The sequence below is a fragment of the Hemitrygon akajei genome, chromosome 17, assembly GCF_048418815.1.
Source record: "Hemitrygon akajei chromosome 17, sHemAka1.3, whole genome shotgun sequence".
Classification (NCBI taxonomy): Eukaryota; Metazoa; Chordata; class Chondrichthyes; order Myliobatiformes; family Dasyatidae; genus Hemitrygon; species Hemitrygon akajei.
The window spans coordinates 89,236,768-89,469,468 of record NC_133140.1 but is presented as its reverse complement, the minus strand read 5'-3'; the positions used below and the strand labels follow the sequence as shown (position 1 = coordinate 89,469,468).

Here is a 232,701-nt window from a genome sequence, read left to right as displayed (position 1 = left end):
AGCGCAATTGTGTAACTATTACAGTGCCAGTGGCCCAGATTCCATTCCTGTCTGTAAGGAGTTTGTACGTTCTCCCCATGACCACCTGGGTTTCCTCCCACAGTCCAAAGATGCGCAGGTAGATTAATTGGTCCATGAATGTAAATGGGTGGTGTGGGCTGTTACTGTGCTCTGTCTTGAAATAAATAAAAGTTTGAAAGGTCAAGGAACTGAAGGCAATAGAAAATGTCACTGCCACCCTCCCTTGCTCTGACCCCAGCCTGGTTGTCAGTCTCTGTCTCAATGTTTACGCCCTACAGGCAGAAGCAGTCAGCAGACTGAGACGGTGAAGCCGCTGTTGTCCAATGTGAAAGTGGTTGACTTCTTCCAAAAGCTGGTATGTAAACTGGGTTGTCACATAACACTATAACATCCTATTTTTAATATTCAATACAGAACAGTACAGGCCCTTTGGCCCAAGATGTTCTGCTAACCTTTTAACTTACTCTTAAGATTAATCTAACCCTTCCCTCCCAAATAGCCCTCCATTGTTCTGTTATCCATGTGTTTGTCTAAGAGTCTCTTAAATGTCCCTAATGTACCTGCCTCTATCACCACTTTCTGTGTAAAATCTTACCTCTGACGTCTCCCCATACTTTCTTCCAATCTCCCCAAAATTATGCCTATCTGGTGTTAGCCATTTTTCATCCTGTGGAAAGTCTCAGCCAGTCTATGCCTCTTACACAGTGCTGGACCCTATGAAGGTCACCCTGTCACATGCCTGTGTTGTCACGTTAACCATTCTTTTGTTCCACAGATACTGAGTTCCACTAGTAGTTTTCACCCCAGTTCAGGACCTGAACTTGTTCCTTTTCATACCTGCCTTGAAACTCGTGACAATTCCACTAGCAGCTCATTTCACTGACAGAGATGGGGTCGAGCCTGACACCCTCTCTCACCCCACTAGCACAGCAAGGTTCCACAAATTTCTGCACACCACTGTTGTATTACTGCTGCCTTCCTGCCAGTTTGAACCTATCAGGCCATTCTCCTCTGACCACTCTCATTAACAGAACTACTGCTCAGTGGATGATTTTAGTTTTTTTGCACCATTCTCTGTAAACTGCAGAGACTGCTGTACTGAAAATCTCAGGAGATCATCAGTTGTCTGAGATACTCAAACCTTTGGCACAAGCAATCATTCAACGGTCAAAGTCACTTAGAGCACATTTAGAGTCATGAAAAAGTACAGCTGAGAAACATGACTTTCGGCCCATCTAGTTCATACCAAAACCATGTAATCTGCCTATTCCCATCGACCTGCACTGGGACCATAGCCCGTCATATCCCTACCATCCTTGTACCTATCCATAGCCCGTCATATCCCTACCATCCTTGTACCTATCCAAACTTAGCTTCAACATTGAAATTGAGTCCACATGCACCACTTGTGCGGCCAGCTCATTCCATACTCTCACAACCCTGTGAGTGAAGAAGTTTCCCCTTATATTCTTCTTAAACTTTTCACCTTCACCCTTAACCCATGATCTCTGGTTGTAGTCCCACCCAACCACAGTGGAAAAAGCCTGCTTGCATTTACCCTATTTATACCCCTCATAATTTTGTATACAAATCTCCTCTCAATCTTTATGTTCTAAGGAATAAAGTCCTAACCTATTCAATCTTTCCATATGACTCAGGTTATCCAGACCCAGCAACATTCTTGTAAATTTTCTCTGTATTTTTTCAACCTTATTTACATCTTTCCTGTAGGTAGGTGACTAAAACTGCTCACAATACTCCAAATTAGGCCTCACCAATGTTTTATACAACTTCAACATAACATTCCATCTCCTATATTCAATACATTGATTTATGAAGGCCAATGTGCCAAAAGCTTTCTTCACAACCCTATCTACCTATGACGCCACTTTCAATGAATTATGGACCTGAATTCCTAGATCCCTTTGTTCTACCACACTCCTCAGTGCCCTACCATTCACTGTTATGACGGACTCTGGTTGGTCCCTGTGGCACTCTGCTGGACACAGGCTTCCAGTCAGAGAGGCGACCATCTACTACCACTCTCCTGCAAAGCCAAAATATAATGCAATTTACTACCTAATTTTGAATGCCAAATGACTGAACCTTCTTGACCTGCCTCCCATGTGGGATCTTGATCTGGGTGATAATGTGGCACTTGCCTCATTAAATTCCATCTGCCATTTTTCAGCCGATTTGCCCATTTTTCCAGCTGATCCAGATCCTTCTGCAAGCCATGCTAGCCTTCCTTGCTGTCCACTACACCCCAAACCTTGGTGTCATCTGCAAATTTGCTGATCCAGTTAACCACATTATCACCCAGATCATTGATATAGATGACAAACAATGGACCCAGCACCAGTCCCTGTGGCACTCTGCTGGACACAGGCTTCCAGTCAGAGAGGCGACCATCTACTACCACTCTCCTGCAAAGCCAAAATATAATGCAATTTACTACCTAATTTTGAATGCCAAATGACTGAACCTTCTTGACCTGCCTCCCATGTGGGATCTTGTCAAATGCCTTACTAAAATCCGTGTAGACAACATGCACTGCCTAGCTTTCATCCACTTTCCTGGTAACTTCCTTGAAAAACTCTATAAGACTGGTTAGACATGACCCACCGCACACAAAGCATTCAATGTCTGTCCAAATACTTACATATCTGGTCCCTTAGAATGCCTTCCATAAACTTTCCCACTACTGATGTTAGGTTCACCAGCCTATAAATTTTTGGTTTATTTTTAGAGCCCTCTAATCCTCTGGTACCTTACCTGTCGTTAAAGACGATTTAACAATCTCTGCTAGGGCCCTGGCACTTGCCTCCCACAGAGTCCGAGGAAACATCTTGTCAGGCCCTGGGGATTGTGATCCACCCTGATTTGCCTCAGGACAACAAGAACCTCCTTCTCTGTAATCTGGAAAGTGTCCATGAAATTGATGCTGCTTTGCCTCACTTCTATATTCTGTCCATCTCCTGAGTAACTACTGAGTAAATTTCTCCTCCATTCTGATATTTGGTCTGAACAACTTCAAACTGAAGTGGTTCCTTGTCTCATACTCTGTTACCATGTCTGCAATTCTCTCTGGCAGGGCCCACCAATGGTCTTCTCCGCCAGGCAGAGGTGGACAGCCCCTCGCAAGATCCACCTGAAGCCGGGAGATTGGGAACAGGGATTCAGGCTGCAGGGTGAGGTGGCGGTGCACGTTACAGGCATGGACCCCAATAGTGCGGCCGCGGTGAGTAAACTCCCTCTCTCTGAACACTCAGTCAGAGTTGTATAGACACTCTCCATCATTTAGGAGCCCCATTACCCAGGATGTGCCCTCTTCTTATTGCTACTGTCAGGGAGGTACAGGAGCCCGAAGACACGCACTGAAAGTTTCATGACAGCCTCTTCCCCTCTGCCATCAGGTTTCTAAATGGACAATGAATCCATAAACATGACCTCACTTTTTTTTCCTTTCTTCTTTTGCTCTCTTTTTGCATTTAATTTATTTTTTTAGTATATACTTACTGTAATTTATACTATTTATTATTATGTACTGCTGCCACAAAACAGCAAATTTCACAACATGTGCCAGATATATTAAACCCAATTCTGATTCAGAAAATGGCCCTGAGGTGAGCAGATATAACCCAGTTCTTCCAATCTAAGGCAGGCTGTAGGGAGAACTCTCTGTGTACTGGGTAACAGTCGGTACTATGGTATTGTGCTGGGTGCTGGGGAATTTTCTGTGTACATGAGGCACGAGTGACAGTGACTGCTCCTGCATCTCCCAGCCCCAGCATATGCAAATCAACAAGACTGTAGTTTGAGATCTAGCGATTGGGTCATGCTGTTGGTGAGTCTGAAGTTCAGATCTTCATCCATCGTCCTCATTTGTCAATGGACACCATGGTAGTGCAGCGGTTAGTACAGGTGCTATAATAGCTCAAGGCATTTGAGTTTGTAGTTCAATTTCTGCATACTCTATGAGAAAGTTTGTATGTACTTGTGCTTCTATCCATTTCCTGTGGGTGTTCCAGTTTCTTCCCACAGTCCACAGACGTACCGATTGGTAGGTCATTGTAAATTGTCCTGTGATTTAGTTAAGATTAAATCGGTGGGTTGATGGGTGCTGCAGCTCAGTGGGTTCGAAGGGCCTGTTCCTCACTGTATCTCTGAATAAATAAATAAATTTTGAATGAATGAAACCCCAAATTAGGAACTGTTCCTGAAGAATCAGTCAATAAATTAAATAGTCAATGAAACACAGAAAAGTTAAATCACTATGGCCTCTTCCCACTCCATCACAGGAGCAAGTCTCATCTCTATGATCGCTGTCAAAAATTAAGGCTGCCTCAGTAAAGCAGCCAGTACTCAAAACCCCCCCTCCCCCCCCATGACCAAAGAGTATGCACCAGCACCTGTTCCACCCTATAACTTTAATCAAACAAGCCATCAGCGAGTTCTGGGTCAATATTAAAAATCAAAGCCAGAGGGTTGATTGGAAATCCAGTAGTCAGACCTGATGGTTGGAGACATGGGTTTGTAAATTTCAAATCTCTGCAAGATTGAGTGTGTGTGTGTGTGTGTGTGTGTGTGTGTGTGTGTGTGTGTGTGTGTGTTTGTTTATGGAGTGGGGGAGGGTAGGGGGACCCCTAGTCTGTGAATCTCTTTGAGTGTGTGGGTGAGGGAGGAACAGGGTTTGTTTTGGGGAAGGATGGTGTGAGGGTGAGGGAGGAATGGTTTGTTTTGGGGAAGGATGGTGTGTGGGTGAGGGAGGAACAGGGTTTGTTTTGGGGAAGGATGGTGTGTGGGTGAGGGAGGAACAGGGTTTGTTTTGGGGAAGGATGGTGTGTGGGTGAGGGAGGAACAGGGTTTGTTTAGGGGAAGGATGGTGTGAGGGTGAGGGAGGAATGGTTTGTTTTGGGGAAGGATGGTGTGTGGGTGAAGGAGGAACAGGGTTTGTTTAGGGGAAGGATGGTGTGAGGGTGAGGGAGGAATGGTTTGTTTTGGGGAAGAATGGTGTGTGGGTGAGGGAGGAATGGTTTGTTTTGGGGAAGGATGGTGTGTGGGTGAGGGAGGAACGGGGTTTGTTTTGGGGAAGGATGGTGTGAGGGTGAAGGAGGAACAGGGTTTGTTTTGGGGAAGGATGGTGTGTGGGTGAGGGAGGAACAGGGATTGTTTTGGGGAAGGATGGTGTGAGGGTGAGGGAGGAATGGTTTGTTTTGGGGAAGGATGGTGTGTGGGTGAGGGAGGAACAGGGTTTGTTTTGGGGAAGGATGGTGTGTGGGTGAGGGAGGAACAGGGTTTGTTTTGGGGAAGGATGGTGTGTGGGTGAGGGAGGAACAGGGTTTGTTTAGGGGAAGGATGGTGTGAGGGTGAGGGAGGAATGGGTTGTTTTGGGGAAGGATGGTGTGTGGGTGAAGGAGGAACAGGGTTTGTTTAGGGGAAGGATGGTGTGAGGGTGAGGGAGGAATGGTTTGTTTTGGGGAAGGATGGTGTGTGGGTGAGGGAGGAACAGGGTTTGTTTTGGGGAAGGATGGTGTGTGGGTGAGGGAGGAACAGGGTTTGTTTTGGGGAAGGATGGTGTGTGGGTGAGGGAGGAACAGGGTTTGTTCTGCTGGGGAAGGATGGTGTGTGGGTGAGGGAGGAACAGGGTTTGTTTTGGGGAAGGATGGTGTGTGGGTGAGGGAGGAACAGGGTTTGTTTTGGGGAAGGATGGTGTGAGGGTGAGGGAGGAATGGTTTGTTTTGGGGAAGGATGGTGTGTGGGTGAGGGAGGAACAGGGTTTGTTTTGGGGAAGGATGGTGTGTGGGTGAGGGAGGAACAGGGTTTGTTTTGGGGAAGGATCGTCTGTGTGTGAGGGAGGAACAGGGTTTGTTTTGGGGAAGGATGGTGTGTGGGTGAGGGAGGAATGGTTTGTTTTGGGGAAGGATGGTGTGTGGGTGAGGGAGGAACAGGGTTTGTTTTGGGGAAGGATGGTGTGTGGGTGAGGGAGGAACAGGGTTTGTTTTGGGGAAGGATGGTGTGTGGGTGAGGGAGGAACAGCGTGTGTTTTGGAGAAGGATGGTGTGTGAGTGAGGGAGGAACAGGGTTTGTTTTGGGGAAGGATGGTGTGTGGGTGAGGGAGGAACAGGGTTTGTTTTGGGGAAGGATGGTGTGTGGGTGAGGGAGGAATAGTTTGTTTTGGGGAAGGATGGTGTGTGGGTGAGGGAGGAACAGGGTTTGTTTTGGGGAAGGATGGTGTGAGGGTGAGGGAGGAATGGTTTGTTTTGGGGAAGGATGGTGTGTGGGTGAGGGAGGAACAGGGTTTGTTTTGGGGAAGGATGGTGTGAGGGTGAGGGAGGAATGGTTTGTTTTGGGGAAGGATGGTGTGTGGGTGAGGGAGGAACAGGGTTTGTTTAGGGGAAGGATGGTGTGAGGGTGAGGGAGGAATGGTTTGTTTTGGGGAAGGATGGTGTGTGGGTGAGGGAGGAACAGGGTTTGTTTAGGGGAAGGGTGGTGTGAGGGTGAGGGAGGAATGGTTTGTTTTGGGGAAGGATGGTGTGTGGGTGAGGGAGGAATGGTTTGTTTTGGGGAAGGATGGTGTGTGGGTGAGGGAGGAACAGGGTTTGTTTTGGGGAAGGATGGTGTGTGGGTGAGGGAGGAACAGGGTTTGTTTTGGGGAAGGATGGTGTGTGAGTGAGGGAGGAACAGGGTTTGTTTTGGGGAAGGATGGTGTGTGGGTGAAGGAGGAACAGGGTTTGTTTTGGGGAAGGATGGTGTGTGGGTGAGGGAGGAACAGGGTTTGTTTTGGGGAAGGGTGGTGTGTGGGTGAGGGAGGAACAGGGTTTGTTTTGGGGAAGGATGGTGTGTGGGTGAGGGAGGAACGGGGTTTGTTTTGGGGAAGGTTGGTGTGTGAGTGAGGGAGGAACAGGGTTTGTTTTGGGGAAGGATGGTGTGTGAGTGAGGGAGGAACAGGGTTTGTTTTGGGGAAGGATGGTGTGTGAGTGAGGGAGGAACGGGGTTTTGGGGAAGGATGGTGTGTGGGTGAGGGAGGAACGGGGTTTGTTTTGGGGAAGGATGGTGTGTGAGTGAGGGAGGAACAGGGTTTGTTTTGGGGAAGGATGGTGTGTGAGTGAGGGAGGAACAGGGTTTGTTTTGGGGAAGGATGGTGTGTGGGTGAGGGAGGAACAGTGTTTGTTTTGGGGAAGGATGGTGTGTGGGTGAGGGAGGAACAGGGTTTGTTTTGGGGAAGGATGGTGTGTGGGTGAGGGAGGAATAGTTTTGGGGAAGGATGGTGTGTGGGTGAGGGAGGAACAGGGTTTGTTTTGGCGAAGGATGGTGTGAGGGTGAGGGAGGAACAGGGTTTGTTTTGGGGAAGGATGGTGTGAGGGTGAGGGAGGAACAGGGTTTGTTTTGGGGAAGGATGGTGTGTGGGTGAGGGAGGAATGGTTTGTTTTGGGGAAGGATGGTGTGTGGGTGAGGGAGGAACAGGGTTTGTTTTGGGGAAGGATGGTGTGTGGGTGAGGGAGGAATGGTTTGTTTTGGGGAAGGATGGTGTGTGGGTGAAGGAGGAACAGGGTTTGTTTTGGGGAAGGATGGTGTGTGGGTGAGGGAGGAACAGGGTTTGTTTTGGGGAAGGATGGTGTGTGGGTGAGGGAGGAATGGTTTGTTTTGGGGAAGGATGGTGTGTGGGTGAAGGAGGAACAGGGTTTGTTTTGGGGAAGGATGGTGTGTGGGTGAGGGAGGAATGGTTTGTTTTGGGGAAGGATGGTGTGTGGGTGAGGGAGGAATGGTTTGTTTTGGGGAAGGATGGTGTGTGGGTGAAGGAGGAACAGGTTTGTTTTGGGGAAGGATGGTGTGTGGGTGAAGGAGGAACAGCGTTTGTTTTGGGGAAGGATGGTGTGTGGGTGAAGGAGGAACAGCGTTTGTTTTGGGGAAGGATGGTGTGTGGGTGAGGGAGGAACAGGGTTTGTTTTGGGGAAGGATGGTGTGAGGGTGAGGGAGGAACAGGGTTTGTTTTGGGGAAAGATGGTGTGTGGGTGAGGGAGGAATGGTTTGTTTTGGGGAAGGATGGTGTGTGGGTGAGGGAGGAATGGTTTGTTTTGGGGAAGGATGGTGTGTGGGTGAGGGAGGAACAGGGTTTGTTTTGGGGAAGGATGGTGTGTGGGTGAGGGAGGAACAGGGTTTGTTTTGGGGAAGGATGGTGTAGGGGTGAGGGAGGAATGGTTTGTTTTGGGGAAGGATGGTGTGAGGGTGAGGGAGGAATGGTTTGTTTTGGGGAAGGATGGTGTGTGGGTGAGGGAGGAACAGGGTTTGTTTTGGGAAGGATGGTGTGTGAGTGAGGGAGGAACAGGGTTTGTTTTGGGGAAGGATCGTGTGTGGGTGAGGGAGGAATGGTTTGTTTTGGGGAAGGATGGTGTGTGGGTGAGGGAGGAACAGGGTTTGTTTTGGGGAAGGATGGTGTGAGGGTGAGGGAGGAATGGTTTGTTTTGGGGAAGGATGGTGTGGGAGAGAACGTTTTGGGAAGGATGGTGTGGTGTGAGGGAGGAACAGGGGTTTGTTTTGGGGAAGGATGGTGTGTGAGTGAGGGAGGAACGGGTTTGTTTTGGGGAAGGATGGTGTGTGAGTGAGGGAGGAACTGGGTTTGTTTTGGGGAAGGATGGTGTGTGAGGTGAGGGAGGAACAGGGTTTGTTTTGGGGAAGGATGGTGTGTGGGTGAGGGAGGAACAGTGTTTGTTTTGGGGAAGGATGGTGTGTGGGTGAGGGAGGAACAGGTTTGTTTTGGGGAAGGATGGTGTGTGGGTGAGGAGGAATGGTTTGTTTTGGGGAAGGATGGTGTGTGGGTGAAGGAGGAACAGGGTTTGTTTTGGGGAAGGATGGTGTGTGGGTGAGGGAGGAATGGTTTGTTTTGGGGAAGGATGGTGTGTGGTGAGGGAGGAATGGTTTGTTTTGGGGGAAGGATGGTGTGTGGGTGAGGGAGGAACAGGGTTTGTTTTGGGGATGGATGGTGTGTGAGTGAGGGAGGAACAGGGTTTGTTTTGGGGAAGGATGGTGTGTGGGTGAGGGAGGAACAGGGTTTGTTTTGGGAAGGATGGTGTGAGGGTGTGGGAGGATGGTTTGTTTTGGGGAAGGATGGTGTGTGGGTGTGGGTGGAACAGGGTTTGTTTGGGGAAGGTGGGTGTGAGTGAGGGAGGAACAGGGTTTGTTTTGGGGGAAGGATCGTGTGTTGGGTGAGGGAGGAATGGTTTGTTTTGGGGAAGGATGGTGTGTGGTGAGGGAGGAACAGGGTTTGTTTTGGGGGAGGATGGTGTGTGGGTGAGGGAGGAATGGTTTGTTTTGGGGAAGGAGGGTGTGTGGGTGAGGGAGGAACAGGGTTGTTTTGGGGAAGGATGGTGTGTGTGTGAGGGAGGAACGGGGGTTTGTTTTGGGGAAGGATGGTGTGTGAGTGAGGGAGGAACAGGGTTTGTTTTGGGGAAGGATGGTGTGTTGGGTGAGGGAGGAAGGGTTGTTTTGGGGAAGGATGGTGTTGTGGTGTGGAAGGTTTGTTTTTGGGGTGATGGGTGGGTTGGTGAGGGAGGAACAGGGTTTGTTTTGGGGAAGGATGGTGTGGTGTGAGGGGATGGGTTTGTTTTGGGGGAAGGATTGTGTTGTGGGTGGAGGTGAGGAACAGGGTTTGTTTTTGGGATGGATGGTGTGTGAGTGAGGGAGGAACAGGGTTTGTTTTGGGAAGTATCGTGTGTGGGTGAGGTTGGGGAAGGATGGTGTGTGGGTGAGGGAGGAACAGGGTTTGTTTTGGGGAAGGATGGTGTGTGGGTGAGGGAGGAACAGGGTTTGTTTTGGGGAAGGATGGTGTGTGGGTGAGGGAGGAACAGGGTTTGTTTTGGGGAAGGATGGTGTGTGGGTGAGGGAGGAACAGGGTTTGTTTAGGGGAAGGATGGTGTGAGGGTGAGGGAGGAATGGTTTGTTTTGGGGAAGGATGGTGTGTGGGTGAAGGAGGAACAGGGTTTGTTTAGGGGAAGGATGGTGTGAGGGTGAGGGAGGAATGGTTTGTTTTGGGGAAGGATGGTGTGTGGGTGAGGGAGGAATGGTTTGTTTTGGGGAAGGATGGTGTGAGGGTGAGGGAGGAACGGGTTTGTTTTGGGGAAGGATGGTGTGAGGGTGAAGGAGGAACAGGGTTTGTTTTGGGGAAGGATGGTGTGTGGGTGAGGGAGGAACAGGGATTGTTTTGGGGAAGGATGGTGTGAGGGTGAGGGAGGAATGGTTTGTTTTGGGGAAGGATGGTGTGTGGGTGAGGGAGGAACAGGGTTTGTTTTGGGGAAGGATGGTGTGTGGGTGAGGGAGGAACAGGGTTTGTTTTGGGGAAGGATGGTGTGTGGGTGAGGGAGGAACAGGGTTTGTTTAGGGGAAGGATGGTGTGAGGGTGAGGGAGGAATGGGTTGTTTTGGGGAAGGATGGTGTGTGGGTGAAGGAGGAACAGGGTTTGTTTAGGGGAAGGATGGTGTGTGGGTGAGGGAGGAATGGTTTGTTTTGGGGAAGGATGGTGTGTGGGTGAGGGAGGAACAGGGTTTGTTTTGGGGAAGGATGGTGTGTGGGTGAGGGAGGAACAGGGTTTGTTTTGGGGAAGGATGGTGTGTGGGTGAGGGAGGAACAGCGTTTTTTTTGGGGAAGGATGGTGTGTGAGTGAGGGAGGAACAGGGTTTGTTTTGGGGAAGGATGGTGTGTGGGTGAGGGAGGAACAGGGTTTGTTCTGCTGGGGAAGGATGGTGTGTGGGTGAGGGAGGAACAGGGTTTGTTTTGGGGAAGGATGGTGTGTGGGTGAGGGAGGAACAGGGTTTGTTTTGGGGAAGGATGGTGTGAGGGTGAGGGAGGAATGGTTTGTTTTGGGGAAGGATGGTGTGTGGGTGAGGGAGGAACAGGGTTTGTTTTGGGGAAGGATGGTGTGTGGGTGAGGGAGGAACAGGGTTTGTTTTGGGGAAGGATGGTGTGTGGGTGAGGGAGGAATGGTTTGTTTTGGGGAAGGATGGTGTGTGGGGGGAGGAACTGGGTTTGTTTTGGGGAAGGATGGTGTGTGGGTGAGGGAGGAACAGGGTTTGTTTTGGGGAAGGATGGTGTGTGGTGTGAGGGAGGAAATGGTTGTTTTGGGGAAGGATGGTGTGTGGGTGAGGGAGGAACAGGGTTTGTTTGGGGGAAGGATGGTGTGTGGGTGAGGGAGGAAGGTTTGTTGGGGAAGGTGGTGTGTGGGTGAGGGAGGAACGGGTTTGTTTTGGGGAGGATGGGGTGGTGAGGGGGATGGTGTGGGGAGGATGGTGTGTGGGTGGGGAGGATGGTGTGGGGGGTGGTGTGGGGTGGAAGGGTGGGGGAAGGGTTGGTGTGGGTGGGAGGATGGTGTGTGGGTGGGGATGGTTGGTGTGTGGGGGAGGGATGGTGTTTGGGGAGGATGGGGGAGGGTTTGTTAGGGGAGGATGGTGTGAGGGTGGGGAGGAAAGGTGTGGGGGGGGTGAGGAGGAACAGGGTGGTTGTTTGGGTGGATGGGCGTGGGTGAGGGGGGGTGTTGGGGATGGTGTGTGGGTGGGGGAGGAATGGTTTGTTTTGGGGAAGGATGGTGTGGGTGGTGAGGGGAGGGAACAGGGTTTGTTTTGGGGAAGGATGGTGTGTGGGTGAGGGAGGAACAGGGTTTGTTTTGGGGAAGGATGGTGTGTGGGTGAGGGAGGAACAGGGTTTGTTTTGGGGAAGGATGGTGTGTGGGTGAAGGAGGAACAGGGTTTGTTTTGGGGAAGGATGGTGTGTGGGTGAGGGAGGAACAGGGTTTGTTTTGGGGAAGGGTGGTGTGTGGGTGAGGGAGGAACAGGGTTTGTTTTGGGGAAGGATGGTGTGTGGGTGAGGGAGGAACGGGGTTTGTTTTGGGGAAGGTTGGTGTGTGAGTGAGGGAGGAACAGGGTTTGTTTTGGGGAAGGATGGTGTGTGAGTGAGGGAGGAACAGGGTTTGTTTTGGGGAAGGATGGTGTGTGAGTGAGGGAGGAACGGGGTTTTGGGGAAGGATGGTGTGTGGGTGAGGGAGGAACGGGGTTTGTTTTGGGGAAGGATGGTGTGTGGGTGAGGGAGGAACGGGGTTTGTTTTGGGGAAGGATGGTGTGTGAGTGAGGGAGGAACAGGGTTTGTTTTGGGGAAGGATCGTGTGTGGGTGAGGGAGGAATGGTTTGTTTTGGGGAAGGATGGTGTGTGGGTGAGGGAGGAACAGGGTTTGTTTTGGGGAAGGATGGTGTGAGGGTGAGGGAGGAATGGTTTCTTTTGGGGAAGGATGGTGTGTGGGTGAGGGAGGAACAGGGTTTGTTTTGGGGAAGGATGGTGTGTGAGTGAGGGAGGAACGGGGTTTGTTTTGGGGAAGGATGGTGTGTGAGTGAGGGAGGAACAGGGTTTGTTTTGGGGAAGGATGGTGTGTGAGTGAGGGAGGAACGGGGTTTGTTTTGGGGAAGGATGGTGTGTGGGTGAGGGAGGAATGGTTTGTTTTGGGGAAGGATGGTGTGAGGGTGAGGGAGGAACGGGGTTTGTTTTGGGGAAGGATGGTGTGAGGGTGAAGGAGGAACAGGGTTTGTTTTGGGGAAGGATGGTGTGTGGGTGAGGGAGGAACAGGGATTGTTTTGGGGAAGGATGGTGTGAGGGTGAGGGAGGAATGGTTTGTTTTGGGGAAGGATGGTGTGTGGGTGAGGGAGGAACAGGGTTTGTTTTGGGGAAGGATGGTGTGTGGGTGAGGGAGGAACAGGGTTTGTTTTGGGGAAGGATGGTGTGTGGGTGAGGGAGGAACAGGGTTTGTTTAGGGGAAGGATGGTGTGAGGGTGAGGGAGGAATGGGTTGTTTTGGGGAAGGATGGTGTGTGGGTGAAGGAGGAACAGGGTTTGTTTAGGGGAAGGATGGTGTGTGGGTGAGGGAGGAATGGTTTGTTTTGGGGAAGGATGGTGTGTGGGTGAGGGAGGAACAGGGTTTGTTTTGGGGAAGGATGGTGTGTGGGTGAGGGAGGAACAGGGTTTGTTTTGGGGAAGGATGGTGTGTGGGTGAGGGAGGAACAGCGTTTTTTTTGGGGAAGGATGGTGTGTGAGTGAGGGAGGAACAGGGTTTGTTTTGGGGAAGGATGGTGTGTGGGTGAGGGAGGAACAGGGTTTGTTCTGCTGGGGAAGGATGGTGTGTGGGTGAGGGAGGAACAGGGTTTGTTTTGGGGAAGGATGGTGTGTGGGTGAGGGAGGAACAGGGTTTGTTTTGGGGAAGGATGGTGTGAGGGTGAGGGAGGAATGGTTTGTTTTGGGGAAGGATGGTGTGTGGGTGAGGGAGGAACAGGGTTTGTTTTGGGGAAGGATGGTGTGTGGGTGAGGGAGGAACAGGGTTTGTTTTGGGGAAGGATGGTGTGTGGGTGAGGGAGGAATGGTTTGTTTTGGGGAAGGATGGTGTGTGGGTGAGGGAGGAACAGGGTTTGTTTTGGGGAAGGATGGTGTGTGGGTGAGGGAGGAACAGCGTTTGTTTTGGAGAAGGATGGTGTGTGAGTGAGGGAGGAACAGGGTTTGTTTTGGGGAAGGATGGTGTGTGGGTGAGGGAGGAACATGGTTTGTTTTGGGGAAGGATGGTGTGTGGGTGAGGGAGGAATAGTTTGTTTTGGGGAAGGATGGTGTGTGGGTGAGGGAGGAACAGGGTTTGTTTTGGGGAAGGATGGTGTGAGGGTGAGGGAGGAATGGTTTGTTTTGGGGAAGGATGGTGTGTGGGTGAGGGAGGAACAGGGTTTGTTTTGGGGAAGGATGGTGTGAGGGTGAGGGAGGAATGGTTTGTTTTGGGGAAGGATGGTGTGTGGGTGAGGGAGGAACAGGGTTTGTTTAGGGGAAGGATGGTGTGAGGGTGAGGGAGGAATGGTTTGTTTTGGGGAAGGATGGTGTGTGGGTGAGGGAGGAACAGGGTTTGTTTAGGGGAAGGATGGTGTGAGGGTGAGGGAGGAATGGTTTGTTTTGGGGAAGGATGGTGTGTGGGTGAGGGAGGAATGGTTTGTTTTGGGGAAGGATGGTGTGTGGGTGAGGGAGGAACAGGGTTTGTTTTGGGGAAGGATGGTGTGTGGGTGAGGGAGGAACAGGGTTTGTTTTGGGGAAGGATGGTGTGTGGGTGAGGGAGGAACAGGGTTTGTTTTGGGGAAGGATGGTGTGTGGGTGAAGGAGGAACAGGGTTTGTTTTGGGGAAGGATGGTGTGTGGGTGAGGGAGGAACAGGGTTTGTTTTGGGGAAGGGTGGTGTGTGGGTGAGGGAGGAACAGGGTTTGTTTTGGGGAAGGATGGTGTGTGGGTGAGGGAGGAACGGGGTTTGTTTTGGGGAAGGTTGGTGTGTGAGTGAGGGAGGAACAGGGTTTGTTTTGGGGAAGGATGGTGTGTGAGTGAGGGAGGAACAGGGTTTGTTTTGGGGAAGGATGGTGTGTGAGTGAGGGAGGAACGGGGTTTTGGGGAAGGATGGTGTGTGGGTGAGGGAGGAACGGGGTTTGTTTTGGGGAAGGATGGTGTGTGGGTGAGGGAGGAACGGGGTTTGTTTTGGGGAAGGATGGTGTGTGAGTGAGGGAGGAACAGGGTTTGTTTTGGGGAAGGATGGTGTGTGAGTGAGGGAGGAACAGGGTTTGTTTTGGGGAAGGATGGTGTGTGGGTGAGGGAGGAACAGTGTTTGTTTTGGGGAAGGATGGTGTGTGGGTGAGGGAGGAACAGGGTTTGTTTTGGGGAAGGATGGTGTGTGGGTGAAGGAGGAACAGGGTTTGTTTTGGGGAAGGATGGTGTGTGGGTGAGGGAGGAACAGGGATTGTTTTGGGGAAGGATGGTGTGAGGGTGAGGGAGGAATGGTTTGTTTTGGGGAAGGATGGTGTGTGGGTGAGGGAGGAACAGGGTTTGTTTTGGGGAAGGATGGTGTGTGGGTGAGGGAGGAACAGGGTTTGTTTTGGGGAAGGATGGTGTGAGGGTGAGGGAGGAATGGTTTGTTTTGGGGAAGGATGGTGTGTGGGTGAGGGAGGAACAGGGTTTGTTTTGGGGAAGGATGGTGTGTGGGTGAGGGAGGAACAGGGTTTGTTTTGGGGAAGGATGGTGTGTGGGTGAGGGAGGAATGGTTTGTTTTGGGGAAGGATGGTGTGTGGGTGAGGGAGGAACAGGGTTTGTTTTGGGGAAGGATGGTGTGTGGGTGAGGGAGGAACAGCGTTTGTTTTGGGGAAGGATGGTGTGTGGGTGAGGGAGGAACAGGGTTTGTTTTGGGGAAGGATGGTGTGTGAGTGAGGGAGGAACAGGGTTTGTTTTGGGGAAGGATGGTGTGTGGGTGAGGGAGGAACAGTGTTTGTTTTGGGGAAGGATGGTGTGTGGGTGAGGGAGGAACAGGGTTTGTTTTGGGGAAGGATGGTGTGTGGGTGAAGGAGGAACAGGGTTTGTTTTGGGGAAGGATGGTGTGTGGGTGAGGGAGGAACAGGGATTGTTTTGGGGAAGGATGGTGTGAGGGTGAGGGAGGAATGGTTTGTTTTGGGGAAGGATGGTGTGTGGGTGAGGGAGGAACAGGGTTTGTTTTGGGGAAGGATGGTGTGTGGGTGAGGGAGGAATGGTTTGTTTTGGGGAAGGATGGTGTGTGGGTGAGGGAGGAACAGGGTTTGTTTTGGGGAAGGATGGTGTGTGGGTGAGGGAGGAACAGGGTTTGTTTTGGGGAAGGATGGTGTGTGGGTGAAGGAGGAACAGGGTTTGTTTTGGGGAAGGATGGTGTGTGGGTGAGGGAGGAACAGGGATTGTTTTGGGGAAGGATGGTGTGTGGGTGAGGGAGGAACAGGGTTTGTTTTGGGGAAGGATGGTGTGTGGGTGAGGGAGGAACAGGGTTTGTTTTGGGGAAGGATGGTGTGTGGGTGAGGGAGGAATGGTTTGTTTTGGGGAAGGATGGTGTGTGGGTGAGGGAGGAACAGGGTTTGTTTTGGGGAAGGATGGTGTGTGGGTGAGGGAGGAACAGGGTTTGTTTTGGGGAAGGATGGTGTGTGGGTGAGGGAGGAACAGGGTTTGTTTTGGGGAAGGATGGTGTGTGAGTGAGGGAGGAACAGGGTTTGTTTTGGGGAAGGATGGTGTGTGGGTGAGGGAGGAACAGTGTTTGTTTTGGGGAAGGATGGTGTGTGGGTGAGGGAGGAACAGGGTTTGTTTTGGGGAAGGATGGTGTGTGGGTGAAGGAGGAACAGGGTTTGTTTTGGGGAAGGATGGTGTGTGGGTGAGGGAGGAACAGGGATTGTTTTGGGGAAGGATGGTGTGAGGGTGAGGGAGGAATGGTTTGTTTTGGGGAAGGATGGTGTGTGGGTGAGGGAGGAACAGGGTTTGTTTTGGGGAAGGATGGTGTGTGGGTGAGGGAGGAACAGGGTTTGTTTTGGGGAAGGATGGTGTGAGGGTGAGGGAGGAATGGTTTGTTTTGGGGAAGGATGGTGTGTGGGTGAGGGAGGAACAGGGTTTGTTTTGGGGAAGGATGGTGTGTGGGTGAGGGAGGAACAGGGTTTGTTTTGGGGAAGGATGGTGTGTGGGTGAGGGAGGAATGGTTTGTTTTGGGGAAGGATGGTGTGTGGGTGAGGGAGGAACAGGGTTTGTTTTGGGGAAGGATGGTGTGTGGGTGAGGGAGGAACAGCGTTTGTTTTGGAGAAGGATGGTGTGTGAGTGAGGGAGGAACAGGGTTTGTTTTGGGGAAGGATGGTGTGTGGGTGAGGGAGGAACATGGTTTGTTTTGGGGAAGGATGGTGTGTGGGTGAGGGAGGAACGGGGTTTTGGGGAAGGATGGTGTGTGGGTGAGGGAGGAACGGGGTTTGTTTTGGGGAAGGATGGTGTGTGGGTGAGGGAGGAACGGGGTTTGTTTTGGGGAAGGATGGTGTGTGGGTGAGGGAGGAACAGCGTTTGTTTTGGAGAAGGATGGTGTGTGAGTGAGGGAGGAACAGGGTTTGTTTTGGGGAAGGATGGTGTGAGGGTGAAGGAGGAACAGGGTTTGTTTTGGGGAAGGATGGTGTGTGGGTGAGGGAGGAACAGGGATTGTTTTGGGGAAGGATGGTGTGAGGGTGAGGGAGGAACAGGGTTTGTTTTGGGGAAGGATGGTGTGAGGGTGAGGGAGGAACAGGGTTTGTTTTGGGGAAGGATGGTGTGTGGGTGAGGGAGGAATGGTTTGTTTTGGGGAAGGATGGTGTGTGGGTGAGGGAGGAACAGGGTTTGTTTTGGGGAAGGATGGTGTGTGGGTGAGGGAGGAATGGTTTGTTTTGGGGAAGGATGGTGTGTGGGTGAAGGAGGAACAGGGTTTGTTTTGGGGAAGGATGGTGTGTGGGTGAGGGAGGAACAGGGTTTGTTTTGGGGAAGGATGGTGTGTGGGTGAGGGAGGAATGGTTTGTTTTGGGGAAGGATGGTGTGTGGGTGAAGGAGGAACAGGGTTTGTTTTGGGGAAGGATGGTGTGTGGGTGAGGGAGGAATGGTTTGTTTTGGGGAAGGATGGTGTGTGGGTGAGGGAGGAATGGTTTGTTTTGGGGAAGGATGGTGTGTGGGTGAAGGAGGAACAGGTTTGTTTTGGGGAAGGATGGTGTGTGGGTGAAGGAGGAACAGCGTTTGTTTTGGGGAAGGATGGTGTGTGGGTGAAGGAGGAACAGCGTTTGTTTTGGGGAAGGATGGTGTGTGGGTGAGGGAGGAACAGGGTTTGTTTTGGGGAAGGATGGTGTGAGGGTGAGGGAGGAACAGGGTTTGTTTTGGGGAAGGATGGTGTGTGGGTGAGGGAGGAATGGTTTGTTTTGGGGAAGGATGGTGTGTGGGTGAGGGAGGAATGGTTTGTTTTGGGGAAGGATGGTGTGTGGGTGAGGGAGGAACAGGGTTTGTTTTGGGGAAGGATGGTGTGTGAGTGAGGGAGGAACAGGGTTTGTTTTGGGGAAGGATGGTGTGTGGGTGAGGGAGGAACAGGGTTTGTTTTGGGGAAGGATGGTGTGAGGGTGAGGGAGGAATGGTTTGTTTTGGGGAAGGATGGTGTGTGGGTGAGGGAGGAACAGGGTTTGTTTTGGGGAAGGATGGTGTGAGGGTGAGGGAGGAATGGTTTGTTTTGGGGAAGGATGGTGTGTGGGTGAGGGAGGAACAGGGTTTGTTTTGGGGAAGGATGGTGTGTGAGTGAGGGAGGAACAGGGTTTGTTTTGGGGAAGGATCGTGTGTGGGTGAGGGAGGAATGGTTTGTTTTGGGGAAGGATGGTGTGTGGGTGAGGGAGGAACAGGGTTTTTTTTGGGGAAGGATGGTGTGAGGGTGAGGGAGGAATGGTTTGTTTTGGGGAAGGATGGTGTGTGGGTGAGGGAGGAACAGGGTTTGTTTTGGGGAAGGATGGTGTGTGAGTGAGGGAGGAACGGGGTTTTGGGGAAGGATGGTGTGTGAGTGAGGGAGGAACAGGGTTTGTTTTGGGGAAGGATGGTGTGTGGGTGAGGGAGGAACAGTGTTTGTTTTGGGGAAGGATGGTGTGTGGGTGAGGGAGGAACAGGGTTTGTTTTGGGGAAGGATGGTGTGTGGGTGAGGGAGGAATAGTTTTGGGGAAGGATGGTGTGTGGGTGAGGGAGGAACAGGGTTTGTTTTGGGGAAGGATGGTGTGAGGGTGAGGGAGGAACAGGGTTTGTTTTGGGGAAGGATGGTGTGAGGGTGAGGGAGGAACAGGGTTTGTTTTGGGGAAGGATGGTGTGTGGGTGAGGGAGGAATGGTTTGTTTTGGGGAAGGATGGTGTGTGGGTGAGGGAGGAACAGGGTTTGTTTTGGGGAAGGATGGTGTGTGGGTGAGGGAGGAATGGTTTGTTTTGGGGAAGGATGGTGTGTGGGTGAAGGAGGAACAGGGTTTGTTTTGGGGAAGGATGGTGTGTGGGTGAGGGAGGAATGGTTTGTTTTGGGGAAGGATGGTGTGTGGGTGAGGGAGGAATGGTTTGTTTTGGGGAAGGATGGTGTGTGGGTGAGGGAGGAACAGGGTTTGTTTTGGGGAAGGATGGTGTGTGAGTGAGGGAGGAACAGGGTTTGTTTTGGGGAAGGATGGTGTGTGGGTGAGGGAGGAACAGGGTTTGTTTTGGGGAAGGATGGTGTGAGGGTGAGGGAGGAATGGTTTGTTTTGGGGAAGGATGGTGTGTGGGTGAGGGAGGAACAGGGTTTGTTTTGGGGAAGGATGGTGTGTGAGTGAGGGAGGAACAGGGTTTGTTTTGGGGAAGGATCGTGTGTGGGTGAGGGAGGAATGGTTAGTTTTGGGGAAGGATGGTGTGTGGGTGAGGGAGGAACAGGGTTTGTTTTGGGGAAGGATGGTGTGAGGGTGAGGGAGGAATGGTTTGTTTTGGGGAAGGATGGTGTGTGGGTGAGGGAGGAACAGGGTTTGTTTTGGGGAAGGATGGTGTGTGAGTGAGGGAGGAACGGGGTTTGTTTTGGGGAAGGATGGTGTGTGAGTGAGGGAGGAACAGGGTTTGTTTTGGGGAAGGATGGTGTGTGAGTGAGGGAGGAACAGGGTTTGTTTTGGGGAAGGATGGTGTGTGAGTGAGGGAGGAACAGGGTTTGTTTTGGGGAAGGATGGTGTGTGGGTGAGGGAGGAACAGGGTTTGTTTTGGGGAAGGATGGTGTGAGGGTGAGGGAGGAATGGTTTGTTTTGGGGAAGGATGGTGTGTGGGTGAGGGAGGAACAGGGTTTGTTTTGGGGAAGGATGGTGTGTGAGTGAGGGAGGAACAGGGTTTGTTTTGGGGAAGGATCGTGTGTGGGTGAGGGAGGAATGGTTTGTTTTGGGGAAGGATGGTGTGTGGGTGAGGGAGGAACAGGGTTTGTTTTGGGGAAGGATGGTGTGAGGGTGAGGGAGGAATGGTTTGTTTTGGGGAAGGATGGTGTGTGGGTGAGGGAGGAACAGGGTTTGTTTTGGGGAAGGATGGTGTGTGAGTGAGGGAGGAACGGGGTTTGTTTTGGGGAAGGATGGTGTGTGAGTGAGGGAGGAACAGGGTTTGTTTTGGGGAAGGATGGTGTGTGAGTGAGGGAGGAACAGGGTTTGTTTTGGGGAAGGATGGTGTGTGGGTGAGGGAGGAACAGGGTTTGTTTTGGGGAAGGATGGTGTGTGGGTGAGGGAGGAATAGTTTTGGGGAAGGATGGTGTGTGGGTGAGGGAGGAACAGGGTTTGTTTTGGGGAAGGATGGTGTGAGGGTGAGGGAGGAACAGGGTTTGTTTTGGGGAAGGATGGTGTGAGGGTGAGGGAGGAACAGGGTTTGTTTTGGGGAAGGATGGTGTGTGGGTGAGGGAGGAATGGTTTGTTTTGGGGAAGGATGGTGTGTGGGTGAGGGAGGAACAGGGTTTGTTTTGGGGAAGGATGGTGTGTGGGTGAGGGAGGAATGGTTTGTTTTGGGGAAGGATGGTGTGTGGGTGAAGGAGGAACAGGGTTTGTTTTGGGGAAGGATGGTGTGTGGGTGAGGGAGGAACAGGGTTTGTTTTGGGGAAGGATGGTGTGTGGGTGAGGGAGGAATGGTTTGTTTTGGGGAAGGATGGTGTGTGGGTGAAGGAGGAACAGGGTTTGTTTTGGGGAAGGATGGTGTGTGGGTGAGGGAGGAATGGTTTGTTTTGGGGAAGGATGGTGTGTGGGTGAAGGAGGAACAGCGTTTGTTTTGGGGAAGGATGGTGTGTGGGTGAAGGAGGAACAGCGTTTGTTTTGGGGAAGGATGGTGTGTGGGTGAGGGAGGAACAGGGTTTGTTTTGGGGAAGGATGGTGTGAGGGTGAGGGAGGAACAGGGTTTGTTTTGGGGAAGGATGGTGTGTGGGTGAGGGAGGAATGGTTTGTTTTGGGGAAGGATGGTGTGTGGGTGAGGGAGGAATGGTTTGTTTTGGGGAAGGATGGTGTGTGGGTGAGGGAGGAACAGGGTTTGTTTTGGGGAAGGATGGTGTGTGAGTGAGGGAGGAACAGGGTTTGTTTTGGGGAAGGATGGTGTGTGGGTGAGGGAGGAACAGGGTTTATTTTGGGGAAGGATGGTGTGAGGGTGAGGGAGGAATGGTTTGTTTTGGGGAAGGATGGTGTGTGGGTGAGGGAGGAACAGGGTTTGTTTTGGGGAAGGATGGTGTGAGGGTGAGGGAGGAATGGTTTGTTTTGGGGAAGGATGGTGTGTGGGTGAGGGAGGAACAGGGTTTGTTTTGGGGAAGGATGGTGTGTGAGTGAGGGAGGAACAGGGTTTGTTTTGGGGAAGGATCGTGTGTGGGTGAGGGAGGAATGGTTTGTTTTGGGGAAGGATGGTGTGTGGGTGAGGGAGGAACAGGGTTTGTTTTGGGGAAGGATGGTGTGAGGGTGAGGGAGGAATGGTTTGTTTTGGGGAAGGATGGTGTGTGGGTGAGGGAGGAACAGGGTTTGTTTTGGGGAAGGATGGTGTGTGGGTGAGGGAGGAACAGGGTTTGTTTTGGGGAAGGATGGTGTGTGGGTGAGGGAGGAATGGTTTGTTTTGGGGAAGGATGGTGTGTGGGTGAGGGAGGAACAGGGTTTGTTTTGGGGAAGGATGGTGTGTGGGTGAGGGAGGAATGGTTTGTTTTGGGGAAGGATGGTGTGTGGGTGATGGAGGAACAGGGTTTGTTTTGGGGAAGGATGGTGTGTGGGTGAGGGAGGAACAGGGTTTGTTTTGGGGAAGGATGGTGTGTGGGTGAGGGAGGAACAGGGTTTGTTTTGGGGAAGGATGGTGTGTGGGTGAGGGAGGAACAGGGTTTGTTTTGGGGAAGGATGGTGTGTGGGTGAGGGAGGAACAGGGTTTGTTTTGGGGAAGGATGGTGTGTGGGTGAGGGTGGAATGGTTTGTTTTGGGGAAGGATGGTGTGTGGGTGAGGGAGGAACAGGGTTTGTTTTGGGGAAGGATGGTGTGTGGGTGAGGGAGGAACAGTGTTTGTTTTGGGGAAGGATGGTGTGTGGGTGAGGGAGGAACAGGGTTTGTTTTGGGGAAGGATGGTGTGTGGGTGAGGGAGGAACAGGGTTTGTTCTGCTGTTATGATTTTGTTGTTTGTTGTGTTCTGTGAACATCGTGGGCATGCTATGTTAGCTCTGGAATGTGTGGTCATGCCCCAGTACAGATGTGACAGTTAAATGTCTCTGAATCCGAATGTTTGCCGTTATCTGCAGGCTCTGGGTCTGAAGGATGGGGATGTCATTGTGAGGGTGGCAACGACAGACTGTAAGTGGTGCTCGGTGAGCGAGGTGGCGGAGATGATGAGGGGAATGCCTGATGATGGACTGGACATCGAGGTGGTCAGTCCCCAGGGGCTGGAGCCCGCACAGATGGTGAGTCAGGGTGGTTGGAGTAGGTGGGTACTGGCAGACCAGAAATCCAGCTGAGATTTGCCAGTCAGACCCTGCCCCGGAAACTTTGATGTGACAGGAGCAAGGGGCGAGGTGATCGCTGGCACTTCCAAAGGCTGGCTTTCTCTTTGTGTAAGAGTTGAGGTTCTGGGGTGGGGGGGGGGGGCATCCTCAAGGGTGGCACAAGCAAACAGTTCAGCCTGGTTTACCCTTCACTGGGGAAATGGCACAATTAATGCCGCTCAGTCCCTTCCTCGCATTGATCTACCCTAACGCAGAACAGTACAGCACAGGAACAATATTGTGCTGAACCAATTGAATTAGTAATCAAATGGCTAACTAAACTAATCCCCCTCTGCCAACACATTGTTGGTGTTTTCCCTCCCCTTCCCTCTTTTATTCCCCACTTTGGCCTCTTCCCTCTTCTGCCTATCACCTCCCCCTGGTGCCCTTCCCTCTTCCCTTTCTCCCATGATTGATTCTCCTCTCCTATCAGATACCATCTCCAGGCTTTTACCTTTCCCACCACCTTCTAGCTTGTTCTCCTTCCCCTCCCCCTACCTTTTTATTCTGGCGTGTCCTCCCCACACCTTCCCTTCCAGACCAAATGAAGGGCCTCAGTCTGAAAGATCGACTGTTCTTTCATTTCCATTGATGCTGCCAGAGCTGCTGAGTTCCTCCAGCATTTTGTGTGTGTTGTCCATGTCCTTCCATTTTCCTTACATTCATGTGTTTATCTAAACTTTCTGAAAAGCCCCTAAATATATCTGCTTTGCCACCATCCTAGACAGTGCATTCCAGGCATCCATCACTCTGCGTGGGGAAAAAACTTGCCCCTCACACCTCTTTTGAAATTACCCCTCTCTACTTAAATGCATGCCCTCTGGTATCAGACATTTCAACCCTGGCAATATGCTAACATCATCAGCTGCTGTGACCTGTGTCCTTTGAGCACTGTTTCCTCTAAACTGCATGGGTGAGCGGCCGTGCAGTAACTGAAATGCTCCTGCACTTGTAGCGTTGGTGTCGTGCAGCTGGAATTTTCTTTTATGTGATATTTTATTAAAGTGCTGTGCAGTTTTCAGGCCGTGTAAAAATTTCCTGCTGAGAGCAATGGTTGGTCTGCACTGCTGTTTAAAATGAAATGAGAGGGAACCGTGTCCTCCAGGCCTGATTTCCCTGGGGTACTGAGTTTCAGACGGTGGATCTATGGGTGGGGGTGGAGCAGACAGTGCCCTGGGGAGGCTGCTTCTGTGCCAGGTGTAGGCATGCTCCCTTTACACAAAATCAGGTAGGCCTCAGCAAACATTTTCCTCACAGTGAGGAGCTTCCCACCTCCTCTCTGCACCTAACTGCAGATTTCAGCAAACATTCCAACCCCTATACCTACCAAGATCCAGCAGGAAATATAGTACAGATCAGCACTGAGTTACTAAATTATATTCAAGACTTCTGTAGAGAACAAAAGAACATAAGAAATAGGAGCAGGAGTAGGCCATCCGGCCCATCGAGTCTGTCCCACCATTAAATAAGATCGTGGCCGATCTGTCTGTAAACTCAATTCCATCTACCTGCCTTTTCCCCATAACCCTTAATTCCCCTACTATGTAAAAATCTATCTAACTGTATCTTAAATATATTTAGTGAAGAAGCCTCAACTGCTTCCCTGGGCAGAGAGTTCCACAGATTCACCACTCTCTAGGAAAAACAGTTTCTCCTCATCTCCGTCCTAAATCTTCTCCCCTAAATCTTGAGGCAATATCCCCTAGTTCTATTCTCACCTACCAATGGAAACAACTTTCCTACTTCTATCTTATCTATCCCTTTCAAAATTTTGTATGTTTCTATAAGATCTCCTTTCATTCTTCTGAATTCCAGAGAGTATAGTCCTAGGCAACTCAATCTCTCCTTATAGATTAACCCCTTCATCTTTGGAATCAACCTGGTGAACATCCTCTGCAGTGCCTCCAAAGCCAGTATATCCTTCCTCAAGTATGGAGGCCAGAACTGCACACTGTAGTCCAGGTGCAGCCTTACCAGTACCCTGTATAGTTGCAGCATGACCTCCCTGCTCTTGAATTCAATTTCTATAGCAATGAAGGTCGACAATCCGTTTGCCTTCTTAATAATCTGTTGTACCTGCAAGCTAACTTCTAGCGATTCATGAACAGGCACTCGCAAGTCCCTCTGCACAACAGCATGTTGCAATCTTCCACCATTTAAATAACAATCTACTTTTCTATTATTCCTTCCAGAGTGGATGATCTTGCATTTACCAATGTTGTATTCCATCTGCAGACCTTGGCCCACTCACTTAACCTATCTATATCCCTTTGCAGACTCTCCACATCCTCTGTACAATTTGCTTTTCCACTCAGTTTAGTGTCATCAGCAAATTTTGCTCTGCTACACTCAGTCCCCTCTTCCAAATCATCAATGTAAATGGTAAACAGCTGCAGGCCCAGCACCGACCCCTGCGGCACCCCACTCACCACTGACTGCCAACTGGAGAAACACCCATTTATACCAACTCTCTGCCTTCTATTGGTTAACTAATCCACTATCCATGTCAGTACACTCTCTCCGACTCCATGCATTTGTATCTTATTAATAAGATAAACTAAAAAGTAGGACCACAAAGGTAATAATCTCTGGATTACTACCAGTGCCACGTGCTAGTCAGAGTAGAAATAGGAGGATATTTCAGATGAATATGTGGCTTGAAAAATGGTGCAAGGGGGAGGGATTCAAATCTCTGGGGCATTGGAACCAGTTCTGGGGGAGGTGGGACCGGGATAAACAGGACGGTCTGCACCTGGGCTGGACTGGAACCAATGTCCTAGGGGGGAGTGTTTGCTACTGCTGTTCAGGAGGATTTAAACTAATGTGGCAGGGGGATGGGAACAAGTGCAGAGAGACAGAGAGGTGTAAAATGAGGGTAGAAGCAAAAAGTAGTAAGGTGAAAAGTAAAAGTGGCAGGCAGGCAAATCCAGGGCAAAAATCAAAAAGGGCCACTTTTCAACATAATTGTATAAGGGCTAAGAGTGATGTCAAAACAAGCCTGAAGGTTTTGTGCGTCAGTGCGAGGAGCATTCGTAACAAGGTGGATGAATTGAATGTGCAGATAGTTATGAATGAATATGATATAGTTGGGATCACAGAGACATGGCTCCAGGGTGACCAAGGATGGGAGCTCAACATCCAGGGATATTCAATATTCAAGAGGGATAGGCAGGAAAGGAAAGGAGGTGGGGTAACGTTGCTGGTTAGAGAAGAGATTAACACAATAGAAAGGAAGGACATTAGCCTGGAGGATGTGGAATCGATATGGGTAGAGCTGCATAACACTAAGGGGCAGAAAACGCTGGTGGGAGTTGTGTACAGGCCACCTAACAGTAGTAGTGAGGTTGGGGATGGCATTAAACAGGAAATTAGAAATGCGTGCAATAAATGAACAGTAGTTATAATGGGTGACTTCAATCTACATATAGATTGGGTGAACCAAATTGGTAAGGGTGCTGAGGAAGAGGATTTCTTGGAATGTATGCGGGATGGTTTTCTGAACCAACATGTCGAGGAACCAACTAGGGAGCAGGCCATTCTAGATTGGGTATTGAGCAATGAGGAAGGGTTAGTTAGCAATCTTGTCGCGCGAGGCCCCTTGAGTAAGAGTGACTATAATATGGTGGAATTCGTCATTAAGATGGAGAGTGACATAGTTAATTCAGAAACAAAGGTTCTGAACTTAAAGAAGGGTAACTTTGAAGGTAAGAGACGTGAATTAGCTAAGATAGACTGGCAAATGATACTTAAAGGGTTGACGGAGGACATGCAATGGCAAGCATTTAAAGATCGCATGGATGAACTACAACAATTGTTCATCCCAGTTTGGCAAAAGAATAAACCAGGGAAGGTAGTGCACCCGTGGCTGACAAGGGAAATTAGGGATAGTATTAAGTCCAAAGAAGAAACATATAAATTAGCAAAAAAAAGCGGCACACCTGAGGACTGGGAGAAATTCAGAGACCAGCAGAGGAGGACAAAGGGCTTAATTAGGAAATGGAAAAAAGATTATGAGAGAAAGCTGGCAGGGAACATAAAAACTGACTGTAAAAGCTTTTATAGATATGTGAAAAGAAAAAGATTGGTCAAGACAAATGTAGGTCCCTTACAGTCAGAAACAGGTGAATTGATCATAGGGAACAAAGACATGGCAGACCAATTGAATAACTACTTTGGTTCTGTCTTCACTAAGGAGGACATAAATAATCTTCCGGAAATAGTAAGGGACCGAGGGTCTAGTGAGATGGAGGAACTGAGGGAAATACATGTTAGTAGGGAAGTGGTGTTAGGTAAATTAAAGGGATTAAAGGCAGATAAATCCACAGGGCCAGATGGTCTGCATCCCAGAGTGCTTAAGGAAATAGCCCAAGAAATGGTGGATGCATTAGTGATAATTTTTCAAAACTCCTTAGATTCTGGATTAGTTCCTGAGGATTGGAGGGTGGCTAATGTAACCCCACTTTTTAAAAAAGGAGGGAGAGAGAAACCGGGGTATTATAGACCGGTTAGTCTGACATTGGTGGTGGGGAAAATGCTAGAGTCGGTTATCAAAGATGTGATAACAGCACATTTGGAAAGTGGTGAAATCATCGGACAAAGTCAGCATGAATTTGTGAAAGGAAAATCATGTCTGATGAATCTTATAGAATTTTTTGAAGATGTAACTAGTAGAGTGGATAGGGGAGAGCCAGTGGATGTGGTATATTTAGATTTTCAAAAGGCTTTTGACAAGGTCCCACACAGGAGATTAGTGTGCAAACTTAAAGCACACGGTATTGGGGGTATGGTATTGATGTGGATAGAGAATTGGTTGGCAGACAGGAAGCAAAGGGTGGGAGTAAACGGGACCTTTTCAGAATGACAGGCAGTGACTAGTGGGGTACCGCAAGGCTCAGTGTTTGGACCCCAGTTGTTTACAATATATATTAATGATTTAGACGAGGGAATTAAATGCAGCATCTCCAAGTTTGGGGATGACACGAAGCTGGGCAGCGGTGTTAGCTGTGAGGAGGATGCTAAGAGGATGCAGGGTGACTTGGATAGGTTAGGTGAGTGGGCAAATTCATGGCAGATGCAATTTGATGTGGATAAATGTGAGGTTATCCACTTTGGTTGCAAGAACAGGAAAACAGATTATTATCTGAATGGTGGCCGATTAGTAAAAGAGATGCAACGAGACCTGGGTGTCATTGTACACCAGTCATTGAAGGTGGGCATGCAGGTACAGCAGACGGTGAAAAAGGCAAATGGTACGTTGGCATTCATAGCAAAAGGATTTGAGTACAGGAGCAGGGAGGTTCTGCTGCAGTTGTACAAGGCCTTGGTGAGACTACACCTAGAATATTGTGTGCAGTTTTGGTCCCCTAATCTGAGGAAAGACATTCTTGCCATAGAGGGAGTACAGAGCAGGTTCACCAGATTGATTCCTGGGATGGCAGGACTTCCATATGAAGAAAGACTGGATCGACTAGGCTTATACTCACTGGAATTTAGAAGACTGAGGGGGGATCTTATTGAAACGTATAAAATTCTAAAGGGATTGGACAGGCTAGATGCAGGAAGATTGTTTCCTATGTTGGGGAAGTCCAAAATGAGGGGTCACAGTTTAAGGATAAAGGGGAAGCCTTTTAGGACCGAGATGAGGAAAAGCTTCTTCACACAGAGAGTGGTGAATCTGTGGAATTCTCTGCCACAGGAAACAGTTGAGGCCGGTTCATTGGCTATATTTAAGAGGAAGTTAGATATGGCCCTTGTGGCTAAAGGGATCAGGGGGTATGGAGAGAAAGCAGGTACAGGGTTCTGAGTTGGATGATCAGCCATGATCATACTGAATGGTGGTGCAGGCTCGAAGGGCCGAATGGCCTACTCCTGCACCTATTTTCTATGTTTTTCTATCTATGTTTTAAGTCTCTTGTGCGGCACTTTATTGAATGCCTTCTGGAAATCCAAGTATATGACGTCCACTTGTTCCTCTCTATCCACTGCATTCATTATGTCTTTCAAAGAACTCCAGTAAGTTTGTCAAGCAGGTCCTGCCCTTTCTGAATCCATGCTGCGTCTGTCTAATGGAGCCACTCCTTTCTAAATGTTTCGCTATTTCTTTCTTAGTGACAGCTTCAAGTATTTTACCGAGTACAGATGTTAAGCTAACTGGCCTATAGTTGCCCGTCTTTTGCCTACGTCCTTTTTTAAAAAGTGCTGTGATATTTACTGTCTTCCAATCCGCCAGGACCTGCCCAGAGTCTAGAGAATTTTAGTAAATGATTACCAACGCGTCTATTATAACCTCCGCCAATTCCCTCAGCACCCTGGGGTGCATCCCATCAGGACCAGGGGACTTATCTACTTTCAGGCCCTCTAGTTTGCTCATCACTATCTCTTTAGTGATGGTGATTTTTATCGAGGTCCTCACCTTCCATTTCGTCCATAACATCCTTCTTTGGCATATTAGACATGTCCTCCACCATGAAGACCGACACAAAATAGTCGTTCAATGCCTCAGCCATTTCCTTATCACTTGATATCAATTTCCCCTTCTCGTCTTCCAAGGGACCTACATTGACTTCAGCCACCCTTCCGCTTTATATATTTATAAAAACTTCAGTTACCTGTTTTTATATTTTATGCTAATTTACTTTCATACTCACTCTTCCCTTTCCTTATTTCTTGTTTAGTTGTTCTTTGTTGCTTTTTAAAGTTTTCCCAATCTTCCAGTCTCCCACTACTCTTTGCGACTTTGTACACACGAGCTTTTAATTTGACACTATCTTTTATTTCCTTAGTTATCCAAGGCTGGCTCTCCCCACACTTACTGTCCTTGCTTTTGACTGGAATATGCTTTTGTTGAGCACTGTGAAAAATCTCTTTGAAAGTATTCCACTGTTCTTCAAATAGCCTGTGCTCCCAATCCACATTAGCCAACTCCTCCCTCATCCTGTCTCTCTTGTTCAAGCATAATACACTAGTTTTAGATCTAACTATTTCATCTCCATCTGTATGTGAAATTCAATTATACTACAATCACTCTTTCCAAGAGGATCCCTGACTACAAGATTGTTAATCTTACCTATCTCATTGCACAGGACTAGATCTAAGATAGCATTTTCCCTTGTAGGTTCACTAACATACATAAGAAAGCCATCATGGATGTATTCTAAGAAATCCTCCTCAAGACTTCCTTGACCAACCTGATTCACCCAATCTTTGTGGAAGTTAAAATCCCTCATGACAACTGCTGTTCTGTTCTTATAAGCCTCAGTTTTTTCTTGGTTAATCACCTCTGCCACTGCAATATAGGTGGCCTATAGACAACTCCCACCAGTAATTTTTTTTCCCTTTACTATTCTTAATCTCTACCCAGATGGACTCAACATTCTGCCACGTAGATCTTATGTTGATTCTCAAAATCGCCCTGATTTCATCCTTAATTAAGAGCGCCATTCCACCTCCTCTGCCTTCCTACCCATCTTTCCATATTACCCGATAGCCTTGGATATTTAATTCCCAGTCATCTCCACCTTGCAACCAGGTTTCTGTAATGGCCACTAAATCATACAGTATGCCTTGGTACTGATCTGTGCCACAAGTTCACTAATCTTGTTTCTAATACTATGGGCATTTAGATAAAGTGCCCTTTTACTCATTGTCATTTTAGAATCTAGTGAGCTATGTGGTTTTTGATTTTTGCTTTTATGCACTCTACTCTTACTTTTTTCTACACTAACTCTAGCTTTGGTCTCTACATCACTTCCCTCTTCTTTTCTGTGTGGGTTCCCATCCCCTTGCCATATTAGGTTAAAACCTCCCCAACAGCACTAGCAAACAATCTCCCTAGGACATTGATCCCAGCTCTGTCCAGATGTAGACCATCTGGACGGTACTGGTCCCACCTCGCCCAGAAGTGGTTCCAATGCCCCAAGAATCTGAAACCCTCTCTTCTGCACCACCGCTCAAGCCACATATTTATTCTAGCTATCCTGCTATTCCAACTCTGGCTAGTACGTGGCACCGGTAATAATCCTGAGATTATTGGAAGTGTTTATTGCTGACTAGGAGTATTTACTTTACAAGAGATTCTGCAGATGCTGGAACACACACAAGATGCTGGAGGAACTCAGCATCTGTGGAAGGAATAAACAGTTGACTCCCCCTCTCCCCCAATCGGGATTGAACATCTTGATGAAGGGTCTCAGACTGAAACGTTGATTACTTACTCCTTTCCATAGATACTGCCTGTCTTCCTGAGTTCCTCCAGCATTTTAGAATATAGAACAGTACAGCACACTACAAGCCCTTTGGCTCACGGTATGATCAATCTCACCCCTCACCACCCCCCCCCCCCCCCCCCCCCATAGCCCTCTGGTTTTCTATCATCCATTTCCCAATCTAAGCATCTCTTAAATGTCCCAAATATATCTGCCACCCATGACAGTGTATTCCATGTACCCACTGTTCTGTGTTTTTTTTAAAGTTTTGACATCCCCCCCCCCCCCCCCCACACTTTCCTCTAGTCTTAGCCATTTTCATCCTGGGAAAAAGTCTCTGGCTGTCTACTCTATCTGAGCCTCTTATTTTGTGTGTTTTACTTGCTTTATCTGGGCTGTTTGCCAATTTTGTGTGTATGTGTCGTGCTTCCGCTTCACCCACCAGCCCAGTTACAGTCTCTGGTGTGATCTATACAGCCAGACTTTGGTTACCTATTCCCGGGACAGATTTACCCTCTCTGAAACTAGTATCAGCTGGCCACTTGCCCCCTCAAGCCTAATCCCCTGTTCCCACCTGGAAACAGTTGCTCCTTTGACTCCAGATGTCAGAGAGGCTGGTCTTTGAGTGTTGAATGTCCCTCTCATCGCCATCTACCCCGGGCTTTCCCCACAAGAACTGCAGTCCTAAACAAGTAGAGGAGATGATCCCAGCTTCCAGCTGGAGATCCCTGTTTTCTTCAGCTGCTGAGGTCCTTCTGTTACATAAGAGCAGAATTAGGTCATTCAGTCCATTAAACTTGCTCTGCCATTCAATCATAGCTGATTTATTCAACCGCATTCTCCTCCCTTCTACTTGTAACTTTTGACGCCATATATCATCAAGACACTAGCATCCTCTCCACATCCACTCTATCTAGGCCTTTCAATATTCAGTAAGTTTCAGTGAGATCCCCCTTATTCTTCTGAATGCCAGCAAGTATAGGCCCAGAGCCATTAAATGCTCACCATAAGTTTCCTGGTGGGGCAGGATTGTTAATGACCTTTCAAGCTCCTTCATTCCATCCACCATAAAAGGTGGGATTTTCTAGAGGGACCACATTTTAATTCTACTTCCTATTCCCATTTTGACATGTTGGTCTTGGCCTCCTCTGCTGCCATGAAGCCACTCTCAGGTTGGAGGAGTAATGTCTCATATTCCATCTGGGTAGCCTCCAAACTGACGGCATAAATATTGATTTCTCTGACTTCCCTTAAATTCTTCTCCCTTCCCCTTCCTCTCTTTTTCCATTCCCATTCTCTCTCTCTCTCTCCCCTCTTTTCCTTTCTCCTCTCCCCCTCTGGTGCCCCTTCACCTTCCCTTTCTCCTGTGGACCTCTGTCCTCTCCCATGAGATTCCTTTGTCTTCAGCCCTTTACATTTTCCACCTATTACTTCCCAGCTTCTTACCTCATTCGTCCGCCCCTATAACACACATAAAATGCTGGAGGAACTCAGCAGGCCAGGCATATCCTCCCCTACACCTGGGTTCACGTATCCCCTACCAGCTTGTGCTCCTTCCCTCCATAAACTTCTTATTCTGGCTTCTTCCCCCTTCCTTTCCAGTCCTGATAAAGGGTATCAGCCCAAATGATTGACTGTTTAATCCCCTCCATAGATGCTACCTGACCTGCTGAGTTTCGTGTTGCTTGGTATTTGTTTTGTGTTACTCAGTATTTCCATAATCTGCAGAATCTTGTGTTTATATTGTTGAGCACCTGGACCCTCCCTGGGGTTTAGCCAGTGGGGCTGGTTTAGCAGGTATTTAACATCCATGATCTCACAGCTGGTGTTTTTGCATGTCTTGATGTGTTTTGGTTGATATTTGATTGCAGCCCAAGTGTGCCACATACAGCAGTGGGTTGTCCAAAGCCTACTCCCTGTCCTGTTGGGCTCTTGATGAGGGGAAGAACAGTAAAAACAAGAAAGTCTCAAAGAAGTTGTCATTCCTGAGCTGGGGGAGCAAGAACAGCAAGAAGGCTTCGAGCACGGTCAGCCTTCACTCAGCCATGGACACTGGATTCAAGTCTTTCTCTGGAGGCAATCTCCCCGATGACAGCTCTCTCTACTGACCGACCGTCCATCATCATGACTCGGTGCAGTGACACTCGTTGCCTGCTCCAGCTCTTTCACCTAACCAACAGTCATAACCTGAACACCTCATGAATTGTGAGTTTGGTGACTCACTCACCTCTGAGCCTCTCTCATGGGATGTCTGACCTTCAGACGTGTGTGCGGTCCCCAGATATTTCTCCTTGGCCTCACTCCACAACACATGGTTTTACAGTTCACGTCTGAAGTATGGGAGCCCATTGAGTCTGCTCTGCCTTTCCACCGTGGCTGATTCATCATCCCTCTCAACCCCATTCTCCTGCCTTCTCTCCATAACCTTTGATGCCCTGACTAATCAAGAACATGTTGAGAACAGGTGCCATGCAGACTCCAACCCCCGCAGCCACTGGCTTGGTTCAGTTGCTGTTTGAGCATGATGGGCAGTGGCGGCCATCTTGTCTGGGGAACCAGTGAGAACAGAGATGGCGTCAATGTATGGTGCCTACATGAAACTCTCCTCACAATCTGTGGCTATTAATGTCCAGATTTGGGTGGAGTGGAAACCAGCTCATCTCTATACACTTAGATCATCGATGTCTACAGCGTAGATTTAAAATATTACTGTTTGATACTCAAATGGAAATTGTCTTAATTTAACAAATAGACTAGAAATAAGAAAATCCTATAACCAGAGAATGATTTTTATAAATGAAGCAAATTTATATGGCAAGTTTTATTTTTCCAGTATAAATCATTGTCACCAGGGTTTGCGTGGGTGCGACTGTAAATGAAGTGTTTATGCTGTACATGCTTTGCTATTTACAATCCTTCAAACCCCATGTTTATGATGAGCACTTTACATTCTCCCAGTCCTCTACCTTGCATGAGAAACTGGAACCGAAGTTCATTGATGCCAACCTGAGATCAAAATACGATCCCTCTGCCCCTTAGATGTTAACACAAAGGAGCAGAATTAGGCCATTTGGCCCATCGTGTCTCTTCTGCCATTTTATTATCTCTTTCAATCCCATTCTCCTGCCTTCTCCCTGTAACCTTTGACACTGACTAATCAGCAACTTATCAATCTCTGCTTTAAGTATACTCAATAACTTGGCCTCCTCAGCCTTCTGTAGCACAGGTGACCCTTGACCACAAGGTGATGTCCCTTTCTCATTCTAAGAGAGAATAGAACCCTCACCTGCCTACAAACAGGTGATTTGTTACCACTGGAGCTGCTTAAAACAATGTACTCGCCCTTCTGTGTGCATCTGTGCTCATCTGTACTGTTTCTATTTGTGCAGGAATTAAAAACACATGTAAATCTGCCTGTGTCTCATGTTTATTGAACCAGATGAGTGGCACACTTGTTAGAAACAGCTAGGCAGAGACCCTGGTCGGCTGTGCTGGGGAGCGTGATGGACTCTTGCTGACTGAGGGGAGATGGGAGGGGGTAAGTTTGATTGTAATTAGCCTGTCCCCTCTGATCGGGTAGGCTGGGAGGTTCTGGTTGATAAACTCTCCTGGCCTTTCCCAGCAAAATGTTTGTTTCATCCAATCACTGGTATGATCCCAGTACTCAGTAATTTCAGACCTCAGACTCTGCTGGACATGTGCCGACTATCTTTGAGGAGCTCCCCCCACCACAGGATCAGTCCCATGGGGGGAGGGGCAGAGTTGCACAACTAATCAGGGACAATGTCAATTCCCCCTTCTCGTCTTCCAAGGGACCTGTGTTCACTTTAGCCACCCTTTTCCGCTGTATATAATTGTAAATACTTTTACTATCTGTTTTATATATTTTCTGCTAGTTTATTTTCCTAATCTTCGTGGTTCTTGGTTGCTTTTTAAAGTTTTCCCAATCTTCCAGTTTCCCACTATAGTACTCTTAGTGACTTTGTATACACAAGCGTTTAGTTTGATGTCTTATTTCCTTAGTTATCCAAGGCTGGCTCTCCCCACCCTACTGTCCTTGCTTTTAACAGGAATGTACCTTTGTTGAGCACCATGAAAAATCTCTTTGAAAGTCTTCTGCTGTTCCTGTGTTCCCAGTCCAGTCTACACTAGCCAAATTCTCCCTCATCCCACTGTGGTCTCCATTGTTTAGACACAATACACTGGTTTTAGATCCAACTATTGCACCCTCCATTTGTATGAGAAACTCGATCATACTGTGATCATGCATTCCAAGAGGATCCCTAACTATAAGATCATTCATTTTACCCGTCTCATTGCACAGGACCAGATCTAAGATAGCACGTTCCCTTGTAGGTTCAGTAACACCACAGATGCTACCGAACCTACAAAGACGTCCTCCTCAAAACTGCCTCGACCAACTTGATTCACCCAATCTATGTGTAAGTTAAAGACCCTCATGAGAACTGCTGTTCCATACTTACACGCCTCAGCTATTTCTCTATTGCCTGTGCCACTGTAATTTTATTATTCGGTGGCCAAAAGACAACTCCCACCATTGATTTTTTTTTTCCCCTTTACTCTTCCTAATCTCTACATCCCAGAGTCCTGAGAGAAGTTGCTGAAGAGATTGCTGATGCAATGGTCTTTCAAGAAACACTTGATTTTGGCATGGTCCCAGACCAGAGGACTGAAAGTTTGCAAATGTCAATTCACTCTTTAAGAAAGAAGGAAGGCAAAAGAAAAGAAATTATAGGCCAGTTAGTCTAACTTCAGTGGCTGGGAAAGTGTTGGAGTCTGTTATTAAGGATGAGGTTTCAAGGTACTTGGAGACTAATAAGTCAAAGTCAGTATGGTTTCTGTAAAGGAAATTCTTGCCTGACAAATCTGTTTGAGGAAGTAACAAGCAGAGTGGACAAAGGAGAGGCAGTGGATGATGTTACAGGAAAGATACTGGCATGGATAGAGGGATGGCTGACAGGCAGGAGGCAGTGACTGGGAATAAAAGGGGCCTTTTCCAGTTGGCTTCCAGTGATTAGTGGTGTTCCTCAGGGGTCAGTATTGGGACTGCTGTTTTTCAGTGAGACAATGGAATTGATGGCTTGATGGCAAAGTTTGCGGATGATAATGAACATGGGTGAAGGGATAGGTAGTGCTGAGGAAGCAATGCGATTGCAGCAGGACTTAGACAAGTTGGAAGAATGGACAAAAAATGGCAGATGGAATACAGTGTTGGGAAATGTATGCTAATGCATTTTCATAAAAAGAACACTAGTGCAGACTATAATCTAAATGGGGAGAAGTTTCAAACATCTGAGGTGTGAAGGGACTTAAGAGTCCTCATGCAAGACTCCCAGAAGGTTAATTTACGGGTTGAGTCTGTGGTAAAGAAGGCAAATGCGATATTAGCATTTATTTCATTAGGAATATAATATAAAAGCAAGGAGACAATGCTGAGGCTTCATAAGACACTAGTCAGACTGCACTTAAGAGTATTGTTAACAATTTTGGACTCCATATCTCAGAAAGGATATGTTGTCATTGGAGAGAGTCTAGAGGAGATTCACGAGGATGATTCTAGGAATGAAAGAGTTAACAAATGAGTGTTTGGCAGTTTTGGGCCTGTACTCACTGGAATTTAGAAGAATGGCTAGAAATCTCATCTCATTGAAAACTACCGAATGTTGAAAGGACTAGATAGGGTGGATGTGGAGAGGATGTTTCCTATAGTGGGGGTATCCATAACTAGAGGGCAAAGCCTCAAAATTGAGGGGTGACCCTTTAGAACAGAGGTAGAAGGAATTTTTTTAGCCAGAGAGTAGTAAATCTGTACAATGCTTTGCCACAGATTGTGGTGGAGGCTGTGGGTATATTTAAGATGGAAGTTGATCATTTCCTGATCAGTCAGGGCATCAAAGAATATCGTGAGAAGGCAGGTGTACAGGGTTGAGTGGGATCTGGGATCAGCCATGATGGAATGGTGGAGCAGACTCAATGGGCTGACTGGTGTAATTCTGTTCCTATGTCTTATGGCCTTACGGGCCTGAATGAAAATGTAGATGGGTTTGTTAGTAAGTTTTCAGATGATACCAAAATTGGTGGAGTTGTGGATAGTGTAGAAGACTGGGAAAGAATACAGCACAATATAGATCAGTTGCAGATATGGGCAGAGAAAAGGCAGATGCAGTTTAACCCAGATAAATATGAGATATTGTGCTTTGGTAGGGCAAATGCAAAGAGACAGTACACAATTAAGGGCAAGAACCTTTAACGGTGTTGATGAGCAGAGAGATTTTGGGGATCCAAGTTCATACTACCACCCTACCAGGGATAGGGTTCCTCTTGTCCTCACCTACCACCCCACCAACCTTTGCGCCCATCACATAATTCTCCGAAACTTCCGCCATCTCCAATGGGTTCCCACCACTAAGCATATCTCCTCCCCCTCCCTCACTTTCTGCTTTCCCCAGGGATTGCTCCCTATGCGACTCCCTTGTCCATTCGTCCCTCCCCACTGATCTCCCTCCTGGCACTTATCCAAGTGAAACAAGTGCTACACCTACCCCTACACTTCCTCCCTCAATACCACTCAGGGCCACAAACAGTCCTTCCAGGTGAGGTGACGCTTCACCTGTGTGTCTGTTGGGGTCATTTACTGAATCAGGTGCTCCTAGTGTGGCCTCCTGTACATCAGTGAGACCCAACATAGATTGGGAGACCGCTTCGCATAGTCCGCTTGTTTTAGCATGATCTCCCAGTGGCCACCCACTTTAATTCCACTTCCCATTCTGATACATCCATCCGTGGACTGCTCCACAGTCGGGATGAGCCAACTCTTAAGTTGGAGAAACAGCACGTACATTCTGTTTGGCTAGCCTCCAACCAGATGGCATGAACGTCGATGTCTCAGACTTCCTGTAATGCCTCCCCCACCATCCAACTTCTCCATTTCCCATCCCTTATTCCCTCTCTCACTTCATCACATCATTCAACTTCCCAGCTCTTTGTCCCTCACCCTCCTGGTTTCACCTACCACCTGGTGGTTCCCTCTCCCGCCACCTTTTAAATCTACCACTACACCATTTTTTCCCAGTCCTCTTTTCCATAGACGCTGCTGAATTACTTGAACATTTTGTGTGTGTTACATGGATTTCCAGCATCTGCAGACTTTCTCTTGTTTGAAGGTGAGAGGGAGTAGGTTTAAAGAGGATGGGAGGGGTAAATTTTTTTAAAACTCAGAACTGTGGATGCTTGGAATGTGCTGCTTGGTATGGTGGTAGAGGCAAATACATTGGAGGCTTTCAGGGATGTTTGGAAAGGTACATGGATGCAAGGAAGATGGTGGGATACTGTATGGGTTGGAGGGAGCAGTGTTTGTGATTTGCTTTTTATCTGGTAACACTATTGTGGGCTGAATGGCCTGTTCCTGTGCTGTTGTCAACAGCACATCACAGGATGGGTCTGATCACAGCCTTGTAAAGCACATGCCCCAGGTTCCATGGGAACATTTGGCAAGTCAGACTATATCTGAGAAGTTCCCCCCATCACAGGACTGGTCATCATGTTACCATGTGTCCTTTCTGTACTCATCCCCAGACAAACTGTATCCAGTCTTTTCAGTGCCATGAGACCAGCTGGGGAGGAGACGGGGTTACATCTCAACACCACACCAGTATCTTGGCCAGAACTCCTCCCTCCCACCCCAACCCTGCAGTCCCCTTACACTAAAATTGCTTCCTAATTTGGCCCAGAGTCCCAAATTACAGGAGGCAGAAGTAGGTCTACGTACAAACACAGTGCCAGTTCCCAGTACACAGCACATTCAGAAGATCCTTGAGCTTCATTATTTCAAGTTTGTTTAATTGTCATTCGACCATACCCCTGAATACAGCTAAATAAAACAGCATTCTACCAGGGTTAAAGTACAAAACACAGAACCAAGACACACAGCACATATAATTATGAAAGCAGAAAAACATTTACCAAAAAAATTAAAAAATAATATAGCCCAAGTCCCTGAGTGTCACAGCCTTCAGATTGATGGTGCATGGATGGTATCCTGGAGCCTCATTTCTGCAAGAACAGTTTTTCATATCATCAGTGTTTGTCTCCCACCAAGTGAATACTGACGGGAGGGGCCAGTCTCCAACCCAGTGCGGAATCCAGCAGCACACGTCCAACTCCAGCATCTCTTCCTTCTGTGGCCACAGCAGAGTCAGACCTGCAACAGGAACAGATCTCTCACCCCTCCCCACCTGATGTGGCTCTGCAGGACAGCAGTGGGAGTGCTGTTCACTGGAGCTGAGGAACATCCATGGTACCCTGCAGTCACACAGCTTGACCCAACAACTGAAAAAGCACGAGTAGTGGGGTAAGGGAGTTAGAGGTTCCTAAGCCTCACTCCTGTGGAGCTGGTGTGTGCCTGTGTCAGGGGAGTAGTGAGAAGTTCATGAGACACCAAACAGTGGGGCAAGGTTGGAGCAGACAGCCCCTTGTAGGGGTAGAGGTTTCTGATCCCTGTGTCTCTAGCTACGGTTAAGCCACATGTTTGAGTATCTGTCAGACAGCTGATTTGAGTCTTTTCAGGGGAGTGATGAGAAGTTCATGAAATATCGGGTGTGTGATAAAGCTGAAGTAGACACAGCCCTGTATGGAGGTAGAGATTCCTGTTGCCTGCGTCTGTGTAGCTACAGCAAGGTTGGGCATTCGTCAGTCAGCTGTGTGAGAGACACCAAGCGGTGGGGTAGAGTTGGAGCAGACAGCCCCATATAGAGGTGTGTAGCTGTGACGCCACAGCTGGCAAGTCATCCACAAGACACCAAGCAGCGGGGTAAGCTCAGAGCAAACAACCCCGTATAGAGGAGAGAGGTTGTTGCATCCTGCACCTGCGTGGCTTCGGCGGAGCTGCAGCTGATGTGTACATGTGTCAGGGATCTGGTGGACTGTTCATGAGACACCAAGCAGTGGGGAAAAGCTAGGGTCAGTCAGCTCCATATGGAGAAGGTTTCCTGTGCCCCACACCTTTAACTGTGGTAAACTGCGTGATTTGGCTGTTGGTACACACTCTCAGGGGACTGGTGAAAAGAACTCCGTGATCTGCTGAGCCACATTTGGTCCGGTTACCGGCTCCAGCTCCTCTTGTGTAGCAACACTGAGCTGCTGGATACTGGGGAACCGACAGAGGAGATTCATGGCTTTCACCTTCCCGACTCCAGGAATCTTCTGGACGGAGGCGAGGATCCCAGCGTCAGACAAAATAGAGCGGCTGTTACGCAGAAATGGATTGTGGTCCCGGTCCCTACTCTCCTCATGTACCTGCACAAAGAGTTGAGGTTAGCTCACCCTCCAGCATCAGCCTGTTCCACACAGCAATGCCTCACAAAGACCTTTATGCTAACTGGGGTGCCCTGCAGTTCTTGGAGCTTCAGATGGGAGAACTGTACCACAGAACCAAATGAGAAGTGAGGGGCAAGTTTGTATTTATTTATTTTTACATAGCATGGCAGGTGCCTGGAATGTGTTGTCGGGGGTGCTGGTAAAGGCAGAAGCATTGGGGATATTTAAGGGACATTTAGATAGACACACGAATGAGGAAAATGGAAGGATATGAACATTGTCTATACAGAAGAGATCAGTTGGCCATTTGATTACCAATTTAACTGGTTTGGTACAACATTGCAGGCCAAAGGGCCTGTACCTGTGCTGTACTGGTCTATGTTATAACCACAGTGTTAACCAGTTTCCAGGAGAAATCGCGAACAGATCAGACCTGGACCAGAACACAGGAATTCCAACCACACCAGGCCATATTTAGGGTAAATGCATGCAGGTTTTTTCCAGAGGTTGGACGAGACTAAAACTAGTAGTCATAGACTGAAGGTGAAAGGTATTTAAGGGGAATCTGAGGGGGAACTTCACTCAAATTGTGGTGAGACTGTGGAACAATGTGCTAGTGGAAGTGGTGGGTGTGAGTTTTAATTTCAATACTTAAGAGAAACTTGGATAGGTACGTGGATGGGATAGGCATTGAGGGCTATGGTCTAGGTGAAGGTTGACAGGACTAGATTAATAGCTTAGTCATAGAACACTACAGCCCATCTAGTCTGTACCATGTATACACGTAAATAAGCAATAGAACTCATCCCTCATTCTTAAAAAAGTCTGTAATTACCGTTACTAATTCATCAATGATAATCACTGCTCAAAATTACCAAGGCACAAGGGAGAATTTTTTTTAGATCAGCAGCAGTATGGGCACACACTCTCAGAAAGACTTGTTACCCCTGCTCCAAGCCCTAGTGTACATAGGAGTGGTGGTTGTAATATAGTTCCCTCCTAATCATCACTGTTTCTCCAGCTCTGCTCTCCACTCAGGGTTCCCACCTCCACACCCTGCAGTCTTCAGGAGGAGTCACTGCCCTGTGACATTAGCCATCCCTCCACTGATCCTGCTCACCGTTTCCAACCATTCCTGATGATGGAAGAAACAAGATTTGGGTAAAGAGGCTGAACACTGCCTCCACACACGGGCTAGAGACGTGCCCACTCAACATGCACCGAGCTCGGCTCAAGGGAAGGTCACTTACCAGCTGGGCAATGAGCTGTGAAGCCTCAGACTGACTGGCCACAGGTAACAGCGTCAGGCCCAGTTCCAACACGACAAATTTCTGCACTCCAGCAAAATATTGCTCACTCAGCCGAGTCTTCTCCACTAGCACTATCCCGTTCAACGTACTCGCCTGGTTTCAATGGGGAAAGGGGCAGATGGAAGGATTTTCAATGCCTTGTTGTACAGCACAGAAGCAGGCCCTCCAGCTCACTGTGACCATCTCACCCTCCTATCCTCATCCCACTTGCTCACATTAATTTCACATCCCTCTCTGACCAGCTTTTTCAAGCATTTGCCTGTTACTGGTTTTGTCTCCAATGATTCCTAAGTTACCTATAAAAAGCAGTAGGTTGCCTCTGTGCAGGGTTCAGCACACACTGAAAACCATCCGGAACCCCTAGTGATCTGTGCTGCACTCTCAGCAAGTCCTGTTCTCTGGGTGCCTGCCAGTCTTTGTGGATCAGTCCAAAGCAGTTCCTTTTCCAAGCAGTATGTCTGATCAACAGTCCACCCACTAACCCACCTCTCTACATCCCAACCACCACCACTTTATCATTTCCTGTCAGAGTCACCTTATGTACAGACACTCCTGGTCTGGTCTTGTGTATTTATATTAATTATGTTTTTATTATTATTGTATTACTTTACTTAGAGTTTTTTGTGTTGCATCAGATCCGGAGTAACAAATTATTTCATTCTCCTTTACACTTACACACTGTAAATGACACTAAGCAACCTTAAATCTTGAACACTGAAAATATTAGTGCATGATTTGAGGAGGGACTGTGTTAATTAAACTACAACCAAATAGAGGGGTGTGGGGACATTGGGGAAATGGTGGGAGGCCAAGATCCTACTGAATGGAATACATTCCAGAGACTGAACACCTTTTCCTCCTTTAAATTTAAATCCAGCTAGATTTCATTAGGAGTTTGAGGAGATTTGGTTTGTCACCTAACACACTCAAAAACTTCTATAGATGGACTGTGGAGAGCATTCTGACAGGCTGCATCACTGTCTGGTATGGGGGGTGAATATTCCGACAGGCTGCATCACTGTCTGGTATGGGGGGGGTGAATATTCTGACAGGCTACATCACTGTCTGGTATGGGGGGGGGTGAATATTCCGACAGGCTACATCACTGTCTGGTATGGGGGGGTGAATATTCCGACAGGCTGCATCACTGTCTGGTATGGGGGGTGAATATTCCGACAGGCTGCATCACTGTCTGGTATGGGGGGGGTGAATATTCCGACAGGCTACATCACTGTCTGGTATGGGGGGGGTGAATATTCCGACAGGCAGCATCACTGTCTGGTATGGGGGGGGGTGAATATTCCGACAGGCTGCATCACTGTCTGGTATGGGGGGGGGTGAATATTCCGACAGGCTGCATCACTGTCTGGTATGGGGGGGTGAATATTCCGACAGGCAGCATCACTGTCTGGTATGGGGGGGTGAATATTCCGACAGGCAGCATCACTGTCTGGTATGGGGGGGTGAATATTCTGACAGGCAGCATCAATGTCTGGTATGGGGGGTGAATATTCCGACAGGCAGCATCACTGTCTGGTATGGGGGGGTGAATATTCCGACAGGCAGCATCACTGTCTGGTTTGGGGGGGGTGAATATTCCAACAGGCAGCATCACTGTCTGGTATGGGGGGGTGAATATTCCGACAGGCTGCATCACTGTCTGGTATGGGGGGGTGAATATTCCGACAGGCTGCATCACTGTCTGGTATGGGGGGTGAATATTCTGACAGGCAGCATCACTGTCTGGTATGGGGGGGGTGAATATTCCGACAGGCAGCATCACTGTCTGGTATGGGGGGGTGAATATTCCGACAGGCAGCATCACTGTCTGGTATGGGGGGTGAATATTCTGACAGGCTACATCACTGTCTGGTATGGGGGGGTGAATATTCCGACAGGCTGCATCACTGTCTGGTATGGGGGGTGAATATTCCGACAGGCTGCATCACTGTCTGGTATGGGGGGGTGAATATTCCGACAGGATGCATCACTGTCTGGTATGGGGGGGGGGTGAATATTCTGACAGGCTGCATCACTGTCTGGTATGGCGGGGCTACTGCACAGGATTGAAAGGAGCTACAGAAAGTTGTAAAATTAATCAGCCCTATCTTGGGTACTAGCCTCCATAGTATCCAAGACATCTTCAACGAGTTGTGCCTCGGAAAGGCGACGTCCATTATTATCAAAATGGATGGGATGAGAGAGAAGCAAACAACAGCACATCCCCTCCCGATGACCTTAATGCATTCTATGTATGTTACCCAGGACATGCCCTTGTCTCACTGTTACCATCAGGTCGGAGATACAGAAGCTTGAAGGCACACACTCAGCGATTCAGAAACAGCTTCTTCCCCTCTGCCATTTGATTCCTAAGTGGACATTGAAACCTACGACACTACCTCACTTTTATTGTTTCTGTTTTCGCAATATTTTTAATTTAATGATTTAATATACATTTATACTTGTTAGGAAAGAAAAGGTGAATTACCAAAGGAAGCTGGTGACTAATATCAAAGAAGATTCTAAAAGCTTTTTCAAGTATATGAAAGGTAAAAGAGTTGAGGGTAAATATGGGACCAATACAAAATGATGCTGGAGTTATCGTAATAAGATGCAGAGATGGCAGAGGAACTGAATGCGTATTTTGCAAACATGAGAAAATCTGCAGATGCTGGAAATTCAAGCAACACACACAAAATGCTGGTGGAACATAGCAGGCCAGGCAGCATCTATAGGAAGAAGTGCAGTCAACGTTTTGGGCCGAGACCCTTAGTCAGGACTAACGTAAAAAAGAGATAGCCAGAGATTTGAAAGTGGGAGGGGGAGGGGGAAGACCCAAAATGATAGAAGATGGGGAAGGGGAGGGATGAAGCCTAGAGCTGGGAAGTTGATTGGCAAAAGGGATAATCAACTTCCCAGCTCTTGGCTTCATCCCTCCCCATCTTCTTCTATCATTTCAGGTCTTCCCCTCCCCCTCTCAAATCTCTTACCATCTCTTTTTCCATTAGTCCTGACGAAGTGTCTTGACCCGAAACATCAACTGTACTTCTCCCTATAGATGCAGCCTGGCCTGCTGCGTTCCACCAGCATTTTGTGTGTGTTGTGTATTTTGCATCAGTCTTCACAGCGGAAGACATCTGCAGCATACCGGACACTCAAGAGTGTCGGGGAGGTGAAGTATGTGCAGTGAAAATTACGACTGAGAAGGTGCTGAGGAAGCTTAATGGTCTGAGGGTGGATAAATCTCCTGGACCTGATGGAATGCACCCTCGGGTTCTGAAGGAAGTAGCTGGAGAGATTGTGGAGGCATTGATGATGATCTTTCAAGAAATGATAGATTCTGACATTGTAACGGATGACTGGAAAATTGCAAATATTACTCTGCTTTTTAAAAGGGGTGGGAGGCAGCAGAAAGGAAACTATAGACCTCTTAGCCCGATATCAGTGGTTAGAAATTTGCTATAATCGATTGTTCGGAATGAGAGGGTACAGAGTACCCGGAGGCACATGACAAGATAGGCCAAAGCCAGCATGGTTTCCTGAAAGGAAAATCCTGCCTGACTAACCTACTGCAATTCTTTGAGGAAATTACAAGCAGGGTAGACAAAGGAGATGCAGTAGACGTGGTGTACTTGGATTTTCAGAAGGCCTTTGACAAGGTACCGCATGAGGCTGCTAAGCAAGTTAAGAGCCCATGGAATTACAGGGAAGTTACTAGTATGGATGGAGCATTGGCTGATCAGCAGAAAGAGAGTGGGAATAAAGGGATCCTATTCTGGCTGGCTGCAGGTTGCCAGTGGAGTTCCACAGGGGTCTGTGTTGGGACCGCTGCTTTTTACGATGTATGTCAATGATTTGGACTACGGTATTAATGGATTTGTGGCTAAATTTGCCAATGATACAAAGATAGGTGGTGGAGCGGGTAGTGTTGAGGAAACAGAGAGCCTGCAGAGACTTAGATAGTTTAGGGGAATGGAAAAACTGGCAAATGGAATACGATGTTGGAAAGTGTATGGTCATGCACTTTGGTGGAGGAAATAAACAGGAAGACTATTATTTAGATGGGAGAGAATTCAAAATGCAGAGATGCAAAGGGACTTGGGAGTCCTTGTGCAGGATACCCTAAAGGTTAACCTCCAGGGTGAGTTGGTTGTGAAGAAGGCAAATGCAATGTTGGCATTCATTTCTAGAGGTATAGAATATAAGAGCAGGGATGTGATGTTGAGGCTCTATAAAGTGCTTGTGAGACCACATTTGGAGTATTGTGTGCAGTTTTGGGCTCCTTATTTTAGAAAGGATATACTGACATTGAAGAGGGTTCAGAGCAGATTCACGAGAATGATTCCAGGAACTCAGCGAATACTTTACTTAAGTATTCACTATGGAAAAGGATCTTGGTGATTGTAGTGATGACTTGCAGCAGACTGAAAAGCTTGAGCATGTAGATATTAAGAAAGAGGATGTGCTGGAGCTTTTGGAAAGCATCAAGTTAGATAAGTCACCGGGACTAGACAAAATGTACCCCAGGGAGGTGAGGGAGGAGATTGTTGAGCCTCTGGTGATGATCTTTCCATCATCAATGGGGACGGGAGAGGTTCTGGAAATTGGAGGGTTGCGGATGTTGCTCCTTAATTCAAGAAAGGGAGTAGAGATAGCCCAGGAAATTATAGACAAGTGAGACTTATCTCAGTGGTTGGTAAGTTGATGGAGAAGATCCTGAGAGGCAGGATTTATGAACATTTGGAGAGGTATAATATGATTAATTAGAGGTATAATTATGTGTTGGCACGTGGCCCAGTGGGCAAGGCATCAGACTAGTAACCTGAAGGTCACTGGTTCGAGCCTCAGCTGAGGCAGTGTGTTTGTGTCCTTGAGCAAGGCACTTAACCACACATTGCTCTGTGACGACACCGGTGCCAAGCTGCATGGGTCCTAGTGCCCTTCCCTTGGACATCATCGGTGGCGTGGAGAGGGGAAGGCCTGCAGCTTGGGCAACTGCCGGTCTCCCATACAACCCTGCCCAGGCCTGCACCCTGGAAACTCCAGGCGCAGATCCATGGCCTCTTGAGACCAACGGATGCCACCACAATATAATTAAGAGTAGTCAGCATGGCTTTGTAAAGGGCAGGTCGTGCCTTATGAGCTGATTGAATTGTTTAAGGATGTGACTAAACACATTGATGAAGGAAGAGCAGTAGATGTAGTGTATATGGATTTCAGCAAGGCATTTGACAAGGTACCCCATGCAAGGCTTATTGAGATAGTAAGGAGGCATGGGATCCAAGGGGACATTGCTTTGTGGATCCAGAACTGGCTTACCCACAGAAGGCAAAGAGTGGATGTAGACGGATCATATTCTGCATGGAGGTCGGTCACCATTTGAATGCCTCAGGGATCTGTTCTGGGACCCTTACTCTTCGTGATTTTTATAAATGACCTGGATGAGGAAGTGGAGGGATGGGTTAGTAAGTTTGCTGATGACACAAAGGTTGGAGGTGTTGTGAATAGTGTGGTGGGCTGTCAGAGGTCACAGCGGGACATGGATGCAAAACCGGGCTGAGAAGTGGCAGATGGAGTTCAACTCAGATAAGTGTGAAGAGCTTCATTTTGGTAGGTCAAATATGATGGCAGAATATAGTATCAATGGTAAGACTCTTGACAGTGTGGAGGATCAGGGGGATCTTCGGGTCCGAGTCTATAGGACGCTCAAAGCAGCTGCGCAGGTTGACTCTGTGGTTAAGAAGGCGTACGGTGTATTGGCCTTCATCAATCGTGGAACTGAATTTAGAAGCCGAGAGGTAATGTTGCAGCTATATAGGACCCTGGTCAGACCCCACCTGGAGTACTGTGCTCAGTACTGGTCACCTCACTATAGGAAGGCTGTGGAAGCCATAGAAAAGGTGCAGAGGAGATTTACAAGGATGTTGCCTGGATTGGAGAGCATGGCTTATGAGAATAGGTTGAGTGAACTCAGCCTTTTCTTCTTGGAGCGATGGAGGATGAGAGGTGACCTGATAGAGGTGTACAAGATGATGAGAGGCATTGATTGTGTGGATAGTCAGAGGCTTTTTCCCAGGGCTGAAATGGTTGCCACAAGAGGACACAGGTTTAAGGTGCTGGGGGGTAGGTACAGAGGAGATGTCAGGGGTAAGTTTTTTTACTCAGAGTGGTGAGTGCGTGGAATGGGCTGCCAGCAACATTGGTGGAGGCTGATATGATAGGGACTTTTGGATAGGTACATGGAGCTTAGAAAAATATAGGGCTATAGGTAAGCCTATTAATTTCTAAGGTAGGGACATGTTTGGCACAACTTTGTGGGCCAAAGGGTCTGTATTGTGCTGTAGGTTTTCTGTGACTTTATGAAAGGTTTACTGTATGAGGAATGTCTGGCACTCTTGGGCTGTATTCCCTGGAGTTCAGGAGTATGGTTGGGGGTGGGGGAATCTCAGAAACATTGCGAATGTTAAAAGGCCTGAACAGATTAGATAAATATTTCCCATGGTAGGAGATTCTAGGACAAGAGGGCACGATTTCAGGATTGAAGGACTGAGATGTTGACTGACATTTAGAACAGAGATGCGGAGAAATTACTTCGGTCTAAGGGTGGTAAATCTGTAGGATTTGTTGCCACAAGCTGCTGTGGAGGCTAAGTCATTAGGTGTATTTAAGGCAGAGGTAGATGGGTTCTTGATTAACCAGGGCATCAAAGGGTATGGGGTGAAGGCAGGGGAGTGGGGATGACTGGAAGAATTGGATCAGCCCATGATTGAATGGCGGAACAGACTCAATAGGCCAAATGGCCTACTTATGTTCCCTCCTATATGTTATGGTCTTATACTTACTGTAATTGAGTTGCTTATTTATTTTTTCCCCCAAGACCATAAGACATGGAGCAGAATTAGGCTATCTGGCCTAGTAAGTCTGCTCCACCATTCAATTATGGCTGATCCTTTGTTATCATGTATTGGATTGAACTGCTGCTGCTAAGTTAACCAATTGCATGACATATGCCAGTTGTAATAAACCTGTTTCTGATTCTGAAATGTTTCTCTGAACTTGACAGAAACAGGCAATATCTTGGCCCAAGAGAAACTATTCTTACTTACATTCCGAAATTGCACAAGTTTCTTCTTGTAACTATTTCCAGCCACGAGGTCTGCCTCAGAAATGTACAAGACACAGAGTCGTTTGGAGAGGTGGAAATCGACCAGGCCCAAACCATCCTCAAAGACAACAGTAATCCTGCCTGGAGCAAAGAGCATGTGAGACCACACAGTCAGCCACGTTTCTGAGACTGAAGGGACAGCGTAGAGGTGGAAGTGGGCTGAGAGAAGAGACAGCGGGGTGAAGGGAGGACACAGGAGTGACGCAGTGAGAGAGGGTGAGGGAGTTGATACAATTGTAATGGAAATCACAGAGACACAATGAGATTTTAATTCAGAGTGCTGTAGATAGGAGGCCTCAGCAGGAAAATGGCCTAGACCACTGGGTTGGGTTAACAGGGCCAGGTCAAGGGCTGGAGAGAGAAAGAGGCATGTGAGGTTTGTTGTGGAAGGAGCAGTTCTGCTGGTCTGTTAAGAGTCTTTCCCACTTACCCTGACAGCCAAGAGCCAGCTCTGAACCCCTCCACTTCTCATTCACAATCACGTGTCCAAAGGGAACTGCGCTGGCCCCTGCTCGGACCGGAGTGTTACACACACTCAAATTCAGTAATGCATCCATGGAACCATCACCCGGTGAACGTGGCTCTGCAGAACACGTCCAGCAAACTGGCACACGTGGCTCCTGCGGAACAAGCCTAGGAAATAAACAGAAATACAAACGGATGGGATGAACATTGGCAACAACAGCACAGCCCCTCCCGATGAACTTAATGCATTCTAGCTACATTAGGAATAGAAGCAGATTGGTACGTCACCACCCCCAGCCTCCGATGCACATGAACCCATGGGAAGCATTGGGCCTGGTTATGTCCCTGGGTCCTGCACAGATCAGCTGGTGAGTGTATTTGCAGACATTTTTAACTTCTCCCTGCTTCAGTCTTTAAGAAGAACACTATCATCCTGGTACCCAAGAAAAACAAGGTAACATGCTTTGACAACTAATACTTCCTATTATGAAGCATTTCAAGAGTCTGGTCATGACACACATCAGCTCCAGCTTTCCAGATAACCTCGCCCCACTGCAATTTGCCTGTTGACGGTAGACACCATCTCCCTGGCTTTACACTCATCACTGGTGCATCTGGAATGTGAAGACACCAACATCAGACTATTGTTTATTGACTATAGTTCTGCCTTCAACACTAGAATTCGAAGAATTCATCAACAAACTCCAGACCTTGGGAGTTAATGCTTCCCTCTGCAACTGGGTCCTCAACTTTTGGCCAACAGATTGCAATCAGCAAGGGCAGCAATCAACAACACCTCCATCATGATTATTCTAAACACTGGTGCTCCACAAAGTTGCGTTCTCAGCCTCCTACTTACCTCCTTGTGGTAAACTATGTATACCTGTCTGGACACGCCCCCCTGCTGACTGCTCCTGTGGCTCTTCCCACAGACCCCTGCTGACTGCTCCTGTGGCACCTCCCACAGACCCCTGGATAAATGTGATTGGGGCACTGCTCCTCCCTCAGTCTCCGAGATGTCGTGCTCCCTTTTTGCTGCTAATTAAAGCCTATCGTATCCGAGACTTATTGATGGTGCATCACTCCTATACACTCATGACTGCGTGGCCTGATCCTGCTCTAAGTTCATCTACAAGGGAGATGAAGGGAGGGTGTGTGTGGGGGATCTGGACTGTGAGAGATGAAGGGAGGGTGTGTGTATGGGGGGGGGCCTGGACTGAGAGATGAAGGGAGGGTGTGTGTGGGGGGGTCTGGACTGAGAGATGAAGGGAGGGTGTGTGGGGGGGTCTGGACTGTGAGAGATGAAGGGATGGTGGGTGTGGGGGGGGTCTGGACTGAGAGATGAAGGGAGGGTGTGTGGGGGGTGTCAGGACTGAGAGAGATGAAGGGAGGGTGTGGGGGGGTCTGGACTGTGAGAGGTGGAGGGTGGGTGTGGGGGGGTCTGGACTGAGAGATGAAGGGGAGGGTGTGTGTGGGGGGGGTCTGGACTGAGAGAGATGAAGGGAGGGTGTGTGTGGGGGGGTCAGGACTGAGATGAAGGGAGGGTGTGTGTGGGGGGGTCAGGACTGAGATGAAAGGAGGGTGTGTGTGGGGGGGTCAGGACTGAGATGAAGGGAGGGTGTGTGTGGGGGGGTCAGGACTGAGAGATGAAGGGAGGGTGTGTGTGGGGGGGTCAGGACTGAGAGATGAAGGGAGGGTGTGGGGGGGGGGTCTGGACTGTGAGAGATGAAGGGAGGGTGTGTGTGGGGGGGGGGTCTGGACTGTGAGAGATGAAGGGAGGGTGTGTGTGGGGGGGGGTCTGGACTGAGAGAGATGAAGGGAGGGTGTGTGTGGGGGGGGTCTGGACTGAGAGATGAAGGGAGGGGTGTGTGGGAGGGGTCTGGACTGAGAGATGAAGGGAGGGTGTGTGGGAGGGGTCTGGACTGAGAGATGAAGGGAGGGTGTGTGGGAGGGGTCTGGACTGAGAGATGGAGGGTGTGTGTGTGGGGGGTCTGGACTGAGAGATGAAGGGAGGGTGTCTGGACTGAGAGAGATGAAGGGAGGGTGTCTGGACTGAGAGAGATGAAGGGAGGGTGTCTGGACTGAGAGAGATGAAGGGAGGGTGTCTGGACTGAGAGAGATGAAGGGAGGGTGTCTGGACTGAGAGAGATGAAGGGAGGGTGTCTGGACTGAGAGAGATGAAGGGAGGGTGTCTGGACTGAGAGAGATGAAGGGAGGGTGTCTGGACTGAGAGAGATGAAGGGAGGGTGTCTGGACTGAGAGAGATGAAGGGAGGGTGTCTGGACTGAGAGAGATGAAGGGAGGGTGTCTGGACTGAGAGATGAAGGGAGGGTGTCTGGACTGAGAGATGAAGGGAGGGTGTCTGGACTGAGAGATGAAGGGAGGGTGTGTGTGGGGGAGGTCTGGACTGAGAGATGAAGGGATGGTGGGTGTGGGGGGGTCTGGACTGTGAGAGATGAAGGGAGGGTGTGTGGGGGGTCTGGACTGAGAGAGATGAAGGGAGGGTGTGTGGGGGGTCTGGACTGTGAGAGATGAAGGGAGGGTGTGTGGGGGGGTCTGGACTGAGAGATGAAGGGAGGGTGTGTGGGGGGGTCAGGACTGAGAGAGATGAAGGGAGGGTGTGTGTGTGGGGGGTCTGGACTGAGAGATGAAGGGAGGTGTGTGGGGGGTCTGGACTGTGAGAGATGAAGGGAGGGTGTGTGTGGGGGGGGTCAGGACTGAGAGATGAAGGGAGGGTGTGTGTGGGGGGGTCTGGACAGAGATGAAGGGAGGATGTGTGGGGGGTCTGGACAGTGAGAGATGAAGGGAGGGTGTGTGGGGGGGTCTGGACTGAGAGATGAAGGGAGGGTGTGTGTGGGGGGGTCAGGACTGTGAGAGATGAAGGGAGGGTGTGTGTGGGGGGGTCAGGACTGTGAGAGATGAAGGGAGGGTGTGTGTGGGGGGGGTCAGGACTGAGAGATGAAGGGAGGGTGTGTGGGGGGGTCTGGATTGAGAGATGAAGGGAAGGTGTGTGGGGGTCTGGATTGAGAGATGAAGGGAGGGTGTGTGGGGGGGTCTGGACTGTGAGAGATGAAGGGAGGGTGTGTGTGGGGGGGTCAGGACTGAGAGATGAAGGGAGGGTGTGTGTGGGGGGTCTGGACTGTGAGAGATGAAGGGAGGGTGTGTGGGGGGGTCTGGACTGAGAGATGAAGGGAGGGTGTGTGGGGGGGTCAGGACTGAGAGAGATGAAGGGAGGGGTGTGTGTGTGGGGGGTCAGGACTGTGAGAGATGAAGGGAGGGTGTGTGTGGGGGGGGGTCTGGACTGAGAGATGAAGGGAGGGTGTGTGGGGGGGTCAGGACTGAGAGAGATGAAGGGAGGGTGTGTGTGTGGGGAGTCAGGACTGTGAGAGATGAAGGGAGGGTGTGTGGGGGGGTCTGGACTGAGAGATGAAGGGAGGGTGTGTGGGGGGTCAGGACTGTGAGAGATGAAGGGAGGGTGTGTGTGGGGGGTGTCAGGACTGAGAGATGAAGGGAGGGTGTGTGTGGGGGGGGTCAGGACTGAGAGATGAAGGGAGGGTGTGTGTGGGGGGGTCAGGACTGAGAGATGAAGGGAGGGTGTGTGTGGGGGGGTCAGGACTGAGAGATGAAGGGAGGGTGTGTGTGGGGGGGTCAGGACTGAGAGATGAAGGGAGGGTGTGTGTGGGGGGGGGTCAGGACTGAGAGATGAAGGGAGGGTGTGTGTGGGGGGTCTGGACTGAGAGATGAAGGGAGGGTGTGTGTGGGGGGGGTCAGGACTGAGAGATGAAGGGAGGGTGTGTGTGGGGGGGTCAGGACTGAGAGATGAAGGGAGGGTGTGTGTGGGGGGGTCTGGACTGAGAGATGAAGGGAGGGTGTGTGTGGGGGGTCTGGACTGAGAGATGAAGGGAGGGTGTGTGTGGGGGGGGTCAGGACTGAGATGAAGGGAGGGTGTGTGTGGGGGGGGTCTGGACTGAGAGATGAAGGGAGGGTGTGTGTGGGGGGGGGTCAGGACTGAGAGATGAAGGGAGGGTGTGTGGGGGGGGTCTGGACTGTGAGAGATGAAGGGAGGGTGGTGTGTGGGGGTCTGGACTGAGAGATGAAGGGAGGGTGTGTGTGGGGAGGGGGCAGGACTGAGAGATGAAGGGAGGGTGTGGGGGGTCTGGACTGAGAGATGAAGGGAGGGTGTGTGGGGGGGGTCTGGACTGAGAGATGAAGGGAGGGTGTGTGGGGGGTCTGGACTGAGAGATGAAGGGAGGGTGTGTGGGGGGTCTGGACTGAGAGATGAAGGGAGGGTGTGTGGGGGGGTCTGGACTGAGAGATGAAGGGAGGGTGTGTGGGGGGGTCTGGACTGAGAGATGAAGGGAGGGTGTGTGGGGGGGTCTGGACTGTGAGAGATGAAGGGAGGGTGTGTGTGTGGGGGGTCAGGACTGAGAGATGAAGGGAGGGTGTGTGGGGGGGGTCTGGACTGAGAGATGAAGGGAGGGTGTGTGGGGGGTCTGGACTGAGAGATGAAGGGAAGGTGTGTGGGGGGGTCTGGACTGAGAGATGAAGGGAGGGTGTGTGGGGGGTCTGGACTGAGAGATGAAGGGAGGGTGTGTGGGGGGTCTGGACTGAGAGATGAAGGGAGGGGTGTGTGGGGGGTCTGGACTGAGAGATGAAGGGAGGGTGTGTGGGGGGTCTGGACTGTGAGAGATGAAGGGAGGGTGTGTGGGGGGTCTGGACTGAGAGATGAAGGGAGGGTGTGTGGGGGGGGTCTGGACTGAGAGATGAAGGGAAGGTGTGTGGGGGGGTCTGGACTGAGAGATGAAGGGAGGGTGTGTGGGGGGTCTGGACTGAGAGATGAAGGGAGGGTGTGTGGGGGGTCTGGACTGAGAGATGAAGGGAGGGTGTGTGGGGGGTCTGGACTGAGAGATGAAGGGAGGGTGTGTGTGGGGGGGTCAGGACTGAGAGATGAAGGGAGGGTGTGTGGGTGGGGTCTGGACTGAGAGATGAAGGGAGGGTGTGGGGGGTCTGGACTGAGAGATGAAGGGAGGGTGTGTGGGGGGGGTCTGGATTGAGAGATGAAGGGAAGGTGTGTGGGGGGGTCTGGACTGAGAGATGAAGGGAGGGTGTGTGGGGGGTCTGGACTGAGAGATGAAGGGAGGGTGTGTGGGGGGGTCTGGACTGAGAGATGAAGGGAGGGTGTGTGGGGGGGGGGTCAGGACTGAGAGATGAAGGGAGGGTGTGTGGGGGCGTCTGGACTGAGAGATGAAGGGAGGGTGTGTGTGGGGGGGTCTGGACTGAGAGATGAAGGGAGGGTGTGTGGGGGGGTCTGGACTGAGAGATGAAGGGAGGGTGTGTGGGGGGTCAGGACTGAGAGATGAAGGGAGGGTGTGGGGGGGTCTGGACTGTGAGAGATGAAGGGAGGGTGTGTGGGGGCGTCTGGACTGAGAGATGAAGGGAGGGTGTGTGTGGGGGGGTCTGGACTGAGAGATGAAGGGAGGGTGTGTGGGGGGGTCTGGACTGAGAGATGAAGGGAGGGTGTGTGGGGGGTCAGGACTGAGAGATGAAGGGAGGGTGTGGGGGGGTCTGGACTGTGAGAGATGAAGGGAGGGTGTGTGTGGGGGGGTCTGGACTGTGAGAGATGAAGGGAGGGTGTGTGGGGGGGTCTGGACTGAGAGATGAAGGGAGGGTGTGGGGGGGTCTGGACTGTGAGAGATGAAGGGAGGGTGTGTGTGGGGGGGGGTCTGGACTGTGAGATGAAGGGAGGGTGTGTGTGGGGGGGTCTGGACTGTGAGAGATGAAGGGAGGGTGTGTGGGGGGGTCTGGACTGAGAGATGAAGGGAGGGTGTGGGGGGGTCTGGACTGTGAGAGATGAAGGGAGGGTGTGTGTGGGGGGGTCTGGACTGAGAGATGAAGGGAGGGTGTGTGGGGGGGTCTGGACTGTGAGAGATGAAGGGAGGGTGTGTGTGGGGTCAGGACTGAGATGAAGGGAGGGTGTGGGGGGGTCTGGACTGTGAGAGATGAAGGGAGGGTGTGAGGGGGGGTCTGGACTGAGAGATGAAGGGAGGGGTGTGTGGGGGGTCAGGACTGAGATGAAGGGAGGGTGTGGGGGGGTCTGGACTGTGAGAGATGAAGGGAGGGTGTGTGTGGAGGGGTCTGGACTGTGAGAGATGAAGGGAGGGTGTGTGTGGGGGGGTCTGGACTGAGAGATGAAGGGAGGGTGTGTGGTGGGGTCTGGACTGAGAGATGAAGGGAGGGTGTGTGGGGGGGTCTGGACTGAGAGATGAAGGGAGGGTGTGTGGGGGGGGTCTGGACTGTGAGAGATGGAGGGTGTGTGTGGGGGGGTCTGGACTGAGAGATGAAGGGAGGGTGTGTGGGGGGGTCTGGACTGAGAGATGAAGGGAGGGTGTGTGGGGGGGTCTGGACTGTGTGAGATGAAGGGAGGGTGTGTGTGGGGGGGGTCTGGACTGAGAGATGAAGGGAGGGTGTGTGGGGGGTCAGGACTGTGAGATGAAGGGAGGGTGTGTGTGGGGGGGTCTGGAATGAGAGATGAAGGGAGGGTGTGTGGGGGGCTCTGGACTGAGAGATGAAGGGAGGGTGTGTGGGGGGTCTGGACTGAGAGATGAAGGGAGGGTGTGTGGGGGGTCTGGACTGAGAGATGAAGGGAGGGTGTGTGTGGGGGTCTGGACTGTGAGAGATGAAGGGAGGGTGTGTGTGGGGGTCTGGACTGAGAGATGAAGGGAGGGTGTGTGGGTGGGGGGGTCTGGACTGAGAGATGAAGGGAGGGTGTGTGGGTGGGGGGTCTGGACTGTGAGAGATGAAGGGAGGGTGTGTGGGGGGGGTCAGGACTGTGAGATGAAGGGAGGGTGTGTGTGGGGGGGTCTGGAATGAGAGATGAAGGGAGGGTGTGTGGGGGGCGGTCTGGACTGAGAGATGAAGGGAGGGTGTGTGGGGGGGTCTGGACTGAGAGATGAAGGGAGGGTGTGTGTGGGGGGGGTCTGGACTGAGAGATGAAGGGAGGGTGTGTGGGGGGGTCTGGACTGAGAGATGAAGGGAGGGTGTGTGGGTGGGGGGGTCTGGAATGAGAGATGAAGGGAGGGTGTGTGGGGGGGTCTGGACTGAGAGATGAAGGGAGGGTGTGTGGGGGGGTCTGGACTGAGAGATGAAGGGAGGGTGTGTGGGGGGTCTGGACTGAGAGATGAAGGGAGGGTGTGTGGGGGGTCTGGACTGAGAGATGAAGGGAGGGTGTGTGGGGGGTCTGGACTGAGAGATGAAGGGAGGGTGTGTGGGGGGGTCTGGACTGAGAGATGAAGGGAGGGTGTGTGGGGGGTCTGGACTGAGAGATGAAGGGAGGGTGTGTGGGGGGTCTGGACTGAGAGATGAAGGGAGGGTGTGTGGGGGGTCTGGACTGAGAGATGAAGGGAGGGTGTGTGGGGGGTCTGGACTGAGAGATGAAGGGAGGGTGTGTGGGGGGTCTGGACTGAGAGATGAAGGGAGGGTGTGTGGGGGGTCTGGACTGAGAGATGAAGGGAGGGTGTGTGGGGGGTCTGGACTGAGAGATGAAGGGAGGGTGTGTGGGGGGTCTGGACTGAGAGATGAAGGGAGGGTGTGTGGGGGGTCTGGACTGAGAGATGAAGGGAGGGTGTGTGGGGGGGTCTGGACTGAGAGATGAAGGGAGGGTGTGTGGGGGGGTCTGGACTGAGAGACGAAGGGAGGGTGTGTGTGTGGGGGGTCAGGACTGTGAGAGATGAAGGGAGGGTGTGTGTGGGGGGGTCTGGACTGTGAGAGATGAAGGGAGGGTGTGTGTGGGGGGGTCTGGACTGAGAGATGAAGGGAGGGTGTGTGGGTGGGGGGTCTGGACTGTGAGAGATGAAGGGAGGGTGTGTGGGGGGTCAGGACTGTGAGATGAAGGGAGGGTGTGTGTGGGGGGGTCTGGAATGAGAGATGAAGGGAGGGTGTGTGGGGGGTCTGGACTGAGAGATGAAGGGAGGGTGTGTGGGGGGTCTGGACTGAGAGATGAAGGGAGGGTGTGTGGGGGGTCTGGACTGTGAGAGATGAAGGGAGGGTGTGTGTGGGGGGGTCTGGACTGAGAGATGAAGGGAGGGTGTGTGGGGGCGTCTGGACTGAGAGATGAAGGGAGGGTGTGTGTGGGGGGGTCTGGACTGAGAGATGAAGGGAGGGTGTGTGGGGGGGTCTGGACTGAGAGATGAAGGGAGGGTGTGTGGGGGGGTCAGGACTGAGAGATGAAGGGAGGGTGTGTGGGGGGTCTGGACTGTGAGATGAAGGGAGGGTGTGTGGGGGGGTCTGGACTGAGAGATGAAGGGAGGGTGTGTGTGGGGGGGTCTGGACTGTGAGAGATGAAGGGAGGGTGTGTGGGGGGGGGTCTGGACTGAGAGATGAAGGGAGGGTGTGGGGGGGTCTGGACTGTGAGAGATGAAGGGAGGGTGTGTGTGGGGGGGTCTGGACTGTGAGAGATGAAGGGAGGGTGTGTGGGGGGGTCTGGACTGAGAGATGAAGGGAGGGTGTGTGTGGGGGGGTCTGGACTGTGAGAGATGAAGGGAGGGTGTGTGGGGGGGGTCTGGACTGAGAGATGAAGGGAGGGTGTGTGTGGGGGGGTCTGGACTGTGAGAGATGAAGGGAGGGTGTGTGGGGGGGTCTGGACTGAGAGATGAAGGGAGGGTGTGGGGGGGTCTGGACTGTGAGAGATGAAGGGAGGGTGTGTGTGGGGGGGGGTCTGGACTGTGAGATGAAGGGAGGGTGTGTGTGGGGGGGTCTGGACTGTGAGAGATGAAGGGAGGGTGTGTGGGGGGGTCTGGACTGAGAGATGAAGGGAGGGTGTGGGGGGGTCTGGACTGTGAGAGATGAAGGGAGGGTGTGTGTGGGGGGGTCTGGACTGAGAGATGAAGGGAGGGTGTGTGGGGGGGTCTGGACTGTGAGAGATGAAGGGAGGGTGTGTGGGGGGTCAGGACTGAGATGAAGGGAGGGTGTGGGGGGGTCTGGACTGTGAGAGATGAAGGGAGGGTGTGTGTGGAGGGGTCTGGACTGTGAGAGATGAAGGGAGGGTGTGTGTGGGGGGGTCTGGACTGAGAGATGAAGGGAGGGTGTGTGGGGGGGTCTGGACTGAGAGATGAAGGGAGGGTGTGTGGGGGGGGTCTGGACTGTGAGAGATGGAGGGTGTGTGTGGGGGGGTCTGGACTGAGAGATGAAGGGAGGGTGTGGGGGGGGGTCTGGACTGAGAGATGAAGGGAGGGTGTGTGTGGGGGGGGTCTGGACTGAGAGAGATGAAGGGAGGGTGTGTGTGGGGGGTCAGGACTGAGAGATGAAGGGAGGGTGTGTGTGGGGGGTCTGGACTGTGAGATGAAGGGAGGGTGTGTGTGAGGGGGGGTCTGGACTGAGAGATGATGGGAGGGTGTGTATGGGGGTCTGGACTGTGAGAGATGAAGGGAGGGTGTGTGGGGGGGGTCTGGACTGAGAGAGATGAAGGGAGGGTGTGTGTGTGGGGGTCTGGACTGAGAGATGAAGTGAGGGTGTGTGTGGGGGGTCTGGACTGAGAGATGAAGTGAGGGTGTGTGTGGGGGGTCTGGACTGTGAGATGAAGGGAGGGTGTGTGGGGGGGGTCTGGACTGAGAGATGAAGTGAGGGTGTGTGTGGGGGGTCTGGACTGAGAGATGAAGGGAGGGTGTGTGTGGGTGGGGTCTGGACTGAGAGATGAAGGGAGGGTGTGTGTGAGGGGGGGGTTTGGACTGTGAGAGATGAAGGGAGGGTGTGTGTGTGGGGGTCTGGACTGTGAGAGATGAAGGGATGGTGTGTGTGAGGGGGGGTCTGGACTGTAAGAGATGAAGGGAGGGTGTGTGTGAGGGGGGGTCTGGACTGAGAGATGAAGGGAGGGTGTGTGTGAGGGGGGGTCTGGACTGAGAGATGAAGGGAAGGTGTGGGGGGGGGTCTGGACTGAGAGATGAAGGGAGGGTGTGTGTGGGGGGGGTCTGGACTGTGAGAGATGAAGGGAGGGTGTGTGTGGGGGGGGTCAGGACTGAGAGATGAAGGGAGGGTGTGTGTGGGGGGGTCTGGACTGAGAGATGGAAGGGAGGGTGTGTGTGGGGGGGGGTCAGGACTGAGAGATGAAGGGAGGGTGTGTCAGAGGGGGGGTCTGGACTGAGAGATGAAGGGAAGGTGTGTGTGGGGGGGTCTGGACTGAGATGAAGGGAGGGTGTGTGGGGGGGGTCTGGACTGTGAGAGATGAAGGAGAGGGTGTGTGTGGGGGGGGTCTGGACTGTGAGAGATGAAGGGAGGGTGTGTGGGGGGGGTCTGGACTGTGAGATGAATGGAGGGTGTGTGTGAGGGGGGGTCTGGACTGAGAGATGAAGGGAGGGTGTGTGTGGGGGGGTCTGGACTGTGAGAGATGAAGGGAGGGTGTGTGGGGGGGGTCAGGACTGAGAGACGAAGGGAGGGTGTGTGTGGGGGGGGTCTGGACTGTGAGAGACGAAGGGAGGGTGTGTGGTGGGGTCTGGACTGTGAGATGAAGGGAGGGTGTGTGTGGGGGGGTCTGGACTGAGAGATGAAGGGAGGGTGTGTGTGAGGGGGGGTCTGGACTGTGAGAGATGAAGGGAGGGTGTGTGTGGGGGGGGTCTGGACTGTGAGAGATGAAGGGAGGGTGTGTGTGGGGGGGGTCTGGACTGTGAGAGACGAAGGGAGGGTGTGTGGTGGGTCTGGACTGTGAGATGAAGGGAGGGTGTGTGTGGGGGGGGTCTGGACTGAGAGATGAAGGGAGGGTGTGTGTGGGGGGTCTGGACTGAGAGATGAAGGGAGGGTGTGTGTGAGGGGGGGTCTGGACTGTGAGAGATGAAGGGAGGGTGTGTGGGGGGGGTCTGGACTGAGAGATGAAGGGAGGGTGTGTGTGTGGGGGGTCTGGACTGAGAGATGAAGGGGAGGGTGTGTGTGTGGGGGGTCTGGGACTGAGAGATGAAGGGAGGGTGTGTGTGGGTGGGGTCTGGACTGAGAGATGAAGGGAGGGTGTGTGTGGGGGGTCTGGACTGTGAGATGAAGTGAGGGTGTGTGGGGGGGGTCAGGACTGAGAGATGAAGGGAGGGTGTGTGTGGGGGGGGTCAGGACTGAGAGATGAAGGGAGGGTGTGTGTGGGGGGTCTGGACTGTGAGATGAAGTGAGGGTGTGTGGGGGGGGGTCAGGACTGAGAGATGAAGGGAGGGTGTGTGTGGGGGGGGTCAGGACTGAGAGATGAAGTGAGGGTGTGTGGGGGGGGTCAGGACTGAGAGATGAAGGGAGGGTGTGTGTGGGGGGGGTCTGGACTGTGAGAGATGAAGGGAGGGTGTGTGGGGGGGGTCAGGACTGAGAGATGAAGGGAGGGTGTGTGGGGGGGTCTGGACTGTGAGAGATGAAGGGAGGGTGTGTGTGGGGGGGGTCAGGACTGAGAGATGAAGGGAGGGTGTGTGTGGGGGGGGTCAGGACTGAGAGATGAAGGGAGGGTGTGTGTGGGGGGGTCAGGACTGAGAGATGAAGGGAGGGTGTGTGTGGGGGGTCAGGACTGAGAGATGAAGTGAGGGTGTGTGGGGGGGGTCAGGACTGAGAGATGAAGGGAGGGTGTGTGGGGGGGGTCAGGACTGAGAGATGAAGGGAGGGTGTGTGGGGGGGGGTCAGGACTGGGAGATGAAGGGAGGGTGTGTGGGGGGGGTCAGGACTGAGAGATGAAGGGAGGGTGTGTGGGGGGGGTCTGGACTGAGAGATGAAGGGAGGGTGTGTGTGGGGGGGGTCTGGACTGTGAGAGATGAAGGGAGGGTGTGTGTGGGGGGGGTCAGGACTGAGAGATGAAGGGAGGGTGTGTTGGGGGGTCAGGACTGAGAGATGAAGGGAGGGTGTGTGTGGGGGGGGTCTGGACTGTGAGAGATGAAGGGAGGGTGTGTGTGGGGGGGTCTGGACTGAGAGATGAAGGGAGGGTGTGTGTGGGGGGGTCTGGACTGAGAGATGAAGGGAGGGTGTGTGGGGGGGTCTGGACTGTGAGAGATGAAGGGAGGGTGTGTGTGGGGGGGTCTGGACTGAGAGATGAAGGGAGGGTGTGTTGGGGGGGTCTGGACTGAGAGATGAAGGGAGGGTGTGTTGGGGGGGTCTGGACTGAGAGATGAAGGGAGGGTGTGTTGGGGGGGTCTGGACTGTGAGATGAAGGGAGGGTGTGTTGGGGGGGTCTGGACTGTGAGATGAAGGGAGGGTGTGTGTGGGGGGGTCTGGACTGAGAGATGAAGGGAGGGTGTGTGGGGGGGGTCTGGACTGTGAGATGAAGGGAGGGTGTGTGTGAGGGGGGGTCTGGACTGTGAGAGATGAAGGGAGGGTGTGTGGGGGGGTTCTGGACTGTGAGAGATGAAGGGAGGGTGTGTGGGGGGGGTCTGGACTGTGAGAGATGAAGGGAGGGTGTGTGTGTGGGGGTCTGGACTGAGAGATGAAGTGAGGGTGTGTGTGGGGGTCTGGACTGTGAGATGAAGGGAGGGTGTGTGGGGGGGGTCTGGACTGAGAGATGAAGGGAGGGTGTGTGTGGGTGGGGTCTGGACTGAGAGATGAAGGGAGGGTGTGTGTGAGGGGGGGTTTGGACTGTGAGAGATGAAGGGAGGGTGTGTGTGAGGGGGGGGTCTGGACTGTAAGAGATGAAGGGAGGGTGTGTGCGAGGGGGGGTCTGGACTGAGAGATGAAGGGAGGGTGTGTGTGAGGGGGGGTCTGGACTGAGAGATGAAGGGAAGGTGTGGGGGGGGGTCTGGACTGAGAGATGAAGGGAGGGTGTGTGTGGGGGGGGTCTGGACTGTGAGAGATGAAGGGAGGGTGTGTGGGGGGGGTCTGGACTGTGAGAGATGAAGGGAGGGTGTGTGTGGGGGGGGGTCAGGACTGAGAGATGAAGGGAGGGTGTGTGTGGGGGGGTCTGGACTGAGAGATGGAAGGGAGGGTGTGTGTGGGGGGGGGTCAGGACTGAGAGATGAAGGGAGGGTGTGTGTGTGGGGGGGTCTGGACTGAGATGAAGGGAGGGGTGTGTGTGGGGGGGTCTGGACTGAGATGAAGGGAGGGTGTGTGGGGGGGGTCTGGACTGTGAGAGATGAAGGGAGGGTGTGTGTGGGGGGGGTCTGGACTGTGAGAGATGAAGGGAGGGTGTGTGGGGGGGGTCTGGACTGTGAGATGAAGGGAGGGTGTGTGTGAGGGGGGGTCTGGACTGAGAGATGAAGGGAGGGTGTGTGTGGGGGGGTCTGGACTGTGAGAGATGAAGGGAGGGTGTGTGTGGGGGGGGTCTGGACTGTGAGATGAAGGGAGGGTGTGTGTGTGGGGGGGTCAGGACTGAGAGATGAAGGGAGGGTGTGTGTGGGGGGGGTCTGGACTGTGAGATGAAGGGAGGGTGTGTGGGGGGGGGGTCAGGACTGAGAGATGAAGGGAGGGTGTGTGGGGGGGGTCAGGACTGAGAGACGAAGGGAGGGTGTGTGGTGGGGTCTGGACTGTGAGATGAAGGGAGGGTGTGTGTGAGGGGTCTGGACTGAGAGATGAAGGGAGGGTGTGTGGGGGGTCTGGACTGAGAGATGAAGGGAGGGTGTGTGTGAGGGGGGGTCTGGACTGTGAGAGATGAAGGGAGGGTGTGTGTGGGGGGTCTGGACTGAGAGATGAAGGGAGGGTGTGTGGGGGGTCTGGACTGAGAGATGAAGGGAGGGTGTGTGTGAGGGGGGGTCTGGACTGTGAGAGATGAAGGGAGGGTGTGTGTGGGGGGGGGGTCTGGACTGTGAGAGATGAAGGGAGGGTGTGTGTGGGGGGGGTCTGGACTGTGAGAGACGAAGGGAGGGTGTGTGGTGGGTCTGGACTGTGAGATGAAGGGAGGGTGTGTGTGGGGGGGTCTGGACTGAGAGATGAAGGGAGGGTGTGTGTGAGGGGGGGTCTGGACTGTGAGAGATGAAGGGAGGGTGTGTGTGGGGGGTCTGGACTGAGAGATGAAGGGAGGGTGTGTGTGGGGGGTCTGGACTGTGTGAGATGAAGGGAGGGTGTGTGTGGGGGGTCTGGAGTGAGAGATGAAGGGAGGGTGTGTGTGGGGGGTCTGGACTGTGAGATGAAGTGAGTGTGTGTGGGGGGGGTCAGGACTGAGAGATGAAGGGAGGGTGTGTGTGGGGGGGGTCAGGACTGAGAGATGAAGTGAGGGTGTGTGGGGGGGTCAGGACTGAGAGATGAAGGGAGGGTGTGTGTGGGGGGTCTGGACTGTGAGATGAAGGGAGGGTGTGTGTGGGGGGGGGTCAGGACTGAGAGATGAAGTGAGGGTGTGTGGGGGGGTCAGGACTGAGAGATGAAGGGAGGGTGTGTGGGGGGGTCAGGACTGAGAGATGAAGGGAGGGTGTGTGTGGGGGGTCTGGACTGTGAGATGAAGGGAGGGTGTGTGTGGGGGGGTCAGGACTGAGAGATGAAGGGAGGGTGTGTGTGGGGGGGGTCAGGACTGTGAGAGATGAAGGGAGGGTGTGTGGGGGGGTCAGGACTGAGAGATGAAGGGAGGGTGTGTGGGGGGGTCTGGACTGTGAGAGATGAAGGGAGGGTGTGTGTGGGGGGGTCAGGACTGAGAGATGAAGGGAGGGTGTGTGTGGGGGGGGGTCAGGACTGAGAGATGAAGGGAGGGTGTGTGTGGGGGGGGTCAGGACTGAGAGATGAAGGGAGGGTGTGTGTGGGGGGGGTCAGGACTGAGAGAGATGAAGGGAGGGTGTGTGGGGGGGTCTGGACTGTGAGATGAAGTGAGGGTGTGTGGGGGGGGTCAGGACTGAGAGATGAAGGGAGGGTGTGTGTGGGGGGGGTCAGGACTGAGAGATGAAGGGAGGGTGTGTTGGGGGGTCAGGACTGAGAGATGAAGGGAGGGTGTGTGTGTGGGGGGTCTGGACTGTGAGATGAAGGGAGGGTGTGTGTGGGGGGGTCTGGACTGTGAGAGATGAAGGGAGGGTGTGTGTGGGGGGGTCTGGACTGAGAGATGAAGGGAGGGTGTGTGGGGGGGTCTGGACTGTGAGAGATGAAGGGAGGGTGTGTGTGGGGGGGTCTGGACTGAGAGATGAAGGGAGGGTGTGTTGGGGGGGTCTGGACTGAGAGATGAAGGGAGGGTGTGTTGGGGGGGGTCTGGACTGAGAGATGAAGGGAGGGTGTGTTGGGGGGGTCTGGACTGTGAGATGAAGGGAGGGTGTGTTGGGGGGGTCTGGACTGTGAGATGAAGGGAGGGTGTGTGTGAGGGGGGGTCTGGACTGTGAGAGATGAAGGGAGGGTGTGTGGGGGGGTTCTGGACTGTGAGAGATGAAGGGATGGTGTGTGTGTGGGGGGGTCTGGACTGTGAGAGATGAAGGGAGGGTGTGTGTGGGGGGGGGTCTGGACTGAGAGATGAAGGGAGGGTGTGTGTGGGGGGGTCTGGACTGAGAGATGAAGGGAGGGTGTGTGTGGGGGGTCAGGACTGTGAGAGATGAAGGGAGGGTGTGTGGGGGGGGGTCTGGACTGAGAGATGAAGGGAGGGTGTGTGTGGGGGGGTCTGGACTGAGAGATGAAGGGAGGGTGTGGGGGGGGGTCTGGACTGAGAGATGAAGGGAGGGTGTGTGTGGGGGGGGTCTGGACTGAGAGATGAAGGGAGGGTGTGTGTGAGGGGGGGTCTGGACTGAGAGATGAAGGGAGGGTGTGTGTGGGGGGGTCTGGACTGTGAGAGATGAAGGGAGGGTGTGTGGGGGGGGTCAGGACTGAGAGATGAAGGGAGGGTGTGTGTGAGGGGGGGTCTGGACTGAGAGATGAAGGGAGGGTGTGTGTGGGGGGGTCTGGACTGTGAGAGATGAAGGGAGGGTGTGTGGGGGGGGTCTGGACTGTGAGATGAAGGGAGGGGTGTGTGTGAGGGGGGTCTGGACTGAGAGATGAAGGGAGGGTGTGTGTGGGGGGGGTCTGGACTGCGAGAGATGAAGGGAGGGTGTGTGGGGGGGGTCAGGACTGAGAGACGAAGGGAGGGTGTGTGTGGGGGGGGTCTGGACTGTGAGAGACGAAGGGAGGGTGTGTGGTGGGGGGGTCTGGACTGTGAGAGATGAAGGGAGGGTGTGTGGGGGGGGGGGTCTGGACTGTGAGAGATGAAGGGAGGGTGTGTGGGGGGGGGGTCTGGACTGTGAGAGATGAAGGGAGGGTGTGGGGGGGTCTGGACTGTGAGAGATGAAGGGAGGGTGTGTGTGTGGGGGGTCTGGACTGTGAGAGATGAAGGGAGGGTGTGTGTGGGGGGTCTGGACTGTGAGATGAAGGGAGGGTGTGTGTGGGGGGGTCTGGACTGAGAGATGAAGGGAGGGTGTGTGTGTGGGGGGTCTGGACTGAGAGATGAAGGGAGGGTGTGTGTGGGTGGGGTCTGGACTGTGTGAGATGAAGGGAGGGTGTGTGTGGGGGGGGGTCTGGACTGAGAGATGAAGGGAGGGTGTGTGTGTGGGGGGTCTGGACTGAGAGATGAAGGGAGGGTGTGTGTGTGGGGGGTCTGGACTGAGAGATGAAGGGAGGGTGTGTGTGGGGGGGTCTGGACTGTGTGAGATGAAGGGAGGGTGTGTGTGGGGGGTCTGGACTGAGAGATGAAGGGAGGGTGTGTGTGGGGGGTCTGGACTGTGAGATGAAGTGAGGGTGTGTGGGGGGCTCAGGACTGATAGATGAAGGGAGGGTGTGTGTGGGGGGGGTCAGGACTGAGAGATGAAGGGAGGGTGTGTGTGGGGGGGGGGGGTCAGGACAGAGAGATGAAGGGAGGGTGTGTGGGGGGGTCTGGACTGTGAGAGATGAAGGGAGGGTGTGTGGGGGGGTCTGGACTGTGAGAGATGAAGGGAGGGTGTGTGTGGGGGGGGTCAGGACTGAGAGATGAAGGGAGGGTGTGTTGGGGGGTCAGGACTGAGAGATGAAGGGAGGGTGTGTGTGGGGGGGGTCAGGACTGAGAGATGAAGGGAGGGTGTGTGTGTGTGGGGGGTCTGGACTGTGAGATGAAGGGAGGGTGTGTGTGGGGGGGTCTGGACTGTGAGATGAAGGGAGGGTGTGTGTGGGGGGGTCTGGACTGTGAGATGAAGGGAGGGTGTGTGTGTGTGGGGGGTCTGGACTGTGAGATGAAGGGAGGGTGTGTGTTGGGGGGGTCTGGACTGTGAGAGATGAAGGGAGGGTGTGTGGGGGGTCAGGACTGAGAGATGAAGGGAGGGTGTGTGGGGGGGTCTGGACTGTGAGAGATGAAGGGAGGGTGTGTGGGGGGTCTGGACTGAGAGAGATGAAGGGAGGGTGTGTGTGGGGGGGTCTGGACTGTGAGAGATGAAGGGAGGGTGTGTGTGGGGGGGTCTGGACTGTGAGATGAAGGGAGGATGTGTGGGGGGGGTCTGGACTGTGAGAGATGAAGGGAGGGTGTGTGTGGGGGGTCTGGACTGAGAGAGATGAAGGGAGGGTGTGTGGGGGGGGTCTGGACTGTGAGAGATGAAGGGAGGGTGTGGGGGGGTCTGGACTGAGAGAGATGAAGGGAGGGTGTGTTGGGGGGTCTGGACTGTGAGAGATGAAGGGAGGGTGTGTGGGGGGGTCTGGACTGAGAGAGATGAAGGGAGGGTGTGTGGGGGGGTCTGGACTGTGAGAGATGAAGGGAGGGTGTGTGTGGGGGGGGTCTGGACTGAGAGATGAAGGGAGGGTGTGTGTGGGGGGGGTCTGGACTGAGAGATGAAGGGAGGGTGTGTGGGGGGGGTCTGGACTGAGAGATGAAGGGAGGGTGTGTGTGGGGGGGGTCTGGACTGAGAGATGAAGGGAGGGTGTGTGTGAGGGGGGGTCAGGACTGAGAGATGAAGGGAGGGTGTGTGTGGGGGGGGGTCTGGACTGAGAGATGAAGGGAGGGTGTGTGTGGGGGGGTCTGGACTGAGAGAGATGAAGGGAGGGTGAGTTGGGGGGTCTGGACTGTGAGAGATGAAGGGAGGGTGTGTGTGGGGGGGTCTGGACTGAGAGAGATGAAGGGAGGGTGTGTGGGGGGGGTCTGGACTGTGAGAGATGAAGGGAGGGTGTGGGGGGGTCTGGACTGAGAGAGATGAAGGGAGGGTGTGTGTGGGGGGGTCTGGACTGTGAGAGATGAAGGGAGGGTGTGTGTGGGGGGGGTCTGGACTGAGAGATGAAGGGAGGGTGTGTGTGGGGGGGGTCTGGACTGAGAGATGAAGGGAGGGTGTGTGTGGGGGGGGGTTTGGACTGTGAGAGATGAAGGGAGGGTGTGTGTGAGGGGGGGTCTGGACTGTGAGAGATGAAGGGAGGGTGTGTGTGTGGGGGGGTCTGGACTGTGAGAGATGAAGGGAGGGTGTGTGTGGGGGGGGGTTTGGACTGTGAGAGATGAAGGGAGGGTGTGTGTGAGGGGGGGGTCTGGACTGTAAGAGATGAAGGGAGGGTGTGTGTGAGGGGGGGTCTGGACTGTAAGAGATGAAGGGAGGGTGTGGGGGGGGTCTGGACTGAGAGATGAAGGGAGGGTGTGTGTGGGGGGGGTCTGGACTGAGAGAGATGAAGGGAGGGTGTGTGTGGGGGGTCAGGACTGAGAGATGAAGGGAGGGTGTGTGTGGGGGGTCTGGACTGTGAGATGAAGGGAGGGTGTGTGTGAGGGGGGGTCTGGACTGTGAGATGATGGGAGGGTGTGTGTGGGGGGTCTGGACTGTGAGATGAAGGGAGGGTGTGTTGGGGGGTCAGGACTGAGAGAGATGAAGGGAGGGTGTGTGGGGGGGGTCTGGACTGAGAGATGAAGGGAGGGTGTGTGGGGGGTCTGGACTGTGAGATGAAGGGAGGGTGTGTGTGGGGGGGTCAGGACTGAGAGATGAAGGGAGGGTGTGTGTGGGGGGGGTCAGGACTGAGAGATGAAGGGAGGGTGTGTTGGGGGGTCAGGACTGAGAGATGAAGGGAGGGTGTGTGTGGGGGGGGTCTGGACTGTGAGAGACGAAGGGAGGGTGTGTGTGGGGGGGGTCTGGACTGTGAGAGACGAAGGGAGGGTGTGTGTGGGGGGGGTCTGGACTGTGAGAGACGAAGGGAGGGTGTGTGTGGGGGGGGTCTGGACTGAGAGATGAAGGGAGGGTGTGTGGGGGCGTCTGGACTGAGAGATGAAGGGAGGGTGTGTGTGTGGGGGGTCAGGACTGAGAGATGAAGGGAGGGTGTGTGTGGGGGGGTCTGGACTGTGAGAGATGAAGGGAGGGTGTGTGTGGGGGGGTCTGGACTGAGAGATGAAGGGAGGGTGTGTGTGTGGGGGGTCTGGACTGTGAGATGAAGGGAGGGTGTGTGTGGGGGGGTCTGGACTGTGAGAGATGAAGGGAGGGTGTGTGTGGGGGGGTCTGGACTGAGAGATGAAGGGAGGGTGTGTGGGGGGGTCTGGACTGTGAGAGATGAAGGGACGGTGTGTGGGGGGTCTGGACTGAGAGAGATGAAGGGAGTGTGTGTGTGGGGGGGTCTGGACTGAGAGATGAAGGGAGGGTGTGTTGGGGGGTCTGGACTGTGAGAGATGAAGGGAGGGTGTGTGTGGGGGGGTCTGGACTGAGAGAGATGAAGGGAGGGTGTGTGGGGGGGTCTGGACTGTGAGAGATGAAGGGAGGGTGTGTGTGGGGGGGGTCTGGACTGAGATGAAGGGAGGGTGTGTGGGGGGGTTAGGACTGAGACAGATGAAGGGAGGATGTTGGGGGGGTCTGGACTGTGAGAGATGAAGGGAGGGTGTGTGTGGGGTGTCTGGACTGAGAGATGAAGGGAGGGTGTGTGTGGGGGGGGGTCTGGACTGAGAGATGAAGGGAGGGTGTGTGTGGGGGGGGTCTGGACTGTGAGAGATGAAGGGAGGGTGTGTATGGGGGTCTGGACTGTGAGAGATGAAGGGAGGGTGTGTGGGGGGGTCTGGACTGTGAGAGATGAAGGGAGGGTGTGTATGGGGGGGGGTCTGGACTGAGAGATGAAGGGAGGGTGTGTATGGGGGGGGGTCTGGACTGAGAGATGAAGGGAGGGTGTGTGGGGGGGTCTGGACTGTGAGAGATGAAGGGAGGGTGTGTATGGGGGTCTGGACTGTGAGAGATGAAGGGAGGGTGTGTATGGGGGTCTGGACTGTGAGAGATGAAGGGAGGGTGTGAGGGGGGGTCTGGACTGAGAGATGAAGGGAGGGTGTGTGGGGGGGTCTGGACTGTGAGAGATGAAGGGAGGGTGTGTATGGGGGTCTGGACTGTGAGAGATGAAGGGAGGGTGTGTGGGGGTGTCAGGACTGAGAGATGAAGGGAGGGTGTGAGGGGGGGTCTGGACTGAGAGAGATGAAGGGAGGGTGTGTGTGGGGGGTCAGGACTGAGAGATGAAGGGAGGGTGTGTGTGGGGGGTCTGGACTGTGAGATGAAGGGAGGGTGTGTGTGAGGGGGGGTCTGGACTGAGAGATGATGGGAGGGTGTGTGGGGGGGGTCTGGACTGTGAGAGATGAAGGGTGTGTGTGTGGGGGGGTCTGGACTGTGAGAGATGAAGGGAGGGTGTGTGGGGGGTCTGGACTGTGAGAGATGAAGGGAGGGTGTGTGTGAGGGGGGGTTTGGACTGTGAGAGATGAAGGGAGGGTGTGTGTGAGGGGGGGTCTGGACTGAGAGATGAAGGGAGGGTGTGGGGGGGGGTCTGGACTGAGAGATGAAGGGAGGGTGTGTGGGGGGGGTCAGGACTGAGAGATGAAGGGTGTGTGTGTGGGGGGGTCTGGACTGTGAGAGATGAAGGGAGGGTGTGTGGGGGGTCTGGACTGTGAGAGATGAAGGGAGGGTGTGTGTGAGGGGGGGTTTGGACTGTGAGAGATGAAGGGAGGGTGTGTGTGAGGGGGGGTCTGGACTGAGAGATGAAGGGAGGGTGTGGGGGGGGGTCTGGACTGAGAGATGAAGGGAGGGTGTGTGTGGGGGGGGTCTGGACTGAGAGAGATGAAGGGAGGGTGTGTGTGGGGGGGTCAGGACTGAGAGATGAAGGGAGGGTGTGTGTGGGGGGGGGTCTGGACTGAGAGATGAAGGGAGGGTGTGTGTGGGGGGGGTCTGGACTGAGAGAGATGAAGGGAGGGTGTGTGTGGGGGGGGTCTGGACTGAGAGAGATGAAGGGAGGGTGTGTGTGAGGGGGGGTCTGGACTGAGAGATGATGGGAGGGTGTGTGGGGGATCTGGACTGTGAGAGATGAAGGGAGGGTGTGTGGGGGGGGTCTGGACTGAGAGATGAAGGGAGGGTGTGTGGGGGATCTGGACTGTGAGAGATGAAGGGAGGGTGTGTGTGTGGGGGGTCTGGACTGAGAGATGAAGGGAGGGTGTGTGGGGGGGGTCTGGACTGAGAGATGAAGGGAGGGTGTGTGTGGGGGGGGTCTGGACTGTGAGAGATGAAGGGAGGGTGTGTGTGGGGGGGGTCTGGACTGTGAGAGATGAAGGGAGGGTGTTTGGGGGGGGTCTGGACTGTGAGAGATGAAGGGAGGGTGTGTGGGGGGGGTCAGGACTGAGAGATGAAGGGAGGGTGTGTGTGGGGGGGGTCTGGACTGTGAGAGATGAAGGGAGGGTGTGTGTGGGGGGGTCTGGACTGTGAGAGATGAAGGGAGGGTGTGGGGGGGGTCTGGACTGTGAGAGATGAAGGGAGGGTGTGGGGGGGTCTGGACTGAGAGAGATGAAGGGAGGGTGTGTTGGGGGGTCTGGACTGTGAGAGATGAAGGGAGGGTGTTTGGGGGGGGTCTGGACTGTGAGAGATGAAGGGAGGGTGTGTGGGGGGGGTCAGGACTGAGAGATGAAGGGAGGGTGTGTGTGAGGGGGGGTCTGGACTGAGAGATGAAGGGAGGGTGTGTGGGGGGGGTCAGGACTGAGAGATGAAGGGAGGGTGTGTGTGAGGGGGGGTCTGGACTGAGAGATGAAGGGAGGGTGTGTGGGGGGGTCTGGACTGTGAGAGATGAAGGGAGGGTGTGTGGGGGGGTCTGGACTGTGAGAGATGAAGGGAGGGTGTGTGTGGGGGGGGTCTGGACTGTGAGATGAAGGGAGGGTGTGTGTGAGGGGGGGTCTGGACTGAGAGATGAAGGGAGGGTGTGTGTGGGGGGGTCTGGACTGTGAGAGATGAAGGGAGGGTGTGTGGGGGGGGTCAGGACTGAGAGACGAAGGGAGGGTGTGTGTGGGGGGGGTCTGGACTGTGAGAGACGAAGGGAGGGTGTATGGTGGGGTCTGGACTGTGAGAGATGAAGGGAGGGTGTGTGGGGGGGGTCAGGACTGAGAGATGAAGGGAGGGTGTGTGTGAGGGGGGGTCTGGACTGAGAGATGAAGGGAGGGTGTGTGTGGGGGGGGGTCTGGACTGAGAGATGAAGGGAGGGTGTGTGTGGGGGGGTCTGGACTGTGAGAGATGAAGGGAGGGTGTGTGGGGGGGGGTCTGGACTGTGAGAGATGAAGGGAGGGTGTGTGGGGGGGGTCTGGACTGTGAGATGAAGGGAGGGTGTGTGTTGGGGGGGGTCTGGACTGAGAGATGAAGGGAAGGTGTGTGTGGGGGGGTCTGGACTGTGAGAGATGAAGGGAGGGTGTGTGGGGGGGGTCAGGACTGAGAGACGAAGGGAGGGTGTGTGTGGGGGGGGTCTGGACTGTGAGAGACGAAGGGAGGGTGTGTGGTGGGGTCTGGACTGTGAGATGAAGGGAGGGTGTGTGTGGGGGGGTCTGGACTGAGAGATGAAGGGAGGGTGTGTGTGAGGGGGTCTGGACTGAGAGATGAAGGGAGGGTGTGTGGGGGGGTCTGGACTGTGAGATGAAGGGAGGGTGTGTGTGGGGGGGTCTGGACTGAGAGATGAAGGGAGGGTGTGTGTGAGGGGGGGTCTGGACTGTGAGAGATGAAGGGAGGGTGTGTGTGTGGGGGGTCTGGACTGAGAGATGAAGGGAGGGTGTGTGTGTGGGGGGTCTGGACTGAGAGATGAAGGGAGGGTGTGTGTGGGGGGGTCTGGACTGAGAGATGAAGGGAGGGTGTGTGTGGGGGGGGGTCTGGACTGAGAGATGAAGGGAGGGTGTGTGTGGGGGGTCTGGACTGTGAGAGATGAAGGGAGGGTGTGTGTGGGGGGTCTGGACTGTGAGATGAAGTGAGGGTGTGTGGGGGGGGTCAGGACTGAGAGATGAAGGGAGGGTGTGTGTGGGGGGGGTCAGGACTGAGAGATGAAGGGAGGGTGTGTGTGGGGGGGGTCAGGACTGAGAGATGAAGGGAGGGTGTGTGTGGGGGGTCTGGACTGTGAGATGAAGTGAGGGTGTGTGGGGGGGGTCAGGACTGAGAGATGAAGGGAGGGTGTGTGTGGGGGGGGTCAGGACTGAGAGATGAAGTGAGGGTGTGTGGGGGGGGTCAGGACTGAGAGATGAAGGGAGGGTGTGTGTGGGGGGGGTCTGGACTGTGAGAGATGAAGGGAGGGTGTGTGGGGGGGGTCAGGACTGAGAGATGAAGGGAGGGTGTGTGTGGGGGTCTGGACTGTGAGATGAAGGGAGGGTGTGTGGGGGGGGGGTCAGGACTGAGAGATGAAGGGAGGGTGTGTGTGTGGGGGGTCTGGACTGAAAGATGAAGGGAGGGTGTGTGGGGGGGGGTCTGGACTGAGAGATGAAGTGAGGGTGTGTGTGGGGGTCTGGACTGAGAGATGAAGGGAGGGTGTGTGTGGGGGGGGTCAGGACTGAGAGATGAAGGGAGGGTGTGTGTGTGGGGGGTCTGGACTGAAAGATGAAGGGAGGGTGTGTGGGGGGGGGTCTGGACTGAGAGATGAAGTGAGGGTGTGTGGGGGGGGTCAGGACTGAGAGATGAAGGGAGGGTGTGTGTGGGGGGGGGTCAGGACTGAGAGATGAAGGGAGGGTGTGTGGGGGGGGTCAGGACTGAGAGATGAAGGGAGGGTGTGTGTGGGGGTGTCTGGACTGTGAGAGATGAAGGGAGGGTGTGTGGGGGGTCTGGACTGAGATTAAGGGAGGGTGTGTGGGGGGGTCAGGACTGAGACAGATGAAGGGAGGATGTTGGGGGGGGTCTGGACTGAGAGATGAAGGGAGGGTGTTGGGGGGGGTCTGGACTGTGAGAGATGAAGGGAGGGTGGGTGTGGGGGGGTCTGGACTGAGAGATGAAGGGAGGGTGTGTGGGGGGTCTGGACTGAGAGAAATGAAGGGAGGGTGTGTGGGGGGGGTCTGGACTGTGAGAGATGAAGGGAGGGTGTGTGGGGGGGGTCTGGACTGTGAGAGATGAAGGGAGGGTGTGTGGGGGGTCTGGACTGTGAGAGATGAAGGGAGGGTGTGTGTGGGGGGTCTGGACTGAGAGGTGGAGGGAGGGTGTGGGGGGTCTGGACTGTGAGAGGTGGAGGGTGGGTGTGTGGGGGGTCAGGACTGAGAGATGAAGAGAGGGTGTGTGGGGGGGTCAGGACTGAGAGATGAAGAGAGGGTGTGTGGGGGGGTCTGGACTGAGAGATGAAGGGAGGGTGTGTGGGGGGGTCTGGACTGAGAGATGAAGGGAGGGTGTGTGTGTGGGGGGTCTGGACTGAGAGATGACGGGAGGGTGTGTTTCGGGGGGTCTGGACTGAGATGAAGGGAGGGTGTGTGGGGGGTCTGGACTGTGAGAGATGAAGGGAGGGTGTGTGGGGGTTCTGGACTGTGAGAGGTGGAGGGAGGGTGTGTGTGTGGGGGGTCTGGACTGAGATGAAGGGAGGGTGTGGGGGGTCTGGACTGTGAGAGATGAAGGGAGGGTGTGTGGGGGGGTCTGGACTGAGAGATGAAGGCAGGGTGTGTGTGGGGGGGTCTGGACTGAGAGATGAAGGGAGGGTGTGTGTGGGGGGGTCTGGACTGTGAGAGATGAAGGGAGGGTGTGTGTGTGGGGGGTCTGGACTGTGAGATGAAGGGAGGGTGTGTGTGGGGGGGTCTGGACTGAGAGATGAAGGGAGGGTGTGTGTGGGGGGGGGTCTGGACTGAGAGATGAAGGGAGGGTGTGTTTGGGGGGGGGTCTGGACTGAGAGATGAAGGGAGGGTGTGTGTGGGTGGGGGGTCTGGACTGTGAGAGATGAAGGGAGGGTGTGTGTGAGGGGGGGTCTGGACTGAGAGAGATGAAGGGAGGGTGTGTGTGGGGGGTCAGGACTGAGAGATGAAGGGAGGGTGTGTGTGGGGGGTCAGGACTGAGAGATGAAGGGAGGGTGTGTGTGGGGGGTCAGGACTGAGAGATGAAGGGAGGGTGTGTGTGGGGGGTCAGGACTGAGAGATGAAGGGAGGGTGTGTGGGGGGTCTGGACTGTGAGAGATGAAGGGAGAGTGTGTGGGGGGGTCTGGACTGTGAGAGATGAAGGGAGGGTGTGTGGGGGGGGTCTGGACTGAGAGATGAAGGGAGGGTGTGTGGGGGGTCTGGACTGTGAGAGATGAAGGGAGAGTGTGGGGGGGTCTGGACTGTGAGAGATGAAGGGAGGGTGTGTGTGAGGGGGGGTCTGGACTGAGAGAGATGAAGGGAGGGTGTGTGTGGGGGGTCAGGACTGAGAGATGAAGGGAGGGTGTGTGTGGGGGGTCAGGACTGAGAGATGAAGGGAGGGTGTGTGTGGGGGGTCAGGACTGAGAGATGAAGGGAGGGTGTGTGTGGGGGGTCAGGACTGAGAGATGAAGGGAGGGTGTGTGGGGGGTCTGGACTGTGAGAGATGAAGGGAGAGTGTGTGGGGGGGTCTGGACTGTGAGAGATGAAGGGAGGGTGTGTGGGGGGGGTCTGGACTGAGAGATGAAGGGAGGGTGTGTGGGGGGTCTGGACTGTGAGAGATGAAGGGAGAGTGTGGGGGGGTCTGGACTGTGAGAGATGAAGGGAGGGTGTGTGTGAGGGGGGTCTGGACTGAGAGAGATGAAGGGAGGGTGTGTGTGGGGGGTCAGGACTGAGAGATGAAGGGAGGGTGTGTGTGGGGGGTCAGGACTGAGAGATGAAGGGAGGGTGTGTGTGGGGGGGGTCTGGACTGAGAGATGAAGGGAGGGTGTGTGGGGGGTCTGGACTGTGAGAGATGAAGGGAGAGTGTGTGGGGGGGTCTGGACTGTGAGAGATGAAGGGAGGGTGTGTGGGGGGGTCTGGACTGTGAGAGATGAAGGGAGAGTGTGTGGGGGGGTCTGGACTGTGAGAGATGAAGGGAGGGTGTGTGTGGGGGGGTCTGGACTGAGAGAGATGAAGGGAGAGTGTGTGGGGGGGTCTGGACTGTGAGAGATGAAGGGAGGGTGTGTGGGGGGGTCTGGACTGTGACAGGTGAAGGGGAGAGAGTGTGTAGAGGAGGGAGGAAGGCTGAGGGTCTGGGTTGTGAAGATGAAGGGAGTGGGGAGTTGAGGAAGGATGCCAGTGCTCCGAGGCAAATGCAGAGTGAGTGTGAATCGACACCGGAGACTCACCTCAGTCCGACTTCCCGCTTTCAGTCTGATCCGCAACAGTTCCTCCCGTCCTCACCAATAGCGTATCGAGTTATGGTGATTGATGGACATAATAAGCAATAGTCTCTGTACCCATACACAGCGTAACCAATCAATTTTCAGTCTAAACAACGGACACTGGAATTACACGGAACGCTGGAGGAACCCAGCAGGCCAGCGGAGTAGAGTCGGATTTTCCGGCCGAGACCCTCCAGCAGGGCAGAGAGAGAAAGATTTAAAATGTGGGGGAGGAGCGAGAGAACCACCAGACGATAGGTGAAACGTGGAGGGATGAAGTCAACAGCTGGAAAGTTTGGTGAAAGAGAGCGAAGCCATGGGAGAAAGAAAAGGCGGAGGAGCAGCAGAGGGAGGTGATGGGCGGCAAGGACGAATGCACAGGGCAGTCGCGTAGGGAGCGATCCCCCGCGGGGCGACTCCCGTTGGAGATGGTGGAAGTTATGCCGAGGCTGGGAGGTAAATTTGGTTTTAAATAGAGTAGTAGCCAATCAAGTGCCTCTGATGCTAACAAGTCTGTGATTGGTGGTTTCATGGCAGGCTGTACCGCCGATTGGCTCGTGGAGTGGAGGCGGTCGTTCCGGCCGGCCGGCCGTTTGCCTGCATGTCGGGACATGTCGCCGGTTGACAGGTCGGGCCTATGGAGGCGACCCGAGAGGTCCCCGCTCCCCCAGCCCTCCGGCCGGATGGGGCTCGGCTACACAGCCTGATGCTGGAGTACAGCTGCCGGCACCGCCTGGAGCCGCTGACGAGGGGTGAGGACGGTCACGGTGTTGTGGTGAGCTAGGCTGAGGGGCCCTGATGATGAGGGGGTGTTTGGGATGGTGGGGTGAGTGCAGAGGCAGTTGGGGCAGGGGGTATTTCAGGTACGGTGGCTGTTGGGGGTGGGGTCGGAATGCTGTGGGTTAGGGTGGGGGTTTTGAGGGGCGGTGGTTTAGGGTGGGGGATTTGAGGGGCGGTGGTTTAGGGTGGGGGTTTTGAGGTGTGGTGGGTGTTTTCCCTCCTTTCTACAGATCAAAGGTGTAGATACCTTTATGTGCATGGGCCCAGGTGTGCTGTCTGTTCACTGACTGTGTAGAGCTCCCAAGTGCAGGTGTTGGGTTGTAAGAGAATACTTGTCCCTTGAGTGTGGAGAATGCTGTCGGAATTTTCCAGCCTCCACACTCAGCCTTTCATGGATGGTTCTTCCCCACCTCTATCTGGTTTCTGAATGGACAATGAACTATATCCTATCACCCCACCAGCCTCCGGATCCAGCATATTATCCTCCGCAACTTCCACCACCTTCAACAGGACACCACCACTAAGGACATCTTTCCCTCTCTACCCCTCTCTGCTTTTCGCGGGGATTGTTCCCTCTGCGACTGCCTGGTCCACACGTCCCTCCCCACAGAACTCCCACCTGGCACTTATCCCTGCAAGTGTAAGATAGATAGATACTTTATTCATCCCCATGGGGAAATTCAACATTTTTTCCAATGTCCCATACACTTATTGTAGCAAAACTAATTACATATAATACTTAACTCAGTAAAAATATGATATGCATCTAAAATCACCCTCTCAAAAAGCATTAATAATAGCTTTTAAAAAGTTCTTAAGTAGTTTACTTAAATACATTGAGTCCTAACCCCGGCACTTTAACATATCTTACTCCTGGCGGTTGAATTGTAAAGCCGAATGGCATTGGGGAATATTGATCTCTTCATCCTGTCTGAGGAGCATTGCATCGATAGCAACCTGTCGCTGAAACTGCTTCTCTGTCTCTGGATGGTGCTATGTAGAGGGTGTTCAGGGTTTTCCATAATTGACCGTAGCCTACTCAGCGCCCTTCGCTCTGCTACCGATGTTATACTCTCCAGTACTTTGCCCACGACAGAGCTCACCTTCCTTACCAGCTTATTAAGATGTGAGGCGTCCCTCTTCTTAATGCTGCCTCCCCAACACGCCACCACAAAGAAGAGGGCGCTCTCCACAACTGACCTATAGAACATCTTCAGCATCTGACTACAAACATTGAATGACGCCAACCTTCTAAGGAAGTACAGTCGACTCTGTGCCTTCCTGCACAAGGCATCTGTGTTGGCACCTGTCCCTACACCTCCTCTCTTACCACCATTCAGGGCCCCAAACAGTCCTTCCAGGTGAGGCAACACTTCACTTGTGAGTCTGTTGGGGTAATCTATTGCATTCAGTGCTCCCAGTGCAGCCTCCTCTACATCGGCAAGACCCAACACAGATTGGGGGACCGCTTCATCGAGCACCTCCGCTCCGTCCGCCACAACAGACAGGATCTCCCAGTTGCCACCCACTTCAACTCTGCTTCACATCCCCATTCGGATATGTCCATACATGGCCTCCTCTACTGCCATGATGAGGCCAAACTCGGGCTGGAGGAGCAACACCTCATATACCGTCTGGGTAGTCTCCAGCCCCTTGGTATGAACATCGAATTCTCCAACTTCCAGGAATTCCCTCCCTCTCCCTTCCCCCATCTCACTTTCACTCTGTCTCCTCTTCTAGCTGCCTATCACCTCTCTCATGATTCTACCTTCTTCTACTACCCATAGTGCTTTCCCCTTACATTCCTTCTTCACCTCTCCTGCCTTTCCCCTCCCTGCTTCTCTTCCCCCACCCCTTAGATCTTTCCTCTGATTGGTTTTCCACCCTCCCCCACCTTCTTTATGGGGCCCCTGCCTCCTCCTTCTTCAGTCCTGACGAAGGGTCTCGACCCGAAACGTTGACTGCTCATTTTAATGGATGCTGCCCGACCTGCTGAGTTCATCCAGCTTGTTTATATGTGTTGATTTGACCACAGCATCTGTAGTGAACTTTGTGTGAACTATATCTATAGTTCACATGTTCACATATCTGAAGCTGAGATCTTCAGAAACTTGAAGCTGCTCACCCTTTCCACTGCTGACCCCTCAATGAGGACTTCTTGAAGTCCACAATTAATTCCTTGGCCTTGCTGATGTAAGATGAGTGTAAGATTTTGTTGTGTCATCACTTAACCAACCAATCTCACTTCTGTGCGCTTTATCGTCACCATCTGAAATTCTGTCAACAACAGTTCTGTTATTGGTATATTTACAGATGGTATTTGAGCTGTGTCTAGCCTCACAGTAATGGGTGCACGCATCCCTGAGGTGTGCAGATGTTGATTGTCAGTGAGGATAAGGTGTTATTTCTGATCCACATTGACTGTGGTCTCTTGATGAGGAAGTCGAGGATCCAGGTACAAAGGGAGGTACAGGGGCCCAGGTGCTGAAGCTTGGTGATGGTTTTGATTGTCAGCGAGGAACAGATATTGGATCATAGAACAGCACAGGAACAGAAACTTCGGCCCCCAATGTTTTGCCAAACCAATTAAATTAGTAATCAAATGCCTAACTAAACAAATCTGCCTACACAATGTCCATATCCTTCCATTTTCCTCAATCATGTGCCCACCTAAACATCTCTTAGAAGTCTGTAATATTTCTGCCTCTACCACCACCGCAGGCTGTGTGTTCCAAGCACCCAACACTCTTTACATTTATAAAATAAATCTTGACCCTCGCACCTCCTTTGAAATTACCCCCTCATCTTAATGCATGTATTAGACATTTGAACCCTGGGTAAAAGATACTGTCTGTGCTTCTCATAATCTTATAAACCTCTCTCAGGTCTCCCCTCACCCTCCACTGCTCCACAGAAAACAGCCCAAGTTTGTCCAACCTCACATTATTAGCAATCCACACAAACTGTGGAAAGGCTGAGAGAACCGACATGTTATTAGCCTGTCGTGTTATCTAGCACTGAGCTGAGGTTGGAGTGGTGCACTCACTAACCCAGAGTCCTGTGTGATTTCTCCTGCAGTTTGTCTGCGGGGGTGGGACGCCAGCCTCACTGAGAGTGGACCTCTGTCACTTCGAATCGCCTGTGCTGCATTGTGGAGAACTGTCACAAGACGCTGTACAGAACACTACGGGAGGGTGGTGGACTTTGTGAACATCGTCTGGCAACAGGCTTCATACCTCGTCAGTTATCGTCACTACCTCAAGCTCTGCATCGCTTTCAAAGCCAAGGTATTGGACAAACAGCCCAGTGTGAGCGGGTCAGTGGTGTGTTCAAAGCCAAGGTATTGGACAAACAGCCCAGTGTGAGCGGGTCAGGGGTGTGTTCAAAGCCAAGGTATTGGACAAACAGCCCAGTGTGAGCGGGTCAGTGGTGTGTTCAAAGCCAAGGTATTGGACCTGTGCTCACTGGATGGGGGAAGGGGATCTCATTGAAACCTACTGAATATTGAAAGGCCTCAGAAGAGTGGGTGTGGAGAGACTGTTTCTTATAGTGGGAGAGACTAGGACCAGAGGACACAGCTTCAGAACAGAGGAACATCCATTTAGAAGGGAGATGAGGAATTTCTTTAGCCAGAGAGTGGTAAATCTGTGGAATTCAATGCCATTGACAGAAGGCCAAGTTATTGAGTATATTTTAAAGCAGAGGTTGATGGGTTCTTGATTAGTAAGGGTGTCAGAAGTTAAGGGAGAATGAGGTTGAGAGAGATAATAAATCAGCCATGATGGAATGGCGGAGCAGATTTGATGGGCTGAATGGCCTGATGTATTGTACAGACAGCACAGTGTGCGCAGCTGACAGCACTGGGGGTGTATGCTGGGTTCGCTAGTAGAGACTGAGAAAGCTTCTCCCTGCTGCTGGTAGGTTGTTTCTCAGTAGCTGTAACTCTCAGTAATACAGGTATGGTGGCAAAATGGTAAAAGATTAAAGATCTACAGATGAGCTTTGTTTGTCACAGGTACACTGAAAGTTGCATTAATGACCCTCACAGTCTGAGGATGTGCTGAGGACAACTTGCAAGTACCTCAGTGCTTCCAGTATCCACATAGTGTGTCCACAGCTCACTAACCCTAACCTGTACATCGTTACTGGAAGAAACCGTAGCACCCAGAGCAAACACATGCAGTCATGGGGAGAATGTACAAACTCCTTACAGACCACGATGGGAATTGAACCTTGCACGCTGGCACTGTAAAGCGTAAGACTAAACACTACACCACCATACTGCATGATTGCGTGTGAGAACCACCCGTTGAGCAAGAGTAGTGGATTTAGCAGATGAGGACTTTAACTTTATCTAATGAAGATTAACGTGGAACTGAGTGAATAGCTGAGGTTTTTGTAAATTAAAATCAAAAAATGATGATTCTGGCATCATTCTGTTGGGGTCAACCATGGATGTTAAGCCCCCAGCTGTTCACTCGATATGCAAGGCAGGGCTGTACAATGTGGAGAGAATGCTGTTGCCCATGCAGCAGACTCTCCCTCTCCGTGCAGCTGATGAATCGAAAGGAATGGCAAAGACCGATAGAGTTTGGCACCAGTAGCATAGCAGGATTTGCCAGTCAGTGTTGGACTCAACATAGGGAGTCCAGCTCCAGATCTTTCCCTTGGGGATTACTCCCAGAGCCTTCCCCATGAGTGGGTATAACCACAAGGCAGTGGAGGTTTGAGATCAGAGGTTTCGTTCTAGGTGAGCAGCCAGCCACAGCTGATGCACCCCATCTGCCCGAAATGGGGACAAAAGGTGATGATAAAGACGTGCTGAAGTGAAGATAAATGCTGAGCTGGTTGGGCAGGGTCTGTGAAGAGAGGGACTGAGTTAATATCTCAGAATGAGAGCCTCCAGCAGGGAGGTGAGAGATCAAGTTAGACAGCAGCTGGAGTCTGGGGAGAGGATGTGGAGGGGTGACAGACGAGCAGAATGCTGGGGAGTTGTCTGATTGATGGAACATTGAAATGGTTGTAAAGATGTGTTTTATTTGTCACGTACATCAAAACCTACGGTAAAATGTGTCATTTGTGTCAATGACCAACACAGCCGGAAGAATGTGGGACAGTCTGCACACGTCACCATTCCCCTGGCACCATTATTGGTTTATTTGAAGCAGAAGTTGATAGTTTCCTGATCGGTCAGGAGATCAAAGGATATGGCAATATGGAGTATGGGGTTGAGTGGGATCAGGGAACAGCTGTGATAGATTGGAGGAACAGTCTGGATGGGCCGAATGGACTAATTCTGCTCCTATGTCTTATGAGATTCAGGGGAATAGGAAGCAGAGGGTGATGGTTGAAGGTAGGTTCTCTTACTGGAGGTCTGTGACTAGTGGGATTCTCCAGGGGTCAGTGTTGGGACGTCCGTTCATTTTATGTAAATGTTTTGGATAAAAATGCATCGTAAGACCATGATCATTAGAGGAAAGATACTAGTATGGATAGAAGAATGGCTGACCGGCAGTGAGTAATAATATAAGGGGCCTTCTCTGGTTGGCTGCCAGTGACTGGTGGTGTTCCTCGGGGGTCAGTATTGGTACCGCTGCTTTTCACATTGTCAATGATTTAGAAACATAGAAACCCCTAGGGTTCATATTTTCTGTTGGCAATCACTTTAAAATGTCGGGAGAATGAGACTGACTTTTGGACACTGTTTGAGCTGTTACAAAGAGAGAGAGGGAGGTATCCAACGCAGAGACCCTGTTATTAAAAGAGAGAGGGAGGCGTCCAACGCAGTGAGAGAGAGAGAGAGAGAGAGACAGAGACTGCTTGAAAGATTGATGTTGTTGTTCTACAAGTTGTTTACCTTTCCACAAGGACACTTGCCTGCTTGTAAAGTTCTTACAGAGAGAGGAGGGCGGAGCAGGTTGGTGGACAGCTGGTGTCCAACACGTGGGGATAAATACCAGGTCCACTGTTACACAGACAGACACACAGTTTCGGACACTGAACGAGCTTTGTTGCACCCACAGGAAGGTAGGGTTTCTGGAGGATCGATTCGGGGAAATCGATCAGTGGCTCTAACAGTGTGAAAAAGTGTGACCAGTGGGGAATTATTTGTCTGTCCTTCCTTGCCTGGGTGATAATTCCATCACTGAAGAACGGTCGCATGTGTTATGGTCATAGTTGGTGACTACAGCAGGATTTCGGAAGGCAAAGGGAAGATCGACGGCACCAGCTCACCTCTCACCTCCCTCTCTCTCTCCAACATTACTCAACTAACCACCTCGAACTGAACTGAACTCTCTTCATCATCGTAAGACTATATCCATCCACCCCTAGGTTTGAAAGAGCCTAGTTTTGTTCCTATTTCCACACATGTACATATTTATCATTGCTAACCTGTGTAATATATCTGCCTTTATAGTACTGTATTGCGTAGCCACTAATAAACGCTATTAGTTATTAGCAATACCAGACTCCAATGTGTTTTCCATTTCTGCTGGTTCTTTAATCCGTCACGGGGTACGTGACAGTGGGAAGATGTACCTGGAGACTGAGGAAGTGAGCGATGTCCTTAATGAATACTTCTCTTCGGTATTCACCGATGAGAGGGAACTTGATGATGGTGAGGACAATATGAGTGAGGTTGATGTTCTGGAGCATGTTGATATTAAGGGAGGAGAGGTGTTGGAGTTGTTAAAATACATTAGGACAGATAAGTCCCCGGGGCCTGACGAAATATTCCCCAGGCTGCTCCACGAGGCAAGGGAAGAGATTGCTGAGCCTCTCTTCAGGATTTTTATGTCCTCGTTGTCCACGGGAATGGTACTGGAGGATTGGAGGGAGGCGAATGTTATCCCCTTGTTCAAAAAAGGTAGTAGGGATAGTCCGGGTAATTATAGACCAGTGAGCCTTACGTCTGTGGTGGGAAAGCTGTTGGAAAAGATTCTTAGAGATAGAATCTATGGGCATTTAGAGAATCATGGTCTGATCAGGAACAGTCAGCATGGCTTTGTGCCTAACAATCCTGTTAGAGTTCTTTGAGGAGGCGACCAAGCATATAGATGAGAGTAGTGCAATGGATGTGATCTACATGGATTTTAGTAAGGCATTTGTCAAGGTACCACACAGTAGGCTTATTCAGAAAGTCAGAAGGCATGGGATCCAGGGAAGTTTGGCCAGGTGGATTCAGAATTGGCTTGCCTGCAGAAGGCAGAGGGTTGTGGTGGAGGGAGTACATTTGGATTGGAGGGTTGTGACTAGTGGTGTCCCACAAGGATCTGTTCTGGGACCTCTACTTTTCGTGATTTCTATTAACAACCTGGATGTGGGGGTAGAAGGGTGGGTTGGCAAGTTTGCAGATGACACAAAGGTTGGTGGTGTTGTAGGTAGTGTAGAGGATTGTCGAAGATTGCAGAGAGACATTGATAGGATGCAGAAGTGGGCTGAGAAGTGGCAGATGGAGTTCAACCTGGAGAAGTGTGAGGTGGTACACTTTGGAAGGACAAACTCCAAGGCAGAGTACAAAGTAAATGGCAGGATACTTGGTAGTGTGGAGGAGCAGAGGGATCTGGGGATACATGTCCACGGATCCCTGAAAGTTGCCTCACAGGTAGATAGGGTAGTTAAGAAGGCTTATGGGGTGTTGGCTTTCATAAGTCGAGGGATAGAGTTTAAGAGTCGAGAGGTAATGATGCAACTTTATAAAACTCTGGTTAGGCAACACTTGGAGTATTGTGTCCAGTTCTGGTCACCTCACTATAGGAAGGATGTGGAAGCATTGGAAAGGGTACAGAGGAGATTTACCAGGATGTTGCCTGGTTTAGAGAGTATACATTATGATCAGAGATTATCACAAGCAATCTCCCAGATGTATGGATGGGCCAAGGACATAGGGTAACAGAGGAAATGAAACAGATTGACATTACGAAGGAAACAGTGATGAGAAGACTGATGGGACTGAAGGCTGACAAATCCCCAGGTCCAGATGGTCTGCACCCTAGGGTACTAAAGGAGGTGGCCCTGGAAATTGCGGATGCATTGGTAATCATTTTCCAATGTTCCTTAGATTCAGGATCAGTTCCTGAGGATTGGAGAATGGCTAATGTTATCCCACTTTTTAAGAAAGGAGGGAGGGAGAAAACAGAGAACTATCGACCTGTCAGCCTGACATCGGTGGTGGGAAAGATGCTAGAGTCCATTATTAAGGATGAAATAGTGGCATATCTAGATAGCAGTGATAGGATTGGGCCGAGCCAGCATGGATTTACCAAGGGTAAATCATGCTTGATTAATCTGTTGGAGTTTTTCGAGGATGTAACCAGGAAGTTAGATGGGGGAGATCCAGTGGATGTAGTGTACCTCGATTTTCAGAAGGCATTTGATAAGGTCCCACATAGAAGATTGGTGGGTAAAATCAAAGCTCAGGGCATCAGGGGGAAGGCATTGACATGGATAGAAAACTGGTTGGCAGATAGAAAGCAAAGGGTAGTGGTGAATGGGTGTTTCTTGGAATGGCAGGTGGTGACTAGTGGGGTGCCACAGGGCTCGGTATTAGGACCACAGCTGTTTACCATTTACGTTAACGATTTGGATGAAGGCATAGAAAATAACATCAGCAAATTTGCTGATGATACTAAGCTGGGTGGCAGTGTGACATGTGATGTGGATGTTAGGAGAATTCATGGTGACTTGGATAGGCTAGGTGAGTGGGCAGATACTTGGCAGATGGTGTTTAATGTGAATAAGTGTGAGGTTATCCACTTTGGGAGTAAGAACAGGAAGGCAGATTATCTGATCGGTGTAGAGTTGGGTAAGGGAGAAATACAAAGAGATCTCGGAGTCCTTGTTCATCAGTCACTGAAGGTGAATGAGCAAGTGCAGCAGGCAGTGAAGAAGGCTAATGGAATGTTGGCCTTTATTACAAAGGGAATTGAGTACAAGAGCAAGGAAATCCTCTTGCATTTGTACAGAGCCCTGGTGAGACCACACCTAGAGTATTGTGTACAGGTTTGGTCTCCAGGGTTAAGGAAGGACATCCTGGCTGTAGAGGAAGTGCAGCGTAGATTCACGAGGTTAATTCCTGGGATGTCTGGACTGTCTTACGCAGAGAGGTTAGAGAGACTGGGCTTGTACACGCTGGAATTAAGGAGATTGAGAGGGGATCTGATTGAAACATATAAGATTATTAAGGGATTGGACAAGATAGAGGCAGGAAATATGTTCCAGATGCTGGGAGAGTCCAGTATCAGAGGGCATGGTTTGAGAATAAGGGGTAGGTCATTTAGGACAGAGTTAAGGAAAACTTCTTCTCCCAGAGAGTTGTGGGGGTCTGGAATGCACTGCCTCGGAAGGTAGTGGAGGCCAATTCTCTGGATGCTTTCAAGAAGGAGCTAGATAGGTATCTTATGGATAGGGGAATCAAGGGATATGGGGACAAGGCAGGAACCGGGTATTGATAGTAGATGATCAGCCATGATCTCAAAATGGCGGTGCAGGCTCGAAGGGCCGAATGGTCTACTTCTGCACCTATTGTCTATTAAGGGAGCTTAGGGCTTTTCTCTTTGGAGAGAAGGAGGATGAGAGGAGACATGATAGAGGTATACAAGATATTAAGAGGGATAGATAGAGTCGACAGCCAGTGCCTCTTCCCCAGGGCACCACTGCTCAATACAAGAGGACATGGCTTTAAGGTAAAGGGTGGAAAGTTCAAGGGGGATATTAGAGGAAGGTTTTTTACTCAGAGAGTGGTTGGTGCATGGAATGCACTGCCTGAGTCAGTGGTGGAGGCAGATACACTAGTGAAATTTAAGAGACTATTAGACAGGTATATGGAGGAATTTAAGGTGGAAGGTTATATGGGAGGCAGGGTTTAAGGGTCGGCACAACATTGTGGGCCAAAGGGCCTGTACTGCGCTGTATTGTTCTATGTTACAGTGACTGATTTTGGAATCGAACCTGGATCACTGGCACAGTGAAGCATTACACTGACTGACATTGGAATTGAACCTGGATCGCTGGCACAGACTCCTGTGACTCCTCCCCAGTGGTAACAATGAGAAGCGGACATGTACTGGATGACGGGGGTACTCAGTGGTGGATGTCAGTCCTTTACTGCTGTGTCTTGCACCAGGAGCTGATGACTGTAAATTTGGAGTGTTTCCAGATTATGCCAATGGCTCTTTTCTCTGAATTCCTGTCTCTGTACAGATGGTGATGGAGATGTTTGTAAAGCAAAGGAGCTTATTGGACATCCTGCAAACGCTGGACAAATTCTTCCCCGAGCTGCTTCCAGCTGACCCCAGAGCGGTGAGTGTTTGAGCAGCCACTGATGCTCCAATCAGCGGGAAGCAGCCGGCACCCTGGCTTCCCCCAGAATGGTGTTCTCAGCTCTGTTCCAGATCGTGGGGAGCAGACACTGGGGGGGCGGGGGGTGGAGATGGTGGGGAACGGGTACGGGGAGCAGTCTGCGGGTGCAGATCCGTAGGAACAGGTGCTGGGGGGGAGTCTGTGGGGGAACTTTGCTGAGTGAATGTAACCTTTTCTCCTGAGAGGTGACCTGATAGAGGTGTATAAGATGATGAGCAGGATTGATCGTGTGGATAGTCAGAGGCTTTTTCCCAGGGTGGAAATGGCTAGCACGAGAGGGCATAGGTTTAAGGTGCTTGGAAGTAGGTACAGAGGAAATGTCAGGGTTACGTTTTTTTATGCAGAGAGTGGTGAGTGTGTGGAATAGGTTGCTGGCGACGGTGGTGGAGGCAGAAATGATAAGGTCTTTTAAGAGACTCCTGGATGGATACGTGGAACTTAGAAAAGTAGAGGACTAATGGTAACCCTAGGTAATTTCTAAGGTAGGAACATGTTTGGCGGAGCTTTGTGGGCCAAAGGGCCTGTATTGTGCTGTAGGTTTTCTATGTTTCTATGGACGGGTGCTGGAGTTGTCTGTAGATGCAGACCCATGGGGAATGGGTGTTGGGTGGCTGTCTGTGGGTGCTAATCAAGGGGAACAGCTGCTGTGGGGGTGGGTAAGTCCTTGGTAGCAGATCCATTGGGAATTGGCACGGGTGGGACGAGTCCATGGAGGGTTTTAGAGATCCAGGCTCAGGGACAGGGGTGGGGATGTAACCCTCTGTCTGGTTCATCGACAGAGCACAAGTGACATTTTGAAGGAGCGACAGTGTCGGTTGCAGTTCCGGAAACTGGTCCTGCTGTTGATCCGAGACAGGGATTTCCAGGAGCGGTTCCTGCGGGTAGGTGTTGGAGACGAGGCGGTGGGTAAGGATCCAGTTCACCAGTACTTGCCCTGCATCTAGAAACATAGACCAGCGCAGTACAGGCCTTTCAGCCCACAATGTTGTGCTGACCCTCTAACACTTCTTCCTTCCGTTTTCAATCATCCATGTGCTCATCTAAGGGTCTCTTAAATGTTCCTAATGTATCTGCATCTACCACCACCCCTGATAGTGCGTTACACTAACCATGACAACCCCTCTAAAATGTTCCTCTAATCTTCTTAAGATCAATTCCTTTCACATTAGCCATTTTGGCCCTGGGGAAAAAGTCACTGGCTGCCCACGCTATCTCTGCCTCTTATATTGTTTGCCTCTGTCACCGCTCAACCTCCTTCACTCCAAAGAGAAAAAGCCCTTTCCCATCAACCAATCCTAAGACATGCTCTCTAGTCTAAGCAACATCCTGGTAAATCTCATCTGCAACCTCTCTAAAGCTTCCACATCCTCCCTATAACCAGAACTAAGCACAATTCTCCAAGTACCCTTTATCCTGGGGAGTCAGTAACATCTGTGGTGTGGTCTGGTCATATAAAGCAAAAATCTTAGCACGGCTGGACACCACAGTTCCTGTGTGAGAGGCTGGTGGGGGGAATTGTTGGGTAATCTACCTCCACAGTGGGGGCGAATGCTCTGCCAGGGTGTGTATTTCAGTTGGTAGGACTCTTTGTGTCTGTGTTGGGGAGCTGTGTTCTTGAGTATCCTACCCCTGCAGATAAGGTGGGTTGACATGAGTGGGGGGTGGGGTTGGGGAGTGGGGGGTGGGGTCAGGGTGTGAGGGGTCGGGTCGAGGGGGGGATTGGGTTGACGAATGGGAATCGAGGAGTGGGGGTCGGGTCGAAGATCGGGGAATTGGTCGGGGAGTTGGGGTCAGGTCAGGGAGAGGGGGGTCGAGGAGTGCGGGGTCAGGTCAAGGAGTGGGGATAAAGGGATTGGCGTCTGTTCCCCTGCAGTTGAGGAGGATCTGATTGTGTTGTTTTCCTGCCCAAGGATGAGCTGGAGGATGCATACGGCACCTCGTTCATGGTGGCGGCTCAGAATCTGCTGTGGGAGTTCTTGGAGAGGCTCGAGAACGTCCTGCCGCCTCCCCGGCTCGATCAGGTATCACCCCCCACCCCCTTCATCCTGCATTCACCACGTGTACGCCCTGGAGCTGGGAGGTCTATTGCCCATATGGTTAGGGACAGGAGAAAGTCCGGTGTGGATCACACACACTGATTGGGGTAGGGACGTGGAGTTAGATTGCACTGGATCCAGTCACACAGAACTAGCCCCATACCTAGCCCCTGCCATTGCATCCTGTGTCCTGTTGCCTGGAACTTCACATAGTGACATGGCTGAAGGCCCCAGCTTCAGTTTCTCTTCACTTGGAGAGTTGGAGCTGTTCACAATCCCGCCCAACTGTATCATTGACCCCCTCCACCCCCCTTCTCCCCCATCCTCTGTGCTGTTGCTTGTTAGATCGCAGGCTACACCTTCCCTGGGCTGTGGTTCAACCTCTCCCCTCTTCTCCTCATTGCCTTCTTGGCAGGATAGCATGGCGGCTAGCATAACCCTTTACAGAGACAACACTTGGGGTTCATTTTCACGGCTGTAAGGAGTTTGTACGTTCTCCCCATGATTCTCCCTCATTCCGAAGATGTACGGGTTAGGTTGGGGAGTTGCGGGCTTGCCTTGGTATGTTGGTGCAGGAAGCAAGATGACACTTACGGGCTGCTCCCGGCACTTCCTCGGACTGTACTGCTCGTTGATGGAAATGACACATTTCACTGTGTTTTGAGGTACATGTGAGAATTAAAGCTAATCTTTTTTCTCTAGCTCCTTGCCTCATGTGTGGACCGGGGCAGCCTTTCCCCGCGGGAGCAGTCCCTCGTGTGTCTGCTTACTGATCCCGGTGCATCCATTCCGGACGTTCTCCTGCAGCAGCCATGGATCTGGGAGAAGAGTGGTGAGTGGAACAGAGGCATCGTCCAAGCTGATCACAACCGCCAGCCAAGGGGCTGACATTGAGGGAAAGTAAATCTCACTTGGGCTGGCAACCTGAAGCATCACAGATGGCTTTGTGTGTGTGTGATCCCTGTCCCATCAGCTCTGCCCCTCTCCCCCCTCCCTGAGTGCTGTGGGTTGGTGCTGAAAACATGAGAAGCTGCAGACATTGCTGTTCAGTGAGTGTCCTTATTGAGATCAACCTCGGGGATGAGGCAACAACACAGGAGTTCCCATTTAGAGAGCCAGGCAATGCAGAGTTTGCTGAAGGGGTTATGATGGGGGAGAGCTATTGGGGGGGCAGAAGGTAAATAAATGATCACAGAGTCCAAAAGCACAGAAACAGGCTGTCACAGCCCAGCTCATCTGCGTTGACCAAGATGCCTCATACAGGCTGTCTGAATTGTCTTTGGAAGGAACTAACCCAGTGCTCATGCCCGGGTTGACTGACTGGGGAGACAAGTACAGAGGGTGGAAGGGACAGGCAATATCAGGGTCTTCAGCCCTTCCTCTCTCCTTGTGTCCTCCAGCGGCCCGCAGTCTACTTGTGGGCTGCGGGAGAGGATGCAGGGTGGTGATGGTTGGGGTTGATTGGGGCAGCAAGACTTGTTAGTTGACAGTGGAATGGTCAGTGGGTAGCCTGTGGGATTATCGATTCCCCTCTGGGGGTGAGGACCTCTGCCTCACCTGTGCACTAAGGTGTCTGCGTTCTTTCATAGATGGCGGTCAGGACAGTGGTGATTTGGCGTCAGGAGCCTCTGGAAGCAGCACCAGGGAAGAGTGTGGGCTGAGATGTGGACACCATCCTGGCACAGAGCCAGTGACGGCAAACACTCAGGAGGGCAAAGGCAGTGTGTCATCGAGGGAGCAGGCATCGGAGGAGGAGCAGACAGTGTCTGAGGCATCCATGAAACCCCCTCCTACAGGGCATCTATTCAGCAGGGGATCGATGGAGAGAGATGGTGGCGGAGAGAACTGTGGCAGAAGACTGCAGCCCATTGTCTTTTCTGCCTTACACTTTGACCAGTTGTCTGACGAGGAGGTGGGAGTGTTCCCCTCGTTGACCCAGTCCCCCCCTGATCCCCTGCAGTCTCAGCAAAGAGAGTGCCCAGCCACAGCCTGCCCTCTGCCCCAGGACAGCGGTGCCGAAGCAGGAACCACAGGACGGACCCACCAGTGTCCACAATCACCAAACCAGGGGCCAGAAATTGAGTTGCTGGCCACAGCTCCCCTCTCACCAGAGGTCCAGGGCAGGCTCCTGCAGTGTTCACAGTTCCAGCCCAGGGTCCTGCTCTTCCGACTGAGCTCTGGGCAGAAGGGGCAGCCCGCAGCCACCGGGGGCCAACGGCGACAGCGAGAGCGTCCCGTGGTCAGTGGGAACCACCATCAGCTGGGCGAGGTAGCCCCCACCCCTCCCTGGCGCTGGAACCTGCGAAAGAGGCCCCGGCAGTGCCAGGCAGATAGTGCCAGCTGGACTGTGAGTAAACGGATGGCAATGGCTCAGGGCAGCCCGACGAGAGGCTGCTCTCATCCAGTGAGGAGTCTTCACTGTCTGACACCAGTGACGACGAGTATTTCCCCTTCTGTAGCCAGCTAACTCCCTCTGGCCACTGGGTTACCTACCCTGCCAGGAATGAGATGGGACAGTTCATAGCATACAAGCCCAAAGGAATTATCTGACTCCTAAACGTGCTGAGCTCTGAATGCATGCCGTGTTAGCAGGAACCGAAGGTTCCTAGTGTTTGACTGCAGAAACATCTAGGTGAACTGAGCCTGTAGAGTTGTGAAGGAGGCCACTTTCTGCTCATCTGGCCAAGATGGATATTGCCTTCCTTACTTCCCCACTTCCTGGTCCTTTCAGCTACTCAGTGCTCATCCAGGAATTGGTGGAGGTTCTGTCCACTGTCCAACTTGCAGCTTCCGGAGACTCCTGCTGTTTACTTTATCCAGGACATTCATGAGGTACCTCAGTCTCCCCTTGGCTAATCTCATCTACACAGGGATGGTTGCGGCAGACAACTATAATTCACAACACCCTCTCGGTGCTGACCTATCCTACTGTCATTGTTTCACTGGGATCATCCATATTCTGCACAGTTTGTACCCTGCACTCCGAAATATCAGTCAAAGAATGAATTGTTTTGTGATTTTTGCAAGGAAGTGAGCGGTCTGTCTGTGGCACGGGTGTGTACCTTTGAAGATGACGTGATGCTGTTGGTTAGGTGGGATGTGAAGAAACTCTCTCAAAGGATTGCAGCCAGACTCTCTCAACAGAAGCTTGAAGCTCAATACTGACCTGGCTAATTCAAATACACAAGGTCACATGAAATCTCTGCCACCCTCCTATTCTACCCTCTGCTTCCTACACAGCTCCCAGGCCACCCAACATAACTTCAGGGAACTTGTCTGTGCAGTGAGGAAATTGGGGATTCTGTTGAAGACCCCTGAGTCCATATCCTCTGTGTTCTTGTTTTTCACCTTGAACAACTATCTTTCTAGTAATGGTGACCCTGTCAAATTTGTCCTTCTGTTCTCTCATCCTTTCTGTTCAAACACTTGGGTCCTCATTTTCTGGCTTGAAGCAATGACTTTCTCCCTGCACTGACACCGTCCAACCTGCTGGGAGCCTCCCATCTTCTCAGGTTTGGTTTTGTTCCAGCATACAAACGGGTGAGTTGGGGAGCTGTTAGCTGCCATGGAGATGGGCTGTGCTGTCATTGAATAACCTGCTGCTCTAGTCGATGTCCTCTCCTTGCAATGTTTTGCAAAGGTCACACCCCACAGTGTGTTAGTTTTATTAACTCATCAAATCCTCCTCCTCCCGGGACCTGGTCAGCTGTGGACTAGCTTCCTGTTCTGTCCAGGTGCCCTGCATTGCCTCTTTCCAGACCTCTCCTCCAACACAAACGCAGCGAGCAAGGGTTTTATTGAACCATGAAGTGGTTTGGCTGAGAGTAGTGAGATGGCCTCTACTGGTGCTGAGAGTAGTGAGATGGCCTCTACTGGTGCTGAGAGTAGTGAGATGGCCTCTACTGGTGCTGAGAAGTGAGGGTGCTGGAGTGTACACTGTGAAATTTTAGTAAGATGACCGGTTGTTCCATATTATTAAGGCTCGTGGTAACTGTCCCTGGGCTGAAAGACAAGTTATACTGAAGTACTGTCTTGTGATGGAGGCAGAATTTGTCACAAATGGAACCAGTCTTTGTTTTAATTGCAATGTACTGTGCTATCCCTGCAATAAATTATTTTAATTCTGGTGCTATGATGCTGCAACAATCCTCTGCTGCTTTTTGTCATGGCCACAGTCTCTGCTTGCATACTTGCTCCATTTCCATGGGTTGTAAGGATTGTGAGAACACCAGGTTCTAAAGATGGGTATCTGTATCTGTACTCCACATTCTATGTGATTGAAGGCAGAGGATGTGGGTGAGGTGCTAAATCCTAATACTTAGCATCAGTATTTACTGAGGAGGATTAGAACACAGAGGATCAGGAGATCTGTGTGGAGTGTGCTGATGTGCTAATATATGTTGAGGTAAAGAGGAAAGTAGTGTTGGGTTTCTTAAAGAACGTTATGGAGGATAAATCCCTAAGGCTGGAAGGGATGTACCAGGGGTTATTAAAAGATGTGAGATGAGATTGCTGGGGCCTTGACCAAGATTGTTGTGTTTGCTCTAGCCAAGGGCGAGATTAGCTTTTGCAGGGTATTGGGAACTGGAGCACCAGATCAGTAAGGGAAGGTAAATGTTGGGGAAGTATTGAAAGGTATGATGGATTGGATTGTTTGAAATGGGTACATTTTAATGCTGGGAGTATTGTAGGTCCACAGGTCCTCCAGTTCAAGGGTTCAGCTCAGGGATAACAACCCTGACTGGTAAAACAAAATTATTATGGAAGCAGCAATGAAAAATCCTACATCTGACTGCGTTGGTATTCCTGAGTCTTCATCCAGGACTTGCATGGGAGTCCCTCTTGGGAGGCTAGTCCAGAAGATTAAGATGCATGGGGTCCGTGGCAAATTGGCTGTTTGGATTCATAACAGACTTATGTATAGAAAAATAGGGTAGTAATTGAAGGGACCTATTTGAGCTGGAGGTCTGTAATTAGAGGTGTTCCACAGAGATCTGTGCTGGGACTTCTGCTGTTTGTGATGTATATAAATAACTTGTATGAAAATGTAGATGGCTGCGTTAGTAAGTTCATGGATGATAACAAGATTGGTAGAGATATGGATAGTGTAGAAGACTGGCAAAGAATACAGTGCAATATAGATCAGTTGCAGATATGGGCTGAGAAATGGTAGATGGAATTTAACTCAGATAAATGTGAGATGTTTCACCTCAGTAGGGCAAATGCAAGGAGATAGTACACTGTTGAGGGCAGGATCCTTAGCAGTGTTGCTGAGCAGAGAGATCTTGGGATCCAAGTTCTTAGCTCCCTAAAAGTGGCAACACAGGTTGATAAGGTGGGTAAGAATGCTTTGTGGAATGCTTGGCTTTATTAGTCAGGGCTTGAGTTCAAAAGTCAAAACGTTATGTTGCAACTTTATAAAACTCTAGTTAGGCCACATCTGGAGTATTGCACACAGTTCTGTTCACCCCACTATATAAACAATGTTGTGGCTTTGGAGAGGGTGCACCAGGATGCTATCTGGTTCAGAGTGCAGGTTTAGAGGCTGGATAAATTTGGATTGTTTTCTCTGGAACAGTGGAAGCTGAGGGAAGATCTGATGGGGGTTTATAAGACTGAGAAGATAGAATGGACAGAGAATATCTGTTTCCCATGTTGAAGCATCTAATACCAGAGGGCATGCATTGAAGGTGAGAGGAGATGAGTTCAAAGGGGATTTGAGGGGTAAGTTTTTTTTATTCAGGATGGTGGATACCTGGAATGCATTGCCTGGTGTGGTGGTAGAGGCAAATACATTAGAGGATTTAAAGAGACTTTTAGATATGAGGAAGATGAGGGATATAAGTAAGAGGGGCTTGGGTGTTTTTGCTTTGCTTTTTAGTTGGTTTGGCATAACATTGTGGGCCACATGGCCTGTTCCTGTGGGTAATGTTCTATGTAGTAACTTGAATTAATTTTTTTTGACACAGTGACGAGGGTGATTGGGGAAGGTAGATCTGTGGATGTTATCTACATGGATTTTAGTAAGAAGTTTGACAAGATCCCTCATGGGAGACTCATTCAGAAGCACAGGATCCACAGTAAATTGGCCTTTTTGATTCAGATTTGGTTTGCCTACAGAAGATAGAGGGTATGATTGATGGGACTTATTCTGGTTGGTGGTCTGTATTGTGACCTCGGCTGTTTGTGATGTGTATGTATACTGTATATAACCTGGATGAAAGTATAGCTGGGTGGATTAGTAAGTTTGGAGATGCTATTAAGATTGGTGGTGTGGAAAGGAACATATAACTCAGTGGCCACTTTATTAGGTACATCTGCTCATTGATGGAAATATCTAATCAGCCAATCATGTTACAGCATCTCAATGCATAAAAGCATACAGACATGGTCAAGAGGTTCATTTGTTGCTCAGGCCAAACATCAGAATGGGGAAGAAATGTGATTTAAGTGACTTTGACATGGAATGATTTTTGGTGTCAGGTTGCATGGTTTGAGTATCTCGGAAACTGGTGATCTCCTGAGATTTTCACACAAGTCTCTAGAATTTAGAGAACGGTGCAAAAAAAAACCAAAAAAAAAAATCCAGTGAGCAGCAATTTTGTGAGCAAAAGCTCGTTAATGAGAGAGGTCAGAGGAGGATGGCGGGATTGGTTCAAGTTGTTAGGAAGGTAACAGTAACTCAAATGACATGTTATAAGTGCTATGCAGAAGAGCATCTCTGAATGCACAACACATCAAACCTTAAGCAGCAAAAGACCATAAACGTACACTCACTGGCCACTTTATTAGGTATAGGAGGTACATAATAAAGTGGCCACTGAGAGTAGATATGGGTGGGGAAAGGCCAATGGAGCTTAATCTGCCAAATGTGAGATGTTGCACTTCAGGAGATGTAACGTAAAGAGGCAGTACACAGTTTGCTATAAACTTCATCACAAGCCCATCAGTTCCATTATCCAAATCATTGACAATAGTTCCATGCGAGCAGCACTTACAGCATGGCATTGAGTTTACATTGCTAGCGATCAACTAGAGTTCAAGAAAAGCAACTATGATCTGCGCAAAGCTATCAAGGCTGTGAAACAATATAGGGAGAAGATTGAATCAAGATTCACAATGAATAGCACATGACTTGTGGTGAGGGCTGCATACCATCGCAGACTTCAAAGCCAAACGTTGTGGTGCTGCCAACATCACGGCCTCTCCCAGATGAGCTCAATCGTTTTTATGCTCGGTTCGATATCACTAACTCTGAGCCTCCGAGGAAACCCGGTCATCTCTGATGTTTCCAATGAGTGGACAGTTGCAAGGTTGTGGGACCAGACGGCATCCCAGAGCAAATACTCAGGATGTGCGCAGCACAACTCGCAGGTGTGTTTACTTATATTATTATTCTCTCTCTTTCACAGTGTAGTGTCCTCCTGCTTCCAATTATCCACCATTGTCCCTGTACCATAAAAGACCAAGGTCACATCCCTGAACAACTGGCGTCCTGTTGCACTCACCTCAATAATAAGCAAATACTTTGAGGTTGGTCAAGGATTACATCTGCAGCTTGCTACCACCCAGTCTGGAACCCCCTACAATTTGCCTACTGACACAACCGATCGACAGATGACGCAATAGCCACTGCTCTACATACTGTCCTTACACTTCTGGAGAAGGATGCTTATGTGAGAATGCTGTTCTTGGACTACAGTCCAGCATTCAACACCATAATTCCATCCAGGCTTGACAAGAAGCTCAGAGACCTCGGCCTTGACCCTGCCTTGTGCAGCTGGATCCTGGACTTCCTGTCGGGTCGTCAGCAGGTTGTAAGAACGAGCTCCCTCACCTCCAACTCTCTGACTCTCAATACAGGAGCACCTCAGGGCTGTGTACTGAGTCCCCTCCTTTACTCCCTGTATACCCATGACTGTATGGCCACCCACAGCTCCAATCTGCTAATTTGCCAACAACACTACATTGATTGGCCTTACCTGAAAGAATAACAAGGTGGCCTACAGGGAAGAAGTCATCTTTCTGACACAGTAACGTCAAAAAAAAAACCTGTCCCTCAATGTTGCAAGAAGAAAGGAGCTGGTTGGGGATTACAGAAGGAATGGAGATGGGCTAACCCCTATTGACATCAATGGATCTGGGGTTGAGAGGGTAAACAGCTTCAAGTTCTTTGGCATGGTCTGTACACACCAGCCGTGTGGTGAAAAAGGCACAAGAGCATCTCTTTGACCTCAGACGGTTGAGGAAGTTTGATATGGGCCCCCAAATCCTAAGAACTTTCTACAGGGGCACAATTGAGAACATCCTGACTGGCTCCATCACTGCCTGGTATGGGAACTCCCTCAATTGCAGGACTCTGCAGAGAGTGGTGCGGACAGCCCAGCGCATCTGTAGATGTGAACTTCCCATGATTCAGGACAGTTACAAAGATGGTGTGTAAAAGGGGCCTGTAGGATCACTGGGGACCCAAGTCATCCCAACCACAATCTATTTCAGCTGCTACCATTCGGGAAGCATTACCGCAGCATAAAAGCCAGGACCAACAGGCTCCAGGACAGCTTCTTCCACCAGGCCATCAGACTGATTAACTCACGCTGTCTTGAGTATACTCTATATTACATTGACTGTTCTATTTGTTATAAATTACTGTGATTGAACATGGTACATTTAGACGGGGATGTAACAAAGATTTTTATTCCTCATGTATGTGAAGGCTAAGAACTAGTCAATTCAATAATGTGAAAAGTAGCAGTCCAAATACTGTACTGACACCTGAGGAACACCACCAGTCACTAGCAGCCAAGCAGAAAAGGCCCCTTTATTACCCCTCTCTGCCTCCTACTTGTCAGCCATTCTTCTATTCATGCCAGTATCTTTCCTGTAATGCCCTAGAATTTTATCTTAAGCAGCCTCATGTGTGGCATCTTATCAAATGCCTTATGAAAATCCAAGTAAACGACATCCACTACCTCTCCTTTATGCACCCTGCTTGTTCCTCCTCCAGTCCACCTGCCTTTGAAACTCCCTTTATTCCACTGTGATACTGATACACGTGACTTGTGTTTCTCCCTCTCAAATTGCGGTACGAATTCAACTGTATTATGACCACTGTTTCCCAAGGGTTTCTTTACATTAAGCTCCCTAATATCTGGGTTATTACTCATCACCCAATCTAAGATGGCCTTTCCCCGAGTAGGCTCAAACACAGGCTGCTGTAAAAAAAAACATCTTGTAGGCATTCAACAACTTCCCTCTCTTGCAATCTAACACCAACCTGATTTTCCCAATCCCCTTGCATATTGAAGTCCCCCATTACAATTGTGTCATTATATGCCTTTTCCAGCTCCCTTTGCCATCTCAATCCCACATCTTGGATACTGGCTGGAGGCTTGTATGATTCCCATAATGATTTTTTTTACCCTAACAGTGTGAGTGTCAGGGAGCAGAGTGAATACCAGTGCTAGTACCAGTACCAGAGATCAGTGAGTGTCAGGGAGTAGGAGTGAGTGCCATTGCTATTACAAAGGAAAAAGTGCGAGGCAAACTCAAAGGTCTTAAGGTGGATGAGTCAACTGGACCAGATGGACTACATCCCAGAGTCCAGAGAGAGGTTGCTGAAGAGATAATGGACACATTGGTCATGATCTTTCAAAAATCGCTTGGCATAGTCCTGGAGGACTGGAAGATTGCAAATGTCACTCCACTCTTTAAGAAGAGAGGAAGGCAAAAGAAAGGAAATTATAGGCCAGTTAGCCCAACCTCAGTGAGTTGGGAAAGTGTTGGAGTCTATTATTAGGGATGAGGTTTCAAGGTACTTGGAGACTGAGGATAAGTCAAAGTCAGTACGGGAATTCACTAAAGGGAAACCTGGTCTGACATATCTGTTATAGTTCTTCGAGGAAGTAACAAGCAGCGGGGACAAAGGAGAGGCAGTGGATGTCATTTACTTGAAGGTGTTTGATTAACAAGGTAAAATCCTATGGCATTACAGGAAATAGGCTGCCAGGATTGAAATCTGAATCTGAATGTGACAAAGCAGTGGATGTGGTGTGTATGGATTTCAGTAAGGCATTTAATAAGGTTCCCCATGATAGGCTCATTCAGAAAGTCAGTAAGTTTGAGAGCCTGGTAAACTTGCATGGCTCTATAAAAATGCAGGTTCTCTCTCAAATGTTGTAGACAACACAAAAATTCCTCAGTAATTCAATGAGAAACATTTATTTACAGCATCAGGTCAACACATCCACACAGGCACAGTAGTCATTTCAACAGGTTATCCCTACAATACTCAGGCGATGGCACTTCAGTAAATAAACAAGCAACAGACTGGTGACCGAGCTCCACATGATTCAGGAGGTCAATGTTGGGCCAGTTTTTCATCTTAGTTGGAAAGCAAGTTCCCATTTGCCACTCAAAACTCGTTCACTGGAACTGAATGATTAGTCTGTAGCAAGTCAAGAAACATTCAGTTCAGGCTGACATAGCAACATTAATCACAGAAGTGACATGCAATAAATTATCTCTTCCCTCCCCCCCACCTTCCACACACACTCATCATCAGGATCCAGGAGGTCTCCAAGCAGCCTCAGAATATACTCTGGAGGGAGGGCGAGTAGCCAGAGATCTTGGTGCCATTGACGTGGCCAGGAAAATGGATAAAGCCCTTTAGGGTGAACATGATTTTATTTTTTATTTAAAGATAGGAAAGTCCACCCTCTCAAGCCAAGCTACCAGCAACCATTAATTTAGCTAGAGCTTAATTACAAGACAAATTTCCAATGACCAATTAACCTTCATCTTTAGACTGTGGGAGGAAACTGGAGCACCCAGAGGAACCCCACACAGGTTACGGGGAGGGCATACATACTCCTTAGAGGCTGCCAGAATTGAAATCCGAAATGAGACACCCCAAGCCGTGATAGTGTCATGCTACCACTATACCATCCTGGTGCTCTGTGTTGGGCAGAAGGTTCAAAACCAGGGCCTCAAGAGCTGTGATCTCTGATAGCTTCACTCAGAAGGTGGTGGGAGTGTGGAACAAGCTGCCAGGAGAAATGTTGACTGTGGGTTCAATTTCAACATTTGAGAAATTTGGATGGATGGGAGGGAAATGGAGAACTACAGTCCAGGTACAGAGAAAGGGCAATGGAGAGCTACAGTCCAAGTGAGGGTCAAATGGCCAAGGCAAATTAATAGTTCAGCATGGACTAGATGGGTCAAAGGGCCTCTGTGCTGTAGTGTTCTATGACTATAAAACAAAATTAGCTCCAAGTTTTAGGAATATTAAGCACTTAAGGATAAATCTGTGTAACAAGAACCAGCCAATTCACTAAAAAGACAACTTCCTGCTAACTCCCAGCTAAGTAACTCCGCCATCTCTTCTTCACCGTACATTTCAGGAAGGAAGATCCTACAATTACCCTCCTCCAATACCACTAAAGTCACACCAGTTCCTGTAGAGACTCTTACAAACAGAGTTCATATTCTAATGCAAACACATTCTGCACCAGACTGTTTAAGGAATGTGATAGTCTGAGGCCATCTTGTGTCGATGGAGAAAACTTCTACCAGATCTGGGTGTAGCAAGGAACACGATGTTCCATAAAGTCACAGGTTAAAACATTGTGAAAACAGGAATCAGGGCCAGAATAGACAGAAAACCAGGTTATTGCTTAAAACGTTGACTAGAGCAGTTATGTTTGTTTAAAAAAAAGTCATTTTAACACAAAGGGGCAAAGGAATTTCACGTGGCAGGTGCTAACACTGAAATCTCCCAAAACCACAGAGCAGGGCTCCATAGACAAGGCATTGTGAGACACATTATTGAGGCTGTGGGGCTCAGCACTTGAGACTATTACAGAAGGGAATTTAACCTCTGCTCTCAATAAAACATGTGGGAGACCTGTGATGTGTTCCGGTGCTGGCTCCTGCCAGGTTTTAGCGAGGACTGCAGAGCGTTCCAAACTGCAGTCAGCTTTGTTCCTGTGGAACACACAGACCAATGTCTTCACCATCTTTACAGCCCTTTAGACTTGGAAAGGTTCACTGGTGGCTCTGTATCTCAATGCTACATCTTCTTTTCCCTGCATGTCAGGGATATTACTGGAGCCAACAATTGTGTCACTCTGCCAGCAGAGTGAACAGGGATGAACTGCAAGAAGGTCAGAGATGTTGGCACAGCAACCACGGCAACAGCAGCAATGAAGGACGGCAGCTTAAGGTGCAGTTCCCCAAAGTTCTATGTATGGTGATAAATTCATCTCCCTTACTCCAGTGCCTTCTGTTCGATGTGGTCACACAGCAACTTGTACTGCTCTGTAAATCCAAAGGAACACATAGGTCAGTGAGAGATTCTACCCATCACACACACACCAGAGTAAAGCTCCCTCCAAACCATCCTATCACACTCTCCTGGTATCTGATACAAAGACTCACTCCACACCATCCCATCACACACACCCAGAGTGAACATCCATCTGGAGTCAAAAGATAGCGCTGTGAATGGCAGCCGTGTTACGAGCTCCATTCCAACTGTACAGTATACTGTTAATTTCTGCTATTTCCTTTGCATTTCTTGTTCAAGAAGCTGATAGTCACATCAAGTACTATAGACTGACTCTTCTGAACATTGGGAAGGTGGCCTTTACCCACTATGTGCCGCCTTTCCTACGCTGGGATCTCTTGCTTGCACCATCAATGGGAAGCTCACCTTCTACACCGCCGCTACCTCAGAAGCAGTGTTGGAGGTGAGGGAGAAGAGCCGGCATCCTGGTGAGGTTGAGGTGGTGTGCTAATTGGTCGCTGCTCCCTAGCATACTCCTGTCTAAAGTTCAGTCCCTGGACAATAAGCTGTGTGAACTGAGAGTCAAAATCTCCTACCAGTGGGAAACAAAGGTGTGTCCAGCTGCTACCATCTGGGAAACGGTACCGCAGCATAAAAGCCAGGACCAACAGGCTCTGGAACAGCTTCTTCCACCAGGCATAAGACTGCTTAATTCATGTTGACACAACTGTGTTTCTGTTATATTGACTACCTTGTTGTACATACTATTTATTATAAATTACTATAAATTGCACATTTAGACAGATATGTAACAAAAATTTTTACTTCTCATGTATATGAAGGATGTAAGTAATAAAGTCAATTCAAGTGTAGCACAGAAACAAGTCCTTTGGCCCATCTAATCCATGCCTACTCCCATCGACTTGCACCAGGACCATAGCCCTCCATCTGTCTACCATCCACGTACCTGTCCAAACTTCCCTTCAACACTGAAATTGAGCTCACATGCCACATGTGGCAGCTCATTCCACACTCTCACGATCCTCTGAGTGAAGTTTTCTTTAAACTTTTCACCTTTCACCCTTAGCCCATGACCTCTGGTTGTAGTCAGTGGGAAAAGCCTGTTTGCATTTACCCTATCTATACCCCTCATAATTTTGTATACCTCTATCAAATCTCCACTCAACCTTCTACATTCTAAGGAATGCAGTCCTAACCTATTCAATCTTGCCTTATAAATCAGGTCCTCTAGTCCCAGCAACATCTTTGTAAACTTTCTCTGTACTCTTTCAATCTTGTTTACGTCTTTCCTGTAGGTAGATGAGCAAAACTGCTCACAATACTCCAAACTAGATCTCACCAACATCTTATACAACTTCAACATAATATTCCATTTCCTGTACTCAATGCATTGCTTTATGAAAGCCAATGTGCCAAAAGCTTTCTTTACGACCCTATCTAACTATGACACAACTTTCAATGAATAATGGACCTGTATTCCCAGATTCCTTCATTGTACCACAGTCCTCAGTGCCTAACTCTGTAAGACCTACCCTGGTTGGTCCTACCAAAGTGCAAAACCTTGCACTTGTCTGCATTAAATTCCATCTGCCATTTCTCATCCCAGTTTTTCTAGCTGATGCAGATCCCTCTGCAAGCCATGATAGCCTTCCTCTCTGTCCACTACACCCTCTATCTTGGTGTTACCTACAAATTTGCTGATCCAGTTTATCACATTATCATCCAAATCACCTATAGATGATAAACAACAAAGGACCCAACATACCACTATTCAAAGGCCTCCATTCAGAGATGCAATCCTCTACTACCACTCTCTGGCTTCTCCCACAAAACTAATGTTTACTCCAATTTATTACCTCATCTTGAATGCCAAATAATTGAACAATTTCCCATGTGGGACTCTTGTCAAAAGCCTTACCAAAGTCCATGTAGACAACATCCACTGCCTAGCCTACATCCACTTTCCTGGTAACTTCCTCAAAAAACTCTATAAGATTGGTTAGACATGGCCTACTACGCACAAAGCCATGCTGAATATCCTTAACCAGCTCATGTCTCTCCAAATACTTACATATCTGGTCCATTAGAATATCTTCCAATAACTTTCCCACAACTGATGTCAGACTCACTGGCCAAAAGTTTCCAGGGAAAGGTTTTGAGCTTTATTTCAAACAGTGGACCAAGCCTGGCTATCCTCCAATCCTCTGGTACCTCTCCTGCCACTAAGGATGATTTAAATATCTCTGCTAGGGCTCCAACAATTTCTGCACTTGTTTCCTGTAGGGTCTGAGGGAATATATTGTCAGGCCCAGGGGATTTATCCACCCCAATGTGCTTCAGTATAGCCAACACCTTCTCTGTAATCTGTAAAAGGTCCATGACGTTGAAGCTGCTCACTTCTATAGACTCTGCATCTGTATTTATTTCACGAGACAGACACAAAAAAATTATTTTAAGATCTCCCCCATCTCTTTTGGCTCCACACATGGACTACCATTCTGATCTTCCAGAGGACCAATTTTGTCCCTTGCGATCCTTTTGCTCTTAACATATCTGTAGAATCCCCGATAATTCTCATTCACATTGTCTGCTAGAGCAACTTCATACCTTCTTTTGCCCTCCTGATTTCTTTAAGCGTTCTCTTGCATTTCTTAACTCCAGAAGCACCTCTCTCGTTCATACCTGCAATGCATCTTTCTTTCTCTTAGCCAGGACTACAATGTCTCTTGAAAACAAAGGTTCCCTAGACCTGTTACCTTTATCTTTTATTCTGACAGGCACATACAAGCTTTGTACTCTCAACATTTCATTTTTGAAGGCCACCCACTTACCAAGTACTGTACACCTTTGTCAGAAAACAGCCAGCCCCAATCCACACTTGCCAGATCAATTCTGATATCATCAAAATTCGCCTTTAGAATCATTGAACATTACAGCACAGAAACAGGCCTTTTGGCCCTTCTTGGCTGTGCCGAACCATTTTCTGCCTAGTCCCACTGACCTGCACCTGGACCATATCCCTCCATACACCTGTCCATGTACCTGTCCAAGTTTTTCTTAAATGTTAAAAGTGAGCCCGCATTTACCACTTCATCTGGCAGATCATTCCACACTCCCACTACTCTCTGTGTAAAGAAGCCCCCCCTCAATGTTCCCTTTAAACTTTTCCCTCTTCACTCTTAACCCATGTCCTCTGGTTTTTTTCTCCCCTATCCTCAGTAGAAAAAGCCTGCTTGCATTCACTCTATCTATACCCATCATAATTTTACATACCTCTATCAAATCTCCCCCTCATTCTTCTACGTTCCAGGGAATTAAGTCCTAACCTATTCAACCTTTCTCTGTAACTCAGTTTCTGAAGTCCCGGCAACATCCTTGTAAACCTTCTCTGCACTCTTTCAACCTTATTAATATCCTTCCAGTAATTCGGTGACCAAAACTGCACACAATACTCCAAATTCAGCCTCACCAATGCCTTATACAACCACACCATAACATTCCAACTCTTATACTCAATACTTTGATTTATAAAGGCCAATGTACCAAAAGCTCTCTTTATGACCTTATCTACCTGTGACACCACTTTTAGGGAATTTTGTATCTGTATTCCCAGATCCCTCTGTTCTACTGCACTCCTCAGTGCCCTACCATTTACCTTGCATGTTCTACCTTGGTTTTTCCTTTCAAAATGCAATACCTCACACTTGTCTGTATTAAACTCCATCTGCCATTTTTTTGGCCCATTTTTCCAGCTGGTCCAAATCCCTCTGCAAGCTTTGAAAACCCTCCTCATTGTCCACTACACCTCCAATCTCTGTATCATCAGCAAATTTGCTGATCCAATTTACCACATTATCATACAGATCATTGATATAGATGACAAATAACAATGGACCCAGCACTGATCCCTGTGGCACGCCACTAGTCACAGGCCTCCACTCAGAGAAGCAATCCTCCACTACCACTCTCTGGCTTCTCCCATTGAGACGTCTCATCCAATTTACTACCTCACCATGTATACCGAGTGACTGAATCTTCCTAACTAACCTCCCATGCGGGACCATGTCAAAGGCCTTACTGAAGTCCACGTAGGGAACTTCCACTGCCTTCCCTTCATTCACTTTCCTTGTAACCTCCTCGAAAAACTCTAATAGATTTGTTAAACATGACCTACCACACACAAAGCCATGTTGACTCTCCCTAATAAGTCCCTGTCTATCTAAATACTTGTAGATCCTATCTTTTAGTACTCCTTCCAATAATTTACCTACTACCGACGTCAAACTTAACACGCCTATAATTTCCCGGATTACTTTTAGAGCCTTTTAAAAACAATGGAACAACATGAGCTATCCTCCAATCCTCCGGTACCTCACCCATAGATACCAACATTTTAAATATATCTGCCAGGGCCCCTGCAATTTCAACACTAGTCTCCTTCAAGGTCTGAGGGAATACCCTGTCAGGTCCTGGGGATTTATCTACTCTGATTTGCCTCAAGATAGCAAGCACCTCCTCCTCTTTAATCTGTAAGGGGGTTCCATGACCTCACTACTTGTTTGCTTTATTTCCATTGACTCCATGCCAGTTTATTTAGTAAATACAGATGATAGATAGATAGATACTTTATTCATCCCCATGGGGAAATTCAACTTTTTATTTTAGATCTCCCCCATTTCTTTTGGTTCCACACATAGCCGACCACTCTGATCTTCAAGAGGACCAATTTTATCCCTTACTATCCTTTTGCTCTTAATATACCTGTTGAAGCTCTTTGGATTATCATTCACTGTGACTGCCAAAGCTACCTCATGTCTTCTTTTAACCCTCCTGATTTCTTTCTTAAGTATTTTTTTGCACTTTTTATACTCAAGTACTTTATTTGCTCCCTGTTTCCTATACATGTCATACATCGCTCTCTTCTTTATCAGAGTTCCAATATCCCCAGAGAACCAAGGTTCCTTATTCTTATTCACTTTGCCTTTAATCCTGACAGGAATGTACAAACTCTGCACTCTCAAAATTTCTCCTTTGAAGGCCTTCCACTTACCAACGACATCCTTGCCAGAGAACCACCTGTCCCAATCCACGCTTTTTAGATCCTTTCTCATTTCTTCAAATTTGGCCTTTTTCCAGTTAGAACCTCAACCTGAGGACCAGATCTATCTTTATTGAAGATCAAGTTGAAACTAATGGTGTTATGATCACTGGAACCAGTGTTCCCCATACAAACACTTCTGTCACCTGTCCTAACTCGTTTCCTAATAGGAGATCTAATATTGCATCCTCTCTAGTCGGTACATCTATATATTGATTTAGAAAACTTTCCTGAACACATTTTACAAACTAACCTGTCTAGACCTTTAACAGTATGGGAGTCCCAATCAATATGTGGAAAATTAAAATCCCCTTTCACAACTTTATGTTTCCTGCAATTGTCTGCTATCTCTCTGCAGATTTGCTCCTCTAATTGTCGCTGCCTATTTTGTGGTCTATAATACAACCCCATTAATGTGGTCATACCTTTCCTGCTTCTCAGCTCCACCCATATGGCCTCGTTAGACATGCCCTCTAATCTCCAATTTAGAATCTTAACTCATGGACCAGACCTATCTTTTTGCATGGTTACTTTGAAACTAATGACTTGGTAGTCACTAGATACAATAGGCCTATGCCAAGGACTGGCTCCTGACTCCTGATGGAGGGTGCACGAGTGCCAGGAGGTTTTCTTGGCAGTGTACTCCACCAGGATCAACTGCGGAAACTGTTTGGACTCTTAGTGTGGAAGATGGACACCTGAGACCAGGCATCTCCTCTACCTGGAAGTCTATGAAGTCCTTCTGGGGAGACCTGACTGGCAAACTGGCAGGGCCTAGAGACAAAAATCATGGCCTGGCTGTCCACCAAAACTTGCACTGTCTCTCATCAACACCAAGGGGGTAATGGCCTGGCACAAGGGGGTAGACCATCAGGTGTATTGGAGCTCTGAGGGAAAGGTTAGATTGATCTCTGGTGGGCCGAAGGGCCTGTGGTGTTCTCTGTTCAATGATGAGCTGTGCCTCGTCCGTTCTCACCTTGATTCAGGTTCCCAATCACTGACTGTTTCTTCAGGAAGTTGGTGCACAGTTCCCTGCTCAGCCCGAAATCCAGCATGTTGTGTGTGAAGGTCCTATGGTAGCAAACACAGGAAGTTCACAACCGGACACAGTTCTGTACCTCAATGTATAACAGCTCACACACTCCGCAGTACACCCATTTCCTGTGAGTGACTTGCATGCACCAGCCTTACCCTAGCTGTCCAAAGGCAATGTTCTTGTCAAACCAATGGGTGTCGTCCCGTTCCTCTGGGGTCATGTGGCACCACTTCTCCCTGTGTTGGGGAATTCACAGATGTTAGTGAGGGAGGGTGGGATTAGCCTGTGTACAGTGAGAGGCAGCCTGACAATGGGAGACATGGACAGCGATGACCAGCAGTGACACACCTCCTCCAGCGCTGGGGCTGGAGTGGGCAATCTGCTGACACCAAGGTTCCTCTCCACAGCTGAGCAAGGCTCCCCACTCAACAGAGCAGCCAAGGCCCCCAGCGGGGGCAAGGCTGCTGGAGGGTAAATGATGGGGAAGGGTGCTAGGTGGGAGTGTCAGTGTCTAACTGGATGACACCCCACCTCACCCAATCACTTCCCTAGTCCTTCCATTCCAACCCCAGCTGGTGGGGACCTCATGGGTGGATGAGAGGGAGTAAGGGTTGGGGGGTGCACAAGCTGGTGGGGAGGGAGGCATGTGAGCTGGGGGCTGGGGGGGTGAGGCTGGAAGGTGAAGATCTCTCCTGTTGCCTGATACCTGGTGGTGGGGGATCGTTTCCTGCGCTCACAGTGCACGGCGTCGAAGAAAGCAGCATTCCAGAACCGCAAACTGTGCCTTAGACAAAGGGAAAAGGTGAGTCAGAAACTGTGCAAACAAGATGCTGGAAACCGAGCAAACCACCAAAATTGCTGGAGGAACTCAGAAGGTACAATCTTTCTCACTACCATGGGAACCTTTGAAATGCATCTATGGAAAAAAGTATAGTCTAGGTTTCAGCTCGAGACGTAAACTGTACTTTTTTTTCCATAGATGCTGCCTGGTCTGCTGAGCTCCTCCAGCATTTTGCATGCGTTGCTCAGAAACAATGCAACCCACACCTTCAAACCTTCCCCCACATGACCTGCACCCTTGCAACCTGACCAGCACATTTCCCCCACTAACCCCCACCCACCCTCCCTGACCACTGTGGGACAGCAGAAGGGGAAGCTGAGCTGGACATTTGAAGGTTAGCCTGAGGTCAAGGAGGCAGTGTCTCTGCCACAGCAGATTTACAGTGACGCGATCTCAGTGGCTCTCCACTTGAACAACATGTCAGGCTGATGCTTATTGATTACAGCTCAGCGTTCAACACAATCATACCCCTCATTATTAATCAACAAGTTCCAAAACCTGGGCCTCTGTATCCCCTCTACAACTGGATCCTTGACTTCAGTCTGCGATTGAAACCATAGTCTGTGTGGATAGTAATAAAATTTCCTCACTGACAATCCACACTAGAGCACCTCAAGGATATGTGCTTAGCCCACTGCTCTACACTCTCTACACCCATGACTGTGTGGCTAAGCACTGCTCAAACACCATCTAGAAATTTGCTGATGACACAACTATTGTTGGCAAAGTTTGAGATGGTGACTAGGAAGTGTACAGGAGTGAATTAGATCAGTTGGTTGAGTGATGTCGCGACAACAATCTTGCAGTCAACGTCAGTAAGTCCAAGCAATGGATTGTGGACTTTAGGAATGGGAAGTCGAGGGAACGCACACCAGTCCTTGATGAGGGATCAGAAGTGGAAAGGGGAGCAGTTTCAAGTTCTCTAGTGTCAACATCTTTGAGAATCTATTCTGGGCTCAATATATTAATGCAATTACAAAGAAGGCATGACAGCAGTTATATTTCATTAGGACTTTATGGAGAATTGGTACGTCACCAAAGGCACTTGCAGATATCTACAGATGGATGCACAGTGGAGAGCATTCTAACTGGCTATATCACCATTTGTTATGGAGGGACCACTGCACAGGATGGTAAACCCAACAAGCTCCACCTTGGGTACAAACCTTCTCACCACCACGGGAACCTTTGAAAAGCGATACCTCAAAAGGCAGCATCCATCATTAAGTGCCTCCACCAGCCAGAACATGCCCACTTCTCATTATTACCATCAGGGAGGAAGTACAGGAGCCTGAAGACACACACGATTTAGGAACAGTTTCTTACCCTCTCCCATCAGATTTCTGAATGAACACTTCCTCATGATTTTCTCTTTTTGCACTACATATAATGTTCTACTGTAATAATTCTTATTGTAGCTTATAATGTTTATGAATTGCACTGTACTGCTGCCTGGAAACAGCAAATTTCATGACATATGTCAGTGATAATAAACCTAGTGCAATACTGCAGCATAGTTGGGCACACTGCCCACAAACCAGGTCCAACTAATGCACCCACCTCCGTGTGTACCCAGCAGCCTTCTGCCAGCTTCCTACCCTGATACTGGACTCACTTCCCCAACACCTTCATCAGGCTCTACAGGTTCAAGTCCTCACTATTCCCCAAAGCCCCTTGCACCTTCTGTCTCCCCTCCTGCCCCACCCTAACCACCTTCTGTCTCCCTCATCCCGGTACCTCCCTCACTCTCCTCCCCCACACCACAATACCTCGCCCTTCTTTAGAGCAGCTGGAGAAAGACAGTTCTGGGTTTTATCAGGAATGTTATGGTGTGGAAGTCACACTGAACCTTTACACAAAGCAGGTATCCCTCACGTAAGTGATTTGCCTCAGTGGAGTAAATGTTCACTAGTAAGTATGGGAAGCTTGGTAGTGTAGCAGTCAACACTAGCAATAGGGATTCAGTTCCTGCCAGTGTCTGTAAAGAGCTGGTATAGAAAAAACATAGAAACATAGAAAACAGGTGCAGGAGTAGGCCATTCGGCCCTTTGAGCCTGCACCGCCATTCAGTATGATCATGGCTGATCATCCAACTCAGAACCCTGTACCTGCTTTCTCTCCATACCCCCGATCCCTTTAGCCACAAGGGCCATATCTAACTTCCTCTTAAATATAGCCAATGAACTGGCCTCAACTGTTTACTGTGACAGAGAATTCCACAGATTCACCACTCTCTGTGTGAAGAAGTTTTTCCTCATCTCGGTCCTAAAAGGCTTCCCCTTTATCCTTAAACTGTGACCCCTCATTCTGGACTTCCCCAACATCGGAAACAATCTTCCTGCATCTAGCCTGTCCAATCCCTTTAGAATTTTATACGTTTCAATAAGATCCCCCCTCAATCTTCTAAATTCCAGTGAGTATAAGCCTAGTCGATCCAGTCTTTCTTCATATGAAAGTCCTGCCATCCCAAGAATCAATCTGGTGAACATTCTCTGTACTCCCTCTATGGCAAGAATGTCTTTCCTCAGATTAGGGGACCAAAACTGCACACAATATTCTAGCTGCGGTCTCACCAAGGCCTTGTACAACTGCAGTAGAACCTCCCTGCTCCTGTACTCAAATCCTTTTGCTATGAATGCCAACATACCATTTGCCTTTTTCACTGCCTGCTGTATTGTCCCGGTACCGAAGAAACCACAACCAAAGGAGTTGAATGACTTCAGACCTGTTGCCTTGACGTCGCACGTGATGAAGACCATGGAGCGGCTGATAATACAGAATCTGAGGCCACAAACCAGGCATGCCCAGGATCCTCTTCAGTTTGCGTATAAGGAGAAGGTGGGAGTGGAGGATGCTATCACGTATTTGCTGCACAAATCACTCTCTCACCTAGATGGGGTCAGTTGTGCTGTGAGGATTACATTCCTTGACTTCTCTAGTGCCTTTAACACCATCCAGCCCAAGATCTTAAGGCACAAACTAACGGAGATGGGAGTAGACTCTCGGATAACTCTGAACATCCTCTACATAGCACCATCCAGAGACAGAGAAGCAGTTTCAGCGACAGGTTACTATCGATGCAATGCTCCTCAGACAGGATGAAGAGGTCAATACTCCCCAATGCCATTAGGCTTTACAATTCTACCGCCAGGACTTAAGAACTTTTTAAAAGCTATTATTAATGCTTTTTGAGATAGTGATTTAGATGCATATCATATTTTTTACTGAGTTAAGTATTGTATGTAATTAGTTTTGCTACAACAAGTGTATGGGACATTGGAAAAAAGTTGAATTTCCCCATGGGGATGAATAAAGTATCTATCTATCTATCTATCTATCTATCTACCAGCATGCCCACCTTCAATGACTGGTGTACAATGACACCCAGATCTCGTTGCATCTCCCCTTTTCCTAATCGGCCACCGTTCAGATAATAATCTGTTTCCTGTTCTTGCAACCAAAGTGGATAACCTCACATTTATCCATATTAAATTGCATCTGCCATGAATTTGCCCACTCACCTAACCTATCCAAGTCACTCTGCATCCTCTTAGCATCCTCCTCACAGCTAACATCGCCGCCCAGCTTCGTGTCATCCGCAAACTTGGAGATGCTACATTTAATTGCCTCGTCTAAATCATTAATATATATTGTAAACAATTGGGGTCTTAGCACTGAGCCTTGCGGTACTCCACTAGTAACCGCCTGCCATTCTGAAAAGGTTCCGTTTACTCCCACTCTTTGCTTCCTGTCTGCCAACCAATTCTTTATCCACATCAATACCATACCCCCAATACCATGTGCTTTAAGCTTGCACACTAATCTCCTGTGTGGGACTTAGTCAAAAGCCTTTCGAAAATCCAAATATACCACATCCACTGGCTCTCCCCTATCCACTCTACTAGTTACATCTTCAAAAAATTCTATAAGATTCGTCAGACATGATTTTCCTTTCACAAATCCATGCTGACTTTGTCCGATGATTTCACCTCTTTCCAAATGTGCTGTTATCACATCTTTGATAACTGACTCTAGCATTTTCCCCACCACCGATGTCAGGCTAACTGGTCTATAATTCCCCGGTTTTTCTCTCCCTCCTTTTTTAAAAAGTGGGGTTACATTAGCCACCCTCCAATCCTTAGGAACTAATCCAGAATCTAAGGAGTTTTGAAAAATTATCACTAATGCATCCACTATTTCTTGGGCTACTTCCTTAAGCACTCTGGGATGCAGACCATCTGGCCCTGGGGATTTATCTGCCTTTAATCCCTTCAATTTACCTAACACCACTTCCCTACTAACATGTATTTCCCTCAGTTCCTCCATCTCACTAGACCCTCGGTCCCCAATTATTTCCGGAAGATTATTTATGTCCTCCTTAGTGAAGACAGAACCAAAGTAGTTATTCAATTGGTCTGCCATGTCTTTGTTCCCTATGATCAATTCACCTGTTTCTGACTGTAAAGGACCTACATTTGTCTTAACCAATCTTTTTCTTTTCACATATCTATAAAAGCTTTTACAATCAGTTTTTATGTTCCCTGCCAGCTTTCTCTCATAATCTTTTTTCCCTTTCCTAATTAAGCCCTTTGTCCTCCTCTGCTGGTCTCTGAATTTCTCCCAGTCCTCAGGTGTGCCGCTTTTTCTGGCTAATTTGTATGCTTCTTCTTTGGACTTGATACTATTCCTAATTTCCCTTCTCAGCCACGGGTGCACTACCTTCCCTGGTTTATTCTTTTGCCAAACTGGGATGTACAATTGTTGTAGTTCATCCATGCAACCTTTAAATGCTTGCCATTGCATATCTACCATCAACCCTTTAAGTATCGTTTGCCAGTCTATCTTAGCTAATTCACGTCTCACACCTTCAAAGTTACCCTTCTTTAAGTTCAGAACCTTTGTTTCTGATTTAACTACGTCACTCTCCATCTTAATGAAGAATTCCACCATATTATGGTCACTCTTACCCAAGGGGCCTCGCACGACAAGATTGCTAACTAACCCTTCCTCATTGCTCAATACCCAATCTAGAATGGCCTGCTCTCTAGTTGGTTCAGAAAACCATCCCGCATACATTCCAAGAAATCCTCTTCCTCAGCACCCTTACCAATTTGGTTCACCCAATCTATATGTAGATTGAAGTCACCCATTATAACTGCTGTTCCTTTATTGCACGCATTTCTAATTTCCTGTTTAATGCCATCCCCAACCTCACTACTACTATTAGGTGGCCTGTACACAACTCCCACCAGCATTTTCTTCCCCTTAGTGTTATGCAGCTCTACCCATATCGATTCTACATCCTCCAGGCTAATGTCCTTCCTTTCTATTGTGTTAATCTCTTCTCTAACCAGCAACGTTACCCCACCTCCTTTTCTTTCCTGTCTATCCCTCTTGAATATTGAATATCCCTGGATGTTGAGCTCCCATCCTTGGTCACCCTGGAGCCATGTCTCTGTGATCCCAACTATATCATATTCATTCATAACTATCTGCACATTCAATTCATCCACCTTGTTACGAATGCTCCTCGCATTGACACACAAAGCCTTCAGGCTTGTTTTGACATCACTCTTAGCCCTTATACAATTACGTTGAAAAGTGGCCCTTTTTGATTTTTGCCCTGGATTTGCCTGCCTGCCACTTTTACTTTTCACCTTACTACTTTTTGTTTCTACCCTCATTTTACACCCCTCTGTTTCTCTGCACTTGTTCCCATCCCCCTGCCACATTAGTTTAAACGCTCCTCCCAGGACATTGGTCCTATGTTTTCCCAGTGACCACGTGGTTTCTCCCACATTCCAAAAACGCACAGGTTAGGGTTAGTACTTTGTGGGCATGCCACATTGGCACCAGAAACGTTGCGACCCGCAGGCTACCCCTCAGAGTGTGTTGGTTGTTGACACATTGCACTGTGTTTCAATATACACATGATAAATAAAGCTAATCTGGTCACTTCATGACAGGAAGGATGAGAAGGCAGTAGATTTACTAGAATGGGTTTTAGGACCAGGACTTCAATCACAATGATAGATTGGAGAGAGCCAATGGGGGACTTGCACAGATGGTGTTCTCAGGGCCAATGAGTTCTCTTTATCAGAGGTACTGAGGACCAGAGGTTATATCATAAAGTCATAGAACACTAAAGCACAGAAACAGGCCCTTTGGTCCATCTAGTCCATGCCAAACTACCTGCCTAGTCACATCGACCTGCACCTCGACCATAGCCCTCCATACCCCTCCTATCCACGTACCTATCCAAATCTCTCTTCAATGTTGAAACTGAATCCACATCTGCCATTTCCACTGGCAGCTCATTCCACATTTTCACTACCCTCTGAGTGAAGTTCTTCCTCATGTTTCCCTTAACTATTTCACCTTTCACCCTTATCCCATGACCTTGATTTCCAGTCTCACCCGACATCCGTGGAAAAAGCCTGCTTACATTTACTCTATCTATACCCCTCATGATTTTGTATATCTGCCCTTAATCCTCTACATTCTTGGAAATACAGTCCTTACTTATTGAACATTCCGTATAACTCAGGCCATCCAGTCACCCAACATCCTTGTAAATTTTCTCTATACTCTTTCAACTTTAATTGCATCTTTCCTGTAGGTAGGCAACCAAACCTGCCCACAATACCATATTAGGTATCAACAACCTCTTCTACAGACCTCCAGTCAGAGAGGCAACTGTCTATTACCACTCTCTGGCTTCCTCCAGAAAGCCAGGCTCGCATCCAATGTTCCACCTCAGCCTCAGCACCACGTATAATGGGCTGAATGGATGTCCTGCACTGAGCATTCTGTGATTAATTCAGGTATAGTGAAACATTACCAGATGGGTTGCTGCTTCAGGTGAGTGTACAGGTAAACCTTCAGCCCTCTCGTCTCCTCCGCACAGGACTTCTCCGAGGCTGCAGAAAGAAACAGGCATTTCATCACCCAGTTCTCTGCGTACAGTGCTCAGCGGGGCCCCACTACAACTCGGGCATTCTCTGTAGGGAGACTATCCCCCCTCCCCATGAGCCACATGGGTTTCCTCCCACATTCCAAAGATGTCCCAGTTAGTGTGTTAATTGGACATTGTAAATCATTCATTGATTAGGCTAGGGTTAAATTGGGGGGTTACTGGGCTGTTCTGTGCTGTATCTCCTCTCCTGCCCCCCCCCCACCATTAAACAAATCCCCACACAGAAACCAAAAGCACATGCACAGGGGCCTCAATGCTAGCTGCTCCATTACAAATTCACTCTTTGAAGGCTGTATTTCAAGGGAGGAGAAAATGTGAGATTATGGATCAACTACAGTAGTGCAGTAGTGTGTGCAGTTGTGAGATATGGTTTTCATCTGGCTAGCCATTAAAATTGCTAACGTAGACAGCTGTGGAAGCCAAGTCATTGGGTATATTTAAAGTGGAAGTTGATAGGTACTTGATTAGCCAGGGCGTCAAAGGTTATGGGGAGAAGGCAGGAGGATGGGGTTGAGAAGGATAATGTCTCATGAGAAGGCAGCACACGCAGATGCATCTGGGTTTCCAGGTCCAAATGCTGCTAACTGAATTATATGTGGTGTGTGTGACTGTACGCGCTGTGTTTTGCACCCTGGTCCTGGAGCAACACTTTCATTTGGCTGTATTCACGCGTACGGTTGAACTTTAAATCAACTGTGATGGAATGACAGAGCAGACTCAATGGACGGAATGGCCTAATTGTGCTCCTATGTCTTATAGCAGGTCTCATTGCCCTGCTTTTCCACATCCTTGCAGACTTCTCCAGCTCCACTCCAGACTTTCTAGGTGAAATTGCTCCCCTTAGCCTGTGTGGCAGCACTTCTCAGGATAACAGTCTCATTCTTCACTCTGACACAAGAGATTCTGCAGATTCAGCAAATGTTCAGCAACACACACAAACACAAGAAGCCACCTTCTGGGCCTCTTCCTTTCAGTCCCAATAAAGGGTCTCGGCCCAAAACATTGACTGTTTATTCCACTCCACAGATGCTGCCTGACCTACTGAGTTCCTCTAGCATTTTGCAGGCTTTATTCTGGTTGCACCAGTCTCTTTAAATACGCCAACAGAAAGTGCTGGACCCACTCAGCAGGTCGGGTTGCATTTGTAGGAAAGGAAACAAATTCACAATTTCAGATTGGAGGCCCTTCCTCAGAACTGTTCTCCTGCATACAATCTGACCTGCTGACAGATCCCTCATTCCCACAGATAGTCTGACCCACTGGCTATTTCCTCAGTATCATTCTCACAGATACCGTTTGACCCACTGGCTATTCCCTCAGTATCATTCCTACAGATACAGTCGGACCCACTAGCTGTTCCTCTCTCAGAACCATTCCCACACATAAGAGTCTGATCTACAAACTATTGCCTCAAACGTTCCTGTGGATACAGTCTGACCCACTGCCTTTTACTCCCTCAGAACCACTCCCAGAGATACAGTCTGATCTGCTGACTATTTTGCCTTCAAAACCTTTCCCGATACAGTGTGACTCACTGACTAATATTCCCTTAGAACCATTCCAAGATACATTCTGACCTGCGGGCTGTTCATCCCTCAGAAATGTTCCCACAGATACAGTCTGATACAATGCCTATTCCTCCCTTAGAACCGTTCACAGAGATTCAGTCTGTCCCTAATCTTCATTCTCAGCCCGTGTGATTCCTCTTTCTGATCCTCAATCTCTGTCCTGTGATTCCTCTCCCTGATCTTCATTTTCTGATCTACATTCTCTGTACCCATGACTCCCGACCCTAATCTTCATTTTCGGTCCCTGTGATTCCTGTTCTTTATCTTCATACTCTGTCCCTGTGATTCCAATCCCTGATCTTCATTCTGTCAACATGATTCCAATCCCTGATCTTCATTCTCTGTCCTTGTGATTCTGTTCTTTACCTTCATACTCTGTTCGTGTGATTTCTCCCTCGATCTTCATTCTCTTTACCTGCGATTCCCATCCCTAATCTTCATTCTGTCCCTCATTTTCATTCTCTGGGAGAGGCACATCAGGGAGGGGGAGAGTTACTTGGATTCTCTGTTTCAGGAGGTAGTCACATCCATTAGATTACAGTGGCATGCAAAAGTTTGGGCACCCCCAGTCAAAATTTCTGTTACTCTGAATAGTTAAGTGAGTAGAAGATGAACTGATCTCCAAAAGTAATAAATTTAAAGATGAAACATTATTTTCAACATTTTAAGCAAGATTAGTGTATTATTTTTATTTTGTACAATTTTAGACTGAAAAAAAGGAAAGGAGCACCATGCAAAAGTTTGGGCACCCCAAGAGATTTGAGTCTCAGACCTTAATTAGCTTGTTAGGGCTAATACTTGTTCACAGTCGTCGTTAGGAAAGGCCAGGTGATGCAAATTTCAAAGCTTTATAAATACCCTGACTCCTCAAACCTTGTCCCAACAATCAGCAGCCATGGGCTCCTCTAAGCAGCTGCCTAGCACTCTGAAAATTAAAATAAATGATGCCCACAAAGCAGAAGGCAGCTATAAGAAGTTAGCAAAGCGTTTTCAGGTAGCCATTTCCTCAGTTGATAATGTAGTTAAGAAATGGCAGTCAACAGGAACTGTGGAGGTCACGTTGAGGTCTGGAAGGCCAAGAATACTTTCCAAGAGAACTGCTCGGGATTGCTAGAAAGGCAAATCAAAACCCCCGTTTGACTGCAAAAGACCTTCAGGAAGATTTCGCAGACTCTGGAGTGGTGGCGCACTGTTCTACTGTGCAGCGACACCTGCACAAATATGACCTTCATAGAAGAGTCATCAGAAGAAAACAGTTCCTGCGTCCTCACCACAAAATTCAGCGTCAGAAGTTTGCAAAGGAACATCTAAACAAGCCTGATGCATTTTGGAAACAAGTCCTGTGGACTGATGAAGTTAAAATAGAACTTTTTGGCCACATTGATCAAACGTATTTTTGGAGAAAAAAGGGCACAGAATTTCATGAAAAGAACACCTCTCCAACTGTAAGCATGGGGGTGGATCGATCATGCTTTGGGCTTGTGTTGCAGCCAGTGGCACAGGGAACATTTCACTGTAGAGGGAAGAATGAATTCAATTAAATACCAGCAAATTCTGGAAGCAAACATCACACTGTCTGTAAGAAAGCTTTAGATGAAAAGAGGATGGCTTCTACAACAGGATAATGATCCAAAAGACACCTCAAAATCCACAATGGACTACCTCAAGAGGTGCAAGCTGAAGTTTTTGCCATAGCCCTCACAATCCCCCAACCTAAACATCATCGAAAATCTGTGGATAGACCTCAAAAGAGCAGTGCATGCAAGACAGCCCAAGAATCTCACAGAACTAGAAGCCTTTTGCAAGGAAGAATGGGCAAAAATCCCTCAAACAAGAATTGAAAGTGTTACAAATCAGCAACAATGAATATATGATTTGAGACAGTTTTTTAATAAACAAAACATTTATTAAACACTGTAAAAAACCCAAAAGTAAACAAACAATTAATTTAACCGGAAGTCAGCTGCGATACGGCAGCTCGAACAGTTCTTACGAGAATGCGAAAATAGTTCCTAGAAGTAGTAATGCAAAAGTCCAAATGCTTACACAGACCATTAAAGGAGAGACTTCTTGAAATGATTTAAATCCTCTTTTGTGGAGTTACTGCTGATCTCAGCCGAAGTATGTTATTCCTGGGAGGATTTGCGATCGAAGGAAATAAAACGGCTTAAAGGCACTGACCTTTCTTTGATGAAACTTTGTATCCAACCCTCTGCTCTTCTGGCAGAACAGGAGTTATCATGGATACTCGTTACTAATTCCTCGTGCAAAGATTAAGCAAAGGTCGAATCTGTTTCACCGTCGACATTAACTTTCCCAATCCTTTGGGATTTCCGAACTCCTTTAAAATCTTCACTCTCCACTGACCAAACTGACAGTATTATAGCAAAACTGCCAGCAATAACCTTTGAGACTTAAAACAGAAAGTAAAACTCCACTTTTAAACGAAACTGCGTCATAATATCAGAATATGCAGCAACATGGAGTCAGTGGCGAATTCAGCCACGAACTGCCCACGTCACAGGGTGGGGTTCTCCTTTTATACCCTGTAAACAAAAACAATCACGTGACCTCTCACTGGCAGGAAAATGACGTAACTCCACCATCACAAGACCATTACCTCCATCTCCAGCATAGCATCAATTACATCATTGTCATGTGACAGGTACAAGATACCCACGGGTATGTAACAAAGACTCTTAGCTGGCTACAGAAAGTGCTTACAAGCTGTGATTCTTGCCAAACGGGGTGTTACTAAGTACTGACCATGCAGGGTGCTCAAACTTTTGCTTCAGGCCCTTTTCCTTTTTTGTTATTTTGAAACTGTAAAAGATGGAAATGAAAAAAGTAATCATGCTTAAAGTATTAAAGAAATGTGTCATCTTTAGCTTTATGCCTTTTGGAAATCAGGTCATCTTTTCCTCGCTTAGCTATTCACAGAAACAGAAATTTTGACCAGGGGTGCCCAAACTTTTGCATGCCACTGTTGCTGCCTGAAATTCGGTCTGTGATCAGGGACAAGAGGGTGTGACTGTGAGTGAGGCGGGTAGTGGGATCCAAGAGACAGAGCTGGAGGAGCCTCAGCCCCTGAGCTTGTCCATCAGGTGTGAGGTTCTTGCTCCCTGTGTGGATGAGAGTGGGACTGTAGGAAGGATGAACAACCTAACTGTGGCCCCATGGTTCAGGGAGCCATTCTAGAGGGGGGAGAGAAGAGAAATGTAGTGGTAATTGGGGATAGTGTAGTCAGGGGAATAGACAGAGTTCTCTGTCACGAGGACAGAGCATCTTCAAGACTGTGTTCCCTGCCTGATACCTGGGTTCAGGACATCTTATCTGACCTGCAGAGGAATTTGCAGTGGGAGGGGAAAGGTCCAGTTGTTGTGGTCCATGTGGGTACCAGCGACATAGGTAGAATGAGGAAAGAGGTTCTGCTGAGGGAATTTGAGCAGCTAGGAACTAAATTAAAAAGCCAAACCAAAAAGGTGGTAATCTCTGGATTACTACTTGAGCAAATTGGCATAGGGTCAAGAAGATTAAAGAGTTAAATGTGTGGCTCAAGGACTGGTGTGGGAGAAGTGGGTTTGAATTTGTAGGAAACTGGCACAAGTCTTGGGGAAGGAGGGAACTGTACTAATGGGACAGGCTCCACCTGAACCGTGACGGGACCTGGATCCTAGCGAATTGCATAACTAGGGCTTTAAAATAAATAGCGGGGTGGGGGGGGGGGGGTGGATTCAACAGATTGGAGAAGTATGGATAACGTAAAAGAGAAAAGTGTGGATAAAGAAAAACAAAAGATAAAAAAAAGAGTAAAGTAAAAGTGAGTGAAGAAAAGTCAAGTGAAAAAGAGTAAAAGATTACAAGATTTTAAAAGTACAATGGGTGTAAGGGCACTTTATCTAAATGCCCGTAGTATTTGAAACAAGGTCAGTGAACTTGTGTCTCAAACCAGCACAAAAGGGTATGATTTAGTGGCCATTACAGAAATGTGGTTGCAGGGTGGAGAGGATTGGAAATTAAATATCCAAGGATATCAGGTAATGTGGAAGGATAGGCAGGAAGGTGAGGGAGATGGGAAAGCGCTCTTAATTAAAGATGAGATCAGGGCGATAGTGAGAGATAATATAAGATCTAAGAAGCAGAATGTTGAATCCATCTGGGTAGAGATTAGGAATAGTAAAGGGAAAAAACCACTGGTGGGAGTTGTCTATCGGCCACTGAATAATAACATTACAGTGGCACAGGTAATAACCAGAGAAATATCTGAGGCATGTAAGAATGGAAAAGCAGTTATTGTGGGGGGGGGGGGGGGGGAGGACCTTAACTTGCACATAGATTGGGTGAATCAAGTTAGTCATGGCAGTCTTGAGGACGACTTCACAGAATGCATCCGTGATGGCTTTCTTGAACAGCATGTTACTGAACCCACAAAGGGAATGTGCTATCTTAGATCTGGTCCTGTGCAATAAGACAGGTTAGAGATCCTTTTGGAAAGAGTGATCACAGTATGATTGAGTTTCTCATACAAATGGAATGTACAATAGTTGAATCAGAAACCGATGTATTATGCCTAGACAAGGGATGCTACAATGAGATGAGGGAGGATTTGGCTAGTGTAGACTGGGAATACAGGCTATATGGTGGAACAGCTGAACAGTGTAAGACTTTCAAAGAGATTTTTCATGGTGCTCAACAAAAGTATATTCCAGTTAAAAGCAAGGACAGTAAGGGTAGGGAGAGCCAGTCATGGATAACTAAGGAAATAAAAGAAGGCATCAAACTAAACGTTCATGCGTACAAAGTCACTGAGAGTAGTGGGAAACTGGAAGATTGGGAAAACTATAAAAAGCACAAAGAACCACTAAGCGAGCAACAAAGAAAGGAAAGCTAGATTAGGAAAAAGAACTTGCACAACATATAACAAAGGATAATAAAAGGTTTTATAATTATATAAAGTGGAAAATGGAGGACGAGAAGAGGGAATTGATAATGGGTAATGAGGAAATGGCTGAGGCCTTGAATTACTATTTTGTGTTGGTCTTCATGGTGGAGGACACATCTAACATGCCAAAGAGAGATGTTGTGGATGCGATGGGAGGTGAGGACCTGAATACAATAGCTATCACTAAAGAGGCAGTGCTGAGCAAACTTGTGGGTCTGAAGATAGACAAGTCCCCTGGTCCTGATGGAATGCATCCCAGGGTAGCGAAAGAAATGACAGAAGTTATAGTAAAGGCTTTGGTGTTAATTTACCAAAGCTGTCTGGATTATGGGCAGGTCCTGGCAGATTGGAAGAAGGTGAAAGTCACGCCACTGTTCAAAAAGCAGTTAACTATAGGCCAGTTAGTTTAACATCTTAGTTGGACAAATGCTTGAAGCTATCATTAAAGAAGAAATAAAGAGGCATCTGGAAAGAAATGGATCCATCAGGCAGACGCAGCATGGATTCAGCAAAGGGAGGTCCTGTTTGACAAACTTCCTGGAGTTCTTTGAAGATATAACGAGCACAGTGGATAGAGGGGACCAGATAGACGTTATTTACTTGGATTCCAGAAGGCGTTCGATAAGGTGCCACATAAAAGACTTATCCATAAGATAAGGATGCATAGAGTTGGGGGTGATATATTAGCATGGATAGAGGATTGGTTAACTAAAAAAATTTAGAGAGCTGGGGTACATGGGTGTTACTCTGGTTGCCAATCAGTGGTGAGCGGTTTGCCGCAGGGGTTGGTGCTGGGCCCGCAACTGTTCACTATATACATTAACAATCTGGAAGAGGGGACCAAGTGTAGTGTATCTAAGTTTGCTGATGGTACTAAATAGAGTACAAAGGCAAATTGTGCAGAAGGCACAGAGAGTCTGCAGAGAGATAGTGGGCAAGGGTCTGGCAGATGGAGTGCAATAGAACTGTAGAACATTACAGCACAGAAACAGGCCTTTTGGCCCTTCTTGGCTGTGCCGAACCATTTTTCTGTCTAGTCCCACTGACCTGCACCTGTACTATATCCCACCATACCCCTCTCATCCATGTACCTGTGCAAGTTTTTTTGAAATGTTAAAAGTGAGCCCGTATTTACCACTTCATCTGGCAGCTCATTCTACACTCCTACCACTCTCTGTGTGAAGAAGCCCCTCCTAATGTTCCCTTTAAACTTTTCCCCCTTCACCCTTAACCCATGTCCTCTGGTTTTTTTCTCCCCTAGCCTCAGTGGAAAAAACCTGCTTGCATTCACTCTATCTATACCCATCAAAATTTTACATACCTCTATCAAATCTCCCCTCATTCTTCTACGCTCCAGTGAATAAAGTCCTAACCTATTCAAACTTTCTCTGTAGCTCAGTTTCTCAAGTCCCAGCAACATCCTTGTAAACCTTCTCTGCACTCTTTCAACCTTATTAATATCCTTCCTGTAATTTTGTGACCAAAATTGCACACAATACTCCAAATTCGGCCTCACCAATGCCTTATACAACCTCACCATAACATTCCAACTCTTATACTCAATACTTAGATTTATAAAGGCCAATGTACCAAAAGCTCTCTTTACGACCCTATCTACCTTTGACACCACTTTTAAGGAATTTTGTATCTGTATTCCCAGATCCCTGTTTTTCTGCACTCCTCAGTGTCCTACCATTTACCTTGTATGTTCTACCTTGGTTTGTCCTTCCAAAGTGCAATGTTGGTAAATGCGAGGTCATCCACTTTGGAAGGAAAACAGAAGAGCAGATTATTATTTAAATGGTAAAAAATTGCAGCATGCTGCTGTGCAGAGGGACTTGGGAGTGCTTGTGCATGAATCACAAAAGGTTGGTTTGTAGGTGCAGCAGGCTATCAAGAAGGCAAATGGAATGTTGGACTTCATTGCTAGAGGGATTGAATTTAAGAGCAGGGAGGTTATGTTGTAACTATATAGGGTACTGGTGATGCCGCACCTGGAGTAGTGTGTGCAGTTCTGGTCTCCATACTTGAGGAAGGATATACTGGCTTTGGAGGCAGTGCAGAGGAGGTTCACCAGGTTGATTCCAAAGATAAGGGGATTAGACTATGAAAAGCAATTAGACTATGAAGAACCTGGGACTGTACTCACTGGAATTCAAAAGAATGAGAGGAGATCTTATAGCAACATAAAAAATTATGAAAGGGGATAGGTAAGGTAGAAGCAGGAAAGTATTTTCCACTGATACGTGAGATTAGAAATAGGGGACGTAGCCTCAAGATTCAGGGGAGTAAATTTAGGACAGAGATGAGGAGGAACTGCTTTTCCCAGAGAATGGTGAATCTGTGGTATTCTCTGCCCAATGAAGCAGTGGAGGCTACCTCAGTAAATATATTTAAGACAAGATTGAATAGATTTTTGCATAGTAGGGCAATTAAGGGTTAATGGGAAAATGCAGATAGTTGGAGATGAGTCCATGGCCAGATCAGCCATGATCTTATTGAATGGTAGAACAGGCTCAACAGGCCTGATGGCCTACTCTGCTCCTATTTCTCATGTTCAAACCTGATCTTCATTGTCTGTTTTGATTTTAATTCCGCCGCTGTCATTCTTCTCGCTGATCTTCGGTCTCAGTCCCTGTGATTCCTATCCCTGATCTTCATCTCTGTCCCTGTTCTTCAGTCTCAGTCCCTGATCTTCATCTCTGTCCCTGATCTTCTGTCTCAGTCCCTGTGATTCCTGCCCCTGATCTTCATCTCTGTCCCTGATCTTCCGTCTCAGTCCCTGTGATTCTTGTCCCTGGTCTTCAGTCTCAGTCCCTGTGATTCCTGCCCCTGATCTTCATCTCTGTCACTGATCTTCCGTCTCAGTCCCTGTGATTCCTGTCCCTGATCTTCATCTCTGTCCCTGATCTTCCGTCTCAGTCCCTGTGATTTCTGTCCCTGGTCTTCAGTCTCAGTCCCTGTGATTCCAGTCCCTGATCTTCCGTCTCAGTCCCTGATCTTCCATCTCAGTCCCTGTGATTCCTGTCCCTGATCTTCATCTCTGTCCCTGATCTTCTGTCTCAGTCCCTGTGATTCCTGTCCCTGATCTTCATCTCTGTCCCTGATCTTCCGTCTCAGTCCCTGTGATTTCTGTCCTTGGTCTTCAGTCTCAGTCCCTGATCTTCCGTCTCAGTCCCTGATCTTCCGTCTCAGTCCCTGTGATTTCTGTCCCTGGTCTTCAGTCTCAGTCCCTGTGATTTCTGTCCCTGGTCTTCAGTCTCAGTCCCTGTGATTCCTGTCCCTGATCTTCCATCTCTGTCCCTGATCTTCCGTCTCAGTCCCTGTGATTCCTGTTCCTGATCTTCCGTCTCAGTCCCTGTGATTCCTGTCCCTGATCTTCAGTCTCAGTCCCTGTGATTCCCGTCCCTGATCTTCAGTCTCAGTCCTTGCGATTTCTGTCACTGATCTTCAGTCTCAGTCCCTGTGATTCCTGTCCCTGATCTTCAGTCTCAGTCCCTGTGATTCCTGTCCCTGATCTTCAGTCTCAGTCCCTGCGATTTCTGTCACTGATCTTCAGTCTCAGTCCCTGTGATTCCTGTCCCTGATCCTCCGTCTCTGTCCCTGTGATTCCTGTCCCTGATCTTCAGTCTCTGTCCCTGTGATTCCTGTTCCTGATCTTCAGTCTCTGTCCCTGTGATTCCCGTCCCTGATCTTCAGTCTCAGTCCCTGCGATTTCTGTCACTGATCTTCAGTCTCAGTCCCTGTGATTCCTGTCCCTGATCTTCCGTCTCAGTCCCTGTGATTTCTGTCCCTGATCTTCAGTCTCAGTCCCTGTGATTCCTGTCCCTGAACTTCAGTCTCTGTCCCAGAGCTTCAGTCTCAGTCCCTGTGATTCCTGTCCCTGATCTTCAGTCTCAGTCCCTGTGATTCCTGTCCCTGATCTTCCATCTGTCCCTGTGATTCCTGTCCCTGATCTTCCGTCTCTGTCCCTGTGATTCCTGTCCCTGATCTTCAGTCTCTGTCCCTGTGATTCCTGTTCCTGATCTTCAGTCTCTGTCCCTGTGATTCCCGTCCCTGATCTTCAGTTTCTGTCCCTGATCTTCAGTCTCAGTCCCTGCGATTTCTGTCACTGATCTTCAGTCTCAGTCCCTGTGATTCCTGTCCCTGATCTTCCGTCTCAGTCCCTGTGATTTCTGTCCCTGATCTTCAGTCTCAGTCCCTGTGATTCCTGTCCCTGATCTTCCATCTCAGTCCCTGTGATTCCTGTCCCTGATCTTCCGTCTCAGTCCCTGTGATTCCTGTCCCTGATCTTCCGTCTCAGTCCCTGTGATTCCTGTCCCTGAACTTCAGTCTCTGTCCCTGAGCTTCAGTCTCAGTCCCTGTGATTCCTGTCCCTGATCTTCCGTCTCTGTCCCTGTGACTCCTGTCACTGATCTTCAGTCTCAGTCCCTGTGATTCCTGTCCCTGATCTTCCGTCTCAGTCCCTGTGATTCCTGTCCCTGAACTTCAGTCTCTGTCCCTGAGCTTCAGTCTCAGTCCCTGTGATTCCTGTCCCTGATCTTCCGTCTCTGTCACTGATCTTCCGTCTCTGTCCCTGTGACTCCTGTCACTGATCTTCAGTCTCAGTCCCTGTGATTCCTGTCCCTGATCTTCTATCTGTCCCTGATCTTCAGTCTCAGTCCCTGTGATTCCTGTCCCTGATCTTCAGTCTTTGTCGCTGTGATTTCTGTCCCTGATCTTCCGTCTCTGTCCCTGTGACTCCTGTCACTGATCTTCAGTCTCTGTCCCTGTGATTCCTGTCCCTGTGATTCCTGTCCCTGATCTTCCGTCTCTGTCCCTGTGACTCCAGTCACTGATCTTCAGTCTCAGTCCCTGTGATTCCTGTCCCTGATCTTCCATCTGTCCCTGATCTTCATTCTCTGCCCCTGTGATTCCTGTCCCTGATCTTCCGTCTCAGTCCCTGTGATTCCTGTCCCTGATCTTCCGTCTCAGTCCCTGTGATTCCTGTCCCTGAACTTCAGTCTCTGTCCCTGAGCTTCAGTCTCAGTCCCTGTGATTCCTGTCCCTGATCTTCCGTCTCTGTCCCTGTGACTCCTGTCACTGATCTTCAGTCTCAGTCCCTGTGATTCCTGTCCCTGATCTTCCATCTGTCCCTGTGATTTCTGTCCCTGATCTTCAGTCTCAGTCCCTGTGATTCCTGTCCCTGATCTTCAGTCTCAGTCCCTGTGATTCCTGTCCCTGATCTTCTATCTGTCCCTGTGATTTCTGTCCCTGATCTTCAGTCTCAGTCCCTGTGATTCCTGTCCCTGATCTTCAGTCTTTGTCCCTGTGATTTCTGTCCCTGATCTTCCGTCTCTGTCCCTGTGACTCCTGTCACTGATCTTCAGTCTCTGTCCCTGTGATTTCTGTCCCTGTGATTCCTGTCCCTGATCTTCCGTCTCTGTCCCTGTGACTCCAGTCACTGATCTTCAGTCTCAGTCCCTGTGATTCCTGTCCCTGATCTTCCATCTGTCCCTGATCTTCATTCTCTGCCCCTGTGATTCCTGTCCCTGATCTTCCGTCTCAGTCCCTGTGATTCCTGTCCCTGATCTTCCGTCTCAGTCCCTGTGATTCCTGTCCCTGAACTTCAGTCTCTGTCCCTGAGCTTCAGTCTCAGTCCCTGTGATTCCTGTCCCTGATCTTCCGTCTCTGTCCCTGTGACTCCTGTCACTGATCTTCAGTCTCAGTCCCTGTGATTCCTGTCCCTGATCTTCCATCTGTCCCTGATCTTCAGTCTCAGTCCCTGTGATTCCTGTCCCTGATCTTCAGTCTTTGTCGCTGTGATTTCTGTCCCTGATCTTCAGTCTCTGTCCCTGTGATTCCTGTCACTGATCTTCAGTCTCTGTCCCTGTGATTCCTGTCCCTGATCTTCCGTCTCTGTCCCTGTGACTCCTGTCACTGATCTTCAGTCTCAGTCCCTCTGATTCCTGTCCCTGATCTTCATTCTCTGCCCCTGTGATTCCTGTCCCTGATCTTCCGTCTCAGTCCCTGTGATTCCTGTCCCTGATCTTCCGTCTCAGTCCCTGTGATTCCTGTCCCTGAACTTCAGTCTCTGTCCCTGAGCTTCAGTCTCAGTCCCTGTGATTCCTGTCCCTGATCTTCCGTCTCTGTCACTGATCTTCCGTCTCTGTCCCTGTGACTCCTGTCACTGATCTTCAGTCTCAGTCCCTGTGATTCCTGTCCCTGATCTTCCATCTGTCCCTGTGATTTCTGTCCCTGATTTTCAGTCTCAGTCCCTGTGATTCCTGTCCCTGATCTTCAGTCTTTGTCGCTGTGATTTCTGTCCCTGATCTTCCGTCTCTGTCCCTGTGACTCCTGTCACTGATCTTCAGTCTCTGTCCCTGTGATTCCTGTCCGATCTTCCGTCTCTGTCCCTGTGACTCCTGTCACTGATCTTCAGTCTCAGTCCCTGTGATTCCTGTCCCTGATCTTCCATCTGTCCCTGATCTTCATTCTCTGCCCCTGTGATTCCTGTCCCTGATCTTCCGTCTCTGTCCCTGTGACTCAGTCTCAGTCCCTGTGATTCCTGTCCCTGATCTTCAGTCTCTGTCCCTGTGACTCCTGTCACTGATCTTCATTCTCTGCCCATGATTCCTGCCCCGATCTGTTTTCTGTGTCCCTGATTCCTGCCCCGATCTGTATTCTGTCCCTGATTCCTGCCCCGATCTGTATTCTGTGCCCCTGATTCCTGCCCCGATCTGCATTCTGTGCCCCTGATCTTCATTCTGTTTCAATTTTCATTCTGTCCCTGTGATTCCTGTCACTGATCTTAAATCTCAGCCCATGATTCCTGTCCCTGCTGCTCCTGAGATGTTACAGAGGGCCCTGAAGGAGCAGTTCATTTCAGATCCTTTCATTGACGCATTGGGTCTCGCGCAGAGAGAACTGAAATACTTAAATTAATAAATTCTAAATTAAGGCATAAGTTGACTCAGAGTGAAAAGAAAAATTTGGGGTAAGCACCACAAAGAAACCAAAACCATGCGACGTACCTGCAAAAACTGCGATGAGCAGTGGACTCAGCTCAGTACATCATGGCCATATTTGTCCCCACCATCAGCATTATCTACAGGAAATGCAGCCTAAAGAAGGCAATATACATCAAAGATTCCCCACTCCCTGGACATACCATCTCACACCTACCATCAGCCTGAAGCCCCACACCACCAGGGTCAAGAACAGTTATTTTCCTTCAACCATTCAGTTCTTGAACCAACCAGCAGAACCCTAATCCTGACAAAGGGTCTCAGCCCGAAACATCGACAGTGCTTCTCCTTATAGATGCTGCCTGGCCTGCTGCGTTCCACCAGCATTTTGTGTGTGTTGCTTGAACCCTAATCCCTACAAGTTTGGCACTCTGAACACTTTTATTCAGTTGTTTTGTTCTTATTGTGTCCTTTCTTCTAAAATCAGCGTAGAAGCTATGTTTAATTGATGGTTTTCTTGTAAATTCTGCTTATCTGATGCCATGTCTGTGATGCAGCTGCTTTGTCCTATGTGTACACATACACGTGTAAGTGACAATAAATTCAAGTTAGTACCCAGAGTCCCTGAAAGCTGAAGGAATTGAAAACCCAGAGCAGAATTGGAACTGCTTCTTTTCTCAACAACTCATAGCAGTGGTGTAGCTGTTAGTGCAACGCTTTACAGTGCCATGACCTGGGTTCAATTCCAGCTGCTGTCTGTAAGGAGTGTGTATGTACTCCCCATGACTGTGTCAGTTTCTCGGTGGGACAGCATTTTGGAGATAGTCCTCCTTTACCAGAGCGCTGGAGAGGGATAGGAACAGACAGTTTGGGAAAACATCTAATTGGGGTGAGGTAAAATATGATACTACCAGGCAGAAGCTTGGGAGCGTAAACTGGGAGCAGATGTTCTCAGAGAAATGAATGGCAGAAATGTGACAAATATTCAGGGAACATTTGCATGGCATTCTGCAAATGTATGTTCCATTGAGGCAGGCAAAGGGTGGTAGGGTAAAAGAATCATGGTGTACAAAGGATGTGGAAAATCTAGTAAAGAAGAAAAGAAAAGCTTATGAAAGGTTTAAGAAATTAGGTACCGATAGAGCTCTGGAAAATTACAGGTTGCCAGTAAGGGACTTAACAATGAAACTATGAGAGATAGAAGGGGCCATGAGAAGGCCTTGGAGAGCAGGATTAAGGAAAACCTCAAGGCATTCTACAAGTACATGAAGAGCAAGAGGAAGAACATTGTGAGAATCAGACCAATCAGGAGTGATAGTGGAAACGTGCATGGAGTCGGAGGAGGTAGTGGAGGTACTTAATGAATACTTTGCTTCAGTATACACCAGTGGAAAGGACCTTGGCAATTGTGGGGATGACTTACAGCAGACTGAAACACTTGAGCATATAGACATTAAGAAAGAGGATGTGCTGCAGCTTTCGAAAAGCATTAAGTTAGATAAGTCGCCAGGACCAGACGAGATATACCCCAGGCTACTGTGGGAAGCAAGGGAGGAGATTGCTGAGCCTCTGACAATGATCTTTGCATCATCAATACAGAGGGGAGAAGTACTGGAGGACTGCAAGGTTGCAAATGTTGTTCTCTTGTTCAAGAAAGGGAGTAGAATCCAGGAAATTATAGAGCAGCAAGTCTTACTTCAGTGGTGGGCAAGTTGTTGGAGAAGATCCTGAGAGGCAGGATTTAAGAGCATTTGGAGTGACCTAATCTGATTAGGAATCATCAGCATGGTTTTATCAAAGGCAGGTCATGCCTTACGAGCCTGACTGAATTCTTCGAGGATGTAACAAAACACACTGATGAAGGTAGAGCAGTGTTAGTAGTATATATGGATTTCAATAACACTTGTTAAGGTTCCCTATGAAAGGCTCATTCAGAAAGTAAGGAGACATGGGATCCAAGGGGAAATTGCTTTGTGGATCCAGAATTGGCTTGTCCACAGAAAGCAAAGGGTGGTTGTAGATGGCTTGTATTCTGCATAGAGGACGGTGACCAGTGTGGTGTTAAGCAGGGATCTGATCTGGGACCCCTACTCTTAGTTAATTTTTATACATGACCTGGATGAGGAAGTGGAGGGGTGGGTTAGTAAGTTTGCTGATGACACAAAGGTTGGGTGATATTGTGGATAGTGTGGAGGGTTGTCAGAGGTTACAATGGGACATCGATAGGATGCAATACTGGGCTGAGAAGTGCCAGATGGAGTTCAACCCAGATAAGTGTGAAGTGGTTCATTTTGGTAGGTCAAATATAATGGCAGAATATAGTAGAAACATAGAAAACCTACAGTACAATACAGGTCCTTCGGCCCATGAAGTTGTGTCAAACATGTCCCTACTTTAGAAATTAGTAGGCTTACCTATAGCCCTATATTTTTCTAAGCTCCATAAAAAAAGACCCTATTGTATCTGCCTCCACCACTGTTGCTGGCAGCCCATTCCACACACTCACCACTCTCTGAGGGAAAAAAAAACTTACCCCTGACATCTCCTCTGTACCTACTCCCCAGCACCTTAAACCTGTGTCCTCTTCTACAACCATTTCAGCCCTGGGAAAAAGCCTCTGACAATCCACACAATCAATGCCTCTCATCATCTTATACCCCTCTATCAGGTCACCTCTCATCCTCCGTCGCTCCAAGGAGAAAAGGCCAAGTTCACTCAACCTATTCTCATAAGACATGCTCCCCAATCCAGGCAACATCCTTGTAAATCTCCTCTACACCCTCTCTATGGCTTCCACATCCTTCTTGTAGTGAGGCGACCAGAACTGAGCACAGTACTCCAAGTGGGGTCTGACCAGGCTCCTATATAGCTGCAACATTACCTCTCGGCTCCTAAATTCAATTCCACGATTGATGAAGGCCAATGCACCGTATGCCTTCTTAACTACAGAGTCAACCTGCACAGCTGCTTTGAGTGTCTTATGGACTCGGACCCCAAGATCCCTCAGATCCTTCACACTGCCAAGAGTCTTACCATTAATACTATATTCTGCCATCATATTTGACCTACCAAAATGAAGCTCTTCACACTTATCTGGGTTGAACTCCATCTGCCACTTCTCAGCCCGGTTTTGTATCCTATCGATGTCCCATTGTAACCTCTGACAACCCTCCACACTATCCACAACACCCCCAACCTTTGTGTCATCAGCAAACTTACTAACCTATCCCTCCACTTCCTCATCCAAGTCATTTATAAAAATCACGAAGAGTAAGGGTCCCAGAACAGATCCCTGAGGCACCCCACTGGTGACCGATCACCATGTGTAGAATATGACCCGTCTACAACCACTCTTTGCCTTCTGTGGGCAAGCCAGTTCTGGATCCATAAAGTAATATCCCCTTGGTTCCCATGCCTCCTTACTTTCTCAATAAGCCTTGCATGGGGTACCTTATCAAATGCCTTGCTAAAATCCATATACACTACATCTACTGCTCTTCCTTCATCAATATGTTTAGTCACATCCTCAAAAAATTTAATCAGTCTCGTAAGGCACGACCTGCCCTTGACAAAGCCATGCTGGCTATTCCTAATCATATTTTACCTCTCCAAATGTTCATATATCCTGCCTCTCAGGATCTTCTCTATCATACTGTCTTTCTTGAATAAAGGAACAACATCCGCAACCCTCCAATCCTCCGGAACCTCTCCAGTCTCCATTGATGATGCAAAGATCATCGCCAGAGGCTCAGCAATCTCCTCCCTTGCCTCCCACATTAGCTGGTACCCGGCAACTTATCCAATTTGATGCTTTCCAAAAGCTCCAGCACATCGTCTCTTAATATCTACATGCTCAAGCTTTTCAGTCTGCTGCAAGTCATCACTACAATCACCAAGATCCTTTTTCATAGTGAATACTGAAGTATTCAATAAATACCTCTTATTAATAGCATTAATGGTAAGATTCTTAACAGTGTGGAGGATCAGAGGGCTCTTGGGGTCTGTGTCGATAGGACAGTCAAAGCTGCTGCGCAGGTTGACAGTGTTGTTAAGAAGGCTAATGGTGTGTTGGCTTTCATCAACCGGGGGATTGAGTTCAGGAGTGGTGAGATATTGTTACAGATATATAAGACTCTGGTCAGACCCCACTTGGAGTACTGTGCTCAGTTCTGGTCACCTCACTACAGGAAGGATGTGGATACTACAGAGAGAGTGCAGAGGAGATTTACAAGGATGTTGACTGGATTGGGGAGCATGCCTTATGAGAATAGGTTGAGTGAACTCGGCCTTTTCTCCTTGGAACAATGGATGAGAGGTAACCTGATAGAGGTGTATGGGTGACAAGAGGCATTGACTGTGTGGATAGCCAGAGGCTTTTTCCCCGGGGCTGAAACTGCTAACACGAGGGGGCATAGTTTTAAAGTGCTTGGAAGTAGGTACAGAGGGGATGTCAGGGGTAAGTTTTTCCACACTGAGAGTGGTGGGTGCATGGAATGCACTGCCAGCGAAGGTGGTAGAGGTGGATACAACAGGTACTTTTAAGAGACTGTTAAGATAGGTACATGGAGCTTAGAAAAATAGAAGGTGATTCAGTAGGGTAATTCTATGCAGTGTCGAGTTGGTTACATAGTCAGCAGAACAGTGTGGGCCATAGGGCCTGTAACATGTTGTAGATTTCTATGTTCTTCTGGGTGCTCCAGTTTCCTCTCACATTCCAAAGACATATGGATTAGGGCTCGTGAGATGTTGTCAAGCTGTGTTGGTGCCAGAAGCATGGTGTGGTGCCAGCATCACATCTTCAGACTATGGTGGCCATTGATGCAAACCGGTGCATTTCACTGTATGTTTCGATGCACAAATGATAAATTAAGAGAAACCTTTAAGGATCTTTACCTCCATGCTTGGGCTTCTCCTGGGCCCGGTTTACCGCATGTCTGCAACGTAAGCAAGGCTCTGAGTTAGTGGCTTTGCCTGAACAATAAGTGAACAGCAGGATGTGCGTCCTTCCCCCTCAGCTCACCACCAGGGCACGGCAGCAGAGGCTACACCAAATCTCTATCCCAGCCCGATTTAATCAAGAGATTTGCTACTCCAGTGAGGCCCCTTCAAAAGAACAGAGACTGGCCTCACCTACAATTACAGACTTGTGACAGCTCACACTCCTTTACAGTTGAGTGAGTGTAATGTTGGGTCCAGAAGCAACTCACTCAGAGGAGATAGAACTGACTGCTCTGGTAGAATAATACACAGAGTAATGAGGCAAGAGGTGGCGAGGGGCACATGGAGAGGGACATGAAAGGGCAGCGTTTGGAGGGAATTGGGACTAGCTGGGTGGACACTGTGGTTGACATGGCGAGTATTTGTGTCTGTATTGTTTCACTCTAAGACTCTATTCACTGCAGTATAGAATCTTCTGAGTCTGCACCTGCTACCGTGTTGGAAGGGGGCCGAGCTATGCTTGACAACTTGCTGCAGTACACTTACCCATTCTTCAGCTTCATCTCCAGAGCCCCAAAGAATCCCTTGACATTTTCCGTGTTCCTCAGCAGGTCTCTCCGACCCAGCCAGCCATTCCCAGTTTTCTCCTCAGACCCCGCGGCCTTTCTCTTCAGCTCAAGCATGTTTGGATGTGATTTGCCTGCAGAGTACAAAGATAACTGTGAAGTCTGGACACACACACAACACGGTCAGGCACAGAGGCAAACATCTGCACACAGGCACACCAGCCTGGAGCTTAGGAACTACTCAGATCCCACTGCCACGTCAGCTCCCAGCCACTTGTGGCACATCAGACAGAGTTCAGCTACAGCAGGTTGCTGGATAAAGGGGACCCACAGATGAGCAGGGCCTGGAGTTGTGACTGGAATGTAACATACAGGAGCAGAATTAGGCCATTTGGCCCATCGAGTCTGCTCCACCATTTCATCATGGCTGATCCAACTTTCCTCTCAGCCCCAATCCCCTGCCTTCTCCCCTTACACCTTCATGCCCTGACCAATCCAGAATTTATCAATCCATGCCTTAAATTTACATAAAGACGGCCTCCATAGCTGCCTGTGGCAAAAAATTCCACAGATTCACCACTCTCTAGCTAAAGAAATTCCTTCTCTTCTCCATTCTAAAAGGAGTATTCTGAGGCTGTGTCCTCTGGTCTTAGACACTCCCACCATAAGAAACATCCTCTCCATATCCACTCTATCAAAGCCTTTAACCATTCGATAGGTTTCAATGAGGTCACCCCTCATTCTTCTGTATTTCATAGAATACAGACCAAAAGGCACCAAACACTCTTCATAACAAGGTATTCAATCGTGTAATCATTTTTGTGAACCTCCTTTGAATCCCCTTCAGTTTCAGCACATCCTTTCTAAGGGGCCCAAAACTGCTCACAACACTCCAAGTGAGGCCTCACTGTCTTATAAAGTCTCAACATTACACCTTTCCTTTTATATTCTAATTGTCTTGAAATGAATGCTAACATCGCATTTGCCTTCCTCTCACAGCCTCAACCTGCAAATTAACATTTTGGGAATCTTGCAAAAGGACTCCCAAATTCCTTTGAGTTTCACATTTTTGTATTTTCTTTCCATTTAGAAAATATTTAACCCTTTCACTTCTTCTACCAAAGTGCATAACCATACACTTCCTGACACTGTATTTCATCTGCCACTTCTTTGCCCACTCAATCTAAGTCCTTCTATAGCCTCTCTATTTCCTCAAAACTACCTGCCCCTTCACTTATCTTCATATCATCTGCAAACTTTACAACAAAGCCATCAATTCCATCATCCAAAACATTAATATAATGTAAAAAGAAATCAGTGCCAACACAGACCCCTGTAGAACACTAATAGTCATCAGCAGCCAGCCTTTCCAATCTTTGCCTGCTGCCAATCAGCCACTGCTTTATCCCTGCTAGAATCTTCCCTGTAAAAACATGGGCTTGTAGCTTCTTAAGCAGCCTCATGTGGCACTTTTGTCAAAAACCATCTGAAAATCCAAGTACAAAACATCAACTGATTCTCCTTTGTCTATCCTACCTGTTATTTCATCAAAGAATTCCAATAGATTTGTCAGGCAATATTTTCCCCTGAGGAAACCATGCTGACTACGGCCTATTTTATCATGTGCCTCCAAGTACACCAAAACTACATCCTTAACTATCGACTCCAACATCTTCTCAATCACTGAGGTCAGACTAACAGGCCTATAATTTCCTTTCTTCTGCCTCACTCCCTTCTTGAAGATTGGAGTGACATTTCCAATTTTCCATTCTTCTGGAACCATTCCAGAATCTAGTGATTATTGGAAGATCATTAATAATGCCTCCACAATCGCTCCATCATCTTTTTCAAGACCCTGGGGTGTACACCATCTGGTCCAGGTGATTGAACTACCTTCAGATATTCAGTTTCTCAAGGACCTTCTCTCTAGCTATGGTAACTCCATACACTTCATCCCTCGACACCTGGAACTTCCATCATACTGCTAGTGTTTTCCACAGTGAAGACTGATGCAAAAAACTTATTCAGTTCGTTTACCATTTCCTTGTTCCCCATTACTATCTCTCCAAATCGTCTTCCAGAGGTCCGATATCCACTCTCACCTCTCTTTTACACTTCATGTATCTGAAGAAACTTTGGTATTCTGTTTATTACTGGCTAGCTTACTTTTGTATTCCATCTTTATCTTCTTAATGACTTTTGTCATTGCCTTCTGTTGGTACTTAAATCTTCCCAATCTTCAAACTCTCCACTAATATTTGCTCCATTATATGCCCTCTCTTTGGCTTTTATGACTTCCCTTGTTAGACATAGCTGTGTCATCTTGCCTTTAGAAAACTTCTTCCTCTTTGTGATGTGCATATCCAGTGCCTTCCGAATTGCTTCCAGAAATTCCAGCCATTGTTGCTCTGCCATCATCCCTGCAAGTGTTCTTTTCCAATCAAATCTGGCCAATTCCTCCCTCATGCCTCTGTAATTCTCTCTACTCCATTATATTAGGACATCCGATATATTAATGGGGATTCACAGATGAGCACGGCCTGGGATTGTGGCTGGAACGTCAGATATATTACAGGGGGCAGGAACTCACCGAGCAGCCACTGGTCACGATCCGTGACAAGGGAAAGAAAGGAGGAGGCTTATAGAAAGCTGGAGGAGAGGTTAAATGGCAGGAGCTCTAAGAGAACAATCTGCTAGTTACTCACTACCTAAGCTTGTGCCAGTGAATGCCTAGGTTGTAGGCAGGGAAGTGCAATAGTTTTAGATTATGGGGCCAATGGGATTTGTATACACCAGACTAGTTGGAACTACAACAGGATGAGGAACTGTATCTGTGTGGGGAGATTGGCTTGTATTGGGGAGGGTTAGCTAACCAAGGGATGCTGCACAATGGAAAGGAAATGGAAAATTCAGTAAATACTCAGCCTGTCTGACCTTGTGATGGAAGAAAGATCACTGAGGAAGCAGCTGAAGATGGGTGGGGTGAAGTCAGTGAAAATCCCAGTGACATCCTGGAGTTGGGATGGTTGACCCTTGATAACTTCAGCCATTATTCTTCATGCTAGGTATAACTCCCATCACTGAAATAGTTTTTAGTTTATTTAGAGATATGGTGCCTACAAAAAGTATTCACCCACAACCTGGAATTTTTCATGTTTTATTGTTTTACAACATTGAATCATAGTGGATTCAATTTGGCTTTTTTGACACTGATCAACAGAAAAAGACTTGTGTTAAAGTGAAAACAGACCTCTACAAAGTGATCTAAATTAATTGCAAGTATAAAACACAAAATAATTGATTGCACAAGTATACACCCTCTTCAGTATTTAGTAGATGCACCTTTGGCAGCAATTACAGCCTTGAGTTTGTGTGGATTGGTCTCCATCAGCTTTGCACATGGGGACACTGAAAATTTCCCCCATTCTTCTTCACAAAACTACTCAAGCTCTGTCAGATTGCACGGGGATCGTGAGCAAACAGCCCTTTTCAAGTCCAGCCATAAATTCTCAATTGGATTGAGGTCTGAACTCTGACTTGACAACTCCAGGATATGAAATTTTGTTGTTTTTAAGCCATTCCTGTGTAGCTTTGGCTTGGGGTCATTATCTTGCTGGAAAACAAATCTACTTGCAGTTCTCTTGCAGACTGCATCAGATTTTCCTCTGGGATTTCCCTGTATTTTACCTTCCAAGGCCTGTTGCAGTGAAGCATCCCACAGTGGATGTTGTATGTTTGGACTTCCAGAAGACCTCTGACAAGGTGCCACACGTGAGACTGCTTACCAAGAGCCATGGCATTACAGGAAGGTTACTGGCATAGATAGAGCATTGGCTGATTGGAAAGAGGCAGCGAGTGGGAATAAAAGGATCCTTTCTGGTTGGCTCCCAGTAACCAGTGGTGTTCTGCAGGGATCGGTGTTGAGACCACTTCTTTTTATGCTGTATATCAATGCTTTAGATGATGGAATAGATGGTTTTGTTGCAAAGTTTTCAGATGATACGAAGATAGATGGAGGGGCAGGGAGTGTTGAGGAAACAGGTAGGCTGCAGAAGGACTTAGATCAGGAGAATGGACAAGAGAGTGGCAAATGAAATACAATGTTGGAAAATGCATGGTCAAGCACTTTGGCAGTAGAAATAAATGTGCAGATTGTTTTCTAAATGAGAAGAAAATCCAAAAATCTGAGATGCAAAGAGATTTGGGAGTCCTTGTGCAGAACACCCTCAAGGTTAGCTTGCAGGTAGAGTAGGTGGTGAGGAAGGCAAATGCAATGTTAGCATTCATTTCAAGAGGTGTAGAATACAAGAGCAGGGATGTGATGCTGAGACTTTATAAAGCACTGGTGAGGCCTCAGCTTGAGTACTGTGAACAGTTTTGGGCTCCTCATCTAGGAAAAGATGTGCTGGGATTAGAGAGGGTTCAGAGGAGGTTCACAAGGATGATACCAGGAATAAAAGAGTTATCATACAAGGAACGTTTGATAGCTCTGGGTCTGTACTCACTGGAATTTAGAAGGATGAAAGGGGATCTCATTGAAACCTTTCAAATGTTGAAAAGTCTAGACAGAGTAGAAATGGAAAGGGTGTTTCCCATAGTGAGGGAGTCTAGGGCAGAGGAAACAGCCTCAGGATAGAGGGGCGTCCATTTAAAATAGCGATCTGGAGGTATTTCTTTAGCCAGAGGGTGGTGAATTTGTGGAATTTATTACCACAGGTAGCTGTGTGGGCCGTCTTTGGGTGTATTTAAGGCAGAGCTTGACAGGTTCTTGATTGGACAGGGCATCAAAGGTTACAGGAAGATGGCTGAGGACTGGGGCTGAGAAAGGGAAAAAAGGATCAGCCATGATTACATGGCAGAGCAGACTCAATGGGACAAATTGCCCAATTCTGCTTTTATGCCTTATGATGCAGCCACCACTATGCTTCACAGTAGGGATGGTGTATTTTTGATGATGTGCAGTGTTTGGCTTCACCATAGCATTTAGTCTGTTGACCAAAAAGCTCAATTTTGGTTTCATCAGTCCATGGAACTTTTTTCCGGCTGACTTCAGAATCTCCCATGTGCTTTCCAGCAAACTCTAGCCGAGATTTCACATGCATTTTTTTCAACAGTGGGTTTCTCTTTGCCACTCTCCATGAAGCTGCGACTGGTGAAGCACCCGGACAACAATTGTTGAATGCACAGTCTCTCCCATCTCAGCCACTAAAGCCTGTAACTCCTCCAGAGTTGTCATTGATCTGTTGGTAGCCTCCTTCACGAGTCACCTTCTTGCATTGACACTCAGTTTTTGAGGACGGCCTGCTCTAGATAGATTTACAGCTCTGCCATTTTCTTTCATTTCTTGATGATTGACTTAACTGTATTTCAAGGGATATTCAGTGACTTGGAAATTTTCTTGTATCCATCTCCTGAGCTGAGCTTTTCAATAACTTTTCACAGAGTTGCTTGTAGTGTTCTTGTCTTCATGGTGTAGTTTTAGCCAGGATACTGACTCACCAGCAGTGGGCGCTTCCAGACACAGGTGTATTTCTACTGTAATCAATTGGAACACTGCACACAGGTGATCTCCATTTCACTGATGATGTGGCTTCTGAAACCAACTGGCTGCACCAGTGATGATTTGCTGTGTCATGTTAAAGGGGGTGAGTACTTGTGCAATCGATTATTTTGTGTTTTATATTAGTAATTAATATAAATCACTGTAGAGATCTGTTTTCACTTTAACACAAAAGAGTCTTTTTCTGTAGATCAGTGTCAAAAAGGTCAAATTAAATCCATTGTGATTCAATGTTGTAAAACAATAAAACATGAAAACTTCTGCGAGGGATGAATACTTTTTATAGGCACTGTACTGCATGGTAACAGACCCTAACAGCCCAATTAGCCTTCACCACCCAATTACACCCACGTAATCATTTAACCTACTAAATGGTAAGTCTTTGGAACGTGTGAGGACAGTCACAGGGAGAATGTCCTTACAGTGGTGGGAAATCACTGGCTCTGGAAAGTGATTTGCTAACTGCTGTGCCTGTGTTTTACCCTCAATAACCACTGAACTGGGTACTGTCAGAGCAAGAGATGAGACCAGGTAGATCAGCCATGATCATATTGAATGGTGGGCAGGTTTGAGGGACCAGTTGGATAACACCTGCACCTATTTTCTGATGATCCTCTATTTTATGGGGCTCTATGATACTCTCTGATATGTTGGTTTGAGGTGAAGGGCAGTCACTGCCACTCTCGCTGGAATTCAGCTCTTTGATTTATGTTGGACCAAGACTGAGATGAAATCTGAAGCTGATGGAAGGCACTTTGGCTGAACACTATTACAAATGCTTAAGCTTTGTCTCAAGATCATCCACACAGTCGCTAACCTCACAAGTCCTGGTATTTGAGGTTTGTATCAGTACTTAGTCTGATGTGATGACCAACACCCCGGTCAAGAGTATAAATGTACATTAAGTGATGTCTATCGCCAGGATGCACAGCACTCTGAATATTGCCTCCAGTCTGTTCAGGAAACAGTCTCTTCCTGTTTCTTAAATCAATGTACTGCGTACAAGAGTTGTACAAGATATTGGTGAAGCCTAGTTTGGAGTATTGTGTGCAGTTTCGATCACCTACCTACAGGAAAGCTATAAATAAGTTTGAAAGAATACAGAGAAAATTTACAAGGATGTTGCCAGAACTGGAGGACCTGAGTTATAGGGAAAGATTGAATAGGTTAGGATCTTATTCCCTAAGGTTGAAAAAGTCAGGGTGTTGGGGCTGGAGGAGAAGACCAGGCCAGTATTCAGCTTGCTGCTCAGCAAGGTTTACTCATCTCTGTGCTCCACTGAGACTGTAGCCTGGATCGGCTGTGAATGGCTTCACGTCTGTGGATTCACTTTCATGAACTTCATTTCGGAATATTATTTGCTTACTTTCACTGTTTGCATGCCTTTTTTCCCCTCTGTACACTGGATGCTTGACAGTCTCTCTTTTTTAAAAGTATGGGTTCTATTGGGTTTCTTCATGTTGTGGCTGCCTGTAAGGAGACCAATCTCAAGGTTGTATATAGTATATAAACTTTGATAATAAATGCACTTTGAACTTTGGGCATAGAAGGTTGAGGGGATATTTGATAGGGGTGTACAAAATTATGAGGGATGTAGATAGGGTAAATGCAAGCAGGCTTTTTCCAGAGGTTGGGTGAGTCTACAACTAGAAGTCATGGGTTAAGGGTGAAAGGTTAAATGTTTAAGGGGAACATGAGGGGGATCTTTTTCACTTCGAAGGTGGTTGGAGTGTGGAACGAGTTGCCAGTGGAAGTGGTGGATGTGGGTTCAGTTTCCCATTTGATAGAAATTTGGATGGGTACATGGATGGTAGGGGTATGGAGGGCTATGGTCTGGATGCAGGTTGATACAACTAGACAGATTAATGGTTCAGCATGAACTCGCTCTTCAGCCCCATTACAGGTCCCCGGAGCAGCCTCACCAAGTCAGCAGAATCCAGCCAGAGCTCTCACTCACCCATGTGATAGAAGGTGAAGCACATGGTCATCAGATTCTTGGCTGGGCCGAAGTCATCCCTCTGGTAACACCTGCAATATAAACACCACACGATTCAGGGCTCCACTGCGCACGTGTGCACACAAAATGGGAAGGAGCTGGGACACCAGATGGAGTTGATAGCACACATGCACCCTGTGGGAGGACCAGCCCAGGAATCTCTCTAGGCATAGTGTTTCTGAAGATTGTGACTGCCACATAATTACCACAGTGGCAGGAAAGCAAAGCAAATTTAAGTCACCAGCAGTCCACAAGTGACTGCTTAAAGATCAGCTTTATTTGCCACATTGATCAGAAAAAGTTGCAGAAAGTTGCAAAGTCAGCCAGCTCTATCATGAGCACTAGCCTCCCCAGCATCGAGGACATCTATAAAAGGCAATGACTCAAAAAGGCAGCATCCATCATTAAGGACCCCCATCACCCATCTCTTCTCATTGCTACCATCGAGGAGGAGATACAGGAACCTGCAAACACACACTCAACATTTTAGGAACAGCTCCTTCCCCACTGCCATCAGATTTCTGAATGGACAATGAACCCGTGAACACTACTTCAGTATTTTTTCTCTCTTTTTGCACTACTTACTACAGTATATGTATCTTATTGTACTTTATAGTTTTCTTATTATGTATTGCAATGTTCTGCTGCCTCAAAATAACAAGTTTCACAACATACAGTATGCTAGTGATATTCAACCCGATTCTGATTCATATGGTACATTGAAACGTACAGTAAAATGTGTTGTTTGTGTTAATGACCAACACAGTCTGAGGATGCGCTGGGAACAGTCCACAAATGCCGCCGTGCTTCCAATATCAATGTAGCACAACTGTAACTTACGAACCTTAACCGTTATGTCTTTGGAATGTGGGAGGAAACCCACACGGTCATAGGGAAAAGATACAAGCTCCTTACAGAGAGCAGTGGGAATTGAATCTTGATCACTGGTGCTGTGAAGTGTAACCACTAACCATTGCGCCACCATGCCACTGAATTCTCATCTCAGTTCCCACAGAACAGAGGGGCAGCAATGTGAACTACTCTGCTGCAACAGTTTCGCTGCCTGCATCATGCACAACATTTCTATAAGGGTTGAAATTTATCGACTAAAATTTGCTATTTACATATTTTCATTACACATTTTTATTTCCAATTCCTTTCCTCTTCTCCTGAGGGTAAATATTCACTTGAATTTGGGTTCACACAAACACAGACAGCAACATGGCTGAGGCTAGTCTCTGTGTGGGCAGCAGTGGGAAACTGTGAGCGGCCACACAGACATGTCCTCACATCACAGCTGCACACATGCACATCTATTTCCGATTCATGAGCCCTACCAGTGAGCAGATACTAACTCCACACCTTCCTGGCAGCGCGGGAGATGGAGCAACACAGAAGGGCAGAGTTAGCTGTGAGGACACACAGCCTGTGGGTGGCAGCTGTTAACAAGTGCACACTGATTTTTCGGGTTAACGGTGTCCCAGCATGACCAGGTTTCACCGCCCTCAAGAAGGCCGCGGTGAGCTGCTGATGTCCTGGTGGAGGTGACCTCATTGTGCCGTAGGGGAGAGAATTCCATCATTTAGATCTAGAGGTGTTAAAGGGACCAATGATAAGACCGTGCATTGTCAGGGCAGCTGCAGAAAGCAGTGTCCCACGCACCCACTGCCCCGGTCTATTTGGTGGTGGGTCTGGGAGGTCATGTGGAGTTATTGGGCAAGGGTCTGTAGGGCAGTTTGTAGAAGGGGCAGGGAGGATCAACGTATTGTTTTCAAAATGCCAGAGTATGTGGTATATGCAATTGATTACATTTCAGAACACAGAACATCACATCCTACAGGCCCCTTAGCCAATGATTTTATGCCAACTCTGTAACTACTCTAGGATGAATCTAACCCTTTCCTCCTACATAGTCCTCCACTTTTCTTTCACCCAAGGGCCTATCTTATAGTCTCTTAATTGTTCCAATTCTATCTGCTTCTACCTCCACCCCTGATAACGCATTCCACACACCCACCACTATGTAAATAACCTAACTCTGACATCCCCCTATACTTTTTCCAATCACCTCAAAATTATGCCCCTTGTATTAGCTTTCCACCCTGGGAAAAAGTCTCTGGCTGACCACTTGAATTATAGGTCTTATCATCTTGGACACTTTTATCAAGTCACCTCTCATTCTCATTCGCTCCAAAGAGAAAAGTTCTAGCACACTCAACCTTTCCTATAAGACAGGGGGACTGGCCAACCGGTTGGGGGGGGGGGGGGGAGGTGGGGGTGTTAATCACAACCAGAATATAGGTGATAAGTCAACTATAAGTCACTTATAAGTGGCTAAAACACTCAATTTCGTTTCTAAAAGGGTTTATCTAATGAATTTAATATTGAACACACAGTGCTTATCTTCCTTGCATGAACATAGTGATAAGTCAATTATATCTCACTTATAAGTCAATAGCATCATAACATTTTAAGTAACATTTGGATATTAAACACACAGTGCATATTTTCTGCGTATGAACATATAAAATTATTGCAACACACCAGTGAGAGGACAAGGTAAGGGCCAGAGGTCCCCGTGCCGGGGCCCTGGCGGTCGCAGTCCGGAGAGAGCGAACGACCAAGCGAGGAGGAGTGCGACAGGACGCGTGCCTGCCCTTCTTATAGGTAGGTAGGATCTATCGGCCGACAAAAGTTTGGCTTGAGGGATGACTTTCAGCAGATTGCAGCAAGGTAGCTGCTCTGCTACTTACAAAATCATGAGCCTGATTTAGGTCATCTGTGAATATTTTAGCACCAAGTTCCCCATGAACATTTGGTGTGCTGAACAGGTTTAGAGGTGGCACCCAACTGTCTGCACTCCAGGCCAGTAGCAACGGCACTTCTCGCCGGCCGCACGAGGCAGCCAGTTACCCGAGGCCAACCAGTGATCCCTGGCGCTAGGGTATTGTAATGACCTCGTGTGTTCAAGTTCAACAGTGGGCACGACAGGGAATGAGGAAAGGTGTAGCTGACTTGTATTGTTTCATACCGCCAGATCATATCGTTTCCTTGCACATGCTTTGCGGCCCGGTGGTTAGGGACCACTGCTATAAGACATACTCTCTAGTCTAGGCAGCATCCTGGTACATCACCTCTGCACTCTCTCTAAAACTTCCACATCCTTCCTATAATGAGGCAACTGGAAATGGACATAATACTACAAGAAACTCAAACACAAATGAAAAAATACTCACTCAAACAGAACCACAGCGAAAGACTGCACCAGTCGGTAGAAAGCATGTTCGGAAATGCATTTGGAATGGCACCGCTGGGAAGATGGAAAGAATTCAGAGTCAAAGCATTGGAATACAGTAACAGACCCTTCAGCCCATCTGTCTATGCCAGATATCAAGTACCTATCCATACTAATCCCATTTTCCAGCACTGGCCCAAAGTATTCCCAATACTTGTCTTGGCATTTCAAGTATTTATCTAAAATGTTTCATCAGACAATGTGTTCCAGATCTCAGCCTCCCTCACCCATAGAAAACAAAGGCAGATTGCCCATCCTGTTCTGGCATCCAAAATGCTCAATCTTGTGGAATCCCCATTGACCTCTCTCTGGTGGAATTACATCTCGTGCAGTGACCAGAACTGCACTTATTGTGGCCCCTGTGTGCGTGTTCTATCCCCTCATTGGCTGCTGGGATAGTAATTAAGTTTCTGGTACTGTTCTTCTGGGGCATTACAACAGACAGCAGGTACAGCCATTATCTCACAGCGCCAAAGATCTGGGCTTGATCCTGCATAGAGAGTTTGTACATTCTGCTGGTGACTGTGAGATTGTCCCCCAAAACAATCCAAGACGTTGAGGATGACCGGTTAATTACATCCATAGCCTGTCCCAGGTGGGTGGGTAGGCAGGCAACAGAATCTGCAGGGAGTTAATGAGAATAAAGGGAAGGAATAAAGTCTATCCTTACTAGTTGATGGTCACAACAGACATAGTGGCCATAATACCCTCCCCAGACAAACTGGGACATGGCACTCAGGTATGTCAACCTGAAGCTTCTTCCTCCTGCTGTCTTGATTTCTAAATGGACATTGAATGCATTAACACCACCTCACCTTTTTAAATATTTCTGTTTTTGCACTACTTTTGACTTAACTATTTAATATACAAATATACTTATTGTAATTCATTTATTTTTTCTATATTTATCACATAATGCATTGTACTGCTGACGTACTAAGTTAACAAATTTCATGACATATGCTGGTGATATTAAACCTGATTCTGCTTCTGAAGACCCTAGCAATTTCCTACAGATGTAATGTGGAGAGCATTTGGACTGGTTACGTCACTGTTTGGTAGAGAGGGGCTACTGCACAGGATCAGAAAAAGCTGCAGAGGGTGCCAGCTCCATTATGAGCACGTCTCTCACCATCAAGGACATCTTCACAACATGTTGCCTCAAGGTGGTGATGAAGGACCTTCACCACCCAGGACATGCTGTCTTCTCATTACCACTACCAGGGAGCCTGAGGACCCACACTCAATGTTCCAGAAACAGCTTTTCCCCTCTGCCATCAGATTTCTGAATGGACAATGAATCTACGTACATTACTCCTCGTTATTCCTTACTTTGTAATTTTTAATTTTATGTATTTGCACTGTACTGCTATCACAAATTTCACATCATTCAAATCATTGGCAATAAACCTGATTCCGATCACTCTTTATGACATGGGAGGCCTTTTGGTCCATCAAGCCCAAACTGGCCCTCAGAGTAATTCCCGTGCTTCATTATTTTTCTGTAACATCTTCTCACTGTTAATCCCTATTAACTCCCCAATTCATAAACACAAGAGACAATGCAGATGCTAGAAACCCAGAGTAACAAATACAAACACACAGCAGGTCAGGAAGTACCTATGGAGGAGAATAAACAGTTAATATTGTGGGATGGGACTCCCTAATTTACCTGTCATCCAACTGTACTAGTTGGGGGAATTTACATCAGTCAAATAGACATAATCTTGGAATTGTGGTCTAAATGGCCTGTAGTGTTTAAAGGGAATGTGCAAACTTCACACGGAGGTGAGGACTGCTGGAAGTCTGAGTCAGTCCTACCTGCTCTGTTCTTGCATTTACATACTCTTTGAGAAATCATCCAGTGTTATTTAGGATCAGAATTTCAGAAGATGTGGTGCAGGATTCAGTGACAAAGGTTTAAAAATCAGACAACCAAGCTAAGCATACAGTCCCACAGGCCAGTGACAAGCTCTCAGAACGAGCTCTTCAAACTGTCTGACTCCTACCCTTTTCCTGCAGATGTACAAATGTAATTATGCACCACAGCTCGCAGTGTCAGAGTTCAGAGTTCAATCCCAACATTCTCTGTAAGGGGTCTCTCCAAGTCCTCCCCATGGAACTCATGGGTTTTCTCCGGGTGCTCTGGTTTCCTCCCAGGTAGGTTAATGGGTCATTGTAAATTGTCCTGTGATTAGGTTCGAGTGAAATCGGGGTTGTTGGGGCGTTGCTGGGTAGTGCAGCTCAAAGTCTGGAAGGGCCTTTTTTCTGCTGTATCTCTAAATAAATAAATGCAATTAAAAGATTTTGGAGGACAGAATACCCTGTGTTCCCTGGAATAGACAACTAGAGGTCCGCTGCACCACAACACTTGCTGAGACAGAATAATTAAATTTGCAAGTTTGGACAATTTATAATGTATCACCTGGAGAGTGTACAAGACCTTAACACCCTTAACACCCTCACTACCCAGAACCTTAACACCCTCACTAAGGACTCTCATTATCCAGGACATTCCCTCTTCTAATTGCTACCATCAGGGAGGAGGTACAGGAGCCTGAAGACCCATGCTCAATGATTCAGGAACAGCTTCCTCCCCTCCACCATCAGATTTATGAACTGTCCATGAACACTACCTCACTATTTGCTCTTTTTGCACTTTATATATTTACTATTCTAACTTAGTAATTTTTATGCCTTGGGCTGGCCTGCTGCCACAAAATAACAAATGTCACAACATATATCAGTGATATTTAGCCCAATTCTGATTCTGAAATATTGCTCAGAAGCTTCCCTGAGAGAACGGCTAACTGAAGCACATTGACTAGTGGTGTTCCGTAAGGGTTGGTGTTGGGACCGCTTCTTTTGATGCTGTATATCAATGATTTAGATGTTGGAATAGATGGCTTTGTTGCCAAGTTTGCAGATGATATGAAGATTTGTTGCAGGGGTATGTAGTATTGAGGAAACAGGGAGGCTGCAGAAAGACTTAAGACAGATTTGGAGAATGGGCAAGAGAGTGGTAAATGAAATACAATGTTGGAAAATGCATGGTCATGCACTTTGATAGAAGAAATAAATGTGCAGGCTATTTTCTAAACGGGGAGAAAATCCAAAAATCTGAGATGCAAAGGGACGTGGAAGTCCTTGTGTAGAACAGCCTAAAGGCTAATTTGCAGGTTGAGTTGGTGGTGAGGAGAGCAAATGCAGTGTTATCATTCATTTCAAGAGGTCTAGAATACAACAGCAGGGATGTGATGCTGAGGCACTGGTGAGGACTCACCTTAAGTATTGTGAACAGTTCTGGGCTCCTTATCTAGGAAATGATGTCATGGAGAGGGTGCAGAGGATGATTCCAGGAATTAAAGGGTTATCATACGAAGAACGTTTGATGGCTCTGGGTCTGCACTTGCTAGAATTTAGAAGGATGGATGGGGGAAATATCATTGAAACCTTTTGAATGTTGATAGCCCTAGACAGAGTGGATGTGGAAAGGACGTTTCCTATGGTGGGTAGTCTAGGACAGGAGTGTACAGCCTCAGGATAGAGGGGCATCCACTTAAAACAGGGATGTGGAGAAATTTCTTTAGCCAGAGGATGGTGAATCTGTGGAATTTATTACAACAGGCAGCTGTGGAGCCCAGGTCATTGGGTGTATTTAAGTGAGAGATTGATAGATTCCTGACTGGACATCAAAGGCTATGGGGAGAAGGCCAGGGAGTAGGGCTAAGGAGGGGATAAAAGGGTCAGCCATGATTGAATGATAGAGCAGACATGATTGGCTGAGTAGCCTGATTCTGCTCCTATGTCTCCTTATAGTCAAAACCCAGCAATAACTGAAGCCAGAATATGTGTAGCACAATCACAACTTGTAATCTTCTACTAAGCCACCAACTGTCTGCACCTGAGCACTAACGTATTTCGCAAACCACTCTCTGCCATGACTGTTTTCTTCTGAGCACAGCTCCCCAAACCGGGCCTTTTCCTCCTGGCCAATGTCGTCCCTGCAACAAAACAATCACCATAGTTAGGACCAGGTATATCAGGATAGCAATTCCCCACTACAAAGCACAGCCCTCCCACAGAGTGAATCGTCCTCAGCACCACACCTTTTATTTTCTTTAACAAAACTAAAAAGTGTATTTACATAGAAAATACACAAAGTACAAACATTAAGTATTTACAAGACAGTGAATAAATTCAAATTAAAATATAATTATTACTGTCTAAAACAAACAAGAGAAAATCCGCAGATGCTGGAAATCCAAGCAACACACACAAAATGCTGGAGGAACTCAGCAGGCCAGGCAGCATCTATGGAAAAGAGTACAGTCAACGTTCCAGTCCTTCAGCAGCACTGAAGATTTTTAAAAAATGGAGTAGATTTAAAAGGTGGGGGGAGGAAGAAAGGTGATAGGCAACACTGGGAAGGTGAGGGATGAAGTAAAGAGCTGGGAAGTTGATTGGCAAAAGAGATACAGGGCTGGAGAAGGGGGAATCTAATAGGACAGGACAGGTGGCCATGGAAGAAAGAAAAGGGGGGGGGGGGGGAGCACCAGAGGGAGGCAATCAGCAGGCAAGGAGATAAAGTGGAAGAGGAAAAAGGGAATGGGGAATGGTGAGAGGGGACATTACCAGAAGTTTGAGAAATCGATGTTCATGCTTTCAGGTTGGAGACTACCCAGGCCAATGCAAGGTGTTGTTCCTCCAATCGAGGTGTGGCCACATCACGACAGTGGAGGAGGCCATGGATTGACATATCGGAATGGCAATGGGAAGTGGAATTATAATGGTGGCCACTGTGATATCCAGCTTGTTCAGGCGGATGGAGCATTGGTCCTCGGCGAAGCGGTCTCCCAATCTACGTCGGGTCTCACTGATATACAGGAGGCCACACCAGGAGCATCAGACACAGGATATGACCCCAACAGGCTCACAGGTGAAGTGTCGCCTCACCTGGAAGGACTGTTTGGGGCCCTGAATGGTGGTAAGGGAGGTGGAGTAGGAGCAGATGTAGCATTTGTTCCACTTTCAAGGATAAATGCCAGGAGGGAGATCAGTGGAGAAGTTGCAGAACCTGGGCCTCTGTACCTCCCTCTGCAATTGAATCCTCGACTTCCTAATTGGACGGCTACAAGCTGTGTAGATTGGTGAAAATAACTCCTCTTTGCTGGCGCACTTCAGGGGTGTGTGCTTAGCTCACTGCCTACTCTCTCTATACCCATGACTGTGTGGCTAGGCATAGCCCAAATACTATCTATAAATTTGCTGATGATACAATCATTGTTCGTAGAATCTCAGGTCGTGAGTAGAGGGCATACAGGAGAGAGATATACCAACTAGTGGAGTGCTGCTGCAGTAACAACCTGACACTCAACATCAGTAAGACGAAAGAGCTAAGCGGATTTAGGAAGGGTAAGATGAAGGAACACATAACAATCCTCAGAGTGATCAGAAGTGGAGAGAGTGAGCAGTTTCAAGTTCCTGGGTGTCAAGATCTCTGAGGATCTATCCTGGTCGCAACATATCGATGCAGTTATAAAGAAGGCAATACAGTGGTTATATTTTATTAGGAGTTTGAAGAGATTTGGTATGTCAACAAATACACTCAAAAACTTCTATTGATGTACCATGGAGAGCATTCTGACAGGCTGTATCACTGTCTGGTATGGAGGGGCTACTGCACAGGACCGAAAGAAGCTGCAGAGGGTTGTAAATTTAGTCAGCTCCATCTTGGGTAGAAACCTATAAAGTACCTAGCATATCTTCAAGGAGCGGTGTTTCAGAAAGGCAACATCCATTATTAGGGACCTCCAGCACTGAGGGCGTGCTCTTTTAGAAACATAGAAAACCCACAGCACAATACAGGCCCTTCGGCCCACAAAGTTGTGCAGAACATGTCACTACCTTAGAAATTACTAGGCTTACCTATAGCCCTCTATTTTACTAAGCTCCATGTACTTATCTAAAGGTCTCTTAAAAGACCCTATCATATCCGCCTCCACCACTGTTGCCGGCAGCCCATTCCACTCACTCACCACTCTCCGAGTAAAAAACGTACCCCTGACATCTCCTCTGTACCTACTTCCAAGCACCTTAAACCTGCGTCCTCTTGTGGCAACCATTTCAGCCCTAGGAAAGAGCCTCTGTCTATCCACACGATCAATGCCTCTCATCATCTTATACACCTCTATCAGGTCACTTCTCATCCTGCGTTGCTCCAACAAGAAAAGGCCGAGTCCACTCAACCTATTCTCATTAGGCATGCTCCCCAATCCAGGCAACATCCTTGTAAATCTCCTCTGCACCCTTTCTATGGGTTCCACATCCTTCCTGTAGTCAGGCGACCAGAGGGGTGGTGTCTGACCAGGCTCCTATATAGCTGCAACATTACCTCTCGGCTTCTAAATTCAATTCCACGATTGATGAAGGCCAATACACCATATGCCTTCTTAACCACAGCGTCAACCTGCGCAGCTGCTTTGAGCATCCTGTGGACTTGGACCCCAAGATCCCTCTGATCTTCCACACTGCCAAGAGTCTTACCATTAATACTTTTTCTGCCTTCATATTTGACCTACCAAAATGAACCACTTCTCACTTATCTGGGTTGAACTCCATCTGCCACTTCTCAGCCCAGTTTCGTATCCCATCAATGTCCTGTTGTAACCTCTGACAGCCCTCCACACTATCCACAACACCTCCAACCTTTGTGTCATCAGCAAACTTACTAACTCATCCCTCCACTTCCTCATCCAGGTCATTTATAAAAATCACAAAGAGTAAGGGTCCCAGAACAGATCCCTGAGGCACCCCACTGGTGACCGACCTCCATGCAGAATATGATTCGTCTACAACCAGTCTTTGCCTTCTGTGGGCAAGCCAGTTCTGGATCCACAAAGCAATGTCCCCTTGGATCCTATGCCTTCTTACTTTCTCAATAAGCCTTGCATGGGGTAACTTATCAAATGCTTTGCTGAAATCCATATAGACTACATCTACTGCTTTTCCTTCATAAATGTTTGATGACATCCTCAAAAAATTCAATCAGACTCGTAAGGCATGACCTGCCCTTGACTAATACGTACAAATAAGCTGGATGAACTCAGCAGTTCAGGCACATTCCGTTGAAATGAGCCACTGAAACGTTGAAACGGATGCTGCCTGACCTGCTGAGTTCATCCAGCTTGGTTGTACGTGTTGATTTGACCACAGCATCTGCAGTGTACTTTGTGTTTACTGCCCTTGACTAAGCCTTGCTAACTATTCCTAATCATATTATACCTCTCCAAATGTTCATAAATCCTGCCTCTCAGGATCTTCTCCATCAACTTACCAACCACTGAGGTAAGACTCACTGGTCTATAATTTCCTGGGCTATCTCTACTCCCTTTCTTGAATAAAGGAACAACATCTGCAGCCCTCCAATTGTCTGGAACCTCTCCCGTCCCCATTGATGATGCAAAGATCATCGCCAAAGGCTCAGCAATCTCTTCCCTTGCCTCCCATGAGAAGGCCTGGAGTACATTTCATCCGGTCCCGGCAACTTATCCAACTTGATGCTTTGCAAAAGCTTCAGCACATCCTCTTTCTTAATATCTACATGCTCAAGCTTTTCAGTCTGCTGCAAGTCATCACTACAATCACTAAGATCCTTTTCCATAGTAAAGACTGAAGTAAAGTACTCATTAAGAATCTCTGCTATTTCCTCCAGTTCCATACACACTTTCTCACTGTCACACTTGATAGGTCCTATTCTTTCATGTCTTATCCTCTTGCTCTTCACATACTTAGATAGATAGATAGATAGATAGATACTTTATTCATCCCCATGGGGAAATTCAACTTTTTTTCCAATGTCCCATACACTTGTTGTAGCAAAACTAATTACATACAATACTTAACTCAGTAAAAAAAAATATGATATGCATCTAAATCACTATCTCAAAAAGCATTAATAAAAGCTTTTAAAGAGTTCTTAAGTCCTGGCGGTTGAATTGTAAAGCCTAATGGCATTGGGGAGTATTGACCTCTTCATCCTGTCTGAGGAGCATTGCATCGATAGTAACCTGTCGCTGAAACTGCTTCTCTGTCTCTGGATGGTGCTATGTAGAGGATGTTCAGAGTTTTCCATAATTAACCGTAGCCTACTCAGCGTCCTTCGCTCAGCTACCGATGTTAAATTCTCCAGTACTTTGCCCACGACAGAGCCCGCCTTCCTTACCAGCTTATTAAGACGTGAGGCGTCCCTCTTCTTAATGCTTCCTCCCCAACACGCCACCACAAAGAAGAGGGCGCTCTCCACAACTGACCTATAGAACATCTTCAGCATCTCACTACAGACATTGAATGACGCCAACCTTCTAAGGAAGTACAGTCGACTCTGTGCCTTCCTGCACAAGGCATCTGTGTTGGCAGTCCAGTCTAGCTTCTCGTCTAACTGTACTCCCAGATATTTGTAGGTCTTAACCTGCTCCACTCTACTTGTAGAATGCCTTGACTTTTTCCTTAATTCTGCCTGCCAAGGCCTTCTCATGGCCCCTTCTGGCTCTCCTAATTTCCCTAAGCTCCTTCCTAGTAGGCTGGGAGACTCCAGGACCCCCACATCTGACACCAAGCACAGAAAATAGGCCCCACACACATACTTCCTACCTCAGCCCGTCACCCCGCATACCTTATCACCCTGTACACCCCATCACCCCACACACCTTATCACCCTGTACACCGTCACCCCCGTACACCTTATCATCCTGTACACCCCATCACTCTGCACCCTCTACATCCCATCACTCCGTACACTCTATCTACATTCTATGCACCTGATAATGGCTGCAGTGATCTCACAGTGGTGACAGCCATTTCTGAAAGGTATCAGATCGATTGTGAGAATATGACGAGTACGCATGTGGCCGACTGATCGTGGAATTAATTAATCGGGCTTCCTACATACAGGAGAGGCTTTTTTTTTGCACTTGGGCTTTTATGTGTGCACGTTTTCATCTCAGCGGACTCTGTTCATAGCTTTCACACTGCAAGCTGTCTACCGTGACGACCATGACTCAGTGAGAATGTTTAATCATATGGCTTTGCTGTTGCTCTTGCTCTGCACAAACATAATATTTTTCATCACTCACCTCCCAGTGAAAATTTTTTCCACATATCTCCTCATGAACTCTCTGCACTCCGATGCAGTCTCATCCTCCGACACCGCGTCTAGGCTCTGATGTGAAGATAGGGATTCGACGGAAGAGGTTCTTTTGGAATTGTCCCATGAGGTGTTCACTGGGGAGCCCTCTGGATCGCTATCAGCAGAGTTGGTGCCATCACTCCCGGTTCTGCCCGTCCCATCGTTCTGCTGGATATGACCAGAGCCAACAGCTTTGTGCAAAGATAGGGGCTCATCCTTGCTCACAACACAATCAACGTCCTGAAGATTCTCAACAGGAATTTCCTGGGTCCCCATTCTGCTGAGAGTGTAAATGCAGACCAAACAAAGGGTGCAGGAAGCTTGTTAAACCAGCCAGGAGTCCAGAAATCCAATGTGCACCAGCACAGGTCCCATGATCAGCACTTGGGAACACAAGACTTGCTGTTAAACAAAGTACATGAAATTAGATCATACTGTCTGTACCAGAGGCCCTCAATCCATACCTGTTACAGTGTAATCTTCAATAAAGGTTATAGTTAGGGGGATGAAAAACTTCCATATTCCTGGCAGAGATTGCATAGATTAGAACCGGGACAAAGGATGTTGGTACTGTCCATTAAACCAACCCAGACCAGTACAGCATGGCTTGGATACAGAGTGAAGCTCCTACTAGAGTGTCCTCCTGTTTTAACCAGGATTGGCTTAAAGCTCAACCTACCATCAGTACATGGCATACAATAACAGAATCAGAATCAGGTTTAATATCACTGGCATATGTACATAATCAAAAATTGAAAAATTACAATAAGTATAAATTAAAAAAAATTAAGTAGGGAACATAAAGGGAAAACACTGAAGTAGTGTTCATGGGTTTAAAATCTGTTCAGAATCAAATGCAGAGGGGAAGAAGCTGTTCCTGAAATGTTGAGTGTGTGTCTTCGTGCTCCTGTAGCTCCTTCTTGAAGGTAACAATGAGAAGAGGCATGTCCTGGGTGACAGGGGTCCTTAATGATTGATCCACCTTTTTGAGGCAATGCCTTTTGAAGGTGACCTCACTGCTGGGGAGGCCAGTGCCTGTGATGGAGTTGGCTGAGTTTACAAGTTTCTGCAGCTTTCTCCAACCCTGTGCAGTAATCCCTCTCCCTCCTTACCAGACCATGAGGCAACCAGTTAGAATGCTCCCTACAGCACACCTGTAGAAATTTGCAAGTGTCTTTGATGACATACCAATTCTCCTCACACTCCTAATGAAAAATAGCCGCTGTCATGCCTTCTTTGTAATCACATCACTGAAGATGTTGAAACTGCTCACCCTTTCCACCTCTGATCCCTCGATAAGGACTGGTGGGTGTTCCCTCAACTTCCTCTTCCTGAAGTCCAAAATTAATTCCTTGGTCTTATTGACATTGAGTGCAAGGTTGTTATACTCAACTAGCTGTTTCACTCCTAAACACCTCACCACCACCTGAAATTCTGCCTACAGTAGTTGTGTCATTGGTAAATTTATAGATGGAGTTAGAACTGTGCCTAGCCGCACAGTCATGGGTGTAGAGAGAGTAGAGCAGTGGGCTAAGCAAGCATTACTGAGGTGTGCCAGTATTGCTTGTCAGCGAGATATTATTTCGGATCTGCACAGACTGTTGGCTCCAGGTGAGAAAATCGAGGGTCCAGTTGCAGAAGGAGGTACAGAAGCCCAGGTTTTAGAGCTCCTGACGAAGGGTCTCGGCCCCAAACGTTGACTGTTCATTTCCACGGATGCTGTCCAACCTGCTGAGTTCCTCCAGCGTATTGTGCGTGTTGCTTTGACCCCAGCATCTGCAGAATATTTTGTCTTTAGAGCTTGTTGATTTTGTCCTGAGGGTATGATGGTATTAAACACAGAGCTGTAGTCAATAAATAGCAGCCTGATGTAGATATTTTCCTTTCATTCTTCAAGACTTGAGAGAACACCAGCCTAGCCTGCCCAGTTTCTGCTCATCCGAAAGAGCTGGCATCCCTGGAGGCAAGCTGGAGAATCTTAGCTCACCTTGCTTTATAGCAAGTTCAGGGGCTCATCAGATCAGCAATGGCCTGACTTACAAATAACTGACAACTTAACTAACACTTTAAAGGCATCTTTCAAGATAGTAAAAGCTTTTTGTGGAGTGCATTAATAACTAAATACAGTATAGAATCCGTCAGGTTTAATTATGGGCAGTATGAGGGTGAATTATCTTCAGTTATGTAGAGCACTGTGAAGCTGGTTACCACGGAAAAGGGTTGCTTCTGACTGTGAGAAGTTATCCGTCAGACAGCTCTCAGGAACAGAACACTTGCGTAACCCCAAGGTCTGCCTGTCATGTCCTTTTCAGATAACGAGAACCACATTGTACACAATAAATTGAATGCAGTCTCACTACGGCCCTGCACAGTATGTTCCTAGGCATATTTCCTCCTGGTCCTCAATTCTACACATGCACAGTAGAGAGAATCCTAACAAGCTGGTATAGAAACTGCACTGTAGCCAACAAGAAGTCTGTACAATGGGTAGTCAAAACTGCCTAACACATCACCAGCCTACCCACCATTAAGGATAAATAATACAGAAAGGTGCTGGAAAAGAGCCAATAACACCATGAACGATCTCTCACAGCCTGCTTATAGACTGCTTGTCCCACACCCATCAGGGAGAAAGCTACATAGCATCCATACCAGGAGCACCAAACACAAAAACAGTTACCTTCCCCAAGCAGTAAGGCTGATCAACACCTCCACCCACTAACCCAACCCTCCATAACCCCACCATCACTACTTTCATTATTTCCTGTCAGTTACCTTATGTACAGACACTCCTGTGCCAAGCGTCACTATATGGACATAAAATCAATATATGTACATAAGCTATCTTATGTACAGTGTCTATAAAAAGTATTCACCCCTCCTTGGAAGTCTTAATGTTTTATTGTTTTACAACATTGAATCACAGTGGATTTAATTTGGCTTTTTTGACACTGATCAAAAGAAAAATACTTCTTCGTGTCCAAGTGAAAACAGATCTCTACAACGTGACCTAAATTAATTAGCAATATATAACACAAAATAATTGATTGCATAAGTATTCACCCCTTTCAAGTCAGTATTTAGTAGATGCACTAAATGGAGATCTGTTTTTCCAGTCAAATACAGTTTCATTCAAAAAGCAAAATTCTGTTTTTGGAGTCTGTGTATAGTCAAGGTGTTTCAATTGATTGTAATAAAAGATACACCTTTATCTGGAAGGTCTAACTGCTGGTGAGTCAGTATCCCAGCAAAAACTACACCAAGACGACAAAAGAAAACTCCAAGCAACTCCGCAAAAAGGTTATTGAAAAGCACAAGTCAGGAGATGGATACAAGAAAATTTCCTAGTCACTGAATATCCCTTGGAGTAAAGTCAATCATCAAGAATGGAAAGAATATGGCACAGTTGTAAATATGCCCAGAGCAGGCCGTTCTCAAAAATGGAATGACTGTGCAAGAAGGGGACTAGTGAGGGAGGCCACTAAGTGCCATTGAGAACATGGAGAGGCCCCAAAACAAAGAGGAGGTGAGACATTTCCTAGGGACGGTGTCTTACCTGGCTAATTTCATTGTTGATTGTCTACTGTGTCAGCACCACTGAGGTCATTCCTTGAACAGCATAATGAGTGGATTTAGTCTCACAAGCAACAACAGTATTTCTAGACGCAGAAAAAAGTCCTAACTGTAAAGCCCATGCTGAAGTTTTATGATCCAGAAAGGATCTCGGCTGATGTGTCTTAGAGCAGTACTACTGCAGCAACATGATGACACATGGCAACCTGTGGTCTATGCATCAGATAGAGAAAGAGGTTCTTGCTAGTGCATATGCATGTAAAAGGTTCCATCAATATTATCTATGAGCAAACTTTTGAAGTGGAGACAGACCAAAACCACTGGACTCAATTATGTCCAAACCACTGAATGACTGTCCCATGAGGATACAGGCTGCAGAAATATGATGTGAAGATGACCTACACACCGGGAAAATACCTGCTTGCTGCTGATGCATTGGTTCAAGCAGTCAACAGGACAGAAAAGAGTGACCAAGAGATGAATGTAGATATACAGGCCTATGTTGACGTAATTGTCACCTCCAGTCCAGTACCTCCCCATAGAACAGAAAAGGTTAGGACAGCATGAAACAATGAAAACAATCAAAAAGACAATACATAAAGGATGGCCAGCATCTTAGGATAACTGTCCAATGTCTATTCAGGATTATTGGGCACGTGGAGCTGAACTGTCAGTAGTGGAAGATTCCAGTGATGCCAATGCAAAGAAATGCTCAGGAGATACATGAAGGGCATCTTGGTGGGAAAAATGTAAACGAAGGGCTCAGGAAGCAATGTACTGGCCACGAATGAACCACGGTATCACCAGATCATGTGAAATAGGTCTAACTGACAGACCAAAGCAGCAAGCAGAACTGTTTACATCATACCCTGTATCAGACAGACTGTATTTCAAAGTTGGGGTGGATTTGTAATGAGAAGAGTCACATTGTGGTATTGGATTACTTTTCAAATTATCCAGAGGTTACAACACTGCAATCAACATCCAGCAAAGTGGTCTTCACTTGTCTGTTTCAAGTTTATGAGGACATAGTATTGTGTTTGTTTTTTTTCTTTAAAGCCAGAAAATTTGTTATTCTGTGTGTACTTAATAAAGAACTGCAGTTCCCAGTGGGCAATGCGCGTTGTGCACCCAGAACCAGAAGTGACGCTGGTGAGCTGGGCACATGCTCGTGTGGGGCTGAAGCCATTCTGTAAATAAGTATGCTAAGTTTGTCTTTTATCAAGAACAAAAACAAAACAATCTACAAGCCGGTCTTCTTATAAAACTGCACGACAGTATACCTAGCAGAATAGATGCAGTTTTAAAGGCAAGGATGGTCACACCAAATATAGATTTGATTTATTTTTTAACTGTTTACTGCTCTTTAATAGTAATTGTTTTGATATTTTGAAACTTTTCTTTCATTATTTTTGAAAACATCTTCGCTTTACAGATACTTTTTACATGTGCCCAACACTTCTGAACACAACTCTACTCAATCTGTCATGTTGTTGCCTATTATGGGTAGCACAGTAGCATAGCAGCAAGCCTAATGCTTTACAGCGTCAGCAATCGGTTCAATTCCTACCACTGTTTATAAGGAGTTTGTAAGTTCTCTCAATGACTGCATGGGTTTCCTCTGGGTGCTCCGATTTTCTAAGGGAGCTGAGATCCTTCAACGTGTGCAGCAGGATGCTGGAGATCTTTTACCAGTCTGATGCAGTGAGTGCAGTCTTCTTTGCAGCTTTATATTGGGGGAGCAGCAAACATGCTGGTGAAGCAAAAAGACTGAATAAACTCATCAAAAAGGCTGGATCCATCCTTGGCTACAACCTGGACACTTTTGAGTTGGTGGTGGAGAGGAGGTCACTAAACAAACTGTTTTATTATTGATTATGGACAATCAGGCACATCCTCTCCATGAGTTACTGAATGAGCAGCGGAGCCCCTTTTCAAACAGACTCATTCAGCTCTGCTGTCACAAGGATTGTTACAGAAAATCTTTCCCACCAAATGCAATAAGCATATACAACAATTCATCTCTGTGTGACAGGAGTACAATAGTCTCTGCTTTCTTATTTCATACATTATTATTGCACAGTATTGCACATTGGTACATTATGTATATTATTATTCTCTTCATTATTAGTTAAGTCTGCACACTGCTAAGCGTGTTTTTAAATGTTGCTGCTGTAACGAAAGCATTTCCCACTTGGGACCAATATTTATTATCATAATTATTATTATTTTCTACCACATTCCAAAGATGTACATACAGTTAGTGAGTTAGTGGTGTTATGAAGGATGAACAGCTCTGATGGGCAGAAGGGTGCAGAGTTGCCCATATTCATGTTGCTATGCTGCTCATGAGAGAGAGAGATGAGGAGGAAACATGCAAGAACATCTGCTACTGATAAGAGAGGGGAGAGAGACTTGTTGATTCACCGTATTATGACTTCTGAGAGGTTATTTATCTTGTACCATTCTGTTCATTAACATTCCTCAGCGGACAGCCGGAGTGGGTTGGTTTGATGGACACAGCCATTCAAAAGTGATTGATAGCTGAGACCCTGTGAGTAGGGATAAAAGTCAGGTCTGGAGAGACACCCTTCAGACACACCAGTGGACACTGATTGAGTGTTGGATCCCACGGGAAGGTGTGGGGCATCAGAGACCGGTCAGTTAAACTCATAGTGTTATAGCAGGGCCGGTGGGGACTTGTGTGTGTGTCCACTCATGCCAGAGTGACGAGTCCACCACAGAAGAACGGTCTAGCTGAAGGTCAGAGGGGTCATAACTAAATGACCACAACGACACGACGGATCAAGATTGCAAAGGAAGGTTTGCCTGACTGTAGCTGTTACATCTCGCTCGCTCTCTCTCTCTCTCTCCAACGATTACAACACAACAACCAATATCTACCTCAGCACACATGAACTGAACTGAACTTTATATTCTATAATTCATTTACCCCTAGACATCGATAGAGCCTAGAGCTTGTTTATTATTGCTTATTATTATTCCTACACTTTTAGGTTTATTATTGCTAACGTGTGTTATCTATATATTTGCATTATTGGTATTGATTTGCTTATTTTACTAATAAACACTTTTAAATATAGTACCACCAGACTCCAAAGGATTCTTCTTTCTCTGCTGGTCAGACACCCAGTTACGGGATACGTAACAGTGGGCATGCTACGTTGGTGCCAGAAGCCTAGTGATACTTATGAGTTGCCCGAGCACATCCTCAAACCGTGTTGGCCGTTGATGTAAACAACGTATTTCATGGTATATTTAACTGTTTAAATGCACGTGATAAATAATGATAATTGTCTTTATTTTGCTGCTGAGGATGTACTCATGTATACCACCAAATGAAACAATATTTCTCCGGACCAAGGTGCACATCCCAGTACTGATTACTCACACATATAACAAAATAATATTACCACAAATAAACTGACAAATAATAATATTCATTTACGATACAAGTTAAAAAGCAAACATTATAATACTACTGGCATTTCATACGTAATGAGACTTGCGTGGTGGCAGGGAGTTCCGTAGTCTTACGGCCTGGGAGAAGAAGCTGTTTCCCATGCTAACAGTTCTTGTCCTAATGTCCTGATGGTAGGAGGTCAAAGATAGATTGGAGAGATCACTGACAACGCTGGGAGCCCTGTGTACACTACTGATAAGTATCTCTGATGGGTGGAACAGAGACCCCGATGATCCTCTCAGCAGTCCTTGCAATCCTTGCTAAAGACTTGTGGTCAGGTAGCTTGCAATTCCTGTACCAAACAGTGATGTAGTTGGTCAGGACTCTCAATGATGTTCCTGTAAAAAATGGTTAGAATGGGAGGTGGTGGAGGAGGAGTCTTCGCTCACCTCAATGTCTTCTGGAAGTGGAAATGTTGCTGTGCTTTCTTGACCAAAGAGATGATGGTGAAGACCAGTTGAGATCATCCAATGTGCCCTCCCAGAAACCTAGGGCTCCTCTCTCTCTCTCAATGAAGAAGCTATGCATGTGCAGTGAGGACTAGTCAGCCTGTACCTTTTTAAAGTCCACAATCATCTCTTAGGTCTTGTCCACATTGAGACTCAAGTTGTTGTGCTCACCTTTCATCATTGTTGTTGATGAGGCCAACCAACCACTGTTGTGTCATCAGCGAACTTGATGATTTGGTTTGAACTGGTTCTAGCAGTACAGTCATGTATCAGCAGTAGGAACAGCAGCAGGATGAGCACACAGCCCTGGCGGGTGCACCGGTACTCAGTGTGATGGAGTTAGAAATGGTGCTGCCAACATGGGCTGACTGTGGCCTTTCAGTCAAGGTCCAACATCCAGTTACAGAGAGAGGTGTTGAGATCCATCGAGGACAGTTTACCCACTAACTTGTCAGCGATGATCATATTAAACTTGAGCAACCTATCAAGATGTATAACAGCTCTGTAACTGCTCTGCATATGACTGCAAGAAACTGCAGATTGCTATGGACACAGATCAACACATCACAGAAAGCAGCCTCCCCACTATGGACCCTCCCGATATTTCTCACTGTCTCAGTGAACTAGGCAGTATCATTCTCTCTTCACCCCTCTTCCATGGGGCAAAAGATAAAAAAGCCTGAAAAACACATACCACTAGTCAATAACTGCTTCGACCCTATTGTCAACGATTAAATAGCTCCCTAGGTTAATAAATTGAACTAGACCTCACAATCTACCTCATTATCATCTTGCACCTTATTGTTTATCTGTGCTGCACTTCCTCTGTAGCTGTTGCACTTTACATTCTGTTCCAGTCCTGATGAAGGGTCTCGGCCAGAAACATCTCTGTCTCATCCTCTCCATAGATTCCACCTGATCTGCATTTTGTGTGTGCTGCTCTGCATTCCGTTATTGTTTTACCTCAATGCACTGTGTAATGATCTGATCTGTATGAACAGTATGCAAGACAAGCTTTTCTGCATCTCTGTACATTTGACAACAATAAACCAATTGAAAAGGAGTGGGAGAAGAGTGTTCAAGCTGGAATTCAACAAGTTGTAACTCAAGAGTTTCACTGTTGCACAAATACACCACCTGTTTGACCCGACAAACTGTTGCACAATGATAAAGTCAGGAGGAGGGAAGGAGATTGCAAAGGAGTAATTTTAAGTAAGTGAAAACTGCATCTCGCTCCAAAATAGATTTTACTTTGATTTACAGAAGCAAGCTATTATAGAACTAGCAGGAAAAGTCAATGGTACGTAGGTACAGAAGAAGCCTGCCCCACCATTCCACAGAAACACTGAGAAAAAGGCCCTTCAGCCCAACTCCTTCTTGCTAACCCTGATGCCTGTCAACATTAGTCCCATTTGCCTTTCTCATTCAAGTGCCTTTAAAAGTTGTAATTGCAATTGCCTCATTCATTTCCTCGGGCATCTCAATCCAGATACTCATCACCCTCTGTGTAGAAAACCCCTCAGATCTGCTTTAAGTTTCTCCATTCTCATCTTAAACCTATGCCCTTTAATTCTCGATAATGTAGCCTAGGATAAAGACCGACTATCCACAGCCCTTCATGGTCACCCCCTCCATTCCAGACAACAGCATATGAATGTTGCCTAACAATGCAATGTTCCAACCTAACTCCAGCATACTTCCACCAATAGATGTTAAACTGCCCTATAACCCCTACTTTCTGTCTTCCCTCCAAGTTGTACAGGGAGTCACATGGACTGTTTTTAAAATCTTTGGGTACTCTTGTGGAATTTAATACGTTCTGAAGATTTTAACTGTTGGGGCCACTGCTTCATCCACTTCCTTTAAAACCGTTGGGTACAGGGCTTCTATTGGGTCAAAGAGTTTCTTAATTGCCCCTAATGTAACTGCCTCTACCACCATTCCTGGCAGAGCATTCCATGTAAAGAGATACAGTGCCTTGAAAAAGTATTCAGCCTCCACAACTATTTTCACATTTTACTGTTTCCTTTTCTAAATTTAAAATACCTGTATATTGAAGTAGGATTTTTTAAATCTACAGAACATTGTGCATCACATCAAATCAAAAGAAAAATTCCAAAACTTACCAACAATTTATTAAAATTAAAAATCAAAATTGAGAGGCTGAAAAAGGTATTCATCCCCAACAGTATGGTAGATTTTCAATAGAACAAATCAAAATGAAGCCAAAAGAGCACCCAAGACAAGTCAGGGAGATGATAATAGAGAAGCATAAATCTGGGAAGGGCATAAGACCATCTCAAAAGCACTGAACATACCTTCTCGGCCCAAAACACTTACTGTTTACTCTTTTCCATAGATGCAGCCCGGTGTGCTGAGTTCCTCCAGCATTTTGAGCGTGTTGCTTGGATTTCCAGCATCTGCAGATTTTCTCCTGTTTGTGATACCTTGGAGCTCAGTGTATTCCATTGTGAAAAAAATGGAAAAAAAATCTGAAACTACAGCCACACTGCCCAAGTCAGACTGCCAGAGAGGAATGGCACTTAGAGAGGCTGTGAGGCCAAAAGTCACTCGGAGTGAGCTGCACAAGTCAATGGCTGCAACTAGAGATGAAGTTTATGGCTCCATAATCTCTAAGGCCTTGCACAAAAAAGTTATTTATTGAAGAGTGGCAAGGAAGAAACACAGGCTAAAATAAAAATCATACCCTTGCTCGTAAGGACTTTGCAAAGCGTCACTTAGAAGATGCTGTAAAGATGTGGAAGAAGGTCTTGTAATTAGATGAGACTAAAGTGGAACTTATTGGCTTCAACACTAAACGGTATGTGTGGCATAAATCCAATACCGTTCAACAGCCAGGTGACACCATCCCTACTGAAAGTATGATAGAGGTAACATCATGCTATGGGAATGCTTTTCAATAGCAGGGACTAGAATTCAGGTCAGAATTGTTGAGAAGATGTATGTTGCTAAATACAGGGAGATCCTGGATAAAAACTGAGCACCTCTGCCAGAAAGTTTACACTGGGGAGGAGGTTTGTCTTTCAGCAGGACAATGATCCAAAGCACACTGCCAGAGCAAATATGGAGCGGTTTCAAATGAAGAAAATTGATGTCCTCAAGTGACCCTGTCAGAATCCTGACTTTAACCCAGCTGAACATCTCTTGCAAGATCTCAAGTTTGCTGTCCATTGCCTCTCCACAACTAACCTGGCACAGCTTGAGCAATTTTCCAAGGAGGAATGAATAAATCTTGCTTCATCACATTGTACAAAGCTAAGAGATTTATCTAAAAAGACTGTAATAGGTTCAAGAGGTGGTTTAACTAGGTACTGAGCAAAGGCGGATGAATACTTTTGAACTGCTGACATTATATTTAGTTTTTCATGCTTCACAATTTTCATTCCAGAACAAAGGAGCTGTCCTCCTTTAAAGAGAGGGGCTTCCCTTCCTCCACCATCAACGCTGCCCTCAACCGCACCTCTTCCATTTCACACATGTCTGCTCTTACTCCATCCTCCCACCATTCTACCAGGTATAGGGTTCTCCTTGTCCTCACCTACCACCCCATCAGCCTCTGCGTCCAGCACATAATCCTTCGGAACTTCCGCCACCTCCAATGGGATCCCACCACTAAGCACATCTTTCCCTCCCCCGCCTCACTTTCCACAGAGATCACTCTCGACGTGACTCCATTGTTCATTCATCCCTCCCCACTGATCACCCTCCTGGCACATCCTTGCAAGTGGAACAAGTGCTACACCTACCCCTACACCTCCTCCACTACTATTCAGGGTCCCAAACAGTTCTTCCATGTGAGGCGACACTTCATCTTCAAGTCTGTTGTGGTCATATACTATGTCCGGTGCTCCAGGTGTGGCTTCCTGTACATTGGTGAGACCCAACGTAGACTGGGAGACTGCTTCACCAAGCCCCTATGCTCCATCCACTAGAAAAAGTGGGATCTCCCAGAGGCCACCCATTTTAATTTCACTTCCCATTCAGATATGTCTATCCATGGCCTCCTCCAATATCGCAATGAGGCCACGCTCAGGTTGGAGGAACAACATCTTATATTCCGTCTGCGTAGCCTCCAATCCGATAGCATGAACATCAATTTCTCGAACGTTTGGTAATACCCACCCAACCCCCTCTCCTTCACCATTTGCCGTCCCCTTTTCCCCCTCTCACCTTATCTCCTTGCCCTCCCATCGCCTCCCTCTGGTGCTCCTCCCCCCTCTTTTTTCTTCCATTGCCTTTTGTCCTCTATCAGACTCCCCATTCTCCGGCCCTGTATCTCTTTCACCAATCAACATCCCAGCTCTTTACTTCATCCCCTCCCCCCATCTTTTAAATCTACCCCTCAGCATTTGTTCTTCAGTCCTGCTGAAGGGTCTTGGCCCAAAACTTCGACTGTACTCTTTTCCATAGATGTTACCTGACTTGCTGAGTTCCTCCAGCATTGTTCGGATTTCCAGCATCTGCAGATTTTCTCGTTTGTTCACAATTTTCCCTGATTTTGGGCTTTACTGTGAAAAAAGGGGCATGCAATTCACAAATAAAAGCTGTCAACTAAATTGACCAAATCCCTGTTGAAATACTCTTTTATGTGAACAAAGGGTTGGGGATGAATACTTTTACAAGGCACATAAAGTTAGTCAATATAGTTCATACCAATTGCTGAGAAGGCAGTGACAGATTAACTGCCAGAAAGGAATATTTATTTCGATAAAGTTCTGTGTCTGGAATCTTTATAATTTTCTGTCCAATTTAACCATCCAGTTAAACTTTCACTGTTTATGGAGGTGGGATCTCATTGATAACTATTGAATACTGAAAGGGCTAGATAAAGTGCATGTGGAGAGGAAGTTTCCTATAGTGGGAGGTCTAGGATCAGAAGGCACAGCCTCAGAATAGAGGGATATCCATTTAAAACAGAGATGAGGAAGAATATCTTAAGCCAGAGGTTGGTGAATCTGTGGAATGCACAGTCACTGATGGCTATGAAGGCCAAATCATTGGCTATACTTAAGATGGAGGTTGATAGGTTCTTGATTAGTCTGGGTGTCAAAGGCAGGAGAATGGGGTGATGGAATGGCAGAACAGACTCGATGGGCCGAATAGCCCATTTCTGCTCCTACGTCTAATGCTTAGTACAATTCGCCCAATCGCCATAATCAATAGGTGCAAATGAAAGCATGCTTGAGCTTAGAAGACAGCTGAACGTCACCCACTTAAAAGCAGCTTAGTTGTTCTGCTATGCATTTTGTGATTTCTGTTTTTAACATCCTAGATTAGATCAGGGAAGACACAGCACTGCCCTTCAATGACACATTCTACATCAACGCAAACTAGTGGTCATCAGGAACACAGACTTCAACACTCCGTCCAAATGGATGTAAAAGTGATCAGAAGCAGGAGGTGCTGGATTTACTCAGTAAGTCAGACATGTGGGCACCAATGCTTCAACTGAACCATCTCCAAGGATACCAGAAATGCCCACCTCTTCCCTAAGGCCATTCATGCCCCCACCACAAGTAGATGTTTAGAACTAAACACGCTGCTGGGAAAACTCAGTAAGTTAGGCAGCAATACTTAACATTACAGGTCTGGGATCCCAGTGAAAACTTGGAGAAAATAAGCATTTCAGATAGTAGAGAAGGTGAGGAAGTCACTTGTGGAACAAAGGGAATCTCTCTGATGGGATGAGAATGTAACGTTCCTGTGTATCAACATCTCTGAGGATTTATCCTGAGTCCAACATATTGATGCAATTACAAAGAAGGCACAACAGTGGCTGTATTTCATTAGGAGTTTCAGGAGATTTGGTATGTCAAAGACTCACAAATTTCTACAAAAGTACCGTGGAGGACATTCTGACTTGATGCCTCACCATCTGATATGGAGGGGCAAATTTGCAAGACTGGAAAAAGCTGCACAGGGTTGTAAGCTCTGACAGCTCCAAAATGGACATTAGCCTCCCCACTATCGAGGATATCTTTAAAGGCAGTGCTTCAAGAAGATGGAATCCATCATTCAATACCCAGGACATGTCCTTTTCTCAATGCTACCATCCATCGAGGGGGTGGTGCAGGAGTCTGAATCCACACACACAATGTTTCAGGAACAGCTTCATTACCACACCATCAAATTTCTGAACAGACCATGATCACTACCTCACTTTTTGCACTAATTATTTATTATTTATATGGATTTCTTATTGTAACTTATAATTTCTTATGTATTGCATTGCACTGCTGCCACAAGGCAACAAATTCCACAACAAATGTCAGTGATAACAGACCTGATTCTGATTCTAATATGGCAGCTGAAGAAAAGGTAAAGTCAGATTATGTTTCTCTGCCTTGTGCTGATAAGGCTTGGGGATATACACAGAAGCTAAACTATACAGAAAAACAGGAAACTACACAATGGTGATGATGATAGGCAGAAGTGGCCAGTTTGAATGTGAACAAAGAGGGCGAGTTAGCTGAAGTTGGAGAATCTGATCGAGTCCTGCGGTCCAGGAACACCATTTCAGTATTCGTCTCATCTAAAGTTGGAGAATTTGATAGTTCTACAGTCCATAGAGACTCTATTGAGTCTTACATGATGTGAAATTTGCTTCCAACATGAAGATTAAGACTGGAGTAGATAGGGTGGATGTGGAGAGGGTGTTTCCAATGGTGGGGGTATCCAGAACTAGAGGGCACAGCCTCAAAATTAAGGGGTGACCTTTTAAAACAGAGGTAAGTAGGATTTTTTTTTAGCTAGAGTAGTAAATCTGTGGAATGCTCTGCCACAGTCTGCTGTGGAGGCCAAGTCCGTGGGTATATTAAGGCGAAAGCTGATAGTTTCTTGATCGGTCAGGGCATCAAAGAACACGGTGAGAAGACAGGTGGATGGGGTTAAGTGGGATCTGCAATCAGCCATGATGGAATGGCGGAGCAGATTCGATGGGCTGAATGGCCTAATTCTGTTCCTATGTCTTATGGTCTTCAGGGACAAGGTTCTTCAGCCAGAATCATAGATTTTACAAGATAGCTGGAACAGCAGAAAGGGTCTGTTTTGTTTCTGTGATAAGCTGCTGCAGTACATTGTACATTAGGAGTTTCTGTGGGCGAAAACAAGATTCCCGGATGGTACATTGCCTCCTGGGTGCCAGGGTCTGGGACACATCAGATCGACTATTTTTTGCCATCTGTATTTACTCAGGAGACAGACACAGAATGTATAGAAAATAAGATAAAACTATTTATCCTGAAGGAAGTTATTGTTGCAAGGCTGCTCAGTCAGAAATATATACCTCAAAATACAAAATGTAACCACTGAGGTACAAAAAAGACAAAATGTGCATTAAAAAGTGACAGTGCAAAATACAGATGTGCAATGAAACCCGATACTTGCATACTTGAGGAGAGGAGTTGTAGAGTCTGATAGCCCGGGGAGAAAGGATCCCCTGCGGCATTCAGAGGTGCACCTTAGTGCTCCTCTGTACGTCATGGAGGGGGGTGAGAGGGATTGTCCATAGTGCTCCATAGCTTCTGCAGCATGCTCCTCTCAGACACAACCACCAGTTCCACCTCAGAACACAACCAGCCTTCCTGACGAGCTTATTGATCTTCCTGGCGCCCGCTGCTCTCACCCTGCTGCCCCAGCAGACTACAGCATCGAATGGAATGCTGGCCACCACTGACTCGTAGAACACAGTACTGCAGACGTTGAATGACCGGAGCCTCCTCTGGAAGTACAGTCGGCTCTGTCCCTTCTCATACAGAGACCCTGTACTTTTAGTCCAGTCCAGTTTATTGAACAGTTTACTGTTCCCAGGTGTTTGTAGTCCCAGACAACTTCAACATCTGTTCCCTTGCTGGAGGTGGGAATGCAGGGTGTTTTCACCTTCCTGAAATATACCACCAACTCCTTTGTTTTAGTGATGTTGAGCTGCAGGTGATTCAGCCCACACCGCTCAACAAAACTGTCCACCGCTCTTCTATACTCGGCCTCTTGACCCCGGCTGATATAGCCCACAACTGCCGAATCATCCAAAAACCTCTGCAGGTGGCAGGACTCCAAGTTGTATCTAAAGTCCGAAGTGTAGATGGAGAACAGAGTGGGACAAGACAGTCCCCTGAGGTGCCCCTGTGCTGCTGACCACAGTATCTGATACACAGCTTAGAAGAAAACAATGGTGCCTAACGGCGACTCCTTTGCTTGCATCTTTGGAAACAGCTCTATTTCCATCTTTAATATTTCTATTTTCCCCTTTCAGGGTTCTTTTGAAAACCCTGACCTGGAGTTACACACTGACTATGGTTCTTTGTGATAATGGGACCCGATCTCGGGGTTTCACGACTGGCCGTTATTCAGCATGCCAAGGGCGCAGCCTGAGAGCTTTGCTCGTCTTTGGAGGTTCAAGATTTTGTGGCTCTGAAGACAGAGGGGGGATTGGAGGTCGGTGTCCGGGCAGGAGATCGGTGTGTCGTGGGAGATGGAAGATCTAAGGCTGCGTGCCCAGAGACCCGAGATCTTTGGGTACAGAGCTCAGTAAAAGTGATGCAACAGATTTTTAACATCGTAAGCTAGTGAGTTGTTTGTTATGTCTCCCCTCTCGCTGTGAAATGGAGACACCTTTTTCTCCCTTATTAGGGAGAGAGAGAGAGCCTGTGGAATGTTGAATACTGGGTGAACAAGCAGTCTTTGGAGTACTGCAGATCTGTGTCTTTCTGTTGCTTTGCTCACACTTGAGTGCTCGGTGGCAGGTGCCGATGCTATTTTTGGTCGGTGGAGGGAGAGGGTGATCGTTGCTTGCTGCTGCTTACGTGTGAAAGGGAGAGGAGCTGAGGGGGACTTTGGGATTCCAACATTTAACTGTCATTCATTCTTTGGGGGCACTCCTCTGTTTTCATGGATGTTTGTGAAGAAAATGCATTTCAGGATGTATATTGTATACATTTCTCTGACATTAAATGTACCTTTAAAACAGCTCTGCAATCTCACATACTGTGACCATCTGGACAGGTAGTCTGTAATCCAGGACACTAGTGGAGCATCCACCTGTATCTCTGTGAGCTTACTCCCTAGTAAAGCAGGTCGTATTGTGTTAAAAGCACTGGAGAAATCAAAGAAGATGATTCTCACAGCACTGCCTGGCTCATCCAGATGGGTGTAAGCCTGTTGAAGCAGGAAGAGAATGGTGTTCTCAACTCTAATATGTGGTTGGCAAGCAAAGAAGTGAGGAAAAGTGGCATCAATTTCATGGACTCTGTACAGATTACAGAGGAGGTGTTGTTTGCTATCCGAGGCTTGGGGTAGATACATCCCCATGGCCCGACAAGGTGTTCCCTCGAACCCTGTGGGAGGCAAGTGTAGAAATTGCCAGGGACCTAGCAGAGATATTTAACTCATCATTCGTGACAGGAGAGGTACCAGATGATTGGAGGGTAGCCAATGTTGTTCCACTGTTGAAAAAATGCTCTAAAAATAAACCACAAAGTTATTGGCCCGTGAGCTTGACATTGGTAGAGGGAAGGTTATTGGAAGGTACTGGAAGGGACTAGACATATAGGAATTTGGACAGACATGGACTGATTCAGGATTGTCAGCATGGCTTTGTGTGTGGCAGGTCATGTCTAACCAATCATGTAGAGTTTTTCGAGGAAGTTACCAGGGAAGTTGATGAAGTGGCAGTGGATGTATCCTACATGGACTTTAGCAAAACATTTGACAAGGTCCCACATGGGAGGTCGGTCAGGAAGGTTCAGTCACTTGGCATTCAGCATGAGGTAGTAAATTGGATTAGACATTGGCTTTGTGGGAGAAACCAGAGAGTGGTAGTAGATGGTTGCCCCTCTGACTGGAGGCCTGTGACAAATGGGGTGCTTCAGGGATCGGTGCTGGGACACTGTTGTTTGTCATCTAGTGTATATCAATGATCTGGATGATAATGTGATTAACTGGATTAGCAAATTTGTGAATGACACCAAGATTGGGGGTGTAGTGGACAATGAGGAAGGCTATCACGGCTTGCAAAGGGATCTCCACCAGCTGGAAAAATGGACTGAAAACTGGCAGATGGAACTTAATGAAGATGAGTGTGAGGTTTTTACCAGGGTAGGTCTTACACAATGAATGGTAGGGCACTGAGGAATGTGGTAGAACAAATGAAATACAGGTCCATAATTTGTTGAAAGTAGTGTCACAGGTAGATAGGATCATAAAGAAAGTTTTTGGCACATTGAATGCCATTCTCTTCCTGCTTCAACAGGCTTACACCCATCTGGATGAGCCAAAAGCTTTTGGCACATAGGATCATAAAGAAAGCTTTTGGCAATTAATGTAATGGATACGGAAGATGGGATGTTATGTTGAAGTTGCATAAGACATTGATGAGGTCTAATTTTGAGTATTGTGTGCAGTTTTGGTCACCTACCTACAGGAAAGGTATAAACAAGGTTGAAAGAATACAGAGAACATTTACAAAGATGTTGCCGGAACTGGAGGACCTGAGTTATAAGGAAAGATTGAATAGGTTAGAACTGTATTCCTTAGCACATAGTAGAATGAGGGGAAGATTTAATAGAGATATACAAAATTATGAAGGGTATAGATAGGGCAAACGCAAGTAGGCTTTTCCCACTCAGGTTGGGCAACAGAGGTCATGGTTTAAGTGTGAAAGGTGAAATGTTTAAGGGAACATGAGCAAAAATGTTTTCATTCAGAGGGTAGTGAGAGTGTGGAATGAGTTGACTGTGCAAACTGGTGCATGCGAATTTGATTTCAATGTTTAAGAGAAGTTTGGACAGGTCCATGGATAGTAGGGATATGGAGGACTATGGTCCCTGTGCCGGTTGATGGGAGTAGGCAGCTAAAGTGCATGGACTAGACAGGCTGAAGGGTCTGTTCTGAGCTGTACTTCTCTATTATGAACACGAGGGATGATGCAACTATCTCTTCTTCTTCTGAAACATGTTCACTGGTAAGAAATGACAACTTCTTCAGAGCAGTGATCACCAAACCCAGTGATAAACTACCCTGTCACACAATCCCACATTTCATTTCGACATTTCAAGGCCGGATCTACAGACGCCAAGGCCAGCCTGCAGTGGGCAGGGACGGTGAACCAGATCCAATGTTCAGCTGAGTCAACAAACATGAATTGAAAAGGAAAACTAATTATACATATCAGGTGGATATGAAAAGTACAGCCTGTCCTCAAACAGAAAGAAGACAAGAACCCAATTAAACAGTTCTGTGCCTGCTGGTACAAACTGCTTTCATACAGAAAGCACTCTGCTAAAACAAAGAGAGGCAACTGAACACTATCAGTACACAAACTCAGAGCAACTACCCTGGGGTGACCCAGAACAGTACAGGAACAGGGCTTTCACCCGACAATGTTGTGTAAAACCAAATAAATTAACAGTCAAATAGCAAACTAAACTATCCTCAGGTCAGCTTGCACTGAGCTAACAGACATTGGGTCCACAAGAGAATGGACTAATGAGGTCTCTACATTTCATCCTTTTAAACCAAAAGTTGCATGACCCCCACTCCCCACATTTACACACACAATTCAGCTTTACATTGCTGGAATCAATAGAGTGAGGGTTTATCACTGAGACAGAGTACTGAAGATGACAAATGCTATGCTTGCCTTCATCAGTTGGGGCACTGAGTACAAGAGTCAGGATCTCTGAGGATCTAACTGGTCCCAACATATTGATGCAGTTATAAAGAAGGCAAGACAGTGGCTATACTTCATTAGGAGCTTGAAGAGATTTGGTATGTCAACAAATACTCAAAAACTTCTATAGATGTACCACGGAGACCATTCTGACTGCCTCACTGTCTGGTTTGGCGGTGGGGGGGGGGGGGGGCGGGTGGCTACTGCACAGGACCAAAAGAAGCTGCAGAGGGTTGTAAATTTACTCAGCTTCATCTTAGGTACTAGCCTACAAAGTACCCAGGATATCTTCAAGGAGCGACGTTTCAGAAGGGAGCATACATTATTCAGCACCTCCAGCACCCAGGGCATGCCCTTTTCTCATTGTTACCATCAAATAGGAGATACAGAAGCCTGAAGACACACAGTCAGCGATTCAGGAACAGCTTCATCCCCTCTGATCCCTAATTGGACATTGAACCCCTGAACACTACCTCACTTTTTAATGTATATTATTTAGAAACACAGAAATCCTACAGCACAATACAGGCCCTTCAGCCCATAATGCTGTGCCGAACATGTACTTACTTTAGAAATTACCTAGGGTTGGACTTCCGGTAAGATGGCGATTGTTTAGCTGCTCCGAACTTTTGTTCCGTTACTGTCGTTATCTTTGCACTAAATGTCTCCATTTTTTAAACCTTAAGAATTATTTCGGTATCTCTTACTTGCCTGTGAATATATCTAACTTACAATGTCTAGCAAGAGTTCTAAATCCGGGAGAAAAGAAACTATGACCCCTTCGGACGAGGCTCTGGTTGCGCTCGGAAAGCTCCGAGACGAAATTTTAAAGGAATTTAAAACCGCTTTCAAACAGTTAGAAGACAAACTGGATCGGATCAACGATAAAGTGGACAAACATGCTGAACACTTATCTCGCATTGATTCGACTTCTGAAGATTTAGAAAGTCGTGTTCGATACTTGGAGACTCTCTGTTCCAGCTTAGAGGAAAAATCTAACAAACTTCTTTCCAAAATGGTGGATCTCGAAAATCGCAGCAGACGCTGCAATATCAGAATTCTTGGATTGCCAGAGGCGACCGAAAAGGGATCAACCGTGAAGTTTTTCGCTGAGTTTCTCTGTGAGATATTCGGGAAAGATTTGCTTTCGAAGCTGCCCAAGCTCGAACGGGCACACAGAGTTTACGTTCCCCCTGGAATTCTGGGCTCCCGTCCGCGACCAGTAGTCTTGTGTTTCCATCAATACCAGGTAAACCACAGTCTGATTGTAGAGGCGCGTCGCAGGGGGTCTTTTCCTTTCCAGGATACAACCATTCGCTTTGTGGAAGATTTTGCACCCCAGACCTTAAAGATGCGCGCTGAGTTTAAAGGCGCAATGAAAGTGCTTTTTGATCGTGGTTTCAAACCTTCTCTTCGCAATCCTGCCGATCTACGAATCAAGCTTAATACCGGGAAATACAAGTGGTTCAAATCAGCGAAGGAAGCTGAAGCGTTTGTGGCAAGACTTCCAGCTATCCAGTCATCTTCGGAATCTGATCGGACCTCCTAAAATGGTGGATAAGTACTCCTCGTAGTAAAATTACTTTTTCTGGACTCAGACTTCACTTGAATTACTCAGACATTATTCATTGAAACTTTAAGGGCTGTTGACAATCTCTCCCAGGATTTGGTGTGTGTGTAATCTATTTTTATTCTTGTATAATTTTACCTACAGAGTTCTACAACTAACTCTAACTTGTTTTGGAGGTTTGAAGTCTTTAGTGAAGGCCTCCCTGTTTGTTGGTTCACAATTTAATTGCTGATTTATTTTTCCTTCTTTAAAAATATTTATTTATTTTATCTTTTTTTTTCTTTTCTTCACCCCTTTTTTCTAATCTCTGAATTTTTTTCTCCCTTCTCTGTAAATGGTTGATAAATACTTGTCTTGAATTTATAATTTTCCCCTTCCTCTTCTTTTTTCTTTTTCTTTCTTACCTTTTTTTTCCTTTCTCTTACTTTATTCTTCTATAATTTTTCGCGGGTAGGTTAGTTTTGGTTTTCTTCCGATTTTCTCTGTATTAAGTTTTATATTTCTGCAGAAGGTGTTCTAATCTAAACCAGAGTCTGGTACAATGGTCACCTCTTGGTAGGTCGTATTAATGTTGTTAAAATGTATGTTCTTCCCAAATTTTTATACTTATTTCAATCTATCCCAATTTTTATTCCTAAATCTTTTTTTGATTCCTTAGACTCTATTATTTTGTCATATCTGTGGCAGAATAAGCACTCTAGAATTAATAAAATCCACCTCCAAAAATCTAAAAAAGAGGGTGGCATGGCTTTACCTAACTTTCGCTTATATTACTGGGCAGCTAATATACGTTGTGCTGCCTTCTGGTCTTTCTTCCACAGTCAACCCGAGTGCCCTAACTGGGTGGCAATGGAGTTGAGCTCCACTAAAGAATTATCTATATCTGCACTTCTTGGCTCTGCACTCCCTAGCAGTCTGCCCAGATCAATAGCTAATCCTCTTGTTAGACACACTTTGCGTATATGGGCTCAGTTCAGGAAATGCTATGGTTTCCAGGGGTTTTCCGTTTCTAGCCCTGTCGCACATAATCACCTTTTTTTACCTACTACGTACGATTCAGCATTCCATGTTTGGTACAGGAAGGGCATTAGACATTTTGAAGATCTCTTCATTGATAATCGCTTCGCTTCTTTTCAGCAGCTCTCTGTTAAGTTCAACCTGCCTAACGCTCACTTTTTCAGATATCTCCAAATCCGACACTTTACTGCTCCTTTAATTCCTAACTTTCCTGAAATGCCTGCAAAAAATGCTATGGACCTATTTCTTTCCATTAATCCACTAGGTAAAGGTTTAATATCAATTATCCGAGATAAACTAGCAGCGTTACGACGGGCCCCTGTGGATAAAATTAAAATGGCCTGGGAGCAGGATTTAAATATCTCCTTATCCGAGGAGAGCTGGGACTCAGTTCTCAAATCGGTCAACTCAACCTTCCTTTGTGCTCGCCATTGCCTCTTACAGTTTAAGATTGTTCATAGAGCCCATATGTCTAAATCTAAACTATCTCGATTCTACCCTGGCATTAGTCCGCTTTGTGATAAATGCAAGAGGGGCGTGGCCTCTCTCATCCATATGTACTGGTTCTGTCCTAGCTTGGAGAAATTCTGGAAAGATGTCTTCACTACATTATCGGGTATTCTGAATCAGCAACTAGAACCTAACCCCTTAATTGCTCTGTTCGGTTTTTGGGGCGAGACAGATTTATGTCTGGGTCTGACCAAATGCCGAATACTATCCTTTGCCTCTCTCCTGGCGAGACGCTTGATCCTCCTCAGATGGAGAGATGTTGCCCCGCCCACTCATGCGCAATGGCTTAACGACATTATGGCCTGCTTGGACCTCGAAAAAATTCATTATTCAGTTCTTAATTCGGATCTAAAGTTCCATAAGGTCTGGGGACCTTTTATCGAGTACTTTCATAACCTTCCTCTTGACTAGGGTTTTTTTTTCTTTTTTTTTCTTCTTTTCGGTCTCTTACTTTCAGCTCCCTTTTTCTTTTTTTTCTGGTAGTAGGCATTATTATCCCCTGTTACTAAGTGTATTCACAGTCTGGGAGTTTGACTGTCCTGACTTATACTCTCTATATTGTGTGGTGGTTGGTCTGGAGTTGTTGTTGTTTTTTTCTTGTGTTGTGGGGCTTGGGGAGGACACTAAGCTCACTTGTCTTTAATTTAGGTGCTTTTTTGTTAAATTCTCTTCGTTTGTAGCATATTGTTATTGTATGCTTAATCTTGCACTGTATTAATGCTCCCCACTGGGATTTGGGGTTTTTAATTTTGTAAAATGTTTTGAAAAACTAATTTAAAATTTTTTTTTTTAAAAAAAAAGGTGTTCTAATCTGTAGTTATGTTTTCTAGTGCATAAAGTAGTTACTATTTGCTATAGTATTTATACGGAACTGTTGTTAATGACACAGATCTGGAAGTTGTATTTGGGTTAATTTTTTTGGTAGAGCTAGCTACTTGTTTTGGTAGCCGTCTAGTTTTGGGTTGTGCGGGTGGGGTGGATTTTCCAGTTCCAACATCACTCACTGTATTTATTGTTTCTCTTTATTGCTCAGGACATGTTTATATTTTGACCTTACGTATCTATGTTTACATCTCTGCTCCTAGACTGCTATTATACTGCTTGACTTTTTATATACCTGCTGCCTTTTATGCATTAGTAATTGATAATGGCTAGTGCACTTAAATTCGTGAAGGAATGTAAAGGGATTGAACCACCCTGTTAAAAGGAGGAAGGTATTCTCACATATCAAACAACTCAAAGCTGACATTGCTTTCCTCCAAGAAACTCATATTCGTTGTTTTGATAACTCCCGGCTTCTGTCAAAGTGGGCGGGTCAGCATTTTCATTCATCCTTTGCCGCTAAAGCTAGGGGAGTTTCCATTCTTATTAACTCAAATATTCCTTCTGAACTCCATAATAAAATATCTGATACAAATGGCCGTTTTATTATTGTTTCTGGTAAACTATATAACGCTAAAGTTGCACTAGCAAACCTGTATGCCCCCAACTTTGATGATGTTAACTTTTTTGAATGGTTTTTTTCCTCACTACCAGACTTAAACTCATACTCTCTTATACTGGGTGGTGACTTCAACTGTTGGTTGGATCCTAAACTGGACCGATCGTCCTCTGTTACCAGATCACCTACTAAATCTGCCTTAGCTATTCAATCGTTTCTCTCTAATTTTGGTATCTCTGATATATGGCATTTCCTCCATCCTACGGAGAGAGATTATTCTTTTTTCTCACATGTTCACCATACCTTCACTAGAATTGACTATTTCTTACTCGATAACCAACTTATCCCATTTGCCCACTCTTGTGACTATCAGAGTATACTGATTTCTGACCATGCCCCAATTACCCTCTCTCTGAACTTTCCTGGTCTCCCTCAGAGGAATAAACACTGGCGGTTCGATTCAACTTTATTATCGGATGATGATTTCGTAAAATTTATTAAGAATCAGATAACCTTTTATTTTAACACTAATACATCACCTGAAGTGCCATCCCAGATTGTCTGAGATGCCATGAAAGCATATCTGAGGGGTCAAATAATCTCTTACACAGCAAATCTCAATAGAAGATCCCGTGCAGATCGAGCAGACCTCATTAACCAGATTAAAGATTTGGATCAAATATATACCCAAACTAAGAACCCTGAATTATACAAGAAGCACGTTGAACTCCAAATTAAATTTAACCTTCTGTCCACTCAACCTGTCGAACGCCAACTTCTTGAAAGCAAGAGTCGCTTTTACATTCATGGGGATAAGTCTGGTAAATTCCTAGCCAATCAGCTGAGGCGTTCCAAAGCCAAACAACATATTACAAAGATCCGGAAGGAGAACGGAGACTTTACATCGGATCATTTAGAAATTAATGACGCATTTAAAAATTTTTATTCTCGGCTTTATTCCTCTGAATCTCTGAATGACAATATCTCTGTGGATCAATTTTCACAGAATCTGAATATCCCCTCACTTTCATCTGATTTCAAAGCCAAACTCAATGCGCCTATATCACCAGAAGAAATATATTTTGCAATTTCTGCACTGTCCTCAGGGAAATCTCCTGGACCTGATGGGTTCCCTATGGAATTTTATAAATCATTCTCTTCACTTCTTTCTCCTCAGTTACTTTCAGTATTATCTGACTCGTTTAATTACAGCAAATTGCCACCCTCTTTCAATGAGGCATCTATTATTCTTCTTTTAAAAAAGGGCAAAGACCCAACAGAGTGTTCCTCGTACAGGCCGATCTCTTTGCTCAATGGTGATGTAAAGATCTTAGCTAAAGTGTTGGCTCATAGATTAGAAACCGTTATTCCCTCCATTATCTCTGATGACCCAACAGGCTTTATTAAAAACCGTCTCCCTTTTTTTAACATTCGGCGTCTATTTAATATTTTATACTCAGTTCCAACTGGGACTCCTGAATGTGTTATCTCCCTTGATGCGGAGAAAGCATTTGATCGTATAGAGTGGAACTACCTTTTTGCAGTCTTAGAAAAATTTGACCTCGGCCAAAGTTTCATCTCTTGGATCCAATTGCTGTACCTGTGTCCTACTGCTTCTGTTCTAACTAATTTTCAGAAATCCCAAGTATTTAATCTCAAACGTGGCACCCGTCAGGGATGCCCCTTAAGTCCCTTTCTCTTTGATTTGGCTATAGAACCTCTGGCGATAGCATTTCGAAATTGTCCTGAATTGACCGGGATTTGGAGAGGGGGTGTTGAGCATAAAGTTTCTCTCTATGCTGATGACTTATTACTCTTTCTCTCAAATCCGTCTACATCCTTACCTCTAATGTTTTCACTTCTTGACCAGTTTAGCCAGATCTCTGGCTATAAACTCAATTTACATAAGAGTGAACTTTTCCCAATTAATAAAGAAGCACAAGAACTAATATTTCGTGATCTCCCTTTTAAAGTAGTCCATAATCAATTTACTTACCTTGGAATTACAGTCACAAGGAAGTTTAAAGATCTCTTTCGTGAAAACTTTGTCAATCTTTCATATGCTATAAAACAGAGTCTGGTACAATGGTCACCTCTTGGTAGGTCGTATTAATGTTGTTAAAATGTATGTTCTTCCCAAATTTTTATACTTATTTCAATCTATCCCAATTTTTATTCCTAAATCTTTTTTTGATTCCTTAGACTCTATTATTTTGTCATATCTGTGGCAGAATAAGCGCTCTAGAATGAATAAAATCCACCTCCAAAAATCTAAAAAAGAGGGTGGCATGGCTTTACCTAACTTTCGCTTATATTACTGGGCAGCTAATATACGTTGTGCTGCCTTCTGGTCTTTCTTCCACGGTCAACCCGAGTGCCCTAACTGGGTGGCAATGGAGTTGAGCTCCACTAAAGAATTATCTATATCTGCACTTCTTGGCTCTGCACTCCCTAGCAGTCTGCCCAGATCAATAGCTAATCCTCTTGTTAGACACACTTTGCGTATATGGGCTCAGTTCAGGAAATGCTATGGTTTCCAGGGGTTTTCCGTTTCTAGCCCTGTCGCACATAATCACCTTTTTTTACCTACTACGTACGATTCAGCATTCCATGTTTGGTACAGGAAGGGCATTAGACATTTTGAAGATCTCTTCATTGATAATCGCTTCGCTTCTTTTCAGCAGCTCTCTGTTAAGTTCAACCTGCCTAACGCTCACTTTTTCAGATATCTCCAAATCCGACACTTTACTGCTCCTTTAATTCCTAACTTTCCTGAAATGCCTGCGAAAAATGCTATGGACCTATTTCTTTCCATTAATCCACTAGGTAAAGGTTTAATATCAATTATCCGAGATAAACTAGCAGCCTTACGATGGGCCCCTGTGGATAAAATTAAAATGGCCTGGGAGCAGGATTTAAATATCTCCTTTTTCGAGGAGAGCTGGGACTCAGTTCTCAAATCGGTTAACTCAACCTTCCTTTGTGCTCGCCATTGCCTTTTACAGTTTAAGATTGTTCATAGAGCCCATATGTCTAAATCTAAACTATCTCGATTCTACCCTGGCATTAGTCCGCTCTGTGATAAATGCAAGAGGGGCGTGGCCTCACTCATCCACATGTACTGGCTCTGTCCTAGCTTGGAGCAATTCTGGAAAGATGTCTTCACTACATTATCGGGTATTCTGAATCAGCACCTAGAACCTAACCCCTTAATTGCTCTGTTCGGTTCTTGGGGCGAGACAGATTTATGTCTGGGTCCGACCAAATGCCGGATACTATCCTTTGCCTCTCTCCTGGCGAGACACTTGATCCTCCTCAGATGGAGAGATGTTGCCCCGCCCACTCATGCGCAATGGCTTAACGACATTATGGCCTGCTTGGACCTCGAAAAAATTCATTATTCAGTTCTTAATTCAGATCTAAAGTTCCATGAGGTCTGGGGACCTTTTATCGAGTACTTTCATAACCTTCCTCTTGACTAGGGTTTTTTTTCTTTTTTTTTTCTCTTCTTTTCGGTCCCTTGCTTTCAGCTCCCTTTTTTTTCTGGTAGTAGGCATTATTATCCTCTGTTGCTAAGTGTATTCACAGTCTGGGAGTTTGACTGTCCTGACTTATACTCTCTATATTGTGTGGTGGCTGTTCTGGAGTTGTTGTTTTTTTCTTGTGTTTTGGGGCTTGGGGAGGACACTAAGCTCACTTGTCTTTAATCTAGGTGCTTTTTTGTTAAATTCTCTTCCTTTGTAGCATATTGTTATTGTATGCTTAATTTTGCACTGTATTAATGCTCCTCATTGGGATTTGGGGTTTTTAATTTTGTAAAATGTTTTGAAAAACTAATTAAAAAATGTAAAAAAAAGGAAGAAAGAAATTACCTAGGGTTACCCATAGTCCTCTATTTTTCTGAGCTCCATGTACCTATCCAAGAGTCTCTTAAAAGACCCTATCGTATCCGCCTCCACCACTGTCGCTGGCAGCCCATTCCACGCACTCACTACTCTCTGCAAAAAAAACTTACCCGACATCTCCTCTGTACCTACTTCCAAGCACCTTAAAACTGTGTCCTCTCATGTTAGCCATTTCAGCCCTGGGAAAAAGCCTCTGACTATCCTCATAATCAATGCCTCTCATCTTCTTATACACCTATATCAGGTCACCTCTCATCCTCCGTCACTCCAAGGAGAAAAAGCCAAGTTCATTCAACCTATTCTCTTAAGGCATGCTCCCCAATCCAGGTAACATCCTTGTCATTCTCCTCTGCGTCCTTTCTATAATTTCCACATCCTTCCTGCAGTGAGGCGACCAGAACTGAGCACAGTACTCCAAATGGGGTCTGAGCAGGATCCTATATAGCTGCAACATTAACTCTCGGCTTTTGAACTCAATCCCACAGTTGATGAAGGCCAATGCACCATATGCCTTCTTAACCACACAGTCAACCTGCGTAGCAGCTTTGAGTGTCCTATGGACTTGGACCCCAAGATCCCTCTGATCCTCTACACTGTCAACAGTCTTACCGTTAATACTATATCCTGCCATCATATTTGACCTACCAAAACAAACCACCTCACACTTATCTGGGTTGAACCCCATCAGCCACTTCTCAGCCCAGTTTTACACCCTATCAATGTCCCGCTGTAACCTCTGACAGCCCTCCACACTATCCACAACACCCCAACCTTTGTGTCATCAGCAAATTTACTAACCCATCCCTCCACTTCCTCATCCAGATCATTTATAAAAATCATGAAGAATGAGGGTCCCAGAACAAATCCCTGAGGCACACCACTGGCCACTGACCTCCATGCAGAATATGACCTGTCTACAACCACTCTGCCTTCTGTGGGCAAGCCAGTTCTGGATCCACAAAGCAATGTCCCCTTGGACCCCATGCCTCCTTACTTCCTCAATAAGCCTTGCATGGGGTATCTTATCAAATGCCTTGCTGAAATCCGTATACATTATATCTACTGCTCTACCTCCATCAATGTGCTTAGTCACATCCTCAAAAAATTCAATCACGCTCGTAAGGCATGACCTACCTTTAACAAAGCCATGCTAGCTATTCCTAATCATATTATGCCTCGCCAAATGTTCATAAATCCTGCCTCTCAGGATCTTCTCCATCAACTTACCAACCACTACAGTAAGAGTCACTGGTCTATAATCTCCTGGGCTATCTCTACTTCTTTTCTTAAATAAGAGAACATGTGCAACCCTCCAATCCACCGGAACATCTCCTGTCCCCATTGATGATGCAAAGATGATTGCCAGAGGCTCAGCAATCTCCACCCTCGCCTCCCAGAGAAGCCTGGGGTACATCTCATCCAGTCCCAGTGACTTTTCCAACTTGATGCTTTCCAAAAGCTCCAGCACATCCTCTTTCTTAATGTCTATATGCTCAAGCCTTTCAGTCCACTATAAGTCATCCCTACAATCGCCAAGGTCTTCCTCTGTAGTGAATAATGAAGTAAACTATTCCTTAAGTAACTCTGCTATCTCCTCCAGTTCCATACACACTTTTCCACTGTCACACTTGATTGATCCTATTCTTTCACATCTTATCCTCTTGTCCTTCACATACTTGTAGAATGCCTTGGGGTTTTCCTTAATCCTGTCCACCAAGGCCTTCTCATGGCCCCGTCTGGCTCACCTAATTTCATTCTTAAACTCCTTCCCACTAGCCTTATAATCTTCTAGATCTCTATCATTACCTAGTTTTTTTGAACCTTTTGTAAGCTTTTCTTTTCTTTTTGACTAGATTTATACACCTTGGTTCCCGTACCTTACTATCCTTTCCCTGTTTCATTGGAACCTACCTATGCAGAACACCACACAAATATCCCCTGAACATTTACCACATTTCTTCCGTACATTTTCCTGAGAACATCTGTTTCCAATTCATGCTTCCAAGTTCATGCCTGATAGCCTCATATCTCCCCTTACCCCAATGAAATGTTTCCCTAACTTGTCTGCCCCTATCCCTCTCCAATGCTATGGTAAAGGAGATAGAATTGTGATCACTATCTCCAAAATGCTCTCCCACTGAGAGACCTGACACCTGACCAGGTTCATTTCCCAACACCAGATCCAGTACAGCCTCTCCTCTTGTAGGCTTATCTACATATTGTGTCAGGAAACTTTCCTGAACACGCCTAACAAACCACCCCACCTAAACCCCTTGATCTAAGGAGATGCCAATCAATATGAGGGAAATTAAAATCTCCCATCACGACAACCCTATTATTATTGCACCAAAATCTCCCATCATGACAACCCTGTTATTATTTCTGTTTTTTGCCTGTTTTTTTTAATTTATTCAATATATGCATACTGTAATTGATTATTTATGTATTATTATATTTTTTCTTCTATATTGTGTATTGAATTGAACTGCAGCTGCTAAGTTGATTCTGATGTCGTACTGAACCAACACTGCAGTAGATTAACCAAAGCTCAAGCTGTTACCAGACAGATCATGGACTCTCCTAACTTTAACACCTCTCACTGGCTGCACAGTTCATCGAAACTGCGAAGTGAACGTGACTGCCAGTTGCAACCCTCTGCAGGGAGAGAAACCTGCTCAACTAGCAGGTTTGGAAAGACTCTTACCCTAAGGAGCATGCTGGCATCCAGTCACTGACTAACCAGTTTCTATACAGTTTATTTTCGGGGAAGTGTTGCAAGTACATAACACTCCCTTTTAAACCTGTTTCACTATCGAAACTTCATCGTGATGATAACCTGAAGGAAGGGATGGTCGAATGAAGTTGGAACATGAACACTGTTTGATTTCCTTTAATCAAACCACCTTATATATACACACACACACTACCATTGGTCGCCAGAATCAACCTGTAACACTAATTTCTTAATCCTACACAAACCATTTGATAGGGATTTTCAAAAAGACAGCAAGTTCAATAGTATCATTTAAGAAGAACTTGGATAGGTTCATGAAGGAGTGGGGTTTAAAGAGATGGTCTGAACACAGGAAATTGGGACTAGCTGGTTAAGCACCATGGTCAACATGAACTCAATGGGCCTGAGCATTTATATCCGTGCAGTAATGCTCTATGACTCAATGGCTACTCCAGAGCTTTGCACGAGGAATATTTGTAGGGATCAGGGTTACTGTCACCTTCTTCATTAACAAGGGAAAGTTCTGGAAACTCACATTTTCAAAGAAGAGAAACCTGCAGATGCTGGAAATTCAAGCAACACACACAAAATGATGAAGGAACTCAGCAGGCCAGGCAGCATCTACGGAAAAGATGTCAGCCGGAAATGTCGACTGTGCTCTTTTTCATAGATGCTGCCTGGCCTGCTGAGTTCCTCTAGCATTTTGTCTGTGTTGCAAGCTCACATTTTAATGGGATTCAAAGAATGAACACATCTAAGCAAGTCACGTCAAGTCGCTTTTTATTGTAATTTCGACCATAAACTGCTGGTACAATACACAGTAAAAACCAAACAAAGTTCCTCCAAGACCATGGTGCTACATGAAACACAAAACTACACTAGACTACGTGAGACCACTCAAGGCTACATTAGACTACGTAAAACAACACAAAACCTAAACTACAGACCTACACAGGACTACATAAAGTGCACAAAACAGGGCAGGGCATTATAATAATTAATTAATAATTAATAAACAAGACAATAAGCACAGTAGAGGACAAATTTCAATATAATAATAAATGATGTAGATGTCAGTCTAGACTCTGGGTATTGAGAAGTCTGATGGCTTGGGGGAAGAAACTGTTGCACAGTCTGGTCGTGAGAGCCCAAATGCTTTGGTACCTTTTGCCAGATGGCAGGAGGGAGAAGAGTTTGTATGAGGGGTGCGTGGGGTCCTTCACAATGCTGTTAGCTTTGAGGATGCAGCATTGGTGTAGATGTCTGTAATGGCAGGAAGAGAGACCCCAATTATCTTCTCGGCTGACTAAACTACACAGATGAATCAAAGCTGATGATGAACTCCCCAGACATGGTTTTATTTGCTAAGCAAGCTTGTGTTCTATAAACAATTATTCATTGATATCTCCTGAGGGAAATGTCATTAGCATTTAATTGGCAGAGTCTGCAAGTCAAGAGTGATATAGCTCATTAAAAGATTCCTGTAATACGCAAATTTTCCTGCCTTCTCCATGGGCCGTGGCTCACACTCATGCATCTGAATGGCAGTGACCAGCACCTTGTGCCCTTTGAATAAAAGGGTTACAGGTGAACAGGCAGAATGTGGAAGCATCCTCACCAGAATACTGTCACCTTCAAGGATTGATGGATCCACTCTGTTCCTCAATACTCCCTAAACCTTACTTGCGGTGCATGCCTTAGCCTCACTGGTATACCCAAGGTGTATACCTTAGCCTCGGTACACCCAAGGGGCAAACCTTAGCCTCACTGGTACACCCAAGGTGCATGCCCTCCCATTTATCTGGATTAAACTCCATCTGCCATTTGCAGGCCATTTCACCAGCACAGTGAAGCCTGAGGACCTTTTGCACGATGAACAAAATCACCAATCTTTGTGCCATCCACAAACTTACTCACCTTGCCTCCCACATCCAACTTGTGCACATTTATGATAAAACAACAAAGGTCTCCACTCTGCCTATACATCAACTCAAGGTTCCAGCCTGCTTTAAAAAGTTCATTATCATCCCAGCATCTAAAAAAAAACAAGTAATGTGTCTTAATTACTACCACCTTGTAGCTCTGACATCCATCATCATGAAGTGCATCAATTCCAGCCTCCCACACAACCTCTACCCACTGCAATGCCCCTACTGCTAAAACTGGTCTATAACAGATGCCATCTCCCTGGTTCTACATTCCTCCCTGGTGTATCTCAATATTAAAGATACCCATGTCAGATTACTATATATTAACTACAGTTTGCTTTCAGTACTGTATTTCCAAGCAAACTCATCTCCAAGCTTGTAAACCTGAGACTCAACACCTCCCTTGGTGACTGGATCCTTGACTTCCTGACCAACAGACTACAATCAGCAAGGATTAGGCAGCAACCCCTCTGCCACGAAATACTGGTGCTCCAGAAGGTTGTCTCCTCAGCCCCTTCCTTAACTTCCCGTACACCCACAACTGTGTAGCCATATTCTACTCCAACTCCATCTCCATCTGCAGGTTTGCTGGTGATACCAGCGTAGAGGGATGATATGCCAGAGTACAGGAAGGAGACAGAGATCTCAGTGACATGGTGTGATGACAGCAAACCTTTTTTCAGTGCCAGCAAATCAAAAGAGTTGGTCATTTACTCCAGGAAAGGGGACAGTGCACATACTCCTGTCTATATCAAAGATGCTGAGGTCAACAAGGTTGACAGCTTCAAATTCCAAGGTGTGAACATCACCAAAGTCCTGACCTGGTCCCCAGCCACATTGCCATTCAGGCCAGGAAAGCTCACCAACACCTTTACTTCCTCAGGAGGCTAAAGAAAGTTGACATCACCAAACTGCCCTCCAAGATCACTGCCTCAATAATTAAATATAGCACCCACCCTGAACACACTCTTTTCCCATTTCCCATTGGGCAGAAGATATAAAAGCCTGAAAACACATACCACCAGGCTGAGGCAACTTCTATCCCACCATAATCAGACTATTGAATGGTTAAGAATAACTCTTGACCTCACAATCTACCTTGTTATGGCCTTGCACCTTAATGTCTGCCTGCACTGTGCTTTCTCTGTAACTGTAACACTCCAGAGCCGCATTAAACAGGCATCAGCTGCCTTTGGGAGCCTTCATCCCTCCATAAAGGTCGCTGTATACCAAGCAGTCTGTGTCACCATCCTCCTTTATAGCTGTGAAGCTTGGGTAACCTACAGCTGTCACATCAACTTCTTGGAGTGCTTCCACATAAGCTGCCTTCAGCACATCCTGGGAATTACTTGGCGTGAGCAGGTACCTCACACTGAAATACTTGTAAAGACCAACTGCATAAGTATTGAGGTGTTACGCCCGTGGCCCCCTCCTTTTTGAGAATGGCAGGATCGCTATTGATTCGAGTCAGGAGACCCAGGAAATGAGAGAAAGACATGCAGAATCCACAAAGAGTTTGGAATGTGTCCTGGCCTCCGAAAGGCGGAACCATTGATAACGGCTATTGTCTCTTGGAGACTGACTTGTGTATTGAATCCTGTACGATGCATCGAAGCCCCCAGGCAATGAACCGGGGGTGGGGGGGGGGGGGGGTTGGTGGAGGGATTGCATCATCCCACCCTGATTGACATCTGAGACCCTGTGAGTCAGGATAAAAGAGGGTCTGAGGAACAGCCCCTTCAGACGCACCAGAAGAAACGCTAGCGATCCCGTAATAGCAAAAACTGGTGGAAAGGCCACGTGCGTCCGTTTCCATTTGCCTCGGAATCGGTGGGCCCTTTACCATGGAAGAACAATTTTTAGCTAACAACGGGGAAATCAACTCCCAACGACTCTCGAAGGATTGACATCATAAAAGGAATGGGCAAGTTTTAACCCGTCTTTCTCTCCAACCAAAAAGCTGCAGCTTGAATGAACTACAGTGACTTTTATATTTCCATCGGACAATACATTATCCCCTAGACAACGATAGAGCTATTTCTTATTGATTATTATTATACCCGCGCTTTTAGATTTAGTATTGACGAAGTATATTATCTGTATGTTTGCATTGATATTATTTTGTGTATTTTTATCAATAAATACTGTTAAAAATAGTACCATCAGACTTCAACGGACCTCTCTATCTTTGCTGGTAAGTGACCCAGTTACGGGGTACATAACAGAGGCCATGATCACCCAGTGTCAGCTGCAGTGGCTGGGGCATGTAATAAGGATGCCCCCATGAAGGCTACCCAGCAGAGTGTTATACCACCAGCTACAAGAATCAGACGAAGAATGCTTTAAGGAAGTGCAAGATCAGACCCGAGGACCTGGAAAATGTTGCTGCTGACCGTAACACTTGGCGACAGCTGTGTAGGGATGGGGTTCGTATTCTGGAGATGGAAAGAACAATCAGAAGACAACAGAAGAGAGCCAGGAGAAATGCAGCCATGGTTGCCATCACTACCACCACTACCACATATACATGTCCCACCTGCAATAGACTTGTGGGTCCAGGATAGGACTGTATAGTCATCAAAGATCTCACCATTAAAGGAGCAGATTCCGACGGACAACCGAAAAAGAAGAAAACTATATTCTGTTTTCTGTTAGTGTTTTTCATTTGTACCATCTCAGTGTATTGACGTGATTTGTACAGATGGCATGCAAAACAAAGCTTCTACTGTACCTCGGTACCACCAATACCCAAGGGATACAATCATAACAATTTACATCACCCATGTCTCCTACTGCTAAGCCAATATTGGATTCAACTTTGGAAAATGTTCAACCCCTTGGGCCCTAACCTTTTGAACCAGTCTCCCACATGGGACCTTGCCAAAGTCATGTAAATCACATCTACCACTCCACCCTCATCAATACTCTTTCCAAAGAATGATGAGGGTTCAAGTCACACGCCAACCCCACTGCTCAAAAATCTAAGCTGCCATGCCAATCCCACAGCTTTTTTAAAAATTATAAGCAATTTTCAGAATCTGCTCCCGCTGGTAAGGCCAGCATTTAAGAATCATAGAACAAACACCACTAAAACAGGACATTCGGCCCATCTAGTCCCACCACTGCCAGAAGAAAGCAGCATCCATCATCAAGGACTGCTACCATCCAGGCCATGCTCCCTTTTTGCAATTGCACAGTTTGTCTTCTTATGTATTGGTTATTTGCCCATCTTTGTTTGTATGTAGTTTTTCACCAATCCTATTGTGGTTCTTTGTATTTACTGTAAATGCCTGCAACAAAATGAATCTCAGGACAGTATACGGTGACATATACTTACTCTGATGATAAATTTACTTTGAATTTTAGTTACTGTGGAACTGTTAATTTGCTTAGCCCCATTGACCTGCACCTGAATCATAGTCCTCCATCCCCCTTCCTAACCATGTACTTATCCAACCTTCTCTTAATTGGTGAAATTGAATCCTCATCCTCCACTTCCAATTACACTCGTTCTACTCTTGCACCACATTCTCAGTGATGTTCCCCCTCAGGTTCCCCATGCATCAGGATTTATAACCCCAAATACCCTTCAGATGAGGAGACTACCTTTTTGAATTACAGTCCTTCGGGTGAAGAAGTATGCAGTGTGCCCAGTTTTCCACTGGCTTACTCTAAACTAGGGAAAGAACCAGAACTCCCAGGAGGCTTTCAGCAGGACACAGACAGAGGCGAACCTATCAAACACTAGCAAAGCTAGCAAAATATCTGCTTGCCTCATAATAGGGAAGATGTCGAGGCTGAATTAAAGAAGCTTGAGTTGCTTGCTCTGGAGTGACGGAGGGTGAGCAGAAATCTGATAGAGGTTTATAAGATTATGAGCCGGATAGATGGAGTAGGGTTTGTTAAGGCTGTCATAGACAGGGGTTCAGGGTGGGGGGGGGGGGTGTGAAGGGGGGAGGGTGGGGATAAGCTTGCACAACCTATGCAAATACTCCCAATGGTGTGCGTCTCAAAGAGTCTCTGATAACCAAGGCCAGCTCCTAAGCTTCACATGTAACCTAGCTGCTGAGCCCGGCAGAACTGCTTCTACTGACACTAGGGGCAAAGCGTCTTACTGATGCCTTAAAACCAGTTGTTTTTGGGCAGATGGGGCTCATCAGCTGTGGTTGGCAGCTCATCCAAAAGGAAAACCCTGATCTCAAACCTCCACTGCCTTGTGTCTATACTGGCTCAAGGCACGAGTAAACTCTTGAGGAAAAGCCTGGAGCTGGAGTCCTCAAGGCAGCCCTATGTTCAGCTCTACACCGTCTGGCAATTCCTGCAATGCTGCTGGTGCCAAACTGTGTCAGTCTATGCTGTTCCTTTAGGTTCATGGGCTGCGTGGAGAGGCAAAGCCTGCTGTAAGGGAAACAGCTTGCTCTCCATATTGTACTGCCCTGGCTTGGGTATCATGTAGTCAGCTAGTATGCAATATCCATGGTCAACCTCGACCAACAGTGAGCCTCCAAGAAAAGATACAAGTGTACACAATTTCTTTTTCCAAAGGTTGAAATGTCTAATACCAGAAGGCATGTATTTAAAATGAGAGGGATCATTTCAAAGGGGACATGAGGGACAAAGTTTTTTTTAAAAAACACAGAGAATGGTGGGTGCCTGGGGTGGGGATAGAGGCAGAAACACTGGAGACTTTTAGGAGACGTTTAGATAGACACATGAATGTGAGGAAAATGGAAGGATGTGGACATTGTGTAGGCAGAAGAGATTAGTTTAGTTAGCCATTTGATTACTAATTTTATTGGTTTGGCACAACATTGTGGACCAAAGGACCTGTTCCTGTGCTGTACTGGTCTATGCTCTAGAATTGTACAAACACTATATCCCAAAACTAAACAAGATTTTTGTCTGGTGGAAAGAAACATCACTCCATGGAATCGGGACTTTGCTGTTCTTTTAGTATGTGTAGCATTGTGCTTTGCACAAGAATAAATTACTATTCACGGCAAAGATCCTGTGTAATCTTGTCCATCTTAGGCGAAAACAATGCACTAGAAAGTCATGCGCACTGCACATGAAGCAGACCGAGTTTTAATTGCAGGAAGAGCACTGCCCCTGGGAAAAATCAAGCTTGTACACCTATCCAATGACAGATGTCACTGCCAAATCATTCCAGGCAAAACTGTTAATTTGGCAAATAAGGATTAACCCCTTCTTTCCTCTCATAAATAAGCACATTAAATTGGAGGAAGTCAGCATCTATGGAGGGAAATGGACAGTTGATGTTTTGGGTCAAGACCTTTTATCTGAGCTGACATATCTCCAGGCCGGCTCAGGCAAACATAGAAACATAAAGAACCTACAACACAATGCAGGCCCTTCAGCCCACAAAGCTGTGCCAAACATGTCCTTACCCAAGAAATTACCCATAGCCCTCTATTTTTCTGAGGTCCATATACCTGCCCAGGAGTCTTTTAAAAGACCCTATCAGATCTGCCTCCACCACCATCGCTGGCAGCCCATTATAACCAAAAACACTGTGGAAAGCTAGAGAACAATTTGCAGGAGCCCTAGCTGAGGTATATGCATCATGAGTAGAGATGGGTGAGGTGCAGGAGGATTGGAGGGTGGCCAATGCTGCACCTTTATTTAAGGAGGGACAGAAACTATACACCAATAAGCCTAACATTTGTAGTAGTTATGTTACTCCAGGGGATTCAGTGAATCAGAACTACGTTTATAATTACTGACATGTCATTACTATAGTATATAATTAAAATCAAGTAGCGTAAGAAATAGTGAGGTATTATTCATGGACCATTCAGAAAATGGCAGAAGGGAAGAAGCTGTTCCTAAAACATTGAGTACAAGCCTTCAGGCTCCTGTACCTCCCCTCTGTTGGTAGAAAGGGGAAGAGGGCATGTCCTGGGTGGTAAGAGTCCTTAATGATGGGTGTCATCTTTTGAGGCACTGCATTTTGAAAATATCCTCAATGGTGGGGAGGCTAGTGCCTATGATGGAGCTGAATGAGTTCTCTCAGTGGGATAAGATATACGCGTATTTAGAAAGCAATGGTTTGTTTATGGTAATGGATAAACAAACAGCTCTGTGCACGGCAGATCATGTCCCATGAATTTGAGTTATTTTGAATTAAGCAAAAAGGCTGATGAGGCTAGGGAGAACTTTATGGACTTCACTAAGACCTTCGATAAGGTTCCACATGCTAGGCTGCTCTGGAAGATTACACTGCAAGGGATCCAGGGAGAGCTGGCTAATTGGATGCACAATCGGCTTAATGGTAAGAAACAGAGGGTGATGGTAGTAGGTTATTTTTCAGACTGGAGGCCAGAAACTAGTAGTGTTCCCTAGCACTTAGTGCTGGGCTCAGTGTTATTTATCATCTATATCAATAACTTGGATGAGAATTGAAGGCATGGTCAGTTAAATTTGCAGATAACATAGAATTTTTTTTGAGGATGTGACAAAACCCATTGATCACATTGATAGTTGGATGCATCAGCAAGGGAGATGAGTCTGAGTACAGGGCTACGGTGGGAAACTTTGTCACATGGTGCGAGCAGAATCATCTGCAGCTTAATGTGAAAAAGACTAAGGAGCTGGTGGTGGACCTGAGGAGGGCTAAGGCACTGGTGACCCCTGTTTCCATCCAAGGAGTCAGTGTGGACATGGTGGAGGATTACAAATACCTGGGGATACGAATTGACAATAAACTGGACTGGTCAAAGAACACTGAGGCTGTCTACAAGAAGGGTCAGAGCCGTCTCTATTTCCTGAGGAGACTGAGGTCCTTTAGATAGGTAGATAGATAGATACTTTATTCATCCCCATGGGGAAATTCAACTTTTTTTCCAATGTCCCATACACTTGTTGTAGCAAAACTAATTACATACAATACTTAACTCAGTAAAAAATATGATATGCATCTAAATCACTATCTCAAAAAGCATTAATAATAGCTTTTAAAAAGTTCTTAAGTCCTGGCGGTTGAATTGTAAAGCCTAATGGCATTGGGGAGTATTGACCTCTTCATCCTGTCTGAGGAGCATTGCATCGATAGTAACCTGTCGCTGAAACTGCTTCTCTGTCTCTGGATGGTGCTATGTAGAGGATGTTCAGAGTTTTCCATAATTGACCGTAGCCTACTCAGCGCCCTTCGCTCAGCTACCGATGTTAAACTCTCCAGTACTTTGCCCACGACAGAGCCCGCCTTCCTTACCAGCTTATTAAGACGTGAGGCGTCCCTCTTCTTAATGCTTCCTCCCCAACACGCCACCACAAAGTCACATCTAGGTGACATCTGCCGTACGATGCTGAGGATGTTCTACGAGACTGTGGTGGCCAGTGCTATCATGTTTGCTGTTGTGTGCTGGGGCAGCAGGCTGAGGGTAGCAGACACCAACAGAATCAACAAACTCATTCGTAAGGCCAGTGATGTTGTGGGTGTAGAACTGGACTCTCTGACGGTGGTGTCTGAAAAGGGGATGCTGTCCAAGTTGCATGCCATCTTAGACAATGACTCCCATCCATTCCATAATGTACTAGTTAGGCACAGGAGTACATTCAGCCAGAGACTCATTCCACCGAGATGTTACACTGAGCATCACAGGAAGTCATTCCTGCCTGCGGCCATCAAACTTAACAACTCCTCCCTCGGAGTGTCAGACACACTGAGCCAATAGGCTGGTCCTGGACTTAATTCCACTTGGCATGATTAACTTATTATTATTTAATTATTTATGGTTTTATATTGCTATATTTCTATACTATTCTTGGTTGGTGCGGCTGTAACGAAACCCAATTTCCCCCGGGATCAATAAAGTATGTCTGTCTGTCTGATGAAGGTAGAGCCATAGATGTAGTGTGTATAGGTTTTAGCAAGGCATTTGATAAGGTACCCCATGCAAGGCTTATTGAGAAAGTAAGGAGGCATGGGATCCAAGGGGACATTGCTTTGTGGATCCAGAACTGGCTTGCCCACAGAAGGCAAAGAGTGGCTGTAGATGGGTCATATTCTGCATGGAGGTCAGTAACCAGTGGAGTGCCTCAGGGATTTGTTCTGGGACCCTTACTCTTCATGATTTTTATAAATGACCTGGATGAGAAAATGGAGGGATGGGTTGGAGGTGTTGTGGATAGTGTAGAGGGCTGTCAGAGGTTACAACGGGACATTGATAGGATGCAAAACTGGGCTGAGAAGTGGCAGATGGAGTTCAACCCAGATAAGTGTGAGGTGGTTCATTTTGGTAGGTTAAATATGATGGCAGAATATAACATTAATGGCAAGACTCTTGGCAGTGTGGAGAATCAGAGGGATCTTGGGGTCCGAGTCCATAGGACACTCAAAGCTGCTACGCAAGTTGACTGTGGTTAAGAAGGCATACAGTGTATTGGCCTTCATCAACTGTTGGATTGAATTCAAGAGCCCAGAGATAATGTCGCAGCTATATAGGACCCTGGTCAGACCCCACTTGGAATACCGTGCTCAATTCTGGTTGCCTTACTACAGGAAGGATGTGGAGAGGGAAAGGGTGCAGAGGAGATTTACAAGGTTGTTGCCTGGTTTGGGGTACATGCCCTGTGAGAATAGGTTGAGTAAACTCGGCCTTTTCTCCTTTGAGCGATGGAGGATGAGAGTCGTCTCACATAGTCTTGTATAGTTTTTGTGTTGTTTCATGTAGCACCAGGGTCCTGGAGAAACATTGTTTCATTTTTACTGTGTACTGTACCAGCAGTTCATGGTCGAAGTGACAATAAAAAACGACTTGACCTGACTTGACTACAATGAATAATTTGGAAGAAAAGCAGTATTTGGACCTTACCAGCAAGAGGGTAAGTGTCTGGGACACTCTGGGTTTTGACAGAATGGGTTGCTATCCCATGCCGAACCATCCTCCTTTTGTAGCTGGGCTTGGGACTGCCCACGGTGTAGTTATTTGACATTTTTACCCTGTGAAAAAAGGTTCTGTTCTGTCTATACCTTTCAAAATTTTATATACCCCATCATGTCACTCCTCAGCCTCCTTTAATACCCAATACTCTCTATTCCAGGACACATGCTAGTGAAACTCCTCTACATCCTCTCCGAAGCCACCACACCCTTCCTGTAAATGGGGTGACTAGAATTGCACATAATACTCCATACGTGCCCTAACCAGGAATTTACATCACTGAAAAATTACTTCCTGACTTTTTATACTCCAGACCCAGACTAACAAAGGCAAGCATGCTGTACAGTTTGGCATTCTGAGCAGCATTAGAGTTTCTGTGCACACAAATTCCTTTGAGTATCTGACAGCCAAGCAGGTGCAAGATCTGCTCTTTTACTGTGATTCTCTTGCAACTCGTGACAAGCCATCATTAATCTCTCTATATGGCTTCAAAGTAGTTGATCTCATGGTCCCACCCAGACCATAACCCTTGCAATTTGTAGAGGCTAATCTTTCCCAAGGTTGCACAAATTCCACTCAATACCTAGGAGCAAATTACAAATTCCTGTGACTCACCTGAGTTCTGAAAGGTATAACTGACAAAGGAAAACTATTGGAGAATTTAAGCAAGGGTCTCTGTTGTCCTGAGAGTGCCAGTAAGAGTGGAGCATTTGATGGCTCTGGGCCTGTACTCACTGATGTTTAGAAGATTGAGGTGGGATCTCTTTGAAATTTGCTAAATACTGAAAGGCCTAGATGCAGTGGACGTGGAGAGGATATTTCCTATAATGGGGAATTCTAGGACCAGAAGACACAGTCTCAGGATACAGGGACTCCCATTTAGTCTAGCCAGAATGTGATGAATCTGTGAAATTCAGGTGTGGAGGCCAGGTCATGGAATATATTTAAAGTAAGGTTGATTAGTCAGGGCATAAAAGGTTACATGCAGAAAACAGGTGCATGGGGTTGAAAGGGATAATAAATTGGCTACGATGGAATGGCAAAGATGACTTGGCAGGATGAATAGCCTAATTCTGTTCATATGTATTATGGTCTTATAGTAAACAACAAGCTTCAACAAGTAGCCAAAATCCTGTGGCACAGCACTATGGATTTTTTTTAAGATAAAGACCTGCTTCTTCAAATCAGATAGGAGCTACCACCACCTCTAGTTACAAGGGAGCAGACAATGGCGTCAAACCAACAGATCCGATGCAGCACAAAAATACAACCAGAACACAATAATAATTTAAGAAACACACAATAATGTACAAGTACAGAAGATAGCTTACATACATAGGTTTATTTTATGTCCATAAAGTGATGCTGGGCACAGGCAATGATAAAGTAGTGGTGGTTGGGGGTGTGGAGGGGTGGGTTAGTGGGTGGAGGTGTTGATCAGTTTTACAGTTTGGGGAAAATAACTGTTTTTCAGTCTGGTTCTCTTGGTGTGGAAGCTACATAGCCTCCTCCCTGATGGGAGCGGGATAAACAGTCCATAGTGGAGGGCAGAATCCTTCATATGTCAGCTAGACTTTTGTAATAAATTTTGTGTGTGCAATCTGGTCACAATGTTTGGAGTTGCAGGGTTTTATAGACAAATCTGGCAAATGGGATTAGGATGTGAGCACATCACCAATATTATACACTATATAATTCTGCAATTCAATTTACACCTAAAAGAATAAAGCAATTACATAAATAATAAAATAATTCAAGCACTAACATTTCTTGTATTTTTGTACATTGTGTATATCGTGCATCCTGGATGATTTTAAAGATGTGCTGGGCATCCCACAAAAGTTACCATGCTTCTGGTGCCAACATAGCAAACCCACAACTTACTAACCCTAATCAGCAAGTCTTGGAATGTCGGTGCAAGAGAACTCAGCAAGTCCAGCTGGAAGGGAATAAACAATTGTTTCAGAATCGGGACTGGAAAGGAAGGGAGCAGAAGCCGGAATAAACTGGAGGAGGGGGGAGCGGTACAAACTTGCAGGTGATAGGTGAGACCAGGTAAGAAGGAAGGTGGTGGAGAAGGGCTGAAGGGAATTACAGAGGCATGAGAGAGGAGCTTGCCCAGGTGGATTGGAGGAGGATACTGGTGGGGATGACAGCAAAGCAGAGATGGCTGAAATTTCCGGGAATAGTTCACAAGGCACAAGATAGACATGTCCCACAGTAGTAGTAGTTCTCAAATGGCAGGGGGTAGGCAACCATGGCTAACAAAGGAAGTTAAGGACTGCATAAAATCCAAGGAAAGGGCATAAGGTAGCAAATGTGAATGGGAAGTTGAATGATTGGGAAGCTTTTAAAATCTAACAAAAGGCAATTAATAAAGATACAAGAAGGGAAAAGATGAAATATAAGGGGAACACAAGGAAATCTGCAGATGCTGGAAATTCAAGCAACACACACAAAATGCTGGTGGAACACAGCAGGCCAGACAGCATCTATAGGAAAATAAGGGGAAACCAGCCAATAACATAAAGCAGGATACTAAGTTTTTTTCAATTATATAAAGAGTAAAATGGAAGTGAGAGTTGATATTGGACCACTGAAAATGATGCTGGTGAAGTAGTAAGGGGGGGGGGGGGGGAACAAAGAATTGGCAGCTGAACCTAATGGTGTGCCAGGGGTCTGTGTCAGGGAGCTGGAGTGAGTGGCATTGCTATAACAAAGGAAAAAGTGCCAGGCAAGCCAAAGGTCTGAAGGTGGATAAGTCACCTGGACCAGATGGACTACAACCCCTGAGAGAGGTTTCTGAAGAGATATTGGTCATGATCTTTCAAGAATCGCTTGATTCTGGCAGTCTTGGAGGACTGGAAGATTGTAAATGCCACTCCACTCTTTAAGAGAGGAAGGCAAAAGAAAAGAAATTATAGGCCAGTTAGCTTAACCTCAGTGGTTGGAAAAGAGTTGTCCATTATTAAGGATGAAGTTTCAGGATACTCGGAGATTAATCATAAAATAAGTCAAAGTCAGCATGGCTTCTATAAAGGGAAATATTGCCAGAGAAACCTGTTAGAATTCTTCCAGGAAGTAAGAAGCAGGGTGGACAAAGAAGAGGGAGTGGATGTCATTTATTTGTATTTTCACAAGGCATTTGATAAGGTGCCACACATTAGGCTGCTTAACAACATACTGGCATGGATAGAGGAATGGCTGACAGGCAGGAAGCAGCGAGTGGGAATAAAGGGGGCCTTTTCTGGTTGACTACCAGTGATTACTGGTGTTCCTCAGGGGTCAGTATTGGGACTGCTACTTTTCATATTGTTCGTCAATGATTTGGATAATGGGATTGATGGCTTTGTTGTGAAGTTTGCGGATAATTTGAAGATAGGTGGAGGAGTAGGTAGTGCTGTGGAAGCAATGCAATTTCAGCAGGACTTGAAAAAATTGGAAGAATGGGCAAAAAAGTGGCAGATGGAATACAGTGTTGGGAAATGTATGATAATGCATTTTGGTTAAAGGAACAATAGTGCAGACTATTATCTTAATAGTGAGAAGGTTCAAACATTGGAAGTGCAGAGGGACTCCCAGAAAGTTAATTTACAGGTTGAGTCTATGGTAAAGAAGGCAAATGCACCATTGTCATTTATTTCAAGGGGAATAAAATATAAAGCAAGGAGATAATGCTGAGCCTTTATAAGAGACTAGTCAGGCCACAATTGGAGTATTGTCAACAGTTTTGAGCCCCATATCTCAGAAAGGATGTGTTGTCATTGAAGGGTCCAGAGGAGGTTCATGAGTATGATTCTGGGAATGAAGGGGTTAACATATGAGAAGCGTTTGGCAGCTTTGGTCCTGTACTCATTGGAATTTAGTAGAACATGGGGGAATCTCTTTGAAACCTACCGAATGTTGTAAGGTCTAGATAGGGTGGATGTAGGGAGGATGTTTCCTATGGTGGGAGTATCCAGAACTAGAGGGCACAGCCACAAAATTGAGGGGTGACCCTTTAGAACAGAGGTAAGGAGGAATTTTTTTTAGCCAGAGTGTAGTGAATCTGTGGAATGCTCCGTCATAGACTTCAGTGGAGGCCAAGTCCGTGGGTATATTCAAAGTAGAAGTTGATAGATTCCTGATTGGTTGGGGCATCAAGGGATATGGTGAGAAGCCAGGTGTATGGGGTTAAATGGAATCTGGGATCAGCCATGACAGTCTGTGGTCAATGGTCTCTGTCTGTGGTCGACGGCCTCTAGCCCAAGTTCTACTGTCTGAAAGAATCACTTTCAACAACTCCTCATCTTATGGACTCAATGGACTGAATGGCCTAATTCTGCTCCTATGTCTTATGGTCTTAAAGTCTAACTTGGCCAGAGGACATGTGCCTTTGGATCACAGACAGGATGTGATCTTTATGTACAATAGTTTCTTAGCTTTTGTTATATCCAGTGCCCTCAGCCATACTTTATATCACATGGGATCATTTGTACTCTGCAGGTCACGTCATCATTCTGTATGCATCACCAAGAGAAATTAACTCATTGTTCACCCTCACAGGATAGCCCAAGAATTCTCTATTCAAAAACCTCTCTTCCCATCCTTCCACAATGACCACACACAGAAACTGAGTCAGGCAGGAGGTTGCTGGAACTGATGTTTCCCTCTCTAATCAAGGAACACTGAGATTACAGACGTCATAACACACGTGTAAATCCTTCCCCACCACTGAGCACATCTACATGGAGTGCTGTTGCAGGACAACAGCATTCATCATCAAGGACCTGCTCCATCCAGGCCACACTCTCTTTTTGCTGCTGCCTTTAGGAAGGAGGACCCACACCAGCAGATACAGGAAAAGTTATTAGCCCTCAACCATCAAGCTCCGAAACCACAGGGAATAACTGCACTCATCCCAGCACTAAACTGTAGACTCACTTTCAAAGACTCTTCATCTTATGTCTTGATATTTATTGCTTATTTATTATCATTATTACAGGTTGAGTACCCCCTGTTCAAAATGCTTGAAGCTGGAAATCTTTCAGATTTTGAATTTTGGAATATATAATGATATAGCATGGGATTTGCATAATTTCTGACACTGAATTTATGTGCTATTGGTAAGCAGTCTTTATCTTACACTTGTTCATCACACATATATACCGAAGAAGTCATTCAGTGTGATAGATTTTCATCAGCAATGATCTTGGCAAACTCAATGAATTTCTCGGCTGTTTCATGATCAGCAGATGCTTTAAATGTAATGCCATGCCTTTGCTTAAAGTTCTGCTATTAGTCTGCTGAACATTCACAATTACCTTCAATCTTCAGTTTGTTGTGATAGATCTTTGCTTGTTTCATGATCAGAATATCTTTAAATAGCCTGTGTTCACTCCGACGCTGAAGAATTCACTCTTCCAATACATCTGGAGATCTTCACTTTTTGCTTTATGCAGTGTTTTTCTATTTTTCCTTAACTTCTGTCAATTACATATACAAGGTCATGTTTCAGAACTGTCTGTAGTACAGAGAGACCTGTGCATCAACTGGGAACCACCAGCTTCTGTTCAGTGAACTGTCCATGTGAGATTTCCTTAACTAGACTACTGAGATCCTGTTGGCTGTTTGTGTAGAAATAAACATGTCAAAAATCTTTTAATTGCCCTGAGCCTAAGGCAATGAGTATTGTGGTTAAATGATTACTCAATAAATAAAGTAAAATAAAGTGCTATTTCATCTGTATTCCAAGGTTATGATACATGAAATTGTTAAAACACTTTGTAACAAAGAAATCTTTTGTGTTCATCTGGTATTGAGCAAAGATGAAATTGGTTAATAAATCTTGCCAGACAGATTACAAGCTGTGCCACAAAGTAACTATATAATGCTGGCAGAATTTCAGATGGCGATGTGGAGGTGTACAGGAGTGAGACAGATCAGCTGGTTGAGTGGGGTCGCAATCAAAACTTTGCATTCAATATCAGTAAGACCAAGGAATTGGTTGTGGACTTCAGAACAGAAAAGTTGAGGAAACTCACACCAATCCTCATGAAGGGATCATCAGTGGAAAGGGTGAGCAGTTTCAAGCTCCTGGGTGTCAACATCTCTGAAGATCTATCCTGGGCCCAACATATTGATGCAATTACAAAGAAGGCACAACAACAGCTATATTTCATTAAGAGTTTGAGGAGTTTTAGTATGGCATCAATAACACTCACAAATTTCTACAAATATATCAAGGAGAGCATTCTAAATCGTTACATCACCATCTGCTATGGAAAGGTCACTGCACAGGATCAGAAAAAGCTGCAGGAAGTTGAAGACTTGGCCAGCTCCATCATGAGCACTCGTCTCCTCAGCATCGAGGACACCTTCAAAGGACCGTGCTTCAAAAAGGTGGCATTTATCATTTGGGATCCCCATCATCCAGGACATGCCCTCTTCTCATTCCTATCTTCAAGGAGGTGAAACTGGAGCCTGAAGACACACTCTCAATATTTCACAAACAGCTTCCTCCACTCTTCCATCAGATTTCTGAATGGACAATGAACCCATGTACACTACCTCAATGTTTTTGCTCTCTGTTTGCACTACTTATGTATATATATCTGCTTATATATAGTAATTTATAGATTTTATTATTATGTATTGCAGTATACTGTTGCTGCATAAAAACAAATTTCACAACATATGCCAATGATGTTAAACCTCATTCTGATTCAGTTGTTCATGAAGGATATGAACAAATGAGATTAGTTTGGATTGATGTTACAGTTGGCACAGACACTGTGGGCTGAAGGGCCTGTTCCTGTGCTGTTCTATAAACCACATTCACAAAAATCTCTATAAATTAAAAATTAGTTTAAGAGAATTAAAGTTAAAACCATTGTACAGTGTACAGCATCCCTTTCCTAGCTTCACTTACAGCACCTCTAAATGGATCACCAGTGCACTTTGGTTGTGTACTGCAGCAAAGCCCAGCATACCCATTCCATTCCCCTGCTCTCACCAAAGCACTTTATCCCCTCACAGCCTCTCCAGAGCAACCACTTCCTTGCTACAGTGTGGTGATCAGAACAGGATACAGTACCTCAGCTGTAGCCCATCCTACATTTTATAAAGTTGACTTATAACCTCCATGCTTCATTTTCTATGCCCAGATTAATGAAGGCAAATATTCCACATCTTCTTCACAACCTTATCTGTGCTGCTCCTTCAAAAATCCTTGGACTTGTGCACCAAGGTCCCTTTATTCCCTACTCCTTAGCGACCCACTTTTCATTGTGATTGTCCTACCAAACTATCAGGATTACCGGTAAGTTTAATCTGCCATTGTTCCAACCAATTGAACAATATCACTCTGTAGCCTACAGCTATCCTCCCATCAACAGCACAGATAATATGAACATCAGTGGTGTAGATGATTGGCAGAGAACTCAATGGGATATAGATCAGTTGTAGATACGGGGGGAGAAATAGCAGGTGAAGTTTAACCCAGCCAAAGGTGAAGTGTAAAGAGAGAGTACACTGGTGAGGGCAAGAAACTGAACAGCATTAATGAGCAGAGGGCCTTGGGATTCAAGTTCATAGCTACACAGGTTGATGGCAGGGGAGGGAGTTGTTAAGAATGCATATGGCATGCTTACCTTTGTTAGTTGAAGCACTGAGTTCAAAATTGGCTCTATACAACATTGTGGCTAAAAGACCTGCTCCAATGCTGTACTGTTCTACGTTCTACATTGACTATCCTCGTCACTATCAACAAAATTGATTATCTCACGTCACCTGTCAAGTTACTATCATACCTTCTACATCTATATCTAAATCATTATATACCCAATAGCAAGGGTACCAGCACTGATCCCTGTAGTATATCACTGGTTCGAGGTTTTCAATCACAAATACAACCCTCCACCAACCTCTGCTTCTTACTACCAAGTCAATTTTGGATCCAATTTTCCCACTTGTCCTGAATCTCATAGGCTTTATCCTTTTGAATCAGTTTCCTGTGCAGGACCTTAAAGATCTTACTCAAATCCACGAGGACCACATCAGCTACACTGCCCACACTGATGTTATCTCTCTGAAAAGTCAAACAGGATCTCCCCTTACAGAACCCCAGTTTTACTAAGTGCTAATTAAACTTCCTCAGTTCTTCCCCCCAATGTCTTCTACCGATGTCAGACTTGTCCCTACAGCTACCAGGCTTATCCTTGCTCTTCCTGAATAAGGTACGACATTTGCTGTCCCCAGTCATCTAGCACCTTAGTGGCCAGCGAAGATGTTCAAATCTGTTTCTGTATCCTAACAATCTCCTCCCTGACCTCTCACAGCAGCCCGGGATACATCTCATCAGGCCTGGGGATTTATGCACCTTATCCATAAGTACACAAGACATACGAGCAGAATTAGGTCATTCAGATGTCGAGCCTGCTCCACCATTTCATGATTGCTGATTCACTTCCCTCTCAAACCCATTCTCCAGCCTTCTCCCTGCAACCTTCCACACCCTCACTAATCAAGAACTTATCAACCTCTGCCTTAAATACACCCAATGATCTGGCCTCCACCACCACCTGTGGCAACAAATTCCACAGATTCATCACCCTCTGGCGAAAGAAATTCCTCATCTGTCTTCAAAATGGATGTCCCTCTATTCTGAGGCAGTGCCCTCTGGTTCTAGACTCCACCACTATTCGAAACATCCTCTTCACATCCATTCTATCTAGGCCTTTCAATATTTGTTAGGCTTCAATGAGATTCCCCCCCCCCCCATTCTAAACTCCAGCCAGTGCAGCCATTAAATGCTTCAAATCATAACCCTTTCATTCCCAGAATCATTCTCATGACTCATCTCTGAATCCGCTCCGATGTCAGCAAGGGGTTCAAAACTGCTCACAATACTCCAAAGTAAAGCCATACCAGTACTTATAAAGCCTCAGCACAAGGACTCCCAAGTCCCTTTGCACCCCTGACTTCCTTGACTTCTCCCCATTTAGAAAATTATCTATGCATTTATTCCTTCTACTAAAGTGCATGACCATACACTTTCCTTTTCAATTTTGTCTCCATTACACTGCAACTCATCCCACTGACTGCAATTTTTCCCTATCAATCTCCTGCCCTTCCTGATAGTCTACACACTGCCTCTGCTTGTATACCAGCTGCCCCATCACTCTGGTTCCCATCCTCCAAATTACTTTAAACCTTCCCCAACAGTTCCAGAAAATCGCGCCCCCCAACATGCACACATACGAATATTGATCCCCCTTGGGTTCAGGTGTAAGCCGTCCCTTTTGTACAGGTCATATCTTCCCCCAAAAAGATCCCAATGATCTAGAAAGCTGAAGTCCTGTCCCCTGCACCAATTCCTCAGCCACACATTCATCTGTGGTTTGTTCATCCTGCACCATGTGGGAAATCAGCGATACTTCCAGTGTCCCTGACGACTATGTGTGCAGGAAGGGTGTCCAACTGCAGCTTCTGGCAGACCGCATTGAGCGTCTGGAGCTGCGATTGGATTCATACTGGAGCATCCGCGATGCTGAGAAAGTCGTGAATAGCACGTTCAGTGAGTTGGCCACACCGCAGGTAAAGGCTACACAGGCAGAAAGGGAAGGGGTGGCCACTAGACAGCGTAGCAGTAGGCAGGTAGTGCAGGAGTCCCCTGGGGTCATCTCCCTCCTAAACAGATATACTGTTTTGGATACTGTTGGGGGAAATGTCTCATAAGGGGAAGGCAGCAGAAGCCGAGTTCATTGTACCATGGCTGGCTCTGCGGCACAGGAGGGAAGGAAAAGGAGTCAGAGAGCTATAATGATAGGGGATTCGATTGTAAGGGGAATAGATAGGCGTTTCTGCTGCCACAAGCGTGACTCCAGGATGGTATGTTGCCTCCCTGGTGCAAGGGTCATGGATGTCTCTGAGCGGCTGCAGGACATTCTGGAATGGGAGGGTGAACAGCCAATGGTCGTGGTGCACATAGGTACCAACGATATAGGTAAAAAACGGGATGAGGTCCTACAAGGTGAATTTAGGGAGTTAGGAGATAAACTAAAAAGTAGGACCACAAAGGTAATAATCTCTGGATTACTACCAGTGCCATGTGCTAGTCAGAGTAGAAATAGGATATTTCAGATGAATACGTGGCTTGAAAAATGGTGCAAGGGGGAGGGATTCAAATTTCTGGGGCATTGGAACCAGTTCTGGGGGAGGTGGGACCAGTATGAACAGGATGGTCTGCACCTGGGCTGGACTGGAACCAATGTCCTAGGGGGAGCGTTTGCTACTGCTGATCAGGAGGCTTTAAACTAATGTGGCAGGGGGATGGGAACAAGTGCAGAGAGACAGAGGGGTGTAAAATGAGGGTGGAAGCAAAAAGTAGTAAGGTGAAAAGTAAAAGTGGCAGGCAGGCAAATCCAGGGCAAAAATCAAAAAGGGCCACTTTTCAACATAATTGTATAAGGACTAAGAGTGTTGTCAAAACAAGCCTGAAGGCTTTGTGTGTCAATGCGAGGAGCATTCGTAACAAGGTGGATGAATTGAATGTGCAGATAGTTATGAATGAATATGATATAGTTGGGATCACAGAGACATGGCTCCAGGGTAACCAAGGATGGGAGCTCAACATCCAGGGATATTCAATATTCAGGAGGGATAGACAGGAAAGAAAAGGAGGTGGGGTAACGTTGCTGGTTAGAGAAGAGATTAACGCAATAGAAAGGAAGGACATTAGCCTGGAGGATGTAGAATCGATATGGGTAGAGCTGCATAACACTAAGGGGCAGAAAACGCTGGTGGGAGTTGTGTACAGGCTACCTAACAGTAGTAGTGAGGTTGGGGATGGCATTAAACAGGAAATTAGAAATGCGTGCAATAAAGGAATAGTAGTTATAATGGGTGACTTCAATCTACATATAGATTGGGTGAACCAAATTGGTAAGCGTGCTGAGGAAGAGGATTTCTTGGAATGTATGCGGGATGGTTTTCTGAACCAACATGTCGAGGAACCAACTAGGGAACAGGCCATTCTCAGCTGGGTATTGAGCAATGAGGAAGGGTTAGTTAGCAATCTTGTCATGCGAAGCCCCTTGGGTAAGAGTGACCATAATATGGTGGAATTCTTCATTAAGATGGAGAGTGACATAGTTAATTCAGAAACAAAGGTTCTGAACTTAAAGAAGGGTAACTTTGAAGGTATGAGACGTGAATTAGCTAAGATAGACTGGCAAATGATACTTAAAGGGTTGACGGTGGATATGCAATGGCAAGCATTTAAAGATCGCATGGATGAACTACAATTGTTCATCCCAGTTTGGCAAAAGAATAAACCAGGGAAGGTAGTGCACCCGTGGCTGACAAGGGAAATTAGGGATAGTATCAAGTCCAAAGAAGAAACATATAAATTAGCAAAAAAAAAGCGGCACACCTGAGGACTGGGAGAAATTCAGAGACCAGCAGAGGAGGACAAAGGGCTTAATTAGGAAAGGGAAAAAAGATTATGAGAGAAAGCTGGCAGGGAACATAAAAACTGACTATAAAAGCTTTTATAGATACGTGAAAAGAAAAAGATTGGTCAAGACTTTAAAGGTCCTTTAAAGTCAGAAACAGGTGAATTGATCATGGGGAACAAAGACATGGCAGACCAATTGAATAACTACTTTGGTTCTGTCTTTACTAAGGAGGACATAAATAATCTTCCGGAAATAGTAAGGGACTGAGGGTCTAGTGAGATGGAGGAACTGAGGGAAATACATATTAGTAGGGAAGTGGTGTTAGGTAAATTGAAGGGATTAAAGGCAGATAAATCCCCAGGGCCAGATGGTCTGCATCCCAGAGTGCTTAAGGAAATAGCCCAAGAAATGGTGGATGCATTAGTGACAATTTTTCAAAACTCCTTAGATTCTGGATTAGTTCCTGAGGATTGGAGGGTGGCTAATGTAACCCCACTTTTTAAAAAAGGAGGGAGAGAGAAACCGGGGAATTATAGACCGGTTAGTCTGACATCGGTGGTGGGGAAAATGCTAGAGTCGGTTATCAAAGATGTGATAACAGCACATTTGGAAAGAGGTGAAATAATCGGACAAAGTCAGCATGGATTTGTGAAAGGAAAATCATGTCTGACAAATCTTATAGAATTTTTTGAAGATGTAACTAGTAGAGTGGATAGGGGAGAGCCAGTGGATGTGGTATATTTAGATTTTCAAAAGGCTTTTGACAAGGTCCCACACAGGAGATTATTGTGCAAACTTAAAGCACACAGTATTGGGGGTATGGTATTGATGTGGATAGAGAATCGGTTGGCAGACAGGAAGCAAAGAGTGGGAGTAAACGGAACCTTTTCAGAATGGCAGGCAGTGACTAGTGGGGTACCGCAAGGCTCAGTGCTGGGATCCCAGTTGTTTACAATATATATTAATGACTTAGACGAGGCAATTAAATGTAGCATCTCCAAGTTTGCGGATGACACGAAGCTGGGCGGCGGTGTTAGCTGTGAGGAGGATGCTAAGAGGATGCAGGGTGACTTGGATAGGTTAGGTGAGTGGGCAAGTTCATGGCAGATGCAATTTAATGTGGATAAATGTGAGGTTATCCACTTTGGTTGCAAGAACAGGAAAACAGATTATTATCTGAACGGTGGCCGATTAGGCAAAGGGGAGATGCAACGAGACCTGGGTGTCATTGTACACCAGTCATTGAAGGTAGGCATGCAAGTACAGCAGGCAGTGAAAAAGGCAAATGGTATGTTGGCATTCGTAACAAAAGGATTTGAGTACAGGAGCAGGGAGGTTCTACTGCAGTTGTACAAGGCCTTGGTGAGACCGCACCTAGAATATTGTGTGTAGTTTTGGTCCCCTAATCTGAGGAAAGACATTCTTGCCATAGAGGGAGTACAGAGAAGGTTTACCAGATTGATTCTTGGGATGGCAGGACTTTCATATGAAGAAAGACTGGATCGACTAGGCTTATACTCACTGGAATTTAGAAGATTGAGGGGGGATCTTATTGAAACGTATAAAATTCTAAAGGGATTGGACAGGCTAGATGCAGGAAGATTGTTTCCGATGTTGGGGAAGTCCAGAACGAGGGGTCACAGTTTAAGGATAAAGGGGAAGCCTTTTAGGACCGAGATGAGGAAAAACTTCTTCACACAGAGAGTGGTGAATCTGTGGAATTCTCTGCCACAGGAAACAGTTGAGGCCGGTTCATTGGCTATATTTAAGAGGAAGTTAGATATGGCCCTTGTGGCTAAAGGGATCAGGGGGTACAGAGAGAAAGCAGGTACAGGGTTCTGAGTTGGATGATCAGCCATGATCATACTGAATGGCTGTGTAGGCTCGAAGGGCCGAATGGCCTACTCCTGCACCTATTTTCTATGTTTCTATGTTTCTAATCCAAGACATCCCTGACCCTAGCACCTGGGAGGCAACATACCATCTGGTTGTCTCTATCGCATCCACTGAATTTCATTTCTACTCCTTTAACTAAGGCACTCCTATCACTACTACAGTCTACCTCTCCCCTTTTAAGCCACAGCGCTAGACTCAGTGCCAGAGACCTGGTCGCTGCATCTCCACCAATGTAGGTTGCCCCCCTTTTATATACACACACACACACATATATAAATATACACACACACATATACACACACACACACACACACACACACACACACATATATACACACACACAGGCCTCTGTTAGTCGAGAGACCATCCTTACACCTTGGATTTGCACCTTGGAAAGTTCCCAGGGCACAGGCCTGGGGAGGGTTGTATGGAAGACCGCCAGTTGCCCATGCTGCAAGTCTCCCCTTTCCACGCCACCGATGCTGTCCAAGGGACGGGCAAGGGCCGATACAGCTTGGCACTGGTCTCATTGCAGAGCAATGTGTGGTTAAGTGCCTTGCTCAAGGACACAACACGCTGCCTTAGCAGAGGCTCGAACTAGCAACCTTCAGATCACTAGACCAACACCTTAACCACTTGGCCACATGCCAACACATTGCCCCCCTCAATAGTATCCAAAATGGTAAACTTATTACTGAAGGGAACAGCTGTAGGGCTGCTCACTTCCTATCCCTCTCCTAACAGTCACCCAGGTATCTACCTCCTGCAACTTAGAGGTAACTACATCACCGCTCAAACTATGTACTAACAGATGAAGAATGATGAAGAAACTTACCAACAAGATGCAACCTGATAGAGGTGTACAAGATAGGAGGCATGGATCGAGTGAACACTAGAGACATTTTCCCAGGTTGGAAATAGCCAATACGAGGGGGTGTAATCTTGAGGCGATCGGAGGGAAGTATAGAGAGGATGTCAATGGTAGTTTTTTTGTTTATACACTGAGAGCAGTGGATGTGTGGAACATGCTGCCAGAGCTGGTGGGAGAGGCAAATACATTAAGGATATTTAAGAGACTTAGATCAGCACATGGATCTAAGATAAATAAAAGGCTATATAAAAGGGAGGATTGGATTGATCCTAGAGTAGGTAAAAAGATCAGCACAACATTGTGGACCAAGGGCCCTGTATTGCTATGTTTAAGCCGGCAAAAAAAAAAATCCAACCCTTCCTTTCTCATAACATGTTCTAGAATGTCACTGTCCTCCTCCCCAAATTCTCCAACTATAAATAGCATTCTTGATGAATATAGCTGTGAGCATTCAGTTACAACCTCACCTACATCCTCTTTGGTCTCTACTCTCCTACCTTCTCTACAACTTAAAACTAACCTTTTCCTCTTACGGTGCCTGTTATAGGAGCACTGTTATAGAGCTCTGTAGTAGGAGTCAAACTGGACACACTTGAGGCCATGGCAGAACAAAGGACCCTATGGAAAATCCTGGCAATTCTGGAACATTTCTCACCCTTTACACGCCACCTTGGCTGAACAGAGGAGCACTTTTAGTAATAGACTAAGATAACTGCGCTGCTCCAAAGAGCGGTATGAGGTCATTCTTACCTTTGGCCATTAGGCTCTGTAATGAGTCAACCTAAAGCAGGATAGCAAATAAGTAACTTTTTTTTTATTTTTTCTACTTTTCTAATATTTATATCTGTGCACTTGTAATGCTACTGTGCCATTATAATTTCCTTTGGGATCAATAAATTATCTATCTACATGATGAAGTGTTAACTTTACTTTCCTATCCACAGATGTTGCCTGACTTGTTGGGTTCCTGTATACAGTTAAAACATGCAGAATGTACAAGATTAGAGAATGTGCTGGGGAAATATTATGCTTGGAACAATAGATAGTTGACTAGAATAGAACATTAACTGAATTCTGGTTATCTGTTTCCCACATATAACAGTGGACACAGGAATTAGGAGACCGAACAATTCGGGGGGGGGGGTGGTTTAATGGGCTTTACCACTACAGGGGAGTGGTTTGCAATGACTCGGCGATGCGGAAATACCGGATCACGGGTGGTTCAGTTTCAGAAAGGAGGAACAGAGCTAATAACAAATAAAACAAAGATGTACAATTGAATGAAGGGATATAATTCAGGAATGGTTAATTACTATATAGATCAAAAAGGGAGAGGAGCAGAGGGGCAGAAACCAAGAGGAGAAACCCTGCAGGCAAAAGGACACAGGATACTTAAAGGGCAGGCCTTCAGTGAACATACCATGACTCTTCTTTGTATTGGACATACACTTAGAGGCCACTTTATTCAGTACCTCCTGTACTTACTGCAAGGGGAACACAATCACTTCTGGGTGCAATTACTTTAATTGTAAACATCATTTTTTTAATTAAGAATGAGCACTGTTGTTAACCTTATTTCTTCTGTCCCATGAATAATCTCTGGTGGGAATATGAATAAAGTTTCATGCAGGACCTACGTCAGGATGCTGTTCATTGACTATAGCCCAGCATTTAATACCATCATTCCAACAATCCTGATTGAGAAGTTGCAGAACCTGGGCCTCTGTACCACCCCCTGCAACTGGATCCGCGACTCCCTAACTGGAAGACCACAATCTATGGGGATTGGTGATAACATATTCTCCTCGCTGACGATCAACACTGGTGCACCTCAAGGGTGTGTGCTTAGCCCACTGTTCTACTCTCTGTATACACATGACTGTGTGGCTAGGCATAGCTTAAACACCATCTATAAATTTGCTGATGATTCAACCATTGTTTATAGAACCATTGTTGGTAGAATCTCAAGTGGTGACAAGAGGGCGTACAGGAGTGAGATATGCCAACTAGTGAATTAGTGCCGCAGTAACTACCTGGCACTCAATGTCAGCAAGACAAAAGAGCGGATTGTGATCTTCAGGAAGGGTAAGACGAAGGAACACATACCAATCCTCATAGAAGGATCAGAAGTGGATAGACTGAGCAGTTTCAAGTTCCTGGGTGTCAAGATCTCTGAGGATCTAACCTGGTATCAACATATTGATGCAGTTATAAAGAAGGCAAGACAACTGCTATACTTTACTAGGACTTTGAAACGATTTGATATGTCAACAAATATAATCTAAAAATTCTACAGATGTACCGTGGAGAGCATTCTGACAAGCTGCATCACTGTCTGGTATAGAGAGACAACTGCAGAGGACTGAAAGAAGAGACTTTTGGACCTGTGCAGTCGCCAGAGACTTGGATGGCTCAGGGACAGGAATGGTTACTTCAAGTGCTAGGTTTTAGATGTTTCAGAAAGGACAGGGAGGCAGGCAAAAAAGGTGGGGGCGTGGCACTGTTGATCAGAGACAGTGTCACGGCTGCAGTAAAGGTGGACGCCATGGAGAGATTGTCTACGGAGTCTCTGTGAGTGGAGGTTAGGAACAGGAAGGGGTCAATAACTTTACTGGGTGATCTTTATAGGCCGCCCAACAGTAACAGGGATATCGAGGAGCAGATAGGGAAACAGATCCTGGAAAGGTGTAGTGATGGGAGATTTTAATTTCCCAAATATCAACTGGCATCTCCCTAGAGCTAGGGGTTAAGATGGGGTGGAGTTTGTTAGGTGTGTTCAGGAAGGTTTCTTGACACAATATGTACATAAACCTACAAGAGGAGAGGCTGTACTTCATCTGGTATTGGGAAATGAACCTGGCCAGGTGTCAGATCTCTCAGTGGGAGAGCATTTTGGAGATGATGATCATAATTCTATCTCCTTTACAATAGCATTAGAGAGAGATTGGAACAGACAAGTTACGAAAGTGTTTAATTGGAGTAAGGGGAGTTATGAGTCTATCAGGCAAGAAACTGGAAGCTTAAATTGGAAACAGATGTTCTCAGGGAAAAGTACAGAAGAAATGTGGCAAATATTCAGGGAATATTTGTGTGGAGTTCTGCATAGGTACATTCCAATGAGACAGGGAAGTTATGGTAAGGTACAGGAACCGTGGTGTACAAAGGCTGTAATAAATCTAGTCAAGAAAAAAAGCTTACAAAACGTTCAGAGAGCTAGGTAATGTTAGCAAGCTAGAAGATTATAAGGTTACTAGGAAGGAGCTTAAGAATGAAATTAGGAGAGCCAGAAGGGGCCATGAGAAGGCCTTGGCAGGCAGGATTAAGGAAAACCTCAAGGCATTCTACAAGTATGTGAAGAGCAAGAGGATAAGACGTAAAAGAATAGGACCTATCAAGTGTGACAGTGGGAAAGGGTGTATGGAACCGGAGGAAATAGCAGAGGTACTTAATGAACACTTTGTTTCAGTATTCACTATGGAAAAGGATCTTGGTGATAGTAGTGATAACTTGCAACAGACTGAAAAGCTCGAGCATGTAGATATTAAGAAAGAAGATGTGCTGGTGCTTTTGGAAAGCATCAAGTTGGATAAGTTGCCAGGACCGGACAAGATGTACCTCAGGCTACTGTGGGAGGCGAGGGAGGAGATTGCTGAGCCTCTGGCGATGATCTTTGCATCACCAATGGGGACAAGAGCTGTTCCGAAGGATTGGAGGGTGCAGATGTTTTTCCTTCATTCAAGAAAGGGGATAGAGATGGCCCAGGAAATTATTGACCAATGAGTCTTACCTTCAGTGGTTGGTAAGTTGATGGAGAAGATCCTGAGAGGAAGGATTTATGAACATTTGGAGAGGTATAATATGATTAGGAATAGTCAGCATGGCTTCATCAAGGGCAGGTCGTGCCTTACGAGCCTGATTGAAATTTTTGAGGATGTGACTAAACACATTGATGAAGGAAGAGCAGTAGATATAGAGTATATGGATTTCAGCAAGGCATTTGATAAGGTACCCCATGCAAGGCTTATTGAGAAAGTAAGGAGGCATGGGATCCAAGGGAACATTGCTTTGTGGATCCAGAACTGGCTTGTCCACAGAAAGCAAAGAAAGGTTATAGACGGATCATATTCTGCATGGAGGTCGGTCACCAGTGGAGTGCCTCAGGGATCTGTTCTGGGACCCTTACTCTTCCTGATTTTTATAAATGACTTGGATGAGGAAGAGAAGGGATAGGTTAGTAAGTTTGCTGATGATACAAAGGTTGGGGGTGTTGTGGATAGTGTCAGAGGTTACAGCAGGACATTGATGGGAGTAGACTCTCACATGGTGGATTGGATAGTGGACTACTTGACAGATAGACCTCAGTATGTGCGGTTGGGAGACTGTAGGTCTGACACGGTGGTCAGCAGCACAGGGGCGCCGCAGGGAACCGTACTCTCTCCGGTCCTGTTCACCCTGTACACATCAGACTTCCAATATAACTCAGAGTCCTGCCATGTGCAGAAGTTCGCTGATGACACGGCCATAGTGGGGTGTGTCAGGAATGGACAGGAGGAGGAGTATAGGAAACTGATACAGGACTTTGTGATATGGTGCAACTCAAACTACCTGCGTCTCAATATCACCAAGACCAAGGAGATGGTGGTGGACTTTAGGAGATCTAGGCCTCATATGGAGCCAGTGATCATTAATGGAGAATGTGTGGAGCAGGTTAAGACCTACAAGTATCTGGGAGTACAGTTAGATGAGAAGCTAGACTGGACTGCCAACACAGATGCCTTGTGCAGGAAGGCACAGAGTCGACTGTACTTCCTAAGAAGGTTGGCGTCATTCAATGTCTGTAGTGAGATGCTGAAGATGTTCTATAGGTCAGTTGTGGAGAGCGCCCTCTTCTTTGTGGTGGCGTGTTGGGGAGGAAGCATTAAGAAGAGGGACGCCTCACGTCTTAATAAGCTGGTAAGGAAGGCGGGCTCTGTCGTGGGCAAAGTACTCGAGAGTTTAACATCGGTAGCTGAGCGAAGGGCGCTGAGTAGGCTACGGTCAATTATGGATAACTCTGAACATCCTCTACATAGCACCATCCAGAGACAGAGAAGCAGTTTCAGCGACAGGTTACTATCGATGCAATGCTCCTCAGACAGGATGAAGAGGTCAATACTCCCCAATGCCATTAGGCTTTACAATTCTACCGCCAGGACTTAAGAACTTTTTAAAAGCTATTATTAATGCTTTTTGAGATGGTGATTTAGATGCATATCATATTTTTTTTTACTGAGTTAAGTATTGTATGTAATTAGTTCTGCTACAACAAGTGTATGGGACATTGGAAAAAAAGTTGAATTTCCCCATGGGGATGAATAAAGTATCTATCTATCTATCTATCTGATAGGATGCAAAACTGGGCTGAGAAGTGGCAGATGGAGTTCAACCCAGATAAGTGTGAAGTGGTTCATTTTGGTAGGTCAAATATGATGGCAGAATATAGTATTAATGGTAAGACTCTTGGCAGTGTGGAGGATCAGAAGGTTCTTGGGGTCCGAGTCCATAGGACGCTCAAAGCAGCTGCACAGGTTGACTCAGTGGTTAAGAAGCATACGGTGCATTGGCCTTCATCAATCGTGGAATTGAATTTAGGAGCTGACAGGTAATGTTGCAGCTATATAGGACTCTTATCAGACCCCACTTGGAGTAATATGCTCAGTTCTGGTCGCCTCACTACAGGAAGGATGTGGAAACCGTAGAAAGGGTGCAGAGGAGATTTACAAGGATGTTGCTTGGATTGGGGAATATGCCTTATAAGAACAGGTTGAGTGAACTCGGCCTTTTCTCCTTGGAGTGAAGGAGAATGAGAGGTGACCTGATAGAGGTGTATAAGATGATGAGAGGCATTGATAGTGTGGATAGTCAGAGGCTTTTTCCCAGGGCTGAAATGGTTGCCACAAGAGGACACAGGTTTAAGGTGCTGGGGAGCAGGTACAGAGGAGATGTCAGGGGTAAGTTTTTTTTACTCAGAGAGTGGTGAGTGCGTGGAATAGGCTGCTGGCAACGGTGGTGGAGGCGGATATGATAGGGTCTTTTAAGACACTTTTGGATAGATACATGGAGCTTAGAAAAAGAGGGCTATGGGTAAGCCTAGTAATTTTTAAGGTAGGGACATGTTCAGCACAACTCTGTGGGTCGAAGAGCTTGTATTGTGCTGTAGGTTTTCTATGTTTCTATGAAAGAAGCCGCAGAGAGTTGTAAATTTAGTCAGTTCCATCTTGGGTACTAGCCTACAAAGTACCCAGCACATCTTCAAGGAGAGGTGTCTCAGAAAGGCAGCGTCCATTATTAAGGACCTCTAGCACCCAAGGCATGCCCTTTTGTCACTGTTACCATCAGGTAGGAGGTACAGAAGCCTGAAGGCACACACTCAGCGATTCAGGAACAGCTTCTTCCCCTCTGACATTCAATTCCTAAATGGACATTGAATCCTTGGACTCTACCTCACTTTTTTAAAAATATAAATATAATATTTCTGTTTTTTTGCATAATTTTAAATCTATTCAATATATGTATACTGAATAAGATTTATTTATTATTATTTTATTTCTTTTTCTTCTTTTATTTTACATATTGCATTGAACTGCTGCTGTTAAGTTAACATATTTCACGTCACAAGCTGGTGATAATAAACCTGATTCTGAAAATCCGTACCCAGCAGCACCGTAACCCAGTGTTAGTGAGAAACTGCAGATCAAGCTCGTGCATTGCACATCCCCCTCTTCAGACACATTTAGAGTATTCAGACACATTTGCTACTTCGGGTCAAGATGGCACCAGCGTACAACGCTTCTTCGGCCGATATCTTCCAGCTAGCTCTCGAAAAGGCAGAAGCGGAGTCATGATGGTGCTAAATTGCAACTCCTTCATGTTAACCTATGGAAACAGTTTAATTTCTACCTTTGATGCCTCTCCTTTTGCCTTTCAGGGTGGATGGGGTCCTGCTGAAGACCCTGACCTCGGTACTTTGCAGTGCAGTGGGGGGTCACGATCAGCCACTTTTTGATATCCCAACGACATAGCCTATGTTCCCTCTAAGCTGTGCGCACAAAGGAAATTAACGTGCGCACAAAAGGTTAGTTACTTAAAATAATGTAGTAATTAATAATTATACTTATTGAAAATAATCTTTTAGCTAAATGTTTCTGTTAACTAGTTAGTCGGTTTTCAAATACCACAATGCATGTTACTAATTTACGTCACCTCACCTTTCCTGGTCCGGTTTGTACAGCTGCATCACGGCGGCAGCCATCTTTGGCGGACAGTGTTCCTATCGTAAAGATTACAAAGATCTGTTTCAAATCCTGTAGATAACTTACTAAGTTTTTATTGAAATAAAATTGATTCACTATGTTGAATTCAAAAGAAGCAAAGAGCGTGAAGTGCAAAAGAACTGCAAATTTGTGTGAAGTTGAATGGCTTAACAAATAGAAACTGCTACACTGAAAGCTCATGAGGTCATGAACATTCAGCTACGAGAAATATTTATGATTCGGAAACTGCAGTTATCTGTTTGTAGTGTCGTGATGTGAAAGTTGCTGGTGAATTTGCTAGCGGAAAGAAATGGGATGATATTTGGAAACTTGACTTTTTGAAGCGTCATTTGCAAGTAAATCACATTTGGACGGTATACAAAAGCTCAGGCAACAGGACCCGTCATTATCCGTTACAGGAGTGCTACACACGTTATGGCTGAGTGCAGATGAGTAAGAGCGAGAACGATCAAACCCAGAGGAGATCAAAGAATGGGTAAATACCAAAGACAGGAGAGAAAAAATAACTGAGTGACTTAAATATGTACCGTAGATTCCGGACTACAGAGCGCACCTGATTAAAAGCCGCAGGCTCTAATTTTAGAAATAAAATCAATTTTTTAATTGTAAAGGCCGCACCGGATTTTAGGCCGCACCGCTACTTTTAAATATACATACGTATCGGTAACACAAATTACGTTGCATATACTTTTTTACTGAACAGCACGAACAACATTCCAATATCTCCTAGCGACTGGTAAAAATATATATACTGCAGCCTACCAGGAAAAGTTATTGATCGACTTTAACTTAAAAGCAGCGTTTTCGCTCGGGTCTAATCGGGTCTGACGCGCTTGCGCAACGCGATCGGGTCTAATCGGGTCTGACGCGCTTGCGCAACGCGATCGGGTCTAATCGGGTCTGACGCGCTTGCGTAACGCGATCGGGTCTAATCGGGTCTGACGCGCTTGCGTAACGCGATCGGGTTTAATCGGGTCTGACGCGCTCGGGTCTTGCTTTTCTTCGAGTATTTTCCATGTTGATGAGGGTGAGTACAAATGACTGATTTACAATAATTTAATTGTGAAAGTGCGCTTGATTTATCGTACAATTTCATTGGACCTCTGTGAACTACTCATCAATTTTATTGGTCTACTGTTACGAGGCAAAATGTTTACGAGGCGACATGAAAAAAAAACATGTATTAGCCGCTCTGGATTATAGGCCGCAGAGTTCAAAGCTGTTCAAAATGTGGGGAAAAAGTAGCGGCTTATAATCCGGAATCTACGGTATGTTATTTTGTTGTTACTCTGTGCAGTTTTATGTCAAATATTTTGTAAACCTACATAAACTGTGCCATATCTGCATTCAGTGCACACATACTTTTGTCACAGGAAAAAAAATTGCACAACATAAGATTTTTGTGCACTGACTACTAAAAATTAGAGGGAACATTGGACGTGGCCTAGAAGACACACGACCCTTCGGGGTTGCGAGGCATTGCAGCGCTGCGGATGGGCTGAATCTAAGCTGGTGTCACTAACTGAAGCTTGTTGTTCGTTCTCTCTCTCTCTCTCTCGCTCTCAGTGTCAGAGACATGTTGCATTGGTGGGTGAACGATTAGTTTTTGTTCTGCAGATTATGGTCTTTACTGGGGGCTTTGTTATTGCTTGCTGGTGGGTGGAGGGTGCTGATGCTTTTTTGCAGAAATGGGTGGGTGGGGGAGGGTTGTTGCTTTGCTGGTGCTTAAGCGTGGGAGGGGGAGTCGGGGGCTTTTTGGTTCTAACGTTTTAACTGTCACTCATTCTTTGGGGCACTCTGTTTTCAGGCATGTCTGCGAAAAAAAGAATTCAGGATGTGTTTTGTATTTCTCTGATATTTTTCTAATATTAAGTAGAACTATTGAAAAATGTCTTTTTTTAAAAAAAAACCTTCTCTTACACCTGTTTTTCACCCTAAATATGTTTCTGCAACTGTCAGAGCCTGTGATTTACAGCTTGGTGATCGATTGAGTGATCCAGTGCTTTGCTGTCTCTGAGAAGACTCCAGAAGGTGGGCACGTTTCTCGGACAGTCTTGATGTAAAGAAACTTCCAAGGTGGGGCATGAGCCAATGTTCAACTCCATTTCGCCGGTTAAAGCATCCATAATCACCGATTAAAGCACTGAGGAAGATTGAAGTTACGGAGGCGAATGCAGAAGGCGAGTGACAGCTCAGTGTTGACTGCCTTACTTTTGATCGCTGTCAGTAAGGATTCTGTGAGCAACCTATGGCTGTGTGGCTTGCTGAGGCAGGCAGGTAGTCCTCTCTACCTCGTGTGGTGTCCCTCTTTCAATGATTGTCAGTGATAGCATAGGATGGTATCGTGGTTCAGTGTTTATGGAATGTGGACTTCTTCAGACTAATGGTTTTCATATGCTGTGACTTTTTTTTGAAATCGTCTGCTCCTTTTCCTTTTTGTTGTGAGAGAGGTGGGGCTGTTTGGAGGGCGATGTTCTGTTGTGTTCTGTTAGTAACTTGTGTGGGGGAGGGGTTATTTGGGGGTTGACGTTCCTGTTCTGTTTCATGCGGAGGGGATGGGGGGGGGGGGGGTTGATGATTGAGATGCTGTTCTTCTTTGTATGGGGGGGTGGTTTTGATGTTCCTCTCTAAACAATTTTCACGTTCTTTGTTTCGTGGCTATCTGGAGAAGACAAATTTCAGAGTCGTGTATGGATATGTATGCTTTGATAATAAATGGACCTTTGAACCTTTTGCATTGCAAACAGACACATTTGGAGTATTGTACACAGTTCTTGTCATCTACAGAGAAAACTAACAAGGATGCTGGCACCTGAGTTTCAATGAATTAGCCAATGCAAATATTGAACATTACTCCCAATACATTTCAAAATTAGTATGCTAAAAGATGGAATTTTGCTGGGCTAAATTTCAACTCCTGGATTCTAGCTTTCTGACAGAGAATCACTGATTTCCTTGAAAAATAGAAATAGCAAATGATTACCCCATTTCCTTCTCAGTAATCGCATCATCAGACTGGCCAATCTCCTGCCAGTACACAGATTCTCCTCCTCTCAAACCATCATGAAAAATAAAATCCTTGTGAACTCATTAACTCAGGTGTTTAGGGTAGCATATTTGATACAATATATGTGGATTGCAATAAAGGCATTTGACAATGTCCCATGGAGTCACAGTCATCGACACAGAAATGATGTTTAAGAGACTCTTAGAGAGGCACATGGATGAAAGAAAATTGAAGGGCTATGCAGGAGGGAAGGGTTAGATTGATCTTAGAGCAAGTTAAAGGATCGACACACGTCGTGGCCAAAATAATTAAAACAGTAATCAAATACCCAGCTAATCCCTTCTGCATGCACAATGTTTACATCCTTCCATTTACTGCACATTCATGTATCTATCCAAGAGCCTCTTGAACAACACCATCATGTCTGCCTCCACCATCACAACAGGCACACACCACTGTGTAAAACTTTGCCTCGCACATCTCCCTTGTTCTTACTCTCTCTCACCTTAAACATTATAACCCCAGCCTACCTAACAACTACAGCCTCCCACTCCAAGCGACATGGTGATGAAACTATTCTGCACCCTCTCTGTCTCTCCTGTCATGCTGTACTACATCAAGCACAACAGCATTACTGAAATTAGCATCAGCATTCTGGGTAATATGAGGTGAATACTCCAAGGACACAGAAGATCAGACTTAGAGACGTGGCCTTGACAGAATCAGATATCCTATGAACATATTTGTGAAGAAGGGGAATCTTTGAGAAGGCATTCTGTGCCTAAGGGATTTTCCATGGTTCCATGGTTAGCATAATACTATTACAGCTCAGTGCACTGGAGTTCAATCCCAGCTTCCTCTGTAAGGAATTTGAACATCCTCCTCATGGAAGGTGTGGGTTTCCTCTGAGCGCTCTGGTTTCCTTCCACAGTCCAAAAATGTACTGCTTAGTAAGCTAATTGTTCATTGTAAATTGTCCTGTGATTGGGCTCGGGATAATTGGGGGTTGCTGGGCAGTGCAGCTCGTTGGACCAGAAGGGTCTGTTCCACGCTGTGTCACTAAATAAAATTAAATTTAAAACGTAGTAGTACTTTATGGGTTTGGGAAGGAGGCTAGAAAAAAAATAAAACTAATCCAATCTGCAAACCTGTCTTAAGGCTTCTGCTCATAAATCTTTGTCCTTACCTTTTCAGATCTACAGATCTACAGCAAACTAACACATAGCTAGAGCAGCCTCAGAGAAAGCTGGGGCTAACGATCAATGTAATACAACTGCTCCCAGGGGGAATCTAGCACATACTGCGGTGAAATTTAATTACATCCATCTTGAACTGTATTACACATTCCCCAAGAGATGAAAAAGCTCAGTGAGGATCTGACAGCCTATTAGCCCACGCACACGAGGGACCGTATGTCACCGCACACCATTTCCAAACCACATCAATTTCATTTTGAATAATACTTCTCACTGATAGATTATCACTGCCTGGGAAAATAGGATATTTATATTTACACCAATAAATCCTTTAAAAAATTTTCAGGAACTCAATAAGATTACCTTTATTTAAAAAAACAGGAGATGTGCAATGTAATTTCTCAAGTCCCAGTATGATTCTCATTAATCCGCACTGCAGCATCTCAGACAGAAACAATAAACACAAGAGATTCTGCAGAAGATGCTATGTATGTTTCTCCGAGAGAACGACCTTCAACAAACTGTGATTTTCTGAAATGAAAGCAGTACTCTAGATTCCTGATAAAGGGGCTCAGTCTGAAACATCAACTGTTTTCCTCCAGCATTTTGAATGTGCCAAATGATTTTGACCCAAGGCCCTGTTGAAATGAAGCAACCTAGCTGACTGGATAAGTGATTGAGAATGAGCTCTCCAACTTTTACATCACTTGGGCTCTTGGAAGTAATCTAATTGTACATCATGTGAATTACAGGTATAAGTAGATCACTCAGCCCCTTGAACTACATGTACAATTCAACAAGGCTACAACTGACCAGATTGTAATCTCAGCTCTATGTTCCTGCTACCCACCATAACCTTTCACCCCCTTGCTCATCAAGAATCTATCTGCATCAGCCTCAAAACTATCAAATATTGAAGGGCCTAAATAAAGTGGACATGGAGAGAACATTTCCTATAGCACAGGAGTCTAAAACCAGAGGGCACAGCCTCAGAATAGAAAGACATCAATTTAGAACAGAGATTAGAAGGAATTTCTAGCTGGAGGGTGCTGAATCTGTGGAATTCATTGCCACAGAGGGTTGTGAAAGTCAAGGCAATGAAGTATGTTTAAAGCAGAGATTGATAGGTTCTTGATTGGTCAGGGTGTCAAAGGTTATGGGGAGAAGGCAAAAGAATGGGATTGAGAGAGATAATAAATCAGCCATGATAGAACGGCAGAGCAAACTGGCCTAATTTTGCTCCTATGTATTATGCTCTAAAATAATTCAAATACTGTTGCCACAGCTCCTTGAGAAAGTAATTCCAAATACTTCATCTGCCTTAAATGAGTGACTCTTTCCTTTTAAACAATGTACTTGCGTTTCTAGACTCTCTCACATTAGAAAACATTCGCTCTATCAGGACCATTCAGGATACATTTCAATCAAGTTGACTTTCATTACTCTGAACCGCAGTAATGAAACTTGCAAGTGTTTTAGATTACATACCATATCACCTCAAACTCCTAATGAAGTGTAGCCGCTGTTGTGCCTTCTTTGTGGCTGCATCAATATGTTGGGTCCAGATCTTCAGAAATATTGACACCCAGCAACTTGAAATTGCTCACTCTCTCCATTTCTGACACCTCTATGAGGACTAGTGTGTCTGTTCCTTTTGAAGTCCACAATCAGTTATTTGGTCTTACTGACGCTGAGTGCATGATTGTTGCTACAGTACCAATCAACTAGTTGGTATATCTCGCGCCTGCACACACTCTTTCATTACTATTTGAGATTCTGCCAACAATGGCTGCATTGCCAGCAAATTTATAGATAGCACTTGAATAGAGCAGTAGGCTAAGCACACAACCCTGACGTCCACCAGTGTTGATTGTCAGTGAGGTGGAAATGTTATTTCCAATCAGCGCAGAATGTGGTCTTCCAGTTAGGAAGTTGAGGATCCAGTTGCAGAGGGAAGTGCAGACACCGAGGTTCTGAAGCTTTTTGATTATGAAGAATAATCTCCTTGCTTTTGCATTCAATTCTCCTAACATTCAGATAGTCTGCATAATTATTTAGACCAATAATAAAACAATCTACCATGTACAGTAAAAAACTTTTGCATGCTACCCATGCAGATCATTTCATTATAACAGTACACTGAGGGAAAGCAATAACAAAGTACAGAATAAAGTGTTACAGCTACACAGAAGATGCAGTGCAGACAGTGTGGTGGTGCAGAGGGCATGTACTTAAGGCGAGAGAGGGCAATTTCAACTTGACCTCCACCGTTCCTGTTAACTGCCATTTCTTAATTACATTACGAACTGAGGAAACGGCTACCTGAAAACACTTTACTATCTTCTTATAGCCTTCTCCTGCTTTGTGGGCATCATTTATTTTAATTTTCAGAGTGCTGGGCAGCTGCTTAGAGGAGCCCATGGCTGCTGATTGTTGGGACAAGGTTTGAGGAGTCAGGGTATTTATAAAGCTTTGAAATTTGCATCACCTGGCCGTTCCTAATGATGATTGTGGAAAAGCCATAGCCCTAACAAGCTAATTAAGGTCTGAGACCTTGGTAAAAGTTATCTGAGAGCTCAAATCTCTTGGGGTGCCCAAACTTTTGCATGGTGCTCCTTTCCTTTATTTCACTCTAAAATGGTACAAAACAAAAATAAAACACTAATCTTAGACAATAGACAATACGTGCAGAAGTAGACCATTCGGCCCTTCGAGCCTGCACCGCCATTTTGAGATCATGGCTGATCATCTACTATCAATACCCGGTTCCTGCCTTGTCCCCATATCCCTTGATTCCCCTATCCATAAGATACCTATCTAGCTCCTTCTTGAAAGCAATCTTGCTTAAAATGTTGAAAAGAATGTTTCTTCTTTAAATTTATGACTTCTGGAGATCAGTTCATCTTCTACCCACTTAACTATTCACAGTAACAGAAATTTTGACCGGGATGCTCAAACTTTTGCATGCCACTGTAGATGTTTAGATAGGCACATGAATGGGGACTGAATGCCCAGTTCCTGTGCAGCACCACGTTCTATGTTTTAAGGCAGCATCTATCACTAAAAACCATCAATTTCCAGAACATGCCCTCTGCACAATACTACCATCAGGGAGAGGGAACAGGAGCCTGAAGACACATACACCTTATCCTCATTATATGCGGGGGATACGTTCCTCGCAGTCGACGCATAATGTGAAAATGCATAATGTGAATAATTATTTAAATGGAGAAAATAGGGATGTGTTCCAGAGGACTTCCTGAATATGTTTTATCTGTAATTTATTCACATTTTCATACCAATATGACACAAAAGCAGTACCACAAGGCAACATTTGTATTATATTTCATCAATTTAAGGTAATATTCAGCGCAAGTTGAAATTTAACATACTAGGGATTACAGTACTCACCAACAGTGGCAGGTGTGTTCGCTCCGGGAGATGAGTGGGTGTCGGGATCATATCAAGCACAGCAAGGGGTGAAGGAAGTCTCACAGAACTCTTAGAACTGCTGGCACCGGTTTGAAGAAAGTGGTGAGGGTTGTTTGCTTGGCAGCATTTTGTTTTTCAGCATAAATTTGCTTGTAGGGAAGAGGGGTTGATGGCAGGGAACAACGGAAATGCTGACTCCGCTCTAAACTTGGGTCCATGTCCACCGCCATTTGTGGCAAGTGTTCTGACTTCCACCGTTCCCTCACTATTGGTAAACTCCCAGGATTTTCAAAATCGTCTGTTGCTTGCAGCATCTGAGAGATAGCTCGCCGTAAAAAAAAACCTTGAATGTGGATCACACCTTGGTTGAGTGGCTGAATCAGTGATGTTGTGTTGGGTGGCAGGAAATGCACTGTTATGTTAGGATGAATGCTGTCCAAATGTTTAGGATGGGCTGGCACATTGTCAAGCAGCAAAAGAACTTTAAAGGCAAGATTCTGTTCCTGGTAGTAGCGTCCCAGAGCTGTGTTACCTTCAGATGATGCCGCGCTGTTTATAATTTCCAACTTTTTTTCAAGTATTACAGCGGTTCTTTGCCACTCGGCTGATGGCCCAGGACATGACATCGGACACTTAGGAGGCACAGTTAAATATTTCAAGTACAAAATCACTGCACCGTAGTTAAAACCAACAGAAGTTTAAGAGTGCAAGATTGCACATCCACACATTGCCAAAACTAATGCGAGACGAGCTGGAGTGAGATTGTGAGGTGCACACACCTGACTTGTACTGATGGGAAAGCGGTGCTCCTCGCATAACTGAGTGTTTTGGATGCATATAAGGAGGCGTTGGTAGAAATAGGTTCCTCTCATAACTGTGAATCTGCATTGTCTGAAAACATATAACGAGGATAGGGTGTACTCCTTTTTATTAAGAATAGCTTCTTCCCATCTGCTATCAAATTTCTGAACAGTTCTAGAGTATTACCTTGTTATTCATCTTTTGTTGTACTTAGTTATTTCATCACTTACAGTAATTTTTATGTATTGCACTGTCCAGCTGCCTCAAAACAACAAATTGCACAACATCCACTCAGCGGCAACTTTATTAGGTACACCTGCTTGATAATGCAAATGTCTAATCAGCCAATCTCAATACACAAAACAGTCAAGACTCAGTTGTTGTTCAAAGTTGTTATCTCAAAGTTGTTGTCTCTATTTCCTGAGGAGACTGAGGTCCTTTAACATTTGCCAGATGATGCTGAGGATGTTCTACGAGTCTGTGGTGGCCAGTGCTATCATGTTTGCTGTTGTGTGCTGGGGCAGCAGGCTGAGGGTAGCAGACAACAACAGAATCAACAAACTCATTCGTAAGGCCAGTGATGTTGTGGGTGTGGAAATGGACTCTCTGACGGTGGTGTCTGAAAAGGGGATGCTGTCCAAGTTGCATGCCATCTTAGATAATGACTCCCATCCACTCCATAATGTACTGGTTAGGCACAGGAGTACATTCAGTCAGAGACTCATTCCACCGAGATGCAACACTGGGCGTCACAGGAAGTCATTCCTGCCTGTGGCCATCAAACTTTACAACTCCTCCCTCGGAGTGTCAGACACCTTGAGCCAATAGGCTGGCCCTGGACTTATTTCTACTCGGCATAATTTACTTATTATCATTTAATTATTTTTGGTTTTATTTTGCTATATTTCTACTCTATTCTTGGTTGGTGCAACTGTAACGAAACCCAATTTCCCTCGGGATCAATAAGGTATGTCTGTCTGTCTATACCTCAGAACGTGGAAGAATTGTGATCGAAGTGAGTTTGATGATGGTGCCAGACAGGGTGGTTTGAGTATCTCAGAAACTGTTGGGATTTTCATACAACAGTCTCTAGAAGGGTTTCCCAACCTGTGATCCACGACCCCTCTGTTAACAGTAGAGGGTCCATGGGAGCCCCTGCTCTAGAGTTTACAGAGAATTGTGCAAAAAAGAAAAAACAAAACAGAAGCATCCAGTGGACAGCAGTTCTATGGGATAAAACACCCTGTTAATGACAGGACAAAGAATAACCAGACCAGATCAAGATGACAGCAAGGTGACAGTAACTCAAATAACCATGTAGGGTGCAGAAGCCGAAAACCATGAACATTCAGTAACAAACAAGAGAAAAATCTGCAGATGCAGGAAATCAATCAGCACACACAAAATTTTGGAGGAACTCAGCAGGCCAGGCAGCATCTATGGAAAAGAGTAAACGGTTGACATTTCAGGCCGAGACCCTTCATCAGGACTGGAGAACAAAAGATGAGGAGTCAGAGTAGAAGGTGGGAGAGGGGAAGAAGAAACACAAGGTATTTGGTGAAACCAGGAGAGGGACAGGACAGGACAGAAGGCCATGGAAGAAAGAAAAGGAGCAGGTAAGGAGATAAGGTGAGAGAGGGAAAAGGGAATGGGGAATGGTAAAGTTGGGGGTAGGGGGCATTACCGGAAGTTCGAGAAATTGTGTTCATGCCATGAAGTTGGAGGCTACCCAGATGGAATATAAAGTGTTGCTCCGCCAAGCTGAGTGTGGCATCATCGCAAAAGTAGACAAGGCCACGGACTGACATGTCGGAACGGGAAGTGGAATTAAAATGGGTGGCCACAGGGAGATCCCACTTTTCCTGGTGGATGGTGCATAGGTGTTTGGCAAAGTGGTCTCCCAATCTATGTCGGGTCTCACCTATATATAGGTCACACTGGCCACTTTATTAGGTACAGAAAGTATGTCATGATAATAAACCTGAGGAACACACACAAAATGCTGGAGGAACTCAGCAGGCCACGCAGCATCTATGGAAAAGAGTAAATAGTCAACATTTTGGGTTGAGACCCTTGCTCGGGACTGGAGGGGGGTGTTAAGAGGGGGAATTAGAGTAAGAGCAAGAAGGTGGAAGGAGGGAAGGAAGAAATAAAAGTGGTGATAGGTGAAACCATGAGGGGGAGGGTGTCTGAAGTAAAGAGCTGGGAAGTTGACTGGTGGAAGAGATAAAGAGCTGGAGAAGGGGGAATCTGATAGTCGTGGACAGAAGAAAAGGAAGGGGAAGAGGACCTGAGGGAGGTGGTGAACAGGTAAGGAGGTTGGGTGAGAGGGGAACAGGAATAGGGAATGGTGAAGTGGGGGAGCTGGACTGGGCAATTACCAGAAGCTCAAGAAATCGATGTTCATGCCATCAGGTTGGAGGCTACTCAGACAGAATACAAGGTGTTGCTCCTCCGACTTGATTGTGGGCTCATCACGACAGTAGAGGCACCCATGTCAGAATGAGAATCTGAAGTGGAATTGAAATGGGTAGCCACCAGAGGGACCCGGCTTTTTGTGGCAGACAGAACAAAGTAGTCTCCCAATTCAAGTCGGGTCTCCCGGTTGTCTGCCACTTTGTACCGCTTTCTCCCCTTCCCCCTCCTTCTTACTCTGACTGCTCCCCCTCCTTTCCAGTCCAAAATGTCGCTGTTTACTCATTTCCATAGATGCTGCCTGACCTGCTGAGTTTCTCCAGCACTGTGTGTGTTGCTTTGGATTTCCAGCATCTGCAGATTTTCTCATGTTTGTGATAATAAACCTGATTCAGATGCTGTTTTGAAAAACCATGTGTGGTAATTATGCTGTGAAATACAAACAGACTAAATTTTCATGAGATAAAAGGGACAAAGTTACAAGGCTACATTCTCTAAATCTCATTATTATTAGTCAGAGGCCCAAGGTCTCAATCTAATAAATTGAAAACAAGACACAAGAGGCTATCATATGGTGGTGAGATAAGAAAAATATATAGGTCACTTGGAAGCATCTGCTATTATATCCAAGGCCTCAGAGAGCAGACAGCAAATGTCACTGTGTTAATAAGAGGTAACTAAAGGCCTAGGTTAAAATATCAAAATACTGGTTTGAGGAAACTTGGTCATGAAACCCATAATAAGAAAACTATCATAGCAATTAATTCCATTCTCCCTTGTGTCTGATTGGTTTATATAGATTTTGATGAATGTAATAATCTGATAATGGGATAAAGACAAAAGAAGAAATGTTAAGTCCATTGGCATTGACGGCTCAGAGACCCACAGTCAACATGGAAGAGGAACCTCACATCTGGGACAAGAGCAGCATCAGAATCCCAGTCAGCTAGGAAACAAGCAATTAATATTTAACATCAGTGATAGAATTGCTTTCCATTTGTTTGAAGAGAATAAAGAAACATGATAGGGAGTAAACCAAGTGTACAATTTCACCGGCTGACCAAAAGATTGGGTTTTACAGTCATGATTATATCTTGCCAAATGGAAAGTCATACTTCTACTAGTTCTATTTCCTATTCTCCAGCCAATCTTCTATCTACAGCAACATTTTACCTCCTGCATCAGCAACATTCAGCTTTTATTTTCCACAATGATCCTTGATGCACCTTGCACTATCCTTTGTTTCCTCTTTATACACACAACTCCAACAATTCAGTCAAATGTGCTATCCGTTATTGATTTTATTTTGTTTAGAGATACAGTGTGGAATAGCTCTTCTGCCACAACAATAGAGTGGATGTGGAGAGCAAGTTTCCTATGGTCAGAGAGTCTATGACCCAAGGATATAGCCTCAGAATAGAGGGACGTCCTTTTAGAATGGAGAGGAGGAGGAATTTCTTTAGGCAGAGAGCAGCAAATCTGTGGAATTTGTTACCACAGGCAGCTGTGGAGGCCAAATCTTTATGCATATTTAAGAAGAGCTTGATAGATTCTTGATTAGTCAGGGCATGAGGGTATACGGGGTGGGGGCGGGGGAGGGAAGGCAGAAATTTGGGGCTGAGAGGGAAAAAAATCAATCAGCCATGATGAAATAGCGGAGCAGATTCAATGGCTTAATTCTGCTCCTATTTCTTCCGGTTATTTAGTCATTGTAAACTGTCCCGTGATTAAGCTCGGATTAAATCAGGGGTGCAGGGTGGTGTGGCTTGTCAACCTGCTCCACACTGCATCTCTCCTTAAAAATAAACAAGGTGAGAATCTCATCTTCTATCTCGGCACATTACAATTCTCACTGTGTTTGACAATTTCAGCTAACAAGGCCTTCCAACTCCAATCAGAACTATCCAATTTTGATTAACAGTGTCGTAACTATAACAGAGTATGACATGGTAGTATAGCGGTTAGCCTAACACTTTACAGCACTGCCCCTAAAGAGTTTGCACATTCTCCCCATAACCCCTCGAGTTTCCTCCAGATGCTCCACTTTCCTCCCACATTCCAAAGACGTACGGGTTGGGGTTAGTGAGTTGTGGGCATGCTATGTTGGCATCAGAATTATGGTGACACTTGTAGTCTTCCCTCAGCACATCGTCACTGATTTGTTTTGACACAAATGATGCATTTCACTGGATTTTTCAATGTACACATGAGAAATACAGGTTTCACCCGCTATTCAAAGATAGAGCGTTCCTACGAAATGGTTCATAAGCTGGAATGTCGTAAAGTGAAGAAGCAATTACTGTTTATTTATATGGAAAAATTTTGTGAGCGTTTGCAGGCCCAAAACATAACCTACCAAATCATTCCAAATAACACATAAAACCTAAAATAATAGTAATATATAGTAAAAGCAGGAATGATCTGATAAATACACAGCCTATATAAAGTGGGAATACTTTTCTGCAACCATTGCAGCACTGTCCACCGTAGTGAAAATCTCACACAAGCGCTCTCGGCAGAAGCACTCTTTCCAGTAATCTTTGAACTATGAAGCTGCCAAATCATACCAAATAACACAAAAATACACAGCCTATATAAAGTAGAAATAATGTATGTACAGTGTAGTTTCACTTACCGGAATCAGGAAGACTGAGCACACTGATGAAGGTGTGTTAGGCAGAGTTTGAGTCGTCGGAGGTTGGGGTGGTGGGAGACTGGGGTGTCATCTCATTGTCGTCTGTTTCCATCAGGGCAGGCAGGTCATCTTCTATGTCTGCCTGCCTCGATGTTGAAGGTTGAGATTCGTTGTCTGCTGTGGCTGACGTGGAAGGCTTGAAAAATGACAGTATGCTTGACTGCTTAGCCTTGCGCATTTTTATATCATACAGTTCTTTGTAAGCACTCAAACCATCCTGCAAGTATGCCCTAAACCGACATACCCTTTCAAAATTAAAGTCATGCTTTTCTGCAATCATCACAACATTGTCAATCGCAGCAAAAATCTCACGTAATTGCTTCCCGTTCAGTTCCTAGACAACATCACTTTGGAGCAGTTTGCTACTGTGTGCGGCTTCAATTGTTATCCTTTCCTCTTCATCAGCTCTTCATCTGTCAGTTCCTGGTCATGGGATGCCAAAACCTCTTCAACATCATCTTCGTCAGCTTCCACAAACCCAGCCTCCTTAGCTAAACTCACTATGTACTTACTTCGTTCACCACGATTGAAACACTTAATTATGTCTAGTTTTACACACTTATGCGCTCTTTTAGGCTTTTCCGATACCTTAGAGCTCATCTTGCTAACGGATGCACAAGATAAATCAACATAAAGCACAGATGCTCACAGGCACGTGTTTAAGCAATGCCGGCTAGAATGCAGTTCCGGGGGAGGAGCTCAGCTGCTCGGCGCGCGCGCTGCCTTTTATCATAACAGTGAAAACACCTTCAGTTAGCGAAAACAAGTAACTAATGGAGGTCTTTCATAACAGCGAGGTGTCGTAAAGCGAACGTTCGAAAAATGGGGGACACCTGTAATCTATTTTTTAAAAACAGATGACAGCCTTGCTAGACATTTTCAACATCCTGCCATGCTCGTCACAATTTCAGCATTTCTGTTTTCTCTTCATTCCTCTGTTTACACCTCCCCAGATGAATGCATGGCCTCCACCCTGCTGGCACTACCACCACACACCTGATCTGCTAACGACTTACAGCATTTTCTCATTTTACTTTTAAGTATGATTCCTCATTCTGACTCCATCCAATCTAATGTCTTAAGAGCTCTCTGGCTAAAGAAACTCCTCCCCATCTCATTCTAAATGCACATCCTCTCTATTCTGAAACTGTGCTCTCTGGTCCTAGACTCACTCACTACAGAATACATCCTCTCCACATCCACTCCATCCAGACCTTTCAACATTCAATTGGGTGAGATTCCCCACCCTCCCCATTCCAGTGAGTCACAAAACGCTCCCCATGCATCAACTCTTTCATTTCCAAATCATTCTCATGAACCTCCTGTGAACCGTCTCCAATGCCATAACATATTTTCTTAGATAAGGGCACTAAAAAGATGTTCCAAGTGTGGTCTGACCAATACCTTATAAAACCTCAGCATTACATCTTTGCTCTTAGAAGCCAACTTCACAATAAAAACAGTTGTCTAGGTAATAAAGAACACGACTGTAGATATAATAAGCCTTAGATGTATGCCTTGCATCCTTGTGAAACCACCGTGCATCAATTCCAAAGAGCAAAATACCAGGCAGGCTGGAAACATAAAATAAAAACAGGAAGCAAAGGAAATGCTCCCTATAGATCAGGATACATCTGTGCAGAATTCCCAGTTCAAGTGACGACCTTTCATCAGCTGAGATGGTAATCCTCAGGATTCTCTCTCTCTCTCTCCTGACTTGGCATCCTTCCTATAATGAGGCAACCAGAACTGAACACAATGATTCAGAGTTTTTCCAGTTGCACCATAACCTTGCAGCTTTTGCACACAATCCCAATTTAAATGTTATAGCACATCTTTTTTAATGAAACAATTACATATAAATAAATGCAAAATGTATAAAAGATGCAAATATTTTATCATAAAATCAGTCTCATTCACAAGTAAACATTCTCCAAAACAAAAGCCCATTAGTAATGGGCCAGCTTCTGCAGTTTTGAGCAAGATTTTAGTTATAATGCCAAATGTGTCTTCTCCATAAATGCTGACTAACCTGATTATTCTTCAGTTAAAACAAATTATTATTTGGGACTCTGAGACACTTTAGCATACAGACTTGAAAATTAAGGGGAAGTTGAGGCTGCTTTGCAATTCAATAAGAGTGGATTGTGTCTCCAGCTCCACATTTTTGCCCACCACCCCTTTCTTGTCAATAATCTATCTACTTCGGCTTTCCTAATATTTAAGATTTTACTTCGAGCTCCCTTTATTGGGTGCAGTGGCGTCCGATTTTCTGTGGATTGGACTACAAACACGCCAAGGCGTTAGAGCCCAGCAGCGACTGAACTCAGACTAACCGAGCCCCTCCGTCCCAGAACCAGCTCAGTGTTCAGATCGAACCTCACTCTGCAGGCTCGACTCCATCCAGAGCAGCTGACAGCAGCCCCCGCCGCCCGAACGACATTCCCTCCCGCCAGCCAAGATCCTCCGTTCCGGCTGGACCCCGTCACCATGGTATCCCCGCCCAGACCCTTACCTTTCCCCTCTGCTCGCCTCCCGTCCACAGCGTCTGCCGACACCGCGCCTGCGCCGTTCCAAGTGGTAAAGGGGCGGTGTGCGCAGGCGCCTGGCGCGGAGCTCACGTGACACGGTCGGTAACGTTGACGACAACGCCATGTGTTTGTTTAGCTGGACACTCGGCCAGAAGCTGTTGGATTCCATTAGCGGGGTCCGACAAGGGCGGGGGGCCTCTATTCCTCTACGTCCCATAGTCAGAGGAACGGATAGAGACACTCGGATGGTATGTTGCCTGCCTGGTGCCAGGGCCAGGGATGTCTCGGATCGGATCCACAGCATTTTAAAAG

General features: G+C 46.9%; 3 protein-coding genes across 5 annotated transcripts in view; 2 read left to right on the top strand and 1 right to left on the bottom strand.

Moving 5' to 3' along the window:
• Positions 1-33,962, top strand: part of LOC140740496 (rhophilin-2-like) — an 84,563-nt gene extending 50,601 nt beyond the window's left edge. The window contains exons 8-11 of the mRNA XM_073069677.1: positions 260-376; positions 3,116-3,262; positions 22,106-22,264; positions 32,421-33,962. Of these exons, the coding sequence (XP_072925778.1) occupies positions 260-376; positions 3,116-3,262; positions 22,106-22,264; positions 32,421-32,657 (660 nt within the window). The 3' untranslated portion in view covers positions 32,658-33,962. The remainder of the gene's footprint in view (positions 1-259; positions 377-3,115; positions 3,263-22,105; positions 22,265-32,420) is intronic.
• Positions 33,963-38,388: 4,426 nt separating this feature from the next.
• Positions 38,389-232,438, bottom strand: LOC140740895 (Fanconi anemia core complex-associated protein 24-like). Of its 2 annotated transcripts, XM_073070507.1 has the most exons (14): positions 232,374-232,438; positions 153,542-153,996; positions 148,312-148,411; positions 144,349-144,422; positions 141,074-141,144; positions 133,537-133,690; positions 132,946-132,986; positions 114,461-114,539; positions 107,485-107,562; positions 106,934-107,014; positions 106,719-106,813; positions 48,302-48,441; positions 41,136-41,288; positions 38,389-39,864 (listed from the first exon to the last, which is right to left on the bottom strand). In XM_073070507.1, the coding sequence occupies exons 2-14, from the start codon at positions 153,868-153,870 to the stop codon at positions 39,616-39,618; spliced, it is 1,644 nt and encodes a 547-aa protein (XP_072926608.1). In that variant the 5' UTR covers positions 153,871-153,996; positions 232,374-232,438; the 3' UTR covers positions 38,389-39,615. The 2 variants fall into 2 exon arrangements, with proteins under 2 accessions (XP_072926608.1, XP_072926607.1); XM_073070506.1 differs by lacking the exons at positions 106,719-106,813; positions 106,934-107,014; positions 107,485-107,562; ... (6 more) ...; positions 153,542-153,996; positions 232,374-232,438 and adding exons at positions 48,791-48,993; positions 75,124-75,262.
• Positions 75,740-92,472, top strand: LOC140740893 (uncharacterized). Of its 2 annotated transcripts, none has more exons than XM_073070504.1 (7): positions 75,740-75,911; positions 79,018-79,226; positions 86,143-86,241; positions 87,081-87,182; positions 88,212-88,322; positions 89,040-89,169; positions 89,927-92,472. In XM_073070504.1, exons 1-7 carry the CDS (start codon positions 75,797-75,799, stop codon positions 90,802-90,804), a joined length of 1,644 nt encoding a protein of 547 aa, XP_072926605.1. In that variant the 5' UTR covers positions 75,740-75,796; the 3' UTR covers positions 90,805-92,472. The 2 variants fall into 2 exon arrangements, with proteins under 2 accessions (XP_072926605.1, XP_072926606.1); XM_073070505.1 differs by having other exon boundaries at positions 75,811-75,934.
• Positions 232,439-232,701: the final 263 nt, after the last annotated feature.

Excerpts from the sequence above, each read along its gene's own strand:
- LOC140740893 (XM_073070504.1), top strand. The coding sequence starts at position 75,797 with ATGGAGGCGACCCGAGAGGTCCCCGCTCCCCCAGCCCTCCGGCCGGAT. Across the intron at positions 75,912-79,017 it reads CCTGGAGCCGCTGACGAGGG|TTTGTCTGCGGGGGTGGGAC; the intron begins GTGAGGACGGTC and ends TTTCTCCTGCAG. Across the intron at positions 87,183-88,211 it reads TCCAGGAGCGGTTCCTGCGG|GATGAGCTGGAGGATGCATA; the intron begins GTAGGTGTTGGA and ends TTCCTGCCCAAG.
- LOC140740895 (XM_073070507.1), bottom strand. The coding sequence starts at position 153,870 with ATGGGGACCCAGGAAATTCCTGTTGAGAATCTTCAGGACGTTGATTGT. Across the intron at positions 144,423-148,311 it reads CGAAATACGTTAGTGCTCAG|CGGTGCCATTCCAAATGCAT; the intron begins GTGCAGACAGTT and ends CCATCTTCCCAG. Across the intron at positions 107,563-114,460 it reads CTGAAGCAGCAACCCATCTG|GCACAGTTTGCGGTTCTGGA; the intron begins GTAATGTTTCAC and ends CCTTTGTCTAAG.